Below are 288,358 nucleotides of genomic sequence, written 5' to 3'. Positions count from 1 at the left end.
CCTTCATGTTTAGCACAAAGTTTTAGTGTGTGTTTGTTTCTTCAAGCCATTTGACCCTTTAAAACTTTTTAGATTAACACTTTAGCAAATTTCAGCTGAACAAAAAAAAAAAAAAAAAAAAAAAAAATCTTGTTGCTTTAATTTGCTGTGACTGCATTCACTCTAGTGGCTAACCAGAGAAGCAGCAGCTTTGATGACACAATGTCAGAATGGTATGAACAGGAAAAATGGGCAGAGGTCATCAGCTGCCATAGCCACTTCAGTCATGGTGGCCCATTATCAGCCACACTGAATAACAACATATTGACATCACATTGACATCACAAACCAACAATCACAGTGAAACCAACAAAACTTCACTGAATAACTGATAAAGACCAATACCTAAAACTCGCAAACATCAGCATGAACACTCCCATAAGTCCCTGCTTCTGTGGCTCCTCCCATTGGCTGCCACAACAGCAGATTCATTCTGTCCACAATTTTCTGCACTTTCATTCTCCTCCATGTTTAGGAGAATCATTCATTGTATTTTAACATTTTCAACAACATTCCCAAATATTTCAGGAATGACAGCAATTCAGCTGAAAGCCTTCAGTTGCAAGACATTAAACTACAGTACTAAACTTGGATTTAACTTCTCAATATGTTTTACGGTTTTTCTTCAAGTCCAGTTTAAATTTCTTCAGGCTGATTCTTGGCATTCAATACTTGTTAAATTCATGAACTACAATTAAAGACCTTGTAGCTTCTGACAATTCATGTGATCACCTACTGGTTACAGAGAAAAGCTGCATTTAATTTAGACAAAGTGGGAACATCTTAAACATGAAAAATGGACCATCATCCTCTACTGCCATAACCACTTGAGTCACGGTGGTGCCCTTTCAATATCTTTGATGGTTTTTGTTCAGCTGCAGTTTAAATGTCTCTAGGCATTTATCATTTTTTATCTTTCACATCTCTTTATAGTGAGTGGCAATTAAACAAACTTAATTAAAGAAAGAAATCTTCTAACTCTTTGCCAACCCTGTGCTCACCTACTGGTTGCACATAGGTATTGCACTTAAGTTAGACAAACTTGAACAGGAAAAATGGCCCAAGGTCATCAGCTGCCATAGCCATCTCACTCATGGTGGCCCATTTTACCCATTTCAATGTCTTTTATGGTTTTTCTTCAGCTGCCGTTAAAATTTCTTCAGGTTGTTTTTCTGCCCTTTAAGCAAATCAAATTTAATTTAGTTACTTTCTTGACAATTTTAGCTGTTTTGCATTTAAAATTCATTTTCAGCATTTGTCAGCTGCTTTAACTCTTTCAGCCAATCAGAATTCAGCTCTGAAGCAGTTCCTGGCATTTCAGCTCCAATCATTCAGCAAATAAAGTTTCAGCTGTTTGAAGCATTATTAACAGCAGTTCAGCAGTTTTAACACATGTTCAGCATTTTTAACAGCTGTTCAGCAGTTCAGCAATTCAGCAGTTCAGCAATTCAGCAGTTTAGCAATTCAGCAGTTCAGGTACTCAGCAGTTCAGCAATTCAGCAGTTCATTGAAGCTCATTCAGCAAATAAAGTTTCAGCTCTTTGAAGCCTTTCTTGGCATTTCAGCTCCAATCATTCAGCAAATAAAGTTTCAGCTGTTTGAAGCATTATTAACAGCTGGTCAGCAGTTTAGCAGCTGTTCAGCAGTTTTCTCAGCAGTTCAGCAATTCAGCGGTTCAGCAATTCAGCAGTTCAGCAATTCAGCAGTTCAGCAATTCAGGTATTCAGCAATTCAGCAGTTCAGCAATTCAGCAGTTCAGGTATTCAGCAGTTCAGCAATTCAGCAGTTCAGCAATTCAGCAGTTCAGGTATTCAGCAGTTCAGCAATTCAGCAGTTCAGCAATTCAGCAGTTCAGGTATTCAACAGTTCAGCAGTTCAGGTATTCAGAAGTTCAGCAATTCAGCAGTTCAGCAATTCAGCGGTTCAGCAATGCAGCAGTTCAGCAATTCAGGTATTCAGCAATTCAGCAGTTCAGCAATTCAGCAGTTCAGGTATTCAGCAGTTCAGCAATTCAGCAGTTCAGCAGTTCAGGTATTCAACAGTTCAGCAGTTCAGGTATTCAGCAGTTCATTGAAGCTCATTCAGCAAATAAAGTTCCAGCTGTTTGAAGCCTGTCTTGGCATTTCAGCTGCAATCTTTCAGCATGCAGCATTCACAGTGCATTTTCTTCAGGAAATGCTTTTTCTAGTTAAAGTTGATGCAACCTATTTGATAAGCTCCTTATGTTTTGGTCAGTTGCTTTGAAATTGCATGTCTGATACAATATAAAATTTACTTTGAGTTGGTGGGTTTATTAGGGTTGGGCATTGATATTATTGAGACTCTTCATTAAAGAGTTAATTGTAAAATTAAAGTACAAATGATGAAGTTGCGTATTTAAATGATAAAGGTTTTGAAAATTGCTAAATGTTAAAAAACAATAAAGTAAGTCAATCAGAACTCAGTGCACATTCATTTCTTTCAATGGAGTCGTGTGGGCTTAGGTTTAGATTTGTATATGGCTAAAACAACCCCCACTGAATCAGTTTAAATACTGATGGTGGTACTACTGTTATGAGTAGGACTAGCCATTTAGCAAGTAGGCAAATTCTACATGACTACAGATGACTTCATTTGAAGTAAAAAAAAAAAAAAAAAAAAAAATATATATATATATATATATATATATATATATATATATATATATATATATATATATATCATGGATAGATTGATAGATCCCGCCACCCACTATATATAATACTAGGAGTTAATGGTGTAAATTCTTCACAGTCTAATAACTATATCATTGTCTATCTGCTACATATATTCAGCATAAGTGGAGAAAAGCCATCAAATAGGGACTGATTGGGTCTTTATAATGGTGGGCAGAGGGTTTTCAACATTTAAGAGTGAGCATTGTTAATTTATTGTTAATTGTTATTAACCCTCATCCTACCTGCTGGTCTCCGAGCAGACCCCAGAGGGGTATTGTTTGTCATTTGAGGGTTTTTTTTTTTTTTTCCCCCCCACTGTCATTCCAAATTTTTATTACTTTGTCAGTTTGTTCCTAATGATGCAACATCATTGTTTTCCATTTCTGCTTTGACTAGTGTTTTTTAAAAATACAAATGTTTTGAGGGCCGCAGTCCCTGGGAGCTTTTACATAATGTTTTACATAAAATATGTTGGTAGAATGAGGGTTAAACAAAACATGGTAGAGGTCCATTTTTTTAAAGTCACATATGAAAATCATTTCATGAATTAATTTGTTTATCCAGTTTGAAAACTTGGAAGCAGCAAAACCTGAACATATATTTAAATATGGTAGGCCTCTGCTTTCTGTACCCACATGCTATAGAGGCTTTTTTTTTAATGTAGAAGAAATGGTTTCTGTGTATTATAAACGTTGCTGTCACAGCAGGGAGCCCAGACTCTGAGCTCACATAAACTCATACACACAGTTGGAGTCCAGGCAAAGTGAGCTACATCTGCTGAGGTTTTAAAAAAGTGCTGACTTGATGAGCATTGTGAGGGCTGGATGGGTGGGTGATTGTGTGGTTAGCTGTGTAGCTCAAAGGGGCACCGTTAGGGCACCCCACCAGCTCTTTGATTAAAAAAAAGCGAACACCCCTAAGGCCTGAAATAAAAAAAAAAAAAAAAAAATATATATATATATATATATATATATATATATATATATATATATATATATATATATATATATATAAATAATTTATTCACACCTTGTTAGACTATTTGACAGGCCTTAGTGTTTGCAGTAGTTAGACTGCACCTGCCCACTCATTAGCATTACTGATGGAGATTTAAGACAAGGCATTACTAGAATAGATAATGGTAAAATACGATACAGGCTTTTAACTGATTGCAGAAATATAGCGACAGACCAGTTAATGTATCATGCTGTGCTGTGTTACAGTTATGTCATAAAGATATTACTGTTTTAAAAGCTGTTAGCAAAGCTTGGCTGTGTGCAAGCACAAAGGTCAGCAGACTGTGCCCTGTGATGGCGTGTAAATGAAATGGTAATAGAGGGTTTCATCACCATTGCTAATTACTGAATGACAGTTTTCTCACTAGTGTGTAACTGTGTGCGCATGTGTGCATGCGTGTGTCTGATAGACCTAATTAGGTAAACTCCCATTACACTTAAAAGTGCATTACTGCTGCTCTTTTGTAAAGGCTATAATTAGAGCGCTGCGGAGAGTGAACAGTAATTAAGTTATTTCAAGTATTATTAGACTGCTTGTTATACGAGCCCATTGTCTTGAAAACAATGGAATACATATCTGACTCTGTCCCACAGCTCTGTTAACTTTATAGATATTAAACCAAACAGCTATTACACAGTGTATAATTTGAGTGTATGCTATATACATCTTGTCCTCTTCTCAAGGAATTTCTGTGAAAATTAAGATACCACAAGAGACAAGTTCAGGCGAGGTTTGTGGGTGCAAAAAAAAAGACAAATGACAACATGAATGCAGATTGGTATGCTCAAGCATTTCTTGTCTAAGGCTCTCAGCCTGACTTGGCATTTTTGTGCATGTGTCATCCGATGCCTGCAGTAACAGCAGCGTGAGCCCCAGATCCCCTACCTAATCCAGATTGCCTTCTAATCCCGATCACACTCTCCTCTTCCAGCCATTGACTCCATTATTCCTCTGCAGTTTTATGCAATCTGTCTCTTCTAAATTTTCATTATCTGAAATGATTTGAATGATTTGACCCCGTACACCCATAATAATCGACTTCACTCATTTTGCCTGATTATACCTTCATTCTGGCGTGCTCAATTCTTGTCCTTCCGTCTCTTATTAGTTTTGGTGCGTAGACTATATCTTAATATCTCATTAGTATTTATTAATCCTATTTAATAAGACAAACATTTAAGCACTACAAACTGTAAAATCTTTTGTATAATCATAGTGCTGCTCTTTCCTTTTTATCCAGCAGCAGGTTTAAGTAACACTTGATGTTAATCACTGTCTTAAGAGACCGTAACAGGTCTTGAAGGAGAGAGGAGACTTGGTCATTGGCACATTCACACGAGGTTAGCAAATCTCATTGGAAGGGTGCTGGGATGGATTTGGAGCACGGGGTCTTTTGCCAGGAGAGCTGTAGCAGATCCTCTTTACACACTGTTCTGAATGGACCTATTTTTAAGCATACAGGGTGGTTTTCTTAGACAGGAAGATAAGTCTTTGTTGCACTGTTGTGGTCTGTGTGCTTAATCATTTTGAATGGAACCATTTTGTGCATATAGACTGTAGAATTAGGAGCTCATGAAGCATTTTTTTATTTTTATTGAGATGAAAGGAATTTTTGAGGTTGAAAGGATAGCAATGTGAGGTCTAATTGCATATAATTACATAAATAGGTTTTAAAAAATGTAATAAAAGATAATGGCATGACTCCAGAGAGCATATTAAAAGAAAATATATTAAATACATGTAGTATTGAACTGTACACAAGTCACCAAGTTTCTTCTGCATAATTTGCAGATCTGCAACGTACAGTGTGGCTTTTAGGTTACACTTCAAATTTTAAATCCAAATACACTGTAACCATTTCTCTTGTTCATGCATAATCCCATTGATGGCTGAAAACGCAGGTTTATTAACATGAGAATGTAACAAAACAAATTACAGTGTTTTAATGTGCACACAACTTGAAAAGCACTGAAATGAACTTTTCTCTTGAAAATCCATGTTCTAATTGTATTACCTGGTAGATATGGTTTGCTGCGTGAAGGCCCTGCATCTGACCTACTGGAAAATACACAAAACAAGTAATCAAGTGTCTTAATTGATGTCTGAAAGGTAAAGTTCAGCCTCGAGGTTGTAACAACAGGCTGCACAAATGGCAAAGAAGTATTTTAAGGTAGCACCTGGCAAGATGTGTGAATAGTAAAGCGCCCGTGTGTGTATGAGTGACAGACCAGTAAATCTTATTCGAAGTATATAGATTTCAGAAATGAAGGAAAGGGAGATACAGACATGTCTATTTTCCCTAGACGTGGAACCCAGGATGAATGTCATGCCCAGGTTTGGCAAATCTCATTTACACATTTCACGCAGGGAAATGTCCCCTTCTCCTTGTGTTCCCTCTGTCTTCCCCTCCCATTGCAATAAAATGCTTCCTACTTAGCAGAACTGTGGGCCTGGAGGCTGTGTCTCAGAAACCCTTGTGATACGCACACACATACAAACCAAAAAAAAAAAAAAAAACCTCAATACAGCAATTTTTTTCCCTAGGTGATATTAACTCCCATTCTGCGTGACCTGAGTGTTGATAGTCTTTCTCTGTGGCCTTGTATTGCATGGCATAGGACTGTTAAAGTGCATAACAAACTTCCATTTAACAAACATATATTGTTACAATATTTAAAGCCAAAATCAACTTCGAAGCTCACATATTTTCACTACTTTGAGTAGTGGTTTGATAATTACAAATAGCATTTGCACAAAAATGGTGCAATTCTAAAAGTTATGCTTTTAATCAAGCTTGTAATTTGCATGCAATCAGCAATTTCAGACTAATTTCTCTAAGTTATGAGTGCATCCTGGTGAAGAGTAGGTAAGTGTAGCTGGTCTCTTTATATGCAGTTTGAGTGTATGTGTGCATATATTATTTTCCTCTGTATATCCGTAAAACTGCAGTTATCCACACTTTATTGCTCCCTAAAACTGCTTTGGCTGGATCCCAACTGTCCTAGCTCTCTCTTATTTTGGGACATGTTTGTTACAGAATGAAAGGAGTGTTTTGAGAGATGATCACAGACATTTTCCCTAGAGAAATCTTAAGGAGGAAAGTGAGCCTATTTTCAGTACTGTAGCAGCGGAGAGTGGGACTCATTATGACTCACTCAGAGCTGAAATGCTCTGGATGATGTCTGAGTCAGACACGAGGGCCAGTGTCCGCTGCCATGGTGATGCACAGCCAAATGTAAGTGAACTCGGAGAGCAATAGACATGGAAATGAAATGAGGGAAGCTTAAAAGGGCCCTGAGGCTGCTTCTCTATTGTCATGATAAAATTCCTAGTGCAAAAGCTGCAAGCTAGAGGCACATATGATGTGCATAGTTTTTGTGCAGTTTTTAATTCCCTGGCTATATCTAGGCCAAGAAAATTCAGGGAGAATTCCAAAATATTTTCTATATTTCATTTCAGAATATCTTTGATTAAAGGTGTCATATCTATTCTGCGAACATGTAACAAAATCTAAAAAAAAAAAAAAAAATGCGTCCTTTGATCCAGACATTTAGTCAAAAAAAAATACATTTTTTTTTATTTTAATCTTGATTGATTTGTTTCCTGCTTATCTTGATTTTGCCTGCATTACTTGGTGAACCAGAAACATGCTGTAACCACAGAAAGGCATATCAAGCAATATTTGATCATTTTTGTTACTTGTTTGTCTTTTCTTGATTAAATGCATTAAGATTGAATTCCCACAGTTACTCGGATTTGGACTCAACACGTCATTTTCTTCAGCGTCCAAGATGGAACACTAAAAGCTAAGTCTATAATGCAGTGTTACTCAATCACTTGCCTCTTTCATGCCACAATTCTCAGTTTGGCACCATGAAGCTTTTGGCTGAGATTCAGTATAGCTTACAGCAGGAGAAACTTGCACATGCACCACATATCATGAGCTGCATTCAAAAGGAACTCAATATCTCAAATGTGAGAAATTAATGGAGAATTCGTGTATCGATGAAGTCTTTATGGACTTGTGACATTTGACTGATGTATTGATGTGATAAATGTAATTGCAAGGGAAGTATGAGGAAATGTTCCTTGTTCAAAGTCAGTAAATCCAATGCGGCACCTCTGATACTCACCTGCCACCTCAGTGTGTTTTTGTGTGCAATTTGACACGCGTCTTATACTTCACGGCAGCTTCACTGTCCAGTCAGCAGCAGAAGACTATGATGTAAGGACAGAGCCACGTAACAGGCCAGCAGATATTAATCCGATGCGCCTGGCTTGGCCTGGGCAGGTTGGCCTTAAGCCAGGGAACGATAGAACAGGGTCAGATAACAGCACGTGTTCCTGCCAAGTCCAGCAGGTACAGCATGGAGAAAAGCAAATATACCTAGCACATCTGTCTGTCTCCCTTTGTTTTTCACAGTAACCCAAATATCACATTACTGTATTGGATAAACTTTGTTTTTTCAACAAAGGGTTTTGGTAACCATTATCTAAAGTAGTTTTAGAGCTCTTACTGTATTGGAAAAAAACAAAAAAACAAATCAATAAGTAATAACACTGTAATTAAAAAAGATGTTTACAGTATTGATGAAGACATTGTTGCTTAAGTCTGATAATGTCTGAATAGTGGAGAATGTCAATCATATATATCAGAAATTAAAGTAATGCTTTCAAATGGCTTCCAGTAATATTCCAGTAACTAAGATATTTGTGATAGAAAGGAATATTTCCCCAAATGTTTAGAATATTTTTAGAACATTTTCATTGTTTTGTTTGCACTCTCTATTTCTCTTTCTCGCAAATTCAAAGCATGCATTTTTGGCATCACAATTTCTGAAAAGAGTATTTCCAAAACATCAAAAATGCAGTATATAATAGAATAAGATAACAATAAAATATCAATAATAAAAAACAGAGCAATAAAATTACTCGATTCAATATGCTCACTAAAAAGCTATACATCATATGGATTTACTGTCTCTGAGTTTGCAGCATGTTGATACAATTGCAAAACGTATTCACTAGTCTGCCTTCACACACATATGAACTTGAGTGACATTCCATTCTTAATCCATAGGATTTAATATGATGTCGGCCCACCCTTTGCAGCTATAACAGCTTCAACTCTTCTGGGAAGGCTTTCCACAAGTTTCAGAAGTGTGTTTTTAGGAATTTTTGACCATTCTTTCAGAAGCTCATTTGTGAGGTTAGACAGTGATGTTGGACAAGAAAAGCTTGTTTGCCGTCTCTGCTCTAATTCATCCCAAAGATCAGGTTCTATCAGGTTGAGATCAGGACTCTGTGCAGGCCAGTCAAGATCTTCCACACCAAACTCGCTCATCCATGCCTTCATGGACCTTGTTTTATGCACTGGTGTGCAGTCATGTTCAAACAGGAAGCAGCCATCCCCAAACTGTTCCCACAAAGTTGGGAGCATGAAATTGTCTTGGTATGTTGAAGCATTAAGAGTTCCTTTCACTGTAGCTAAGGGGCCAAGCCCAACTCCCGAAAAACAACCCCACATCATAATCCCACCTCCACCAAACTTTACACTTGGCACAACCAGACAAGTACCATTCTCCTAGCAACTGCCAAACCCAGACTTGTCCATCGGATTGCCAGACAGAGAAGTGGGATTCGTCATTCCAGAGAACACTGCTCTGGAATGCTTTACACCACTGCATCCAACGCTTTGCATTACGCTTGGTGATGTAAGGCTTGGATGCAGCTGCTCAGCCATGGAAACCCATTCCATGAAGCTCTCTCTCTACGCACTGCTCTTGAACTAATCTGAAGGCCGCGTGAAGTTTGGAGGTCTGTAGCGATGGACTCTGCAGAAAGTTGGCAAAACCTGTGCACTATGCACCTCTGCATCCGTTGACCCCACTCTGTGATTTTATGTGGCCTGCTACTTTGTTTCTGAGTTGCTGTTGTCCCCAAGTGCTTCCATTTTGTTATAATACCACTAACAGTTGACTGTGGAATATTTAGTAGCAAGGAAATTTCGCAACTGGACTTGTTGCATCGATGGCATCCTATCACGGTCCCACGCTGGAATTCACGGAGCTCCTGAGATCGACCCATTCTTTCTCAAATGTGTGTAGAAGCAGTCTGCAAGCCTAGGTGCTTGGTTTTATACATATGTGGCCATGGAAGTGTTTGGAACACCTGAATTCAAAAATTTGGATGGGAGAGTGTACTACAGCCCTGTCTCCTCCTAGGAGTATTTTTAATTTTGAGACATTGTTTACCTCATTGAAATTTAAACTGAATTGGTTAAAGTATGTGTTCAGTCCTTCATTGATTGATTTAAATTTCAGGAGGAAATGTATTTCTGCATCAACCTTACCTGTCAAACAGTAATCACATGTTCTGTTTCCTTTCGGTTGCCATAACTTTTTGTGTCTTCTTGTCTGATTGCCAGTTTGTGGTCACTGAGCCAGTACTTGGTTAGGAACTGCCTCTGCTTTCTGTCTCTGACAGTTAAGAGATATTCTGCTCTGTTTAGGGCCAGATAACATTCTGTTCTACTTTGGCTTTTAGTTTCTTCTTTCCAGTGTATTCAGACCAGTTTCTTTGCATTCTTTCTCGCTCTCTCTCTCTGTCTCATAGATATAGATAGATGGATTGGTACTGTAGGTAGACAGATAAATGGGTCGATAAATAGGTAGATAAGGTAGATAAAATAAAGATAATAGTCAGGTACACATGCATACTGACACATACAGCCCTCTATATCAGTCAGGTTGTCAGAGGCCAGCTCTGTGACCTGAGAGTCAGTGCCAGACAGCAGGCACGCAGAGCTGACGTGAATGTGGAAGACTGCTGCAGCCAATCTGTATCATTCACTAACTCACCCTGTTGCATGTGCAAGTTGTATTTGTTTCTAATCTTACAATGTTACAGTTACCAGTTGCATTGTACATGAAGAGGCACTGTTTAGCCCTTGTTTAAGTGGAACCAAGATGGAGGGTTTTAGATTTTCCAAGACACATTCACATTGTATGTATTTATCCAACAGACGGCTTGTTTACAGCACTTCAATGTATCACTTATTGCTGTAGCAACAACTGTAGACAGTCTTTGTACACGGCAGGGAGCTGATGGTACCATCTAAGAATAACTTGTCATTAAATTGTCATTATTTGAAATTTAAGCTGGTGTTTGTAGTTGCACTGCTTGTGCATCTGATTGGCCACAACCATAGTGTGTTATGGCATACAAATGCTTTTTGACACTGCTTTGCTCATTCCAGTGCATTTAGTGCTTTGGTTATCACTGTGTCTCAAACACAGTGCAGCTTTAGTGGACAGTATATATTTAGTGGTAATAATGAGCACACGTGTGGTCTGACCTCATACTGCTTTCCACCAGAGTTTACAAATCAGCCACAGGGCAGCCACAACAGAGGTGCTTTGACAGTTGACTAAACTATGTGTGGTGTGTGTGTCATTGTTTTTTGTGTTTGTGTGTCATTGTCTAGTGTTTAACATCTTAATATGGAGAGCAGAATAAGTTGAGTAGTAGTTGAATCCATGTAGACCAGCGCTTCTTTTTTTTCCCTTTTGCATAAAAATATTTTCCTATCTTGCATTGGATGCAAAAAGCTGAGTTTTATCAGTGAATCAGGAAATCTAAAAAAAGAAGAAAAAAAAAAAGTCTTTCACATCCACAACCACCTTCCTGCAGTGTGGTTTTCGTCTTTACTGACGCTGATGAACAACAGTGTTATTCTCCTACACTGAATCTTGACTCTGCAAGTTGGGCTGTACATGCAGCATGTCATGCTGCAAGTTTCACGCTTCTCAGAACATGTGCACATTTCCAAATTAGTAGATCCTTTTCTTCTGATTAATTTTATTCAGAGGAAGTCGTGTGAGTTTACAGTCGTGCATGCGTGTGTGTACGTGTATGTCAACAGGCTTTGGTGGCCTGTTGAACCACTTAAAGGGTTCTATTTAACGGGTCATCCGAGCAATTAATCAAGGGTTTAATTGGAATCCCGAGTGGAGTGACATGATTTATGCAAATAAGGTCATTAATATGCAGGCCTGCATTCGATGCTCAAATTAAAATGGCTCATCCGCCAGCGCCGGCTAGCACTTTCATTACGGTAAATTAGAGAGCGATAATAACTCCAAATACACATATTTATTTTCTACAGACATTCAGAATAGGACATGCCCACAGGAAGAAAAATATGAAAAGGCAAAAAGAAGGAAGTTCTTATATGGGAGTTGGAAAGAGGCAATGCTAATGCTGTTAATTTTACCTCATTAGAAGCTCACTGCTATCTGCAGGGCTTCAGTTTTAATTGGATCACCAAGCAATTTAAACCACATTTGGTTCTTAATTGCTTTTTTTGCGCTTTATAATAAATAATATAGCAGTAGTAGCAATTCACCAAATTCATTCCATGGTCAGTGCAGTGCAGTTTTTCCAGTGTTTGACCTATGCTGCTGCCCTTGGTTACTACATCCACAAGGACAGTGTGATTCTTGGTCCAGTGTCCAGTCCCCTCTTCCTCACTATGTGCTGATGCCAGGATATTAGACACAAGATGGAAAGGAGCTGAGCCACAGCTGGAGTCACATTCTCCTGCTACTCCTTTCATGACAGTAGCTGCACAGAAGGCTGTAAAAGCTGCTTGTATTAACAAGTAATATCCAACAATTGCCCTGTCACCGTAGAGCAGTTGTGAGCATAAGTGGAGTGTGTGTGTGTGTGCTTTTAATGATGATGAGAAATAAGATGTAGTCTCGTGCTCAAGTAGCTGTTGATTGTGACTGGAAGCGAGGGTTTACCAGTACCTAATAATGCCTGTGTAAATCGTAATCACATAAAATAATTGTCATATCAGGGTGTCAGCTGTATTGTTTACTTGTTGATGTATTTATGCAATGTGCCGCATCAACACACTTGGTTAAAATAGGTTTCAACACACACTCATAGTGGGTAACTTGTTTCATAACGCTGTCTGAGAAATAGAGAGGAGGCTCTGCCTCATGCAACGAAGGCCACATACTCTGGCATCTAGTGCTCTAAGTCTGCAGTGAATGTGAGACAATGTGTGTTACAATTCATCTTAGGAATGACTGATCAGATGGTGCCATCGCATTGGGCAGTATGTTATAGTGACACAGAAGAAATAAAACATCCTGTTTTTACAGAAGAGGCAAATGGTTTAGTCTGTGATAGTCAGATTCGGTCTGTAGGAGGAAAAAGCTGCACATACTGTAGACTCAAAGGTTGTATGCATATAGCCAATGAGTCATTCCCAGTCATGGACCAGACCTATGGAGAAAAATAGTGGAATGTTAATATTATATCATAGTGTGTGTTTTTTGTGATTCACTGTTTCTCTGCAGAAATAATTTTTATATTCAGAATATCCTCTTGACTGTGGGTTGATAAATAGAGGCAAAACGGGCCAAATCTAACCCATCCATCCATCCATCCATCCATCCATCCATTTTTTTAAAATGCTTATCAAATTCAGAGTCACCTATCCCAACTGTCGTAGGGTGAAAGGCAGGGTACACCCTAGACATGTCACTAGTACATTGCAGGGCTCAATGCTCAATACTGTACTCTCAATACTTTAAATCTCATTGATGACCACAAAATAATTTATATCCTTATGGATAGAGGCAAACCAATATGCGGTGCTGAAAGTCTGGTCAGCTTACATGATGAATAATGGATGAATCACAAAACCACTAAAACAATATCATTTTAATTCAAGTACATTTATTCCACGACGTTATCCATAAAATAGAAATGGTAGCAATATACTGCCTACAAGAAATGAATTCATTTCCACCCTGATTTCATTATCTGCTGTTACTGTGCACAGTTTTGAAAGCTAATATTAGCCGAGCTCAATGGGAGGCCTAACGAGTAAAAGGGATAATGTCTAAAGTCTCTTTATAATGAAATGGCTTTTACTGAAACAGTGACATCATACAAATTATTTTATGAAAAAAAAAATGGCTGATTACAGTGTAATATTCTCCATATAAATAAAACAGTTTAAGCACACTTAGAGTAAATCAAGGTGACATTTGTTGAGTCTTGCTACAGTTCTTAACATCCATCCATCCAAGCAGAGAAGCCCAGACCTCCCTCTCCCCCTCCCCAGGCACCTCCTCCAACTCATCCAGAGTGACACCGAGGCATTCCCAGGCCAGCCGAAAGATATAATCTCCCCAGCGTGTCCTGGTTCTGCCCTGGGGCCTCCTCCTAGTAGGATATACCCAGAACACCTCACCCAAGAGGCGCCCAGGAGCCATCCTAGTCAGATGGCCGGACCACCTCAATTGGCTCCTTGTGATGTGGAGGAGTAGCGGTTCTCCTCTGAGCCCCTCCCAAATGACTGCACTCCTCACCCTATCTTTAGGGGTGAGGCCGGCCACCCTTCGGAGGAAGCTAATTTCTGCTGCTTGTATCCGCGATCTTGTTCTTTCTGTCACTGCCCAAAGCGTGTGACCATAGGTGAGGGTAGGGACGTAGATTGACCGGTAAATCGACAGCCTCACTTTCACGCTCAGCTCGCTTTTCACCAAGACGAACCAGTGCTGCATCCGCATCACTGCACACGCAGCCCCAGTTTGTCTGTCAGTCTCCCGCTCCCTTCTCCCAAGATGCCTAAAAGCCTCCACTTGGGGCAGCAACTCGTCCCTGACACAAGTTGTTATCATACTTTGATTAATGTATACTAATGCTTTAAAAACTTAACATTATTTTGTTAAGTTTTTTTTTACATTGTGTGTTTTTACTGTGAATGCTGCAAGCATTCACAGTATTGTTCTTGTAATCTTTATTATTTATTATTATTATTATTATATGTTCTTCCGTACGTTTTTGACCGCTAAAAACTCAAAAACCGCTTAAGCTACAAAAATAATTAAGGTATCAAAACGTTCAGCTTCTTCAGGAGAAGTGGGCTATTACTTTTCTGGTTCAAATCTTTAAGCATTGATTTTATATTAATATTTTTCTGAATTTTTAGCCCCATTGAAAATGAATGGGGAAGTTTCAAATCCTTTAAAAATCCTTTCAGGCTTTGAAAGCTAATAACTTCAGCATACCTTAAGCTAGAGAAACCATTTAAGCTTTAAAATGAAGCCAAGCCTTTCAGCTATTCAGCTATTACTTTGTGTTTTAAAATCTTTTCCGGTTTAAGCACAGTGAGCATTTAAGTTTGAGGATGTTTTTCAGGCGTTTCAGAGTTTATAATGGTTGTGTATTGCATTTGCTAGAGTGGGAGCCTGATTAGTAGAGTGGGAGACTTCAAAACTTTCAGATGGAAAATTTATTTCTAAATTGCCGCTGTGTCCACACTCTTCACTCTACAGCCATGATTTTTTGCTCAAAATGTAGAGCTGCTTCTCTACTTTCAAAAAATGTGTCTTTAAACCCTGTCAAATGTACACTTTTTAAACTGTAAGCATTCAAACAGAGAGAGTACCTTCCAACTCCTTCATTAACCTCCATAGTAATTTCTGAGAGGTGATTTTCTCCAAAGCAGAAATGAGCACCTTTTTTAAACTGCTCCCACAACCACACTTTTGAGCCCAGGAAAATAAAAATGACACCACTGTTTAGAGCAGGTCCTTGTGGTGCTCACAGTTCAAAAATGATTTTGATAGGAGCTACGGTTTTTGATTTAGAAGCACTTATTTGACAGTTGCGCCGAGTCAAATTTGGCCAGAGTGCACGCACCTCAGCAGGTAAGCAGTGCACCTCGCAGGTGTTTTCAATTGGCGCATTTGCAAGCATTCAGCTTGGGAGAGCTCTCCAATATGTATGCATGCAAACCTCACTGCTTGTATGAGACTCCTGTTGGCTCAGTGGTAGAAACACTGGACCATAAAAGCAGAGAGAGCAGGTTCAAGTCCCACTTTACCCCAAACTTAAAAGGTTTGGAACTTTAAATCTCTTCATATTCAAAGATATTTAACTCACTTTTTTCACAGTTTTCTGCACCTTATTTCTCCTTCATGTTTAGCACAAAGTTTTTGTGTGTGTGTTTGTTTCTTCAATTCATGTGATCACCTACTGCTTACACAGAGAAGCTGCATTTAATTTAGACAAAACGGGAAGAACTTAAACATGAAAAATGGACCATGGTCATCTGCTACCATAGCCACTTGAGTTATGGTGGTGCCCTTTTAATATCTTCTCTGGTTTTTCTTTAGCTGCAGTTTAAATGTCTTCAGGCTTTATTGTTTTTTTTTTAATACAACCTTTTATAGTGAGGGATAATTAAACAAACTTGAGTTGAAGAAGAAAGAGATCTTTTAACTCTTTGGCAATCCTGTGCTCACCTACTGATTGCACATGGGAATTGCACTTTGATTACACAAACTTAAACAGGAAAAATGGCCCAAGGTCATCAGCTGCCATAGCCATCTCACTCATGGTGGCCCATTTTACCCATTTCAATGTCTTTTATGGTTTTTCTTCAGCTGCTGTTAAAATTTCTTCAGGCTGTTCTTCTGCCCTTTAAGCAAATCAAGTTTAATTTAGCTACTTTCTTGACAATTTCAACTGTTTTGCATTTAAAATTCATTTTCAGCATTTGTCAGCTGCTTTAACTCTTTCAGCCAATCAGAATTCAGCTCTGAAGCATTTCCTGGCATTTCAGCTCCAATCATTCATCTACAAGCATTCAGCTTGGAGGAGCTCTCCAATATGTATGCATGCAAACCTCACTGCTTGTATGAGACTCCTGTTGGCTGAGTGGTAGAAACCCTGGACCATGAATGCAGAGAGAGCAGGTTCAAGTCCCACTTTACCCCAAACTTAAAAGATTTTCCATTGGGTTTGGAACTTTAAATCTCTTCATATTCAAAGATATTTAACTAATTTTTTTCAGTTTTCTGCACCTTATTTCTCCTTCATGTTTAGCACAAAGTTTTAGTGTGTGTTTGTTTCTTCAAGCCATTTGACCCTTTAAAACTTTTTAGATTAACACTTTAGCAAATTTCAGCTGAACAAAAAAAAAAAAAAAAAAAAAAAAAAATCTTGTTGCTTTAATTTGCTGTGACTGCATTCACTCTAGTGGCTAACCAGAGAAGCAGCAGCTTTGATGACACAATGTCAGAATGGTATGAACAGGAAAAATGGGCAGAGGTCATCAGCTGCCATAGCCACTTCAGTCATGGTGGCCCATTATCAGCCACACTGAATAACAACATATTGACATCACATTGACATCACAAACCAACAATCACAGTGAAACCAACAAAACTTCACTGAATAACTGATAAAGACCAATACCTAAAACTCGCAAACATCAGCATGAACACTCCCATAAGTCCCTGCTTCTGTGGCTCCTCCCATTGGCTGCCACAACAGCAGATTCATTCTGTCCACAATTTTCTGCACTTTCATTCTCCTCCATGTTTAGGAGAATCATTCATTGTATTTTAACATTTTCAACAACATTCCCAAATATTTCAGGAATGACAGCAATTCAGCTGAAAGCCTTCAGTTGCAAGACATTAAACTACAGTACTAAACTTGGATTTAACTTCTCAATATGTTTTACGGTTTTTCTTCAAGTCCAGTTTAAATTTCTTCAGGCTGATTCTTGGCATTCAATACTTGTTAAATTCATGAACTACAATTAAAGACCTTGTAGCTTCTGACAATTCATGTGATCACCTACTGGTTACAGAGAAAAGCTGCATTTAATTTAGACAAAGTGGGAACATCTTAAACATGAAAAATGGACCATCATCCTCTACTGCCATAACCACTTGAGTCACGGTGGTGCCCTTTCAATATCTTTGATGGTTTTTGTTCAGCTGCAGTTTAAATGTCTCTAGGCATTTATCATTTTTTATCTTTCACATCTCTTTATAGTGAGTGGCAATTAAACAAACTTAATTAAAGAAAGAAATCTTCTAACTCTTTGCCAACCCTGTGCTCACCTACTGGTTGCACATAGGTATTGCACTTAAGTTAGACAAACTTGAACAGGAAAAATGGCCCAAGGTCATCAGCTGCCATAGCCATCTCACTCATGGTGGCCCATTTTACCCATTTCAATGTCTTTTATGGTTTTTCTTCAGCTGCCGTTAAAATTTCTTCAGGTTGTTTTTCTGCCCTTTAAGCAAATCAAATTTAATTTAGTTACTTTCTTGACAATTTTAGCTGTTTTGCATTTAAAATTCATTTTCAGCATTTGTCAGCTGCTTTAACTCTTTCAGCCAATCAGAATTCAGCTCTGAAGCAGTTCCTGGCATTTCAGCTCCAATCATTCAGCAAATAAAGTTTCAGCTGTTTGAAGCATTATTAACAGCCGTTCAGCAGTTTTAACACCTGTTCAGCATTTTTAACAGCTGTTCAGCAGTTCAGCAATTCAGCAGTTCAGCAATTCAGCAGTTTAGCAATTCAGCAGTTCAGGTACTCAGCAGTTCAGCAATTCAGCAGTTCATTGAAGCTCATTCAGCAAATAAAGTTTCAGCTCTTTGAAGCCTTTCTTGGCATTTCAGCTCCAATCATTCAGCAAATAAAGTTTCAGCTGTTTGAAGCATTATTAACAGCTGGTCAGCAGTTTAGCAGCTGTTCAGCAGTTTTCTCAGCAGTTCAGCAATTCAGCGGTTCAGCAATTCAGCGGTTCAGCAATTCAGCAGTTCAGCAATTCAGGTATTCAGCAATTCAGCAGTTCAGCAATTCAGCAGTTCAGGTATTCAGCAGTTCAGCAATTCAGCAGTTCAGCAATTCAGCAGTTCAGGTATTCAGCAGTTCAGCAATTCAGCAGTTCAGCAATTCAGCAGTTCAGGTATTCAACAGTTCAGCAGTTCAGGTATTCAGAAGTTCAGCAATTCAGCAGTTCAGCAATTCAGCGGTTCAGCAATGCAGCAGTTCAGCAATTCAGGTATTCAGCAATTCAGCAGTTCAGCAATTCAGCAGTTCAGGTATTCAGCAGTTCAGCAATTCAGCAGTTCAGCAGTTCAGGTATTCAACAGTTCAGCAGTTCAGGTATTCAGCAGTTCATTGAAGCTCATTCAGCAAATAAAGTTCCAGCTGTTTGAAGCCTGTCTTGGCATTTCAGCTGCAATCTTTCAGCATGCAGCATTCACAGTGCATTTTCTTCAGGAAATGCTTTTTCTAGTCTTATGTTGTCATGTACCTTATGTTGTCATCAGTGGAGCCTGAAGAAAATGAGTTGTTTTAAAGACAGGATGCAGAACAGAGCAAGAATTGAGGACAGCACCAGCGTGTCTGCAGGTTATTAAAAAGTCTGAAAGTAAAAGCAAGCAAAATAAGGTATTACAAAAGTCTTAAATTTTAGTTGCATTTGCTGTAAGTATTACATTTGGAGATGATGTGTTTAAAATAGTTGGTACGATTAATTTTAAGATTAAATCGATCTTAAAAGTGTCACATTTTTTTATGTCCCTTGCTAAACATCATTGTCCCTGTATTATTTATTTATTTATTTTAGGATGTAGTATTTATTTATTGTCAGCGGCCTTGAAAGGACATGCATGTAACTATTTGTATTACAAATGTTCAAAGTGATATCTAGCAATATTGCTAAATATAAATGGCTAATTAATAATAAACCATTTCACCTCTAAAAATTTAAGTAGTAGGTGATACTGTGTAATACTGGGTAGGTGATACTCGAGTATTTGTATATGTAACTAGTTGCAGCTTGTTCATAAAAACCTTAATATACGTGATTTTCACATTGTTCTTTCTTTAAAAACAGTTAAATAGAATTCAAAACACACTCTCACTTAACGGAGTGAATGGATCAACTCTGGTCCTCATTATTCACTTTATTCTGTATTTAATAAATTGAGTTTTTTCTCCATAATTATTTAGCAACATTAGCATTTGGTAGACATTAGACTGGTATATGCAGCTTTGACAAGAGGGAGCTGACCCACTGCACGTACCCCTCCAAAACCAGGATGTCATTTAATATTTTTTTTTTTGGCCACAGTGGCTTTTATGGGCAGTGGAAAGAGACAGGAAATGGGGGAAAGATACAGGGGAAGACACGCGGGCAAATTGGCGACGGGCTGGGACTTGAACCAGCGCCGCCCGCACCGCAACACAAATTGAGTAGAGCCTGACCCAATAAGATTTTTAAGTCCAATACTGATACCAGTTTTGGCAATCTGATATTTCGACACATTGGCCAATTTTTCCCTTTTTTTCTCCTTTTTTTTTAATCCACCAATTTCCCGAACATTTGTTTGTGTATTTATTTATTTACTTGTTTACAGCCTGTCCGATTCTGCTCGATTCAGGCTGTTGTGTTTTTGGCGTTCCAAACAAACTGCAACCTCAACACTCAAAATGTGGTTGAAGGGTGTTTCTCCCGTCTCTACTGTTTTTTTTGCTTTTCATTTATTGGCTAATTGGTTGGGCTGTAACACTGAGTGCCTTGTGAATTGTGAAAGTACAGTATTGCTGCTGGACCATAATTTTGTTTGACTCATAGTTTTTTTACATTTTGAACAGTCTGGCATCTTCACCGTCAACAACATCTCCAAATGCAGTTGTTAGCCCGCCTCAGTACTTGCAGAGACATAGTTTAACTACTAAATTTCACCTCAGAAAGCAAACTGACCATTTAAGTAACTTTGCTTGTTGGTTCTTGGTGTCAGTGCGAATGTCATTAACTGAAACTTGTATCTGCCTCTCATTTGTTTGTGCCCTTCATGGTTGCCTTGCTCAGAATGCTGCGTATAAGAAAACAGTTAGTGTTTTACTAGAGCTCAATGGGGAGTTTGACAGCTGTTTTACTTGGAGCACAATGCGTAACAATAAACAAAGGAAGGGTAACAAAACATGCTTTATATACTATAATGTGGATGGAATGGATGGGTCTGTTTAAACTACCTTTGTCTCCTCTGATTGGTTTGTGGCATCCTGTTCTAAAACTAGTTTCCTTACCTTACAGACTGGCTAGTCGCTCAGTTTGTTGTAGTTTAAGCATTTTTTTTTCTTTCTGTTATATTTTTCAGTCTCTCACACACACACGCCCACCCCAATTATTGCTCTTCCGTTTTCTGTCACTCACACACACCTCTCATGTCCTCATGTGCGCCATGGCTTGCTGGCTGCTTGGGGTTTTCTGTAATTACAGCAGTGCGCAGGGAGCTGTCTTTTGCATGGCAGATGGTCCAGCACCATGCTGCATCAGGTATCCGTGACAACCGCCTCCCTCCTCGCAGTTAACAGCACCATCATGGCTCTTTACAGTGACCAAATGTCATTATAGAGTCTGTGGAGACAGAGCAGGAGCATGGGTTGAAGGAGAGACATAGGAACAGATAGGTTGTAGAGGGATTGGCAAGAGTGATACAGAAAGGAAAAGAATGAAGCTGGATTTTCCCAGAATTCTCAGGACCTTGTTAAATATACAAAAAACATTTTTTTTTTTGTGGTAAGAAACAGATTTGTTTAAATGATTATTGTGTTCAGGTTATCACTCAGACTTCATTGTCTTAAAGCTTATTCAACCTGTTAATTATCAGCTTCACTGAATGACATCATATGTGCGGAACAAGTACCACATTGACTCTTACAGCAAATAAAATTAGCTTATTTTGGGTATCAGGATTTTAATGCATCCTCTTTGTTTCCCTTACCTCAGATATCTGATTTATACGATCACAATTTCATGGCATGTAATGTATTTTGGAAATGCGTGCCCTTTTGCCACATTTTGCCACAGTCACTTTCTCCTCAGCTTACCATGCAGTGGATGTGATTGTGTTCATCTGGTTACCATAAAGACACAGCAAGACACTGAGTTTACTTACTGTTAATTTAATGCTGAATATAAAAATAGAAAATGCTTGATAATGTTTTATTTAATTTAAGATAAGAGTTAAATATAGTCAGGCTGCAATATACTCTATGTTAGAAGCCCTCTGCTTCTTAGTGAGGTGTGTGCTTCCTCACAGTACCAGAGGGAGGCAGTGACACACCTTGCTGTGGCAGGAGGTGTTTGAGGCATGCTTTCCACAACACAGAGTCATTTGTTCATTCAATTAATAACCTATTCACCTGTTCACTTGGTTAATGAACCAAACAAGTCAATCTTGTTTTATGCAAAACATCACTTTGTGTATAAGATGTTCTTCTCTCCTTAGTCATTTAAAAAAAATTGAATTGGAGTCATTTTAAAAGACCACAATCATTATTGGCATACGGCAAAGGCAACGTTAGCCCGTGCCACATCAAATATTAAAGTCCCAATGAAATGGCATTTGGAGAGCACCCATATGTTTACACATTTCCTGGAAGAGACATAACACAGAGAGAACATTTATAATTTTACAAAGGCTGAAAGGAAATTTGAAGATGAGATTATTTTTATTAATCCACAACTCTTAATATATCATCAGTGATAGTATTTTTTGTCAGGCTTTTTAAATCATGTGATCAAATTATAAAGAACTGTTTTTTGGGCTGAAAAGTAATAGGCTGTTAAAGCAAAAAAAAAAAAAGAAGCTCTCATGCCTAAGACAAGATTATACACAGTACATTCACCTAGAACTACTGGATTGTTATCAGTAACAAAGACTCCCCCAAAATGTGATCTGTTTCATCCTAAAATTTATTTGTGAAGAATTCAGTTCAATTCAGATTTATTTTATGTGGTGAAAACCCTGAAAAATAACCAACCCCTTATGAGCAGGCACTTTGCAACAGTGGGAAGGAAGAACTCCCTTTTAACAGGAAGAAACCTCTGGCAGAACCAGGCTCAGGGAGGGCATCCACCTGCCATGACTGGTTGGGGATGAGGAGAAACAGAAAAGAAGAAAAAGAGAGCATAGGGAGAAATGACAGACTGAACGAGACAAAAACAACTTAATGACATGCCACAGTGGTATATAAACACCTTGGGAGTGAAAAGAGGTAAGTGGAGAAGACGTCCTCAGTGTGTCACAGTGTACAGGTATCACGTGAAGTCCCACAGTGGTTTGAGCCTATAGCAGCATAACTAAGGGATGGTTCAGGGTCACCTGATCCAGCCATAACTATGAACTTTATCAAAAAAGAAAGTTTTTAGTCTAATCAAAAAAGTAGAGAGGGTGTCTGTCTTCCATATCCAAACTGGGGCTGGTTCCACTGGAGAGGGGCCTAATAGCCGAAGGGTCTGCCTCCCATTCTACTTTTAGAAACTCTAAGGACCACAAGTAAGCCTGCAGTCTGAGAGTGAAGTGCTCTGTTGGGATATTATGATCTCTTTATGGTACAATGGGGCCTGATAATTTCAGAATTTGTATGTGAGGAGAAGGATTTTAAATTCAATTCTGGATTTAACAGGGAGGCAATGAAGAGAAGCTAATATAGGAGAAATATGGTCCCTCTTTTTCGTCCCTGTCAGTACTCTTGCTACAGTATTGTGGATTAACTGAAGGCTTTTTAGGGAACTTTTAGAACAACCTGATAAGAATGACTTACAATACTCCAGCCTAGAAGCAATGAATGCGTAAACTACTTTTTCAGTATCATTTTGGGAAAGGTTGTTTTTAATTTTAGAGATACTGCACAGATGAAGAAAGCAGTTCTATCTGTTTAATTTGTGAGTTGAAGGACATATCTTGATCAAAAAAGACTCCAAGATTTATCAGTCTTGCTAGAGGCCAAGGTAATGACATTCAACGTAGGTGTCTGGGTAAACACAATGTTTCTAAAATTTTTAGGGCCAAATATAATAATTTCAATATTGTCTGAATTTAGAAGAAGATAACAGAACATCCAGGTCTTTGTCTTTAAGACATAAAGACCAGTTAGTTTAACTAATTGTTTTGTTTTATCTGGCTTTATCATCTGCATAGCAATGAAAATGTAAGCAGTATTTTATAATAATATTACCTAAGAGAACCATGTATAATGTGAAAAGTACTGGTCCCAGCACAGAACCCTGTGGAACTCCGTGATTAACTGTTGTATGTGAAGAAAACTCTCCATTTACAGTACCAGCCACACACTCAAGTGTGTCCAAACTTTTGACTGGTACTGTACATGAACAAATTGGAATCTATTAGTTAATTACTATTCAGATCACTGCACCACATTTCTTTTAATACCAACAAAGTATTCTAATCTCTATTAATAATAATAATATTGAGATCAACAGTATTGAATGCTGCTCTGAGGTCTAATAGGTCTAACTTTAATGTTAAATCCTTACTGTAAACTCTAAATCCTGACTGAAACTACTCAAATAGACCATTCCATGGTCAGTTAACTGTTTAACAACTATTCTTTCAAGAATTTTTGAAGTAAGAGGAAGGTTGGATATTGGTCTATAATTAGTTGGATCAAATAAAGGCTTTTTAAGTAGTTAATAATTAAGGCTTGTGAGTTATACCAGGGAGTCAAACCTCTCTGGGGAGCCACAGTATCCAGCATCATATACAGTGAGGATGTAACACATCATCAACTTGTGGGAGTAAGGTTTAGGTACCTGCTCTGTATTTTGTGTTGGCAGATGGCATTGAAGAATATAACAAAGAACAAAGCATTTCTCTAAATTTTGTTCCAGTAATTTCAGAAAGGCATCTGGTGTACTGACATTTTGATGTGAAAATGTGAAATCCATTATTGTAAAGTTAAGTGCTATTAAGAAATGGTCAGACAAAAGGGTGTTTTCAGGAAGAAACTGTTCAGATCAGGACGCTCAGTAGTCAAAATCAAAACTGCCTGGTCTTCACAGTTTAATAAGAAACACATGAATATAAATTTAATGCTAAATGAATCATCAAGAACTTAGCAAATACAGGACCTGCTGTCAGACCAACAGAACGCCGACACATTCATAGTAGTTCACATAATTCATCAAGGTCAACTTGACTGAGGCAAATGGGAGAAGAAGAAATTGTTGGGTTATTTTAGTTTATTTCCTGAACATGGATCTTACATGATCCTTTAAATTGGTTATTGTTTATCCAGTATTTATGCTGATAAATACTGACCCATGAGAAGGAGGTCTTTTAACATTTTATACTGTAAAAGGAGTCAAACTGTGAAAAGGAACTATTTGAGAAGGAAAAAGGCAGAATAATTAAAAAACTGACAGCTACACACCCATACTTCTATTCACTTTATGAACTGATAAAATGTAATATGTGTGATACATCCCGTCATGATGGCCTTAGGGAGTTTTACCTCTTCTGCTTATCTCCCGCTGCGTGTCCTTCCATGTTTTCTGCGTCTCTCTCTGTGATGTCCTAGTTAGTATGTTTACAGCTGCATGCAGATGCAGTGCTGCAGTCTTTCAGCAGGACTTTCCCCTGGGTGCCCACAGGGAGCTTACATGCACTGCAGATTTTGAGGTAAATAATTATCAGTGGTGACAGAAAATACCAAGCTCAATAAGGGACTTGCGGTATTAGACGTGCAATATATAACATATATGTTGTTTTTGTTTCATTTTATTTGTTATTCTCCTCGCCTCTGCTGCCTCTAACATGACACAACTGTGTACAGAATGGTTAAGAGTTTGCACTGTTCTGCCAAATCAATAGTGGGTTTGTGCTGTGGTATAATTTCTTGCACCCTGTCTGATCATAAATGTACCTCTTGATCTGCCACTGCTGAGGGAAATCAATAGCCATCCAGAAGGCCAGCTGTTAGGATTTTATTATTTCTTAAATCAGTCAAGTCTGCAGTTCAAAGTTACTGGAGTGGAGGCAGAAGCAACAGTGGAGCTTTTAGCTCATAGAACTAACATGTCTCTAAAACCTGTATATGAAGATATTGATCCTGTGCTTTGAAGTAGAAAGGCTTTCACCCTGTATTCCGGCATCCACAGCAGTGGTGCTATTGTGTAATGTGGTTAGCACAGTGTGATTTCCTGGTTAGACACAGGAGTACGTGGGCATGAGATGTTTAAGGTTAAAATTGTTGCTCCCACTGCAAATGTGGAACTGCTTATTTAATCTTATTTTTGTTTTGCTTTGCCTCGGCATTTTGATTGTGCGACATATTCAACAGCATTTTAACATAGGATAATAGCAGTATAGATTTTAACACTATTTTGCCACCAGTAGTTGCATTTTCAGAAAATAAATCTAGTCTTCTGATGGCATTAAGTTAATTATGTGAGTGTAACTGTAGTAGGGTGATGTCAGTTTTCTTTTTCAGTAGGTTAAAGTTAACAAATGGATGAGGCCATTTGCTGTGGTACATGAGCAGATGTATTTGATATACATTAAGCCTAAAAAAATTATATTTGGCACATCATTATTGCATTTCACATTGATAGTTTGGATTTAAATATCCCAAAGTGGCATATGTTTCTCAACAGTGTAATGACCCAGAGGTGTGATAATTGGTCAACACTGTCTTGACAGAACTCCATTTGATGGTAATTTAGTGTGCATATGCATGTGAATCACAAGTGCCTTTTATAATGGGTTTTAAATAGCAAGGCTAACTATCTAACGTGATTTATTTCAGCTTTGTAATCTGAGCATCTAGTCATGCCATTTTAGCAGATTTATGCTATAAATATGCTCATTTTGTGTTGAAAGGTGTTTATTGCGTTCTGTTGTGATCTTGGAGGCAGCAATTTCTTAGTGCGGGGAAAATGCAACTGGTTCTATCATTTTGTCCACTCTTTTTATGTCAGTGAGGGTACGGCACATAACAGTTACAGAATATAGAGTAAATGCACCACAATCTGCATCCAGTAAATACAGCCCAATTAAAATGATCCTACACAGGATTTTTTTTTTTGCTGCAGCTGTAAATGTTGCTTGAACAGTGGTATTGGCGATACAGGAATGACAACGTCTGCATTTAGACTACTGTAGTTCATTTTGTGCTTCATTTTCACTCTGCAATTCTGCCACAAGGTAAGAAATCTTCTGGGAGTGGTTTTGCTTCCCGTCCCCCCGTAGCTAGCTAGTTTTCTCAAGGCAGCTGAAACTGTGGATGGTGGAACAGGTAGAGTAACAGTGAAATCTGTACCTGTTGTTAGTGGAAATAAAGAAGGTAAAGTGGGAGAGTGGTAGAAACTGAAAGTAAATAAAGAGTGAACCTAGGATGAGTATTTACTTGATGCAGAGAGGTCAAAGGACTTGAGAGCATTCAAATCAGCAATAAGTCAGCAGGGATTAAATTGCCTATCATACTGTTGTGGCTGCTTTCTGCTTTTCGGTGAAATGGAACTTAGTAGGTGGTGTCAGAACACCATTCCAAATCATTCCAGCCGTGTTAACCTTTTGGTAGCTGTATTTAAGAAATGACTTCATGTTTGGGTTACCATACTGATGTTTGTAATTAGGCAGTCTTAACAGGGAGAGTGATATATTAGAACAATCATCAGTGACTCAGACCAAACCTGTGGCTTTGAAGTTGAATCACAATCTTTGGTTACATGCTGAAGACTAAACAATCTGAGCTATTCTGAGTTGACTAACTGTCCCTGGCCCAGGACTTTGGCTTTGTCTCCTGAGTCCTTCTCTTACACATCAGTCTTCGGTCTCCTGTGAGCTGCCATCTAATCCACCAGTCATCTGAGTCCAGACCCTCATCTCACCAAGGTCGGGATGAAAGAGTGTCTCACTGGAGCTGAGTTTCGTCCGTGCGTGGCAGGAGAAAAGGGAGAAGGCCTTAGTGCGAAATGTCAGTGCTTTCCTGTGAAGCTAGGCTCATCAAAGGAGGATTAGTGTCGGACCGATGGCCTCACTGGACGAGCAACCTCTGATGGGGTAATCTGATGCATCAGAGCCGATATGAGACTTGGATGAGACACATGAACAATATATACTCTAACACAAGCGCATGCACCCACACGCGCAAGAGCACATACATAGCAAAGTTTCTCAGACACATACAGTGACAATTTTCTGTCACAAAGGAATAATATTAATAAAAGGAGAATGCTTTAATGCTGCCTGGATATGAATAATGCACTACATACATGGTGGCAGTTGAAATGTAGTTAAATAAAAATCTTTTGGTCTCCCCACTTCTTCCTCACTGCCAAAGTGAGAGGCAAAATGTGCTCTTTGTGCTGATGGTGATGCCATTAGCTCACTTAGGGGTGATGTCACATCCATTCAGTAATAGATAGCTTGCTGTTACATCATCTGGCCGGGACTATCAAAGTTTGTTTTTTTGAATACAATTTCAAAGCCTCTGATGACCTACCACCGCTGTCTGTCAGCAGGATAACGCAGCTGATTGCAGACAGATACTGCAGCTTGGATGATTCATGGGGTCATTTCAACAGCACCTGTGCCAGGGCCATTACAGGTGCGTGGGTAAATGGCCCTCCTAATAAATTTAAAATGCAAGGTTGGTAATGTATGTTGTTCTTTAAAAGTTCTATAATTTGTTTATGTGATTTGTCACTCTGAAAGAGTAAGTGTCATCTTTGATAAAAAGTCAGATATCTCAGAGAATGAAAGTGTTGTTTGTTTGGTTGGTTTCTTTCAAAAGCAGGTTTTATCACAGTATTTACGGCTTCGGGACTAATGGGAGAAGCTGCACACCATGTGTTAGTTTGAGCTAAATCAACCATTTTGCAACAAATAAACTGCAAGACAAATAGGAACATCATTCTTAATTTGGAAAGCTGACAGGGCAAGAAATGAGAACAATACGAAGGACCTGCATTATCCTCTTCATTAAAGTGTCTGTCCTCCACATATGACAAAGCAGATTGGGATTGTGGCACTGACAGGCTGTGGACAATTACAAGTGATGTGTTTATGGATTTACAGTATGATCCTATCTGAAATATAACTGGTGTCAATGCTAAAAATGTACTGTATAGAACTGCATTACCAGAACCCGACTTGGTCTGTGTTCTCATATGGAAACTGCAGTTGATACTTAGTAATGGAACTGAGTCACAGGGAATTTGCTTATAGAGGGGTGATTTATTTTTATTAGCTTTCTGGTTTGTGGTATTATTATAATTCCTCCTGCAGATTTATTGAGATACTATGACTATGGTATTGGTAAAAAGCAAATATTTGCCTTAGTATTTGCCTTATGTGACTGAGAATGGGGAATGCGGTTTCTTTATTGATCGGTGCATCCTGTCGTGTAAACTGTTAAAATTGTGGGGGAAAATGTCAGTGCAGATAGCGCAGTTCAAATTTTTCACGCTGCTTCGGGTATACCTTGGATAGGCGTCTTAGGTTGATTTTTAAAGGCATGTTAAAAGTTTCAAATACACATTTTACAAACCATCTGTTAATGACACTGGCAAAAGCAGTAATGATTCTAAATGCATCTCAACCAGCAAAAAAACATCAGGATGCGTGCCCGTGCTAAATGGCTAGTTACTTATTTAAACTGCTTAAATGTTTCAAATTATAAGCCATGTTTGAAATTGGCAAATGATGGACAATTGCCTGCATTTCACCTTCATCCTTTGCCCTATTGAAATAATCCCACTCTCTGGGTTTTGTGCCCAGTCTATTACCACAGGGACCAGCCATTTAAACTTTTATTAGACTGTCACAGTTTCACATGGACCTTTGAATTTTTGTTTCTTGTCACTTTCAAACCAAAATTTGGTTTACTAAACTTCTTCTCGTCGACATTTACTCGAACATTTGTTGGTGGGCGTACCAAATTTTTTTTAGGGGTTGCAAAGTTGTTGTGTCCTACCTTTTCTGGTTCCTGGAGCTGGATCTTAAAATCCCAGAAGTATCCTGGTTTATCAAACAGTCTTGGCATTTCCACAAAAAACTGTTTTATTTTTTTTTACTTTTGGCTGTGAAAATGAACTGACATGCAGTGTCTTTGGGAATGAGGCTCCAGTGCGAGTGCTCTCTCATAGTCATGGAAAGTATTGCAGAATGAGCCAGCATGCACAGAATCAGAAATGTTTACAGAGATCACAGAGGAAATGAGGTAATTCTGTGGTGCTGCTAATGGCAGAGCCTTGACAGAGGATGTGTTTCATTTATCCTATCTGCATCAAGGTCGGTGTGGCAATTACCATGGCGGGGAGATGCTAAAAAAGAAAATCTACTGGCCCAGTGGTGAATATACAACAAATCACCTGTGCTGTTCAGAGCAGGGAATTTTTAAAATGGGTGATATAGGGTGTAGCTCAAAGGCAGAATGTTTAAGCATGTAGGAAGAGAGTGAATGGTTTATTAGCCAGCACAGAGTATCTCTAAAAGCCCACTGCAAACTCACACCTTTTATGTAGCTTATACTCATGCGGCAGGTTTAGGCGACATGAAATACAGCTCATTCTGTTTCCTGAGGGACATATGCATCGGTGGCTTTTTTAGTCTCAGATTACAATTAACAGGCTTCACAAGAGTTCCCTTGCTGCATTCACACTTCTGTGTTTTCTTGTCCTACAAATTGTTGGGCTAAGCATAAATAAATGTGCAATGTGCACGAACCCCGCTTGCTTTATTAGTATGGCAGGCAATGCAAGAATTTTCTCAGTTTGCCGCCAGGCTCTTGTCACCCTGGCCTTCCATCTCTCTCCTCTCCTCTCACCTGAATAGTTGCTCAATACCTCAGTGTTGTCCCTCTTGATCCCTTTACCACCCCTTTCCCACTTGCCATCATCCTTTCCCTGTCTTCCTTCCCTTCCTCCACACTTGTTACAGACTGTCAGGCTAGCAGCACAGCACACTTGCTGTGTTCACGCCGGTTGGTCAGCTCAGATTGGCATTCACAGTGCGTCTCCAGGACTGACCTGCCTGCCTGAATTGCTCTCCTATTAAAATTCCTGTGCCAGATCCCCAATGAGGAGAGTGTAGCAGGGTCAGCTTGGCTCACTGGCCTCTTTCCCCTTGCCTGCCTAATGAAGAGGACGCCTGTAGGGTTCATTATTAAAGAACTGCTAATAACAGACGGAGAAAGAGGAGTGATGAAGACATGGGAGGGGGTGGAGTGAGATAGCAAAATGTGGAGAATGGAATGGGTGGGATCTAAGGCAGCCAAACAATGAGCAGAAAAATATGTTACAACTGTTTTGCACCTTAATATGCTTTAAAAAAGTGTTTTGCTAGGCAGCTAGGCAGAGGTTTTTAAGAAGTTTTGAGGATGAGTTTGGACACTTGGTTTTTTATTTATTTTTTGGTCACTTTAAAAACTGGAACCAGATTATTTAACAGAGCTCATTGAAACTCAAGCAAACTTTTACAATTGAAACAATTTACTTGTTCATTTATCTTAGACTCAAAAAAAGTTCATACCATCCATCCATCCATCCATCCATCCATCCATCCATCCATCCAGCCATCCAGCCATCCATCCATCCATCCATCCATCCATCCATCCATCCATCTTCTTCCACTTCAATTCAGGGTCACAGTTGGGCTGGAGACTGTCCCAGCTGTCATAGGGCAAAAGGCGGGATACATGTACTCCTTGGACAGATCACCACTCCATCACAGGGCCAGCACAGACACACAACCACTCATGCTCACATTCACCTGCCTATTACCAATTAACCTAACCCATGCATGTTTTTCCAACTGTGGGTGGGGAGTTCGAGTATCCAGAGAGAACCTTGGCAAGCAAAGGGAGAACATGCAAACCCCACACAGAACGGCCCTAGCCCGGCCGGTGGATTTGAGCTCAGGACCTTCTTGCTACGAAGCACAGTGCTATCAACACACCACTGTGCTTCTCCCCAGTTAATATTATTACCTTAAATGTTTTTTAACGGTAGACAGCAGTGTATTTTAAGGCCTGTGCTGTTTCATGGTTTATCAGCATTCTGTCATTATTAACTTTTGTATACCTTTAACAATCTAAATTAGTCAAAAACTGAATTTTCCATTGAAATATGGAAAACAGAAACAATATGTGCAGTCATCTTGTCATGTAACAGAGGTCTACAGTCAACAAAAAGTGCAAAAATGTGATTCTCCGTTGTCTCTGGGAGACAAATTTAACATTCCAGTTACATTTTCCTAAAGGTAGCACTAAAATGCATTTGTTATTCTGCATGAATCCCTTTTCCAAGAGAAACCATTAATTACACTGGAATTATCATGTAACTATCCTGCAGACCCATACATTAGGCAGAAAAAAAAATTCCATTTAGTTTTTTTTTATTAAGTGCAATAATAGAATTCCTTATAGCTGCCTGAAGCACATCCATTCTAAATGAGTCTGTCTGCTGCAGATGCTCTTGGCAAGTAATGTGGGGTATTATGCAGAGTATTACTTGAGTCCTAAGAGGCCTAACCTAGGTCCCAGAAATTCACGTTTTGTTTGTGTTTGTGTATGTGTCTCCAAATTCATGTGTGATATGTATTTTCAAGTTTGGGATATTCATCCTTATATGAGCAGAGCTCCCTGCCATATGTCTCTCAGGTGTCCTGTCTCTCAGCATAAAGCAGGCAAAGGTTTAATGCAAATTACCAATCATAAACAGCCAAGCGTAACAACATAAATATGTATCATGCAGTAGTACGCCTTTGAAGAGACAGTGCACAGCTTATAAGTTGAGAAAGTAGAGGAGGGAAATAAACAGTGTGATGGAATGCTAGTGTATATTTCTGTGAAACGGGCCAGGGGTGTTTATATGGTTTCCATGCAGCATGACTGTGGCTATTAGTTTCTGGTTGCTACTAAGGGGCAGACCACAAGAGCTATTAAAAGGGAAGTGGGCCAATTAATTTAAGCTGGATATAGGATCCAGTTGCAGACAAAACACAAAAGAAAAAAAAAAACACACTGAGGGGGGAAGGACTAAAAAAGAAATGCATAGAAGGCATGTCTTCATTTTGGGGAGATTGAAGCATGTTTTATTCAGCTCGTTTCAGCAAGACTGTGAAAAAAGAGAGTGCTTAGATTAACATAATGGAGCTTCCTATCAGATCCCATGAGTCTCTTGTGTTTACAGTCATTGAAGGAATGACAGCAAGCAGCAAGAATGAAAGAATGCTGCTATAAGGATTTCCAAGACAAGGAAATGACTGAAATTCCAAGTTATATCCCCCTCCTTGTAGACAGGATCTATTATCCTCATAATGCAGAGGAAACTGTTGAAACAGTCATATGATTCAATAAAGAAATAAGAAGAAGTTTGTTTTCCAAATCTGTGCATATAATCTAGGTCACAATTGAATGGCTCATCCCCGTGCAGAAAGTAAATCCACCCAACAATTGTGGACGGCAGTATCCTGCTGTTTACAACAGGGCCGGGTCGATATCCATGGGAGGCATTCAAATAAACAAACCATAAATGCCGGTGCCTTTGCTGGCCTCCAAGATTATGGCTGTAACAATGATTAATTTTAACAACCTGAGCTAATTGTCTCCGAAACGTTAGTTAACAGCAAATATGATCTAGCCGTGGGTGCTTTTCTCTTCTGTAATGAAGAATAATGAGCAATGGAATTACTCCTGGCACCATTTTTTTTTTTTTTCAGTCAGAGATTTGTAGAGAGCGCAGAGGCCAGCAGGATGTTAGTCCGGGAATGAAGAGATAGACTCTGTCAGTCTGTGTGTCTGTCTGGAAGGAAGGAAAAGAGCGAGGAAGGAATAGAGACTTGTGTTTGGCTTGAAATCAAATCTGAACTTCTTGATGAATGTGAGGGAGTTAGCCTGTTGCCTGTGTGTTTTTCATCAGCCTTGTTTCTTTACAGTGCCTTGCTCTTTGCAGCTCGCAGGCGGTGTGTCACATCTCACCCTCTCAGGAGGTATCCCATGAAGCGGCAGCATTCTCTGTTACGATGGATACCGATACTGTCCTCTCTACCCTCCTCCTCCTTAAACTCCTACCCCTCAGCTTCTCTCTGTTTACTGCCAGCCCTCTTTATCTCTCTTTCTATTTCTCTGCTCTTTCCCATGTGCCTGTGCACATAGAAATGTATAACACCAGTACTGCTGTAGAAAGCAGCTTGGCCTCGAGCTGTGTCTGTGATTCGCCTTCAATCTTAGCTGTGTGCTGGAACTCCACCTGAGGCTGGAGATGAGACCTCTCCACAAGTGGCAGAAGCTTAAACACCCTCTTTTATCTACACTATCTCTCCCTTAGTGAAGTGAGGAAGAGCAGGGGGAGAGGAAGGACCGACCTGATCCCCTCTAGCTCTACTCAGACAGAAATGTTTAGATAAAGTGCGATGTGTTTATGTGGAGGAGGAGACCTTCAACACATTCAGACAGCGCACAGCTTCTTCCACACGTCTTTATGATTGCATACCTTGTGAAAAGATATCAAATCAATCTAAAATGTTTCTCCTTTCTGTGTTGCTTTCAGCTGTACACACACTACCATGAGTAGAGAATAGAAGCTTTGTTCTTCCTACTCACTTTCTCTCCTTTTTTGCTCTTTTCCCATGGTCTGTAGGAGGAATGCACAGCACTGGTAGGGCCAATGTGGACTTGTAGGAAATTTGTGTTATCACATTCCACCAAGGTGCAAAAAGACCCTGACCTTTAACATAATCACTCTAACCTATGCAGGATCCGACACAGCACAAGCACATCCATATTCTCCTCTGTATGCAGTCTGCAGGGACATAGCAAGAGTCAATTGATATACTCAAGTTATTAAGGCATTAGATTGAATATGTGCGTCACACACGGGATGCAGTTAAGTTGGGGGTCACCTACATAGAAGTGAAATACAATCCCTCATAGGCAACTTTGTTAGTGAAATTGTTTATATTAATCCTGAGTTTCTTGAGAGAGGTAGTTGGCAGTGTTTTCTCAGTGCATTCCAGCATATGCAGAGGGACCAGTTCAGGTACCCTTTTAAACAGTGAAACGAAGTAAACCACAAGCCTTGACATGGTCTGGCTTTCGCTCCACATTCCTGTGTGAAAGGTTTTATAATCTGCGTGTGATGGGAAGGGGAGATTCTCAATTTTGTCGTTATCGGCAGATTTACAAAACTCGCTCCTTTATGGGCAGTTAGATTTCTAGCTTATTGTGTTTTTGGCGCAATCAGAGCAGTAACAGTTGTCAACCAAATGGAGAGAAAGTGAAAGCTTGAGGGAGAAAAGGGGGTTTAATGAATCAAAAATATGCTGTTATTTTCCAAAGATTTATTCTTTCCACATTCTGTATTTCTCTGATTGCCCTGTAGCCTTTCAGAAGACCTCATTCATCCCAGTCATATTTTCAGTATGGATCTTTGCGAGTGGATAATTTTGCCCTAAAACTTCATTGTTCCTTTAGGGAATGTTGCTGGCAATTATACACAGTTTTAGTAAAGCAAACCCAGTTAGTTTGTTGGCTCATAGCAGTATGTACTTTTGCTGAACAAACTCCATATGACTCACACACGCTCGGCTCGGCCCCTTTTGCAGAGATGTACTGGAGAGGGTCATTGAACTTGAGGACGAACCTTGAGGAAATGAACGTTCAGAAGTGGAAGCTGCTTCACTGTACTTTAGAAAAATTGCAGAAGTTGAACTGTGTGATGTGGTTCAATGGTACTTGCAGTTACTTGGCTTTAAATGAATGATGAAGGTCTTTACTTAGCAGCTCCAATGATTCGCAGGCTGCCTGGCCATACACAAATAGTCTAATGTTCAAACTCATTTGTGAACAATTTTGACCACGTGTCAACATAAAACAAAACATTACCTGTCTTGTATTAAAGGAGTGTTAATGAATTGTTAAATTACAATTTTCATCCATGCAAATTGGCTGATATCCCAGATATAATCAAGCAGAAACCTCCATCGAAGGAAAATAAAGCTAGTGGAGAAAAGTGCAGTGTGGGAGTGCCACTTGAGGCAGACACAGAGTGAGTCAATACCCATAGACAAGTGTTTTCCTCGATAGCTAATTTACCCCTTCAATTGGTGTTGTCACATTGGCTGAATCTATCTTTTATATGAAGTTATAGGATAATACAATAAAATGTAATTAGAGATGCACCAATTAACCAGCCAGGGACCGGAAGTGGCCAATGTCCAGCGTGTTTGGCCTGGAACAGTATGTCAGCCTCCCATATGGCTGATTATGAGCCAGTCCATTTCACGCATGTGCACAGCGGCGCAGGCAAATAGTCACACAAACACACTCGTAGCCACATGCTAACATGTCATTAGCATGGAAGCTTCCCCAAGTATGGGGGCGACCACCACAAAAAATTTTACAACCAACCTAATCACTTAACTCATCTTCACCCAGCTGAACATGGACATTTTAAAGAAGCTAACAACGGTGAAGTGGCTAAAGCTGAAGCTATCCAGAGCTCAGGACCAGCTACAAGCCAGCAGCCTCAGTATGAGCAGTCAAAGGATCAAAGCACTTCTGAGGAAAATTATGGAGACGAGTGAAATAGAGAAGCTTTTGTTTGGTAAAGTGAAATATGTCAGGTAAAGGTGGGTGTACAGCAGCTCCTTTCCAGTCATTTGGAACTTTTTCCTCTAGCAGAGCACTTTATCTTCAGCTGATTCAACGAGAGAAGATCCTGTAACTTCCCAGCTTACTAAGTCTAATACTTTATTTTATTATGAAAATTATATTTTGCACTGAAAAAAAGTTGATTGTATGTGCTGCCGATTATAGTTCTTAAAAAGAAAATCGGAATCAGTAAGTCACACTTAGGAGAAAAAATAAAAAAAATCAGAAATCAGAATTGGCCAAGAAAATTATAATTGGTATATGTAACACACAAAAATATACTTCTGTCAGTTAAACTCTTGAACAGATGGGCCTCACATAGGTACACAGTTTACTATTACAAGCAGGCCAGATACAACACCGTACTGCTTTGAGGGAAGTGGCTTTCAACAAGACACTGAACTCAAAGCTGCTTCACAAAGTTGCCACTGGTGAATGCAGAACCTATCATAGTACTATTAGAAGCACTGAGAATACCACTAAGGTGGGACAAGTGAACACCATTTACCATTTGCTTTGTGTTACTCTAACACACTCCATTTGATGAGTCAAATAGAACTGTTATCTTGAAAATAAAAGTAAGAAGAGTTCTTAATTTTCACTTCAATAAGGTGCCTCTTTTTTTTGTGTGTGTGGATAATATGAATGTGTGTTGCCATGCAACATTTAATTAATTTTGATCACCTCAGGATATTGTGCTTCCACTTCTCTTTAAAGCCATCCACTAAATGACCATTTTTAGGTAAAATCTCTCGCTCTGTTTATCTCTCTTTCTTGCCCTTCACTCTTCCTCTGCCTTTGGTCATTAACATCTTTATCTTTGGAAAAACACGGAGCCTCTGTAGAATGTTTCTCTCATTTTAAACCTCTTGAGAATGCAATAAAAGGAGGACTTAACTGAATCCGTTCTCAGTCTCTAGTATGGAAGGATTATGTCAGTCTGACTTTGTTGTGTCTTGTTACTTCTGCAGTTGTCTCTAGTTATTCTTTAGATGTAATAATATTCCATTTTCACATGTTTTGGCCTGAGCTGATCGATTTAATAGCAGACTTTCATCTCTTAATGGCAGATAATATTGGCAGATTTTCGTAATGATTGTGGTCATTTACACAGAATTGTGGACTTTCGCTTCCATTAATCTGTTCACATTTGCACAGGAACGCTAATGAGTGAAAGGTTATTTAGCAGTATGCATAATTTATTTGAGTTATACAAGCTGAATTATTTTCTCAGCCATCGCTGTCTTATCTGTCAAAGCCAAGTAGGCCCAACAGTTTATGACAACGAGTGCTGTCATAATAATTTGAGCATTTGGATTCAATAACTAAGATATTATAAAACCCATCTTCTAACTGTGAAGAACATGAGGCTGCCTACAGTTATGCAAATAACTGACGATTGTTACCAATTATCCTCATAATCAGTTATAGTCACCTGCAGAGGTATTTTAGTAAAGTGCTACCTGTGTCTATAGAAGGTCCAGTTGATTGAAATGTTACATTGTGATTATTAATAATAATATCAACAATAATATGTAATAATAAGTAATAAATTAATAATAAGTACTTTATTTTGGGCCATGAATCAAACTTAAAGTATCAAAGTCTGAATGTGTTTCTGATTGTTGTTTTGCTTTATTATTATTATTGCTAACAAAAACCTGCCCGGTGGGTGGTTTTTGCCAGTCAAACTTGGTAGTTACAGTCGAGAACTTTCAAGAAACCATTGCTAATTGCTGAAAAAATTGCTAACAATTTGGGAGCATTATAAATGCAATACGAATGTGTAACTTATAAGAAAAATAATAAAAAATAATAATCTCAAAAAGCTTAATTACTACAAAATTACTACTAAATATGATTTTGAGAAGTGTTTAAACTGCACGTTTACACGGTCACTAAAAAAAGAAAGGGTGCGACTTTCAAAATGTTGCTGCACGTCAGACACTTTAACCCTCATATTAATATTAATAATAGGGGCTTTTAATTGTAAACATAGATATTAAAATGGAAATGACTGAAAAGGCAAGGCAATGCTTTACTTCAAAGGAATGAACAGCCATACCCACTGTCCGCACTAACTACTCATGTCTCTTCGGGTCGAATCCCAGCCAGGGCACGCATCCAGTAAGAGTCCCCCATGCTCCCCAAGCCTAATATGATTTATGAGATATAACTGAAGCCATACCGACTCGGACGTCACTGAATTAACAAGGTCCACATCAGGTGTTGAGGAATACTGGAAGGATGTGGCATAAGTGGATACGAGATGAGAATCGGGAACTGTTGGAATGCTGCTACACATGTAATCCCAGTGAGAGGGGTTACATAGAGGATGTGGGACCTATGGATTCTTTGATACCCAACATCCAGACTGACATCAAAACAACTAGTAGCTCAGTGTTCCAACATCCGAGAAACTGCTATCACAACTCGAGATTCACGAGGTACAACAGTGAAGTAGCCTCTGAAAGTCTGCCGGAAGATGCGAATACATGTATATGTATATATGTGTGTGTGTATTTGTGTATATATGTATCCATCCATCTGAGTATATAAAAAAAAGAATCACAATATTTGCATGACAATATGTAGAGATAATCATTTTTGACACACTTGTTTGTCCCTAGTCTGCATTGTCATCAACTTGGGCTGTTGTCAGATTGTTTACTCCTGAAGAAATAACTGACAGCCTCAATACCCCAATCTGCCTCTCAGGGCTTTAAACATGCCTCGTATTGGATGGGCCATTGAATTCAGCCAGAAGTCTTTTAGATGCCTATGGGAGGAAACAGGAGCACATTAAAAGTGCTGATGAATCCAATCAGGCTGTTCGCAGGCATCCAACACAGATATGCCGGTGCACTAAGCAGTGGTACTCAGGGGCTTAATTAGAAGGATGCTCGTGTATTGTTTTTCAGGCATTAGTAAAGTCTGTGTGTCCTGATAATGGAATTGGCTGGGAAATGGAATCGTTTGGCCCTGCCTTCATGCTGCTAGGCCTGATACTGCTTGTCAACACCATTGTTTCCTAACCCTCCCGTGGAGCCCCTATCGATGTCAGTGAAGGAAGACTGCTCTGCAGCAGCCAGCCAACCCCTCAGCTGGAGAACTCAGATTTGCCTGTTAGCTAACAAGGCCCTCCATGCTGGAGAGTCTTTTATATCAGACTCTACCTCTAATTAGCAGCTACAGTTCTCCCCTACAGCCTGACACCTCAGATCATCCCTGCCATTGCATGTAGGCTGTTTTATTTAGCTCTTCAAGACTTTACTAGAGTGCATTACACTATGTCTTCATACCTCGACTTTGTGACCTTTTACTTCACCTAAAATCTGATGTGTGAAAAGCTATAGAACTTAGCAGGTAGTTTGACTAGTTTCTGAAGTGGAGGAGCACTAGTGACAAATGAGGGTGTAAATCTAGACACACATTAACAGATGTGCAAACAAATTAAATATGACAAATATATTTTCATTTTGTTAATTCTGTTAAATGTTTAATTGATAATACATCTGTGTAGTCTTTGATGTATTTATTCAGTCAACTTGAGTGGGGATTTTTAAACCTTTTGTGGCCTCTTTTGGCTGTGACTCAGAAGGTTGTGCAGGTTGTAGTGCAGGTCTACCAATCAGAAGGTTGGTGGTTCGATTCCCAGCTCCTCTAGTCTGCATGTTGAAGTATATTTGGGCAACATACCGAACTCTGAATTCCCCCTGATGCATCCATCAGAGTGTGTGTGTGTGTGTGACTGAGTGTTCGTTAAAAAGCACTTGTATGAATGTGTGTAAATGGGTAAATGAGGCTCATAGTAAGAAAGCATTTTGAGTGCTCACCTAGAGTAGAAAAGCCTTATATAGGTACCAGTCCATCTTACAGGGGTAAAAGCTTTCAGGTAACCCCTTAAAATGTAAATACTGGTTTACCTGACTTTGTCGCATTACTTGATGATGTGGTCTGATGTAATTATTTGGACTCGCATCAGCATTTTTGTTTTTTATCCTAACCAGCTGGCTAGCTGCCTAATAAGCTAAGCCATGCAGAAGCATGAATGGTTCTTAAAGATTAATTGCAATTTAATGACAGATTGACATGTTATCCCAAAACAAATGTAGGAGGGAGTCATGGAAACACACAATTGGTCTCTTTCTGTACACAAGTAGCTTAAAAACACATTTCACCTTTATTATTTATAATAAATTATTTTGAGCAGAACTTGGCTGTGGTTTGTGGATATATGGGAATATTTTGAGAACCTCTATCTTAAGTTCCTTGTATAGTTTCATAGTTGTACTTATTGCCCCTCGGTGTGAGTAGTCATGTAAAGGCAAAACAACGTGTTTGTTAATCTTGACATCTAAAATTAAAAGTTTGTCATCTTTCAGGCACATGTATAGTTTATCTGTTGTCATCCAGTTAGGAGTAAAAGATATCTGAAACCATTTCCTTTTATCCTGGGCTACTTGTCCTGTAATATCTGCTGACATGACAGTGGCAGTTCACAGCAGGTTAGTTAGAACATCTACCAACCAAGCTGCCCACTTGATGTGGGAAAAAAGGAAGCTTAGGAATTCTTTCTTTGGGTGAGGCAGGAATTCAATCAGTCAGACTATGGGGCTAGGAAACTGGGCATCCGACACAGTTATGCTTCAGCACTTTTCAATTTGGGCTTGGACTGCCTCAGCCTCTGGCCTGTAGCAGATCGTTAATGAAAGTCACATTAGGCATCCCTGTCATCTTAGTCATCAAACAGTTGGTTTCATAGTTGAATAGGAGGCTAATGTTTCTAGTTGTATTGAAGGCAGCTGTCCTATGCCTTATCTAGACTTCTGTTTGCTGGGTATCTGCTGGTTCTATCAATAGATAATGTGCCCCAACTGTTCTGGAAATTCCAAGTGCCTTCTGTTTAAGAAACCTAAAGAAGTGAAAAGAATGCTAATGAAGCCCGGGAAATTAGTTTGTTCATGAAACTACACAGAACTGCATGGCTTTTGCTCTCTATCCCCAAAACTGCTAAAACAGTCTGAGTGTAGGGTCACTGTTCTGAAAAGCTATCAGCTCTTCTCTGGTATAACCTGGCAGGGTGTGAGTATTGCCTTGCCTGTTATGTGCCTCAGAAGACTCTTTTTTTTTTTTCAACAACATGGATCTGCCTCACTCTATAGCACACCAGGTCTGTAGTGACCAGCTCAGGATTCAGAACTGTCCCTCACCTCATTAAATTACAAACAGCAAGGCAGTGATCAAAATCTGACTCCTTATCAGTTTCAGGCTTGCCTGCAAACTCTTGCCTAGCTAGGATATTGGCTGCAGCTTTGCTACACCCAGGGCAGTACTTAACCTCAAAATCAAAAACTGAAACTCTGTTCTGTTGCACCTAACTTGGCACAGAGGATTATTATCAATTAGCACAAGAAACTTGGATCCCAGCAAAAAATCTCTGAACTTTTCTGTAAAGCAAACAACTGAAGCTTTATGCTACTGCAGTTATGGCCATTTTTGTCAGCCTCACACTCAGAGGTCCACATGGCACCTAACTGGTGACCTGATCTTTCTGTTCCCTTGGCACCTGTATCTTTGTTGGCAAGGTCATGAAGTGGCCCAGCAATCTGTGAGAACCCATGATTAAATCTCCTGTAATAGCTGCAGAACCCCAAACATGACTTGAGCTCTTTGAGAGTGGCTGGGACCTTTCAGTTTTTAACAGAAATTTTTGGACAGATTGTTGTAGGAAAGCACACTTTATCTTGAGACCAGTTTCTACCAGCCTCTTAAGCACAGTCTCAAGCCTCTCCTGGTGCTGCTCAAAGGTCTCTGGAAAAAAAAAAGTAATCTAGATATACCAGAAGGATCTGAAAAAGAAGATTACACATAGTAACCTGCATAAGTATTTGAAGTGTAGCACACACCAAACGACATTCTCATATACTCCTAGAGACCAAATGTGGTAATAAATGCTGTCTTGGGTCTATCTCTCTCATGCATGGCTATCTGGTGGTACCCACTCCCAAGATCAATGGTTGATCAGTATGGTCAGATCATCTCTTTATCTGGTTAGTTCTTGTATTTGGAGAATACAATATTTAGTGGACTTTCAATTTGCTCTTGATCATTTATTTATTCGCAATTTCTCTCATGAAAACAGCTGCCCTTTTCCCTGACCTTTCCCTGGCCCAACCCCTTCACTATTATAGTCTTTAACAATTCATGATTTTTTTAATACTTCAGTCTTCTGGCTTAAGGACTTTCTTGTGTTGTGTAGAGGTCATGAATTCCAACATTTATGCAGGGAAGATTAGATGGAAGTCTTGGATTTCCTCACAGTGTGACCTTAACCTTAACCTTTACCTGGGCGCCTAATACGGTTATAGCCTGGTGTTGCAGAACCTCAGCTATCGGGAGGAGATCCAAATTGAAGGCCACTTGTGAGTTTGTGTTTCTCTGACGAATGAACGTTTTGTGGCGTGTTTGGTTAAAAAAACATTTATAGTGCTTTTGTGGTGCAAGTTAATGCACACGTTTTGCTTTTTTTTTTAGGTGCTTTTCTCCCATAGGTTTAAATTAAGTGATTCCTGGAGGGTGGTCTTGTCATTTAACCACTGCTGACCAATGATTCCAAAAACAAAATGAATTTAGCTTGTCTTATTCTTTCTGGAATCTCCATCAATCTATGTGATGGTCAAACTGTCTTTTGGCATTTTTCATAGAATTATTTGAATAAATGAGAACCAACCGTATTGCTAGTAACAAAGTGTCTAAAAGATACATTATAAATGTGGTTGTCCAAAAGACCTTCAGAAAGCCTGGAGAACTATTCAAGACCGCTTTAAAAATCACAAAAAAAGTCTAACTCCTTAGAAGCAAAATATAATGAAATGAGAGGTGGCACTGGACTTTTGCACAGTACTGTATAGTCAAATACATTCTCTGTGTATTTATGTAATGTGTCTTTATCTGTTTGGTCTGGGTGTTTTTTGATGTGTCGCATCAGTTTCTTTTGACATGTTGACAGCCAAAGTCCTGTTTTTGGATCTCACTTTGGGGGGGGGGGGCTTGTTTTTCCAACTCTTCACTTGACTTTGTTGTCTATATCATGTCACTTCTCTTAGCCAGTGGCTCCATTTTTGAAACCCCAGCTGTCAAAATGCATCACACTCATTTATCTGCCTGGGAGACAGGACACACAAAAACAGGTCTGAGTGACCACTGTGGTTAGATTTGGATGATAAGGCGAGATGGAAAAAAGCTTTGCCGCAGCACATGGAAGCCCACACATGAATGTCAGCAGTATACACTGGCTAAATATGTGTACTATGAATAGTTAAAGTCATATTTGAGGAGGAGACTAGTCCACTATTTAACAGCTTGAAAGGCTTTATAAAACTGGGTGTGGAACATGTGGAACTTGTGACCCTCCATCTGTATTTGCCTGCATGGGCTCTCTCGGGCCCAGAGAACACACGCTGCAGTAAGATGATTTGTGCTGTGCAGTGCAGTGAAATGCATCTTTGCCAGTGAAAACTTTGACCACGAAACATAAACCAAAACCTCAAATGATAGTTTCATTAGATCCTATGAACTGAAGGAAGACTTGTGGTGTGGATTCGGAAGCTATTGCTGTTTTTCTAACTGAATTACAGAGATTGATGGCTCCGACTAGCATAAATCATGAAGTTTCTTGAGCTGACTCAGTGGTCTTGGGCGCACCCTCCCTGCTGTTTTCTGATTTATTGTTAGTTTGGCCATTTGGTGAATACTTCAGCGCGCACCAAATCATTTGGCCCCTGAGAAATGACGACAGGAGCAGAAAGTAATGTTCATTAGTTGACAGATCATTCTTTTCCACACTGTGCATGACATGGTGTTCATTTAAAGGGGAATTCCAGTATTTCTGACTCTGAGCTTTATTTTATCATGTTTGGTATCAGTCCAGTATTGCGTGACAGTGTTACAACGCGCAGCGGTGAAACAGCTGTGAAGTAATTCCACTGAGCAATTGCCTGCGTCAAGTGCTTGTTTTTGCCACTGACGGCCTCAAATTGGTGTTCTAAGTGTGTGTGATTGTTTTTGATGGTATACTTACATGCATTTACACATACTGATCTGCAGCAAGTCTGTCCACATTTAGAACAGCATTTCTCTTCAGATAATGTTCCTTGGAATAGTTTTTTTGTTTGTCTGTTTTCTCTCTTGTTCAACTAGCAGTACTTCATTCTGTATTTTATTTTTTTTTTACTAAAAAGAAGAATTCACAGTACTACAACTTTGGAACAGAAAACAAAGTTGAAAAAATAAATGCTAGCAAGGTTTTTGGAGGGTTAGTAGTGCTAGGCTTGTTGAAATATAACTTTCTGCCACCCCATGGCAAGCTACAAATGTATTGTTGGGCTAACATAAACACAACAGAACAGGCAAGCTCTTCTACAGATAGATACAGATGAGTTGTACCTTATTCATAACAAAGGTTTATATACGTGTCCAAACTTTTGACTGGTACTGTGTGTGTGTGTGTGTGTGTGTGTGTGTGTGTGCATGTGTTTTTAAGTACACACTGAAGGTCAGTCGGTGCGGTACAGCACCTGGGAGTGCCAGATTGGTAGAGACGAGCGCCTTTATATGCCAGAAAATAGACACTACTCATGAATAAAATTGCAATCACCGTCTTAGATGACACCCCTCACAACACAAGGGATTCTTGTCTGAAGTGTTAATATTGGTCTGCTGCACCGTAAGCCCAGCGGCTGTCGTATACACAATCAGTTGTTAAAAGCTTTGCTTTAAAAAAATAGTGCTAATAAATAGATGCACAGAGGTAGAATGACAGCTGAATGGGACTCGCGTCAAGTGAAAAAGAACTGCTGCACGTTAAAAACAGTCTAAGGCACCAGGCTGTACAACTTGATCAACTCGCTGTCCTCTAAAGATAGTTGGATGAACGATTTGCAAAGTGTAGTTCATTGTGATGTTTCCCCAGTTTGGACACAGTTTGGAACCATGAACCACTTTTTTTGTTGTTGCTGTTTGTTTTTTAAGTTTTAATAACAGTAAATTACACTGTCTGTATCCAGTTCTGTAACATCACTTCATTCACAGGTGAACAACTCTCTCCAGCACACTCTTTTTTGGACACTGGTTCATCAGTCTGAGACTTTCAGTGATAAAAACAAACACTTTTACTTTGAAATGTACAATAGCCCCATGGGATTACCTTGGAGCCATTCTGAGGTTGCTGGTTTTGGCAATCTCACACACTACTGGACACATTTCAAACATCTGATAACCCTTATATTAATTTAGACCAATAAATCAGAATCAGCTTTATTCGCCTTGTACATGTGAGCATTCTAGGAATTAGGGTATGGAAAAGGGGCCCTGGTTTAAAAATACTGGAATTTTCTTTTAATCTGCCAAATGGGTTGCACATAATGCACTGAATAGAAATTAGTGCATGACTAAATTAGCTGTTTACACATAATTTTTAAGAAATGAACTTTGCTAAGAGAACCATCCTTAAACTTCAGACTGCATACTATGCTGTTATATCTGGTAAACCATGGTACTCTGAGTTGTGTTAAAAAATGCAGTCTGTACATTATTTTTGGCTGTTGTAATGTTTGTCTCTTGACTGCTTGCCTCCCATTTATCCTCTCATGCCCTGTGATTATTGTGATGTGCTCAGCATCATGTCATTTGCTGTTCCGGAGGAGCATGTTCTCATGCGCTTGTGGTGTGAGGCAAGAAGACAATTGGTAGAGAGTTCTGTCACTAGGCAGAAAACGTTCACTTTGCACTCCACAACTGCAGGGCAGGAACATGAGCGATCGCAATTTATTAGCTTACTTAATTACTGAATGCGCACAAGTTCAACTGCCTCAGCTTTGTGGTTTTTGTGCTTTTAAATGCATCTTGCACAACTGTTTAGTTGGATAGTGCCTGTGTTAAAAAGGGTCTAGACGCCTTAGTGGTTTGAAAGGTTCCTTTACCCAGAAGATCTCTTTTATAGCTCTTCTTTTTATTAATCAAATAACGAAATTCCTACCAACAAGTTTAAACAGCTAATCTCATTCTCTCCTATGGAGACTGCCAACCAACAGGGTTTTCCCAGAGAAGAGAAAACACATTGTCTGACAGGTAGTGGTACAATCATATCACAGTACAGACCTTTCAAAACAGTGACAGTATAGCTGTCTAGCTTTCTCAGGGGGCCAAGAGCCACTGTTCTGACATGTCCCTGAGTCAGCGGTCTAGGGAGAAGCTGGAATGTGGTCATGACTGTACATGTGTACTTTGTGATGCTCGACTTGGGTGCAGAGTTGCAGGATCACTCTGTTTTTTCCACTGGAGTCTTCCTTAAGTTCAGTGAGCGAGATAGAGAGTGATATTGCAGCAGTACAGTAGATGGAGCATGAGATGCACTGAATTTCTCCACTCTTACATGTTCATTGTCATTATATATAAAAATAAGCCCAGTCTTCACACTTTTCATTTGACATAGGATTTCACAAAGATGTAAGCATCTTGCTAAGTGGCTTGCTGTTCCAATTGAAGACAGAATACTGTATTTGGGCAGCACAGCGGTGCGGTGGCTGGCACTGCTGGGACCTTTATGTGTGGAGTTTGCATGTTCTCTCTGTGTCTGCGTGGGTTTTCACCGGGTACTCTGCCATTCTCCCACAGTCCAAAGACATGTAGTTAGTGGGGTTAGGTTAATTGGCAATTCTAAATTGCCCACAGGTGTGAATATGAGTTTGAAATGTTGTCTGTCTCTCTGTGTTGGCCCTGTGACAGACTGGCGACCCCGGGCAGGAAAAATACATAGAAAATGTGTACTCATGGGTAAAAAGGTGGCCCTTATGTGTCCTTTGCAAACACTTAAGGGCACCAGATCTTTTTCACTTGTTTGGGCCTTAGGTTCTCACCCAAGGCTGCAAATACAGAAGAGGATAAAGGTGGTTTGTGACGCGTCCCTTGGCTGAGAACAAATATACACAAATTGGAGGAGGGTGATTATAAAAGCCTGATCCAATTCTTAACTGGAGAAGACATTTTGTCTCCTTTATGCAGCAGACGCAGTAATTGTCTGTTCTTCTTTAGTGGAAATCAAAACAAAGCCCTAGGTTTAATAACGATCTGTGTTCATAACAGCTTCTCACAGCAGTACATCCTTAGCATTTCAGCAAGTCATATTGCACAAGGCAAGCTCATATGGGAAACTTTCACAAAACTGTGTGCTCGTCTCTGAACTATACCGTTTTCATCTGAGCGGGCAGAGAAGACTTTATTGAATTTAAAGAAAAATGATAACATCATGTGGAGACAGTGTGCAGAGAAAATAGACTTTTATCAAGAACCGTTGTTATTGGAGGGCTGCGGTGCTCGCTGACTTCGTTGCAACTTGGTTTGTTTTCTTGTGCTCTTCTCTTAATTCTTCATTTCCAGCCACCCTAGGGATGTGACGAAAACAACAAAACAAAAATAGATTTCAAGCTTGAGAGAAGAAAAGATTAACAGTACAGAGGAGAATGGTGTTTTATGTCTCCTGACCCTGACCCTCTCTGCAGGTGTGCATGACTGTATTTTCATTTATGTGAGAGGTTTGTGCTGGGTCTGTTAAAACAGAGTATGGCTGATGCTCTTTGCGTGACATACACAATTTTTGCAGTTATTCAACCCACCAAAGTCAAAACTTTGTACCTGAACTTCTGATACGTGGTTCGTTCCGTAATCGCTGACAGATGTGTATGTTTGAGGGTGGTATCAGGTTTCCTTGAGGTGGAAGGGGTACAGGCCTAGAAATAGCAGCAGCAGTAGGCAGCTGGGGCCCGTGTCATCCTGAGAGGTGCTGCAGCAACCAAGGCCCATCTGGAGGGAACACAGAGCCAAGGACACTGCAGGAGAAGGGGGGGAGGCGAAGCAAAGATATGATGCAAGGCCCCTTATCATTGTCCTCACTGAATATTTAGAAAAGCAAAGTCTTTCTTTCTTTCTTTCTTTCTTTCTTTCTTTCTTTCTTTCTTTCTTTCTTTCTTTCTTTCTTTCTTTCTTTCTGCCTCTGCCTTTTACTTTGTCTTTCTCTTTCTGTCTGTTTTGTTTTTTTCTGTCTTTCGGTGCCCTCATTTCTTTCTTTCTTTTCTCTATGTCTGTGTGTGTGTGTGTGTGTGTGTGTGTGTGTGTGTGTGTGTGTGTGTGTGTGTGTGTGTGTGTGTGTGTGTGTTTGGGGTAGACCAGTTTGATTTGGTGTTTTGTGTAATATTTGCATACTTTGTATACTTAAGACTGAGTCTTTCTGTCAGTTTTTTGTCTCTTTTTTCTGTCTTTTTTTTGTCTTTGTCTCTTTCTTTCTGAGAGAGTTTGACTTAACCCCTGACAGACAGAAATGGAAGACTTTACGTCACCTCAAAGTCACGCTCATGACTTCTCATCTTACGCCCTCCTCTCCACTTCCCATCTTCTCACTTTGGCCTGCTGGGACAGTGTCAGTGACAGAAGCACCGCCAAACTTGAGTGTTGCGCTGTGTCATTATGAGCAAAGCCGTGCAGATATCAGTAGTACCACCACTCATCTGTTGTGCTTTTATATAACTTACATGTAGGAATGTAGAACAATGATTACAGCAAAGGCTTGACATTAAATCTGTCTGTTCTTCATCTGTCTTGACATTATACATCCATACATTTCAGAGCTTTACTTTTACACATTGTTGGCTCATCTGACATTAATCTGTTAAATTACAGAATGAACAGGAACACATTTACTGGGCTGGTTGATGATTCATTGGATAATTTGTTGGTAAGATGTTGCTATTTATTTATTGAAAATGAATACTCAAAATACTCAGTTTGATAAGACTTTCATTGGGTGCTTTATTCTCTTCATCTTTCATTCTCTTCTGGCTAACAGAACTTCCCAATAAGAATAATGTATAATGAGAAGAATCACTTTGACAGTTTCAGTAAACATGGTGCAACAAATCCAAGTGTTTGTTATAGATTTAGTGTCAATTATATTCTTCAGTCCCTCACCCCAGTATGCTTTGACCATACAGACCTCTGCTCACTTAGTGATCCTGTACAGCTATTTCTGCCTAGTGTAGGTGTTGTTTTAATGGCGCAGAGAACTATACAGCACTGGGGATTTAGTGTGCTGGACTCACAGACTTCGGCAATCAGGGGCATCCATCATCCCGACAATTTATAGTGTGATGGAAGGAGAGAGAACGAGTCGGAGATGTAGAGAGAGGTAGAAATACATAGAGAGGCAAACAAAGAGAGAGAGACAAAAAGAGACATTAACAGAGCGACATAAACAGACAAAGTGACAGAGCCAGAGAAGTGGGTGTATGAAAAGCATATATAAGAAGAGGGGTAAAATGTCAGTGTAAAAGCATTTGTATGATTCACTCAGACACAGACCCAGTGGGTAAACAGCTGTAATCATAGTTCAGCAGCAGACATTAACAACCTGTCTCTATACTGCTGTTAACATGTTGAAGTACTGTGCATTCAGCCTGGATTCTTGTAATTCAAAATTCAAGTGCAGCGCCCACTGTGACAGGCACAATAGTATCAGGAACGGGTGAAGCTAAAGTCAGGGGGTTTGTTTTTTATACTTTATTTGAATTAATAACATCATTATGAATCCCAGAATAGTGTGACATCAGACCCTATCAGGCTTTAAAATCACCATGAGATGTAAAGTATTTGCCTTTGATTACGATGACTTGCAAAAAGGACAGCAGGCTTTGCACAGCTTCAGCCTGACCCTAATAATGAGACCACCCCTGGTCTGAATGACCTTAAACTAAGAACTGCACTGCACCCCAACCTCCACCAAGTCCAAAGCAGATCAAATGTCGAGAGGGGAAAAAACACAGACACACTTATTTACTTAAAGAGATATGAAATGATACATGTAAAACATGGGTAACACAACAATGAGGATCTCTGTTTTCCATAAATTACTTAGTATTTTCTAAGTTATGACTGTTGTTTTGTTATTTTCTTATTCTCTCAGTAATTCTTATAAGAATTTTAACCCCAACAGACCCGGCTGGAAGGAGAACACAGCAAATAGTAATGCGTTTGTCATCAGTGGCTGTCCTTGAGAGCAACACTTTTCTAATCTGCTCCCAGTTTTTTTCTGGGAGTGCACAATATGATCAGTCCTAATAGTGAGTCCTCTTGGATTCATTGAAATATAAGAGAAACATGCATAGATGCAAACCCAGTTAGACTTAAAATTAACTGAAGATTAATGAGTTTAGTTTCCTGGTTGGGACTTGCTTGTTATAGCCCAAGAAGCCCATGAAAATCTCTATATAGTTTGCTACTGTGCTTCATTTTGCAACTGTACGAAGCAGAAAAACTGCTGAAAAAGAGCAGTAATGACTTAGCTGATTATCGATTGAAATTCTGAATCAAATTGATGAATCGGCTAATGTGTGTGCCTTATCCATCCTTCCCCAGCCCTGTATTAGGTTTTCATTCCTCCCTGAAGTACCCCTGTGCAAATGTTTATCCCCCCTCTTCGTGGAGGGGGTGAGCGCTTCTTGTAGTTGGCCCCAGAATAGTGGGAGTCCAAGGGAAGGCAGCAGGAAAAGGAGTACTGTGTGCTTTGGGTGTCTGTTTTCATGCTGAAGGTTTTATCAAAATCAGAATTCTTCAGTAAAGGCTAACGCTAATGTAATTTAGCCCGATCAACCCCCATTTCTTTTTTATTATCCCATTTGCTTCCCATAGAATGTCAAGATGCAAATTTAGGGCTCTACATCCGCTTCTCAGCAGCAGCTGGCTCAAAGTTCATCAGAGCAAAAACATGTACGAGGCCAAGGAAAATATTTGGGGAGACGGATAACAGACACAGAATGTTGTGAGGTTTACTTTGAGCTACAAGCGTGGAAAGGTCATATTATTGTTCATCAAAGATTCTTCAGTAAATAAAGCCTCATTCAGTAAATATATTTGCTTCTGGCCTCTATCCTCTTTTTTTTTGTCTCTCTCTCTCTCTCTCCCTCTGATCTCCTTTGCACCTCCATTCCCTTCTTTCAACCCCACCAAAAGACTGTATTTGGTGTGAAAACAGGTTAGGAGTCCACTCTGAGCTTGAATACACAAACCTTGTGTCGACCACCCAATAGCTTGAAATAATAATGCAGGAGGAAGGGTACACTGTGAATCCAGTAGTCTCTTGAGATTAGAGACTCTTAACAGGTAGGGTCACAGCAGTTTGTTTGGCAACTCCAGTCAATAAAGATTTCTGGAGCCACAGTGGGGTCAGTGCAGAAATTTTAACAGTATACACCACACTCCAAAGGTTGTAATGCTTGTATGAGTGGCTGTCGGCCATCACAGGTATGATGTCACACTCTGACCCTGTTGCCTTGGAAAAGAAAAAGAGAGAGAGAGAAAAGCAGAGACAGTGTTTTGGCCTCGACAGCCCTCTTTGCCCCAGTTCAAGTGATTGTGGAGGCCACAGGGGTAACTTCTCACTTGCTTTTCAGCTGAGAACAGCCTGAAACCCGTCAGACGTGTCTCACGTGCCAAAATCCACAAATGCCCTGCCACTGTGTTGCCTTGGTTACGATTGAACTCGGTCCATGAGTACTGGGGAAAGAATGATAGCAGGTGAGCAGGGCTTCCATTTGAGATCTTACTAGGCGGAACTGCTGGTGACCCAGAGAGCCTGTCGTATTTCTGTCTCCCGCATTTTTACCAGGAGTGACAGTCAAAACCTGCATGTTTGGCAGCAGGAAGCTGACTTGTGTTAAGGGGATGAGGATTGGCAAAGGAGATGGACTTGTACAGAAGAGGCCATTTCACGCAACACAGCTTTCAGGAAGTCGGTCATCAGAGATGCCAAAAGAAAGCTGCATCTCTTTCATAGCTGGCCAAACAGAGCAAGCATGCGTGGAGGACCCTCTAGAAAACAATGTCCCCTAACTGATGCCATCTGGGGTTATTTTCATTGTCACAGAGCCTCTCATTCTTAATTCATTTTCCCATTCATTTAAAAAAAAATGCTTTGGCACTTGGATGTGGAGCTGTTTATCATGTTTTGGAGACAATTTTTGTTCATTTAATCTTTTTTTTTTTTTTTTAAAGCATGTGCCAGTTTTATGCCAGTGGTCATCTGTTATTCTGCGTGGGCTTGGTGTAAAATGGCAATATGGAGATAACATGAGGAAAACGCTCATTTTTGGCAATATTCCAATCTGTTTGAAAACAATCCCAGAGCCAAGATAAAGCAGAGTTAGGCCAGCAGGAAACCAGAACATTTGAAACTGTGTTGTGGGAAATCCACATTTCTGCCTGCAGGACCGAGCAATAGCTGTGGGGCATAATGCCCTCTGGATGAACAGATAATCACAGTGCAGTGTTATTTAATGCATACAGAAAGCAGAGCAGGCGCAGAGTAGGCAATATTATTTCTCATAATTTCATATCACACCTTGAGATAAAGGTTATGATAAAATTTAAGATAAATTGTAAGGAAAATAATAAGAGACAGTATTTTGCCTTAGGGTGTGAGACTCATCTTACAAGAAAGTCAATACACCCCATATTTTTGTTAAACTTTCTGTGCTACAACAGCGATCTGATGTCTTGGTAATAGGACACAGTTTGCCTCCTCAACAACTTACCGCATTTTTTTTTTCTGTTGTGTTATAGATTTGGAAATATTTCCGGTACACAGTAATTCAGTATGACCACATTATTCCTTAGAGGGAAAGTTTCATCATAGTTGTAGGTCATACAGTGTTCACAGAGAGGAAACAATGTATTTCTTATTTGTAGTTCAGGAATCATAAAATGGGCTAAAATAAAAATTCTGTGGCAAACTTTCTTCTCTGAGACTTTAAAGGGCCATTACCACCAAAACCAGGTTAGATTGATTTATTGTACTGGAGTACATCTTTCAGTTTAAGTACACTCACCATCCACTTCAATAGGTTAACCTTGCTAATACCAAGTTCTCCCTTTTGCCTTGAGAACTAACTCATTAATTTTTCATGACATAGATTCAACAATGTGCTGGAAACATCCTCAGAGATTTTGGTCCATATTGACGTGACAGCATCACATGTTTGCTGCAGGTTTGTTGGCTGCACATCCATGATGTGAATCACCCGTTCCATCAAATCCCAAAGGTGCTCTATTGGATTGAGATGTGGTGATTGTGGAGGCCATTTGAGTACAGTAGTACAGTTTCTCACTGTATGAGAAACCAGTATGAGATGTGACATTGTGTGTTATCCTGCTGGAAGCAGCCATCAGAAGATGGGTACACTGTGGTCATAAAGGCATGGACATGCTGTTTGCTGTGGTGTTTCAAAAATACTCTGGTGCTAATACTGGTGCTAAGGGGCCTAAAGTGCGCTAAGGAAATATTCCCCACACCATTAAACCACCACTGTTGTTTTAAGGCAGGATGGATCCATGCTTTCACGTATTTTATGCCAAATTCACATGCGATGCTGCCATGTGATTGGCTAATTAGAAATTTGTGTTAATGAGCAGTTGAACTTCAAAAAGTGGCTGGTGAGTATAGTTTATTAAATGACAACTGAGGCTTACTGTCCAAGTACAAATAGAAAATTAAAATGAAAATGAATAAGTAACTTTTGGTGCAGACTGAGTTAAACTGAGGTTTAGCCACAGTACCTTCTAGTACTGCACATTAAATAAAGAGAGACAGGAGATGGGAGAGTTCTGTACACACATTTAACCGTCCCTGTGTCACCAGGAAGCTGCGCTCTGGTTCTTCTCTACGTATTAATGGAGCCACAACATCCACTCGCTTGTTCATAGCTGAAGGTAAAGCATTATTCCGCATTGACTTGGGATTTTCAGTAATAAATGGTGCTGATTATGTCCTGGCTTGCTGAAGTAGTAAATTTTTCTTCTCACTTAAGTTAGATAAATATCTTGCATCAAAAAAATAATACACATCCCTCTATTTATGGCATGTATTATGATTTAAGGCCTGCATGCTGGATGAGATATTAATATGTGGCTGTTCTGTGGAGCTATGCAGCATTTTTTTTTTCTTTCCAGATACGTTTATAGAATGTAGCTGTCTCTCCTTAAGCCTGATTATTTTTTTAAAGTTAATAACACACACACAAACACACACAGAAAGAGAAATCAGATACTTACGGGGACCAGGAGTCAAACTGCCAGCCGTACGATTGAAAAACATGTTTTGCTGCCTCCATTAATACTGATTTTTTTTTTTCACTCAGTGTAGGTAATTTTAAATGACCTTTTCACAAAGTATGACAAAACAGCATAAAATGGCACGAGAAAGGCTCCAAATGGTGTGACATGACATACAAAATGCCTTTGAAAGTGTTAGTAGTTTAATGATACAGAAACATGATCTCTGAGCAGTATTGGAATGATTTAAAGATTACAGTGGTCAGCTGTCACTTCGTCTCCCGTCTCTGATGGAGAAGATGGCAAAAAAGAAAAAAAATAGATAAGATAACAATATTATTTTGGGTGGGAGTGGGTGGTGGAGCAATCAAAGTTAACATTTAAATATTCTCCCCATTTTATGTTTTCCTGAAACTTGGATACTGTGATCCACAACTTGAAAACAGTATGAGCCTTTATTGTGAAAATAATTTTTTGCCCTGCGGACCTGCATAGTTATTATTTCGCTGAAAGACTGGGTTGGATCATATGTAGGAACAATGTTTTGCCACCTGAAACTACCCATGTTAGGATGTAAGTTAAACTGTTCAATCACGTGATCTTTTATAATTAATTATATAATTAGAGCTAGCGTTCATAAATAACTGATAAAAATGAATTAATCATATATTTTGTTTTGATGATCCAGCATTGATTATGCAAGCCCTGAAAGAAATTTTTACACAGCCCTTGTGGAGAGAGACTTATTAAAAGTCGCACGCAAAGGCTGACAAGTGTAAATGTATTATAGATGATTGCTGGCTGTAGTAGCTGCCTTTCAGTCTTGACTCTCATGTGAACAGTCTCGGTGTGGATGCACTGCATCTTCTTGCATTGTCATTCCTCAAAATGGTTAGCTATTGTGTACTCAGCATTACAAGTGTATAAGCCAGCACATGGTGTACACACATCTGTTTGCCAAATTTGTAAAAGACTCCTCCTTAAAAGTGGAAAAGTACCTGTAACCAGATACTTTTATAAAATGCTGAAATATGGGTGGACTGTAGCTCTCTGACAAGCTGCTGAAAGCCTGTGAGTCTGGGGAGCGATGGTGCATTTAGTCAAGAATTTCAGGACCTTTGGATCTCAGACTCGTGTTAAAACACAGCCCTACCCTATCATATAAAGGGTGAATATCACCTCCAACAGCCTTAAAAATGACTTTTACTCTTACTCCTTATAACTTAAATGCATTAAACATGTTTAAAATTCTTTGAAATAGAGTCTGTAGAAAACACCTCTGCATAGATGCTTTAGTTCTGAGTGCCTCCTCTTTGCCTGAATGATCCTCATTTAAGGCCAGTGGAGGTTGTTGCGTGACTTGGGGCAGCACTTAAACTCTATGAACTGGCGAATACTTGTGTTAAAGTAGAGTCTGCGGCCATGCAGCTTAATGTACCATACTGGGGGCTGTTCTTCCCCTCTGGCTTTTAAGGTGGCGATATAACATTGTGTTAATGTCTCTATAGTACCCAATAACTTCCATCAGTGAGATACAGCTCTAAATGCTGATGTGTTGTTGGTACACTATATCCTGCCCACACACAGTTTTCAAATTCTGACCCTATGACTAAGCCTTTTATTTAAGCCCTGAGAGAAAAGAACATTTCAGTGCATTTCATATGTTTGTTAAAAGGAGGAGGATGTTTTTTTTTCCAGCTGTAGTTTCCATTTTTACATGGGTTGAAACCTGGTGATTCAAATTGAGCTTCACGTATTTCAGTTTTTTTCCCAGCGCTTAAGATTTTATTACACCGTTGGGCCTCTTTTTCCACCATTTAGTACTGTATAAATGCATCTACTCTGCTTTGGGGGGGAAACAGATTCCTCCTGTTTTTTATTAACATGAACCCTAAACCTGTCATTGTATCTATTGTATGAATTAGGCTGAACTTTGGCTTACATTTTCCCCCTCCGGTTCTTTAGTGATGAAGAATACAGAACTGGAAAGCTTTCTAAGCACAGCTGCCATCACTCTGCTCCACTAACCCCTGTGTGGGGTGGCCTCTGACCTCAGTGAAAATCCAACAGGGGCTAAAGGGGACTATTAATGCTCACTAGTGATGTACAGCTGTGCTTCATTCAAGGTGGTTTGCTCTGCACACAATTTGCACATGCAAATTCAATTCATGGCAGATGGTCTTACGATTGCATCATATTTTATATGTTTTAAGTGAGGGAGTCAAGTCTGAATCAGAAGGGGTGGCGTTTGCAACCAGAGTGTGCGGATACCTGCAGTATTTGCCCTAGGTCTTGTTAAAATGCCACGGATCGGCATGTGTGCACCGTGTGCCCTGTGTGTCCTGTATTTCTTCTGTGCTCCACCGGCCATGACAGCCGAGGTAACCCATCTCAGGGTAGCATAAGCCAGACTGTCAGCAGATTCAGCCCTGTGTTTCCTGGACCCTGTTGATACCCAATACTTAATGGCATACAGGGAAGCTTTGTTGCGAGCCTGTAATCCAAGCATCTTATCAAACCAATCAGTGCTTTTCCAGCAAGAACACATCTCAACCGTGACAGTAGGAAGTTTCACAACATCTGGTGCTCAGAGAAAGAATGGGGGGGAAAGAAAGCGAGAGAACAATCTTGATGTTTTGGCCTGGAGTCTTTAGATCAACACCACGTCCCGCTTTTCTTTTGATGCAGGTCAGTGAGCGAGCAGTCAGGCAGTCACTGCTTGCCTGCATTTCTGATTGTGATGTTATTGATGCCAACATTCATCACTGCACTTCCTCACACTTTCTCTTTTCCTCACTCTGTGGCCAAAACTAACCTCTTTTCTCCCCCCCCCCCCCCGTTGTTCCTCTCCAGCCATCCTTCCAGCCCAGTGCAGCAGTGAGAGGTTACCACAGCAGTAAGTCAGCAGCCATGGGTCCGAGCCTTGGCTCCAGTTGGACCACTGGTAGCAGTAGTGGTCAAGGGGCCTGGAGCGGGCCCTCTTTCACCCGTGCAAGTCTTCAGCATTATATATCTCACCAACAGCAACATGCGCAACACCACCCTCAGTCCACGCACACTAGCTACGCTTACTGCCCGTCGCATACAGCTGTGAGTACAGCAAATTTCTTCTGTGTTTGCATCTCACTGTCATTTCTAGCTGGTGTGTTGTAATAATTTCTTTGAATACTAAGAATGCTCTTCTTGTCTCTCTCTCTTTGGAGTCCATTAGTGGCAGTTGCCATCAGCGAAGCTCTCATGCACACAGCAAATTCTTCCTCTGTCTCCTCCCACTCCTTTCTTTGTCTTTCGCTTTAATCTTTCCCTCCTTTCTCTCAAGCCCATGTATATCACTTCTCAGTTTCTTTCCCCCTCCATTCCTGTTTTATCTCTTCCTTTTGCCTTCTCTCTCCTTCTCACTTCTCCGCAACTTAATTTGTTTTTCTTTCATCCATCCTCTGCATCGGCAGTGCAATGAGAGACTAATTGAGGTAGAGACACTTTTGGATGGCTTCCCTTGTCATTATCCTTGGAATTAATTGCTGTTCTGCAATCCAACTGATTTTGACTTTATTTGTGCTATCTGCCTTCTTAATGTAACGTTTGGGGTGTGACCGGAACTAAGGCACGAGCCAAATTGAGGAATTTTATTATCGTCATGTTGATGTCACAGTCACAGAGCTGGAAACAAAGATTTGGCAGCTTTTTGTCTCTGTATTTCTTCCTCTAATAAATGTCTTTTACAAGGCTTCACACCAAATTTTTCTCTCATTTTTTTTCTTTTTTCCATTACAACACTCTGTTATTCTCTCATCTTACATACACACCATGCAGATTCCCAACTGCCTGTTTGCTAACATGTTGAGACTCCCCTGAAGTGCCTCCGTGCATCGAGTGAAGAAATTGGATTGGATTTAGATATGATAATCATCACTGTACACTGGCTCCTGGTTCCAGGATTTCTTTTGTTATTTCTGACATACTAAAGGACACAGTCATTCTGTTCATTGAGAGCCCAAGCTGCTGTGTGTGCATCATTTCAATACAGCATTTCTGTTTCCTCTCGCAGTACACAGTTGACACCATCACTAACAAACACCATCTTTACCACTGTTGTCACTTATACCACTTCTACTGTCTGAGGGAAATAAGAGCGCTCTTTTTTGTTCCAGCTTTTGCACAGTGTTGTTGAAGAACAACAGAAAACCTTCCACAACACACATAAATGCTGAGACTGTTATTGCAGATATAGTGCCGCTTGGTCACTTGTCATAAGTTTTAGGGAAGATTATGATCTTTTGTCTCCTACTGCCATACCCCACCAGATCAGCACTATTTTCCTCAGTGGAAAATAGTGCTGATCTTCATGAAGCATTTCAAAGCTCGATATCCAGCCAGGCAAGAGTTATCTGTAGGATTAGTGTCTGTATTCCCTCATAAGGAGGAAGTTATTATCAGCAGTCTCCACTCTCTATGTGTGGCTATATATATTCTGTATTCACATATAGCACATACACTATATTGCCATTGTTATCCCATTCTTAATCCATAGGGTTTAATATGATAGCGGCCCACCCTTTGCAGCTACAACAGCTTCTTTTTGGAAGATTTTCCAGAAGGTTTAGTTGTGTGTTTTTGGGAATTTTTGGCCATTCCTCCAGAAGTGGATTTGTGAGGTCAGACACTGATGTTGGACAAGAAGAACAGGTCTCCACTGCTCTACAGTCCCGCGGTGGCGTGCTTTACTCCACTGCATCTGACGCTTTGCATTGGTGATGTAAGGCTCGGATGCAGCTGCTCAGCCAGAGAAACCCATTCCTTGAAGCTCTCTACGCACTGTTCTTGAGCTAATCCGAAGGCCACATGAAGTTTGGAGATCTGTAGCAACTGACTGCAGAAAGTTGCCAACTTGTGCACACTAGGCACCTCAGCATTCACTCACCCCGCTCTGTGATTTTACGTGCCCTACCACTTTGTATCTGAGTTGCTGTTATTCCCAATTGCTTCCATTTTGCTATAATACCACTAACAGTTGACTGTGGAATATTTAGTAGTGATGAAATTTCACGACTGATGGCATCCTATCATGGTACCACGCTGGAATTCACTAAGCTCCTGAGAGCGACCCATTCTTTCATGTTTGTAGAAGCAGTCTGCATGCCTAAGTGTTTGGCTTTATACACCTGTGGCCATGGAAGTGATTGGAACACCTGAATCCAATGATTTGGATGGGTGAGTGAATACATTTGGCAGTATAGTGTATTTATTAGTGATAATCCATTTTGTGGAAGTGAGCAGACTGAAATGAAGGTTTTGCATACAGTAAGAGTTCATATTCCTCAAATAAAGTCATCAGGAAGTGTAACATTTTGATATTGATACTAAATCCACTTTCGATTGGACAGGATTTTTAAGTAATTGAAATAAAAACACTAGAAATAATGATTTTTGTCATTTGTGCAGCTGTTTATCACCATGTAGACTGAAGGGAGAAAAGTGTAAATCCATTTGTAATGGGCTGATCTGTTTTTAAATTGCATTATTGTTCACAAGACACTTTTTAACTTCAGGAAACATGATTTTAATATTGTTAAAAAAAAAAACACTGAGAAGATTTGAAACAATAGATTCACAACAGACATGCCCCTTTCTTATTTTCCTCTTTATTCTTCATCTCCACTCTATTGCTCTGTATGTGTTTTTGTGTGATGTTGGTAAGCCACAGTTCTCACACTCCCCATCTAACCTGTCTTGGTTACTGATCACCACAGGATCATGAAACTCTTGCCCTTATCTTGACCCTCTATGATCAAACCATCGCAGGCTTAGCTGCCTTTAACTGGCCCGCTTTCATCGGACAGTGGGGATAGTAGTTTGCTTTTTGGCAGTTTTCATTTTCTCCCTGCAGAAGGTAATTTCTCCCCCACTATCATGCTTTGGCCTTAACACTTGGCCTCAAGGAAGATTTACAGCGACTAGAGATGGCTAATCCAGACACTTACAGTAAACCAAAGCATGGTTCCAGCTTTTGACTCTGCTTTTTTGCTTTACAGCTTTTTATATGCAACAAATACCATATTTATATGGAACTGAAATCCAGTAATTCTCAAAGAAGCTGAAAGACACCCCACTTTTGTTTTTTCTTAGTGTGTTTCCCCTATAACTTCATCATTTTTTTATTGCCCTTCTAAATGCTGTTGTAATTTCTGGCATATTAGATGCAAAGAATGCCCAACAGAAAGGGAAGGAAAACAGAATTGATAGCTTAGCGTGTGTCTTTCCTCCCGGCTGAGAGAGGTGAGTAAATAAAGGGAAAAAAAGAAAGGCAAGTTAGGATCCAGCAGAGATCAAGAAGCTTTGCCTCCAGAGAGTTTGTAATTACAATGGAAGGAGATACATTTCCACTTTTAATATGGTGAAGACCCCTCGGGGGAAGACGGGCTGCCAAAACACCAGTGGAGAAAGTCGTGGAGAAGTCAGAAGATGTGACTAGAGAGTCAGATAGATGGATTCTGCCATTTCTAGTGACTGTGCAATATTAGCTCACACAAAGTTCTTTCATAAACTACAGATTTGCCTTTTGGGGGGGATTGCATCTGCATTATGTTCTCTGCCGTAGTTTGGTTTAACATTCTCACACTACTCTGAGATGGCTGGTGGTTCAAAGCAGACTTTAATAATAGACTTGGACACTGAAACACTTGATTTTGATTATACATTGGGCAACAAAAGACAAACATTTCCTGATTCATGCATTCTCATAGTCAGGGCTTTAGTTTTAGCCAATATAACTGGCTGTCTATGATTGTGTTGGTCAGCCTGTCCAATAATGTGGTTCAGGTTGAAATATTTCCACAACTACTGGACTGCTTGCAAGCAAACACTAAAAACTCTATAGTAAAACTCAGGGTTAGGCTCCTAAATGTGATTTTTATTCCATTTACTATATGAGGTTGACAGGACTTGTGGTTCTTAGTGTTCTGTAGATGATGGGGGGGGGCAAAGAAATGTAGATGGTGGGCACATGGTTTGAACCTTGCCTTCTTCTTCATACAATTAATCAAACAGCTAAACAGGTAACAGTTATGGTGAGGTGAACAGCCTTCAGGTACTATCATGTAATAAAATGTAGTCATGTAATAAAACCTGTGAAGCAAATCATTACATATGGCATTACTTACTTAAAGTTGCATCTGCTGCAAATGCTATGGCCTTTACTTTGCATTGCATTATAGGTTTTCTGGTTTCTGGACAACTGGTTACTAGCGAAGAAAAATAACTATTTTCCGTGGGTACTTTCCACTAATTGGTGGGAAGAGTAATGGTGCTGGATGTGCATCATCAGGTAAACTTCAGATACTGTAAATTATGCTTCCATTCTGTTCAAGGACCATGCAGTTGTGATACTGGCTTTGCAGCGACATTAGCCTTTGAAAGAAAAGTGTGCAGGTAAATTAATGTGTTCATAACATTATTTTCCAAATTATTACAGAGTGACAGTGTTATTTCCCAACCCCGATTTATCTGCAGTTCCAGTTTAATATTTTAGGTCAGGATTTCTTTGTGTTAGTAACCATTTGCCACTGGAGCTTTTGCAATCAAAGCTTGTAATCATGGTGGTGATCACTGAGCACCAGTTTGGAATCGGTATCGAAACTGGGATTGAAGTAAGAACTAGACTAAGTATTGCTCTCTGCCAGACTCAACATCCTTGTGTTTGTAGATAGCAAGCAAACTATCCTTTCAATTTTGTGTGTGTGTGTGTGTGTGTGTGTGTGTGTGTGTGTGTGTGTGTGTGTGTGTGTGTGTGTGTGTGTGTGTGTGTGTGTGTGTGTGTGTGTACAAAAGCAGAAAAAGAGCATGTGTTCTCAGTCATCTTCTATACTTTACATAAACACATTTTACTGTGACCCTTGAGCTGTTTCATTTCTGATGGAATGTTTCCTCTTTAAAACATATTAGAATCAAAGTGCTTCACATCAACATGTTTACAACACTGCGTTATAGTCTCACTTTATTCTGTCCAGATATTATTCATAGTTGTGATAGTGTTTCATTATCTTACATGTTAGGCATTCTTGGAATCGTGTTCTTTGTTGTTTCTGTATTAGACTATAATTGTTTACAACTGGGGTGGGGGGGTGACCGAGTTATCAGGATGCTCTGCTTCAGCTGACTGTGACCATGTTATGTGCTTATAACCAAGTTAATCTGAATTCATGCAGATATGAGTGCCCGTGTTGGAGGGAATAAAAAGCTGGAGGCCTTTGCTCCTTTGGTGTTGTGACAAGATATATGTGGAAAGACTGGGGATTCATTCTGAACTCGAGGGTCAGCCCGCATTGCGCCTGTATACTGCTGCAGAGTTCATCTCTCTTCATAACATATAGATAGAGACACCTACACATGTGCTGCAGAGGACAAAACCAGCTTTCCACCCCACACCTTGGGAATTGTTTCAAGAACTGTTGGAACAGATTTTCAAATGTTATCCCCAGCAGTACTACTGCTCTTATCATGCATAAATCACAAAATGCATTTTTTTTTTTTTGCCTCTAATGAATAGTTATCACTCCTTTATCTGAGAACATGGGCATCCCTTTGAAGCCTTCAATTTAATCCGGTGTTGTTGCCTAAGTAAACTCTGATTGTTACCTCATTAGATGTGCTGAGCACAAACTGGCAAATCATTCAGTCAATACAAACGGGCTTGTAGGGATTCCCGGCACATCTCCACATACACAAGGTCTAGAAATTCAGAGAAGAGACAGAAGGAGACACTGCAAGACTGCGATAGAAGAGGTGGTAATCAGAAAGAGAGGAATAGACTGAAATGAAGATGAAAAGTGAAAAAGAGGAATCAGGAAGGTGTGTCCTTTTAGCAGCCATGACCAGCATTTAACTATGATCATGGGGCTTTGTGTTTGGTTACATCTGATCATCATCAGTAGAACGTAGAACAGTGGTTCTTTGCATTTTCACATATAAACCAGGTGCAGGTGTGCTATAAATTCATCCTGCCAGCGCACCTTTTCATCTGTCTGTCTTTGTGAGGCTTGAACTCTGGCACAACTCTTTGTGTTGTGATTAGCTTAATTACCCGCAACTCACAAACATCCATTTATACTGGATGACAGATGATACTGTCATTTAGCTGAATGAATGGCCTGATTTCTGGCAGTGGGTGAGGGTGCAACTGCTGGCTGAGGGCCTGCACAAAGACAACTGAGCTGAGATTAGTTATTTGTGGATCCACAAAGAAAGCACAATAATCAGACCTCTGGAAGTGAAGTCACATTGAAAATAGTTTAAAGGTTGGGGGGGAAGAAATGTGGTGGACAAAATGAATTCAGATCTACTGCCATGAAGTCCAAGCTTTTCTTCTCATGGCATATTTTCTCAAGAAATGTTCCATCCAAGAAAAAAATAGTTTGGATTTCCTGATAGCAGAGGCAGCAGATGCCAGTGTGTGAGGAAGTACATTAGTTTACATTTTACAGTGCGAGCCTCTTTTTTTTTTTTTTTTTTTTTTGTAATCAGCCTGTGAGTGAAGAGCATTGCTCATTCCCCAAATACTGATTCATCTTTGCCATGAGCTAGAATGGGCTTTGTCTCAGTAATTAATTTAGCTCTCGGGACAGCAGTTGGAACGAGTCGTGTCTTCAAGGCCTAATTAAAAGAAGATTGTCAAACATATTCTAGGTCACATAGCTCAGAATCTCCAACCATTAAAGGGGGATTTTTAGGCACTCCCACCTTGTCCTTGGTGGACCGTTTTGCTGGCTGATAGAGTGTGGGCTACACAGAGAAAAACAAATGGTTTTATTTGCCACGTTGATTTCTTCAGGCACCACTTGAAAATTGAGACACTTGATGTTTTGTTTATTATTGGATGCTTGAGTCAATAACTCAATCCACTTATGCGTTTGTGCCCTGCGTGGCTTTGTCTTTGCCTTTGCCTTTGTCTGGGGTTGGTTTATTCGTAATTGCTGAGAAATTTCAGAATTCCTTTTTGTGAAAAATAGACACACAATTAGCTCCCTATACTTAGATGAATGAGAATGTCACTGTGCCTGAATATTGTGGGTTCGGAATCACTGTCTCTACAATACCAAACAGTGGCTACAAACACTTTTATTGGCACCACATTCATCATAACGTATCAGCTGGAATTGTCGTTTTATTGAACCAGTCAGACTGACAGGCATGAAGCGTTATCTTATCTGTCCTCGTAATGAGAATCATTGACTTTAGTTACAGGCGCAGAATATCTCTAAAAGTATACACACACTCACATACACACACTCACACAGGTTCTCAACAATTAAGTGCGAGCTGTCGGGCTTAGTGCCTGTGTCCATTGTAAGCACTCTAAACCTGTTAGACTGTGACAGACCATTAAAAGGCTGCCAAGACTTCCTTAATTTGCTTCAACGGTGCACACTGAGTGACTGAGTGCCATGAGGGTGTCTCTCTCTGTATGAATGTGCATTTATTTCTTATGACACTGCTTAGCTCAAACCTCCTGCAACCATCGCCACTGCCATCACAGGAACGTTTGCAAACAGTCAAACGTGCAGGATCAACCCTGTCAAGTTGCTGCGGTATCTCTGCTTCGATTTTTAGTATGGAAATAACGCATAATAGCCAATTTGTGTTTGTTTAGGCAAATGCATTAAACCATTAAAATTGCTGCCAACACTGATGTATTTTCCTAGTGAGTATTTTCTGCGAATTGTTACAAGCAAAACATACACAACAGTAATTATCTTTGCATTTGAGTCATTTTTATTATAAATTAAAGCTGCTCATCCCCAATGCTTGTCAGCATATCTATCTGCTGTGCAATCTTGGAAAACCCACACTCTTCCCATTTGTCATACTTGTAGATGTTCTGTCATTTTTTTTTCCTCTATTGGGGGGGGACTTGTCCAGGTTGACAGTGCCAGTAAAATCTGGTAAAAACTGTCAAGAAAGTGGAAATTAGAAATTAGACACCTTACAAATTTTTCACACATTCAAATGAACAGAATAAGCCCAGCAGCCCACACTGTTCTAAATGCTCTATTTCCCATCTTTTGTTGTATTTGATGTGTATAAATTGCACGTTTCCACAGAAGCGTCATGTACAGTTTTATCTGTGATGCACAAAAGTTGTTAATTTTAACTAAGGCAGAGCAAGAATTTCTCTTTAAATACTTCTGCAGCTGGCTGGATTCTAACCAAATGAGCACGGTCATGATGACAAAGCGCTTTGTTTACAAGTGCACAATCCAATTTAGAGGGAAACCTTTGGCGTTTGACACTTTTGAATGAATGCTTTTTTGGGGTGGATGTTTCACCTAGAAGGCATTTCCTGACGTGACCAGAGCTTGGCTTTCTACACCATTAGGAATTAAAGGCCTGGGCCACAGGATTTTGAACACCAGACCACAGGAATATCCAGAATCTGACAGAGCTTCCAAGCCTGCGTATGTTTCATTTCCTATTTCACAAGAGCGGGCGGTTCATGCAAATTCCTGGCTGTGGTATACCACCACTCTTCATTTAGCAGTGGTTCATGGTTGATATTAGCTGTTGAACACAATGGGGGATGTTAGAGGGTGGATTAGGAAGGGTACTGGCAGATCTTACAGGGATTTAAATGGGTGTCTTCTCTTGTTCATATCATGTGGACTGTCATATTTACATGTCATTGCTGGCTCAGTATTGTTTCTTGGCGGTATTTCATGGCAATTCATAGCGTCTCATCTGTGAAATCACTGTTCAGCAAATCAGTTCGCACCTGCTACTTTCTGTTCAGGTGATTAGTCAATGACAGGTCAGGGCAAGGAACTATAAATCACACATCCTGAGCTGTAGATGTGGCCTTAATTCATCATATTTCACTCTTATCATGCCTTCGTTGCAGCTACACATGCAGACATATGTGCGCAGATGGGTTTTCATATATGGCTGCCTGGGGCTGTAGTATTGGCTTTAAAAACACCCATAACATCTGTAAAGTATTATGACTGATTATACTGGTCCTTGAGCGCAATCATGCAATATGGGAGTGAGCAATGGCGGAACATGAACTGTATGGGAGGAAAACGAGGCGATAGGGTCTCTGTGATTGAGCTGAAGCTGTGAGGCCCTTGGCTGCACCATTTCACACTAACATACTTTTCTATTTACATACAAGCAAGGGCTTCACTCTTTAAGTACGGTATTTGTTCATGTGATCATTCTGCTTACAAGAATGCATATTTTTCTGTAAAGGATTATGCGATTCCTCACCTGTCCACCTGGTGGCTGGGCTTGTTTCTTCAGTACACCTGTGGCTTTCCTTTTAATCAGCCCTTACACCAAATCCTTCTTCTGCCCACGGGCACCTTACCAATAGCTCACACTCCTGCAATGAAATGATTAATAGGAATTGTAGTTGCAGCTTATCTTTCCTGCATAACCATTTTAAAATATCCACCACAAAAATATAAAATGTGTAAATTTAGTTATTACTGTAATTTCCCCAGTCTAAACAAAATCTAAGGAGGAGGCGACAATCAATTTTTTTGCTGGAACTTTCCACAACCTTAACCCCTGATAACTGTCATGCTACCTTTCTGATTGATGTAGGTAACATAGCCAGGTTTGTTAATCCAAAAAGTCTGCGATAACCATTGAAGCATCTCAGGGTTTTTAGGTCTATATACCCTTAGCCATGTCTCTTAAATGATATACCACATGAATTTAGAGAATTTAAAAGAACATTAATGGATATGATGGCTGATTCCATGATTCATCTGTTGTGTTGGGCTTTACCACTGAGCTAAGCTGCTGGGGCATTTTTGATTTATTTAGCAGGAGCATTGTTTTTGAATGTTCCACCGAGTGTTGTTTTGGCAGCAAAATCTCACTACTTGAGCAGGTCTTGCTGGAAGAAAAAGCTCGACTGTTCGCTTCTCTCTTGGCACCGTTAAGCGACATACAACGACAAATACATAAAAGCCACGTTATTGCACACCTTGTTACCACTATAAATTTGTGCAGTCTAACAGGACAAAAAAGTATCTAGGCCACAGTGTGAAAAGTTGTCAGTTGTTAAGTTCACCTGTTTTCAAAATGTCTTTTAATATTGTTACTGTATCACATTCTCTTCTCATTCTCTCAAACATTAAAGGTTTCTTGTATGAACGGTAGAAAGATAGAACCTATGTCTAACACCTTCCCTCCATTCATCCTCTCCCAACAGCTTTGGATGTGTGAAAAAAGGTGGGAGGTTTGTTGGAGCGGCTGTGCTCCATTTAGTTGTTGTACTTTGATGACTTCAGTACTTGTAATTATAGAGGCGCCACCAAGGAAGCAATCTTAAAGTGCATTGCCCTGAAAGTCTTACACTCACTGATATCTAATGTTACCCAGTGGAGTTGCACCATAAAGGGAATGTTCTTACTCATCTACTACATGCTTTCTAGTACCCCAGTCCCATCTGCTAGTATTACACGCTACAAACCCCATGATAACGTTCAATGTGTGGGTCTGAGTGTGAATGGTTATCCGTCTATTTATGCTGTGATGGACTAGATACCTTTTCAGTGTGTACCCTGCCCCTCGTCCACTGTCAGCAGGGAGAGGCTCCAGCACTCAGATTTGGTTAAACGGTTAAAAAAAAATGGATGGATGGATGTTCAGTGTGATGTACTGTACGCCAGAAATATGTGACCCATTTTACGTTGTGACTGTGATGTATGTCCAACGTGCCAAATGTGCTTAAACACATTCTGAAGCTGCAGTGGTTACTTGAAGGCATATCTGGCTTAGTAGAGCGCATGAATCCATGAATTGTGCAACAGTCTTTAATAATGCATTTGTTTCACCATTTAGTGGAAATTAAATACACAAAAAGTGTCAAGACTTAATTTGCGAGAAACTGGTGCATTAACAAGAAATAAAGCCTAAAGAAAAACGTGTTCTACTATGTATCAGCAGTTTATAAGTGTCAGCCACTTGCCTTGTTCTCGCTGATTTGATGAGGACAAAGCAATTGATTTAGCATTGATTTAATAATGACTGATACACTAAGGGTTACTTAAACCTGCAGTAGCATGCTTCTAGCCTAAGGCTGAGAAGTAATGAGCTGTAAACTAACATATTATCACCCTACGAGTACATCTGAAGATTTTCATTACTAGCTGTTGTCCGTGCATCCAGAATATGTAGAGCAACACTAAATTCATTTCTGTTCCTTTACTTTTAGCTGTGTTCTTCACCACCTCTCATGTGTAATGGTCCGCTGTGTTCAAAAGCTAGCCACTAACTGTACGTCTGCCAGTGGTTGCTGGGCAGGGAGTATGGCAGTTTTATTATGAAAAGAGATGCTTGCTGCAGCCAAAAACAATGCTTTCAGAGTGGTTGGACTCTCACACAGAAAAAAATTATGTGCTGGAAAACCAAAACAATAAGCTGAAAGGCTGTACAGCACTGCACAACTGAGAGTGTCAAGTGATTATTTTCTGAGTCCATCACTGTGCCCCCCCACCCCACCCCACCCCACCCTTTTTAATACACAAGTTGCCATTTGACCTGTTGTTGATACCAAAATAAAACCTACTGCAGTAGTCGAATGAGTGCACGTTAATGCAGCACAAACACATCCCAGTGATGTTTCATATGGTTGCCTGTTTGGTCAGGGTCAATGACTTTCACCTTTTTTCCATTTAAACCACAATATGGGAAGAATAGCAATTGTGCTATTTGCCTCTGTGTGTGTTTTTCTGTTAAAACAAATGCATGAGTAAAATGACCTGTCTATTCTTGCAGTGTTATTTAGTCCTGAAGTTGTCTCTTCAGCTCTCCCTCTCTGTTTTCTTTGTCTCCTGGGCTTCATGCTTTGCATGCACAGGATGAGACACCGAGGGAGGTTAAGAGAGGAGCTGGAATGGAGTTCTGCTCCATTTACCACCCTGAAATATTCCTCTTAGAACGACACACTCTGTTTTCTCTCTCTCCTTACTCTCAGCACCGTTTCTCACTCTGCTGGTCCCCTCCCTCTCACTTCTCATCTCAGTGACATGTGGTCATTTCACTTCATTCCAGGATGGCTTAGCAGTACTTTAAAAATTTGCTGCTGTCCTCCCATCCCATCCTGCTCAATTGCAGGCAGCATTGAGCTCCATAGGCAGACCTGTTCCTGGCAGCTATAACTCTCTTCCTAATCACAAGTCTTTCTCTGCCATGGGCAAAACCTTTATCTGTTGCTTCAAAATTTTAGTTTTTTTAACTGGTATACCCCTGACACTATTGCCCCAGTTACCATATACACCCATCAAGCACAACATTAAAGGTGAAGTATATAATGTTGAGTGGCTTCCTCTAGCATTACGATAGACTTTTCCACACCTTACAGACTTCTTAGTTATTGTTCCAGGAATATAAAAAAGGCTTTACCCAGCCTCTAAACTGAGATCCCAGTCTGACTGAGCATCTGGGAATGTGCCCAAACAAGTCACATTCACAAATGCCTGGTACCTGGTGCCAGGTGCCGGACACTGCAGGGATAGCCCCAGTCATCTCGTGTCCAGTACCCCGAGGGGCTAGAGCTGTTTTTGGTTAGCGTGAGGCAAACCCACAGTACACATGGTCTCATATGCAAGTTTACGAGCATCTTCTTTTTATATGATTTCATCCTTTGGATAATTTTAGATGTATTTTTGTTTAAACGTCTCAGATTCATAAGCACATTCATAGACAGAGAAAGCAGCGACAAAACTGATGAGAGTAAACGACTTTGCACTTGGATCTATTTTGGGCATTAACCAAACGAGTAAAACAAGATGGACATCATGCAGTGTTGTGATGAAGCTTTGATAGGTGTTCTGTGGGGCCTGCTGTCATCTTTGTATTCTTTATTTTCTAAACAGTGTTGATTTTTTTTTTTTTAACATTTTGGGTTTAGCGCACTCACATGGAAAATACCTGTTGTTTAAACTCACACACTATCTGCCCGTACGGCGCCTAAATCCTTATTATGCAACGATTTTCTTATCATCGTCTCTTCTGTATCTGAATGGACATGGCTGCGCTGTCCCTGGCAGTAGGGCTGAATCTGGTTCACATAAGGATGTGGTCGACCTCTCTTTTTACTGTACAGTTTATATCATGTATTAGTCCACAGGAATCCTGATGTATGAACTTCACTGAAGTATATTCACCTTGCGTGTCAGTATAACCTTCACCCTTCTGTAACATTTTGCTACACTCACCAGTGCTCATGGCAACACACATAAAACTGCCACAGCTGTACACCACCTGACCTTAAACGTACTTTCAGAAACACAAAAAGCACATTAAAATGCAGATACATACACTTTCACATTGGCATACACGCACACAAAATCCACCCTTGCTGTAGGCCTCTTTTCCCAGTTTCATTTATAACAATGCTGATCTTTTTTTTTTGCAGAATAAACATTAATCATAAAACAAATCAGTTGGCATGACTTGTATATACATTTCACATTTGGATTAGGGCTCCAGTGAGTGCATCCAATTAACTCTTTTAGGTCTATTGCCCTTCCCTTGTTGGGTGTGCTGTGCGTCATTTTTACTCATGCACGTCTGGTTTCATATTTCCTCACCATTAAGCCTGCTTTGCTCCCCTTTATGTTGTGATAGAAGCTAATGAATCACTGGAAATCTGCCTGGTGTTTATCAAATGTCTCAATGCGGGGCTGGTGGTCTGGAATCAGTCTGGCCTTTTTACATTATCATGACGTATTAGATAAGCAGCCAAAACCAAGTGATGACACCGTCGTATATAAAGAAATAATAATAAAGTGAAGTACCCTGCAATGATATCTTGACTATATCATTCTGCTCTTTGCACTGTGGAAAATTATACTCTCAGAGGGGGAATGTGTTGAATTACCTCAGGCTGTCATCCATTGGTGAACTGATAAGAATGTATTAAGTAATTGCATGTGTTGGAGTTGCAGTGAAATTGCACACACAGTGGTTATAAATTTCTTTCAAAAAGAAAAAAAACAGAGATGGCGTTTCAGCAAGTAAATCATTCAGTGTGTTTACTTCCCTTACCTTGTGAGATGGCAATTTGAAAAGTGAGTATTTTCTGATCGGTTGTGAGGGGTTATGAACATTGCAAAATTAATTGCTAAAGCCCCGGTCACATACAACTAGAGACCAGTCAGCGACCCACTGGTGATTATTAATCACTAGGGGAAAAATGTGGATTCTCTGACCGGTTGTCAGGCAGTTGCAAAGAGGGTGCTGCATCAAAAACCTCCTTGCAATGGCTTTGGTTGCTAGCAGATTTCTGTGATGCAACACTTGTCAACTACTTACTAAGCAGTAGTTAAAAATCTGTCACAGACCAAGACAGCGAACAATCACCTTCAGAGTAAAAGTTTCTGTGCTAAGGCACAAATTTTACTTTGAAGGCAAATGTTTTGCTTCTGGTTTGTGTTGCAATTTTCACTACAGCTTGGTGGTTGGTTAGCGAGTGTTTGCAGACAAATCAGCATCTAACTCATGCAAACTATGGGCAACTGTGGCAAACTGCTAGCAACCAAAGCAATTACAAGGAGGTTTTTGGTGCAGCACCCTCTTTGTGACTGATCTCACCCAGCAACAGCCAGCAAACAATTGACAACCGGCTGCGAAATACATATTTTTACCTAGGGGAGGGGGGCTCAGCAACTGATTTGTAGACTTATGTGAATAAGGCCTAAGCCAAACCTTTATTTCAATGTGTCTGTCTTAAGGAATGCCTACTTGAAGGTTTAAATTTGGAACACCACTTTTTGCAAATATAATTTGCCATCGTCTGAAGGGTTCCGAACTAATTAGTATTTGATTGCATTAACAGCATCTCAAATCAACAATCCAAGTAGATGAGATGAAAAACTCATACCCAAATGAACTCATTCTGCTCCCATCAGAGGTTAGGCACCTTATTGTCCTGTCTGTGGTTATGTTCTGGTTTTCCTTTCAGTTGTAGTGAAACTGACAAAATCTATGGTTGTATTGTAGATTCCTCTTGACATTAATGTGTATTTTACAATGCCTTCAGATTTGGCTAAATAAGATAAAACTTTAGTAGAAACATATATACATTATATGTATATAGTCAGTATTAGTTTCTTCATCATTAGGGTAGCAAACTTCGTCACCAGTTTGGGAAAGAATATTGATTATTTTTTCCAAGGAGCATCTGCTTATCAGATGAAGTGATCATTGAAACTCAGTCGTGTTCGTTAAGAGCAATGTAAATGGATTTTCAGGATCTCTGCTATGATCCATGACCAAAGCACTTCTTACAACAACATGTGCGCATCAACTATATTCACTTTCACTTTATGCTGAACAGAATGCCCCAGAGAAGCTGAATACTCATGCTGATGAATCCTTGCGTGTCACTCTGTGAAACCACGGCCAGAAGCGAAGGGATATTTTTCCAGGAATACCAGGTCCTGCTGTTCAGTAGCTCTGCTTCCCTCCTCTCCATTCTCCCACCTTCATTTAAGGCCCCCCCCCCCCCGCACTCCTACTACCATCCCCTTCCCTGGCACAGTGCCAGCCTTCCTTTGAATTCCATGCATCTAGTCATTTCTGGGAAACACCCACGGCAGGGCTATCGAGCAAACCGCAGAAAACAAAGCCTCTTGGTTTCCTCAGCAGCTTGAAGAAGGCCGGTAGTGGCCCCTGGGGTGAGGTCAGGCAGTAGATTGGGATGGTTCTGGACTTTCTAGGAATTGTTTTTCAATGAAAATGTTGCATAGGTCTTCAGTGTTTTTCTGTTTCTCTTCAGAGGACTAATATCTCCATGGATTCAAATAGAATTTAGCGATCTTACATAAAAGCTCGCTTTGATTGCTGTTCAAACTTGCTAAGTGGGAATTTGATTGATCTGCTTAAATAAAGGATCAAAAGTAACAGTGAAATCTTGAACAAAAGAATTTTGGCTCTGACCACACTGTTATCGTGCAGAGGTTTTCTATTACTAGACTGATTCTTTAGAGCAGGGTTGTAACTATTTAACACCTTAAGGGGCATGATACGCCCTCAGCTGTCTTCCTCTTTCTCTATTTTTGCCTTGTGAATGACTCACTTATGTTCTCAGTTTAGAAAGTGAATCAACAAGAATCAGAAGAAGACCTGAAGAAAAAGAAGAGGAGCAGATGGCTGCTGTTTTGTTTTATCAAAATGCATACAGGCCTGGCTGCAGAGGTTTTTCTCAGTGCAGGCTTTCAAGTTACTATAAAAGTAGAGACAAAATTTTGGTTTCATTGTGACAAACAGCTTGTAAATGAGAATGTTCTTATCACTGTGAAGAAGGTTGAGTGCCAGAGTACTGTGTGGTCTACTCAAAGTGTCAAAAAGTTTGCAAAGAAGGTTAGAAAAATAAGAATGTTGGTGGAAATCAACATATTTCCCCTTTCTTCTTCTCATTTTGAAAAATGTGGTATTTTTTAAAGCAGTTTGTTACAGGAGTATTAATAAAAGGGCAACAGAGACAAACACACACTTTTTTTTCCTCCTCTGCATGAAATCGTTCGCTGCATATCAGCTCTTTGGGATGCCACTCTCACTGATTCAGACCAGAACACTTCCATCACCACCAAGGCAAAACGCACTTAGTCTTCAAGGTCTGCTTCAATGGAATGAGACGCGGTGCTGGCATTTATTTACATTCAGGATGTAGTACAGCTCTCCAGTTACTTAATGTTAAATTGCCTTCATAAACTAACCTTTGCCAGCTCATGGGTAAAGGCTGAAAGTTCATGTCAACTAGTTCTCAAGGTAGTTTTTAGTGTTGTCTGCGGGGCCACAGGTCAAGTTCTTTAGTTTCAAGAGTCAAGTCTCAATTCCTAGCTTTTAATTCTTAATGTTTCATCCAATTAATATTAATGGTTTCGCTGACCAGTGTCTGTGTAATGGTACTCTTCTGTGTTTCGTTCCTTGTTGATTAGTTTCAGTATATTTTGCAAGATGTTAATCATTTTTAATCATAAATAACAGCAAATACTCCAATACTCTGGTATATTGGCCTTTTTTTTTCAGTCATTCAAAACAGTCTCTCTCTCTCTCTGTCTCTTTTTTTTTACTTTTTAAGTTTTTATTTATCAGTCATATAAAATCCTGTACTGATAGATCAGCAAATAGCTAATATTAGTCCCCTGATAAACCAGTCAGACTCTGTTTATTACATTTTAAATGACTTTTGTGGACTCTTGTAAGTGATGCATGCAGTATTTCTCCTCATTTCTGTTATAGCTGGAAACATGTCTATTGACCTGGACAAAATCTGGGTGCAAAGACACATTAGATCATGATATTTAAAATAGGCTTTTAGAGTGAAAATGCAAAGATGATGATCCTTATGTATGAAATACAAACAGTGCATGAAGACAAATTCATATTTTCAGTGCTTTTTCCTCTATGGCTCTCTCTCCACTGGCCTTTTTCTGTCTTCCTCTGTCTTCTGCACAGTGGGTCTTTCCACAGTTGCTCTGAGTTTGTGCCCAGTTGAACCAAAGGCTGTTAATCTGGTAATCCACAATCAATATCAGCTTCATCTCTTTTCCTTCAGATAAAAGTGACCTATCTAATAATTGTATTTTCTTCCCCATGTCTGTGAAAAGGTGCCCTTTCTCGCTGTGCTTTGCTTTGGTCCATGAGATTCTTCTGCAGGTATAGATTTGGCGTGGAGAAAAAAAACTGTGATATTTACACCATATTGTTTAAATATGACCTGAAAAATGTTATCAATAATTGATTTTCCTGTGTCTGATTTACACAAACACTGATTGCATTGTAACTTACAATATATGACTATATAATTCATTGATTATACTGCGTGGTGATTTTTTTTTTTTTTTTTTACAGCTGAAATCACTTATCCTGAGTGTGTTACTGCACTAGACATTTGTAATTAGGCTTTTTTTTTTTTTTTTTTTTTTTTTTTTTGAGAAGGAGACATCAGCCTCGTGGGTTTTTGTGCAGTGCTCTCAAGTGGAACAGATGAAATACAAAACTAAACTCATCAAAGTCAGGGCTCTATTTTCAGATGTGGAAATTGCCCAAATGTAATTGTTTTCAGTCCAGTAATTTCATGTTGTAGTTTTTGGCTGCAGTTTTTCTTCAGTTCTCGTGACAGGTAATTTAAATGAAACCCGAGCTGATTTGCTAATTGAGTGAAAAATGAGGCTCCTGAACTTGTGGCCTCAGCGTCATTGAGATACTCTCGAGGACTTTCAGTCTGTTGCTACTCAGTGTGTGACAAAAAAAAAAAGTGGTAGGAGTTCGTAAGCATTGTGTTTGATCTTGTTTGCAGACGTGATTGGAGCTTACTTGTGGTTACTTGTGATCAGGCGAGTGCTCGCTGACTTGACCAAATGCTCTTTTTGTGGTGTTTTTGGTCACAGTCAATCAAGAGATTTAATGCTGCACAGGAAGTGTGGAGTTTTTCACTTGGCACAATAAGTACTCACTACTCACTGTATTGGAAGAGGATACAAGATGATCAGTAAATCAGGACAGTGTGTAAAATTAAAATTTATTTGCGTCAATTAAGCCTGTATTTAATTGAAAACCTGTCCCAGCTTTATTTTTAAATGGGCCTGATATAAAAATCCAAATAACACATTTAAAAAAAAAAATAAAAAAAAATTAAAATTCTCACTTTTTAAATTTTATCTTCTGTCCTTTCTTACAACTTAAAAAAAAAAAGTTTTAAAGGATTTGCATTTTTTTTTAGTTTACATTTTCTACAACCATAAGAACCTGGTCTGTTAACAGATGAATGAAATGAGTAAACATAGCTTAAATATACTTACAGATTCTAAATAGACACAAAGACATTTATTGAACAGTACTGTTTTCTGAGTTTAATCAGCCGAGATTGGGAAGAGAGAGCGTCTGTGTGGAGACACAGTGTTCCAGGTGGTAGCTCCTTGTGTAGCCAGTAGGGGGAATCGACTACTCGCTCTGGCGCTATCCCCTCTCGTTCCCACTCCTCTACGCCTCTTCCCTGCGTTCTCCCAGGTTGTGGAAACGCTGCAGCCCGCTGGTCTGTGTCTGGATCCCTCTCTCGCACAGATCTGCTCAAGACCCTCCCACCAGCTGGGCTGGAGAAGGAGGAGGCAGTCGGCTCTGCTCGCAACCTCGGACGAGCCCCCTTTACCACCCTGTCAGTGTGGAAGAGAAGGAGAGAGAGAGAGAGAGAGAGAGGCTGATAGACTGTAATAGAGAGAGCGCACGGGAGAGAGAGAGCAGCTGTGTGACAGAGAGAAAGAGAATGAGGCAGGGTGCTTAGAGGAGTGAGAGAGCCAGGGAAGAAATAAGAAACACATTTTACAAGAGCAGAAAGAGGGAGGATCGCAGACGAGGGACTCCTTCTCCACTGGGCACCCGGGACACTGTCACTGTGGGGGCTTTTTTCACTCATCTACTAGCTGGAACTCAGTGGATTGAAAAACCAACCAGTGGATTTTTTTTAAATATATGCTTGTGTCACATCATTTAGAAACTGGGATCTTTTCTCTGTTATCTGTCCTCCCGCTGGCTCAACCGCTACGGACTGAAATTGCTTTGTGTGTCTGTGTTCAGCTCTTGTGTTGTGACTCTGCTCCTCGCACAAAGTGCATCTGACGGCTCTGAGGATATCTCCCCTCTGTCAAACAGGACAGCACGCAGCCATCGTCGAATCAGACGGAGGCAAGAGAGAAAGTGTGTGCGTGTGTGTATGTAAGAGAGGGAAAGAGAGAGTGAGAGGGGCTGTGAGAGAGCGAGAGTCAGATTCACAGTGTTTGAGAGAGAGAGAGAGAGGGGCAGATTAAAGCCCAGGCAAAAGACTGGAGTGAAACAGCTTAAATAGAGAAGTGAACGTATACGTCCTCTCCCGTTTTCCTTGCCATTCCTTTCCTCCTCCTCCTCCTCCTCTTCTCCCATTTTCCAACATTTATAGGACTGCCAGAGCTACTGCCACCTGCACCTCCTCGCATCTTCTCTTTCCTCTTCTTCCTCTACCTCACCCTTATTAGGCGTTATTAGCCGACAGCACTCTGTAATACACGCCTGCCTTGCTTCTAGCACTTGTGGAAATATTTGCGTTGATCCAGGAGTGTGAGACTGAGTGAGCATCTGCGTGGTACCAGTAAGACACAGTTCGTCAGGAGCTTCCCCTTCAGAGGCAGACCTTCCTCCCAGCCACTGTCCGGCACGCAAACCCCGCTTACTCCCTGGAGGGATCAGCCAGTGACACAGTGGTGCGGATAGCAAAGACAGGAATTGCACAGTCCCTTCACTGCCTCTATCCCGTTGCTAGCTACTTGGCAGCTCCCGCCCCCGTGTCACCATTCCCTGCCTCAGTGCTAAGGATTCCAGCTACATGGGCCAGCGATTGGAGCAGCAGCCAATGTACCCTCAGTACACCTACTACTACCCCCACTATCTCCAGACCAAGGTACGCTGCTTTTCTGCTCTTCTTTTATTTCTCAAGCCCACTCATGTACTCCTACAGTTTTGTCCGGTCTCCCTCCCACTGTTCCTCATCCTCACCCCCCCCCCCCCCCCCCCTCCCTCTCCTCTATACAGATCCCCCCCCCTTCTCTACATCCTCCCATCTCCGAGTGGAGATGGGATTTGGTGGATAGGTGGCCTTGGCTCAGATGGTTATTATGGCAGGAGCCTTATTGGAGTTTGGATGTTTATGCGAGTGTGTCTGTGCGTGCCTGCGCACATGCGTGTGTGCGCACATGTGTGAGTGTGTGTGTGTTTCTGTATGTATGTGTGTATATGTGTCACTGAGTGAATGATCAAGGATTAGGGATCAAGGTTGGAGGCTTTGGGCTACTCTGCTGCCTAGTAGAGCATAACCAGGAGCTGTCCAGTAACCTCCATCTATACTTAATCTGCCAACTGCTGAGCTCCTAAAGAGATGTCATAAAGTGTAACATGTTAAATATGTTTCAGATTCAGACGGATTTTTTGATCTCTTATTGTGCTGTCATGGATTAAGTAGATGAAAAAAATTCAAACTGAATTTATTAATTGCCTGCACGCTGAATGTAGGTCATTTTAATTTTACTAAAAAGCATAAATGTCTCATTGTAGATTTCTGCAAAGAGGATAAAAAATGGTTTATGAACCCTTTTATTCTATGGCAATGGTATGGCTGTGACACAGAGCAGGCATGAGGACGCCTGCCCGTGTTTGTTCCAGTTATAGTATGCATCAGTGCCTCTGGGATGGACGCCCAGGCTAGGGCCCTGATGGCTGCCAGGACACTGGCTGGGCACACTACCCAGACATCATCAAGGGATTAAAATGGAAGCCTTTTGGGGATTACTCTATTTGTTTTCCTACCATAGGTGTAACACTAATTTTTGTCCATTATTGCGATAGTGTGCTGCATATCAAAGAAAGGCCTGCACAGGTGTGCAGTTGAACTTGAAATAGAATTGTTTTAAGTTTCATTTGGTTATGAAACCAAATTAAACCAAGGGTTTTTTTTTGTTTTTTTTTTGGGGGGGGGGGGGGGGGGGGGTAAATACCAACCCAAATCTATAGCTGATTTTTTTTTAATGTTATCAAAACTAGGATTACTGTCTCTCAGTTGTATGTATCCACTACAGAGCACAGTGACAGTTTGGTTGGGTCCATAAATATTTGGACGACGATGCCTTTTTTTTTTTTATTTTTGGGGTTCTGTACACCACCACAGTAGAAACAACAATAATTCATCAAGATGTGTTTGAAGTGCAGACTTCCCACTTTAATTCAAGGGGGCTCGGCAATAGAAATGAATGAACTGTTTAGTAACTACACATATTTCCTAATATCAGTGGCTGAAAAGTGATTGGACAATTTACTGACGAGCAGTTTTAAAGCCAAGGGTACCCTTATTATTCCATGACAAATTACACAAATAAAAGATCTGGGGTTGATTCTAAGGGTTGATCTTGGATTTGGGAGCTGTTTACAGAAACTGACAATTTGACGTGTTAGTGCAAGTAAAGGAGGCCAACATTTGGCTGAAAAACCAAACTAAGCCTATCAGAGAGATAGCAGAAACTTTAGGGGTAGCCAAATCAACAATCTGGTGCATTCTTTAAAAGAGGCCGAATGCATTGACCAGTTTGGCAGCAACAAAACCCCTGCACAACATCTAGCCAGTCAAGAACACTCCCAAAGTGGTAGGCATAGTAGCAAGACACACCTTCATGAATGTAAATATAGAGTGTATAAAAGAAGAAAACATTGAAAAGAGCCTGCACAGTTCTAAGAAAAAGTTATCTGGACAGATCAAATCAAGATGAATTAGTACCAGAATGATGGGAAGAGAAAAGTAAGGAGAACGACAGAAACAGCTTATGATCTGAAGCATATCACATCATCTGTGAAATGCAGTGGAGGCAATGTTATGGACAAGTTTGGCTGCTAGTGGAACCGGGCCACTAGTGTTTATTGATGATGTGACTGCTGATAGAAGCAGCAGGATGAATTGTGAAGTGTGCTCAGATTCAGCCAAATGCTGCAAAACTGATCAGACACTGCTTCCCAGTGCAAATGGATAATGACCCAAAGCGTACTGCAAAAGCAAGCCAAGAGTTTCTCAGGGCAAAGAAACTGGATATTCTTCTTCTTGGCCAAGTCAGTCATCTGATCTCAACCCAACAATGCATGCTTTTCTGTTATTAAATACAACACTGAATGCAGAGAGCTCATAAGCAAGTAGCAGTTCCAGAAAAGGCCTGTCGCAGCATCTCAGGGGGGAGAAATCACAACATTTGGTGTCCACGGGTTCTGGACTTCAGGCAGTCATTGAAGTCTGTTAGTTTGTCCAATTACTTTTGAGCCTCTGAAAATAGACGAATGTATAAAAATGACTGTGATTCTTAAACAGCTAATGCAGTACTTTTGTTAAACCCCTTGAATCAAACTGCAAGTCTGTATTTCTTGTCGTTTTTTATACAGTCCAAATGCATCTGGAACTGTAAATCTAGGTCTGTCTCTCTGTCTGTATGTCATCCACTTGTTGTTTATCTCAGTAGACATTTCTGTGAAATTTAGTCATAATTAGTGAGTCCCAGTGAATGCTTGAGTTAAATTTAAAGAAACTGCCATAAGAGAAATCTGCATCCACAAGAATGGCGTGGATGGACAGAGGGACACACAACCTAAAAAAAATAACACCAGTCACCATAGCAGTTGCCATTCTCAACAAAGTATATTATTTTTATGTTATTTTTAAATGAGAGCTGTTTTTTTGGCACAATTTCACTCAGCTGGAAGAATCAATGTGCCACTTTTACCCCATTTATTTCAAGGAAATAAAAGAGAAACAAAAAGAAATATATGCAAGTAAAACTGATAAAGTATAATAAAGCAAAATGCCAGTGCTGTTTTCATCCTTTTCCAAGCAGAACTGGATTGTGAACCATTGCACTTCCAGCTGGGAGGACCTGACTGCAGCCCCACCTGGCAGTCCACTAGCTTCCCCCCTGATTTATAGTTTAATACATTTGTACTGCTGCCATATGGCTTCCCTCTCCCTCCCACCACCCTCCTCTACTCCTTCCAACATCCCCCTCTTCCTCCCTCCCTTTTCTCATATCTCAGAGTTGCTCATCTTGGGAGCCTCTCAATCAAAGCATGCCCCTCAATTCTCTCTCTGTCCATCCCTCCCTCCCTCCTACTTTTCTTTCTCCCTCCCCTACGTTTCCTGCTCTGTTGCAACAGGGCCCCTTGGCTCCATTGCCTATGCTGCAGTTCACTCCCAAGGTCAGCGCAGATCTGATCTTGCCACCGTCAGCGTTTGATGTATCCTTGAGTGAGCCGCTAGGGTTCTGTGTCGTGCAAACGAGACCAAAAGAAAGCATGCATTTCCGTTTATAAGCAAGCAGCCGACGTTCATATTCATTTTCATGGTTAGTTAGAGTGGCTAGTGGCCTTTAGGGCATGTATGACAGAGCCACAGATGGGGTCAATAGGAGAAAGGGAGGCTGGGAGAGAGGCCAGCGCGTTAGGCAGTGTGGCCAAGAGGGCTGTGGAGAGCTATCTCACGCTCTCATTAATGATCATTGATAGCTCGATTACAGAGGGGGGAGAAGGGCCTTGGCTGGCAAGTTCTCACCACTTGACAAAATCACATGGCACTGTCTTTGGCCTTGCATTTGCATGCACAGAGAATACATACAAATTCAGTGCAAGTTTCTCTTTATGGATGCTCACTCTTTGTTCACAAATCATGCAAGTCTTTCTATTAGTCTCCATTGCTACATAATCAATAAATAGCCCCAGTCTCCCAAGAGAGGATGTAGATGGGGGTGGGAGGCATAACTCTTACAAAATTCTTGCCATTCTTACTGTCAACCCTGTTTTATGACTCATTTGATTTTATACATAGAAACTTTATATGACATCTGTGTTCACTCACAAGTAACAGGAACATTGTGACGAAAGGCACTAAACGCTGGCAAAACAGCACATCACGATAAAGTGAGGCGCCTTCTAAATTTTGGGTCCACTTGTCCCCATTGTATGCATGCATTATATTTTAGTTTAATGGAGTTCTTTGGTGCTGTCCAGCATGTGCTAGTCAGCCCAGATTAGAATGTGAAAGCCAGAGAATGAGATGAAACAATAACATTTGGCTTTCTATTGATTAGTGCAGTGGGGCGTAGCATGTGCTTCTCTTTAGCTGAATTATTGATTCCTGAAAGAGGACTTGTGTGTCTGTGCGTGCACATTAGTGTCTGTGTGTGTGTGTGTGTGTGGCTTTTATATGAGGTTATGGCTGGGGGGAGCTGGCAGGATGTAGCTTTGATGAAAGGATCCTTTAAAGGCCCTATTTCTGTCTATTCCCCGGATGATCAGTCCATGGAGTCATTTGCTGAAATTTAGCCTTTATTCAGCCTGTGTCTTTCCATGTGAGTGTGATCCTTAGTGCTGTTCACAGCTTGCTGTGCATTCAACTTTAATGATAGGTAATAGATGTGCATCATAAATGAGAAAAGTACAGTAAAATGCCTCGCCCAGGCCCCAGCCTGGCCCCTCCCCTCACCCACGAGTACATTTACTGCACACAGATCAATTATTGTTGTTTCCTGATAGTGTTTGGGGAAGAATACGATTTTCAACCAAATGTGTGCACTAAGTGCTTGTTAGTTGTATCTCATTTTCACGCAGTGACAGGCATTTTCAGTTCTGTTTCATTATTACACACACAACTCACAAAAGGGACTCTCAAATTAGTGATAATTTGCCTTGAATACCTGCAGTAAATTCCGCCTCTGTTGTGACATTCAGTGGACTTTTGTGTTGCTGGACTGACACTGCTGTACCTTTGTGCTGCTATGGCATTGCCAGGCTAGGTCATTGCATGCTTACTGTCAATGATCGCACACTGTCAAATGGTAACACACACACACACACACACACTGTTGTGGGCAGGTCACTTTGTTACAGTACAGATTCTAAGAAGCCAAGAGGAGCAGACTGAAGTAGCAGCAGCTAATGTCCCTGGCCTTAAGTAAACACCAGTCAATGGAGCCCTGTGAGAGGATCTGTGCCTGTGCCTGCCCCTGCCATGGGCACCATTAATACTCTAATTCTTTATAGATGAAGAAAGCAGCAGAGGGAAAGGTTGTGTTTGTGTGAGGAAGACAGTGTGGAGAAGTAGATACTGTTAGGAGGGAGGGACAAGCTTTCTGTAAGCAAGGGAAAGGGTTTGGTTACACTACACAGGTTGATCCATTGTTCTACAGAAATAACAGCAGAGCCATCTAAATCCTCCTTTAATGCCTCAATAGAGGAAAAAGAGAAACATGTGGACAACAAGGGGGGAGGCAGGTTTCCATATACTCTGAGAGCAAGCAAAGTCAAAGACAGTGAAAGGGAACCGGGTTCCAAAATGTGTTATTATGCCATCAGTGGCATAACATTTGGCGGGTAGCATAGTTCCTTTTGTCGTGTTGATATGAATCTGTGTTTAAAAGTTTATCCTGCACTTTTATGGCTGTAAAAGTGCAGGTCTTAAATTACATTTATTTAAGCCCAGCCACATTTTAAGTGTGAGAGATGAGATGTTTGTTTTTATACTAAAACAAGGGTACTGTAACTCATTTCTCCACTTATAATTCCTGATATGCACTTCATAATTGACTGTCTGAAAAAAAAATACCATCCCCGCCTTGATGTAGATTAATCCGTCTTGCATTCTTTCTTGGGTTAGTCAGAGCTTTTATCAAGAATTCTCCCTTACTTTTTTTAAAATTTTTTTTTCTTTTATGTTTTCCCAATCTTTTACGTCGCAGGGTCAGGGAGCTTGGTTTTCTTTAGAAAGCATTTCTTTCTGTTTTGAGTGTTTTAGCAGCTTTATTAGACTGGAATATCACTGACAGGAAGTGAGGGAGATAGATAGAGAGCAGATGAGTAAAGGTCTGGCCAGTCAGGAGTCAAATCAGGAATAAACCAACCTCCTTTACCTCTATCTACTTATTCTTGGAGCTTCACCCAATTTTAAAATTTCTCTGTGTCAATTAATGAAGCAGAAAATTATGCTTGTTTGCCCCCCACACCCCCCCCCCCCCCACCCCCCACCCCCTGTCTGAAACTGAAAGACTCTACATTGGATGTTCCCTGAACACTTCTCACACCCATACATTAAAAATGTGTTTGCTTTACTGCACCTCATGACCTCTTATACAGAACACAACTGAGCCTGATCCTGAGTCCTGGCCTCTGCACGGTGCCATCCACAGGTCATTAGAGCTGCTTTACCAGAGTGCTCTCTGAAGAATGATGCACGTATTGTTAGTGGAGGAATGGAGAAACATAAAGAGGAGAGGAAACATGTTTATAGTTTCCACAGACGGGAGGTGGAACCTGTGCTGTATTAGCTTTGGCATACTAAGGGGATTAGCAATGTTGGAGCAATGTTACACAAGTGGCTTTACTGCATAGGACGGTTTGCAAGCACAAATTGGCTGCGGTATCAGTATGTGCATACAAACAAGTCAGTTAATAAGTGTGACACTTGTGAAGTCAGGAGTTATGGACAGATATTGTCTGTAGTACAAAGTGCTTAAATGGTCTAATGCTTAAAGGTCCTAAAACCAGGTCATGTGTTATTTCTTCACAATAGGCTTCTTCACAGTTGGCTAAAATATAAAAAGATGTTCTTGGTGGTGGAGCTCTTGCCCCAGGGAATCTCGTCTCTGAACTCTCCTCCCCTGACCATCTGGAGATAATGGGTGACTCTAATCTGCACTGCAAGATGGAGATACTTCTACCTGTGTGATGAAATAGGGCATATGGGGAGGAAGGTGGTGCAGGAAATAGGTTGAACTTCCTTCAACCAGAAACCTGGGTTAAAACGCTGAATCTCCACCAGCTACCCAAGGTACTGTTGTGAAAAGAGGTTTACAAATGCATAAGCCTCACTGGTATCATTAGTGCACCAAAAAAAAAAAAAAATGTGCATGTGAGCTTGTAACCACAGGTGGTCAGCAGTATGTGTGCGGACACGACGTGGGTTGAATTTACTAAGATTTTCCAGTTCATCAAAATGATTTGTCTTAGAATGTGGAGCTCTTCCTTATAAGGAACTGAAACGAAACGCGTTTCTGCTGGAGCGGGCTTTCTGTGTGTTCTACAGAGAGAAGGAGGCATGCCGAGCCAACAAAAAGTGAGACGAGAGGAGCAGAAAAGATGTTTAGATTTAGAACCATATGAAACAAGACACATGATGTGCCACTCAAACCCACCAGTGGGGTTTACAGACATACCTGTTTTTTTTTCCTCTTGTTTTTTACTAGTGATTCTTTCTGTAGCATATTATCTGCCTGGAGCTGTTTAGTCTGGCCCACCGTTTTACTCTCTTGCTTTTCTGGGTCTGGCGCTTTCATGCTCTGTTTTCAGTCTCCCATTTTGCATCTGAGCATGGTTGAGTACTTTTAACTCTTTTCACCTTTGTTTATATATTAACATCCAATGCCTTTTCTGGAAGCTTCTTGTGTCTGCTGTGGCTGGTGTCCTGCCACCTGCACAGGGTGACTTGAGTGACTAGAGACACACCTTCAGTATAGATGTATTTTAATACATACAGAAGAACATGTGAAGTATAATTAAAAAAAAAAAAAAAAATCATATGCCAGTATGTTCTACCCGAATGGAATACATTGAGTGAACATGTTTAGTCTGGAATTATCAACTTGAAAAAGAGATGAAGAGATTTTAAAGCTTTGTTGAAACTTCTGCTGGATTTTGTATCCGTTTGGTAGATGCTGACTAATGTGTGTAAATCCTTTCAGTGTTTATTAATTGATTTGGTCTGCATGGTTTGCTGCTGTAACTTGACAGCGGCTTTGCATAGCATTGGTATTTTTAGGCTGAATGGCAATACCCAGTATATAACTCAACATTTCACAATGCGGGCTACATGTTCAGATGAAAGCCGAAGCCACGTGTGAGATGTCACAAGCTTTTTTTTTTTTTATTAAAACAGACTGTGCTCAGCATAATATGCAAAGACATGATTCCCCTTCCTGTGTGGAAGCACACAACAGCAAAACACAGGAAGAACACGCAAGCCTCCCACAGAAAGGTCCCAGCTGACCAGTAGGTTTGAACCCAGAACATTTTTGCTGTGTTTTTTAGCAGCATTTAAAAGCTTTCTTTTTGACTTTTGCAACATGTATCACATGTGGTTGCCAGTTCTTTTCATAAAGCACTGTAATGATTAAATGAGGATTACAGCACACTGTTTTGTGGCAGGAGACTTTTTGAGCTGCGAGGGGTTTTCTGCTCGGGGTTGCGGCCGCATCACGAAGCTTAAGACAAACTTCAGACTGCAGTTTATGATGCTGGTTGAGAGATCAAAGTGCTTCCACTCTTGGGTACAGCCTTCTAATGGGATTCACTGGATCTAAATTCTGGCTTTACTGTAGAAATTAGTTATCTAATGCAACATCAAAGTGCTCAAGTGTTGATTGATATAATATCAGTGCAGGCCAACCCAAGCAACATGTGTTATATGAAAAGTTGATTTTTTAAAAAAAAATAGATTTTTCACAGCATGTTTGACTTAACTGTGAACAACTGGCTACCCTGAAGATGGATACAAAAGGCATCCGTAGATAAAGAGGGAAAACAAAATGTGTTTTGCCTCCAAGTGAGGGGAAAGCTGTTAAGACCAAAGGGGCAGAGGAGGATCTTGGTTGGGAAAGCAGAGCAAGCTGCTTGTAAAGGATGAAACCTCGTGTTGCAGAAAAGTCAAGCAGGGGAAAATGATACACAAGAGACAGGCAGTGTTACTTGAGTGTAACTGATGCTTTCCTTGTCTGCATCTTTTGCTCTATCATTTGCATGCCAGTTCACGTGAACATCAGCCAGGCAGGCGGTATAACGACAAGGAGTGGAAGGGGGGGCGAAGTTGAGGAGGTGGTAGCTTGGCATGGTAGCATTCACTGACTGTGACTCAGACTCAGTCAGAGTAATTGCTCCTGTATTTTTAATGAGTAGCTGCTGCGTGCACTTTGAGGAGCGGTGCACCAGAGGATCTCAGTATGGCCCCTTAGTGCAGCAGAACTGCTTTTCCACCTTCTTGTCTGAGGGCATCTAAAGGAGGCCCATGACTGCTTTTTATGCTCATACCTAATATGGCCTAAATGTCTCTTCATTGACTCAGTAGGAGGCCCTGGTCTCTCCTTTCCTAATGAATTCATAATAAAATTGTCATGAGTGGTGGTGTTGTGAATTTAATATGTTAATCACTTGAAACTCTCATACATGGCATGTGCTGTTAAGACTATTTTCTCATGCTGATCCCAAAGTCCAGAGACACTTTTGCCAGAGGGATATGGTTTCAGGTTACTTTTGGGCTGCACTCTGTGGTCTCCGTCACAACCAGACGCATGTTATGGTAAACTAAGACCAGCTAATCATGATTAATTCATGATCAAATTAGAGATTATGTTGTGATAGGTCTGTGAAACTTTATTTTGATCAAATTTATATGCATGTAACATGTCATGACTTTATTTTACACCTACTAAATTGCAAAACTTCCTTTATGGTGCTTGTTGCTACCTCCAGGACCACATCTTACCATGATGATATACAGAATCACAAGTTGAAAACAATACCAGGATTGCTTTGTGGCTGGTAAATAAAGACAGGATGATTGTGTCTATTCTTTTTTTTTTTCTTGCAAAAAATGCGAAAAAAAAAAAATTTTATTCCAATTTTTTTAAAGAGAAAAAGAGAGAGTGGAATTATCAACACTATCTTTTTTCCGTGTGGTCTTTATTTCCCTAATGAGGTCATTGTCTGCCAAAAAAAAAAGTCTCTGCCTGTGTGCTTCCCATTTTAAGGAATTTGCATGTCATTTCCATTGTGGCTGCACAAACCAGTGACCTGGTGTCTTCACCAAGATATTTAGATGTGGAAACTGGAGGAAACCCCAGCTACAGACATGCAAATAGTAGTGTAGCCTTACAGCTGTGATTATAGTAGGAGGCCCTGGTTGCCCCTCTTCTAAACACACATACTGGCTGCCAGCAACATTTACTCTACGCAGCTGCATTACTAGTGGCAAGCTCAATGAAAATACCGTGTCACGCATAGCTTGAAAAATGGCTCCGGAAAAAGCCAATTCTGCCATGAATGAGGATAAGCAAATAGGCATGAGGGCTTGAATGGCTGCCAGTTTGAGCTCCTATACAAATAAGAATACGTGCACCAATTTAGTGCAGCAGATGAACCTTGCGAAGCCTTGTCAAGCAAGTGGGGGATTACCAAGAGCAAACAGGCCTTTCTCCTGGCTTTATTTGAGTTAAATGACTCGAGCCACCCTCTTAGATTTTGCCTGAATGGTTTCTTTGGCAGCCCCTTCCACTGCTCCAGCCGCTTCTGAGGCCGCAACATGTGCACATTAGTCAGCGTATGGAAAAACACTGAGTGGGACAGGTAGGCGGCATGAATTAGATTGCAAGGACTCTGATGCAGAGAGCAAGCTGAGCCAGCAGAGTCGCAAACCAGGATAAATGGAAAGAAGCGGAAAGTAGAAAGCCCTTGGCATGATAGAGTCCAATTGGAGGAGAGATTATTATTCTTCACCAGTAATTAGTAGCACATAAACAGCCATTGGCAACAGAATTAAAAAGTGTCATTATGATATGTGGTCTCCGTACAGGATGCCGGTTCTTTCCCTTTTCAGCAGTTAATCATCTCGCCTTGCCGACACCCCCCTTTATACACAATAGAGGGTAAGGGTTCACTTTGTAGCAGGTGAATGCTGGGAAATGACAAACCTATTGGAGGGTTTGATGCAGCACACTGGTTTCCTCCTGTACAGTCTTCACAGAGGCAAATGCTATCTCTTCCATCTCCCCTTTCCCCCTAAATTATTAAGGTCACCTACATTTCAGAGGAGTAGGACAGAGTATGTGAGATAGAGAGAGTGCATACAGGAAGCAGTGCTTATATGTGCACTTAAGACAAATCTTTCTTTGTGTCTATATTAATATATTACTGGTGCTAGTGTGGAATAAATTCAAATGCTTATGTACTTTAAATGCTGATGAATACTGATGTTTTTATCTTTGTGTATTTTTTGTCCTTGGGCTCTTATGAAAATGTTAGAAAACACTGGCTTTGAAAAACAGTTAGTTACTAATTCCCTGTCTGCTTTCTCTCTCTCATTAGCTGTCTTGAGTACCCTGTGGAAGACTTGTATCCATTATTTATCTCTAGCCCCAAAAAACAGCAGCTGCATGCTTGTGTAACTGCCATATGTTATGCTTCTCCCAACATATTGGGAGGAATCGTGCTGTATAGGGAACTTTACATCAACCCATAGAGATCTGTTTTGAGCCCTGTGCAGAGATGCCGCACTTTCATTGTTTCCTAAAACCTCGTTTTAAAAATTTTTTTTATAACCTATAAATGCAAAATTCAGTAGGAACTTCCCCACAACTGTGAAAACTTGCACTACATTGGGCAATTAACCACAGTGGCACCTTGCCGAGTATTTTCGGATGCTCCGGCACCACTGGAACCATCAGAGGGAGGGGAACAAAGAGGGTCACATTAGGATTCAGCCGATAAAGCAATAAACCCTTGTAGGAGCTGCAGTCGGCGCCGTTCAGAGCAGTTTCTGTGTCCTCAGCACTTTGGGCCTGCAATTAATCACTAAGCTGACATTACCCCACCTTCCTGTGAACATTGGATAAACACTTCGGCAACGGTGAGCCAACATTCCCCACCGCCAATCCAGTGTACTCGGTAAGATGACTGTTGAGCTCGTCTCTCTGAGAAATGTCCAGGAACTCTGCGCCCCAGTTATTTAGACCTCTTGTAGAGAGCGGGATGATCTGCTGATCTGTTTAGTTATCGAGAGCAGCTTAACTGCTGTAACTCTTGCTGCAGCAGGCAGCCCCTGTGCCATCAGTCCCCGTCTGGTGGGTTATGGGGAAACTTGGTTTTCACTGCAGCGTTAACTAGCGTGTTGCATCTGTTTAACTAACATGCCTTTCTGTTTGTGTTTGGCATTGTACGTTTCTCTGCATGGTAGTTGCCACAGCGATTTGTTAAATAAAAAGCTTCTTGGCCTGTTGAGGCTTTATAATAGGCTTGCTGGCATTGTGTGCAGCATTGTTACTATAGTGATTATTGACAATAGTGTATGCTTACCATTCTCCAACAGGTTGCTCAAGATTACAGGGTAACCCTAATTTGTGGTTTTGCTTGACAAATTTGCCAGATGTAATATTTGAACCTGCTCAGCTCCTGGAGCTCTCTCCTTTGAGAGCGTTTTACCCCAGTCACACAAGCCTAGAGAAGAGCTGGCAATGACCAGGCGACCATTGGTCACTAGGGAAAAATTAGTATTCCCTGACCAGTTGTGAGTAGTTGTCGGAGGTAACCCAGAGTTGTTGTGAAATTAACCTCTAAAGCCCCAGTCACACATGGCTAGAGCAAGACCGGCCACCTGGGAAAAATGAGTATTCCCTGACTGATTGGCAAATAGTTGGGGGAGGCTGTGGGAAGTGGCTTGCGGGAGGTGAAATTGCTGCACTGCAAAACTTGGTTGCTAGCAGGTTGCTGTGGTCGACCGTAGTTTGTATGGAAGATGCCAACCTACCTGCAAGCACTCACCATCTACTCTCTAATTGGTAGTGAAACTGCAAAATGTAAACGCTGACCGTTGCACGTTTTGGAACATGTTGGTTTTGGCATTAGGGACAACTTTTACTTTGAAGGTGAACGTTCTCTTTCGATTTGTGGTATAATTTTTGGCACTTCACTACCTCTCTGTGGTTAGATAGCGAGTGCTTGCAGACAAATCAGCATCTTCCATGCAAACTATGAGCGACCGCGGCAGTCTGGCAGCAACCAAAACCCCAGTTTCTGGGGCAACTAGAAATCTCCAGCAACCATTTACCAACTGGCTGGAAATACACATTTTTCCCCTGTGACCGGAAGTTTCCAGGGGCCCATCGACCAGTCTGTAGGCCTGTGTGACTGAGATCCAGGTGCTTGTTCAGGGTTTAGTCTTGCTTTACTCCGTAACCTTCACTCTTTGCTTTCTCTGCCTTCCCTGGCATTTTTTTTTCATTTCCTGGGTAGAGCTTCAACAGTTACTCTGGTTTTCTAGCATCCACCTCTTATGATAATGGTATATCATAAGTTAAAGGAAAATAACTTGACTGTTGCCTCTTTCACTCAGAATTTACATAAGTAAGAGAAACATTCTGGATATGAAAACATATGAAAGGGGAGGTTCACTTATATAAAAAAAATCCTTATACACTACTCACCAACATTAATCTGTATTTGTAACAAGCTCATTAGAAAATGTGAGAGAACATTACGTTAGCATTGAGGAAGAAGGCGGGAGGGACTGTACTAGAGGAAGGGTGGGAGCCCTGTTGAGTTCACAGAGTTCACTGGAGGGGACTGACACCCAGCTCATACTCCCAAAATGTCTCTTTCTCTCTCGACCACAGTCGATCTGAATAATTTATCTTATATAATTTATCTCTCTACCTTTCTATCTCATTCACTCTAAAACACAAACACACTCACGTTCACGCACATGCAATTATCTCCACATAAATACACACTCGCGCACACACATGCCTCAGGGGGTTGGGTCTGGGGATGGTGTGGAGTGAACAAGCTGGAATCTGCACACAGGGAAACCTGATAGGCATTCCCTGTGCCAAACACATGAGGTCACCCTGACTGACTGATCCTGCCAGCCAGCCAGCCAGCCCTCCTCTGCCGTCACAATAAAACCTTGTCTCATCTGCAGTGTTAGGTTTTCTTACTGAGGCTCATGCATCTTTGCAACTATAATAAGTGTTTTATGTGCACTCAAGGATCATAAAGCTTTTACAAATGGCCATGCAGACTTAAAAGAATAGTGTGGCTTATTACAACTTGGGTCATGTTTCCATAGTTTGGGCCATCAGTAAATGTGAGTTAATGCTGACATGCGTGAACATGGCAGCATTGCTAAATGGGGGCCAGGGGTGGCATGAAATAAGCCAAATCTTATTTAAGAGACAGAAATAAATAATTGCGCACACTTTCCTTTGTTAACATCCTTCAGTGTTTACAGGCTGGCTTTTAATTCTTATTCAGTTGTTGTTGTGGTACTTGGACCTGGTTTCCCTGGGGAATTGTCAGCATTGTGGGGCATGCAATACTCACAACTGCACCTAAACAGCTGTTGCTTATTGACAACCTGTCTGATCATCTGACTGCTTGTGTTTATGTTGCCATGTTTGCAGAGATTGTGCTGTTTACTTCAGTGAGTGCAGTTTTACCACAGTGAAACCATAACCTATAATCATAAACTATGAAAAAGGACTGAAATATAAAAAGCATACATTGACATCACAATCTCAGGAGGTTGTCAGTAAAAAAGTAATACATTTTCTAAGGTTAGAGCAGTGCAGTGACTCAGTGGTTGGCACTTTTTGCATGTTGTCCCCAAGTTAGTGCTGGTTTCTTTCAGGAGCTGTGGTTTCTCCTGCCATCAGAAACATACCAGGTTAATTATTCTGTCATTTCTTGCTACCAATCTACACCCACCAATTGTGCTACTCTGCAGAAGAATACCAGGAACAAGAGTCTCACACTAGTGACAGTGCAAGCAGATGCAAACATTAATGGTTCCTTGTAATGTTGGCTACTGCGCCGTTCTTTTGGTTAGCAGAAAGAAAATAGTTCCTACATGAAACTGCTAAAAACTCTACTTGTGGATTTTCTATTCTGAGTAACCTGGTCATGATTTGACTCAGTCAGGTCAAATGTTTCTCTTTTTGCCACCAGGATAGTGCACAGTATGTGTATCTACATATACTGTAGTCTACTGTCTAGTCTGAAAAGCAACATACTTTGCAGTCTCTCAAAGTTAATGCTATGAAAGGCTGGACTCGTAAAATGGAAAATGTGTCGCAACTGTAAGCTCTAGAGACCTGTCTTTTATCCCAGGGCCCTTTGAAATACCTACCCAAACCCAAACAATACTGCCAGCTCAAAGCACTGGTCTCAACAGAGCCCCAAACATGTGTTCCTTAGATCCCAGCTCCTGTTCTCTTGTCACACAAGCATGCAACATGGACACCCGCATTCAGTACATACACACATGTAGATGCAGGCACATACATATGAGCACACATTCTTTCTCTGGTACACATCTGTATACACTATCACGCACGCATTTACACAAACCTCACACCCCCGATGACATAGCAGCTACCTCTCGCTCCCACGCATCTCATGTTCTCCTTGTATTATGTTAAAATGGACATGCATAATTGTGCTGGCACGGTTTGCTGTTTTTGTTGGCGGCTATCGACAGCCCCCATGTCTCCGACAGAGGTGATCACTGTTGCAGGCACCACAAATCTACATCGCAGCTCTCCCAAATATGCTGTTTATGTGAGGTCCCGCTCTCAAGACAGAGAGGTCTGGTTTTAAAGGAGGGAAGGAGAGTAATTTGAGTAATTATACAGTGACTGTAGGCAGCACGTTTTTAGATATCATTAAAAGTCGATAACTAAACGGCAAATGTAAATGCTGACGTGATATACTGTATATATATTGTAAAGTGTGCAGTTGTTAGTGTTTTCTTTTTAGAGCTTATTGTAACTGTTTATAGCCAACCAATTTCCCACTGGCACAGACCTTGTAGTAAAGTGGGGTGAAATGAAGCATAGAGTCAAGTCTGGGGGATATGAGACTGCTACATCGGTACTAAAGCCGGAATACAAGCACTGTCATTCCAAGACAGAAACGAAAACTCTTTAATAACATTGTGTCTGAAGACACCGCTGCGCTGAGGCATTTACAGCACATCAGTGTTTAACATTTGCTTTTCTGTTTGCTACCAGTCACAGACCAGCTCGATACCAGAACCACTTTTTCTTTTCTTTTTTTGAGCACTGTTACCTAGAGTAACATTACTTCTACAAGTCATTTGAGGTTAGGTGAAGTTTTAAATAAAGCTGTGGCCTGTGGCAGCTAGCTGATTCTATACGCTTTGTATATGCAAGCCTGTGCCACATAAACTCTTATGCGATCATATTTCCAAACAGTGTGCTGTCTGGAGTTGCAGCTACTGTGCCTATATGTAGATCTTCAAACAGGAAGTGGAAACCACAAGTGTGAGGTGATGCATCATCTGTGAAGGTTATTTACTTTATAAGATGCATGTTTGCTCACGTTCTGTTTTAAGAGATGATTCTACCTTTCCACTCATCTTTATCCTATAATTTCAATGTTACTATATTTTCATTGTGTGGATAGTAATCCTATGGACACTATATTTATTTATTTACACTGTGGGTGTTTCACTTTGGAAAGATGCTCTTTGAAGATTTTGTTTCAACTGTACAATAATAAGTAATTTTTTTCTTTTACACACACTTATCAACCAAGATATTCTGTATGATTGGTTGCAGCGCCCTTTCTCTTCTCTTTTTCCTCTCTTTGCCTTTTTCTTCAATTTTTTTTTTTTCTCTTTAGCAGCTCAGGTTTGTGTTGTGGGTTAGAGAGGGTGAGTTAATGGAGAACGTCAAACCGGCTTGTAGCGCTGCCTTGGCTTTGACCCGTGCAGATTGTGGAGTGACCCCAGTGGCGCTACCCCGAGCCTGCGGTTTGGAATCCAATCTCCTCAAAGGAGGATATGGTGCATGTTTTAGCGGTCCGGTTAAATAACTTTGCCCCCCAGCCTCCCCCAAAGTGTCTATCATTCGTCTAATAAAACGTTGTTTGTTTTCACCTGCGATGACCTGGGTTCGGTGGGGTTTTTGGCTCACAGGTGGCGGTAGCACATTTGTTTAATCGCATTAGACCCTTCCTGCTCCTTGTTGTTTGACTGGATGGAAGCAGAAAAATTGGAAACCAGCTTGGTTCTGTCTCTGGAAAAGAGAGAATTTTATAATACCGAGGCTCACCGCAGGTCATATCAAATAGGTTGCATTTTATTAAATCAAATGTTAATGAAGTGATTGAAGCATCAAACATAAAGCCGCTGTTAATCATTTGGAACGTGCCTACACTGAATGCCGAATTACAATTAAATCAGTGAGATTACATTATACTTATCATTTCAGATTCAGCATCATTGAAGAGGGATGATTTTATCATCTAAAAAATGTCTGGCCTCATCTCACAACTTCAGATTACACTTACTCTTCTTCCAATTATAAGGCAGGGAGGAAGAAATCGATGACTACAGACAAGTGACATTATTAAAGCATTTTGAGGGAGACTGAAATCACACGGGGCCTGATAGCCTAGTTGTTTAATGAATCATCCAAAGCAGTGCTTCTGCACACCTATTTGTTTCCTCTCCATTTAGGGCCTTTTGCCGTTCTCGTCGGTGCTAATTGTCTGGAATATACAAGCTATGACACAGCTACACTACCTCACGCTGAGATGCATTAGTGCCATTTAAAATGTTGCTCAGGGTGAGACTGCAGTCTTGTAACTCAATAAATGTGGATGCAGGAAGGCATACAGTAGGGCCAGGGAAGGATGGGAAGGCTGAAGCCTCACAAAGGGGCTTGAGAGTGTTTCGTCAGCAGGCTTTCAAGGTGAAAAGCATCAGCTGAAGGTCTCTTTTACTTTAATTGACTTCTTATATGTATACACACATTATCTTCTTGCTACCACAATTTTGCAGATGCTTTAGTGCCCAAGTGTATCTCTTTAGTCCAAGCCTGGGCAACGAGGCTGATGTAGCTGAGCTTCTCAAAATAGGAAGAAAGGGGGAAAAATATGAAATGGATCAGTTTAGTATAGAGAAGAGAACAGATTTTATAAAAGCAACTGCTTAGGTTTTCTGGGGTAGGTGATAATGGATGAAAAAAAAAAGATAAAGAAAAGAAGGAAATTCAAAGCAGAGACAAGGGAACACTTTTAGCACCAATATGTGCAATTAAAAACAAGCTGGAGAAATCGTGTTTGGATCTCAGGGAAGAGAGGCACAATCAGACATCAGCAACCTGCTGAGAGTCTTCAGACTAATTCTGCTCAGAGCAGATAGTTAACTCTGTTGCTTATTCCACAATGACTGGCAACTTGAGAATTCAAAAATAATGAGAGGCAAACTGAGGAGAGATAAGAAGAAATGGTAAATGGATAAATGGGAAATGTTTTTGATGAACAAAAACACTTTGTTGCAGCGCAGAGGAAATTTAGTGCAGACGCAAGTGAAATGAAAGACAGCTGTTTGCGTGTCTGTACATGTGTATTCATGTGTGCATGTGCGATGTGTTTGTATTTATCCCTGGGGGGGATGTCACACATGCGTGAATACACATTGTCGTTGTCATGTTGATGATTTATTGACAAAATTGACAAAATACTGGTATCAAATGTTGTTAAATTCTCACACAGATGCATACACAGGTACGGATAATTTTATAATTATTAGTCCAAATCATCTCTCTTGTCCTGTCCCCCCTCCCAGCCCCAACTAGTGGTGGCAGGTGACTGCCCCTCCCTGAGCCTGGTTCTGCTGGAGGTTTCTTCCTGTTAAAAGGGAGTTTTTCCTTCCCACTGTTGCCAAGTGCTTTCTCATAGGGAGTCATTTTGACAGCTGAGTTTCTCTGTAATTACTGTAAACTTAATGAGCTCGGTGGCCTCAATGCTAAACTTTGCCCATCAGTGTTATGTGGGGCACCTGTTTTCTTTATTTTTCTTTCTTTTTATGTAGGATCCGATGCAAACTGCTGCATCTTGTACTAATAAATAAATGTATAATGCATTTACATAATGCATACAATGCAAAACATATTCCCTAAAGCCATCAGCCGGTGATTGCTGACTGCCAAACAGACGTCAATGCATTATGCAGAATACACTTTTAAGGTGCCCTTTTTACCTCGCCAACTAGCGACACTGCTTCCTGCTCTAAGAAGGAGCAGGAGGAGAGTGGGTCCGATGTGAAGGGTAAATATATCTTGCTGTCCTTCATTCTTGAAGCATGATAGTGTGATTTGAGTGCTCATACTGTGTGCTCCCACATGGGTGAGCTTCTGCGCTTCAAGGTCCTTCTTAAATTTCATGGGAGAGGGCTTTTAAATCAAAACCAAAGTGAATGTACAGAAAATGGTATCTCTTTTGTTTTTGGTCCCAGCAGTGCTGAGAGTATTAAGCCTAGCCACCAATTAGAGCATGCCGATTCTAACAGCCCATGAATTATTAAGAGCACCCCATTGACGAGGAGCAGCGACGGAGGGCAAGCGAGGGGGCCGAGCCACCTGAGCACCACAGCTGTATTTATTAAAGCGTAAGCTGGCTGTGTGCTGCACCAGCTCTGTTATAATTAAAGGAAAAATAACCTCCACAGTACAGAGCACCAGTGTTTTTTTTTTTGAGGTGATGTTGATTACTTTCAATCTGCAAATTGGATAAATGCAGCATTTATTGCCAGACATGCATGTGTGTGTGTGTGTGTGTGGGGGGGGGGCAGATAGGATAATGTATGGTATTAGATTGCAACTTGCAACACCGGCTACCCTCGAGGTCAACCAATTCATTCCTGCTGCAGAATTTATTGCCTGGTAGTAGCTAAGGCAATGAGGTGCTGTGAACCTTGAGCTCATGTCGACATAGAAGGTCTTTACAGCCATATACTGGGAGAAGGGGGGGGCTGCTTGTTAACTCTCTATTCAGGGCTCCAGCCAGCTCCGGTGCCTGAGTGGTGCCCCCACAATAGCGTGTATCTAGTTTTTTTTTTTGTTGTTTTTTTGGGAGGGGGACACCAAGTTAATGTTCCCAGGACCATCAGCTTATCATAAATAGTGTAAGTCTTTGAGCTGGTGCCAATGGGCCATAGCATGTGAGGAATGAGGCGAACGCTGCGAAATTAGGTGCCCGTCAAATGTGACTCCTGGCGATTGTCAGTACTTAAGATGTATTAGATGGAGAAGGGGAAACTGCTTTGTGTGGGAGCCCCTGCTTTACTCGATAACACAGCTATCATTATGCATGAATAATTGGATGCATTCCTTCTATTTTTTTTACACTCTTTTCACCAGTGGGCTGTTTAATGTAGCAGAGTTGTCAAATAAGTCTGTCATAAGGAGAAAGACTGATTTCTTTATGTGAATCCACCCCCCCCCCCCCCCCCCCCCCCCCCCCCCACCCCCCTTTCTGGGAGAATTACACTGTGTGGGGAACTGTGAAGAGAAGGATATATGTGGATATTGTGGCACAGCGGGGCTTTTAAATGTTTTGTAATTTTGTTATTTATTGTTTTGCTGCAGGGACTAAGGCAAAAAGAAAATGCTGGTCTCTCAGATGTCTTTAAATAGAGATCCTGACTGCCTACTTGGCTGCTCACTTGTGCTCAGAAATGGCTGGTCTCTGTTTAGTAATATACATTAACCACAGTCCTGTTTGTCACTGAAATGGCTGAAGTGCCCTTTAGCTGGCATTAGATTTAGTGTTTTCTTCTCAGTTGCTCTGTTATTTTTGAAAAACCACCAGACCAAAATAGTTTAATGCTTGTAAAAAGAGCACCACTTTGCTCATTAATCAGTTCACCCCCCTGTCTGAAAAGCACATACAGTACACGATGACATAATAGCAAGCTCAGGCTCAAATTCAAACATTTCACAGAAATGATGCCCTTCAGTTTGGCTCCTTTATCTTTGTCTCCTGTATCTTTTATATTTTCTCCTGTGAAGGAAAATGAGCAGTTTCCTCAGTCTTAGCAAATATGCACGTGAAATGCTACTCGGCAGCAGAATGAAAATCTGCCTAGTAAGGCTAATGAAATTAACCACTTCCATGTTCTAAACTAACACAGATTCAGCATTGAAGAAAGCAGTCTAGACTCAATCAACTCCAATAAAGATAGCATGGAGGTTAGTTGGCATCTAACAATGATATATCCAAAATAAAAACATACAAAAATGTGCTGCATGGCTGCAAGTTTGGAGGGAAGTTAAATTTGTTTAGGCTCTCAGTTATAGGGTAAGGGTTAAATTGTCATCAAGAAAAAGAAAAAAAAAAGTGAAAAAGGGGACAAAACTGCAGCCAGGCAAGCATCTCAAATCACATCAACATTACAAGGTTAGTAATTAATATGCTACTGCAGGGTTTGAATTTTTCCTACCAAAGTCATGATCTTCAGCTTAATCTTCATACTAAAGTCTTAGTTGGTCAAACACGGATTCATCTTTTCTCAGAAGCCCGAGGGACTCCGGGAGCCTGAGAGCTGCAGTGTACATAGTGAGTTTTTTAAAAGCTTAGCTTAAACGTGTGTTACACATTAATAGTACTAATATAAAGCTGTACAGTGGTGGAGCCGATCCCTTCTGTCATAGGGGAAAAGGCGGGGTACACTCTGGACAGATTGCCAGTCCATTACAGATGGTTAACTGTATAGTACTAATTTTATTTCTGGATAAATTAGGGAACAAAAAGAGCCATAATATCTCAAAGATACCACACCAGCTGCAGTTTCCAATCGGGACAGAAGGCCAAATAAGATTGTGCTTTCTGCCAGCAAGAAAAGTTTTTGTCACTAATCAAATTCCATTTTATTTCTAAATTTAGCTGCAGGAAGCAAAAATAGACTCACTTAGAAGTGCTGAAATCTTAAGATTTTTACCCACTGGTGTCAGAGACAGCTGCTTCAGTGTTTTCATAAGCTTTTGTCTTTCTTTTTGACCAGATTCAGTACTCTGTGTTTCTGTGTAGCCCCAAACATTTGATCAGAGATTTTCAGGATATCTAGCTGATACATTTTTTAACACAGTGCACAAAGCCTGAAGTCTCCGAGCTCAGACCAGACTTGAACTGAAGTGGCCTGTTGGAGCCACAGAGTGCTGTTTCCACGTCGGTCGCGAGCTTTTCCGAAGCATGTCTCAGCCTCATTACCTTTAGTGTTTTCTGCAGCTGACATCGAGCTCTAACCCTCGCGTCATCCTCCGCATCAAACTTGTATTTGACAGTCTTTCTTTTTGTCTGTTGTTCTTTTTTCTTTAATTATCACAACCTGCGTGTACAACTCACACGTTTGCAACAAATGATGAAACAAATCAGTTTAATAAAGTTCTAATTTAGTAACTCAAACAGATTAACAGACTGATGACCCTCATGATGAGTCTTAAAATACGCTTGGGCCGAAGGGATTGGGGCAAGGATAAGTTGGGCCTCACGTGGGACATGAAGCAGCCTGTAACTAATTAATTATGCATTTCCAGCACACTTTTTTTGCTTTACCAAAAAATGGACTGGCACTGTGGCCTTTCTCTGTGTGGTGAGCCTCAATTCTTTGGTCTGCTAGGAGTCTAATAATAAAAAGAAATGAATAAATTAAAAAAAAAAAAAAAAACAGCATGAGACTCACTGTGATGGTAATGGTCCATCCACGGCTGTGCAGACCCCTTCATGTTCAATCCCACAATGACTCTGTTGTTTTGGGGATTTAAGAGGTGGTCTGCTGCTGGCGGGCGACTGAGCTGAGGAGCTTCCTGTTCATGTGGTAATCTGTACATCGGCACAATGGAGCGAGCGTTCTTCCCTCAGAGCCCTGCCCCACACAGTCACTCAGAAAATGGAAGGCCATACACCACAACAATAAAAATCCACTGCTATCATATCGCCATTAGAGGGTAAATAAATATTTTAGAAACCTTCCAGCAAGTATAATAGACCACACCACAACTTTTTCATCAACATTTTCATCTTAGATGTCTCCTCACAATTTACTCCGGTTTGTGAAAATCGAATGTTATTTTCTGGAAAAACAGAGTGCTGAAAAGAATATATAAACTCTTTTCAGCATGAGGAGAGATATAAAGACTTTCTTAGAGGCAGATAAATATTAAATTGACCATTTGAATCGTGGAAGATTTAAATTTGAAGCTAAATAAAAGCCAGTTTTAAGATTCATTCACTGAGAGTTCTAGAGTATAACCAGTAGGGATGTCGCCACAATCAATGCTAATTATACCTTTTGATACCAAACTCCTTTGTTTGTTTGTTTTTTAAGTACAGTAGGTACCGTAGGCAGTGTATGTAGCAATGCTGCGTTTCTTCCTGAACTGACAGCGGCAGCATATGATACAGACTCATTGTTCAGAAAGGCTGGAAGAGTCGGTAATGGAAGTGCTTTGCTTTTTTCCTGAAATGCACATTACTTGGCATTGCTGTTGTGATATCATATATGTTCCATAGGTTAAAATGTTTGCAGTTGATAATGTTATACAAATTATTAAGTTAATGTAATACCTAAAGACTAGTCACTTGGAGAAAATGTATATTTCCACACCAGTTGGTGAGTGGCTGCTTGAGGTTGCTTTATGTAAAAGTGGTGCCTTAATGCTGAAACCAACATGTTTCAGACTTTTACTTTGAAGGCAAGCGGTCTCAGTATCTGGTGTGCATCAAACTTTTTCAAGTTTCACCACCACTTGGAGTGTTTGCAGACAAGTTGGTATCGTCCATGCAAACTATAGGCAACTGCGGCAATCTGCTGGCATCTGAAGCAATAACAAGAGGTTTTTTGTTGCAGCAACCCCTTTGTCACTGATCACCCAGTGACAGCCAGCAACCTCACGCAACCACTTGCCAACCGGCTGGGGAATACACATTTTTCTTCTCACAATCAAACAGGGAATGCTCATTTTTTCCTAGTAAGCAGGCTAACCGGTCTCTACACCTGTGTGACCAGGGTACGCGACAACCATCCCTTACTAGCTGCGAACAGCTGGTTGAGATGTAGCTTATCGCCGCCCAGTCAGTCCGTGACCATTTGTCCTATCGGAAAAATTCAAACGGTTCCTGAAAGCTCAGAAATTACACTTCACAGCCCTGTAGGGGTATTACGGTATTTGTTGCCAGAAGTCTGCAAACAGCGGCACTTCTGAAGTACCTTGTGTCACAGCCAACACCTTCGCCGTTATAGGGTTACATCTATGTCCTGTCAACATGATACAGTCTGCCACCACCATGTCACTGATTTATATTGACCTTTTAATGGAGGAGTTTATGTTTAAGTTAATGGGATAAGCACTTTGTGTTTTTACTGTTACTGTTTTTACTGGTATCAAATTAGTGTTGGAACGGACTGCTAAATTTCTGGTATTGTGATATCCCTAATAACCAGTAACTATTTAGGCTTTTGTCCTACCATAAAGTGGAAAGATGTAATAACTTCAATTACTTTTGAAGATACAGAAGGCATGAAAGCATCAGCCTCGCCATCATTAAAAGAATAGAAATGGCCTCCAGAATTTGAAAAAGCAGGAAAAAAAACAAGTGTCTTAAGTGTGATCAGGAAGCTGTTCTAAATGTGAGCATATCAGTGAGGGATCCTTAAAAATGCCTGAGCAATTGTTAGAGAGAAGAACCATAATCCCAGGCTTTTATTTCTAAAGTGGCACGGAACAGGATTGCTGATATGGTACAATTGCACATGTTTTCCTCAAATTTATGGCCGTTCAGCCTGCACTGTGGTGCTAAATTAGACTCCTGAGAAGCTTTATAATAGATACAGTAGGAGATAGATGCAGAGTGGTGAAAAAAAACATGTTGTTGTAGGAAAGATTTTTTTTTTTTTTTGCTTATATAGCCTCACTAAAGCAAGACAGAGAAAATGTAAGGATACACTGTGAATTTTGTCTCCGTCAACCTACCATAAAGAGGAAAACATAATGACTTCAGTTACCTTTGAAGATACAGAAGGCACGATAGCATCGCTGTTGAGTTTGTTTTAACCCAGATGGCCTTTGTTTATCTATACTGGCTGTGATCCCTTACCGTGTCCAAGTGTTGCATGCATTAAACTCTTCCAGCAGGCTGGCAAGAACACAGCAGGCCAGACTCACCGAGGCATGCAGTCAGGCAACAGGGAAACATTACACCATTACACTCACCTGTTCCACAGCCATGGTGACTTATCTCATGAATAAATCACACTACCAAGGTTCGGACTACTCAGACGGTGCACCTCGTCTCCTTTGGCAGACATCTGCATCCCTATTCATCTTTCTGTGTCTCTTTTTTTCTTATTTTTTTTTTCTGCTTCCTGTCTCTTCCTCCCACTCTGCCATCTTATTTCTCATATCTCTCAGTTCTAGCCGGCTGCCGGACTTTTGCTCGCTTTATTTATCATGCAGTTGTGACATTTTTGAATAAAGCCTCACGCCCACGCTGATTGAACTCTGCTTGTGGGAACTGGGAAGCACAGATCATGTGGTTTCCAGTAAGTCATGGGATCGACAACCCAGGATGGGTTGCCCAGAACAGGCTGACTCTTCTCCTTTAAATCACTCAAAAAAGGTGCTTCTGAAAGGCCCCTAACGCACACAGTTATGCCATTATCCCAAACCAACAGCTATACTGAAAGTGCTTTGAAAATAAAAGCTGGGGGAGGGTAATATTTGAGCCTCCTCTTTGATATGAATACCTCACTTTTCTTCATACATTTTTCTTCATATGACATCCCCAGATGCAGTGAGGCAGAAATGCAAGCAGCGATTCCAGAGATTTTACAATGCAGCATTGTTCTCACATTGACCCGAAGTAAAACAATCCCCTGCATAGCTTTGCTGTCTGCTGTTGATGGCAGCTTTGCAGTATGTGCGCTTAGGCCCGAGGAGGCGGGTGAATACAGGGTTTTTTTGTGTTGAGTAATGCTGATATTCCTTCAAGGGGGATAGTTGCTTAACACACTGTGCACAATCTGGCACGGCATCATCTTTGCCCTACTAAACTCTGCTCAACACTATGTAAAAACTCCCCGATGGCTCTTAGACAGGGAAGAGAAGAGGGGTGGGGAGAAAGCAGGAAGGAAAGAAGAGAGAGGGGAGCTGGAAGGAGAAATGGAGGACGAGCAGCCAGATGAGGATTGGGATGGATTTAGAGATAGATGAGAGCTGACTGAACGGATTGGAGAAGGTGAAGAGAGGATGGATTGAGGACTAGGTGGGGATGAATCCAGTTATGGAAGGTTAGAGAGAAGGAAAGGGAGTGGAACATGATCCACAGAATGGGAGTTTAGCAGTGAAGACAGTTTAAGGCTTGGTGTATGGATAAAACAAGCTCCTTAGGATTTGAGGAATCTTTTATCCTTTGTCAAAGCAGAGGTCTTGGACTGAAATGGTGAAGGGAAATATGTTAAAGTGCGCTTCTTCAGAAAAGATGATGATTTGGAGCATAAAAATATCATCTTTAAAGGACAAACGTGCTTAAACTTTACTTTGGTTTCTAAATGTTAGACTGTTATTTTTACTTATATTTATCAGAGACGTGAAAAGGGGAGAGACACATTGTTGCCCTGACGCAAGCGCAGCGTTTGAGTAGTTCCAAATGCAGCGTTTTTATTGTAGTAAAGATGCACTGAAATGTACTTATCTTTTTCTTTTTTCTTTGCTGACTGTATCCATAATGTGAAATAGCATGGCATTTGTTCGGTGCTCTGGTGGGATGAGCTAGAGATGTTGATTGTGTCAGCACTCTGCGTTGAACAGTAAATCTGAGTGTTTGCGCTTTTTTGTGTCTCAGTTTGTGGCAACTTTTAAAGAGTTTATCAGATTTGACAGGTGGTTTTATTCGTGGCTGTTATAAGTTATCACGCATTGACATTTATGAGCTATATAAAGATTTATAAATTACTTCTATGCTATGAATTTGCTTATAATTCATTGAAGACTTGACCTTCATAGAAAGCATTTTTCAGATTTTGAGATTTTCACTGCAAACTATTTTATTTCCATATTGATTTTCAAACAGGCAGCAATACATTGGGTTTTTTTTTTTTTTTTTTTTTTGCGTGTGTGAATGCGCTTTTTTCCCCTCCTTAATATTCTTGTTGGTTTGATTGCTTGCTGCAGCGTGACCTTTTCTCAAACTCATCCAGAAGTTCACATCCATAAAAATCTAATTTATAGCTTGCCTCACAATTAGAGAGTGGCACCATTTCAAAGCCATTTTGGGTTCCACTAATGTTTCTTTCAGTTGTTAGATCAACAAATAACTGGATGCTTGAATTACTTTGTGCCACGTTTAAATAATGTCATTATATTTGCACAATAATCAAAGAGAATATGGTCCCAACAGTTCTTACAAATCTTTTCTATCCAGTGCTAGCACATTGGCATCACCACTTTCCTCCTACTGCTTTTTAGACACCTGATTTTCCTGGCTTGGATAATGAAGGAAAACAGTCTGGCTGGTTAGGATCCCTGTGCGAAATCCCTGGATATGTTTTTCAGATTTATGTCATAAAATAACCATATAAACTACCACAAACCAGCCATTCTCCATTCCCTGCTGTAGCTGATTTGTTATGGCTGTCTCACGCCTTCCTGCCACAACAGCGGCTGGTGTTTAGTGCCAGTATTTAGTCTGGCAATTCTCAGAAACGCTTCAGTGAGTATATTCCTTGGGGGCCGAAAGTGACATTCCAGACCTGGTGCAAACACTTTGCATGTGAAAGAAACTGAATATTCAAAAGGACAAGGATGTGCATTCTCCCCTGGGTTTCTATACCTATTTGTGCAGTTCTTATCTTTTTAGTCTCTGTATGATTGTGTATTCATATGTAATCAGTGGGCACAGTACTTCCTCACTTTGTGTGTCCTTGCCTAATTTCTGCAACCTCAGAGATCTCAGTAAACTAGCACATCAGAACTGATGAGAAACATTCTCAAAATTACGCTAACTATGCTCTAATACAGTCATATTTCCTTATTGCTATTTTATTGTGTAACTGCCAGGTTATACATGTTATACGTGCAAGTCCTTGTGTAAAACATTGTCTGCTGTCTCTAAAAGCAATGTTAACATCACTCAGTTATGCAAACATTACATAGTACCTAAAACATATGGCTGTGGGCCCACAGTCACACACACACACACACACACACACACACTGAGGTCAGTGTCAGGCAGTTACTCACTGGTTAAGCCGTTGGGGACCTTTGAGCCTCTTCTCCTCATGTGCACCAAGTATGGCCTTATTTATGAATGTGAACACAGTTAACCTTTTGCATAGGGAGACCTACATTTTGTCTGGAGAACAGCATGACAAATAGTCGAGCGTCTTCTCTATCGATCTGTCCTTTCTCTCTGGCATTCTCCCTACCGTGACGATAACTCTCACCAACTGCTCACCTATAAATAGAAGTAGACACTCATTTGCAGTCATTTTTATAGTAATTCATTTATAGCAGTCAGTCAACAAATTAGTGTTTTTCTGTTGTTGGACCAGAGCTATTGTAATATGCAGACATATTTGATAGTAGGCTTAGGAGGGATTTTTGAAGGAAAGAGAAAAGTAACATTCTGGATCCTTTATGCAACCTTTGAGGACATTACATAGCAGGACTGGACTGCTAGACATCTGTCTCAGTAAGAGACAGCAGCAGTGCTCTCCCTTCCCTCTGCACATACTCCACAGTCTTGTGTTTGTGCTTATACTTCCTGTGAACAACATAGCTGACTCTTGAAGAATGTGCCCAATTAGAGACGGAGAGTGAACTGGGGCGAGGGTCCTCAGACACTGTGGCTGCTGAATTTTTGGGGGGCTAATATAGTTATTTTACAAAGGAATTGAGCTTTAAGAAGAGGCTCCTCTGGATCCAGACCTATGATGAGGAAGGGCTTTCCAAGCAACACAATATTCAAGCAGATTAAATGTGCTCATTTTTGGAAAAGACAGTAAAATGATGGAACAGAGCTCTTCATTGGTTCTCACTTTTCATCATAATAACAAATGAAATACACCCTTAAGTAATTGTTATAGCAGACATGCCAAACTTTTCCCTCTAAGCCTGACATCATTTGAAGACGTCATCTTGGGCTTTAGGAGACTGAGTGTGATTGGTCACCAAAGCTTAGAGCGATCTCAGTTTGTCCTCCTTGTGGTTGCTCTGTCTTTAAATGGGTGCCTCTATCGTCCTACTCCCTCGCTCCAGCCATCCTGTAGTCTCCACTCCCACACTGGCTAGCTTGCAAACAGACCCAGCTGGCCATAATGATGACAAATCAGCCCAAATATTTATGTCCATTGAGTTTCACTTTGGCTCTGCCCACGGCTCGTTTTCTGCTTTCTTTTACAGATCCCTCTGCGGCGGTCACAGCACTTGCAGCCAAACCATCATAATCACGCTCCACAAACACACTTTAGCCCCAGTTATGTCACCTAAACACCAGCTGACTGTTAATGTCCACAGAGGACCAAGTTTATGGTTGCCGGAGGAGTGGTATAAACACCGAAGCTTAAGCTGTCCTTGTGTAGATTTTTGTGTGGGCTTTGTGACCAACCTGCTCTCTGAAAGTGATGTGCATTGTGTCTTTTATGTGGAAAAGCATGTTTGCCTCAGGTCACCAAAAACTAAACAACAGTCTAAGGTGATGGAGGACCTCACTGAGATGGTCAGAAGCCTTGAGTAACTTTGCAGGAAGCAGATGTGTAAATAGTTTGAACAGAAGAGGTTGTTTTGGCTGGTAGGCTCAAATCAAAGTATTCAAAACGTGCTTAATACGTGATACAGCATTAACATTTTAATACTGGAAAAAGATTAAAAAAGGACATTAGTGTTTTTTTTTCTGTTGTTTTTTTTTTAAATACATCATCTCAGCTGTTGTCACCCGTGATTTGCCTCGAAAAATATTCTTTGAATAGAAGATTGGTGGTTCGATGCCTGGCTGCTCCAGCTGGATTGCTAATAACGGCCTCCTAGTGAGTGGAGGAGGACACCTTCTGGTGATATGTATTGGACTGATAACACCTGATAATGGCCATTCGATAAGGCAAAGACCCTCAAGTTTAAAGAAATGTTCTTTTAAGCCTCTCAGTAATTCCATTTCCATCCTTGATCTACCTCTGAATGGCAGGTTTGCAATCAGTAACAACATAGCAGTTTTGTTTACAATCAGGCCTCAATATTAAACATTCAAGCCTCACATTTTTTTTTTTTGCACTTTGAATACTTCACAGTCTTTTTCTTTTTATTCCGCTCCCTTGCAGCTAAACGGACGAGTCGCTGTTTTAAAACGGCGATGCATAAAACATCTCTTGTTTACCTCTGTAGCTTTTGTCCTCTCTGTCAGATAACATGTATGCATCCTATCTCTCACCCTTGTGGAAGAGATGGCCTGTATTTTAACCCTGGGGCTCTGTATCTAGATACATGGTTCCTGCCACAACACAACAATGCTCGCTTATCTGGCCCAAAAGTCAAAGCGAGAAAACAGAGTCAAAGAAACAAAAGGAGAGCAGAGAGAATAAGAAGGTGAGAGATAAAAAAGGCAACAGGAAGAGAGAAAGAGGCCCTTCTCCTGCTTGAATGATGCTGTGGGTGGGCCTATCAGCATATTTAAAATTAGCCCTCTGCATTTTTGTCCACAGTAGTGTTGGCTTACCAGCATCCCAAGTCTTTTTTTTTTTTTTTTTTTTTCTTTCTTTCTGAGGATGAGGCACACAATTTAGTGGCACCTAAAGAGGATCAGAAAGTCAAAATTACCCTGTACTTTAATCTGTCTTTGTCTAATTTGTTCTTTACTCATACTTCCTTCCCTTTTTCCTTGCCCTCTGGTTTTACAGTTCTCTTAGGCCTTGGCTTCAACTCATTTGCACCTGTAACTCTACCTCACCTCCACTTCTTCTTTCTCTCATCTGCTCTCTTTCCTCGCTCGCTTGCTCCATGCCCCTGCATACAGAGCGCTCTCAGTCTTCCCTTATAGGATAGATTTTGCTATAGAATCAGCAGCATTGCATTCCCAGGTGAATTGGGAATGATTTGCTATTCACTCCTCTGGCTATGGGTTTACCTAGATGGGGATAGACAAGGCGAGAGAGTGAAGCACAGAAATGAGAGGAGGACAGGCAGCAGCTCTTTTCCCATCAGTCTTACAGTGTCCCCACCCCCCACCATCTTCTTTCAGCATTGAGATGCAGCTGCAGTTCTCAAAACACATGTTTAAGGGCTAAAGGTTTGGAAGCAGCTATCCAGGATGGATGGGGGATTTGTGTTCCTCCCATGCTTAGAGGCTGCTGTGAATGCAGCCGACCGCCGAGCTAGCTGTTAGTTCTGGCAGTTTGGAAGGGATGCCTCTGGGACTATGCTTGTCTTTAAGAGTCTTTGCAGAGACTTTGCCAGCATGAATTAATGAAAAATGAGCCGAGAGGCTTTTTTTCTTCAATTTAAGGAGACTGCTTGTCATTTTTTGTGGCAGGTTTTTGTGTGTACGCGCGTGTGTGTGTGTGTGTGTGTGTGTGTGTCTGACTCAAGTGACTTTTTTTGAAGACACACAGAAATGCAGAAACACACAGAACAGCAGATACACAGGAACGTGCACACTTGCGCACCCTTCTGCATGGTGACGACTGATCTCCAGTAGTGGTGTCATGGCCATGGGGGGTTTGGGCTGGGTTAGGCTGGTTTACTGATTTTGACAGCGTGGCCTTGTCTGGCCTAGTGCCAGTGTTGAGCTAGCTCTCGCTGGCTGCTCTGGCCTCCTATAAATCAAGGCCAATTACCACGCTAGTGTGCAGCCTCCTCTCCTCCAGTCACAGCCCTGCCCTGCGGAGTGCAGGGAGGAAGGGAGAAAGACAGGGATGGCATAAGCTTGCTTTTATTCCAATTACAGCTGTGGCTGCCCTCTACTCTGTTCCCTTATGTGTGTACTCACAAAGAGTGTCTTCACACTTTTTTTGTAGAAGTAAGGAGCAACTTTATCTGAGCATGTAATCACCTCTATAATCAGGACAGCCAGTATTACAGGTGATCTCTAAAGAGGTAGCTCGTCAGATTTTACATCATGATTACAACATTTCTTTTAGAAAACGTTCTATTTTAATTCTTAGTCTTAAAATCTGAAGTGCATTCTTAATTTAACCTTGTACAGTACTTCATAAATTTGTTGTCTTAATTCCCTCCAGTGAAAACCATTTATCCTCATATTTTCATTTTGCAAATTAAGTGAAAGATTATGTGTTCCCTTATGGGTCGGGAAATTCACAAAGTTTGATAAAATTTGTTTTAAAAAATCAGTCAGAATTTATATGTTGTGTTAGCTCATGAAAAGATACAATTTTTTACCATTTCATACAGCGGGGAGATTTTGTTATACGCCACACAAACATGCATGTAATGCGATGAACAAAGTAGGTTTAAGCCTTTTAGAGGACTGTCAGTGGCAAAAAGGGGCTGGCTGTGGTTTTTTGGGGGAAAAAAGAAATTGTGTTGTCCTTGTGTGGGTGTGTGAATATATATCACAGCGCTGTGTGCCTTCAGCCTATGTAATGTACACTAGATTTATCATCCTCACTTAATACACTCATAAACATTCCCTGGCATGTCACAGAGGCTGCGAACCCCCCTGCACGACTGGCTCGGTAAATTGGGCCTGTGTAAACCATTTTGCCTGTCTAAAATACAGTGCAGCAAATTGAAATCCCCAGTAAGCCTCTGTAGCGGCATGTCACAGCTGGGTAGGGAGGAGGGAGAATGGAGGTTTTTCTCATTTACCACCTGGAGGTTTTTGAAGTGTCATAACCAGTGATTCTCTCACACCCTTCTGTTTTCTACTGTGCTTTATTTTTCTTTTTAACCATCCTTTCCTTTCCACAAGTCTTCTGTTCCCTCCCTCTTTTTTGGTAAATTACCCTTTGCCGAGTGCTATACCCAGTCCTCATCATTCTGACACATGAGGCTAGTATTTAATATATTTGAGAAGCCTGATCTGGCAGGCTGACAGACCAAGGGTAAACAGGAGTCATGAAACTGTCCAGCAAGAAAAACAAGCCTGGATATTAACCTCTAGTGCAGCAGCCAGCACAAGCCAAGAGGGAACTGGATATAAAACAAAAGAGTTTGAAGCATTTTGGATTAGATTTGAGGAGCCTTATCTTCTTCCCCCTTTTTAAACCAAAAAGAAAACTACCATTAAATCTACATAATCTGCCATTACATGCATTAACCCTGTCTAACCACCCACCCAACAGTCAGCCATTCCTTTGAGGCATTTAGCACAGACTCCGTTCTTCATCCCAGGGGACTCTTCCGGCCTTTTTCTTTCCTCTTGGATACCTTTTGCGTGCTGCCTTTTAACCCATCCCTGTAAGTATTAGGCTGGTTTTGACCCACCGTGCCTCATTGTGTAAGATTTCAGCTTCTGACCTTAAAAAAAAATGAAAGCAAATCGATAGGGCGGGACACATGAATTCCAAAGACCAGCATGCAAGCCAAGCCTGGAGCCCAGGGAGGACAGTCAGGGCTGTGTGCATCACCGAGGGGGCTAACAAAGAGGGGGAAAAAAAGCCTGAGAAAGAGAGAGAAGGGCTATTAATTAACACTGAGCACTGAAAGAGGTTCTGTGTAGTGTGACTCGTTTGTGCTGCGAATTTGTTGGAGTCACACAGTGTGGTAATTACTGTGTGTGTATTTTAAACTACAGTGGACTTGGGGGAAAATATAACGAGAAGAGGGGTGGGGCATAAGGTGAAAGCCTCAAAGTCAAGGCTTGGACTGCAGCTGTGCATTTGAGTGAGGGAAAACAAGTCCCACAGAGCAACCCAAGAGATTAAGATTCTACTATACTGCCACAGCGTGGAAACTTGAATGACTGGAGACTAGTTTTGCTTTTTTCATTCAAGCCTGTGCAACCAAGGCTACCAGAACAGTGAGAGGGTGGGGGTGGGGAGCATAGTGGAATTAGTGGCAATTAGACCTGTGCACTTGAAACTTAAATTTAAAATTTGGTTGAACTTGCAGCTTGATTCCCTAAAGGCACAACTCATACGGATGGTCATCATTCACAGACCTGAGAGTAGTCGTCATCAGCTTTTTAACTTTCACTAAAGTTGCAGCTGACCGGGGGACTCGCGCGTTAATAGTAATGCACTGTAGATGGCTGTTTTGACTTCAATGTTTAAAAAAAAAAAAAAATGTTGTTTCTTCGTTATGACGTGGTGTGTGTGTGTGTATATATATATGCGCAACAACAGACGTGTACAGTGTGTGTGAGTCCGGCACAGTGAGTGGCTGCCCATCAGTTCCACTTAGCTCAGCGTGGTAATTGGCCGTCTATTGATGGACGTGGCTCCCTCTTCACGCTCCAGGGACCCCGGCTCTTTGTCTGAGGAGTGGGAGGCGACACGCTGGCATGGCACACACGCTTAAAATAGCGCATCAAATCAGCCATGCTCCGCCAGTCGCTGCTAACGTGTGGGGCAGATTGGAGGGCTAATGGTGTGTGTGTGTGTGTGTGTGTGTGTGTGTGTGTGTGTGTGTGTGTGTGTGTGTGTGTGTGTGTGTGTGTGTATATGTGTTTTTACAGCATGGCATGAGGTCTTGAGCTTCTCTCTGGGGAGGATAAGGGTTAACGTGGTTAACTGGAGCTAGTGGTGGTATTTAGTCATGTCCCCCTCTTTCCTGACCATTTTTCTCTCCTCCGTTTCATCCATCACTCACTTTATTTCAGCGTGCTTTCGTTCTCTCTTCTTCTCTCTCACTTTCTTTCAGCGTTTCTCCCTCTCTTTTTTGTCTTTCTGCTCATGCCCACAGGGCCCCAGCTCTCTCTTTCTCTGTCACTATGTGCAGTGTCCCTGCAATAGAGATATAAATGGGCTGTGAGCGGGGGGCCCTGACTCCTATACCATAAATCTACACTAACAGCACAACAAGCACGTAAGGAAAGAAGTGGATGGGAAAGGGAAGGAGAAAAACAAGTAGAGGGGGTGGGGCATCGCATTTCTAATACATTTTGAATACATTTTGAGAGATGGAGATTATACTGAGAATTTCATTCATATTGAGATGCTTATAAAATAGGCTGTAGTGGATTATTGCATCAGGATCTCACACCCTCTGAGGTGTAAATTGTTTCACAGTGTAATGAAATTGGTTTTGAGGGTATTAGTAGAAAGCAGGAAGTTGCCATCATTTAAAAGTGTTCATAAGCTGCTAGAAGCCCAATGAATCCTGATATCAGAGTCACCTTGGTGAAATGCTTATTTAAGATACAAAATGAAGAAAAGTTTGTGCCCTTCACTTCAGTTGCATATACACAAAAAAAACCCCCACAACCTGACAGAAACAGATATAATCTACTGCTTTATGGAGCACGAAGGTGACAAAAGTTCTATCATTTGAAAGAAGTGAAGCACTTTTTTGTCATTTTTATTTCTCTGTGAAAACGTTTTCCTGGCAGTATTATTATTATTTGAGACTAGTGTTGCTTTCTTGAAATTTTCCCTTGTGTTCTGCTGAGTTTTCATCTCGTAGTGACCCTGATCTCCTCTCCTCGCTGCTTCACAGCTGCCCCAAAATGTCTCGTCTCACGATTGCAGTGGCATTGTGCCGGCAGTGCCTGCTGTTTCTTCAGATGATACATTTTGAACTCCCTCGCTCACATTTTCCACAATGTTTTCACACCTTACTCATTGTCTTTTAAAGTTGCTGTACACATCAGAACTGTGGGATTATGGCTGGGTGATAGGTCAAAAATTTCCCAGCCGGCCACCCTCAGTCCAACAACCAATAATCACTCACACACACACACACACACACACACACACACACACACACACACACAAAATCTCATGCTGAAAAAAAGAGAAACTTTGCTGTGTGGTTGTTTTTATTCATTAAACACCTTGAACTGCATTTCGCTATCTCACTTTTATAAACTTGAGGAAGGCCAAAGGTTTCAAAGAGAGGAACCTGCATACAGTAGCATTCATGCGGGTCCATACCAGCTGTTAAAATGTGGAACAAAGAAGCTTTGACACCGACATTCACCACTAAGGGTGCCATCACGCCACCATTCCTTTAAGCAAATATGTGCTTGATCCCATGTTCTTGTTCATAATCATGCATAGAGAACTTTAAACTCTGACTTTCTGTCTGTTGGCTTTTATTGTATTAAATTGCTCCCTCTCTCCCTTCTTTTCCCAGCAGCCCTATGCTCCACCCCCTCATCCCATGGCTCCTCCCAGCCCCAGCACCAACAGCTGCAGCCAGGGAGGGGCAGAGCAGCTGAGTAAGACCAACCTGTACATTCGAGGCCTGCCACCTGGGACCACTGACCAGGACCTCATCAAACTCTGCCAACCGTGAGTACTGGGAACCAGCACCATTAAATACAGTAGTTACACTGTCAATCTTGCCACTAGTTCTAAATATTATCTTTCATTCAGTTAAGTAATTGTGTTCTGCTCTGGGCCATGATTTGCTTGTCAAGTGTTTCAGTGCGGGTGTACATTATGAATGCCTTTTATATCTTATTTTACATAGCCTTAGAATTTTCCTACCATGTACGTGCCATATACCTGTGTAGAAACAGGTGATTCAGGAGTCTGTGCAGTCCTGTGAAACATTAAGTACTCCCTGACTGCTACCATAGGAGTTAAGAGGGTACGTAGCAGCCAGATTAAATGCAGTTGATTAACTGATCATCAGTAAGTTTGCTGGTCTAGAGCATTCAGGTGTATCACAAAATAATGCCGCAATCTTCCCAGGAATGGACGTCCCAGCAAATTCACCCCAAGGTCACACTGTGCAGTGCTCAAGGAAACTGTGCAAAAAAATGAGCTACATCTTAGACTCTACAGGCCTAAGTTCATGACAGTACAGTTAGAAACACATATGGCTTGTTTGGAAGGGTTGAGAGATATATCCATGCTTCTGTATGGATCTGGAAAAAATAACATTGTGAGCTATTCAAGGTAGAATGGCGGCGGCAACTCAATTAACTCATCATGTAGCAATAAATCAGATTTTTATACTTATTCCAACAAAGTGTATTTTTTCACAGAATGACACATGCTTAGACCCAAGCACAGCTGGTTGATAAGCATAGCTGTGCCTGTGTACACAAATGATGCAATCAAACTAAAAAAAATCACTTCTAAGAAGAAAATTACAGGCTTGCAAAAGGGTCCATGCACAATGCCTTGCACACCCCATTAAACTGCAACCAACTCAGTGTCTTTTTGGTGTCTCACACACACAAAGGTACTCATAAAGCTCTGCCAAATGTTCTTGATAGAGGAAACACACATACACACACACCTGCTTGCACACAGCTCAATAAGGCCTAATAAAGGCTAGATTGGACCACCTCCCCAAGGAATCACAGACCAAGACCTCATCAAGCTGTAACACACAGTCACACGGGCTTTCTTTTCCTCTGTCTCTCACACACAGTCACACACACACACACACACAAGCAGCTTTGTTCAGCTTCATTAAACCCTTTTCACTTCTGAAATGGTGAAAAGGGGGTCAAGATCATTAATGGAGACAAGGCCGGCAGATTGTGAAATACAGGCCATGAGCGAGTCTGTCTGGTTGCATAACCTTTTCTTGGCCATATTTCCAGAAATGTCCTGGTCAAACTTGGCCAATTATTCAATGAGCCTTTGGAGAAAGGAACATGGTGTCCAGTGTTTTTGGTAATGCTCCCAGTAGCCATGTCATAAGTCATGCATTTATTCTTGAAACTGACCCATCGAGATTCCATTAGCCTGAGAGGCAGCCCGATAAGATTTGGAAAAGCACTCAGCATTTTGACATTGGATATCTCCTGCTTAGCTCTTGCATTCACCCAGTTGTACAGAGTTGGACAGTTTCAATTTCATTTCTAATTCCGTGTGATCTTGAATATTTTGAGCATAACTATTTGGAAGGGCAAACCATGTCGGAGCTTATGTAAAATACCCAGGGAGCGTGCATGTTTGTGAATGTAGATTTGCATTCTAATATATAGCTTTTCTCCAGTGTGTTATGAAAAGCCACTGACTTTGTTACAGCTTGGATCTGCCGTGCTGTCCTCTAGTGGCTCTCTTTCTTTGCTACCTTCTCTTTCCGTTCTTATATCCCCCGTCTTTCCCACTTTGTGTATCGCCTGCCTAGAAGCCCCCAAGGTTGCCCGGGGTGTGCTGTGCCAGTGAAAATTCAATGCCACTAAAACTTTAATTAGCCAGACTGTGTTTCAGTGGCAGGCGGGTGGCAGCATTCTAGAAAAGGTCATGCAACTCTTCTGCAGTCTGTAGCACCCTGGGTCCCCTTCAGGTTTTTTTTTTTTTTCCCCCCCACATGCCCGGTCCCCCTCCAGCACAAATCACCTACTCTCCTGGCCGTCGGCCCATCAGCTCTCCCACGGAGCCTCTGTGTTAAACATAAATGCTCACTAAATTTGGCACTGTACATTTAGGAGAGTAAAAAGTGGCTGAGTTTTAGTTCATGTTAGGTGGCCTAACTGTCAAGCTTTTGTGTGCGCACGTGCCATCCTGCACTGATCCTCGTGAGTACTGAAAGTGAGATGAGTCAAAGCTGATTCCTAGGTCTGAGTTCCCAGTGTCACACGCAAGCAGCTCTTCCCGCCCTGGTTCACATCTCGCTCAGAAGCAAACATGCTGCCGCCAAAGTGACGCATTCTTGACACCAGGCCATATCGTAGCTGCTGATTGGAGGCTGCTGAATATGCCTGAGCGATGCCAAAAAATTAAATCCCCAGTGGTTTTTACCCCGTCCTTGTGAACTCTAATATTTTATTGCCAAGATCCTGTCTTTGAGATCCAGTAACCTTCATCAAGTCCTGAAAACCTCCCAAAATTATGTTCTGATTTAAAATGCAGAAACATGAGTTTTAATTCTGATTAGCACAAATATAGAGGATCATATAATATATTCATATTTCCAAAGTGTGTAATTTACTGATTACTGATTTAAAGATATGTCCCTAACTTTGAAGACAAGACTCTAAATTACAATATTTTTGTAAAATGACTGTTATCTATGCAGTACAGACCCATAGTGTACAAACTGAGGGTTTGGCCATTCAGCAGCAGCGTATGCTTTCTGTATAGAGTGAAACATTGCATCGGTGTTAGTACAGTGTGTACTAACACCGATACTGGTGACACCAGCATTTAAAGGGGGGATGATTAGAGATGGTCACAGATAGTTTAGTTGCCTTCTGCCCTCAGATTTACACACTCTGGTAACCGAGACTTAAATTGCAGAGACACAAATATGCACTTAAAGGCAACTGCCTGTGCGATTATTTGAAATACTAAAGCCAAGATTTCTTTGCAACCAGCCACCTCATTCAACCTTTCTGTGGTCCCTGGGAGTAAAAGCAAACACTGAGGAATACCAAAGATCTCACAGCGGTTGGAGTTATATGTTGCTAAATGAGTAATTAAATGTATTCGGGTGGGTGCTTAATCTCTGTTTTATTCAGCTGGCTGGATGTTGGGTTCTCCACAGCCGTCAGCCTAATATATGGGTGTAGAGAAGAGGCCAAGGGAGCGGAGTTGGGATTTGTTGGCTGAACACTCTGATAGTGAGAGGCCTTCCTTCTTGCCTGGCTAGCTGTATGAGTGGATGGATGGATGAAGGAACTGAGAGAAGGAACAGCCATTACTGTGAGAAAAATTCTTTGGCCTAACCAGCAATGTTGAGGCACTAGGCCAACTCTTAGCCAACCAATTTGGCCAACAAACAGCACAGACCCTCCCCCAAAATCACTCTGGGGTAAAGCAGACTTTAACGCATTTAACCAGCATCCATATTTTAGTTGTTCGCACTCCTCACCCCAGGCAATAACCAAAGAGAGTGGAGGCACATAGTTGAAAGAAACGCTGAAATGATGAAAGACAGGAATTCCTTTATGAGGTCCTACACCTGGAATAACAAGGACAAAACTGGAGCCAAACCCAGGATTCAAAGTGCTTAAATACAGAGGAAGCTAGAACTTTCCAATTCCCCAATTCCTTGTTTTTTGCCCCCTTCTCAGCTCCCTCCTTCCCCTACTTCTCATTCCGGTTCTCCTCATTCAATTTCAGTCCTGGCCGAACAGCTGTGCCCTCAGTTGCAGTGGGTTTTGCATCCATGGACTGGCCTGATCACACAAATAGTCAGCCAAATCAAGAGCTAATCACCACCAATTGCTCAAATAACCTTTCTCGTGTGTGCTGAGGGAATGGTGAAGGGAGACCTAGAGAGGGGGAATGGAGGGAGAGAGGCATGAGATATGCTAAGTGCAGGAGGTGAGAGGGGGAGAGAATGGAGGGGTGACCCTGGGACCACCTGTTTTTATGGAGCAGAGGCCCGGGCACTCAGTGCCACATTATTCAAAATGACTCTCTGAGGTCCAGTGTTGACATTAGCTGCTTAGCCATCAGAGCTTGCCTGTCCCATGGCTCAGTTTCAAAAAACTGACAGAGAGAAGAATAACTGTGACCACGGGCTCTGCAGTCCAGCTTCAAAGCCTCAAATTTACCATCACTCCACCCACAGTATATCTGCATTAGAGCCAGACAGAAAAACTGGCAGCTATTATCTTGCCATTTTAGGCCAATGAGTAACAAGAATTTGCATTACAAAAAGAAACAACAGCATCAAACAACATGGATAATATCACGAAGTATAATGTCACCAGGTTTTCTGAATCTGTGTGTGTGTGTGTGTGTGTGTGTGTGTGTCTCTTCACTTCTCCACCTATTCACCTGCCTCCACGCCTGCCCTTCTTCTGCTCTGTCTTTCCCCCAGCACAGCCTCCTCTAGGTTGTGCGTCACTCCGGATATAAAGAGATAGTGATGTTTAACCTCTGAAAAGTAGCGACACAGCCCTAGGAATGCCTAAACTACTCCCACACCTACAGCTTCAAATTGAGTAGAAGCATCTGCTATTCTTGGAACCAGAAACCTTCACACCCCCTTTTTTTCCTGACTCTCTTTCTCACTACCCTCTTACTCTCTCCTCCCTCTCCAACTTCCTTTCCCTTTTGCTCTCGTTTGCTTTCTAGCATCTCTTCATCATGTTAAACCCTCCACTTCTCTTCTCAAGCAGAAGTGACACAATCATTTTACTGGCCAAGCCAAAATACTACGCCTTCTACCTCCCCGAACATCAATTTTAGAGCGAGGGCGAGCAGAGAAGTTGATTTGGCCTTAGGCTGTTTTTTTGAATTATTTATACTCCCATTACTGTATACATGACACGTAGACAGTTTGCCTATTTAGAACTGGAAAGATCTCCTCTTCCAGTTTCACACAACAGCTTTCACAGTTGATTTTCTTAAATAGCATTTTATATTTACTTTAGTGTTGATTCAGATCCATTTAGATTGACACGATATGCAGTCACTAAAAATGTCTAGTTTTCTTGGTATTTAACTGCACCTCACTTCAGTTTAAGTACACTGGCAACCACAGCAACAGTCTAGTCACTGCCCACCTCCACATGGCGCATTGCTTTTTTTATCTGAATCCAGCTGTACGGGGCAAGAGAGTTTTTAAGCTCCAACAGAAGCAGCATCGGGGTCAGTTGTACAAAAAAGACTGATTGACGTGAGGGACAAAACCTGAGATCTCTGGACTTTCCTTCTTGCTGCCTCTTTCTTCTCTCCTTTTCCCCCTGCTGACTTTCCCTTTTGAAGCAGTATCTAGAAAGCAGAAGCCGCACCAGCACAGATGAGATGTGTTCATTTGTGCGTGTCAGACAGCAATGCATGGCATGTGGGTTTGACAGGTTGGACACTTCCAAACAAACAGAGGCAATTCTGCAAGGCTGGCTCTGAAGAGGACCAGCATATGTTTGTGTGTGAGAGCCAGGAAGAGAGAAAGAAATGGTAACTAGCAACACTCAGGTTAAATGCCTCCTGCTGCTACTTACTCTTGCCCTTGTCTGTTCTTGATCCACACTGTCAGTCAGCACAAACTACCTGTTTGTTTTTTACTCTCCCAGGCTGAAATCTGGGTTTGGGCGTCTGGTCTTTTAAAGAGTGCAGTCAGCTGAACAGGGCACAGAATTCAGCTACTTCAACTACCCCTATCAGCACCTCCAAAGTTTTCTGATTGACCTTTTGTTTCTTTAATCCAAATAAAAAGAAATGAAAGCACTTTTCATATCTAACTACTCTTAAATAAAGTGGCGGATATCCAGAGGTGGGCGACTGCCTTGCCTTTATTTAGAAATCCTTGGACTGCCGTTGATGTGTCATCATTTCATCACAATGTCGCATTTTAAAACAACGCGACAACCTTTGAGAATACATCAAGCTCATTTTTGTTTGGAGCGTTTTACTGCTGGCTTTATACCAAAGTTTAGCGCTGGCATCCTCCACTACAATATCTCAATTTGTTTGCCCTTTTCTCTCTGTGTTGCTTTTCTTAGTGCTTTTTTTTTTTTTTCCCATTCGTTAGTTAATTAGTTATCCTTGCATTCATCTTCCTGCCACTATAAATCAGATCTATGTGGATTTTGCAAAGAAGAGTAAGTAGAATTAATAAGTATAAGAGCCTGGTAAATTAATTCCATTTATTCTGAAATATATAATTTTGGCAAAATTTTGAATTTTATGTCAATTTAATATTCCAAAAAGACAGGGAAATGATTATTCATGAGAAAGTTGCACAGCAAGATTTAAATGGAATGCTGCTGGATCCAATTCAGCACGCTGATCCGGTCTCATCCAAAGTGACACAGAGTAAATTGTGGGAACAATTTTCCCGGTGGAACGTCTATGAGCTGATCTGAATTTTAAAACATTCCCTTATTGAACATCCCTTAATGTGAAAATGAATTGTTTTAAATTTAACTCTGTAACAATGAATTCCGAACACATGCTAAAACTTTTAAATTGCCTTCTTTTCCTTTATAAATTACCTGACTGGGGCCCGGTGGCTGCATTTCTGCTCGCAGCTAGAATCCATTCTTATTATTGAGGTAGGTGAGTAAGTTTGAATGTTTCTAATCAACTTGTCATCCATTTCTGGCCCGCCAGTTCATTAAAAAAAAATCACATCAGTAACAGAAATAGGGGAAAAAAAATTTAAATCAGAGTGGTTGATGACAGCCAGTGACCACAGTATGTGACCACAGCCAACTTCAGCAGATGGGTATGATGACATACACTGGCCAAACCCTTTAGTTGCTTAGTTCTGTAGAAAATGAATGGACTTTATGATTATGTTGTTCTTCGGCTACCAAATTATAAAGCTCTATTATGTTATGATGCCTGAAATTGTTACATGTTCTGTACTATTGCCAGTTTGTTATTGCCCAAAGAATGTGACATTTGTAGAAGCAGGAGACGAAAGAAAAGGCGCACTGCAAAAGGCCAAATTACCTTTCCATTCCAAGATCCTTCCCACGTTTAGAGCCGTTAAAGGTTCGATAGTAAACATTCGCCAGTTTGCTGCAAACCCGCCAACAAAGCTCTGGGGAATCCCAGCACCTAAAAAAAAACACACACACATAAAGAAATTCTGCCAAGAAAAAGATTGACTGCTGAAGCCAGAAAAGGAATTACCCAATTTGTTGAAGCTTTTTTGATTTACTGCTGCTCCTCCTTGCCAGCGTGGCGTTTTGATGTTTAAATTTTGTAGTTTTAGTTTTTCTGAGTGTTTTTTACATCATTTTATAAACATATTGACTTAATTTTATACCGTACAGATAGAGTCAAATTCACATTTTAATTGCTTGAGGCAAAAAAAAAAAAAAAAAAAAGGTGTTGAAGCTCAACATTACACTCAATTTGCATAAATTGGTCACGGTTTCTGTGTATTTCCATGTAGGAATAAAGAGAAAATACTGAACCGTCAGTTCAGGGATCACGAGAAGAAGTCACTGATGTCATTTCAGTAGTGGTAGGCTGAACAGGAGGGGGGTATCTTTCCCCTTTTTAATTCTCTCACTGGATCGGTATTTTTTTGTGAGCCTTAAAGGTTTCTTAAAAATGAAGGATTAGTGATCTTGACACTACAAAAACATTAGAAAGAAAATTACAAATTCTTAATGTTTAGGGGTTTTTGTTGCACCCTGACGGAATTTCAGTAGACGCATTACAACTGCAAGAGCAGCATTTCACAAAAACATCTGTTTCTTCCCAAAGATGCAGAGTAAACAGGAGGCCTAACCTCTGTCTGAGCTGGAGATGTGTGAGCTGTGGGACACTTAAGCTGCTACAAGGGGACAGTCAAGGGCAGATGCCACATAGTGCTTGGATACAGTGCGATGATTGTCAGTGACAAGGCAGGATGGATCCATGCTTTCATGTTGTTTACAACAAATTCTGACCATACCATCTGACTGTCGCTGCAGAAATTGAGACTCATCAGACCGGGAGACCAATTTTAGTGAGCCTGTACGAACTGTAGCTTCAGTTTCCTGTTCTCAGCTGACAGGAGCAGCACCCCGTGTGGTCCTTTGCTGCTGAAATCTATCTGCTTCAAGGTTTGATGTATTGTGCTTTTAGAGACGCTCTTTTGCACTTTGCTTGTAACGAGGGGGTTATTTGAGTTACCGTTGCAGTCTGTCCATTCTCCTCTGACTTCATCAACAAGGCATTTTCACTCAGAGAACTGCTGCTCACTGGAAATTTTGACTTTTGCAGACCATTCTGTGTAAACCCTAGAGATGGTTGTGTGGGAAAATCCCAGCAGATCAGCTGTGTCTGAAATACTCAGACCAGCCCGTCTGTCACCACCAACCATGCCACGTTCAACTTAAATGCATTGAGTTGCTGCCATGTGATTGACTGATTATATATTTACATTTATGAGCAGCTGTACCTAACAAAGTGGCCAGTGAGTGTACATATTCTTCTCTCTTTTCTTTTAATGACTCTTCTGTGAGAAGGCTTAAGTGCTCGCATGGGATATTTGTCTGAGATTTTCCATTTTCATCTGTCATCGTCTTCATATTTGGTTCTATCTTAGATCCTGTTTTTCCTTTTTATCTTTGATGTAAGACTATAAAGAAGACATGCTTCTTTTCTATCTTATTTTTTTTCTTCCATTCTGTCCTCTCTGTGCATCTGCCACAGTGACACCTGTCTTTTGAATTGGCATCAAAGACACAACAAAATGAAACATGTTGTATAAAACTATATGTAATGTTGTTTTTCTAAAATAGCTGTAATTTCACTATACATGTTTTTTTCAGCTACATATCTACGTTCTAATTAGCTGTGTAAAGGCCTACAGAGGTGATAAAATACAGTAACTATTCTCCATAGCGCACCTTTGCACCTGCTGGTGCTGAGCAGTCCTAAACGAGTGTGTCCTGTTTCTATACAATTTAGTTTCAGAGCAGGCAAGCGTTAAGCTTATTTTACTCGTTGTGTTTCCATATTTTTGCCTCTTTCTCCTTTGTTCTTCATCAAAGAGTGGCGGCCAGTTTACACAGATAGTGCATATGTTCAGTTATTCATACGCATGCACAGATGGGCTTCTCATATGGAGTTCCTGTAGCTTTCATTTGCACAGGAAAAGAAACACATACAGCTCACCAAGCATTATTATGAAGACCTTCTGAGAGTACAGATGTGACAGATGTGAGGAGGTTATCCTCAGATCCAAGTTCAGGTTTCGCCTACTTCCTGTTCAAGGAATTGCCGTGTTGTGTAATTGTGCAAACACATAGTCACTTTGTAAAGTGTGTCAAGAGGCAGAGGGCAAGGTCTAAGCACAACACTTGGGTGGTCCATCCATCCGTTCCTTTCCTGTGCTTTTGTATGTACCACACTGACGTGTTGTGGTTCTGGGCAGCTCTCTGCCTGCCCACGTACAGCAAAGAGACACTTCACTTTCTCAGCTCTGATGACGGAAATGGAATACGCCTGGCTCCTTTCATCCAGCAAGAGCGGGAAGAAAGAAAGAAATGCCGTTCTGGGATGTCACTCATGCACATGCAGCTGCCCTCTTAAAAATGTAGCTCAGCTTCAATTTTATCATATTTCCAGTGCCTAGACAGCTGTCAGACGAATGACATGTTTTACATCAACCACAATTTGTACGTTTTCATCAGCCTAAAATAGCTCATAAGGCCTTTGTTTTATAGGCAGTTTTATTTCTGGTGTCTCTTTTTCTTGGGGTTGATGCGATGTTGCATCAGAATGATTGCCATAGTATTTCTATTAGGAGGAAGGAGGATGAGAGAGAGAAAGAGACAAAAGAAGAGAAATGAGGGTACAGTACAGGAAAGAGAAATGGAAAGGATGACAGAGAGACAGAAAGAGAGGAAGAGAACAAGTAAGAGGAGAAGATTTGTAAGGAGGGGGGAGGGCCGAAGGCCAGCAGAGTCAGAGATAAGAGGCTGCAAGAGTGATTGAAATAGGATTAGTGGAGACAGGCTCTGCATCCTGGCCACAGCATCACAGTGTTAAACCTGCGCCTCACAGGGACTGCCTCTGTCACATCAAAGCCTCCCCAGGCTTGCCTGGCAGAGAGGCGAAGGAGCCTCCAGCAGGGTCATCCTCAGCCACACGCGCGCACATATATGAACATACTGAACACATTCTTCATCCATTTCCAATATGTCTCCATTATGGGCCTGAAGCTGGCTCCTTCCTTCTTGCCATTTTATCTACCAGCAGTGTCTTTGTGGTGTGTATTTGGACCGCAGATAGGATCCATTGATGAGCCATCTTTAACATTTAATGAGGCAAGCAGTGATGAGTTGGCATTGGAAAGCTACTGTCTCCTTCTTCCCCAGAGTCCAAACAAAGTTTTAATGAGAACTTTCCCCCAATTTGTGCCAAAAGCACAGAGCTTTTTAACTGCTTCCCAGACTGAAAGCATACAAAAATTTTCACGCAAGTACTGAAGGAGGGTAGACACCTATGCGCAAATAAACAAATAACAATAACTTTTATTTACTGGAGAGTTCGGCAGTAAATCAGCACTGCTGATCAGTGCTGTGATGTAACATTGAATATATTTTCTGGTAAGGCTGGGTGAGTAGTGAGGGAGGGAGTGTGCACCAATAGGAACTGATGTTAGACACATTATTTTTGCACTGATATATTCCTTTCACAAAGGACAGTGAGTAAATTACAATTAAGATATGATACACAGCCTGATTACTTCAGCATATGTTACTCCACCCTCAGCAGGTGCTAATGTGATGGAGGCTTGTTGGAAAATATTGACACATCACCCAACTTTAATCTCTGATCTGATTATTTGGTTATTGGCACGGCATGTCTTTTTCTAATAGCAATTTTTTTTAATAGTTATTTAATGCTGTAGTTGGTTAACAGGAGGTTTTAATTTTGAAGATGTTTGCCGTCATCAAGTCTTCATATTCAGACACTCCCTTTTGAAATTTGAAATACTATTTATGAATTAGTAGAGGTGCTTCCCACTTAGTTCCTTTATCAATAAATGCTTTTTTCAATTATTAAATCTAAATTTGTGTCTTTAATGTGCTAAAAAATTACCTACAGCATTACATCAGCTTTTCTTTTATTTTGTATCTCAGCAAATGCTGAAGACACTTGCTGCCCCAGCTCTGCACATTCGCTAATCAAATGAAAACTCCTCGTTCCCTGTTCATCTTGTGTACTTATGCTTGAGTGTGTCTCGGTATGATCAAACACTGCACCTTAGTCCCACTCTGTTGCAGTAGATTATGAATCCCTATGGCTAAAATGGCCTGTTTATCTGCTGAAGAGAGACAATCCACTGATTGGTGAGTGCTGTCTCTCTCTGTGTGTTTGTATGTGTGTTTCTGTGTGGGTATACTCATGCGGTATCTGTATTAGTGTGTGTGAGCTGGTAGTTTTCCTCTCGGAGCTCATCAGTTCATATCCACCACCCATCCCACCGCAGCATGCAATAAATAGAGTCTCCGCCACTCGTTGAGAAATGGCACAATTATCCCCTGCTGGTGAAATATGGGCCGGGATGCACCACTGCTTCTTTCCTACAGAATATGTGTGTGCATGTAAGTGTGTGTGCACGGATGCAGCATCGGGGGGTGGCTGTTTTTCCTCTGTTTAGTCTTTGCGATGTGCTTTCAACACACAGGGGATTGTTCTCACTTACATATCTGCACGCACACACACGTGCACACACGCACGCACGCATGCATGCAGTATATCCCCACATGTAAATTGGTGCACACTCAAACTGTACTTACAGAGCAGCACACAATGCAGCATATCGCAGTTTTAGCTGAGACAAGCAGATAGAATATCTCACTGTCTGTCAGTCGGTGAGGTCAGTCTTCATATTTCAAAAAAAAATCCTAGCAAGCCATTTTGCATATAGACCCGTAGAATAAAGAATTACAGTATATTTTTGCTGTTGCATGGAGCTGCGTCAGTGACATGTAAGCTTATAAGCATACAGTAGCTGTCTTTATGCAGTCCTGCTCCTTTGGCAATTTTAACTTTTGTATTAGATTCTCACAGGAGCCAAATAGGCTCCTGCATCATACACATCTTATATTTTTTATGAATAAGTTAGAGCACAAATTCCAGGTATAGAATTTGCTGGAATACAGGGAGACAAGAATTTGTTAACTCATTTACAAATGTAGCAAGAACACATAGGGGTATTGTTATTGGACTGAAGGAGGATTTCACTTTTTTTGGAAATGGACTTGTTTTCTTTCATTCTGGAAGGTGTATATAAGAAGATTGATACACCAACTCCTGCCCATTGTATTATGTGCGCTTGTTTCGAAGCTCAAGCTGCCTGCCTGTCTTAGCTAGACCCAAGACCCTAAAGTACCTTTTAATGTTGAATTTATTTCTTTTTTTTTTAAAGTTAGAAAAAGACTCAGGTAATGTGCTTTTCTTTGCCATCTTCTTTAAGAGAGGATACCTATTTGGCTGCAGCAATTTAATTAATTTGTATTATTGGTGGCATTTCTGCCTCTTTAACCAACAAAACACATTACTTTAAAATCATTAAATGCCACTTCTTGTGAGGCTTTTTTTTTTTTTTTTTGCTGCAGTGGAGTATGTCCTTCCAATTTTTTAATTGTAACATGCTCAGCTGAGCTGCTCTGTGAGTGGCCCGGTGGTGTAAGTTCATTCACTCTGTAGCTGGAGTCAGCAGACAGTTACCTTAACGTGAGGAACAAAAACAGGAGGAGCTGCTACGCCGCCTCTGTCTGAAGGTTACATCATATGCCTGCCAGCACCTCTAAAGCTCACTAATTAATCACGTTTTAGTTTTTAGATTTCACATCACTTCATTAGAAATAAATGCATTTTATTTTATACTCAAAGAGCAACCTTTAGGACCGTTTACTGCACTCGTATGCTTTTAGCCCTTTTAAAATGTTCAGTGACTCTCTAAAATGTCAAAGGGCTGCCCATTCTCTCCAAGTCAGCCATATACATAATTTTATTAACCTTGAGTGATTTCTCTTCACAGTGGCTTTTGACATTTGTGTGACTTTGCAAATTGCTAGTGGTAACTAAATGGCAGAGTAAAGAAAATAAGGCAAATATATTAACCGCAGGATGGTAATCTAAATGAACTGTTGCACCAGTCAAAGGTGCAAAACACTAAATTTGATTCCTCTGTCTTTGCAGGTATGGGAAAATAGTATCAACCAAGGCCATTCTGGATAAGAACACTAACCAGTGCAAAGGTAAGCAGTTCGTTTTTGTGGCTTGTTTAAGTGCATTAGGTATCACTCTGTCGTCACAGGAGCAGCAATCCCACCCTTTTGTAAATTTAGACATCAGCCAAGAACGCAGCATGCCGTAAATCAGTGGTTTGTGATAGTGAGGGGCTGCTTACAACTGCTGAAAGGATTTGGGTAAAACACCCTGTTCTTGGATGGCACTGCCCTGCTTCAGAGGATGATTAGAAAGGGAGCCACACTGTCAGCCCTTCCCCCGTCTCTATTTCGATTTCCTGTTTTGTGGTATGGATGACAATCATTTGGAAAGGGTGTTTCCATTAGTGTCCGCACAGTAATGCACATGAAATAATGACATTACTGGCTCATTTGAAATTGTTTCTGGAGCGCACGTACTACACACAATTACATGCTTGAACATACGCGACCAATTAGAGGGCTAACAAGCAAGCAAAGATTAGATAAACTTCTGTTATTATCTTCGTCAGCCTCATCTTCTCAGAACCTTGGTCAGCTGTCTTGCATGGCTGAAAATATATTTTACACACTCTTTTGAGGAATCTTTTTTTTTTTCTTTTTAATGATGAAGACCAGTGAAGTCTTAAGTGAAGAAATTGTGAAAGAGGCGAGAATATAGAGGGATTGGGGGGGGGGGGGGGGGGGGGGGGGGGGGGGGGGGGGGATTAGTGTGCTACTTGCCCTGAGGTGTCTGGCAGCACTGTTTAAGAGCTATTGAAGTTCCATCAATACTTTTAATTGCTTTTTGTGGTTTCCCGGGCTCTGAAGTGTGGCCTTTCAAGGTGAAGCTGGCTTCTTAACCTTGCTACACACATGAGTATATCCTGCTGGGCATGCTCTGGGTCAAAATGTTGAGGAAAGGAACCTTTGCCTCTTAGAGGATAGAGGGAAAAAAAAAAGGCTGATTATCTTGGCAGGTCCTTTTTGTGAGTTCTCCTGGCCATTAAAGACAACACTGGATGCCTGTTAGTAGCAAGGATATATCTACAGGTCACAGGAGTGGATTATAGGGGACAGTGAGGGGTATGAAATGAGGTGAGACAGATATCTTTGAATCTTCCTGGGTTCCGAATAAAAGAAATTAAATGTTTAGTGCTGTCCGTGTCCACCTGACCTGAGTTATGTACAGCACAAAAAAAAAAAATATTCCAGCTATGCACTGTGTTTTGTGGGAGACAGCATTTCCCATAACTCACCTTCCTGGAATGCAGCACTGCTGAGATGCCAAAAAGCAAATATAAGCAGACTTATTTTATGAGTGGAAAGGACGGTCCTGGTCTGCACCCAGTCAGAGGAGAGGTAGGTGGATACAGGGGAGATGTGACGAAGAGGAAGAAAGAGCGCGAGGAGAAGGGCTTAGTAACCTTGAAAAGAAAATTACAGTTCTTTCGTGTTTGAAAGGCAAGTTGAGGTGAGGCGAAACTGCACAAAAACATCATTTCTGTTGTAGTAGCTCCACATTACTGCCATATATATATCTCTCCCAGTATCTGTTGTAGTCAGTTCATTCATTTTAGGTATATGTAGTGTAGAATCACAGTATAAATAATCTTAGTGCACTTAGTGCAAAAAAATATAGGCCTATTATATATTTTGATTGGACATGCATTTGGATTATATAGTTTTAATAATTAAAGTTAATGAGATGCACATTTGGGAAACATAAATACGATGAGAGGGGGACTGGTGTTAAAAATACTATATTTTAAATATATAAATATGAATAATTACTTGTGTGTTTCCTTTGTATTTGGCTGACTCATGTATATGACTTTATTACTATGCAATCCAAATAGATTGAAAATGAAAACGTATAATGTGCCCTGCATTAGACTGGCAACTCGTTCAGGGTGCACTTTTCCTCTAGTCCTGTGACAGCTGGGATAGGCTCCAGCACCTCTATAGCCCTGACTTGGATAAGCAGTTAAGAAAATGGGATGGGGTACGATGGGAATAAGCATAAATATTTTTTTGAAGTGCAGCAATTCTCTTTGATTCTCTTTGATCAAATACTTGGTGATTGGTAGGGACAAGCATCTCCTGAAAGGTGAGAAGCCATCAAAGCGCAAACGATCCAGGCGGGTGCAATGAAGCCCGATGGGCTGGCACGCGCTCCTCGTAGCAAATCGAAATCGGCACGCCGCCCCGATCTGGTCACGCTTTGTTTCCATTCATCCGACCCCCTGTTTCTGACACTTGTTTAAATGTCAGGATGGTGGCTTACCTTCACTGTGCCACCATCACACAGCGCATCTCTCTCTTCTGTCTCTTCTCCTTCCCCTCCTCTCCTCTCTTTTGTGTTATTTGTCTTTAGCTCAGCTCAGTGAGTGCCCTGCCAAAACAATGTGGGGAAAAAAAAATGGACCAGAGTGGAGGTCAGTCATGTCAGAGAATGCTATTAGGAGAGAAAGATCGCCAATCGGCCATTTGAAAACCAAGACAGTAGCACTGACTGAAGTTTCCGCTGTTTATATTTAGTCAAAGAGAATAAAAATTTGTTCATAGCAGAATTACAAATATCCAGATGAAGAAAGTGTGTATACAAGGCATTACAGAATGTAATGACTAATTTTTCCCTTGATTAACATTTATGTTAACAAATAGAGTCACCTGCTAATACGGCAAATTACCGTGAGGCCTCAGTTGCACAACTATGCTGTGAAAAGTTATGAGAGTGAGCTATTAATGATGCATAAATTAATTGACAAACCTCAATAATGACAAGCTCAAATAAGCAAGTCACAAGAAAGGAGCTCCAATAAGGATGCTAGTAATCTCTTAGCAACATAGGCACAACTATACTTCCACGTAATATAATAAACACAATGCAGCATAAGGAGTCAGTGTAGTAGTAGTAGTAGTAGTAGAGGCAACAACATGATAGAAGAAGGTGAATCTATGAGTTCTGGTCTAATCTGTGGTTAGGAATTTGTTGGAATATCTAGCCTGATATTTCAATATATAACAGATCAAACATGGAGTATGTTCACCTGGATGTCTTTCTTGGTAAAAGCTTACAGACGTGCACTGATCGATTACTCAGTAGGCTTCATTTTACTGTGCACATATCCATGTACCTTTCCTTGAATCTGTTCATAATACCAAAATATATATTCTAGCTCCAGAATTAGATGGTACGCTAAGAAATGACTGTTCAAGTCTATAAAAGAGAATGATCTAGAGCTTAAGACAGAAGCTGGATAGTTGATATGTAAGATGGATTGGTGAGTGTGGGAGTGGAGGCTGTCTGCTGTGGAAAAAGCAGAAAAACAGAAATGATGCTTTGTGCGCTCACAGGTCAGGTGTTTGGGAAGTGTGTAGTTACTGTGCATATAAAAATAAAGTAAGACGGGTACCTAGGTAACATGAACATATGGATTGTTTCTCTATAGTCGTACATCTGTATATACATTTGCCCTCAGTAGATGAGTGTGTGCTGTAAAGTACTGGAAAGCCTTGTTTGAAGTACCACATCATAAAAACTACACTCCAAGACCATGTAATATACCTCTCCCACGCACTCAAACACAAAGGGCACACTCACACACACACACACACACACACACACACAAAGACTAATGGTACCCCCGCACTCACTCCCCATCCATTTGCCTGAGGTGTGTTCGACTCTTGCAGCAGCAGTGGCCGTGCAACAGATCTATCAGTCCTTTTCCTAACTTCACAGCATGTGTGCCTGCCTGTCTGCCTGTTCTGGCTGCTCTCCTCCACCACCTCACCACGCAGGCCTTTCAATGAGCCTCTCTATCTTCCCAGCGCTGACTCACTCCCTCACTGCCTCCCTTGCTCAGCGACAGCACACGCACACACCTGTACTCTTACAAGGGTGCACAACAGTTGCATGTAAACTGTGCATTCCGATAAATGCACGCACATGCTTTGGATGTAGCCCAGTTCAGAGAGGAACAGGAAGTTGTGAAAGGGCTTTAGGGTTGTCAAGAGCTGTAGGTAAGAGGAGGCATTCAGCTCTTCATCTCTCTCTCTCTCTCTCTCTGGCTCTCATGCTCCTCCGCACTCTCACTCTGCTTCTCCTTCTCTCTTCATCTCTGTTTTTCTCTCTCATCCTTTCATACTCTATCTATATATCTGTCTCTGCACTTTCACATAAACTGTTGAAATACAGCAGAGATTTGGGCTTTACATCACAGATGGAGTGGGGGATTGAGAATGGCAGAAGGAGAGAGAGAAAGGAATAGATTGCGAGAACCCAAAACCGCTCATTTGCCATCCGTGCCCACAAGGGCCTCTTAAAAGGCAGCGGCGGCATTTGAAATAAAGCAGGGCTGACCGAATGGAGACATTTTATTTTTCCTGCCAGAGCCCGGAGGCAGAGGAAATGACCTCAGCCCTTTAAAGGACCTCCGTTTCCTCCTCCGCTGCTGGGAGATAAGACTGTGCCGAGATTCACCGGCCTGACTGGCGCTCTGCTGCGACGGCCCACCGCACTGAATTGTGGGAGATAGATGAGATGAGAAGATAGTCTCTCGTGGCTGTGTGTTCGGCAGTTTGTTGTTGTTCATTTCTTTGCCCTGTAACTTGCCATCCATTTTACATGAGGATGCTAAAAACTCACAAGGGCATTACATAAAACTGACATCTTGAAAGAATTACTGTCGCCTTTACTTATTATGTGGGTGAGTTGTTGTAAAACATGCTAACCTCTTATTTTGTCCCTGCAAATTTAAATCATGTTTGAAGTATCCAAACATTTGATTTAAAGCTTAAAGAAGCAGATACAGTATGTTTGACTGAAACCCTAATTAGTATGTGTTTGCAGCAGAATGCCCTCCTTGCTTTTCTGAATGCTCAACTTGATCAATTTTGCTTGGCTGGGCAGCATGTGCAGCCTCGGTTTGGTGCAATTTAAAAGCCTGTCAGGACCCCGACCGTTACATTCTGAAGCATCTAGTGCCCTTACCACAACATCAACCTAATGGAGAAATGCAGGCAATGTTACATTCTATAAAAACAGATTTATTGCTGCATCAGTGCCTAAGTGGAGTATTGCATGACTCTCAGCATAAGGACTATTGATGAATGAGGTGACGCTCATCAAAAAGGCCTGTTTTTCATTGTCTTGTGCATGTGTATTGTGGGGGGGTGGGGGGGTGGGGGGGACACGAGTGCTTTTTGCATCCGTTATTGGTTTCTCATTAGAGGGCCAAGATATAAACATTTGTCTATGTTCTGCACTGTGCCGGCGCAATTAAGGATTCTCTTTGCCGCCCCCTCTGCCCTTTGAAAGTGAATTATGTGCAGATGAGAATCTTGACTGAAGTGTGGCCAACAGCAGACCTTTTCCAAATGCCTCTGCTCCCTCAAAGCCATTCCAGAAAGACGCCCTATCAGCCGAAGGAGAAAGCGAGAGAGGGAAAGTGTGTGCCGTTCCCTTGCATTGCGTATTAATGACTCTAATTAGCAATAGCTGAGAGATAATCACATCGATCTGGACAGATTCAGCATGCAGAACGTCACTGGATAACATCTGCAGCCTTTGTTAACACCCCCTATCACATATACACATAAATCTTTTTCTCTTTTTAACCCCCACCCCCAAATCACTCTATGTTCCCTTACACTCTAAGTTGGCAGTTTACCAAGAGGCCGTCTGATTGGCCAACTTTGTCATAAATGCAGTCGGTCAGGCCAAAACCATTGCATTCCTTGAGCTCTGACCCTTTGTATCCCTTCCATTTCCTGTGTCATTTTTTTGCCTTCAGTGTGGTCGTCTCCTGTTTATGGGTTTGTATTTTTAATTCTTGAAAGTGTAGAGTGGAGGTCATGGTGAGGTGATATCCAGGAGCCAAGGATTGATGGATGATAGACCTGGGTTTCCCCGAGATAATTTTTTACATACAGATTGCAACATTTGGGAAATTTGTTCATTTCGAAATTGTTATTGTTGTCCGTCTCTCATCTGGATCTAAACAAAGACGGAAACATCTAGTTTTAATTGTGCTAGTACACTCTTGGCAATCTCTGTTGCAGGTTTTCTTTTCTCGTTATTGTCTCAATACATTTTTACATCACATTGCTGGGTTCCTTTCCTTGTCATGTTTGTTGACAAATGCCTCAGCAGACCCTGTGGAAGTTAAGAAGGCATACTTCCAGTCATCTTGTATCCTGGACCAAACCCATGGATTGCAGGGGAACTACTATGTGAGACACGGCCTTGCACTGACCTGCCAAGGCCCTGGCCCCTTGCACATCCCCTGACTAATGATCATGCCCTTGATTAGTTAAGGAAGGCATAAATCATAACTGCAATGCAGAGGAAAGTTAGCTGGGGGCGGCCAGGCCGTTCCTCATGAATGACTAACAGATGCAGGACAAAAGAAATGGGCTGCATAGTTGTTCAGAGGAATGGGACAATCTGTCTTTGTCCAGATTTTAATGTTTGTCTCTACCTGGAGATTTTCTCCATGTTCCTAGGGCACTTGCTTTTCATTGATCCGGCTTTGTTCAAATATTAGCCTGCCTTGCTGGTGGTGCTTTCAAGCCCTAGTACCTGACGTGATTACATTGCTTATTACATACTGCTGCTCAAATGGGGATAATACGTGCCGCAGAAGATGGTACCCCATGTGAATTTTAAGGTTAGTAATATCTATGTATACTCAGAATGAAGGGGGGGAGCAGGTATTTTAAGATACTCTGTAGGTGAAGTGAAACTGTGAAGGAAGGAACGCACCTGCTCTTTGTGTAAAATTGTGCTTATATTGCTTGTGGCATTTTTCACATCAACGGGTGCCATAATGAGTAGCTATTCAAGGTTGCTTGCCATTCTAGCTCTGAGAGTGTGTGAATGTGCAGCTGCAAGTGTGGGCATACTTGTATGACTATGAATTTTAGGCATGTTAACATGTGTGGCTGTGAATACACACATGTATTTCCTTGCTGGCAGCTACCGGCTTGTGTGTGCTTGTGCACTCATAGGTGTTCATGCTTAGTGGTGGCATTTGTGTGTGTGTGTGTGTGTGTGTGTGTGTGTGTGTGTGTGTGTGTGTGTGTGTGTGTGTGTGTGTGTGTGTTCTTTCAGATATCTGCATGTGGGTTCTGTATAACCACTCTTTTTTTTTTTTTTGCCAGAGGTCTCATTTTAACAACCTCTTGACAAGTAATTAACACCCTTCAGGTCTCAAACCTTTCTCAAGTGCTCTTCACATGTTGCACCAAACACATCAGGGTTTTGCTATTAAGCTAGCAAGCTAATGATGCTACCAGAATGCCGAGGGAAGTGCCGCTGCTTTTTTTTTTTTTTCATTTCTTCCTCTCAGTTTTCTTCCACTTTAAATCTGTGATAGCTCCGATGAATGCATGAATATTTTATTTTTGAATGTCTCTTAGACTTTATGAAAATAATCTTGTGCCTTCAGATAACTTGGATTTAATGCTAGAAGCTAGCTTCTCTTTTTGTTCTGATACCATTTTTTTAAGGAACACACTGCAGACTGTAGTATCAATGTAGCCCTGCAAACTGAATTTAGCTCAAAATGTATTAGAAGCCATATGGTGGTGTGCTAGAGCTAATGAGTGTGAATAGATATTAATTAATTAAGGAACAAAAGATAGAACAGAAAATGAAAAATGATGAACAGGAAAATTGAGATGTAAGAAACGCTGAGATAGAGAGGAAGGATTATTGTGAACCCATATGATGTTTATATACTTGACCTGTGAAAAAAATTAACCTTATTAAACTGTAATGTACAACGTGTCCCTGAACCAGTATTACCAAAACAATTTGCGTATAATACTTTTTCTCTGGCACTCACTATACTTTCTAAAGAATTGCGTTAAAAGAGAAGATGTGTTACTAACATTAAGGTTGCTGTAATGGCAATCTTTGTGCAGGTGCATGGTTTTATACAGACCTCATCATAATATACCATGAAAAAGAAACATGTGATTTATGGGAACATGTGCAAACATATGTGGAAATACAGTATGTAAGGCAACAACAGAGTTTGTACAATTCTAACGAGCTTGAAAGTAAATATTAATGTGACCACTGCTTTCTTGTTATTTCTTTAATTAGTGTTCAGGAATAGTTCTCCGGGCTTCTTGAAGGACATTCAAAGCTCTTCTTTGGTTATTGGCTGCCTTTTGTGCCATCCTGTGTCAAAATGATCCCACGATGCTTCAATACTGTTTAGATCTGGGCTCAGGGCAGGCCAGTCCATGACTGATTGTGTTCCATTGTGCGTTTTTCTATCCAGGTGTACTTTCACATGGTATTAGCAATGTGTTTGGGATCACTGTCGTACTGAAAAACACTGAAAAATAAGCTGTTACCAATCAGACACTTTCCAGATGGTACTGCATTGTGGATCAAATTCTGACAAATATTTTATGTGTTCATAATTCCATCAATTTTGACAAGATTCCCAACATCACTTCCTAAAATGCAGCCCCAAACCATGACAGAGCCTCCATTGTTTTTGGGTTTTTTTTACAGATGACTATAGACACTCACTTTACCTCACTCCTGGCCTCCTTCATACATATTGAGGACAATTTGAATGAATTATTCCAAATTTAGATTTATCACTCCATAAGACCTGTTGCCACTGATTTTCAGTCCAGTTCTTGTATAATTTGGCATACATCAGCCTTTTCTCCTGGTTTTCCTTCCTTAAAATGGCTTTTTGACAGCCACCCTTCCACTTCCCTTTCTATTGAGGTGAACATTTCTCAGGTCATGTGTCAGGTCTTTGTTGGAATTTTTTTTTTCCTATCCAGCTAATAGCTCATTGGAAATCACCGTGTTGTTGCAAAATTACAGTTTTATTCCTGTCAATCTGTGTTGTCTTTGGCATTTTTCATAGATGTATCAAAACAAATGGGAACATATTCTGTGGTTTTGTGACAGGCTACTAGTAATAAAGTGCCTAAAGATACAATTTAAAGTTGTTTCATTGCTGCGTTGTCTGTTATGTATAGACAAAACACTGGTTCATCCCTCGAGTTAGGAAGCATTTTAATGCTTGAGGGATTCATAGGTGAGTGTTAAGTGGCTTAACAAACAAACAAACAAAAACATTCCACTGAAAATGGTCAGGTACAAGGACTGGACTGAAAATGAATGAAAAAGCAGCCAAGACCTTCATGAAGTCTGGTAAATTATTGCTCACAAAAAAAAATTACAAGAAGGTCTGGCTCCTTGGAAGCAAAATATAAAGAAATAAGGGGTGGTTCATGACTTGTGCACAGTACCACACTTGGATATATTATTGGATTATTTTATTTATTTACACGTCATGTTCAGTTTGTCTTCTGCGGAATGAGCTGCCAGAGCCCCCCCCCCCCCCCCCCCCCCCCCCTTGGCCGTACGCCCTGGCAGTCTGCCCTCTGCTGATCCCAACTCCGGCTCTCTGACAAGGACACTCCTACACCTGTGAGAGAAGACGACAAGAAATACAATGCAACCAATAGGCTTGCTGCTGAAGCCCGAGACTAACGCCTCAGCTATAAATCCATGTCACAAGGTTGATAAGTTAATTGCCTGTACTGCTATCTCGTCACCAGTGTCTAATATAAAAGAGCCCAGTGTGGGAGTTATTTTACAACAAATTGGTTTTGTCTCTAAATACAAGGCCAGTAGGACAGTGAATCTGGACAAGAAAATGAGGAATCTTTATTTTGAGTGGTCCCAAGAGCAGCTTTCTCTGTCAATTTATTATTTTACAATTAAATAACTTTTTGCACATGGATTTTTGCTTCGTTTTGATGTTTGCAGGTGGTTTAAACAGCTGTTTGTTTTATAGGCTGTCAGGTGTATGAGGTTGTAGGACTATGGAGAAAGTGTTTGCTCATTTCTATGCGGCATTAATGCTCGGATGATTGTGATGTGGTCAGAAGTGCACAGTGTTGAAAAAATATGTGCATTGCAGATGTTTCTCTGTGGGATCCTCAAACAGAGAGATAGATTTATGATCCTCCCCTGTTGACTCACTTACCCACGCATACACACAAAAACAAGAAAGTTAGAGGTCGCGCGCAAGTATTTGTACACACCCAAACGCAACAAACTCACAAGCAGAGACTCTCACTTTTGTGCACACACACCACCACATGGTTTAGTAGAGGGTAGCCGCAAAATTTATCATCAGTCAGTTGCTGGTGGTGCAGGATAAATGGAGGAGGACACAGGAATGCAGCTGCAGTGAGGATGCTCTCCTCCAGGTTTGGAGTGTGACCAAGGCGGTCTTGGCTTGGCTGCAGTTAGTCATGGATGCCATCTCGCTTTTTAAAACCACTGTTTTCTCCCTTAATGTTTGCACAGCTCACCGCAGCCTCCCAAAGCCACCACCCACCTTCCCTGTAGTGCAAAAGTGCTGGTTAAAAACCCCCTAAATGGACAAGAGAGATCCATAGCTGTCGTGCGATTCTAAATTTTAAAAGATTTGTTTCATTTATATCTAATGAATCCCAAGAAAAAGCAACAAATGTCATGTTTCGTGTCCGATAAAAAAAAAAAAAGTTGCATTCACCTAGAGATGCATTAACTGAGTAATAATTTCATTGCAGCAAATGCTCATATCTGCAGGCAGAGTGAGGCTGAAACAATCCACATACTGCAGGATAGACTATAATGCTATGGCAATGAATTCATTAATCACAGGAATCATATTAGAGTGTTGTTATGCATGTTTGTCCATTGAGTGGCCCATCTGTCTCCTCCATTGACCAAAATTACTTTAATACATGCAAAGCTTGAATTATAAACATACATGTAACCACAATGATTAATCATCCATGTGCAGCAGCACCTTCAGAAGTCTTCTTGATGACTCACAGCGACGTAAACAATTACACTGTTTCCCCCTGCACACCATTGTAATACCCCGTGACTTGTCGTCGATTCATTATTCATACTTAGGGCATTATTATTCCATTGTATGCTGTGCAAAATGGGATCATTAGCACTGAATATGAGAATGTGAAAAATGGATATATTGGGGAAAATTGGTGGATATTGTAGGTAGGAAACCCTAAACAATCCTGACTATTAGCAGATAAAGAATAGTAATTTTCCCAGAAGTAATTAGGATTAGCATAATATGACAGCGAATGCATGAATGATGCATACTTGATTGATATGTTGATGCAAGCACTGTAATGAGTCCCTTATCTCCACTCTCCAATGAAGGCTTTTGTGCAGAGCATAGCCCAAGGTGGCATCTACTGTAGTTCTACACCTCCTTAAGGGGACTATATTAAGGAGCACCCCGCTTCATACACACATTCATGCAAGTGCAGTCACTGAGCAATGGTAGCGTCTATCATGTAGTAACTGATTGAGGATGGTCCTTTTATCTTGACAGGCACCCACTTAGAGCCAGACCAGGAAATATGATATGGCAGCTCATGTTCTCTTTATTCTTCTCAGAGAGACAGTGTGTGTCTGTACACAGTGTGTATGAATGTGTGTGTGTGCAGAGGAGGGTGTCACCCTCCCAGTGTGGCTGTATGTGTCCTTCAGCGGCACTTTGTGTCGATCTGCATATTAGCGTGCAGCTGCAACAGCATTATCAACAGCCTCACATGTAGTCAGTCACTTTGAGCTGCTTTTAAGTGACAGCTATCGATTGGAGGTGTGTGTGTTTGTGCAGGAGCTTCAAAGCAGCGCCTTGCCCTCTGCGTCCCACTTGAGATTGTAACTCTAGAGTACCCACATTGAATGCAGTACCAGTACAGCATGTACTTGGCTTCAGAAACTCATTCTTCAAGCAACATCTGCGTGCATCTGTGTGTAGGTGGGTGTGTGTTTGTGCTGTCTAAGTGTGTGGAATGTGATGTCTTAAATTGAGCTCAACATTGTTTCTTGACCCTGCAGCTTTTTCACAACTTAATGGACTTTTTCTTCAGTTCAGTGACTCACTGAGGATCAGCATACCCAGTAATTGCGCACATACTTTATACTGTACAAGTATACTGTATGAGTAAACAAACAAGTATATACAGACCTAGTGTTTGAGGATCAGTTTATTGAAATTATTGCTTGCTTCCATATCTAATAGTATTTAGTTAAGCTGATGGTTTAATTTTAATTGGCAATGTTGCTTTATATATTTATCTGTACAGTTAGATGTTTCCCTTTTCTACAATATAGTGGAAGTCAGTGGGAAAACAATGCCCAGTTACTGTGGATAATCCACATCATAATTACATAAAAAACTTAATTTCCATTTTTGATGAAGAAATCATATCACTTGGGCAATTATTTGTTAAAAATTTCTGTTCTGCCAAAAAACATAAGTTCCTTTTTTTGTTGTGCGGGGATTAGTGCAAAGCTTAGCAAACTAGGTAATGAGTGTTCAGTTCTGAGGGGAAGGCAAACTTAAAACATCTTCTTCCATCCATCTGTTTAACTGCCAGTCTCAGCTTAACAAGAAAGTCATCTAAGAATAATGACGTACTGCCATTAATTTGCAGTGCTACTTCTATAAATCATTTACCCTTGTAAAGATTCATTATGAAGCACTAAATTATATATTTCTGTCCAAACGTAATTCTATATTCTTTTCAGTATTTCAAAATATATAGTAGCTAATGAAGCATTCTGTTTAGTATTTCCTTACATAAGTACTGTAGAAATGTAAAAAAAAAAAATTATTTTTTTTGACCCTCACAATGTGCCAGAATGACTCACTTAACTCCAAAGTTTTAAGTACTCCAGCATCATATACGTATACACAAACTGAAAGACTCGGCCTTTCTGTAACCTCTGTAACCATTCTGCCTGATAAAAGCACAAATATCTCTGCATTCCTCAGTTATTTTTCTCCTCTTCAACAAAACAAGCCTTTAACTGTTTTAGCCTGTGGCTACAGATCAAACATTCCACATTACAGAGTCGTTATGCGTATATCAGCTACAATAACTGCACAGCGGAAGAGCAAACTGGATGTTTCACTGCAGGCATCTTGCTGAGTGTCAATTCGGGCTTTTTGAGTGTATTTGACTGACCTGAAATAACCGCCTTCCTCGGTCTACGGTACCTTTCTTCGGTCCACCTTTCCCGCTTCCCTCTCAGTTTAGAGAGATTTGAATATAGGTCAGCAATATCCAAAATCCTCATCCAAGTTTGATAAGTGCACTCCAGGTGGTAGTCGGGTAAATATTAAATTTGTAATTGGGGGTTCCAAGTATCCACCACTGAAATATTCTGGTTCTGATTATTAAAGAAAATCAGCCATTGCCCTGAGGACCTCAATAACATTATGTGTAGTTCTCTAAATGTGCTCTTAATACATTTTTAAGAGTGTTAATTAGTGGGATCTGCTAACATTTAAAGCGTCAGTTCACCCAAATGACCAAAAAAAAAAAAAAAAGGGTTTCTCCTTCAATACCAGACGGCAGGTGGAATTTTATTTGTGGTCCTCACAGTAATGAAAATAGAACTTAAAATTTTCAAAGCCGCAGGCCTTTTCAGGAAGTTACAGAGAAACACGAATGAGATGTATAGAAGTGAAAACTCTTAATAACTCTTAGTAAATGAGTTTAATTTCATAACCCATGTGTTCCATAAGACACTCAGATGTCACTCAGCATCAGAAATTCACTTCATGAGGTCTTCGTGAGGTGCATACAGAAAGACGGCTACATTGTTTTCTTTTTGTTTCTGTTTTTGTTTTTTTCTTCATTCATGTTTTTCAGCATGCAGTGAAAGAAGGACGGGCAGTGGGCCTTGCTCAAATGTAATACACAGTGATAAATCCACAGAACATCCGCAGCAGCCTGTTTGGATTGTTGTGATTGTGGAACTGCTTTTTACGTAGCACCCAAGAAGAAGCCATTTGGAGAGAATTGTGTTTTTATAACTAGCATAGTTTCATAGGCCTATATTGTACAGTGTGCAGACATATCAAGGCGCATTGATGGTGTTTGCAGTGCCTGAAAATACACATTAATGTCTGTTTAACCACAGCAAATAATCATTTAAACTCCTGGAACTGGGAGGTGGCAGATATGCCAGTTATCACTCATTCAGGTCAATACAAATATCCACATGGGTAAATACCAGCAAAGACGAGGAAGAAAGATTTTTTTTTTCCCTTTAATTGGTTAAACTGAACCATCAATTAAATATATTTTTAAAGCTCAGTCAGGCTCTCTTTAAATACAAATTAAAATTTCAAAATTATATGTTTACTAATATCTAATATAACAATGGTTGAGTGCACTGCAGCTGCTTAGAAAAATAGTCCTTTATTGCATTTATTTTTTAAGAAAATGACTGGTTTCTCTTAATATTGCCCGTGGACGTTTCATTCTGGCTCTTCATATTTCTAAAATTAAACGCAGCCTCGCTCTAACAGCTGGCCATTAATCAGTCCTCGCGCTCAATTTCTTTTCCAGCACTGGTTATGATTTTCGTATCACTCCACACTCCCTCACCACCATCCAGGAGGACAATGACCCCCAACCCTTACCCTGTCATCGCCGCTGCCACAGACACACACCTCGAATACGCAGGAAAGCTGTGTAAAGATGCACACAGGGCGAGAAAGTAAGGCGTTACAGTAAAGAACATGCGTGATTGTATGATCGATGGTAAGTTGATGGGGTAACCGCGATGGCAAGTCCCCCACCCTACCCCCTCCACACCCCCACCATCTCCCAGCCATTATCCTTTTCTAATTACACTTTCCTTCTGAAACAGTGGATCAGAGGGCACCATTGACTGCTTTTAATCCACCACCAAATTTTAATTAACACAGACGTGACCCCCGTCTCCGATACATACCGGAGAACGTCGGGATCACAATAACTCATAAATCACAGCCGCAGATTTCATTCGCCCCGCTTTCCTCCGCTGATGAATTTCCAGATGGGGCCTTGTGGCTGTTAATGTCAGGAAAAATATGTGAGAGAAAGACAAAAAGTGTGTTGGAGAGAGGGAAAAGGACAGAGGAAGAGCGTAAGAAGATGAACAGAAAATCTAGATTGTAAGAAATAGTGTGTCTTTATGTATATGTAAGAGAGATGGAGTTGAAGAAAGAGAGAGAGAAATGGCAGCAGCTTTGGTATGCTGTCAACCTTTGAGAGATTTGTTACCGGGGAGAGGATTATGGAGGCTGTGAAATGGGGTTGTGTTAATATGCCGGGTGTTGAGGAACACGATGTGGGCCAGCCAGCTTCACAGCCTCCAGAAATCAAAAGGCTGAACAAGTGAAACGTGACGTTTTGAAGAATTAATTGACACATTTCTGAGTGAACGTGAGTGTGTAGCCTGTGTAATATCCTTTAATCACTGATTTTAAATCACAAGCTTTTCATAAAAAACCATTACATTAATTAACCTACTTAATGAAATTAATGCATATGGCTTGTCATTAAACAAACAAACAAAAAAAAACCCTATAACAAACAGTGATGCCCCTTATTCCTACAATACTCAGTGTGGTTTTATTTGTGTGTTTACAGCAAAGTGTGTGCATGCAGTGCATCGGGCTACGTATGTGTGGAAGTGGAGGTGGGCAGGGTGCCGGGTTTTGTTATTACTAAATCGCTCATCCATGCTACTAATTAAGATGCATAGCATCCCCCTATGAACGTCAGTGTCGCTAATTATCAAACAATGTAGTGCTCACTAGATATGAGAACTGGCAGCCTCTGTAGTCATGTTACCAACCTATTACTGCTACAATTACCAAGTGCCTGTCATTCTCCTTGTTAGTCATCTGCCTTAATATTTTTTCTTCTCTTAACTAATGTCTTTTTCTTTTTCCTCTCCTCTCTTCTGCCCTTCTCTTCCTCTCCTCCTTTCTCTCTCCAGGATATGGCTTTGTGGATTTTGACAGCCCAGCTGCAGCACAGAAGGCCGTGTCATCTCTCAAAGCCACTGGGGTGCAGGCCCAAATGGCCAAGGTAAGGAGTGTTTAAGAACAAGTTAGCATCGTCACCTCCTCGTGCATTATCGTTAGCGGTTTTATTTATTTATTTATTTTTTGCTCATTTGGCTCCTTCCAGGTGTTTAGTATTGTACATTTAACACACTTAATAGGTCCTCGTGGATCTGAAAGCTCTCACACATGTTTTTATAAGAAGCAATTTTCCTCAGTATTGCTGTTTCATGACTAAACTTGTTCTCTTCCATATAAGAAGATTCTTAAATGTGGGCTGCAAACTGCATTTGAGTATTGTCAGATCTGGGAAGTGACTGCGGTGCATTGAGGTCTTTTTTTTTTTTTTTAATCTCACTGGTGCTGAAGCTGGAGTCTCATACGTGATACATGCAATTGTGGGTCACTTGTTTCCCGTGGTTATGTGGGCTTCTTGTGATAGTATGCCTATGTGCTGCATTACAGTGCTCCATGGCACTCGCGGTTGCCGGTTAGTGAGCTGGCCCCTCTCTAACTGAGGGTTGACTAGTCGCTTGCGCTATGTTGTCGAGTGTTATTAGCCTGCTAAAGTGGAAGCAGATGAGACAAGCTGTTTGAGTAGTACAAAAAGGGCCCCAGTGAGTTGTACAATAGAGCCAGGTTGATAGGCACATGTGGAGAGGTGTAGCTTAGAGGAAACTACACACTGCCAGGGTATCATCTCATCCACCAATTTCCTATACAATCTTTTATCTTATGGTAGCATTGTTGTTGAATATTTATTGTTGCGCATTTGGCTGTCTGACAGAAGAGCTGTTTTTACCAGGAAATGCACTTCAGAGATATTGTTTGGTGTATGGCAACCCTCAGGCAGTGATCATACTGTTTTTTTCCCGTTTTTTGTTCTCTAATTTTCTTCATTTCCCTGTTGACTGCACTGAGAGTTACCGTATTAGAAGGCGCAGCAGGGCCCTCTCTCCGGACATCTATGACAGACAAGTCTGCTTGACTAAACCAGGCTATTCTTGTACCAGTCAGAGATTTGTTAATGTCAGAATATCTAAATAGGTGAAGAAAATGTCAGCAGCACTGAAACAATAAATATGCTGATGACTATATGAGGGTAGACCTTGAGTAATTTTTTTTTTCTCAGACGAGATGGCACGCATTTTATCCAATCCAAAAATCCCCCCCTTGAAGCTGTAGGAGGCCTGATGAGATGGAGGATGGCAATAGCTCCAGTGAAGATGACAAAATTGATGGTAACGATGAAGGTGGCAATTATTTTGATCAAATGGGATGAGATCTGACAGGAGGAGATGATATTCCGTGTGGTGCTCAGGTGTGCCATTTCTCAAATGCGCCATTTGCCCGTTTCCCTTCCCCACCAGTGTCCTTCTTCCAATATTTATAAGAGGGCAAGCTCTCAGAATACTGATAGGATGCCATGCTCTTTGCCCGTTGCATTTTAAGACCACTCTTTGCATTGCTCCCCTTTCCTCAGTCAATATTTTCATGAGAGGGGTTCTTGTGTCCCAAAACAAAAGAGCTGACCTTTATAAAAATCTTTGTTTGCATGTGTGTGGCCATAATTCTCAAAATCATTTTCTATTAGCATTTGTGTATAACAGTTGATTTTTGAGTGCTCCCTTGTTCTGGTCACACAAATGGTAAGACCAGCGATCTCTGCTGCAGCTCTATGCTTTTATCACACTTGTGAGGGACATTAAGTAGTAGTTTGCTTTTATAGACTCCCTCCGTATCTCTCTAATGTGTCTTTACCAGGTATCACCACCATCACTCTGTTGACTCCTCCTCCAGCACTTCTACACCCCCCCCCCCCCCACACACATCATTTCTTTTGCTTAATGCCGCTTTCTTTCATCATATTGTTTTTTTCTGCACACACATACTTGCACATTCTTGAATGCATTTGTATTCACATCCACCATGTGTTGCCCTGTTTTTCTCCATCAATAATTAACAGCATGTTATCTTTGTGTCTGCCTACCTGTCAAGGTGTCTCTGACACCCACCACACCCCCCCGTCCCTACTCCCCACCGTTCCGTCGTGCCGAGTAGCATTCCCCCAGTGGGTCTGGATGAAAATACAGGTGAGCGGCGCGGAGGAGGGGTTTAAATCACAAAGATGATTGCTAACGCCGCGGACGACTTCCACAATAAGAACATCCAGCCTCATTCTCTCACTCCCTCTGCTCCATTTTGTCACTCCACAACAAAGTAATAAACGAATCGCAAGTCAGAGCCAGAGGCTTTGAGCTCATTAAATAAAACTGTCACAGTAATCAAGTTGCGCCTTTATTCCTGCCTTGATGCCATTAAAACACTTTTATTAAGGTGCCTTATTTTAAACACAGCTGCAAACCAGGCAAGAAACAGAGGGAAAAGGGAAGCATCACTTGATTTCCTCTTCTTCCACCGATGTAGCAGCCTGCTGTGTCTCTCCTCTTACTCCCCTTGGAATTTGAAATACCAAGGCAGCAGAGATGAAACGTTACTTTCCTTTTGTTTTGCCCTCCCCTGGGGATGGTGACAGCGAGAGGGAGGAGAGGAGCCATAATTAAGACACCTAAAGGACAGTTCCCCCCTGTGCCTCCCTTCCTGTCACTCACCTCTACACAAGTCACAGATAAGAGCACTTAGCATAGGTGTGCTGTGTGTGTGTGTGTGTGTGTGTGTGTGTGTGTGTGTGTGTGTGTGTGTGTGTGTGTGTGTGTGTGTGTGTGTGTGCATGCGCGCATGCGTGCAGGTGAGTGCAAGAACTTGACAGTGTGTGTGCCTACATATACTGTATGGTTATGTGTGTGTTTGTCTGCGCTAAATATGCACTGCACTGAGATACACATTATTATGTGTATAGTTTTATAAAATTGTCTTCCATGTGGACAAATAGATTCATTTATATGATTATGAGTGACTTTTAACTTTGAGTTGGAATGCTTCATGTTACAACAAAAAAAAGTAATTTGGGGAAACTTACATTTCACCGTATTGCCTTACCACCTTATCTTTGTATACAAGGAGTTGCATGATAGTATTGATATAGCTCTATTGTTTGTGTGTATATGAAGTTAGACTCAGGAGGTGATTAGCCTGGCTTAGCTTAAAGACTAGCCATGTAGTAGACAAGTAGTAGAAACAGCTAGCCTGGCTCCATAAGGTTGATAAATTGAGTGTGTTTCTAAATTTGGAAGACAAGCACTCCAGCCTTTTGCATTCTAGCTAGTCAAGCCTCTCTGTTCTCGCTACACTCTGTGAATAATGGCATGAGAGTGGTATAGATCTTCACATCTGAAAGTGCAGTAGGTGTTTCAGGTCTTTGCTGGATTTTTTCCCCCCTATTTCTTAAGTGCATGACTTTCAGATACTGTTTATCTGTGGTAGAGTTTTTTTTTTCTTTTTTTTTTTAGGCCTACTACTTTTTTCTTTAGTCTTCACTTTGTCCAGTTTCCTCATTTTTTTTTTTATGAACACACTGCACACCATACTGAGAGAGCTCTTTGGGAATCACCTTGTTTGTGTAAAAAATATTATTTTATGCTATTTTATGTTATCTTTGGCATTTTTCATAGGTTTAACTAAAGAAATGGGAACAAATTAAGGTTTTTTTTTTTTTGCAACAGGCTGCTAATAATAAAATTGTTGTTGTTTAGCCCGCGATTGTCAGCTGCTGACAATAAATAATGGTAACCATATTGAGAATAAATTATGCACATTTTCGTGTGTTAGAGCCCCGACTTCAGCTCAGGAGACGAGGCTTGAGGTGAGGAGGAAAAGGGTGACGTTTTATTAAGATGTCGGTGGCGTTGTCTCTTTCCTTTGGGTTTTTGCTTCTTTGGGAAAGGAGACCCCTTCTCTGATGATAAAGCATAGTTATGATCATTCATGTCTTGGGTCTGAAGTTGCAGGCAGGAATTTAAATATCCCTCCACGGCACACAAACGCCTACGACTTTTCTTCTCCTCCATCCTTCTCGGCCACTGTGTTCAAATATGGTGCGGCAACATGGCGGCTTCCACAAACCGGTGCCCGCTTTTATGGATTTTTAATTCATTTAAATATACATTTTTGAGAATGCATCATTTTTTTGAAAGATGTAATAACACACTGATCTGTATATGTATATTTATGAGAACAATATCCTTTTTTTATATTAAATAACCTCAAGAAATTACTGACTGTACCTTTAAAACAGTTATATACACAGAGTGCCTTTATATAAATTACAGTGTACAATCCATGTACACTGCTCAAAAAAATTAAGGAAACTCTTTGAAAACACATCAGGTCTCAGTAGGACAAAAATCATGCTGGTTATTTATGCTGGTATGGACTTGGTAATGTGTTAGGAACAAAAGGAATCCACATTGTTTGATGGAAATTAAAATTATCAACCTACCGAGGGCTGAATTCAAAGACACCCTGAAAATCAAAGTGAAAAAATGATGCAGCAGTTTCGTCCATTTTGTAGAAATTTCATTGTAGCAACTCAAAATGGTACTCAGTACTCAGCCCCCCCATGTGCTTGTATGCATGCCTGACAACATCAGGGCACACGCTTCTAATGAGATGATGGATGGTGTCCTGGGGGATCTTGTCCCAGAGTATGGACCAGGCCATCACTGAGCTCCTGGACAATTTGAGGTGCAAGTAGGTTTGTGCGCTACTGACAAAAAATGATATCTCGATATTTTCAGTAATTTTGTCGATAATGATAATAAACGATATTTTGCATTATTTAAAAATGTGTTCATAAAAGAACTGCAAGCTAGTAAAATATAAGACTTAAGAATATTAATATCCATCATCTTCCTCTTTATCCCACTTGTCCAGGTCACGGGGAGCTAAAATTTGTATGAGTGAGTGTGTGTTTTGCCAGACACCTTAGCTGATTTAGGTTTGTCTTGGACAAACCTAAATTTTTTTTTTTTTTTTTTTTATTTATGAGATTGAGTGGTTGGTTTTGTTCTGTTGTGCAGGGGTACCCTCTTCTTCTTCTTTTTAAACCAATATAAATTTCTCCCAAGGGAGACAAATAAAGAATTTTGACTTGACTTTGACTTGAGTGCTCATACTGAGTAGAAAAGCGCTATATAAGAACTAGTCCATTTACCATTTGACAGCGGGCTCCCGAAATTTTTCATATTCCTCATACTCTGTGCGGTGGTTTGTTCGGAGATGATGGAACAGGTTAGTTGTCGAGCTATCTTCAGCGGCAACCGCTTTCTTACAAAGTCTGCAAACTGCCGTCTTTTGAGCAAGGTCTGTCTTTTCAAATCCAAACCACCTCCACGTGAATGAAGATGATCATCGCCTAGGAATTAAATTTAAGGCGGTAGACTGCGAAACTGGTGATGTCTGAATTTCTTTCCCCCGGTGCAGTGTGTTCACTCATTTCCAGTTTTAGGTGTGTTGTTTAGGCAGCTATGCTAGCACACAGTATATGGGCACTCTCGATGCCCACGCGCTGGAGCCTATACTAAAGCGTGAAGTAGTGAACGCGTGGAGTCGAGGCGTTTTATCCCGAGTCAGTAACATACTCGATAACATCAGCTCACACATCGTTAACACGACAATTAAGATATTATCGTAGACGATATATATTGCACACCACTAGGTGCAAGCTAGGTCAGGCGAGTGTGAGTGTGTGAGTCCTTAATCCTCCAGGAAGTGCCTGCATACTCTCACCACATCGAGATGGGTGTTGTCATACACCAGGAGGAACCCAGGATGTCAGGCCCTCAGGCCGCCCTCATGAAGTCTGTTTCTGATTGTTTGGTCAGGGACATTCACACCGGTGGGCTGTTTGAGGTCATTTTGTAGGGCTCTGGCAGTGCTCATCCTGTTCCTCCTTGCACAAAGAAGTAGATACTGGTCGTGATGGGTTTAGGAGCTGTGCCATCCTGGAGGAGTTGGACTACCTGTAAAACCTCTGTAGGTCCAGGTATTGCCTCATGCTAACAGTAGTGACATTGACTCTAGCCAAATGCAAAAGTAGTGAAGAAAGATGAGGAATGGAAAAACGTCAGTGGTCTCCACCTGTAAAACCATTCCTGTGTTGGGGTTTGACTCTACTGCACCCATTGTTAATTTTATTAACTCCAAAGCAGCTGAAACTGGTTAAAAACGCTCTCTGCTACTTAATTGACCAGATCAATATCCCAGATGTTTAATTGACTTGATGCTAGACTCTGATTGAAAATTGTTCCTTTAATTTTTTTTTGAGCAGCGTATTAAAAAAAGAGCAAAATCTGGTAAATCTTAACATAGTGTACTAACAGTCATTTACAAGAAACCTTAGAAGGATTCACTAGGGTAGGTGTGTTTGTATATGTGTGAAATGCATGTGTGTAAAACGGGGTGTAGGCACACACTTGCCTCCTGGCACCACAGACTATTCTCTGTGCCACTTTGTTCAGGTAGCTTTCTGAACCGAGAAAACTGACACGTCGAGCAGACAGAATGATAACAGGTAAACGCCGCGTCTAGCTTCGCAGATGCAAACCTGTCAACCAGCCGCTCGCCTCACTCTCCACAGGCTGCCATTTTCCCCTTGAGCCAATCAGACTGAATTATGGGAAGGGCACCCTCGATTGTGGTGTCTGTGTCGGAGAGGTAATTCCGCCTGACAGCTGCTTGCTTTCAGACAACAGCCAGTCTTTATGGAAATCATCCCTCCCTATTCTCGCTCCAGTCGGCTTCTGCTGATAACAGCCCGGATGAAAACAAAGCTGTCCTTTTTGTATTTTCTGTTGTTGTTCTTTTTTTTTACTCTTCCCTCTTGGTATGGACAACCTAGAATTAGAAAAAACAACTCTACACCATATGGAGTCTAACAATACTCACCCAGCTTTCCATAGTTATTACTTATATGAACTTTGGATCTTATTAGAAATAAGTATACAAATAAGTATGGATGCATTACTTTGGAATCGTATACGTAGTGTCAGAAGTGTCAAACTAACAAATGGTGTTGATATCAGAGATGCCCTGTTTTAAATAATGGGGATGAAGACTTTGCGAATAGTGCCTCCATCCTTACCCTTGTTTAAATAGCCAATATTTATAAGGTTCGCAGAAGCTGCAGGCAGACAGAAAGGCGCTGCTTGCCCTTCACATTACAGAGGGGAAATTATGCTAAAAGCATCATTAAAGTGCCTCCATGAAGTGAATCCCAAATGTTTATGATAACACAGTGCACACACCGGCCCATCAACCAGTAGTCACTAGCGGATGCTTCAGATGGTTTAACGGTGTGAAGCGAACCGAAGTGTTCAGTCCTACTGCTCGCTCTCTCTCTCATGTATTTTTGCTTTCACTCCCTTTCGCTTGCTCTGTCTCCTCTGCTGTCTTTTTTGTTCTCTCTCCTGGGAAAGATTTTCTGTCAATATCACATTTATAGTCATGCGAAATGCACGGATCCCCCTATGGGTGGTCTGCAGTCGGTCAGCAGTCTTCTTATTATCCTTTAAAGGTGACTTCTCTGATGTGTCTGCTCCGCTGGCACCCAGGACGCCACCATTCAGCTCAACATAAGAGTGACCTCTGTGTGACAATCAAAGGGACTTGACAGTGCTTTCACAGTTGAGTATTTACAACAGCTAGCCTAGTGAGGCCAGCCTTAACCCCCCAACCCCTGAAAAAAAAAAAGTATTTATGGGTAAAATCTGGAGAAAATGTAATTGGAATACAGTGCATTGAGTATACAGAAGGATAACTGCAAAGACTTTGGATATACAGGTGCTCACTCAGCACCATCGTTTGCCTTGCTGTCTGCCACCTCGAGTGCAATGCCATTTCCCCTCTGACATCTACCTCAGTGTTTGTTCACAAAACATATGGTATCAGCGTAGTGATCCGCACTTTCCATCTGATGCTGCCATCAACTGAGACATCCTTATGATTATAGTCACTCACAGCAGCTCATTTCCTTGCACAGTTTTTGCCTGTTTTGCTTCAGATTTTATGCATCTGAAGGATGCTTGTCAGCACCTAAGTAGAGCATGGACATAACCATAACCTGTAGTTTTAGTACTGATTTTCATGTAAATGTCCCTTTCTTTTCTTGCCAACTTTCATCTCCCTCAAAGTATGACGTGAACACCTCAGTATTGTGCTGATCCCCCATAATGTTTGCCATTTTTTTATCTTTCCCTGGGTATCCTGAATTGGAATTGGTCAAACTGTACAATGTTTATAATGTTACATTGTCAGATGTCCACATTAAAAAGGTAAAAGTTTCAAATAAGTTAAACATGCAGTATGTAAAAAAAAAAAAAAAAAAAAAAATCCTTGTGAGACAAACCTGAGGCTTCACTTGACTTTAAATTGTCAGTTTCCACCATTTTTTTCCCCCCACAGCTATCGGCTCATCAGTTACGTTTTATTTTATAAAGCACAACAGATCCACAAGGTCAAACTAGAGTCTGATAGCACAGAAATAACCAACGATAAAGGGATGTTTCACCCAATTTTTTGGCAACAGCAGAATAACATTTTAGTGATTACAGTGGTGAGTCCTGATTAGAGATGCACCAGTTGCAATTTTCTTGTGTGACCTGCTGATGTAGATTTTTGATTCCAATTTTCTTTCTGAGAGCTCTCACTGACAGGAATATACTAACAAACATCTGTTTTTGTCCAATGCAAAATTTTATTTTCATAATGAAACAAGTTATTAAACTTTTTTCACCTAAATTGCAGTAAATTACAGGATCTTCTCTCAGTGAATCAACTGAAAATAAAGTGCTCTGTTACTGGAAAGAAGTAAAATAATTAACTGAAGATGAGTTGCTGTACAGCCACCTGCTGACATATTTAACCTTACTAAGCAAAAAAGAAGGTGCAACAGATTTCACCAGATAACAGGACATCCACCCTTTTCTCTGTTTCACTCGTCTCCACAATTTTCCTCCTAACTGCTTTGATCTTTTGCTCATACCGAGGCTGCTGGCTTGTGGCTGGTTCTGAGCTCTGGATAGCTTTAGTTTTAGCCACTTTGCCTTTGTTAGCTTCTTTAAAATTTCCGTGTTCAGCTGGGTGAGGGTGATTTAAGTGTCTTATTAGGCTTGTTGTTACATTTTTTTGGTACTCATTGTATGTTATAATACTAAGGAGGGAGTAGTAGATGAGGTGCTGCCCCTTGGCAGGCTTCCACAATACCAGCCAATCAGGAGAGAGTTTGCCTTTACAAGGGCCTTAAAGAGGCCAAAGCTAATATCTGAATCAAGCAGAGGCTTAGCTTAGGGGCTGGCGGCATGAGATTGAAAAGTTTTTTTTTTTTAGCTCTTAATCATGCACTGCATAAAATAAAAACTGTAGAAATTGTCATATGTCCACTTTAAAAGAATGAAGTTCTAAAATGTTTTGTATTTCTGCTGATTTTGGAAAACGCCTGACAGACAAATATTTTCCCATGATGATTTTGAGCGTTGAAATAGAATGACATGAATGAAGAAATATGTTGAAACCTGCTGAAATATGCAGTACAGGGAGATAATATACTTCACAAGAAAAGAGATGCATCATTTGCTAATATATCTTTTTTTTTTGGACTTTAGCACCGCTGTAGATCAGCACACCACCCCCTTCTCTTTTTCCTGCAGAAGTGATACTTTTGAAGGGCAAAGCCAGTGAGAGTGAGACGGACCATCTGACAAGCACTGGCTCCGAAGCACCTCTGTTGGCTTCCACTGTCTCTGCCGTCTAATTACGCTTCAATCATCCACAGGAGCACTGCATGCGGTAAATTATTTTGCAGAGCAGTGCGGAGACGTGCCGAGCTGTGAGCATGAGGAAAAAAAAAAAAAAAAAGAGAAATAGAGACTAAGTAGAAATCAATAAGAGCTCAACTAAAACGGAGAAGAAAAAAAAAAGCATAAAAGGTAGGAAAGATTATGACATTAATGGAATTAAGAGAGAGGCAAAAAGTGAGAGAAACTGCGGAAAGTGCTGGATGATGAGAGTGAGCACTGTCTATCATAATGTCACCTCCATACAGCAGGAGGTAGACCAGCGCTAATGAACAAAGTTACAAATTTATCACTTACCAGGCAGAGAGGTGCATGAGAAAGAGATGTATAGAGAGACTGATTGCGCAGAGTCCTCTCCCACCTACTCCACTTTTATATGTTGCTGAACTAGCAGCCAGCTGTGTAAATGAAAGCATGAATAATGTTAGAAGCTCACTTGAGTACTGTGTAACAAAGCCTTGGTTTAAGCAGAGTAGGTAGTGACTGATACATGTGTTCCCCTCGGGGCTTGCTAAAGCTGTATACGCCTACTACTGAGATCGAGCAGTACTACAAACACATACTCATATGCTCACATTGGCTCGTCTCTACTCACCTGATGCTCAAACCAGTTCTTATACTCCTATTCATGCTGAAATGCAGCCCCTGTGCCAATGAAAGTGAAATGGAAAGACTGAGATCTTCAGGGCTCACCAGATTTCCTCATGTCTCAGAGTCTTTGTCGGCTTGATAGCCTGTGATATTACTCTGGTTGCCTGCAGACTTTGGATGCCCCCTCTGCTGCAATTTCATTGGATAACCTATTGGAATACAAATAATGTACGTATGAATTGTTAATGTACAAAAAATCTTGTTTTCATTTATATGAAAACACAATGATTTCATAATTTATGCATCGAAATGTATCGGGAACTTCTTGAAGCATATTGTTTTGCTTCCACTCTGTATTGTTAGTTTGCCCTACATTCTGCTTCGTGCTAGGTGCATACACCCAGTACGCAAAAATATGTGCTGGATTTGCAGGTCTGGAGCTGGTGTATACTAAGGGGAAAAACACTAACGTTCCAGCACCAATAGAGAGTAGTATGTGCCTGCTGCTACATGAAAGATGGCACCAATATTGAAGAATCATTTGAGAATTATTGCCTTTTTTTTCTTAAAAGTATCAGTCTGTCATTAGGCTGTTTATATACTTTTTTTTCTTTTTATTGGTTTCCACTCTCGCTACAAAAATGGGTCTAATTAAAGTACAATTTTCAGTGGTTGCATTTATGTGTGTATAAATAACTCCTGCTCTGTTCCCATATTGCTTCAAAATGGCCTTGTGTATAAATTGTAGTCTTAATAAAGAATAGTAAAGGCTTGCATTCTCAGTATGTTCAATGTTGCCATGCTTCCTTTGAAGCAAACATAAATATGGCTTTTTCAGGTCTGGTAATGGCCACAGTGTGCAGTTATTAGAATCTCTTTGATGTGGCAACTGTGCCAACCTGCTCGGTGTCTCTGTGAATTGATCTGGCTCAATTAGTGGGCCCACAGAGACAGCGTTCAAAGACCTGGGCTTCCACGCTCAACACTGACACATAGACCAGGTGAAACGCTTTGCATTCATTTACGCAGCTGGCCCTGAGAAGATAACCTGTGAATAGTGGTGAGTATTGGAAAATCAATGGTGCAGCTTCAATTTTAAGCAAAGCTTTCACCAGGAATGTTTGGTGCATTCTTTAACTCATTTCCCACAGACATGGGCTTAAATGGGATTTAACTAAATAACTTCTAAACATGCTTCACAATCTGTTCACTTTACTTTATAACTTTGTGCTTCTTTCCACAAAGTTTACATGCACACTTATATTCTACTAAGATAACAATGTTCACCTATTGATGTTTCCAATTTGATATGGATACTTCAGCTTCCAATTGGTAGTTTGACCCGTGCTACCTCCTGAGCCACAGTCGCCCCAGGTTAGGGTAGTGCTGCATGCATGGCGCAAAAGAAAAGCTTGTATTTCTAGCTGGAAGGTGCATTGTTAAACATTGCTCAATATTTGGTTATAAACAGGCTTTTGGATATATACTTTTCATAAGATGGGTCTGAGGAAGTAAAGAGTGAGGTTCCCATCAGTGAGGGCAAACAAGGCTGTCACTTATGGAATATGCACAGCTGTGTGTACATGGTAATATTAGTGGGATATTGAAAGTCATTAACTGTGTACACAGCTTCACAGGAATATTGTCTTTTTGGAATAAATGTAGAGTATATTTTGTGTATGTAAATGTAGACGCTCTGGCCTCTCTTCCACCCTTCGTTTCTCCCCTGATTCAGCTGACCTATTTCAATTTGTCTTCATCAGTCATACCAATTAACTCAGGGATTAGATTCCTCAATGCCAGCCACCCCCAGTTCTCCCTATATACAAGCACCTCTGTAGTCCCTCCATTCCTCCATCCGGTCCTACCACTGTTTTTGCAGTGTTGCCTCTCTTCAACACCAGCAACCACACTGTCCTCCTCAGTCTTTGGCTTTGGAAACAGATGCAGTGTTAATGGTAAAACAAATGGCAGAGAGCAGGTTTCTTCTATTGAATTTTATGTTTCAGATATCCTCTGATTATGATTGAATAAGAAAGAATTGTCTGTTCTGTGCTTGTTTTTTAGAGTTCTAACAGAATTAAGAAGAAAAACAATTATAAGCTGTCAAACAAACCAGTGGAGAATTTACTAAATTATACAGATCTTGTCTTTATTAGTGTTGTATATAAAGTGTCACAGCTGTATACCATTATGAAAATTAGTATGGAATACTGTAAATGTATTTATAGGGCTGAACTGTACGTTTTCCTGCACTATATACGTAGCTCTTTGAGATCACATGAAGCTGTTGCTACTTACTCAAACATAAAGAGCGACTATATTAAAACCCAGCACCTTAAATTCATCTTTAATTTACCAGAAAATGGCATTTGATTAATGACCACTGTAGCTGCACAAGTCTGTATGCCAACTTTAACTGCTTAAATCCAGCTGCATGCTTGCGCGAGTTCACATTCCAATCGCACTGAGTGTCACTCTGCATAAGTCATATTAAATAGTAGTTTTGGGGCTAAAACACAGTCAGTCAGATTAGAGTCTGCATCAGCGCTAACTCTGAAACAGTTTTGCCAGGAATAGCTGCAGGTCAATTAAAGAGAGACAAGTAGCACATGCTTATATGTGCAAGATGTCGTATTTGTTACAAAGGAATAGTTCTAATATATTCATGGCACCATATCTATAGGTTTCCCAGCAAAGATTAGGTGATCAGTTTAGTTTCTAGAGACTGATATGGCTTTGATTTCCCTTCCTGCCTCTTTTCACTTTAAAAAGAATAACACTGGATGCACCTTCTTCTCTTCCTTATCCAGCTGTCCTCAAACCATCATCCTCAACTTTCTTTATTAAGACTCATCTCTTTTATCCTTCCCTTTCTCCATAACGCCTCATCTTGCTCACTGCTTCCCTCTCTGTGTCCCTCTTTAATGAATTCTACGCGTATGCGATGTTAAATGACACTGACTGTTTCCATTTCCACTGGCTTCAATCATATGTGAGAGGTTTGTAGTAGAAGGGAGCCGTGGGTCCAGGCAGGGCAGATCAGGGCTGGAGTTGATGAACCAGCTCTCTGACACCAACACAGTCGCTCATTCTGCCTAATGAGGAAAAGAAAAACCAGAGTAATGGGTCCTTTTTTTCATCCTTTTCATCTCTCTGGCTCTGCTCCCATGAGTCCTTGTGCGTGGACGTTCCCTTGCAAGATGAGGTGATAATACTGTTTCACATCAATATATCAAACACTCATGATTGTGCTTTTTTTTTTTGTTTTGGGGGGTTTTTACCCCATGGTTTTTTTGGGTTTTTTTTGTTTGTTTTGGGGTTTTTTTTTATCATGGATCTTTCTTGATCGGCTGTGAAGGGAAAAAAAAAAATCTGAAGCTCAAAAGGGGTCTAGCCCTTAAGACCTCAGGACTAGAGCACACATATTGTGTGTACACACACGCTGCAACAAAAAGAAAGGAGAAGAATACAGCTTAAAGACAGGTGGAGTGGATGATCTTTTACCTGCGGTTTTCTCCAGGGTCTGGATGAAGTAAGAGATGGTCAGCACTTCAGAGACAGAAATTGAGAGGGGGCAGGTAGATGTATGGCACACGGGTGTCTTAGCCCCCTCTGAGGTGATTTCTGATCATTACCTCCCCTTCAGTGTCTCACCTCGAAAACAAAACATCAGCACATTCCTAAAATCCACTCCAAGGATCTCTAGCAGGCAAAGAAAGTCACACACACACACACAAAAAAAATTTGCTTTTTTTTCCCAGCCTGTTTCAAATCATTTACTAATTGTTTTCTTATTAAAGTTGTAAACTCTTTCAGCTTGTGTGTTAATGAGCAGTTTATTTAAGAATGGCGCAACAACAACAAAAAAAAAACCTGTCATGCAAACGCTGATTTTCCGCACTTGTATTTATATCGACTTTTATCTGAAAGTCACTACATTCTCCACTGCCCTTTTGTTTATGCACAGTGTCAATATTTTGTCTGCATGCATTGTGATGGCTGTTGTGCGACTTGCAGACTTTGTGTTGTGTTGTCGCTTTCTCTCTCTCTCTCCTGTCATCTCCGTTTGTCTTTGTTATGTCTGTCACTGTTTCTCGTTCCTCCACTCCACCCATAAAAGCAGCTATTCTGTTTCCTTCACTTACTGTATGCTTGATGTTTGGCACGAGTGCTGGTTTGTCGTGCTTTGTTTGTGATACATTGTTTTTTTGTGTGTGTGTGTGTGTTATCTCCATATTCTTGATGCCATCTTGGTGGTGTTGCTGCTGCGTTTGCGAGGCTTATCTTACTCCTATCTCCGGTTTTATCTTTGCATTAGCGTTTCGGTCGTTTCCTTGTTATCAAATGACACGATCAGGCTGGTGACCTCTCTTGTTGACACCTCCTTAAAATCCTCTCAGAGATGTCTTAGCAGATCCTTTAAGGTTTTCCTGTCTGCCCTGGGTTTTCACTTTTATTTTTAAGCTATTGCGTGCTATCTTCCCATTTTTAGCATGCTGAATGTCAAAATAGTTGATTTTTTTTTTTTTCCCCATTTGTTGTACTCACATGCTTTTTAACCTTTGTGTATGCGTCGAAGCTTTTTCCTGGACGTATAGATTTTCACATGCGTCAAACATGTTTAGCTCTCAAGGACATCTTTGTTTCTGCCAGCAGCTGCGATTTGTCTCCTGCCATCATGTGCGCTTGCCTGTGTTTACATGGCTGCAACTCCGTGTTGTTACATTTGATTCAGAGTATGGTATGATTCATAGCAGATGGCTGCCTTCCTCCAAATATTTCCTCCAGTATGACAGCTGAAGAAAGTTAAAACTGAGAATGGTAGACGAGCTAGAAACGGGAGGAAAACCAGGGATGTGATTACCATCAAACCATGCGCTCAGTAGAGGGAGCATCCATCCACATCCTTCATGCGGTATGTGACATAGATACAAGATGTCTCCCAGGCTAATTTTCAGAGCAGTACACACTCTTCACAGATTCATTTTGAAGTTAGCAGTCAAACAGAATCAACTCGTTTTCCTCCATGCAGAGAAATAAGACTGGAGACCCCTTAAATATATACCCCAGGCTGTTTGCACATCACTTGATCTTCTAATGCCTCCTTTCCTTCCCTCATGCGCAGGATCTTTTTGACTGTGAAGTTTACATCTGCCTCTGATGTTTTATACAACTTCTTTATTGGATATCTAAACAGAAATCTGGATGGCCTTCTAAGCCTCTGCTAGTCCTTATGAGAACAAATCAGGGCTTTGTGTACCATGTTTTTTTGCTGTAGTGTTACGGTCTGAACTTCAGCATCCGCTAAACCACACACATAGTCGGTATTCCCTTATTAGCGGGGTACGCACACCTCATACCTGTCAAGACAAAGAAGGCAACCTTGACAAGCTAGCTGGTAGGGAGGCACTGCCAGTCAAATGATGCTGCCTTGTCGAATAATGATCAGCCTCTCTGAGCCCCTTCTGTGAGACTTAGTTGCCATATATACATATGTATTTGTTTAGATCCCATTATTATGCACTGTATCTTGACTTACTGCCCTTTGATTTGAAGTATTTCATTTTTCTGTAATGGGTAAGTTTATCTGAATAGTTCCTGTTTTGTTCATTTATTGAAATGCGCATTGAAATGCTGTTTTTTAATAAAAGAAATGCCGTGTATTTCAGTGAAATATAGTAATGCAGTGCATTATCACTCTGCACATTTTCATGGAAAGAAGGAATTGTGGAAAAATACACATTTCTGCATTTTCAATTTTATTTTGTATTATGTTTTTTTTTTTTATTATTTTTTTTTAGTAGAAGCACCCAGATTTTTACTTACAATATGTTGCTACAGTACCAGCATTCCTCCCACTATACCACCCACCACCTGTTGTCAAATGAATTCTCAGATACAGAATCACTGTAAACCTTAAATGAAAATATAAATTACCTGCTACAGTTTGTGATTGTGTTAATCCTCCTGTGATGCCGCACAGTAACACATATTCTTAGATGGCAGTTGTATTAGTTTTTTAAATTTTCTTATTTGTTTTAGGTATAGCAGTAAAAACATTATCAATACAACACTTGTTACCAATTTTTGTTGAATTTAATTACTGCAAATATACACTACTGAGAATTTATGGTTCAAATCAGCATCGGCTTGTACCGAGGAAGTCAGGAGAGAGGTACAGCAGTGAGTGTCTACAGCCATCTGTAAAACACCAGGGAGGTTCTGTCATCGTTTGGAGCTGAATTTCAGCCAGTGGTGTTGAGGTCTGGTCAAAATGGATGGAAATGTGAATGCAGAAAAGTAGTGTAAGATTTTTTATCTGGAAAGCAGCTGATTGGTAACAACTTAATCTTTCAGGAAGACTGTTATCCCAAACACACCTCCAATGCAGTAAGAGCACACCTGGACTAAAAAACACACAATGAAACACTTATCAGTGAGTGATTGGCCTCCCCAGAGCCTCGAACTGAAGCAGTGTGGGATCATCTTGACGGAGAAAAGAACAAAAGGCAGCCAAAATCCAAAGAAGAGTTTTGAATGTCCTTCAAGAAATCTCGAGAACTATTCCTGAAGACTGCTTAAATAAATTGCAGCAAATGTTGCTTAAGAGAGTTCAGGCTGTGTTGAAGAATAAAGGTGGTCCAAACCAAAAGTACCATTCACCCATCCAAATCATTCCATGGCCACAGGTGTATAAAACCAAGCACCTAGGCATGCAGACTGCTTCTACAAACATTTGTGAAAGATTGGGTTACTGTCAGGAGCTCAGTGAATTCCAGCGTGGTATGGAATGATTTTCCACGGCCAAACAGCTGCATCCAAACCTTACGTCACCAAGTGCAATGAAAAGTGTTGGATGCAGGGGTGTAAAGCACTCCACCACTGGACTCTAGAGCAGTGGAGATGTGGCTTCTCCATCTGGCAAACTGATGGACGAGTCTGGGTTTGGTGGCTGCCAGGAGGACGGTACTTGTCTGACTGCATTGTGCCAAGTGTAAAGTTTAGTGGAGGAGGGATTATAGTGCGGGGTTGTTTTTCAGGAGTTGGGCTCAGCCCCTTAGTTCCAGTGAAAGGAACTCTTAATGCTTCAGCATACCATGACACTTTGGACAACTTTGTGCTGCCAACTTTGTGAGAACAGTCTAGGGATGGCCCCTTCCTGTTCCAACATGACCGCACACCAGTGCACAAAGCAAGGTCCATGAAGACACAGATGTGCCAGTTTGGTGTGGAAGAACTTGACTGACCTGCACAGAGTCCTGATTTCAACTGGATAGAACACCTTTGGGATGAATTAGAGCAGAGACGTTGACCCATGCCTGTTTGTCCAACATCAGTGTCTGACCTCACAAATGTGCTCCTGGAAGAACGGTCAAAAATTCCCATAAACACTCCTAAACTTTATGGAAAGCCTTCCCAGAAGAGTTGGAGCTTTAATAAGTGCAAAGGGTGGGGCAACATCCTTTTTTAACCCTATGAATTATAAATGGAATGTCACTCAAATTCATATGCATGTGAAGGCAGACGAGCAAATACTTTTGGCGATATAGTGTATATTTACGTGGTTGCTCGTTTCAGTAAATCACTGCAGCTGTTTCCTATTTTCTTAGCAAAATATAAAGAAATGAGGGGTGAATCAAGACTTTGGCACAGTACACTACATATCATGGGCTTGTTTGGCCACAGTAATGACAACCCTAGATTACACCCAGACAATATGAGCTGTCCATCAGCATCTGCTATCTCGCTAAGAATTTTATACCTTATATTGAGTCAGTAACACAAAACACATTCAGTCTCATGCACAGATAATAAAGAATACAATGGTTCTGTTTTTTATATTTTTTTGTAAAAAAAAAAAAAGTTTTTTGTAAAAAGTGTACATCTGACTTACAGTAGGACAACTTTTTCTCCCCTGATAAATCAGTTTTGTGATCCTTATGGAAGCAGTCACTCCCTGGTTTAAAAGCTGACAGCAAGATGACTTCTTGTTGCCTCAAGCAAGACGGAGACACAGAAAAGGAGGAGAAGAAGAGGAAGAGAGAAAGGGGGGAGGGACAGGGAAGATGGGATCTGAAGAACTAGGGGAAGTAGAGATTTGACTCCAATCAAATTATTGGCCAATCAAGTCATAACGTGAGTAATTCAAGGCTTACATCGACGACCCTAATCTCATTGCCTGTGCATTAGGGGCTCAAAGGCAGGCTCTTAGCGAGCATGCTCAGTGGGGGGTCTTGGAGGGAAAAGGTGCTTTGATGGGAGACAAGAGAGATTCATTTTTGGTGGTGTGTGTGTGTTTATGTAAGAGACAGACAATCTGTTGGGTTGCTGAAATGCTGCCTGTCTCTCTCTCCCTTTTGGAACAATATTGTAAAGGAGAGAAAGCCAAGCTAGGGGTATTGGGAGGTTTACATTGCCTTTCTCTTGCCATCTGCTTCAGTGTCATTGTCCAATGGCAACATCTTTCATTTGCCCAATTACAGAGTAGGGAATATGTGTTTGTTGCCTGCCCACAGGCTCCCTCGCCACACTTGACTTATGTTTTAGGTAGACAAGCATTATTTATCTTCTAATGAGTCCTGCCATGATAGCCTAGGTAAAGGTACTTTTGCTTTTAATAGCATTTATCAAAGGGATAGATAGATTTATAAAATAAGATTACATTTATTATTATTTGTGGCAAGAATGCTCCTGATAACCGCTTAGCATGATCTGTTATGCCAACAAACTCTGCTCTAACTGGTGGGGTGAAAGCAGCTTACACCTGGAAAAGCATGACAAAGAACAGACCCTCAGAAAGAGCAGGGTTTCCGGCATCTGACATCGGTGTTGAGTGCTCATCGTGCTCAGCCTCAGCATCCCCGGGGCCTCAGTGAGGAAAAAGCCTGGCATGTTTCTTTGCTGATTTGAATGTGGAGGGTTCCTGAATTGGTGACACCCCCACCCCCCATTGCATGGACACATACATGCACATATATACCCCCCACCCCCACTTGCGCGCGTTTGGGGATCCGCATTGTCGAAACAGCTGCCAAGGGAACAGCTTGTCTCAGAGAGCGAGAGAGAAAGTGAGAGAGGGAGCACGGGGGAGAGCGAAGGTAATCAGTTTTTAGAAAAATACTGCCTCTCCATCCTCTGCCAAGAGTTAGTTTGTGTTGTGGCTTTTTTCTGGGCCAGTATAGCCCTGGCACTACGGCCCCAGCCGCCCACCCCTCTGCGGTTAATTCAACAATGGGGGGTTTAGGTCGTAAACTGACAAAAACAACAGCCAAACAGAATGGGGTTTCTAAAGTGTGCTTGTGTGTGCGTGCGTGCGTGCGCACACAAAGAAACAGGCTGAATTTTTTTTCTAATTTCAGCCATATGTTTGTTTGTGGGTGACAGTCAGACATCCGTAAAAAGGCTTATTGTTGTGATACCACAGCAAGTATCCATAAGTGAGCAATCACCCTTATTTTTTCAGAGTGCTGGCAATCTGCCTTCTCACAATATTGTGGCATGTGTCCCTGTTCTCCCACACACTTATTCTCAGGAACAAATCTGATTCCATCACAACTGACTGACTAAAGCCATTGTAGCAATACAGCACCAGTTGAACAAATGTAACAAGCTTATGCATGGTGGATCTAGTTTGACACATGCCGCGTGCCGCAGACTGAGGATGAATAAACAGGAGCGTCCTTCCCCTTCTCTAATAAAGCCTGTCAGCTCAAGAGGAAGTGACAAGTTCAACAGTGTTCCTGGTTAACACAACAACCTATGAATAACCTCATCTCATAAAACATATGGCCCTTCCATCAAGCATGATGCAAACAAGGCAGCACATGTGAATTAGGGTGTCAATCAAAATGGAGCTTTCGTGTGGCCTTGAATATCAACGTGTGTATAGTCTGAGGACTGACGTGTTTAACAGTAACATTTCTAAGCTTAAACATTTATTAACATCTTTGTTGCATATTTGTTAATGATTTTTATCAGGTATTCTTGGTGTATTTCATAGCTCGTATGGATCATAGATAAAAGGTGCCAAACAAAGAGTATAAACGTTGGTATTTACATCTACTCTGTACAGCTATGAGTTTTCAGTAGCTTTTCTTAGCTCATTTATCAAGTAGTTAATATTGTTATAGTGAAAGAATGTTGCAACTTTTCTGCTGTGTATATATATATATATCCATCTATTTATATGTATTACAGCTGTTTTCCCAGCCTCTAGTCTGGGAACCAGCTAAATGTGTTGCTAACAGTATTTGACAGAATAATCCAAGAATCAGTGCTCACCAATGCAACATCAATTAAGATCAAGTGAGGGGTCGATTTGTCTTCAAAAGGTTGGAGAGGATCTGAACTGTGAGTTATGTGAACTAGAGCCTTTTCTCTGACTGTAAGCTTGGGAAGAAGAGCCAAAGAGGTAGCCAGCTCAAGGGAGAGTTAGCCATTTGCTGCTATACGGATGTATACCAGTGTCTGCTGTCACACTTTTAATCACTTTGGAACCTTTTGAGAGGCTGTATTGCAGCAGGGGAATGACTTTCACTGTTTTGCTGTTTAGGGAGGGAGAGAGGAAGGAAGAGAGGAAGATATGTAATTCTGTTGCTCCTCTGGCTACTATTCACCCTGTTTCGTTCCCTCTCTTCCCCTTCTCTGTGCTCCTTACAAAGGTATGTTAAATACATAAAAGTCTAATTGCTATCCCAGCTGCAGCTCCATCGCCATTCTGTCTGAGTATTGGGCTGGGTATTTCTTTCCTCTTCTTACACTAACCAGGAAGGAGTGGGGTTATAATAATGGCTCAAAAGTAGTGCTGTCAGGTTTTACATCCTTTTAAAACTGTGTATTCAGGATTTTTTATTGTTGCTTTTGGCTTTTCTTTTCAAATCATTCATGCATTTATCATCCCTTTATATGCGTTGTTTTGTTAAAAACAGTATTTATATAATATATAAACTTAGCACAAGAAGTAAGGAAATTTGTCTTTGATTATTTCTTTGTTGGAACAATGTTTCTTGGTAATAAATCTTATAGTGTTGTAAAGCCTGTTTTTCCCCCTTAAATGGTGCCATACAGTATTTGTAAGAAAAATACATTTGTGAGTTGAGCAGCAGCGTTGAGTATGTGCTGCTCAACCCACAAATGCATGTTCCTTACAAATGTGGCTCCATTTAAGGGGAAATAAACAGGCTTTCCAAAAATATTGTTTTGTTGTATTGTTACAACAAAGAAATAATCAAATTCCCTTACTTTTAGTGCTAAGTATTGTAATTACTCATAAACACCTTAGAGAGTAAGTTCATAGAAATGGCAAATTAAACCATGGCAGACGTGCCTAATGGCCACTTGAGGCTGGCTACAAAAGTGAAACAGTCCCTGTAGACTCCCATGTTAAAATGCCCAACTAAAAGGCATCAAAAGCATGTTTACAGCCTGGTACAAAAAAGAAAAATTATTTTGTGTTTGGATTGACAGGTGTGCCAAAAGAGGGAGCCATAGCTTATCAGTTTCTGCTAGACCTCACTGCTAATTTGGGTCACTCGGCCGGACCTCTCTGCTGTGTTCGTGCTGGTGGAGCCTTTTCGGGACAGGAAAGCCGGGAGAAAGACTGGTGGAGATAAGCAGCAAAGGGACCGGGCTGCTGCATTTGGCCTTGCTGCATGTGGTTGCCTACTCAACCCCTGAGCTAAACTGAAGCCCCCTTTTACAACATTATTAATGGAATTATGTGAATTATCTGCTTTGAGGTGCAGCCCGCTGTAGAAGCATGTCCTTCAGTTTTGATGAAATTTTAGTCTTTTATTGGTCTCTTGTTTAATTACTGTGTCATTGCACCATTTTATGCATGCAGCTTTTCCAAGCAAGCTCATTAGCATTAGCATTTTATATCATGCAATACCACATCTGCCAGACATTTTGTATCTACCTTTCTGCCTTTCTGTTTTTCTTGCATGTTTGTTTATTATTTATTTATTTATTCTTGTTTGTTTATTTGTGACGTCTGCTGTGTTTGTGTGCCTATAATGTAAGGTGCTACTCGAACTTTAATTTCCCTGATGGAATCTTCCTAACGGGATTAATAAAGTTTAATCTAATCTAATCTAGTTTGGCAAGCCAAAGTTCGCTGGTTCGATTCCAGCCAGAGATGCAAATCCCTTCGCTGTGGCAACCCCTTGTGACAAGGGAGCAGATTTTCTAAGCAAGCTTTCTGATAACTGTCTGATAATGACTTGGCTCATCATTTCAAACTCCACCCCCAACTAGATAGCTTGAGTGTTATCAGAACTAAAATAAGGACTCCAAACCATCACAATAGCTTCATCCATTTTTTTTTCTATACAGTCTATGAGCTTCTGAGTTTCCAGATATATTTGGAATTTTGCTCTTTCAGCCACAGTAGGTGTTGGCCATTAAAACCTGGGCTCCATTTCATCAAGTTTTGAACATATATGGTGGCCTTTGCATAATAAGATCCATTCCTCTCAAAACAAATGGAATACTTGTGCACGAACATGGACTCTCAAATGAATTTTTAATTTGCAAGCAATAAGGATCTAGCAAAACCTGACAACGCCACGATTTTTGGAGATTCGGGTAAACAGCGCTCATGAACTGCTTCTGAGAGTCTGGCCTCTGGCTTGCATTTGCCGCTGTAATTCAATTGAAGTGTTTCTACTGAGGTTGAGGTCATCACTGTGTAAAGATGAGTCAAGATCCTCTACACCAAACAGATGAACTCATTTCTTATGTGTCAGGGGGAATTAGCGTACTTCTGGCTTTATAATGTACCTTAATTTTACCTGACTCACGACTTGTGCTGCTTGACTGTCTTTTTTTCTTCCTTTTTTTTTCTTGCCCTGGTTTTCACCATCTTGCCTGCTCTCACCTCCTCCATATGAAAAAACAAGGCAGCCTCTCACCCGCTCTCTTTCACTTTGTCTCACGCTCTTTCTTTCTCCCTCTGCATTAATGGATGCAAATGGAGGCGTGTGCGGGGGAAAGGAGCTGACATTTATGCCTCTGATTAGAACATGCAGCCCCAATGCTTAGTAATTGATTGCTGCCGTAGACAGCACACACTCACCCATACCCTCACTTAAAGGCCCGTACCACTTTCTGAATCCTATTAGTGTGTGTGTCTGTGTGTGTGTGTGTGTGTGTGTGTGCAGCACTTTCCCTGACCCACACACTTCAGAACACTCAGATGAGCATATGATATGCATGCACATATACACACACAGTTGCTCACACAGTATATCCATATACACAAAGAAATCCATAGAAGCCCACATAGTCTGCATCACTGCATCTATTTGAATAAGAAGCTTTTAATGGTTGTTTGGTTCAACTTCATGGCCAAGTTATTGCAGAGAAGCCAAGCTAACAAAACCCCAGCCGTCATTCCACTGCCTTCGGATCAATGCGCAGGCTTGCCTTGTGACCTCGGATAATCCTAGAAGTCATGTTAGGGGTCAGGGTGGTATGGTGATGTTTATTTGATAGGTAAGAGTTAGCGTCAAGAGACAAGCACTGGGTAAGTTGGGGTAAGAGTTCAAATTTTGGCAACGTCGTTAGAAAAATGAAAAAAAGATTCTGAAAAGATTTAAGGTTAAAGAGGAGAAAAAGGATGTGAAATGGTGAAGCAAGACTGTGCTGATGGTGGAAATGTGCAGAGCATTGTGTCCGTTTATTTTGGTGTGTGTGTTTTGTGTCTAGCCGTGTGTGTGTGTGTGTGTGTTTATGAATGCACGTGCATTCCCAGTTGGCTATGAGCTTATTTGCTTGTGGTTGCATTTGCATGTAGCCTGCTTACTCGGGTGGATCTTTGCAGTCTTCCTTATGCTTTGCGTGCATCACTTTGTATGCGAATGTGTGTGTGTACGCATTGACACATGTGCAGGTGTGTGTGGTGTGAGAGACAGAGATTTTTTTTTTGAAGGGGGGGACAGTGTGGCAAGGTGCTGTATGCAGTAATTAGCATCATTCCCACCAGGGAGGCACTGTGTGTGGAGGCCCCATTAAACACATTGCAGGGACAAACACTGAGCCCTGTTCTGCTGACGATAGCACGCCTCCTCCCCTGCAACACACACTTAAACACAAACACCACTAAATCAACCTGGCCTTCCAACTCAAGTGCGACATACAATAGCCATACACATAGTTTGCGCTTGCCAAAACAAACTGAGTCATATTCAAACATGTCACTCAGCCTAAATTATTCAGCAAATAAATTAAAACTAGTTATCAAGCGGCACCAGGGTGAATAAAAATAAATTATTCCCCAATTTATCTTTCTTAAAATTCCTAACCTTACATAAACTACATAACCTACAGGTGTTTGGTATGCAGAAGGTGGCGCACCGTTTCAATTAATATTCTAAAATTTATTCCGGGCTAAAACAATAAGTTAACTCTTGTTTTTCCACATCCATTTGCTTCATCCCGTACATGCCCACACACATTCTAATATGCACCGTGACATACACGCACACAGGGGGCAAGTGGGGGTGTAAAATTATGCCGCGTTAGCTGGCGTGCAGTGTTTGTGCTAATGAAGCTCGCTGTCCACATAGGCTGATAACTTGCTGATGACTCGATATGTCTGCCAGAGAGATCTCAAGCACAGTTGCATACTGAAGCAGGTGTAGCCTGTAGTGGTTGTGTATTATTAGCTGAGTTTTTTTTTTTTTTTTTCCTTCAATATGCCTGCATAAGTAAAGACTAAATCTGCATTATTTGAGTCATACCACTGGGCCACCGTGTGCCAGCAATGGTGATTTTTATGCTTTTGTTCATTTTAATGTTTTTGGTAATTCTTGGTAATAGGTAGAGGTGAGATGCACTATAGGGCAGTCCTGATCATCAGATACGGTCAGCAAAATATATGTGATGACACCAACTGCCTATGCATGCACATGTTTCCCACTCACAAAGCCTTTACTGCTCAGTGTAGCAGGAGGGCAACATCATTTGTGTACACAGGTAGGAGAGAGCAGGCTATCTGATGGCATTTGTGACTCATTAGCCTACATTACATGGACCTGTGCTGGTGGCGGTCTGGTCATGAAAATAACTTCACTTTGCAGAGCAGCTGTGAGTCAGGTACAGGCTTCTACTTATCAGAAGGTCAGTGGTTTAAACCTGAGTTCTTCCAGTCTACATGTCAGAAGGTCCCGGGGCACTAATGATGAGACACGAGACTTTTTTCTTTTTTTTTTGTGGGCTAACAAACCTGTCCTTGGTGTATATAATAGAAATGCAGCATGGCTTATAGTGTAAAAGTCCATTGACTGACCAGCAATAATAGAAAAGCATTCAATATATAAATGCAGTTTGATTTCCAAAATCAGGGATCTGTGTAATTTTTTTTTGTTAAATCCATCCAACTGGACAGTTAAGGTTGTCAAAAAAGTAAGATAGCTTTCCCATCCAATATTGTTGTTGCTACTGGGTTTGAAAATATTGTTGAACAGTGGACAAAGGATTGATGATGTTTCTAGCAAAGACATTGTAGCCATTAGGCCAGATGAAGTGTGCTATGCCATTGATGAATTGGCCCTGACAGAATAATCAGAGAACATCTGAAGTGTCAGAAGAATATCAATATTACTTCTATAGTACTTTTTTTTTTTTTTTTGGATCGTTTAGTACGGCATCCTACCTGACTCCACGTTAACTGTTCTTCTGGTGCCAGCAGTCAAAGACAAAATTGGTAAGATAGAAAAGCACCAACTGCCCCGACTAGACACTGTCAAAGGCATTAAAACAAATGCTTTTAAATAGACTTCACGTGTATATGTTTACCTACAATCAGTTTTAAAAAAATAAACGCTACAGTGTTTTGAAGGAAGTTGATTTCAAGTAAGTCATACAAAACGTAACATTTATGTGCCTATTGAGTTGTCAAATCATGGTAAATTATTTAATAACCTACAACAAATTTGGGTCCCCTCATATCTGATCATGTGCATTACTGGTATTCACATTAAGTTGTGCAAGTCAAATTGGTTAGAAGATTATCTGCGCCCTCTGGGGTCCAACACCCTATTGAGTCACCTATTATTTTCATTTTGTATACGAATGATCTTTCTAAAACATTAAACAAGCATATTACTGGATGTATGACGGGATCTAGCCTCTTTAATCATCTGACATTTGAGTTGTTCTCTCTCCATGCAGTGCCAGCTTTCAGCATCTGATGAGGGTTTGCTCGACATATTGAATTCTGGCAAATGTATGTGTCAATTAACTGATTCTAAAAATGTGAACAAAAATCACTATAATTAAACCTGCTTTAAGTGACACAAAATATTCCTCTTGTTTCTAGAAGCACTGGAACAATTGTCTGTTTGTGTTTTAATCATTGCTAATTACATTTGTTCCCTTATGTTGTTGTAGAATGTGATTATCAGGAGGTGTAAACAGCAAAAAAACACAAAAGTGTGACTCAAGTTTATATTACAATTATTTGGCAGATATCTTTTTTCCAAAACAAATAATTAATCCCCTCACATAAGTACAAAATGAACACTTTAGGGTTTACTGATTTCCTCAATGATGCTTCTTGACAGCTGAACCACCAGCCCCTATTGTTAATGACTAAACCACTTTAACACTTGACCTTCAGCCACCTCTGAGATAATGGAAATTCAGTCAATCCTGATCAATTCATGAATGGGTAGAATGAGGAGAATAAATTTAGTTCGGTGAAGTTCGTGTTCGTCGGGTCCTAAGGTGACGGTTTATGTTCTGCATTTTTTTTATTTAGCTGATTTCCTATCCTGCAAATAAAAGAAAAACTGCACAACATGCCACATGGCTGCTTCTTTTAGGCAAAGGTCATAATCATAATTATTTTTATCAGTGGTGATGTGACTGTTTTATTCATTACCTTTAGAAACATCATGCATTTATGAAACTTGAACCTTTGGAGGTGCGTCCACATCGCTGCGCTGTCTCTGCCACTCGCAGCTAGTGAGCGCTTGCTGCTGGACTTGTTTTGTTGCACATCTGCTCAGCAGCTGATTCACAAGTTGAGCCTGACCTTACAGAAACTGTGCTTTGTCATTTAGACGTACGCACGCCGACAGTAAAAAAGAAGAGACATCTCACACACACACACACACACACACACACACACACACACACACACACACACACACACACACACACACACACACACACGAGAGCCTAAACACCCCCTCCATATAACTAGCGCAGGGAAGAGTAATTAGTTAGTGCCCCCAGGACTCTTGACGGGCGCTTTTTGACAAAAGGAAAGGGCAGGGTGACATTTTTGGTCAGCGCGCTGCACTCGTTGCGGTGCATACTTCACAAAATTACCAGAGGGGTTGAGAGTTTTATTCCCTGAGCTCAGCCTCTGAGTCTATGTGTCTGATAGAGCCTTCAACCTTTATAGACAATACTTTGCACACAGATGACATGCTGGTTTAAAAGGGCCCAGTGCAGTATGTCCTTTGGGATGCCGGCCCCTCATCTTCTTTGTTTAGACATTAACAGCCTTGAGAGAGCCAAATGCCTCCTAAGCACCATCTATAAGTGATACATTCTCCACTTGAATGCTCAGAAGCTGATGTACTCTCACAAGGGGCCTTACACAGTGGAGTTTTATAGCGATTATGTCTCAGTCTTGCTATCTGGGTTTTGAAGACTGGGCAGCCATATTAGTTTGATGATGAGTGATTAGCAGCCTTCAGGCTCCTCCACAGAACAAAAAACAAAAGTCATTCAAGAAAGGAGGTGAAATAACATTCACACTGAATCTGATATGGAAGGAGGCAGATGCCTAAGACCTATTAACAGCTTGATGCTGCAGCCTCTTAATCTTATCTTAATTTTTCTCAGCAAATAAACACTTTTATTGGTTGCCTTTAGGTGGAATTACTCCCCCTGTGTAAAGTACTGCTATACCTGGACAGACCCCGCCTCCACCCCCATCTATCTATCTGTCTATCTGTCTGTCAAGCTCTTTCAGCGCACAAAGCTTTAAATGCTCTAAACCTTGAACAGCCTGTTGCCCGAACTGTTCTGGCCAGTCCTATTACACTCCAGCTAACTGCGACGGCTGTCAGTTTAGATTTATTATCCTAACAACTGTGATAGATGGGCCAAGATCATGACTAACTGGCTGCCCACTCGCTCCCCAATCCCATGACCTCATCACTGGCCGGCTGGCAGGGTCTTGACTTTCGTCATGCCCAACCATTTATTAGGCCTCTGTGGCCAGTGCCATCTTACCAGACCCGCTGGTACTGCACTGATGGCTTAAAGTCATTTTCTGTTGCCTTCATTTCTGTCTGTCCACTTTTTGTGTCATTCACTTTCTCAGATAGACAAAATTCAATTCTGTTTTTCTTGCACAGTGCCAAACCATAGCAGCAGTCATCTTGAGGCACTTTATAGTCTCAAGTTAAAAAAACAAACAAAAAAAAACACAACATTGCTGTTGGGGCACGACTACAGAGGCACAAAAGTGTCAGTGCTGCTTGCTGCTGTTGTCACAAACTCCAAAAGCTAGAACAGGTTTTAACTTCACATGATTGGCCCAAATGAAGTACATGCTGTTTGTCTCTGCCAGCCAGTCTAGATTAATGACTGCAGACAGCATGCCAGCCATGCAGGTCATTTCAGTTAGTACTGTGAAATAAGCTAGAAGAAATAAAGATTATAGGCAGCAGACATACTGTAACAATACAATGTGAATGCAGTTTAAGGGATTCCACAGCTGTCACTGCAGCTACTGTATGGTACTGTGCAAAATTCTTGAACCACCCCTCTTTGCTTTATATTTTGCTTCCAAGTAGTCAGACTTTTTTGTAATTTTTTTTAAAAGTGCTCTTGAGCAAATTCCCATTTCTTTAGTTGAATCCATGAAAAGTGCCAAAGATAACAGTTTGAAGGATATAAAATAGTATTTTTTGCACCAACAAGGTGATTCCCAAAGAGCTATTAGCTGAAAAGCTGGCATTTTTCGGCGTGTGGACAAGTAGAGGACAAAAAAAGAACTGGCAGGCCTAAAAAACGATCTACTGCAGATGAACAGTATCTGAAAGTCATGTCCTCAAGAAATAGGAGACACAGGAGCTGAGAGATGCATCATGCCCTTTAGTTGATCCACCTACTGTTCACTGAAGCCTCATCAGAAATAGTTTTAGTGGAAGTGTTGCTGTATTGAAGCTATCCTTAAGAGAAACGGGGAGAAAAGGCTGAGGTATGCCAAATTACACAAAATAAATGTAAACGGGTCTTATGGAGTGATGAATTCAAATTTAAAATGTCTGGTTCAAATCATCAGTATTTACAGAGGTGGACAAGAGAGAGGTACAACAGTGAGTGTCTGCAGCCATCTGTAAACAGGGTGGAGGCTCTGTCATGGTTTGGGGCTGCATTTCAGCCAGTGGTGTCAGAGAGCTTGTCAAAATTGAAGGAATTACGAATGCTGAAAAATACCATCAGATTTTGATGCACCGTGCAATACCATCTGGAAAGTATCAGATTAGCAGCGGCTTCATCTCGACAGAAGACAGAGCAAAAAGTAGCCAACATCCAAGAAAGAGCTTTGAATGTCCTCCAAGAACTTCGGAGAACTATTCCTGAAGACTACTTAAAGAAATGACAAGAGAGCTGCCTAAGAGAGTTCAGGCTGTGTTGAAGAATAAAGGTGGTCATACCAAATACTGACTTTCAAGTTCCTTAGAATCGGACATAACCTCGTTTTGCCTTATATACTGTACTGTTTCCATTTATGTTTGTCTGTTTCAGTAAATCACTGCACGTCTTTTCCATTTTTCCTAGCAAAATATAAAGAAATGAGGGGCGGCTCGAGGCTTTTCCACAGTGCTGTATAATGAGGAATCACACTGGCAGTTATGTCGATGTCATCTAGAATGTGAATAAATATTTAAAGTTCTGACATTAGGGTTAGTCTGGGATGTGTCCGATATTGACACCAGTGAGTAGAAGCATGGTTTTTACTATCAGTGGCCTTGTCACTATGACACCGTATCCCTCAACCTGCATTCTTCCTTCATTCCTCCTCTCCTTTTTTCAAGTCATTATCTCCCTTTATCTTAACTTCATAGAGTGTACCCTTTCATTATTTCCCCTCATTTTGTGCTACCCTTCATTATTCTCAACCCTCCTGCTGCTTGCCGCACCCTAACAACTCGGTGTGCATATCATGTACTGTCAGGCAAATGCATCCCATCGCATGGCAGTTTGGCAGGCTGACCTTGTCCTGCACTTCCTGGGATCCTCGCTGCAGCCTGGTTAATCCAGCTAGTGCGGCTGGCTACGGAAACATCTGCTATTTTAATTACTAAATGATGTATTTTAATCCCACTAACCAATCCAACTGCAGAAGGCTGCGTGATGAATTATGAGCGTGTGTGTTTGTGCATATGAGTCTGTCTGTGCAGATGTACAAATGTGTGCATTATCTCTGGAAAATCCTACATAGCAGTGTGCACACATCCTCTCTTGAAAGATTTTTGACCGAGTCATTCAGAACCAAAATTCTTAAACCTAAATTTGGTGACTGGACCTTGTGATATAACTATATGCCAATGGACACTAAAATAGTCACAAACATACAACCAAACGCATGCACACATGTGTCTACGGTAGGCTTGGATGCAGACATTTGAAGCTGGTCTCTATGGTGTCTCCCAGTGAAATCTGGCTGTACTACTTAAACTGAGCCCAGAGAGAAGTAAACACAGGGAAACCAGATGGTCACTGCTCTCAGCCCTGCCAGTGGCAGGCAGGAATGATTTACATACTGTATCTGTCTGTGTGTGTCTGTCTGAGATTGTATTACCACATACATGTATCAGGAGACAGGAATGCTCAGATGTCATCCTTGCTTGAAGTTATATGGATGACCAGTTCAGTTCAAAAGTTCAGTCAATCAAAATAGATCAAGTTTGTTCATGTGCTGTTTGGTTTTTTGTTTTTTTTTGTCAGTGTTCGACCAACAAATCGTTAAGTTGACCTCGAGGACCTTTGTGGATCTAAGGCAGATTAGAATGGATTGTTAACATGACCCCGCTGTACACCCCTACAATGTTTTAATCAGAATTCATTCAAAACTTTTCAAGCTATCGACAGACAGAGTGACACGCACGCAGACATTACCAAAAACGAAATCTTCATGGTTTAAACACTGCCATGATCCCTGTGAAAAAGCTCTAGGTGAAAAGAGATCCATATTTTTCTGTTTTTCTTTCACTTTGCATCATCTTTGAAAGGCCCGTGCTTCTTGGTTTCACCCTTACTATGCTTTGGATTGTCTTTGAAATCAGTGTGAGGCCTGTTCTCTCAGCCCAGACGCCATTTTGGCTCTGGCAGAGGTTCTGTGTTTTTCATCCAAGTGCTCTGTGACAGAGTGTAATCAAATCTTGGTCTTCTCCTACACGGGACGCCAGACATCTCCCTCTGTCAGCTGCAGGAGATTTGTAGGCTCATCATGTTTTGGTCTAGGCAAGTTTTCTATATATCCACTGCCAGAGGAGAGGCGAATAGGATGCGGATGGAAGGAGATGGTCTAGATGGTGGCAAAAACATATTAAATGCAATCTGTAGTAGTTTTCCTACCCTTCCTTGTTTTGTTTTTTTTAAGTTTGCATGATTCCCCAAGTGGTTGATACCTGCCACAGTGATATACTTGCTGACTTCCTTCAACAGGAGAATCATCCAGTAGTTTTTTTCATGCTTCCTGTTTATTGGAGTTAAGCTTTTGAACCACACAACCTTTTCATATTAACCACCGAGCACTGTAATTTAAAACGTGTTACTGCTATAATGAGTTTGAAGGTGCATGCAGTGTTGGCGGAGGTGCGTGTGTATTTTGGTCCAGTCTGCGTAAACGCAGAGCCGCTGCACAACTGCATGTTCACATTACATACAGTTTGTGTTTGTATGTGTTTTCTTGTGTGAGGAACTAGTTCGTGCACAGCTGACTTAGTATGTGTCATAGCGGTTGAGAATACAAACTTGGCCGGCACATCAAAAGCAGTGTGTCATGTTGGAACAGTTTTACTCGGGGCACCGCTCACTCACTGAACTTCCCAGCATTTCAGCTTGTTTACAGTGGCACATGCCAAGCCTCCCCTTCATCTGAAAAGCCTTCAGCATGTCGTTAACTCCCTCCCAAAAGGAAACCTCCATTTTTTTTTCTCTCCCCTACTGGGGGTACGGCCTGTCAGAAACACAAAAGAAGAAAATTGCCATTGCATTGCTTCAGGAGGTGCTGTGTCCGATACTTTGTATTCTTTGCAGAATTCAATTGACAAGCTCCTAGTGGTTATCACTTCTTGCCTCGTGTGTGCAGTGAGAGCAGTGCATGCAGTGTAGAAAAAATCAGAAGCAGAAATAGTCTGAGCCTAAAACTCGCATGCTAAGTCCCCAAGCATTAGAGTAAGCATCCACACGGTTCAGATAAAGGAGAAAAGGTGAGAGCAAGAATGGCAAGTAGTATGAAAGAAAGAAATGAAAATTACAAGAATAGAGTTGAGTAAGAGGAGGAGATAAATCCTTTTGAACTGCTGGCTAAGTTTCACGGACTGGCCTCCAGATAACTGCAGATTGCATCTCGCAGGCCTGTGGGGCTGTGTGCCCGCTGACATTGGAGCCCTCCAGACCTGCCTGGTTATCCGGGGCCTTCCAGGAAATATCAAGGAAGCCAGGGACCATGTTGGGGTCAAACTACCTCTGCTGGCACGGTAACAGAGAGGTAAAAGAAAATAAGAGGCAGGAGAAGTCATTATCAGTGTGGAGGTCCTACTGTATGTAGAACTCTCCGGGGGAAGGGGGGGGAACTAAGCCAAATCCTGACACAGGATATTTATTTTCTGTTCATTTTTTTTAAATGAACTATTGTATTAAGAGGCTTTTCCCTATTTTTTCCATGTATGCAAAACTTTGATGTAAATTACGCAGTGACTTAGAGGGTGATGGTTGCAAGGCCAGGGTACAAATCTTTAACAAATACTATGTATACATATTACTGCACCTTTCAAACACACTCTTTCACACTCAAACACACATACATACAGACTAATGTTGCGACAGGCTCGTTCAGGTTGGTAGGGGTCTAGCCTCATCAGTGTCACAGCCTGGAAGGTGATGTTTACAGCGTGGGAGTGAGTGATGATGAGGAAAAAATGGAGGGAGACAGGGCACCCCCCCCTGATGTCTAAAATGCCACAGAGGTCACACAGTAACAAACATACACGTACAAGTAACGTGTTATTAGAATTAATGCTCTGCAGGATATTACACTTAAATACTAAGCAGATATTTTAGTTACTGCATACAGAACTTTGTAATCATTCTTAACAGAATTTTGTGATCTGTATCACAGTAACACTGCAGTGATAAATAAAATAAAAACCTAACTCAATAGATGAATCAGTGTTGGTGCGCATAAGTCAACTTAGCAAAGAACCAATTTTAAATTGTGTCTTTAGGCACTTTACATTACTAGCAGCCTGTCACAAAAACACATTTGTTTCCATTTCTTTAATTGAATCTATGAAAAATGCCAAAGATAACACAGTTTGACAGACATAAAATAGTATTTCTACACCAACAAGACTTATTAGCTGAAAACTTGATATATCCCAACATGGTATTTAGCATGCTGTTAAAAACATTTGAGTGACAGCCCTAAAAAAAAGCTTTAAAAGTCTTTAAAAAATAAAATCTACAGCAGATGAAACGGTATCAGAAAGTCACATCCTTTAAAAATAGGAGGGAAAAAACCAGCAAAGACCTGAAACAGGACCTGAGCAATTGATCTGGTTCTTCAGTTGATCCATCTACTGTTCACTGAAGCATTATCAGAAATGGTTTCAATGGAAGCGCGGCTGTCAAGAAGCCATTCTTAAGAAAGGGAAACAGGGAGAAAAGGCTGAGGTATGCCAAATTACTAGAATGAAAATCAGTGGTAGCACGAGTGATGAATCCAGTTTTTACATTTCTGGTTCAAATTATCATTCCAAAGAAGAGCTTCGGATGTCCTCCATGAACCCCAGAGAACTATTCCTGAAGACTGCTTAAAGAAATGACAAGAAAGAGAGTTCAGGCTGTGTTGAAGAATAAAGGTGGTCATACCAAATACTGACTTTCAAGCTTATTGGAATTCTACATACTATTCTTGACTTATATATTATATTTCCATTTATGTCTGCACGTGTTCCCATAAATCTCCTAGCAAAATATTAAGAAACGACTGGTGGCTCAAGACTTTTGCATTGAATGACAGCACCATACAATAAGAGACCATTGTATTGTCTTATTTGTTATTTTGTTTGTTCATGCTGTAATTCTACTAATGTCAGATCTTTACAAGTCTGCAAGAAGAGCTGTGTTTCCTCACTTAAATCATGATCGGCTTTTCTTTCTCTCATTCATGTTACTTTATCCTCGTTGTCCAGTGCGAAAGTGTGCGGATAGAGAATGTCATGTGCTGTACAGATTTTAAAGCCGACAGAGATTTGAGCCTGCTTAATTAGACGGCAAGAATCCCGGCGCAGATGTAGTCTTGACTAGAACAAACAAGGTCTGAGTGGACAGGAACATGCAGAACGAAGTTAGAACAAAACGGCACGAAAAATAAAACACAGCCACATGGCTGCATAGTTGCTTTTGTCGAACAACAGTTGTCTGTTCTGCATTTGACAGCATTTGATGATACAAACAGTGCACCAGTATCCTAGTGAGCGGAGTCACATTTGTAATAGAAAACAAAACAAAACTGCCTTTCATCAGCATAGGCAATAAACATGCATTCTCTCTATATTTTGAGACAAGAAAGCACATCCAGTTGTTGTTTGGCCCAATCTAAAATAAGTCTTCCCTGGAATATTGGCAGTGTTTCTCCTTATTTAGAAATAGGACGTTATGTTCCCTTTTTTATAGTATTTATGCCACTTCTTTAAAACCTGAGCATATGCACATGGAGATGAAGCTGTGCAGACCACACACAATCATAAAATAAATACGTACACGTGTAGACAGATTGGCATGCATGTTGCACTGTCTCAAGTAATCCCTAACCTGAGTTTATCTCAAACAGTTTCCAGGTGCAGTCATCTGGTGCACATTCCAACATACACACACACACACACACACTCTTTATGTTCAAACCCACACATATACACATAGCCAAACACAGCCCCATGTACAAAAGCATGCATGTCATCCAAGGGACACAAAAACAGAAGCTTCTTTCTTCTTAACGAGTCATCTCACCCTGCCGCCGTGTAATCCTCACCATATCTGACAGAATGATCCTATTGTCACCAAAAACTCTGAGCCTCTTTCATGGACGCCTAATGATGTTTTATCACACTCGCGGCATTACGTTCACATTTCCCTGCATGTTTAAAAAAAGATTAAAAAAAACACCTCACTCCAGAATGCTCGTGTCAGTTAAAGGGAGGATTGATATGCTGTCTTCCCGGCTCCCACCCTCCCCCTCAGTCTCTCTTCCTCTCTTCTCCTCATCTCTCCCTCTTTTCAAGATCTTACATTTTCACTTAAGTCCCCTTCTCTCTGTTATCATTCCACCAGAGGCTCTCAAAAGCAGCTTTGATATTGAAAGCAGGCTTGGCATGAAAGGCAAGGGTTTAGGGGGAATGTAAATGCTGGGGGTCTTTTTTTAAAGGAAGAGATCTTCCAGTTAACGAACACCTAACGCTACGGCACTTTCTGCACTGCTGACTTTTTTTTTTTCATCGCGTGTGACAAAGTGGGGATGAAAATGGATTCTTGGTTGTCATTTTAATTTTTTGTCTACATTTCGTTTAATTGAAGTTGATGAAATACTGTCACGCAGACAAAGGCGAAAACAACATGAAAATTTTATTGGCAGAAATTTGATGCATGCTGAGCAATATTCCGACTAAAGTCGGTTTAAAAACAAGTAGAGCTGTTAAATCACTATAATTATTTCCAGTGTTGCCAACTTTGTGACTTTGCTGCTATATTTAGCGAGTTTTCAGACCCCTTTAGTTTTTTCTTTTTCAAAAGAGCAATAAATCTAGCAACTTTTCCCAGTGTTAATGGAGACTTTTGGAGACTCTTGGAGACAAAGCATCCAGGCTTCCGGGTCTCCGATTAACCCAGGAGGACCACCCCCCAAACATTTATTCAGTCTTTAGGGGTTAGACTTTGGTATATTGAAAAAGGGAGTGTCTCTTATTATTTTTAAACAATAACCAGTCCATTTTCCATTTCTTATCCAGTTTTGGATCCTAAAGGTCTAAGCAAAGTTGCACTAGATCCCTCTCACATTATTACAACCATTAGTCAGATGACATTTGATGCAGAAGATCAGTGACTCTACTCCCCCCTAACTAATGCCTGACGTCCTCACGCTACGTCTAACGGTGAGTCCATCTGGGGAGTCTCATTCTGCCACTTGTGTCCACGGTCTTCATGTTCCTACCCGCATTTAAGGGTTGGAACGTAGATTAACCAGAAAACTGACTGGTTTACCTTCACACTTAGGTCTTTCTTCAGCACGACAGACCAGTATGTTCTCTGCCACAGTGCAGATGCAAGTCCATCTTGATACTGGTTTGTAGTATGTAAGGTCAAAGCTCATGCACGACCAATTATTTTTGGTCATGCGTGAGGTTCTGATGAGGTCCCATCAGATTTTGTATGGTAAGGCGTCCTGTCCAAGCAGGCAGCTACCCCCCTATCCTGGTCAGTGCTTCATCATGGATCTGAGTGATTTAACTGGAAATAAAGTCTAATGTTCTTGTCAGCCTATGGAGTCCCAGCACATCTGTGATGGCACCCTGCTCAGTATCCTGCTGTGAGCTTCTGTTTGAGCTAAGAGACAGCATCCTCTGGCTATCTCCCACTCCCACTCCCACACACTGCGTCTCCTTTGCACCCTGCCAACACATCACATTCTTTCTATTCCTCCTGTGGCCTGTGGTGCTACTTAAGCTTTCTAGCATCTTTGCCAGCCGCCGCTGCCCAGAACAAGGACAGTCAGCCAGTTTGTCCCAGTCTACCCTTGTGCAGCTCCAAACTTGTTTTTTTGGACTGGAAACTGTAGTATGAAAAACATGTCCAGGAAAAAAACACATACACACACAGACACATGCATACACACATGCATACATACATAAACTGTTTCTCACTGCACTCTCCCATACACGGCCTTCTTCAAATAGCTCCGTTCCTCGCTAATGAGTCCCTAGAGGGTTGTACCCTGCAATCGTTCTCTTCAGACGCCATTACAGCCAGTGTGCCTTCAATGAGATGGGTGAAACCATTACCATAACTGGGGACTGCTACCTGCCTGGATTGCTTTAGACATTAGCAAAACCTGCAGTTTGCTAACAGGACTGAATAGACTTGACTTGGGAACAGCAACCATGGGAGCAGTGGAAGTTCATATCCTGGAGTCTGGTCGTCGTCTTTTTTCCCTCCTTAAATATTTGCTTTGATGTCTTAGTTGATGTAGACTTTAATAATAATAGGCTCTACTCCATGTACATTGTTAAGCAGTGTTTACTCTCTGTTTCTCTACTCTGTTCTATTTAATTCAACTTCATTTTTTATTATCAGCCCCTGCCCTTTCAAGGTCAGTGCACCTGATGCAGATAGATCTATGGCTAATTAAAATCTCATCATCCCAGTGATGAAAAGATAATGTGATTTAAAAAAAAAAAATTAATATATACACTATTAAAACTCATAGCAAAACTCTGTGACACTATGGCAGTGCTACTAATTTTCTGGTATCCTCTGCCAACCGACATGATGTGCAGAAACAAATGTCAAGTTAATACAGCCAGTCACCCATCAAGTAGGTTAAATTAAATGCTAGGCAGCAGTGTGGAAGTCCCGGTGGTAGCTGTCTCACCAGCAGCCCTGGTGAGGTCTCTCTTTCTGGGATGGCTGAGAGAGAGTGCAAGGGTTCTGATACCCCACTGCCACCCGCTCGTATCCCGCTGCAGCTGGCAGGTGCTGGGCCCACGGGAGCTTTGCCTGTGCTCATCTGGCACCAGAGCCCTGCAGGAGCTGTCAGACTGAGCAGCTTTATCACTACTCTTTCTACTTCAAAAGCACCAATGTAGACCAAAAAAGTCATACCACACACAATGCTGTAACTGTTGTGGACTGTGTTCCACAGCATTGGATCGAGGGGTATGTTTTAACTCCTTTTGCAGGTTTAAAAAAAAAAAAAATAATAATAATTTTGCAGGCACTTGTTTCTTTTTTATTTTTACTAAATGATTGCTGACAAAAATATCTTTGCACATTTGTATGTATAACATAAGAGGTATGTTTTATGAAAACAAGATTACTGTGATTTAAAAAAAAAAAAAATTATTGGGCTGTATTTCTATTCTGCAATAACACTTTCCGATATGCCCCGCCCTAAAAGCCCGAATTCACTCCTGGCCGGGAGCAGGTTTAGTTGTGCCCTGTGTTTGTGTATGTGGGCTTTCCGTGGCTTTTGTTAAGCTGTTGAGCAAATGCACAACATTTCACAGAGTGCTAATGTATTAAAGCTGATGATTTTATCCACAATCTCGACTCCTTACTCAAACAAGGCATATAATATAGTTGAACGTATTCTGTGTATTAATTTCTTTAAAGCCATCTATATATCACTGCCTGCACTTTTGTGCCCATTCATTGGTTTTTACTCATAGTGCTGATAGAGGGCTTAGCAGAGATCAACAGCAAGTTATTTGATGCAAAAGGAAAACCGCTGCTGTTGAAAGAGAAACAGATTTTTATTTTTATGGCCATTCAAAGGAATTTTGTGCCAAATGACAGCTTTATTGGAAGCACTGTGAGGGCATTTACTGCCCTTTGCACTACTAGCGAGAGAGGTCATTAAGGATGTCTATCTCCAATTTGTTAAATCTGTCTAGAGCCCTCCTAGGCCGGGTTGGTAGTCGTTGATGGTGCTCTGTCTTTTTGTTGTTGTTGTTTTTTTTAACCATACTGAAGAGGCAATTTCCTTTGCAGCTCAAGTGGCAGTTGTCTTTTGCCTCTTTGTTCAATTAGAGGGGAGGGGGTAAGAGAACTGGAGGGCTGCAGTAATATGTCTGGTCAAAATAAAGGCTTTTTGCGAAGACATCATGTCATCCATCTCCCAGTAAATGATACATCTTTCTCTTACAGCCGTCCCAATGACCTTGTTTGTGTGGCCCTGTTAGTAGTGAGGGAGACTATGAGAGGGAGTCTGGAAATGAGTCTGGTTATTGTCTGGAGATGCGGGCAGGCACACACAGAGAGATGGAGACAAAGGCAGAGAGAGTGCACTGGTCTCATATCTGACCTGTTGTACGCATCAGGGAGGCACTGTGGCACCTTGCATCTGATTAGCCAGACACTCATTAGACCTGACCTTGGATCACAGCATTACAAAACAGCACTGACTTTAAGAGGGGAAAAAACACAATAAGCAGGCACACTGTTATTGCGTGTGAGGGCGGAAGCAGTTATTCCGCCCATAAACATTTTCTCAGAGAATTAAAGTTTGGGTTGGAAGGAAGATTAATATGGGACGAGGAGAGTGTGCCAGCGAAAAGCAGGCTAGTGGAATTTAATGAGTTTTGTGTGTCGACTGGGGAGCCTGCTCGCGCCACGCTAATTACGCTCTGTAACGAACTGAGATCTGGGGAGCATCGGAGGAAGACAAAGGCTCTGAGCAGTCCGGCAGCAAGCGGCAGGCAAAACAAAAGAGCTGCATGCACACATTTAAAGCCCACATGGACAGCTAGAATGAGAGATGGAGGCATGCTTATAGTATTCTACAAGCTTTCCCTGGTTGCCACCCCCATGTTAAGGGTAATGAGATGTAGCCAGTGATAGAGAGCTTGAACCTGACAAACAGGCCTTTCTATTAGGCTCGCCAGACAAGGGGTGCAAACTACGGCGCTAGAAAATGAGTTGTGCAGAGACGGTGGGATTGTCAGGATAATTGAATCAACCTCTCTTGACTTCATGCATTTGCAGCTCTTTAACTAGATAAACAAAGACCACATACACACTCTCAGTGAAAACAGGCACATTAGATCCCACAGTGCCCCCTTTTGATAAGGAGGCCAACTGCAGCATTTGATCCCCAAGGGTTTGGTGTAAATGAGGAAGTACCAGCTCTTGAAGTGGGAGTGTGTCTCATTCCTTCATTAAGCTGCCAGTGCCTGCAGGGAGTCTAACACTCTTCCCACGCATCAGTGGTCACAGCGCACAAACAGCAAACAATCAGGCTGACTTTCAACTGTGACTTTCAACAGAATGAAACCACCCTCGCCTCCTTTTCTGCCTCTCTCTCTCCTGCTCTCATTCTCTTTCACCGTCTCTCTAAGAGTCTCTTTCAACTTGGAAGAAGAATTTGCTTCTGGCACAGTTTAAATGAAACTTGCCCTCTTACCGACGGATTCTAACCTTTAATATTCTGGCCCTTTGTTGGCAAGTGTATATCCAACTTTCATCATGCAATATGTGTCGTTATCGCCCTGTGGCCCCCTAACCCCCACTATGAAATGTTTGTGCATTGCTCTGCCCAAAGCCCAAGCTGCTTTCAGATGAGGAGATTGAATTTCAGCTTTCACTCATTACTGTGTATAAATCATGCTCCTGTAATTTGAATGCCTTCCCAAATTCAGTTCACATGTATTGCCTTACCTCACATCGCACTTCTAATATTGCCAACATACGACAGTATTCAAACTCCATTAAGCACTGCAATTTGTTTGTGTGTTTACAACAGAGTACTGCCAGTTGTATTAAAGCCGGAGCGGCCGAACGCGTGACTGCAGACCTCGTCCTCTGCCATGCTTCCCTACTGTCTCATGTTCTCTCTTCCAGCTGATTTTCCCGTGCGGAAAAGCCCCACAGCCCCGTCTGCATTCCTTTCCAATTAAGCCAGCATCATCTGATTCCAATTACTCTAATTATAGCAGCCAGGGTTGTGAGTGAGAGGGGTGAGAGGGGTGAGAGAGGCAGAGACAGAGAGAGAGACGGAGAAATAAGGAAAGCAAATAGAACATGGCGAGGCTTCACACTTTAGAGAGCAGGAAAGCAAGTGGAGCCAGGCAGCCTTAAGGTCACTCAAATGGCAACAACAACAACAACAGTAACCAACAACAAAGAGTGCTTACAGCATCACAGCTGCGAAGATTTCACAAACACTCACTGTAGCTGGTAATAGTGAAAACACAGGATAGTGACAGACCGTGTAATCGCGCCACACAATCTTAACCAGGTCAGGCTAATGGAAGGACGCGGGTGCTGTTAATCACTCCATGGCATGATGGACATTAGTCCCCTTGGTTTGTGTTTTAAAAGAACGAACCCCTCGTCTGTCTCTGAAGTCATGTTTGACACCTGCAAGCTCCCGTAGCAATCTGCGATGACATTAGACAGAACGGCACCTCTCGGGCGATACTGACCTCATAGTGCTGTGGGCCATGATGATGGTTTTCACAGCCGAGTGCCCAGGAGGAGATGCCAGGGCGCCGAAATGCCCTGTTTTTAAAGACCTGTTTGGCAATGTAAACACATTTCCTTCTGACTTTTGACTCCCTTTGTTCCTCTCTGTCTCTCTATACCTCTGTTCTGCTCTGCAAATAACCACCTCTCCACCCATCGCCTTAAACGCCACGCAGCGTGGAATAAACCGCACATTCACATTTTCTTTTATTTGACACAAATGAACTGTTTTAAAAAAAATAGCATGCATATATTTATATATACAAGTGCAAACATACTATATACGCCTCCCTGTCATTATGTGAAGATGAAAGTTTCATTTGACAGCTGTGACATCAAACAGCGGGCCATGTTATGATGCAGACACAGTTAAATTAAGAGCTCATTAAGTGTTGCGAAGATAACAGACTGATGAGCCAAGATGGCTTGTGGAAGGGTTTCTAAAGAAGGGCTAGTATTTTCTGCTTAATCTTAATGTGTTCATTGTGTAGTCTTGTGCAGTGGGGCTTAGCATTGCTTCCTTATGGCTTTCTGTTTGTTTTTATTTGGACCAAAGCTCTTGATCTTGACGACTGCGGTGATAATGGCATTGACCGCGATTATGTTGTCTTGAATGGCACTGATAAAAGATGGAGTGATTATGGAAATGCTCAGACCTGCCGGGACACACAACAGTTAATTTTCTGGAGACATAAAGCTGTTGACATCAGATGCCTGATGTTTATATAAAAGTCAGTCAGTAAGTCTCAACTCATGAGGACCTCTTCCTCCTTACAGGATGCTCCTCCACCTCCTCCTCCTCGCCATTTCCCTTCCTGTTTCTCCAGTCTTGACTTCTCTCACTTCATCATGCTGTTTTGTGGACACTGATGTTCCTGTCTCTGTTGCCAAGACTCGTGACATCTGTCTAGACGTTTTCATACTGTTGGCTTACAAACCAGACACTCGTCCTTCCGAATGACTAGCAGCGAATCCACTTCCTTTTTAACATGTGTCCATGTCATCGATTCAGTGTTGGTATATTTTTCTCATGAGGCATTTGATTACTTGTCATGATATTTTTGTTTTCAGTGTGTGTACATCTTAAATACTGAATTGTATGGGTGGAGTCACCACCATACAAGCTTTAAGGTTGGCTAAAGTCACTCGATTTTAGCCGCAGTCATTAATTTCATGCATGACTTCAAAATTTGTAACACAGCCTTGTGTTGCCACAGCACTCTGGTGTTAACACCTTCCTGGCCTTTTTTAAAATTTTTATTATACCTCCTCACTTCGTGCTTTCGCCAGCCTGTAGTTTCCCTCACACTTCCTGGCCCCCGTTTGTTCCTCTCTTCCTCTCCAGGAAAAAGGAAGCCTTTAAGAAGAGACCTTTTCCAAGTGTTTCATAGGAGAGTGATAAAGCCATTGAACTCAGTGGGACACCCAGGGTGGGTCGTTAGTTTCATTAGTGTCCATAGCAAACACATTATCTCCCACTGTACCATCCTTCTTCCAGGGCATTTAGGGTGATAATTAGACTGTAACAAGCAGCGGTCCCTTCTATATAGGTCATCTACTGCTAATGATGCACTGAGAAATACCCACTAAGGGTTGGGTTTGGGTTTAGAAACTAACAATACTGTTTTTGATGGGTCAACAGAGGACAGAGGACAATTTCTTTTTTTGTGCAGCAGCCTTAGTACTAAGAAATTTGATTGACTGGTACATGTCATTTTTTTTTTATATGACTTTATTCATTTATTAAATAAAAGATAATCAGTAATGTATGAAAAGCATGTAAATAATACAGATTTACCACAGTTAACTATTTCCTGAACAATTAGCATTAGAAAAAAATTAGGCATCATATTAACCCCACCCTCCAGCCCACACATGTTTTGCTGACCTGTTTTGCTCAATTCCAGCTCCCTATTTGTAATCTCGGCCTCTGCTAGAGTCATTTCACATGGCTGATGGTTCACATTGAACAAATAAACTTTATTTATTCCCAACCTTCTCATGATTAGCCTATATGCTGCACGTATATGGACAAAAGTACTGGGCCGACTAATCAGCATCTACAGAATGAACAGATGGAGTTGGCGCCCCTTTTTTTGCATCTACAACAGCTTTCACTCTTCTGGGAACGCTACAACGATTTTGGAGTGTGTCTGTTGGATTTTTGCCCGTTCCTCCAGAAGAGCAGTTGGTGACCCCGCTCTGTAACTTTACATCTTAGGAATGAGAGAAATACAGAGGGAAGAAATGTTGTTGCAGCGGTGGTATCCCATTACGGTGCCACTCTTGAGTTCAGTGAACTCTTTAAAATGACCCATTCTTTCACAAATGTTTGTAAAGGCAGAGTGCATGGCTGGGTGCTTGATTACCTTGATTACCTGTGGCAATGGGACTGAAAAGACTTGAACTCAAAGATGAAGAGGTGTGGCCTCATATTTGTGTTTGCATAGTGTACATATATATATATATATATATATATATATATATATATATATATATATATATATATATATATATATATATATATATATAATTGCACTGCATGTTTCTTTAAGAAACTAAGGAATGAGATTTGACCAGAGAGGCAGGAAATATATTTCTAGATGTAATTATGTACAAATTGATTATTAGTTCTTGTACTAACACCTCATTAAGACTAGTTTCACCTCTTATAAAGGCACTTAAAGAACCTTAAATAAGTCTATTTAATGTGTCTTAAATAACGCATTGAAATAACTGATTTTTAGAAAGAAAAGTATTAAAAGCAGGAATTAATCAGCATATCATAGCTGCTCTCAAGACCCAGAGTTGTGTGACTGAAATGGAAGTAATAATACTCCAGATCACCGTTTTGTAATTGAAAATCATTGCATCAGCTCCATGACTGAACCTGACTGATGTCACATAAATGTTGATTTGTTCTGAGTGGCTTTCTTCGCACAACACTTCCATTATTGCTTTTTTATTACTTTTGTTGTTGCTGTTTTCCATTGAGAAATAACTCTTTAATATATATTTCAATATTTCTGTGGCTCTCGCCTCCACTGTGTTTTCATTTCTTTTGTACAGATGTGACAGAGCTAAGGCAAAGTATTTCTGCTACAGTTAGACATATGATGCTCACATCGCCGTGTAGTTTCACATACTGTAGCAGCCTTAGTGTTCCCCGGTGAGTAGTGGCACATTAAGGAATAACAAATGAGTCCATGACCCAGGGTAGTAATTCAGGGTGTGTTTGTGGAGTAGGCAAACAGCGTATGCTATTTGCTTTGCAGTAGATTCATAAGTGAAAATTGCATTGTGCCTCCATTTGGAGAGCAGGTGATGGAGTGCGGAGGGGAACATAGAGCTTGTCAGTCTCCTGCTTTCTGATGATGCTATACCGCTCTCCTGAAAGTCTCGCACATCCTAGCTGTCATCTTAACACTGAATCTGACTTGTCAACATATTGCATGTGCCCGTTTTTTTTTAAACTACACTGAAAAAGGGCTGTGACTGTATGCAATTCTATGCAAGTGCTTTGTATCCGAGAGCTTAAGAGACAGTCACCGATACATGTTGTCGTACATTCGTGTGACTTTGTGTTCCTCGCCATCTGCAAACTTTGATCCTCTGACACAGCTAGTGTGGTGAACACATTGCTCGCACAGACATGCACAGCCTGTTGAAGTCTCCTAAGATCCACTATCACGGCTCATTTCACCCATGTGCCATGAAGTTTACCTATATGACAATTTTATGATGTGGTAAACCCCGTCATGGGCAGCTCTGAGGATCGTACGTGGTGGCTCTGAGAGCAGCATGTACTGAATGAGAGAGGCTGCAGCATGTTGGAGACACGTGGGATTATTAGGAGTGTTTAAATGCAAAGGTCAATGTGCAGCATTGCTCTGATCTTGGAAACCCAGAGCTATGGGTTTTTTTGTCCGGTGCTTCCCACAGCCTGTAACAGCCCACAACAATATCTGCTCATATGCTCGTTGTGCTCATTCATACAAGCAATATCTTTGGGGAATTATTTTTAAAAAAAAAATTAATTGCAGACAGGATTCTGTGGTGGATCAATGACATGCATGATAGTTATTATTACTCTGTCAATGCTTATGTTTGATTTCTTTCTCCTTTTTTCCAGTACATTTGGTTCATTTAATGGCAAAAGCGGATTATTTCCAAGCATTCATCTGCTACATTCAGCTGTCAGTTCTGACTTTTTGATGTTCTTCATTATTTTTTTTTGTTTATTACTTTAGCATTTGTGAAAATTAACGAGTGACAGATCAGATTCGCATTTATTTGTTTGGTCATTTTTCACCTAAATACAAATATATGTGGACATACTCAATTTATTTCCCAAATGATTCCCAAATTCCTATTTTGTCACATAAGCTGTGCAGTTTTTGTGTGTACTCCAGTGCAGAACTGCCCTTTGTGGTGCACAAACCCCTGTTTTGGAAGTACTCATCTAAAGCATATTTGGCTGTAGGGAGAGTTTTTCCAACTTTGTGGCTGTCCAGCACCGCTGACCATAATAACTGAGGCCTTTCACAGTCCCAGTGAAGAAACAAAACAAATGTTTAAAATCACAGTTCTCTCTATTTAGTTGTTCAAATTGTTTATGTTGTTGTTTTTTTTTTCAAATCATTCAATCTCATTTTTAATTCACCCAAGAATAAAAATGACTTCTCTTCACATTTGACAGAGAGAGGCTTAAATTAATGGCATTGCTGGGTGTAAAGTGGCTAAATGCCAAAAATAATTGACCTGTCTTCACAAGTAGGAAGCCAACAGCGATTAAGTGCTCTCGATAAAGTCAGTATGCCCAAACAAGAGGTCTCCAATCTGTGAGGAATTTGTGAATTAATCTAAAAGTGTAAAAATTTGCAAGAGTTAGTGATGATAGCAGACGAACGAGAGTGGAGAGAGAATAAGGTGAGGTCTTTTACAAACTGAAACGATGCAATGCTTTTGCCAACAGAGGACCTTGTGCTTGTAGTGAAGATCAAACAGTTCACTATCTTTTTCCTTTTAACACACACCTCCACACACACACACACACACACACACACACACACATTCTTACACCTTCCTCATTCTACTGAAAAACCAAAAAACTTCACCAGCACTCTCCGCCTCCACATGATGTCAGCCAGGAGGAATTCAATCTCAGAAATGATATCATGAATGATGCATAAGACGGAAAAATGCATTTACCATGGCCACAACACAATGAGCTGTTGTTGCAAACACCGTAATGGAAAAATACGAAGGTTATGGTGATGAAAATATATTATGAAACCGGAAAAGACATTTGTGAATGTTGCTGAGGGAGCACGGCCGAGGACATAACCGCAGCTTATAGGGAAAATCCTCAATATTTCTACAAAGAAGGGGTGAATTTGTCATGAAGTCTTGAGGGAACAGAGCAAAAAAAAAAAGTAACTTTGCATGTATGTGTGCCTGCTCACTTACGTGTGCATGAGTTTGTCTCCTTTTGGCGGAGGGTAAGGCCAACGTGCCCGTCTTCCATGTTAATAATGGATTTTTGATATGAGCTCCACATGAAATTTTAATCTCTGGAATATTAGCTCACCGAGGGAGATACAAAATCAAATCAGGGGGTCGTGATTAAGCGGGTGAAGCGCATATCGACCCATTTAAATTCACATTAACCCAGCATCAAAATGTATGAGCCATGACATTGATGGCAGACGTAATTTAGTGGTGTTATGTCTGTTTTGCAAAGTAAAGGTTTGATCCGTCCGCCACGCAATCTGCGGAGCAGATAAAACCCTTAGCATCGTTGAGACGGCGACGTTGTGTCTATGGGTAAAGACTCCAAAAAGTGTGGTTAAGAGGCAGATGACCAGTTTCTTTTTTTTCTTTTTTTTTCAAACGAATAAGTATTGATAATGTTGTTGAGAGCATGCAAATGGATGCAGTGCTTTTTGCTGGCAATTTGGGTGTGAAATGCTTATTATCATGCAGCCGTGCTACATACACTTAGCGTGCAACTACTATTATTAAGGAATGCATTTTTTTTTTAAACTGGCATCTGCACTGTCCCTGTGCCGTCAATCATCCCCTTGCCTTTCATCATCATAAGTACGCCTCATACGGTGAAGGCCAGTTGACTCAAATAGAATAAAATGCAATGTGAGCATTGACAAGGTTGTGTGCACAATCCCTTTTGCGGGATGTTTGTTTTGTCCTAATTGACTAAGGACTGTATACAAAAATTCTTGTAAACAAGCTCCGCTTTATTGGGTAGAGCAGGAAATGACATCCAGCAGACGTTAATGAAGGACATCCAGCAGACGCCCAGGTAACATCCTGGACATCAGCACAACATTCATTTTTTTCATTTTTATTTTTTCAACCATGACACAGCAATCTTGGTTGAAAGGTTGTCACTGAATGTCAAATTGTTTGCTGTAAAATGACGTTTGTATTTTTGACATTGCAAACAATAATTGTATCTTTTCAGAGCTGGACAAATTTTAGAGTGCTGTGTAAAAGTCTTGAGCCGCCTACCATTTCTTCATATTTTGCTTCCAAGTAGTCAGACTTTCTTGTAATTATTTTTGAAGTGATCTCGAGCAATAGTTCTCCAGGCTTTCTGATGGTATGTGAAAGATTTCTTTGGACATTAGCTGCTTTTTCACTCATTCTCAGTCGACTCGCTGACCTATAAATCAATCAAGCATTAAAAAAAAAGTCACCTAGCTCAACTGGATCAGTGTTGTCAACACAGACAGCTTATACATGCCTTTAGACATTTTGTTTCCAGCAGCCTGTCAAAAAAAATGCAGCATTTGTTCCCATCTAAAAAAAAAACAGACAAAAATAACACAGTTGAACAGCCATAAAATCTTATTTTTACACCAACAAGGTGATTTCCAAAGGGCTGTTAGTTTAAAACTTGGCAAACATCCTTCATAAAGAAATGAGGGATGGCTGAATCTTTCTGCACGTTAGTCTGCTATGATAAATCACCAAGCATTGACATTTTCCTTTATTACATTGAATTTAGACCGGAGTCTGGTCTGAATTAATCCTGGGGCATAAAAACTAACTCGTCAAATGTGCGTTAATCTGTGGCTAAAATTAGCCCCCAGCAAATCAACATTTTACTGTTATTTACAGTTTAAGGTTAAAAAATGCAGCTTTTTATAATGACGCTCTATATTTTGTTTGTAAAAGTAGACTTGGGGATGAGTGCCGCATACAGGGGTATATGACTAACACACAATAGGTTTGGGGGGGGTTTTCATGTTTCAGCCATTACATTTCTCAGTAAGTTGGTGCTAACATTTATTTTGTATATTAAGTAAGCCAGAAAAAAAAAAAAATCTATATTCAGAAGTCACATATCAGAATTATGTCAAGAGTTTGACCTTTAATGTTTGCACTTGTTTGCATTTTCTTGCAACTGTGCGGTTGAATAGCACATGGAAGGATGTACCAAAAGCCCCCTTTTGGACCGTAGCGCTCGCTGTTTCTTATGTTGGATGAATATTTTACCAGCTACGCCAGCAGAGAGCAGGCTGGGTTGAGAGAATGAGTAAAACAAAGTCCCACCACTGTGTTAGCATTCTCAAAGGCTCAATAATGTATCACCCACTTTTGTTCCCTTACGCAGCATCTATCATCTCAGAATAATGCAGAGTAGCTGGAAAGCCATTTTCCATAAGCAGTAATGGGACAAAGATTGACAGTGTGTGCTTGTGTGCTTGTGTGTCTAAAAACCCCATGTAGGCTCGTGTGTGTGTGTGTGTGTGTGTGTGTGTGTGACTTTGTGCTTATGAGATGCAGTGCTATTCAGGCGCATTGTGTGTAATTATGAGAGTGAATGAGTGTAGGTCTTAAAACTAAACTAAACACCTCAGTGCCTCTGGGTACTAGGACACACTTAGTTGTCATTGGCTTGGATTGCACTCATGGGAAGAATTCTGGGGCTGAATAATGTGATGTATTAAGGTGTGCTCTGCAGCAACGTATGGTAATTTGTAAGATTTTTATTTAATCAGGTAACATTGTATCCCAGCCAAATGGAACACCGCATGAGCAAGGTGAACCTCTAATCTTTTGCCCCTGAGCTTCATATTTCCTCCTTTTATCATTTTTTATTTTTTGTTATCTAATAAAAAACATAATCTAAAAGAAATGTTGTGCCCTGTTACAAACTTCAAATTACTTTTTGCTGTGACAATGATATTGTGAGGTTAATTAATGGGCATTTTCTTAGCCACAATCTGTTAGTGAGTGGATAATCCTGTTGCAGCTACTAAGACTGATCAATCGTGTGCATCCTTATGCAAGCAAAGAAGATAATTGATCACTCTGGTAGCTTACAGTGAGGATGATTACGGCTTATTGAAGCAGACTGCCAACAGAGAAGAAGAAAGAGAGGGAAATAACTTTTTGACATGTGAAGATTTTATATACTTGCAGGTATACTCTACACATGTACCAAGCATTGTAGTGATCTTGCATTTTTTTTTAAGAGATGCACTTTGTACCTGACCCTTTCCAGAGGAATTTTCTTCCCTATTTATTAAGCCATTTAACACTGACCTGTGAATCATTCAAGCAAAACTCAACGTAACTCAAGGGATGATCCAATGTTGTGTCTACACATACCAGACAACTTAGCAAAGAACCAATTTTAAATTAGATCTTTAGGCACTTTGTTTCTAGCAGCCTGCTGTAAAACATATAATTTGTTCCCATTTCTTTAGTTGAGTCTATGAAAAATGCCAAAGATAACACAGTTTGACAGGCATAAAATAGTATTTTTGCACCAACAAGGTGATTCCCTGAAAGCTATTAGCTGAAACGCTGGCATATCTTAGCATGATCTGCAGTGTGTCCTTAAAAAATAAATAAAATGTAAAAAGAAAAATTTTTAAGGAAACTGGACAAGTAGAGGACAAAGGAAGAACTGGCAGGCCTAAAACACTATCTACAGGAGATGAATAGTATGTGAAAATCATGTTCATTAGGAAAAAAAAATCCAGCAAAGACCTGACACATAACCTGAGAGATGCATCTGACCATTCAGTCGATCCATCTGCTGTTCACTGAAGCATCATCAGAAATAGTCTCGGTGGAAGTGTGGCTGTCAAGAAGCCATTCTTAAGGAAAGAAAACAGGGAGAAAAGCCTGAGATATGCCATATTACACAAGAACTGGAGGAAAAATCAGTGGCAATAGGTCTTATAGAGTGATGATTCCAAATTTAAAATATCTAGTTCAAATCATCACCAATATGTACAGAGGTGGTCATGAGAGAGGTACAACAGTTAGTGTCTACAGCCATCGATTGAAGGCTCTGTCATGGTTCAAGGGCTGCATTTCAGTCAGTGGTGTTGGAGATCTTGTCAAAACTGAAGGAATTATGCACATGGAAAAGCAGCATGAGATTTTGATCCACCATTCAGTCCCATCTGGAAAGTGTCTGATTGGAAACAGCTTCATTTTTCAGCATGGCAATGATCCCAAACACACTGCCAATGCAGCAAAAGATAGAAAAACACACTATATGTCATGGATTGGCCTCCCCAGAGCCCGGACCTGAGCATTATTGTTCACAGAGAGCAGAATAAAAGGCAGTCATCATCCAAAGAAGAGCTTTGAATGTCCTTCAAGAAGCCTGGAGAACTATTCCTGAAGACTACTTAAAGAAATTACAAGAAAAAGAGAATTTTTTTTTTGTCTTATATATTATATATTTTCATGTATGTTTGCACGTTTCAGTAAATCACTGTACTTATTTCCCATTTTCCTGGCAAAACAAAGAGACTCGAGGCTTTAGCGCAGTATTGTATGTTGGCCCACATTTAAACTTAATCCAGTGGGTTTAGTGCAGTGAGGTATAAAGAATTTAAAATGTAGAAAAGACATTACTGGAAGCAAATACATCGAAAGTTCGAGCAGTCGCACAAAGTTGAGATCAGTATCCAGAGGGAAAAAAAAAAAAAAAAAACTCAATTGGTACATTTCTAGTTTCATCACAAAATTTGCAGTGCCGGCTCCTGCTTCTCCTCCCACTCACACTTAAATGCCTCCAACACACTAGAAAGAGTTGACGCAAGTCGATGTATCTCTAGATTATAAACAACATCATCTTGTGTGCAATGAAATGCAGATGATGATGTTACTAATGAGTTGCTGATGTTCTTCTAATTATTACATCTGCTCATATAATCTTGAATATAGTTGCATACAGGAATCTGATTTAAATCTGCTCTGATTTTAATATCACTGCACTAAAGGTTTAGAAATAATCTAATAACATTTTAACACAATCGTGAACGCTGTCTTGTTGATCTTTTTAGTTTTACTATTTTTTTTTCTTTTACTTCCGATAACAAGTATTTTTCAAGTATTTCAAAACAACAACAAAAACACAAGGACATTACAGTATGACATATACTTAAAAAAGTAAGGACTTGGTGCGTGGGTAGGTGTACCTTCATTATATGCAGTGTTAAACAAGGAGATTGGTGTTGTTTTTGTTGTTTCTGTTTTGTTTTTGTTGCTTTCTTAATCACAATCAAGCCTACAGGTGTACATGCCAAAGTGATTATACTGTAGCAGTGCTGCCCACTAAGCCGATTCGGTTTTGAATTAGAAGAAAGATGTTATCAATAACAGAAATAATAAAGTAGTTTTAATACAGCTGCTTAAGCACTGGCAACTATATGCTTGCATACTGTGCTGGCAGTCTTTAGCTTAAACCTCTGCCAGTACCTATTTGCTGCAGCACTATTAAAGCCATATTTAAGTGACAGGTGTTTTGGGCTGTTTGTTCAGACATAATTTGGTAATTGGATTCCATAGGCTGCCGTGGGTGATGGCACAACTCCTTTGCCTAATAGCCCTTTGTTTCCAACAGAAGGTTTGAATCAGAAATATGGATTTCATCAGTCCTTCAGTGAGCAGCTGAAGGACCTCACACATTACCAGCTTTTGCTCTTGTCTCCCCCCCCACACACACACTATAACATGCTGTTCTGTGATTAAGCATGTCTACGTTGGAGGCATTTATGCATATGTTGGATTGTAAGGTGTGTTTGCATATGTCAGCTTGTTTGTAACGATGCGTATCAGATCGAGAGAGACACTTCCTGCCTGCAAAGTTTCACCATCTGTCTATCCAATCAGACTTTGATAAATGCATGTAGCCATAGTAGAGGCCAAACTTTGAACCTGACATTTTTTGATGTGCTAAAAAATGTTCAGTGCAGCTTAGATAAATAAGCTGGTATTTGTTTGATGGGCAAAAAAAAAGAAATCTAATTCTCACATCAGAGGCCGGCTGAAACCTGTACACTTGCAGCTCTACTAACAGCTACGTGCGCTTTAAATGGCTGCAGCAGAGACAGTGAAAGACCACGATAGGGATATAAAGTCTTGGATGTGGACCCGGTTTGAAGTCCAGTGTCACAGAGGGTCTCCATAACAGACAGAATGGCAGAGTATTGAGGAAGCATCTGACAACAGCCTCTACAAAATGGAAAGTAAAATGATCCAAACCATCCACTTGAGAGTAGAAACAGGCAATGTTGGGAAGCACTCATCAAAGTGCAGCAAGCTGCCCAGCTGACTTTGCCTGCTGTTGTCTGACCAGCTGACTAGCCAGCTGACAGAATGATAGGTCCTTTGTAGTGTAGCTGCCGTTTTGTCTCTGAATTCTCCAGCTCTTTACAAATTAAACTCGGTCTTTTGAAGTGAGTTGATGTGCTCATAGGCTTCTTCTCTCTCTCTAACTCCCCATTCTGTTCCTTCCTTCTACTTGGTTGGCCAGCTTGTCTTTTGAATGCATTCTGCAGACTCAGGCTCCCACAGCAAGATCTGAGTACAGAGCCTCAACCTATATACAAGAGAACAGGAACACTCCCTCTGGCATCTGCAAACTTGTCAACCACACATCCTCGCAACAGCAGAAACACAGCAACTGCTGCTTCCTTGCAGTTTTCTCCAACCAGTCAACACATAAACCATTGTCTATGGCTTTAATTGTGCTCCTTCAGGCTGCTGGTTAGTCACACAACAAGCCAGAGTGGCATACCTGAGGGAAGAGAATTGTGTGTTGTTATACCAAGGATTGACAGCCTTATACTCACTTATACCCAAGCACACACATGCTTGTAGAGTGTGTATCCAAGCTCAGAGGAGCATCCAAAAAACCCTATAGTACCAATTATACATAGAGCTCTTTACTCTTGAGCAAGGAGAATGGATAGAGGAAGAGAGTTGCCATAGAAGGAAGGATGGATGAGCAAAGAAGGCTTGATATACAAAGTTGGGAAACTATGAGTGCTTAAAGAGAAAAAGAGGAAGGTTAGTAAAATGATTAAAGGAAAAAGAATCTTGGAATGAAAAGTTGTGGGTGCTGGGTGAATCACGGAGAGAAGAGAATTGTTGGCAAGAGTTTGAGGGCAACTCCCAGTCTCAACATGGCATTAGATGCAGTGCCTCTAGTCAAGTCACATATCTATCATTCTAAATTTTAACAGTTAAATGGATACAGCCCTGAGAGCCCTATAGGCACAACGAGAGACTTCTAACGCCCGACGTTTCTTCTCCCTCCAGCGTTGTCAAAAGGCAACAAGGGCTTCCTTTAATGTGCTATATCTGCCTGTCATGTCAGCTGCCTCCATCTCTCTCATCAGCTTTCCGTACCCTTTCATTCCTTAACCTTTTGCACGTGATCTGCAACTCCTATTTTCTGTTTAACCCAGATCCTCGCCTTCTTTTCTTTTCCTGTCTAATACGCTCCCTTCCCTGTAGCATGGTAATGTTCTCAGAAATTACAGTGAGGTAAACAGAGCAGGGTGTCGAAATGAAATAACTGCTACAGGGCTGTCAGCTCTAGCGAGGGGCCCATCCGTCAGCAGGAAATGACACGTCGTACCCCCACCACCACCACCACATCCCCCCCGCCATACCCCCTTCTGTCACACACACACAGTTGGATTCGTCCTGTCCTCCTGGTGGCAAGGTGAAGGAATTATGCTCATCAAAGCCCCAGTGCAGCCTGGAGCCTTTCCATTAACCTTCCACAATGCTGGTCAATGGTGAGAGGGACACATTCAACCATTACACACACAAGAAGCGGGCTCGCTTACATGACTTGAAACACACTCAAACCCAAAAGATATATACATGCATACGCTAGTGTACAGTATCTACTCTGTATTAAATGGAACAAACACGCATAATTACTCTGAGATCGGCTATACACAGGTACACACAAGCGCACACACCTCAATTACCGTTTCATTTATAGCGTGACGGCGAAGCGTGTGCAAAGGCTGACATTAAAGGAAATTAAATCTCCTTGAGGAATGGGCCAGCCCATCTCACCTCCCGTCAAAATACTCCAGTTTCCACTCCTCTCCATAACCTTCTCATCTGGGTATTTAGGGCTTTGTGGTGCGGAACGTCATCAAAGAGAAAACTTAGCAAGGCGGCCGTGCGTAGACGAGGCCTCCCCCGCGATAATCCCCCCTGCAAACGGAGCCCTCTACTATTAGCCCACGCACACAAATTACCGCTTCACATTCTGTCCTCACTCCTTCACCGCATGTGCTGTCTCGTGCTTTTTGGAGAAAGTGCTTTCATTCAATTGTGCACACACAAAACTGTCTTATCATTGGCTTAGCTCAATGAGTGAGTCAGTCAGTTAACTCTTTGATCCAGACCTTTCTGCATTGGCATACGAAGCCTATTTGACATAATCCTGAAAAACATCAGCTCACACAACCAATGAAATTCAAAGGAAAGCGCAGCTGCAAGGCTACACACAGTGAAGGGACTTAGCAAGAGAGTGACACGTGTACAGTAGATTTTTACAGACCGATTTAATTAAGCCCCATTCACTGCCAAATCCTGTGTTATACAAACTCTTGTGAGCTTTTTCTCACATACTCTAAAGCACCCAAATGTGACACACTTGTAGAATGAGGAGGAGGAGTTTAGTTAGGTAATTGAGTTCCTGGTTAAAGGAGAAAAAGCTGTGGTCTTGAGCACTGGCTTTCTCCCAGAGGTTTTCATCAGATCAAACATGTCCTGTCAGATAAGACAGCTAATTAATCAGGGGAGGGACCAGTCCTCTCCACTGACAGATGGAGAGATAGAGGCAAGACACTGATGGAGGCACTTCCTCTCCTCCTCCTTAACCTCTTCCTCCATCATCATCAGAAAGCAAAACAGTACAAAGTGGGACAGTGTTGCTTGTAGAGTCTGTGAAGACTCTCAGAGACAGTGTTTACGCATCCTGCAAGTGAAGTAACTTCACAACCCCCAACTGAGAAGATGACAGACTTCTGTGCTGAAGTTGCTGTTTACAGTACTGCATGTGCGTATGAAATATATTACTGAGAATTCACTTTTTTTTTAAGGCTAAGTCAGCTCTTTTTAGACTAAATTTTAGTGCAGATTGTCATCGTTTTCTTTTAGTTAATATCAATAAGCCATTTGCTCTTAGTTTTCTTCTTCTCTTGTCTTTTTGCCAGTTTTTAAAGTCTATGAGACCAAACTTGGCAGATCCAACTTGTCCGCCCCTGAAAATATTGATTTCATTTCATAAATTTTCATGGACGCATGTCTCGGAAAATTGCTGTTGTTATTCCAAGCAGATTCAGCCGCCTTCCTTATTATTTGATTGTAGATCATGACATAGGTTATTGCCTTTTTACATGATGCTTAAAGCTCCTCCACTGCTCACATTATTGATCTAACCTGACAAGGGAGGCTGCTCTTACAAATCAGAAGGAAATTAATTTATAATTTATTGTATCACATATGCACATTTAAAATGAAGCGTACGAGGGCAGGATTTCAATATCGGTTTAAAAAAAATTACAAAAGATGCATATCTGTCATGTTTTAGGGTTTGTTTTTCAGTTTGCTATAACCCTTTAAATTAGCAGATATAGTTTCTACATTTTACACACTTTTACCTTCTTACCTTCAATGATGTAGATCTTATTATATCTCATTAAAATGTTTCAGTGCACATTCTCTCGTTATCTTGCCTCTGTGTATTATTGCTCTTGAGAGATTTAACTCATGATGGTCCCAGATTCCTGTTGGATGAAAGGTTGAAAGACGCAAGTCTGAAACAGATCAGACCTGGCTGGTTGCCCGATTAGATTGGACCCTCGCTACCTGCATGGTGGAAAGATGGATTGAATATTATTCAGTTCATTTGTAAAGGTATATGCTAATGTGCCTATAGCATAAATGATTAGAAATAAGGACTGAGTAATGTAGCTTAATGCTTAATTTAAAGACCGACTGACTGGTGGAACTGAACTATAGATAGACACATAGTTTGGTGGCTTATGTTGCGACTGCCTGGCCCAGTGACTGATTGATTGGTGGGGCTGTTTCCAGCTGTTCTACTGTAGAGCTCAGCTGGCTCTCTGTTACCTCAGGCTCAGCCCACCACCAGCTGTGCTGCCGTACCTAGCTCGCAGTACTCCCTGGGCTTGACACTGAAAACACCTGACCATTAAAAAGAAACACCCAGAAGATGCCATACAAGCTATTGTAAATATGTCAAGCATGCTGCATGTTAACACAGACTTGCACTGTCATAATATAGCGGATAAACTCATTTGTTCACTTACACACATGCTCAGAAGCAGAGGATATGCTAAATTATTGATGTTTCCTTATTGCATTTGAGCAGAATATGAGAGTATAAGTAAGGCCAGATGTCATGTGAGCTTAGCCGGGGTTTGGCTGCTCAGTTAGCAGTGTTGCAACATGTTGCATGATTCCACATGACACAAAGCTGATGTATTATTTCATATTTTCTACAATTGATGATGATGCATTATTTCTCATACCATCTTCGCTTTTCCTTTCTTTTCTTTGCCTTCTATCCAATCTGCCTTCTATCTCCCTCCTCTTCACTCTTCAAAATGCTGGCACTGCAGCAACAAGAGCAGGACCCCACCAACCTGTACATCTCCAACCTGCCAGTGTCTATGGATGAACAGGAGCTGGAGAATATGCTGAAGCCTCTGGGTCACGTCATCTCCACAAGGATACTGAGGGATGCCAATGGGGTCAGCAGAGGAGTCGGCTTTGCGAGGTAAACAGTTTTCATGAAACAAGCATAAGATGTCTTTTAGTCCATACAAATGGTATGCCAAGCACTAACAACCAGATCATTTCTGTAATACAACTCTGAAGCGTCTCTCTTTATACTCCATCCCTCGACTTTGTAATAGGCTTTATTTAAAAAATGCTAAGTCTCAAGAGTAAGTCGAGATAAGCCTGCTGGCACATAGTGATCAGGGTTATTTTTTTAAATTTTACAAAGCTCCCTCCTGAGCCATAGAAGACACTATACAACTGTTGTCATAGGTTAAGGAGTATTCCTTGTGATGAGTAAATTTAACTAGGCTTGTTACACACTGCTCACATGTCCTAGTTAAGACGTGCCCTGAAATGACTCACGTCTGGATTTGACACTAAAATTTGTAAAATTGTTTACTGGCATTCAGGCACACACTTGTACGCTCACTGACTGCAAATATGGACTGGTACTTATATAGTGCTTTTCTGCTCAATTTGAGCACTCAAAGAGCTTTCTTATCCATTTTCACACACATACATGCACATTCTTGGTTGTTTTCCCATGTCTAATCACTTAACATTCACACATGAATCAGGGCAAACTCGAGATTCAGTTTGTTCAAGATACTGTATGCGCTATACCGCCAAAAGTATTTGCTCCTCTGCTTTCACACGCACATGAACTTGAGTGACATCCCATTCTTAATCCATGGGGTTTAATATAATGTCAGGCACTGTGCCTTGCTGAGGTACCGTCATGCCGGGCTGAGAATTTCTGCTTTTAGCCATTGTCACAGTTAGGTGGCAGTGTGGCCATTAGTCCTAATTAATGTTAGGACACACACACACACACACACACACACACACACACACACACACACACACACACACACACACCGGTCCAATAGCGCCGGCCCACCCTTTGCAGCTAACAGCTTCAACTCTTCAGGGAAGGCTTTCCACAAGGTTTAGGAGTATTTATGGGAATTTTTGACCATTATCCCAGAAGCACATTTGTGAGGTCAGACACTGATGTTGGACGTGAAGGCCTGGCTCACAGTCTCCGCATTAATTCATTCCAAAGGTGTTCTGTTGGGTTGAGGTCAGGACTCTGTGTAGGGCGGTCAAGTTCTTCCACACCAAACTGGCTCATCCATCCACTCTGTGGCCTACCACTTTGTGGCTGACCTGCTGTCATTCCCAATCACTTCCATTTTGTTTTAATACCACTAACAGTTAACTGTGGAATATTTAGCTGCGGGGAAATTTCATGACTAGACTTGTGGTGCAGGTGGCATCCTATCAAGGTACCACGCTGGAATTCACTGAGCTCCTGAGAGCGACCCATCCTTTCATAAATATTTGTAGAAGCAGTCTGCATGCCTAGGTGCTTGGTTTTATACACATGTGGCCATGGAAGTGATCGGATCATCTGAATTCAATGATTTGGATGGGTGAGTGAATACTTTATATAGTGTACTTCGACATGCAGGTTGAAGGAGCCAGGGATCAAACTACCATCCTTCTGATTAGTCAATGACCTGCTCTAGCTCCTGAGCCACAGCCACCCCAAACGTGCTTTTTACCTTAAACAGTGAAAACTTTAAAAGATGATTTGATTGTTCCGTGAAGCCTGTTTGACCATACGTCTGCCTATGTGTGTCTGAGCACATCTCTGTTAATGGATGTTTTCATCTGGGCATTCACAAAAATTAAGATACCAGCAATCTGTTTATTGCAGTATAGTTGCTGCTGCTATTTTTCCAAAACAAAGTCTGAATCACTGAACAGTTTGTTTCTTTTTCTACTTAGAAAAGTTTCCACTTCAGCTTGTTAATCCCCCAAAGTCATAAACCGTTCTGTCCTTGTCCTCGACAGCAGCCACCAGGCTCTCATTCCTCTCCACACATTCCTTCCCTGTTTACCCAGAGGAGGCCAATGACGGCCACAGAACCACCATCTTGCAGGGATTTTTCTTAATCACCTGCTCTGGCTGAACTCCTCTCCTATTCCCTGCTCTATTACCAGGGGTTACAGCAGGACAGACTGGCACAAGCACACAAAAACACACACTTGTGTACCAATATGGGCATCTGCAGAGTTAGACCTTTACACAGGCATACACACTTGTGAATATGCACGCGTGCCTGCTCGCGTGCACATACAGAAACATGCCCTAAAAAGCAGGCTCTCACACAGAGAATCAGGTAGGCAGCCTCCTGCAGACCAACAAGCAGAGCACAGCAACAACCTGCCACAGGCCACCTGTTCAAGAAGCCCTCAGTGGGAGGAGGAAGAGACATGATGAAAAGGGAGAGTGAGAGCGTGAGACATGTGTGAAGCAATGATCAGGCAAAAAAAAGAACTAATTGTAGAGGTTAATGTACAAAGAAAGAGAAGATGCAAGAATAGAGAAGGAGATGAGCAGACTTTAGAAGACTGAGAAATACTAAGATGAATTGAAAGTTCAACCAGTGAGCGCTGGCACATGATCAATCAAGGGAGTACAGGTCAGTGGAAAAGGTCAAAAAACGATCCAACCAAAGCAAAAAAAAAAAAAAAAGAAAAACACAAACACAATTCAATGTTTTTTTATGAATTGGAGAACTCCCATTAGCTATGTCGACAGACATACAGACAGCTGCTGAGGGCTGGGCTGTGTGGGGCATTAGAGAGAGTAAACTGAGCTAAGTGTTTGTGGGCCGATCCATTACTGTTATCAGAGCCCATTACTCCAGCCCCAGCACTAATCATTGCAGACAGCAGCACCTGATGCCATTAACCAGGAGCACACACAGAAAATCCAGCCGGCTTCACCGTTTACCTGGCTGACTCTCTGACTGACTGGTTATCCCTAAAGCCTGACTGACCAGCAGACAGTGAGTCCGACTGGTTTGCCTCCTTGTGACTGTCTAACAGCCCGTCTGCCGTATCTACTTCATGTCTACCTACATCTATTTCATTCACCTCCCTGCTGTATTGCTGGAGAGAGAGAAGGAAAGATGTTACTGAGAAGGAACAATGAATAGCTTCGTGGGTTTGTGTACAGGAAAGCTTTGCTCCGACATTCAGTCGGAGAATCACTAAATAAACTGCGGGGAAGGGGCATGCATTCAGCTGCTATTGTAAGCCTGCCTCTTTTAAAACGGACAACAAAAGCATCCCAACAAATAACCTCAAGACAGCTTTTGCTTTGATAATGGAGTCCACACCACAAAAGTCATTATTTCATAAGCACTACAAGGTTGTTAAGCTTGAACGAAAGAGAGTAAGAGCGATAAAGAGGTTAGCTGTGCTTCAGGCAGATCCTCTCCGTGTCCATGCCTCCTAAAGTGAGAGCATTATGAGGCAGTAATTGCCGTGTTCGCAGGACTGTGCTGAGATTCAGGGTTTGACGTGGATTAGGAGCGTTTTGTCAGTGTGTGTGGTAAACGTAAATACACAGGACATGCAGTTCCCTGTACATTCACTTAAGCCTTCTGGTGTTACACCTGTATTAAACATTTCTGTAGCATATAAGCAGTTAAATAAATCATGATGCAAAACAAGGATTTCTTAAGCAGCTAGCTACTGCTGTACTGAAACATTTCAAACTTTGTCTTTTTGTTTTTCATTTGTTAAATGAAAATATACTGCTTATAATGTATTAAAAATTAAATCAAATGTGAAACCTTTAAAAAAAATACCTATGTCTCTCTGGATGTTATATACTGAGCTAGTTTCTAGTTGTAGAAACCAGTTTTGTAATTTTGTGATTTGTAATGAGCTGAGTCGCACTGGCTGGTTGATATCAGTCTTCACAAACGCATGTGGAGCAGAGAGAAAAGAGTGAGAGCTGAGGAAAGGGAGGATACAGGGTCAGTGAGAGATTTATGATGCCAGGAAGTGTGAAAGATTATACATTCTAAAAAGAGGAGTAGGGAGGAGAAAAGGGGAGAACGATTTTGATGTGGATAGGGCATAATGTTGAAAGAAAAGGATGGACACAGTGGGAAGGAAAGGAGGGCACAGAGAGTGAGAGAGATGGGCCAGGAGAGGGGAAGGATAACGGTGAAAGATGGAGGAAATAACCAAGGTTGAAAGACGGGGAAGAATGAGAGAGACGTCAAAAAGAAAAGGTGTAGACGGGCTGGGAGTAAGATGGATGAGATGAAGAGAGCGATAAAGAAGCTATGGTTAAAAAAAAAAAAAAAAAAGAAAGAAAGAAAGATGACGGTAGCGATAGCAGAAGGATGGGAGACAGAGGACAGAGAAGGAGGAGGCTGACAGGATGATATGAGTATTTTAGGTGAGAGAGAATAAAGCATGAAAATCTGGAAGGCAATGAATTCTGCACATTCCAAGAGCATATTACCATAAAGGCATGGCATTCAGTCAAGCCCGCATTTAAAAACTGTCTCATTTTAATATGTCTCCTTTGTGTCTATAAGGGAATCTGCAATATGTGCACAACACAGATTGTGCGAATTCGTGCAACAGGATATTTGCTTTTTAATACGTTGCTGCGACTTAACACAGTTGAATTTTTCATAGAAATCCTTTGTGGGTTGAAAAATAAAATTCTAGTGTTTTACTGATATAGGTTGTAATGTGGTAGGTGTTTTAAAATTCCTGCAGCCCAGCCAGTTAAGCTGTAAGTTAAAGGAATACTGTGATGTTTTGGGAAATGCACTTATTTGCTTTTACATCGGCTAAGATGAGATGAGAAGACTGATAATATCATCATATGTGTCCATTAAATATTAAGCTACATCTAGGAGAAATTCATGTAGGATTTAGATTTATGGTCTTTCTGTACAGACTGTTGGATGGTAAAGTAGCATCAGAGACCCTCTGTCCCTCACACCTTTTCAGTGTCAGATAGAGGGTGTGTGTGTGTTGATCGTTTACTGTAACTTTCCAAAAGCAGCGAGCCAACGTTCACGCCCACCTCATGCCATGAATGGCCGGCTGTGTGGAGGTGAAAGAGGAGACAGCCATTGTAATTTTCTTTCTAACTTTTGTTCTTGGGTGTCAACACGTTTGATTTGTAACACTAAATGCAACACAGTGAATGTCTCCCTAGATAGACTGCCTGAAGATTTGCACATGACAGCCTTCTGGTGTGACCACACACACTTTTGATTCCCAATATTGTCAGCAGCAAGTCTGAAGAAGGTCTCTAAAGAGCTTAGCTTTGCAGAAAGTCTGGAAACAGAGGCAAGATGGGTAGCCTTGCTCTCAAGCACAAGATCATTCTTTTTTAATATGCCAAAATGAGAGTACAAATTGTTTTAATTTACTGGTGTTCTACTAGAAAAATTTAATGGCCTAGGGCAATAACTCCCTGTAGTTGTCACTGCGAGGCAACTAGTCTAGAATCCGTGAAGTCAGTGCACTCAGCCAATAATCAGTCACATTTACACACAAACACTCAGCAAGAATTCAGATGAGTTTTTCCAAGATGCAAAACTGAATAGAAAATATGTGTGTGCATTTGTGTACACTTGTTGTGTGTCCTATATATCTTAAATATTTGGAGCTTAAGTTGCTCAATTCTCACCTCCAGTTTCTGTATATTGTTGCAGAACACTAAAAGGATAAGGGAGTGTGTGTGAATGTCAACAAACATGTTGGTTGTGCATTCAAATGCATTTGAAATGTATGCGTTTTGATGTTATACATGTATGACATTAGTGTCTGTAGGCTTGTAATGTGAAAGATCAGAGCCCCCCTGCTGGTCAGCTGCTTGGCCTGTATGTACTCTTTGATCCTTTGGCTGGGAAAGTGGAGACAAGGCAGCTGACTTCCTGTATTCTCTCTCGTCTTCACTCTGGAATTCAGACTTGCCTTTTATAAGCATGTAATTTCTACCTTCTCGCACTCACCTCATCTTTCACCCCTTTCACCTAGTCTATATGTATTTCTATCCTTTGTCTTTTCTGTTATGCACAGAGAAGGGCCACGTAACAGCTCTTTCCCTGAAAGCCTTGAATTTCATTATGAACCTCTGACTCATGTAACCACAGCAGATAGGCTCTGGATACTCTCACTGGACTATTAGTATGAACAGACTGATGCTACACAGCCAACAAGACAGTTTAGTGGGTGATGCTTTGTGGCTGTAAATGTGTCATCAGTGACAGTATTTACCCTTTTATCCTCTGTGTCAGAGGTTACAGTCAAAATGGAAATAATTTTGAGTTGTCTTAAAAAAAAAAAAGATAAACACCTGCAGTACTGCTCTCTGTTGGCTGACACTCAGTTTGATACACACTGATCAGGCCATTGACAGGTGAAGTGAATAACACTGATTATCTCTTCATCGTGGCGCCTGTTAGTGGGTGGGATACATTCAGGAGGAAGTGAACATTTTGTACTCAAAGTTGATGTGTTAGAAACAGGAAAAATGGGCAGGCATAAGGATTTGAGTGAGTTTGACAAGGGCCAAATTATGATGGCTAGATGACTGGGTCCAAGCATTTCCAAAAGTGCAGCTCTTGTGGGGTGTTCCCAGTCTGCAGTGGTCAGTGTCTATCAAAAGTGGTCCAAGGAATGAAGGAACAGTGGGGAACAAGCAACAGGGTCATGGGTGGCCGAAGTTGACCCAAAAGATCCAAAAGATGAGCTACTTTAGCTCAAATCGCTGAAAAGGTTAATGCGTGTTCTGATAGAAAGACATCAGAATACACAGTGCATTGGAGTTTGTTGCATATAGGGCTGCATAGCTGCAGACCAGTCAGGGTGCCCATGTCTGCCACTCTAAGTGCCAACAATGGGCACGTGAGCGTCAGAACTGGACCATGCAGCGATGGAAGAACATGGCCTCATCTGATGAATCATGTTTTCTTTTGCATTGCGTGGATGACCGGGTGTATGTGCATCGCTTACCTGGGGAAGTGCATCCCAGCACCAGGATGCACTATGGGAAGAAGGTAAGCCAGCGGAGGCATTGTGATGCATTGGGCACTTTTCTGCTGCGAAAACCTTGGATCCTACCATCCGTGTGGATGTTAGTTTAACACGTACCACCTACCTAAGCATTGTTGCAAGACACCCTTTCATGGAAACAGTATTCCCTGATGGCTGTGGACTTCACCCTGCCACAGTGCAAAAATGGTTCAGGAATTGTTTGAGGAGCACAACAATGAGTCTGAGGCGTTGGCTTGGCCTCCAGATTCCCTAGATCTAAATCCAATCGAGCATCTGTGGGATGAAATGGACAAACAAGTCCGATCCATGGAGGCTCCACCTCGCAACTCGCAGGACTTAAAGGAGCTGTTGCTAACATCTCGGTGCCAGATACCACAGCACACCTTCAGGGGTCTAGTGGAGTCCATGCCTTGACGGTTCAAAGCTGTTTTGGCAGCAAATGCGGGTCATGCTGTTATACTTCATCTGTGTATTTTGGTTTACAAATGTTGCATTTCTCATTTTGTTGTCTATTAGCAGTTCAGTTTTCATTGTTTTCCAAAATAAAGAAATGTTCATTTTATCAAAAGGCAAACGAGTACATCTCCCACACTTTGTATGAATTTAGCATAGAGGACAAATAAAAGGACTTCTAATGGCTCCAGAGTTATAATTTGAAGCTTCTGCCACAAACAGATTGGTAAATGAAACCATAAATATCACTTTTTGTTGCAGGATGGAGTCCACAGAGAAATGTGAAGTGGTGATACAGCACTTCAATGGAAAATACCTGAAAACCCCACCAGGCATTCCAGGTGAGTCTCACCTCCTTTCTTTTGCATTACTCTCACATCACCCCCTTTCCTTTCTTTTTTGGAAAAGCCACCTTTTTGCAGTAAGGAACTACCTTTCTAATTCAATTATGGTAATTTCTCATCTCAGATCTGCTAGACAGCTTGATAGATTGTGTACACTGCTGTTTCTGACATCTGAAGCTAACTGTCATGGTTCTGGCTCAATAGCTGATGGTTCTATAGGTCGCTTCCTCACTCGCTCGCTCTCTTTCTCACTCTGTCACCATCTCTCTCTCCCTCCCTGGTGGTGCTCGTGCTGCAGGCTGGAACTTCTCGGGCAGGAGAAAACCCTCTTAATATTCACACTCATGCCTCTGTGCTGTTCTTTGCAATCTACTTAAGAGCTTGCACTCTCCCCTCGTTCCTCTTCTGCTCCTGCTCTCTGTTGCAGTGTCCTCTCTCCTTCCTATCTCTCGCTTTTCTGCAGTCACCCTAGACAGTGGCCAAGGAGAAAGCAGGCAGGGAAACATGGGTGAAAGAAAGAACAGCACAAAATGGAGACAGATGTAGAGACAAGATTGTACCTCGCCATGTATCAGCACTGAAAGAGGCATCACAGTTCCACAAAGTAAGCAGGCAAGGCATTGGAAAAGGAGCAAGTCTCCAGGGGGAGTAAAAGTATCAAGAGGTGGCAGTGGAAGAAAAGTGAGCTCGAAGGGAGTAAAGATATGAAAAAAGAAAGTGACAGAGGGAAAGGCCAGGATGAAGAAGAATGCTGCTTAAGCATTTTGGGGCCAGGTGCTGCAGCAGATTCTCCTGTGTATCCCAGCTGGGCATGAGGGCCAGATGGGGGTGATACCTGAGGAGATCTCCTTCACCGCTGTGGCAGTTATATTAACACTCACACCTCCGACCAGCAGCATAGAAACAGACCCATAAATCGCTCTCCTCTATCCAGTAATATCTCAGAAAGACTGGATTTAGAATCTCCGTATGTGCTCAGTCACTGCATAGCCAGCAGCCATTAAAGGCAAGGTGAGTGGTTATATTGAAGTTGAGCCGTAATAGGAAACCTTTAAAGCTGTAATATCAGGCTGACCTTCCCCTTTAAGGGTCTATCTCCCCGCCGCTCAGGCTTTATTATTGTTAATGGATTGTTCAGGCTTGTGCCAAGCATGGAGATTTACCGCCCTGATCGAGGAAATCCTTCTGTGGAATTAAGAATGGTTACGTTTACAAGGTCTGCTCTGGTTCAGTGCTACTATGGTCCCTGCTAAAAGGTCTACAAAAGCTTCTTTTTCCTTGCTCTGCACCTGAATTTTTATTGTTTCTCGAGTTGTTGCCATTTGTGATACGCAGTAATGCAGTACTTTCAACTTTTGGTTTATTAGCTTGGGTTTTATTTTTGTAGTTTTTGCCACATTTCTCTCAGGTTTGATGGCAATATACAAGATTAACTGCTGACATTTGGGAATCTGATGAAGTGGTACAGCACAACCTGAAGGGGAGAAACCCACAAGCAGTCAGATGATCAGAGAAGCTATAAACAGGCTAGATTATCTGAACCAACAGTACAGTAAGCACATCTGAATTGTTAATCAAGTTCCTGCTTGCATGTGAATATTGTGCATGCATTTAAAGAGGGAGATCATTGAAAACCCACAGAAGAGTTTTGTCTGAATTCTGGTGTTTCTCACCTTGCCGAACTTCTTTTATCTTCTTTCCCACATAAAGATGATACTTGATGACCTCCCCTGTACCTTTAATGACATATTTTGACACCTCAGTATATGTAAATAAATATATAATAAAGAAGTTGTTTGATGACCATTAGAATAGGTTCTGGGTTTTTCCAAGGGTAGTCCTGGTAAGCCGTATAGGCAGATATCACCTTCACTAAGCAGTCGTTTTGTTCTGTAAGCAGCAGACAGGTAACAGCTGAATTGCAAGTTTAATATATTGGTATGCTTCAGATTCTAAAATGCTGTCTCTCGGATGTTCTGTTCATGAATAAAGATGGATTAATGCTCCTTGTGATATTTGATACTTTGCCCATAGTTTTCCGTTTGTATGAGGCTCGGGTGGGGATGAAGCTGTTCTTTTTTTTTTTTCTATCTGTGTGAGCCTTCTATGATATAGTCCAAGTTGACTTGCTGTCTCCTAAATTGAGATTTTTGGACATTCTTCTGTTATAAAACTCAGATGTTCCTTTGCAGAGGACCCTAGGGCTGTTTCTGTTTCTCACAGAGCGAGCGAATTGGCCTTTAGTAGAATTGTATTTGTGTGTGTGTGTGTGTGTGTGTGTGTGTGTGTGGGGTGGGGGGCTGGAAGTGCATGTGGTTTCCGTTTGCACAACATTTGTATTGGTCTCAAATTCATGCGTGTTCAGATTCATGCATGTGTATTTAAATTTCGGCATTTCCAAGTGGGTACACATACATATTGTGTGCTGACAGTTTGCGTGTGTGTGCGCGCGCGCGCGTGTGTGTGTGTGTCATTTTGGTGGTATTTCCCCAGAGCCCCTTGCTATGCAGGGCAGCTTCTTCATCCATCCTGCTTTGACAGCTCAGCAGCACCCCCCGGGGGGCTCCCACCACACACAGCACGGGCAGAGCGCGGGTGTGTGTATGTGTGCAAGTGCATGAGTATGCTTATGTGACAGCCATGACTGTTACACTGTGTGAGCCTTGACACACGCACAAACCACATAAGCACAAATATGGTCACACACCACTGACTTTGACCTCAGTGGAATGTCAACATCCATATAATGCTAATGAGAAACTTTTTTTCCCACCATTTAGTGTTTAAAACATACTTTCAAACATACACAATGCATTTATGATACCACTCCCAAAATGCATGCATACACGCACACATGTACGCGCACACATTTCTCAATCATCAGACTTACACCCCAATCTTCTCTAGCTGATATCTGACAAGCCTCTGCATTTCCGGCTTAGCCACTCAATCACACTGTGTCAAGAGGTGTGTGTGTGTGTGTGTGTGTGTGTGTGTGTGTGTGTGTGTGTGTGTGTGTGTGTGTGTGTGTGTGTGTGTGTGTGTGTGTGCGTGCGTGTGTGTGTGCGTGTGTGTGCGTGCGTGTTATAGCTGCCTACCTCTACCTAGGTGTGTCCAGTGGCAATACAGAAAGGATATTGAGTTGTAACCTTGCTGTCCCATACCAGGAAGTAAATATCTCAATGTCAGGTGCCAGGTCATCTGTTAAATTTAACTGACCATGTGAAAACAAACCAAAAGGAAGTCACCTTATTGGCAGGAAGTTAACCATGAGTTACTGATAATGGACCATTGCAGGGAGGAGGAATTGTGGAGATGCTAACAGATGGCAGCTAATAGCGCCATAGACTGAGTCCATACACTTCCTGCTTAAATTTTAATGCAATAACATCTGACTTCCTTGTGATTACATGAGATATTGAGTTGATCTGCAGTGTGAAAACATGATAGCAGATGGCAGCTAATGATACTTAACAGCTTCCCTTTTCTTCCCATTAGGTTTTTGAAAGAAATTCTATGTAATTTTCTATGAGCTACAGCCACATGTGCTATGTAAACACACAAATGAATGCGTTTTTGATCCTTGGTAATGCCATCTTCTCTGGATCTCAGAGATGATTTATAAGTGCGTTAAACAAGAGGTAGTGTTTTGTTTCTATCTGCATGAATTTAAATTACCAGAAGACATGTTGCATGCCGAAAACTTGAACTGCATACTTGTGTGTGTGTGTGTGTGTTCCAGCAAGTTCTACAGAAATGCGTGCCACAGTACTCGCATATAGATGCACCTAATCAGCAATCCAGATCAGGTTTGTTTGGTGAGGCTTGGTTGATATGAGAGGTGCATAGCAGTCGTCCAACAAACCAGTTACTGAGGCCTGCTCTAGCCGCTCTGCTCTGCCCACGTCTGATTGTGATTCAGAGAGAGGGACATGATCGATAGCCCTGATGGAGCACCACAGCTGTTTAGCTATTCTGTGCAATGCGGCAGGCGTTCTCCCTGTCGCTGTTGCCGGCTCTGAGCGTACATAGTGTATATGCGCAGACAAATATAAACTCATACACGACACATGCACATAGATGAAGAACCTTCCTTTATTATTAAAACATACAGCCTGTGTGTGTGTCATTTCAAATATCAACAGACATACATTTTCAGATACATCTAGCCGATGCCGGACATATAAATGAACACGTGATGGGCTGCAGACAGAAATCAGTGGATTGAATCCTGCAGACGCACAGTCTCCTCCTTTCTGAGAAATGGTCAACTTTTTAGTTGGAGGTGAGAATAAAGAGTTATCCTTGTTTTTAGTGGATGTGGATTTACTCAATAAACAAAATAAATGGAATTTATGAAATGTGACTACAGCTATAAACTATACTGAAGTGAGCCCAATAGGGACGCATTATGATTTACACTGCAACCCTGAGCACTGGGAAAGTCAAAGGAAGCGCAGATAAAAAGTGATTTAATCCTCTGGCTCCACTGAGCCTCGCTGATTAAAGCCCTTCGTCCCACAATGCATTAAACAGCTTAGAGATGACACCCTATGGTAAATGTAATTCAAACCAGAGATACATTAGCCATTGTTTGTTTTTGGCAGGTGAGTAATCACATGTACATACCTTACTCTGTGTCTGCAAAAGCAGAAAGAAAATTGATAACCTGCTCCACTGAATTGCATCTTTTGTGTGTGTGTGTTAACTTAATTTCGGTGTCAATGATCAAACCATAGTTAGATAAACAATGAGCTGTGTTTTCAGAAGGGTTACATGCAAGTAGTGTTGAGCACTGGAACATGGCAGCACCAGACTTTGATGAATCTAGCATTTGCTTGGAAGTCTAACTGTGCAAACGGAGATTCAATCCAGACTGAATGTGCAGTAACACTGCAGCTTCTTCCTTTTCACTTCCGCTGTTGTTGCTCGCTCCGTTGTCTTTCTGCCAATATGGCAGCAGAGCTGAGAGTCGGCTCCAATATTGTCCAATGGATGCTGGATAAATAATGAAAACCACATCAGGAAGCAGCCACAGTGGCCCTGGGAGATGGAACCAAGCGGAAACATGCAATATGTACAAGCTTCTTTTTTTTTTTAACAGGACGCTGGCATTTTTCTCTGTCTGTTTATGCCATTTCTGTCAGTCGCTGTCTTTGTCTGTCCAAGTTCTCACTTTGCCTCACTTTGTCTGTCAAAGTACTCAGTCACACAGAAGAGGTTAATTTAGGCCTACAGTAAAAGCCATATTCTTCAAGGATGCTTATGGCAAGTACCAGTGCTCTTCCCACCCTCCTAAATGTATTTCAGAATACTGATCAAATATCCAATTTGATGATTTATTTCCCTGTTCTGTCAGAGATCTAAATAACACCCAGGCTTTTGTAGAAACACCACAACTGTCAGGATAACAGCAGACAGAATACAGGGTGCACTCTTTGGCAAGCACCCTTTAAATAAAACATAGTAAAGACAAAAAGACAGACCAGAAAACCGAATGCTGGCCCGCCAACACTTCCCATCATTATGTGCAGATCACAGGGCCTGTGCGGCTGAGGTTGGGGGGAGTTGTTGCTGGGGGGTGCAGTTGCAGAAAAAAAAAATTTCCTCCCTGTTGGCATCCTCACCAAGGCAACAGTGCCAAGATAGCAGAGACAGCCCACGGTATTAAAACATCCCTCACTGAATTAAGGCAAGTCCCAAATCACTTGGTAAGTCACAAAAAGCCCTTCTGAAACTGTCAGTCATACTTGAGTAATCTATGTTAATTTCTGCCATCCCTCCCACACTCCCCTGGCTAATAACTGGCCTGTCGGCGGGCCTCATCTCTCTCCCCTATGGCGTGTAGATTTAACGTGCAGCCAAGTAGGTTGGCGACTTGGCTGTCAGGATGTCTCAGACATGGCTGCCTTTCCAAGTACACAAGAGCACGTGTTTCCCATGATGCATCTGTGAGTCATATGTGGTTTCTGATCTGTGGATTGTTTGTAGCTGATGCTGTCCTTCCTCTTTTTTGACAGAAAACAAAAAGGTCAAATCCATTATGTATTGATGATTCATTTACTGCTGCTGTCACTCAGTGTAAGCCGGCCATAGTTCTGTCTCTGTATGTGATCCTCAGTGGCAATCAGACAGCTTTTCAATATACGCTGCCACAGATAATAAGTAGCCGCAAAACCTCAGTGCTTTCCTCAGGATATTGCATCATAATGAAACCTGTCCTCTTAGCATGAACCTTCCACCCACCACCTCTGACTTCACCCTCCTCCCATTAGAGGCAGGACACACAGGAAGTTATTATTGGCATGCCCAGTAAATCAGACAGCTTCCTGAAAAAGGATCAATTTCCCCCGATGCACTTTCTCATTATAACCTTATCTCGCCTACAGACAATAATCTGGATTTGTCACGCTTTGTTTGTTTTGCCACTGAACTGTATCATTCATGAGCAAAGCCAACGGTTAGCAGCCAGGAGGAGGAGAGGGGAGCTGCTCCAAGTGAATCTGTCACTGAAATATAAAGTATTCACCTGCTTCTGTTCCCTTCCACTGAAAATGATATAAGCCCTTTGATTGGCTTCAAAGTTTGTTTAGGCAAAGAAGAGGAGCTCTGACTCCTGGAGGGGTTCAGGCGGGAACAATTGACTTTGCTCTCCACTCAGCCACATCTAATGTGGAGGGAGACAAAATGAAGGAGAGTTACCATGAGAAGGAAAAAAAAAAAAGATACCTAACGATGGAGAGTAATAGAGAGAAATATAGCAGGAGTGCAATGGAAAGAAATAGATTAGGAGCTGAGGAAATGTGACAAGAATAAGCGAAAAAGATAAAAGAGAACAGATGGGAAAGGGCAGAGGGGGAAGAAAGTGATGGGTGGTGCATGAAGCAGAAGAGAAAGGAATGAAAGTTGGATCAACCTGTGCCTTTTGGAAGGTTAAATTTGAGTAAAGTTTAGGCTGCTGCATCCAGCAGATGAGATGAAAGGCTGACATTGACTGTGCGACCGCTTCCTGAGCTTGACCGCCGTGACCCTGGCCCAGCTGTCCACGATGTTGATCCCCTTCTATTTTCCTCCCTCTCACCCCGCTCACACCTCTCCTTGCACTTTTTGTTGCCCTTGCTTTTATACTCTCGCTCATGGCTCCCTCCCTCTCTTATCTGCCCTGCCGCCAGCGTCTTTCATCCCTCGCTCTCTCTCTGCACGTACTCCCCTCCTTTCAGCCTGCTATTCTTCGCATCACGTGCATTCCTGCTCAGACGTCCCTAATGCTCATCTATGTTGCCAGATACAGCTGAGTGGACACAATATTTAATGCAAGCAAAATAAGCACCTGAGGCTTCTTTTATTTATAAAGAGCGTTTTTCCTCTGTTCTCTGGTTGACATGTGTTCAGTCTATTCATTGATGTGTTTGCCTCTCTGTTATCCTGTGGATTCATTGTGTGGGCAGCTGCCAGTCGTGTCAGAAGTTTAGAGTTCTGTAGGTTATACATCAAAGTGGAGTAAAAACAAGGTTGAAATAAAATTCTAACCAAAGCTATAGTGAACATGGTTGAGAATACATCTTTAGGGGTGTAACGTCATTAGAAAATTAGCTGGTAAAAGCTGTGCCAGTGACGTGGCTCTTTAAATGGAAACATCTCTCTCTTTCTGAAGTCTAATCAAATTTGCAAGCTTTTAAGTATATCAGGTTTGCTGATGAGAAAGCGTAAGCATACTAACAGACTGACGGGGATGGTGATAATGACAACTGTAGCTGCTAAACATTAAAGCAAGCGAGCAAAACTTTTATTGTTTATAGCACATTTCATTCCAGGTGGGAGCACAATGTGCTCCACAAAGCAGGAGCGATCGCAAGAGAGACGGTCATAAAATTATAATGCTAATATAAAACTGAAATGAAAGCAAGTAAACCTGATTAAACTAAGATTGTGCATTTAAAATTTTGAAGTGATTAAGAACAGCAACTACATAATAAGAAATTGTCAACAAAAAAAAGAAAAAGTCACAGGATTAAATGAAATAATCACAAAATTTATAATATTGGTGGAGAAATGTTTTTTAGGGATATGAGGTCATGAAATATAGTTCAGGAAGGGTTGTTTAACCAGTAGATTTGTGAATTTATTTGTAATTTTTATCAACTCTTGAAAGCTATCATGATGGTATTCATTTTATATCAAGGTAAACTGTAGAAATATAACATTTGTGTGGAAAAAGTAATGCCTGTTTGTGCGTGTGATTGGCCAGATTGTGTTTCGGTGCAGCAGAATTGCCTCCACACTGCTGATGCGTTATCACGCTGACTTAATTCAAGTCAGAGAGCTGCTCCTTTAAGCACTTTGGGCTTAATCTTAAGTCATCCTCGTCCTGTGGGTTTCCAATTTCAAGTAAGAGCAAAGTGCAGCAAACGCAATGCAAATGCATTGTTTTGTAGGTTGCTAAAATTACTAAAGGACCTGAGAAAATGCATCATGTCTCTGTATTATTAAACAAAGTTTGTTTGTATTTTTAAGCTTAGCATTGTGCAATGAAGCATAGTTGGGAGACTAAGTACTGGTTAAGTTTCTTACCCAATAACACATTTTTTCTGAGTTGGAGCATTTCTTATTTGTTTGTCCTTTAAATGTTATTCTCACAGGCTCTGAAATCAGAATGTTCTGCCATAAGCAAAAGCCTCTTTTTTTTTTTTTTCTTTTTCTTCTGCCCTCTAACCCAAACTGAGATCTCCACCACTTTGGGAATAAGGTTTTGTGATGTGCACATTATATTCAGGGATCCCTAGATTCCAGGTTTTAGCCATCAGTCAACTTAATCTAATGCAGGACCTGAGGCAACATATTTCTTTTGCAAAGAATAATATTCAGCCTCTCAGCAGATACAGTAGGTCACTGAGCTCACAGCCTTCCGGCCAGCCTGCCCATCCTCCAGAATCAAGATTAAGTTTGCTAGGAAGGATAATCATGCTCTAAGGTCTCTGTGGTATGCAAGCATTTCAGCAGGCTTGCTTTCTGTGGTTCTCTTGTCATCTGCTCTCCATCTCCTGCGCCCGTCTTTATGAAGCATCGGACTATCAGTCTAGAGTATCACAACACAAGGCCGATCCTTTACAACTTTCTTTTTTTCTACTCCAGCGCTTTTTTAAGGTGCATGTGAAAATGGATACAGATAGTGACGTACAGCCAGGTCATCTGGGTGCCCGGAATTGACTTGATTTCTTATCCTGCGTGTGCTTGCGTCAGGGAAGCAGAAAGAGAAAAAAAAAAAAAAAAAAGCAGCAGCAGCAGGCATCAGTTACACCCCGTCAGTGTCACCGTCCCAGGACACAGAGGGCAGTGAGATAAATCTAGCTGCTGCCCCCAAAATAGAGCACGGGCCTCCATTAGAACAGGACGCAGGCTGTGTGGGAACAGGCAGAGGTCACTGTGGTCAGCAGAGTTATTTTTGTTGTGCCACCGGACCTCTAGGAGTGGACGCCCATTCATTCATCCGATTGCCTGCCAGTAGGTTAGGGGACACACAGAGAGACACGCAAAAAAAAAAAAAAAAGAATGCACCTTACATGCTCTGCCAGTGGACCATTAACAGGAGTGGGACATGTTCCATTTGGTGAAATTTACTGTGAAGGTGTCTGAGTTACCACATATTTATTTATTTATTGTCACCCGGGGATATTTGTGTCTTTTCCTTCGTATATGAGTGTATTTATATGAGAGTTGCCTGTCGGTGTTGGAGCTGAAGGACGATGGAAACACACCTGGTTCTCAGTGACCTCATGTCTCAGACACAGTGTCTCTCTGTCTCTCCCTGCTTCCCTTGCTGGAAGCACAACACATCTTGGTCGTGCCGTTGGATCACACTAGTAGTTTATTTCTGCTGCTTTTCAGCCTATATATGATTTACAGTAGCTTACAGACATGTATGCTCAATTTTTGCCACAGCAAAAACATAGACACAGACGATGCACAACAGGAAAGAGCGTGAATATGCCAGCAGAATGATTTCTTACAGTTTCTTTTTCCTTCCTTTGTTCTTTCCCTGCTTTCCTCTCGTACGTCCACACGCACACCCACAAATACACACACATCAATAGTCCATTAGGAGTGTGTTGCTTTCATTACCTCCAGCTTGGCCCTGAGACAGCCTTCAGAGTGGAGTACAGCAGAGCGGAGCTGGCCAGGATTGCAGTATATATAGAGAGAGAAGTCTGGTAATTGCCAGCTCTCTGTTCTCTCTATCCTGTGCGTCAGGTGGAAAGTATGAATCTGTGGTATCTGGGGACCACCCTGCTGTGCTGCACCGCATCTCGCTACAACTGTCTGTGCCCCCACCGGGCACAAGTAATAGAGGGAAAACAGTGAGCTTAAAGGCCTCAGAGAGTCCAACAACTGCCACTCTAGCAATACACACTGCCACGGGAATAAAAATCATGTAGCCCGCACTAACAGTGGAAAAGATATACCCTGCCTACAAATCTCACTTCTCGTGTTGTGCTTGTTACACAATCGTAAGTACTGTAAGTGTTATTTTGCTTCTTTCTTGAAGACGAATGTTTTGTTTGTTTTGTTTCACCTGCCAGGAGGCACAAGAAAGAATGCTAGCAAACATTTAAGAGGAGCTAAAACATTTAGAGTTACTGTAAAAGTTCAAGAAAAAGTTTCCTCCTACATAAATGTGTAGTGCGATAATACTGAATAATTAAAACAAAACTCTTAGTGAAAAATTACTTACCAGTTCCCATAAGCCTGTTAATCAAGATCCAACATTTAGCTGTCAGTAATGATTTTTTGCTTGCTGCACTGACCTAAAATGTAACCTGTGACTGGTCATACTGTTAGTGACCTTGAATCTGTTTATGGAGCTGATCAGCTCTCCGTTGCCATTTAGTCTAATATAGCAATGCATTCAATAGCTGTACTGTATGTTTGCAATCACTGGAATGGGAATCGTGTGCCATAAATTGACTATAATATCTCTTGGAACCGAGTTCTTTTGTATCTTTTAATTTTGAAATTCCTGTATTAAGAGGGAGCAGTAATTGTTCCTCCATCTTAAAAGTAATTTAAAAGAAATATGACTTTGATGGCTGATATTAATCTTCGGAGACAATCTTCCTTCTGTAATCAGCAAGTAGTGCTGAATTCTGGCTAGAAACAGTTTTTGCTCATGGACTCTGGACCATGCTGGGAGAGTCAGGACCAGCTAGTGGGTATTAGATGTATTCATGCTACTGGTTTAGATTAGGCTGCTGCCTGAATTGAGCATGCAAGAGACAGTACGCATGACATCTACTGCCTCAGTCAGGACAGTTACCTGTACTGCTCTCATACAGGAGCAATCAGACATTGGATGTGCACGAGGGAGCTAGCACGGTAAAGGTGGTTTAATGCTCGATCCCAGGGAGATGGGCTTTTGTGTTCTTGCATACAGCTTTGCTGGGTAATGTTGGAAAAAGTTTGAGAGCTGCAGCACTTTTATGATTTTCTGAAGTCTCCACTGTGTAGGTGCAGGTTTTTCCCCCTTCCCATTCATGATCATATGGGTTCATAGACCCCCATATGTGATCTCTAGCTGTAACCATTACTCTGGGGGTAGAGACGCCACATAAGGAAATTTCCATTATCCATTAGGTAATATTCCAATTGGCTAGAAGTGAATGCAGCCAATCGAAGTAGGTGGTCATGAATAATGCAAGTTTTACATAAATTGCTTCTGAAACTGCCTGTTGGAGGAAAGATGGGAACCTGGGCTGTATGGGAAAGATGGATTTAGCGAAATCTAAACAATTTTTGGTGAATAAAATGTCACAGATATGTTTAAAATAGACAAATATGGTTGTATAAAAATAAATCAAACAAAGCCATTCCATTATGTGCTACTCAAGTCATTTGTCAAAGAAAATGTATTATACCACAAAAGGCATCATTGCTTTCAGGCAAAATAAACAAAGAAAACCTATTATCCTTATGTCGTTGTTAATCATACCTACAGTAGAGTCGTTCGGTATGGGCCCTTTACCAGCCTTTAACATTTGTTGAGATGTTGCTGCAGCAGTCTTCTGGATGGTAGCGATGTGGCTATGATAATACTGCTACATTTGCCGGGCCCCATCCTGATCCTCTTACACACAGATGCACATTTTTATCAATTACCTTGAGCTAGTCATATCTCTCTCTTAGCCCTAGACATAATCTTGCTGCAGATGCATCCAGATCAATTTTTCAGGATGTCTTATTTGTGGAGCGCACAGTGGGTTGTGCGTAGCAGTCGGGTGTGTGTGTGTGTGTGGGGGTGGGGGGTCATGGTGTATCCAATTTCAGGCAGCAAAGCAAATGGCCTTGGAGATCAAGGATTATACAGCAGATTTTGAAGTTGAGCTAATATTGATTTGCTGTGCCCCTGGTGAACTCCAGGTTGTACCTTCTCCATGTAAGCTTTTAAATGTTGCTCCCTTAATGGCCCTCCTCGTCAGTATGGTCCCTGATCTGTAAGGCCGCAACAACTGACCCCTATAAATATGGCCTTTTGTTTTTCTAGATAGCACTGTTTACTCAGTGGACTAGTAACACAGTGGAAGGTGTGTATGGTTTATTTTGTTAAGGGTAAGGTCTGAGGGCTATAACTGATTTGTTGTTTGGGTGTGTGTATATATATATATATATATAATATAAGCATGTGACACTCTCTTATTGTACCTGCACTTGAGAATAAGTCAGATATTTGCTTGTTTGTTGTTCTTGTGGCAGTCTTAATCTGAGTAAATATGCTTTATTGGATTCTCCTCACAATGTAGCCAGTACTGATGAATGTCCTACCACCTAGATGCATAATTTTTCCATAGAAACTTTACATTTGAAATTCAGATGCTTTACAGTGCTGTGCAGCAAAGGCATTAATCACCGAGTTTTCCTCAGTGCTAATGCAATTTGATGTGCTGTCCCACACTGAGCAGTATTCTTGGCACCCCTCTGTGACTTCACGGTCTCCATCTCTTTCACCAGCCTGACGCACAGAATTAAAAGTTTGTTGTCCTGCCATTTAGCCATCTGTTCTCCAACTTCTGCGTTACTCTGCTTTTTTTTTCCCCTTCTCTTCGCTGCACTCTGTTTGACACTTTCTCTCTCTTTTTTCCCCACACACGCATTGTAAACCAGTGAATACTGTACAGCCACGCGCTGAATGTTTGATAATTGCTTTTGAAAAAGCAGAGGAAGAGAAAATAACATTTATTTCAAAGTCTAATTATTCAACAATACCCCTGTCCCTCCTCCCAGAAAAGGAAGAAGAAAGACAGGCAAGAGGGTTGAGATGGGTGTTGGGATCTGGTTAACTTGTCCAATAGACCCATTATGAGGTAAAATCAACACTGGGGAGTGTTAGATGTGTGCTAGCGAGGGGAAATCGTGTCCAAATCCCCTCCGTTCATTCAGCCATTATAAACAAGAAAGGATTAGCCAGCAGCTCCCTGCTGGGACAGTGAATGGATGAGAATGGGAAAGGAGAGGGAGGCTGCTCCTCTCCAGCATTATCCATATAATAGGCCGGGGAATTCAATAAGTACTGGCCTCATCAGACCTCATCAGCTCCCCCAATTAGGCTGCACATCATGGCGACTGGCGGGCTAGTTGCTGTGGGTGACAGATGAGAGCCAGCGTGGGGATGTGCTTGCCTCTGCAGCAGTGCTGCGCCGCCTCACATTCTTGGCATTGTCGAGGTGAATGCGTCGCCATGTGTGTCTGAGACAGGTGGGTAGTTTTGGAAGGAAGAATCGTAAGCACTGATGAGTGTCATTAGTTTCACATCAGTATTTGTTTTATATCTTACTGCTAATTTACAGTCTGCACTAACTGCCAGCACTTCCTGCACGGTTCTTCTGTCCTTGATGCTGCATTGATGAGTCCCTGATAGCCAGCCTCAACTTTAAGTAAGCGCCGCTGTTTGCGAACCCTGGTGATATCGACGTGGTGTGTCAATAACTCTCCCCTCCCACATTACCTCCCTGTGTTCCCCCCAAGGGTCAGGACATGTGGAGGTAAAAAAAAACACACAGCTCTCCCACATCGATTGGGACCCATTAACGCAGGCTGAGAAAAACAAAGCCTTTCATCACGTCTGAGATGTTTAGGCAAGGACTTACTCAGACTTGTTCTACACAGGTCAACCTTTCTCTCTCGTTCCGATATTGCTGTCTCAAAGGGACCGTAGCATAGCTATTATAGGAGTTTGCTGTGTATTTTTATTTTCCTCAAGTGTTATCAAACTCCTGTCTTTTTTGTGTGTTTGTGTGGGGTTTTTTGAGACAGTGCCTGAGTGGGAAACGTAAAGCCTGGACAAGGAAAGAAGCAGGGTCAACTTTTGGTTTAAGTTTAATCTATTTCTTTCTGAGCTATTTTCACCCAAAATACTGGGGGGGGGGTTGTTTTTTTTTGTTTTGGGGGTTTTTTTGTTGTTTTTTTGTTTTTTTGTTTGTTTGTTTGTTTGTTTGTTTGTTTGTTTTTTTGGGGGGGTCTTTAAAGAAAATATTAATATTCATGCCAAAAACAAATGTGCACATACAAAGCATACACTGTATAATTCAGCAGAAATAAAAAGGTGGGCTGCTTAGTCTGTTTAATTTACTTTAGTAGTACAATCTTCAATTTAAAATCCAAATCTGTTCAGTACATGCAATATTTACTTATTCAAGCCAGCAGAATTTGCTGCTTCCTTGGAAAATGGTCAATAGATTCAGTGAGCCCAAAGAAGATGCCACTTTGCAACTTTTTTTGGAAGGACGGAGGAAAATTAGTGTGAACGCTGCTTGAGAACAAAGGGAATATTTAAGAAATGAATGAACTGTGAGTCTTGGAAATGTCTGATGAGCTGTTTGAAGTTTTTACATACATGGGTCTGCATATGTGCCTACTCTTGTTTTCAGTGTTTATGAGAATTATTAAGCATGCAGTATATATATAGATTTTTTTTATTAATATATTTATTAAGGACAAAAGGGCAGTGTATGTAATTTAAAAAATGAAAGTATATTGGTGTGCAGAGCATAAGGTTAAATAATGCAAAATCTACCAGAAGTGAGATTTAATAGTTTCATGACCATGGCAACGAGTCTATCAGGCCCACTCAGGTTTTTTTTGCTGTTACACTTAATTTACAGTAGGTGTAGTATATTAAGTATGTATATAACAACATCAGTGTCGCAAAGGCTTAAATAAATGTACCATTGCATTTGTACATTTATGTTTAACAGAAGTGAGACATTCATTTACAGTAATTTAGAGCAAATATGACTATTGTAACTACATCACATATACCATATTAAAAAAAAAATGCTACAAAGTTACTTGCACTTCCAATATCACCCGAATGTGGAAGGAGACGAGCTAAAAAGGTCAAATATAGCACAAGTTGCAACTGACTGCGCTAGATAATTATGCTAATGAAATGAGATGATAAAAAAATGGGTTGACTGCTACACTTTTAATTCATTCTTTTCAGAAGTGGTACTTGAGTCATTTGGGTTAGCAGCAAGAACCTAAAAGCAATGATAATTTCTTAAAGATGGCTGAAAACAAGCCAAAAGAGAACGAGGATGTCAGTGATGGTAACAGATTTTTATGGGGGGGTTATGTGTGTTCTGTATGTTTGTGAGTGAGCATAAAAGAGTGTATACTGTACTTGTGTGGGTGCGTGTGCGTGGCTGCTCTTTTGAAAGTGAAAGAGCAGAAAGAGCTGCACCTGCAGCTTCTATCAAACAGTGGAAAGCTCCTTTCAGCACAGCTTTAATTACAGTCTCTGCAGCTCTGCTCAGCTCAGACAAGCCGGTCTCCACGCAACCGACCAAATCCTCTCACACATAGTCGCCTTCCTCTGCCAGAGACCGGCCTGATCCCTAATCAGCCACGGTGCCACTCTTCATCGATCCCCAATCAGGGGACTCTATGGAATCCCCCATGCACACTTCCCCTACACCCGTTCCCCCCTTTATTAGTCGGGCGCCCTCCTTTCATTGATCATAAATCAATGTCACTGGTAGCATTGATCGTCAATCACCCCCAGTGACATTATTGATCTGGCTACCCTCAGCCCTGGGCCCAGATTGCAGCCCGGCTGTGGCATATTGATCCTCCCTCAGATACAGTATTGAGGCTTTTTATTGATAATTCATTTATTGTGCTGTAATTTCATTTTCTTTCCTGTCCATACCGTTGTTACTGGAAGCCCCTGCGGTAGAAACCTAGTTAACAGACACACTGCCTTTTGTGTGCTACTCTAACTGATGTGGCTCTCTTTCATTTGCAGCATATTTTTTCTGCTTATGTTCAAATGTTGTTAGCAGTTCTCAGGCAACGGTAACCTAAAAGTTATATAAGCTTATAATAAGAGAACCAGAAGTTTGGGTCTGTGGACCACCAGGGAAATTCTCTGAGAGGCAAGATGTTATTTAGAAAAACAGCCAACATCCACTTTTTCTTCAGAGTTTTAGACTGCCCAATAATAGAGGACTGTTTGTAATGCACTCCGAGTGTGAGTATGAGTAACTTTGTGAATGTCAAGCAGAGCGGTACTGAAAAATAACCCGTTCAGCAAAACCTCGCCTTGATAAAATAAACCTAAATAATTTTGCTTTTATGATAACGTGGAAAGTGTGTAAAGCTGAATAAGACGCTAGTGTGCATTCAGGTTTAATGCTCGATGCAAACGATGACGCCTTTACAAGAAACTGAAACCTCTCCTCACAGAACAATACAGAGTACATTACAGATTGTAAGGCGTACCGTCAGAGCTTAAATTGTTTTATTCTGATTCTGATACAGTGTCATATATACTCAGAAATATTTGCTGTAGGTCTGGTAGATGGGCAGTTCAGCTGAATTACAAAGCGCTGTATGATTCATCTCTATAGATGGGAGTTTTCACGGGTCACTGGAGGCGTTGGCAGTGTTATAATACTCTGCTAACAGGGACAGAGCTAGTTTCACTGTCTGCCCACACAGGCAGTGACACAAAGCATAGAAGCACAAGTCAACCCCCACAGGCAAAGTCCGGCAACAGCTACTCTTGTGTCCTTCTGGCACAGCCAAAAAAGGGCAGTTTCACAGTCCAGAACTAGTTTCACACCACAAGGTCAAGCCAGAGAAGGCGTACTTATTAATTCCCTAAAACTGTAATTTTTTACGCTGGGTTAATATTTTAATGCTGAAAGTTTTAATCAAGCATTATTATATGTGTGTGCGTGTGTGATTGGCAACAGTTTTTCTTTTACGAGAGACAGTAGATTTCATTGTATGTGACCATGCAATGACAATAAAGACATTCATTTATGCTGATATAACCATATAACCTTTAAAGGGAGAGTTCACCCTAAGTGTACATAATTGTCCTGAGCCCTGTAGTGCCGTTGATCCATCTAGAATATTTTAATGTGTGTCGCCCAGCTTTGAAGATATCGGCTCTAGAAATGTCTGCCTTCTCTTGAGGATAGTGGAACTAAATGGTAATTGCCGTGCGGCGCTATAAGCACCAAAAAAATAGTTTTAAAAAATTTACCAGCAGTGTCTTTCTGAAAATCATGACCCACTTACTCAGTGAAATCCAGAAACCTTGCTGTGATTAGTTTCTTCCACAAAATTTTACAGAACTACGACCACCAGCCATGTCACTGCAGAATGAAAAGAAAGCAGCTACAGCAAGAGAAGAAACCTCTGTTCACTATGGGAAAATGTGCATTCCCTGACCAGTTGGCAAGTGGTTGCTGATGCCAGGTGAAAGTGGTTGCAGAGAGGATGCTGAAGCACAACTCCTTGTGATTCCTTTGGTCACCTGTAGTTTCCATGGAAGACCCCAACTTGTCTGCAAACACTTACTCTCTGAGCTGTAGTGAAACTTAGAAACGTACAACGCAAACCAGAAAGTGAGAACACCAACACATTCCAAAAGATGCAACTTTTATTTGATGGTGAACGGTCTTTATTTCCGCTTTGCATTATTCTTTCATGGTTTCACTACCACTTGGTGAGTAGTTTGAGTGTTTGCAGACACATCAGCATCTTTGATGCAATCTACTAGTGACCAAAGTAAAGAGTAAAGTTAAAGGTTTTCTGCGCAGCACTGTGTACCTCTTTGTGATCGGGTTCATGTCGTGACTCCCAGCAAACTCCTGCAACCAGTGTATCACAGAATAGACACTTTATCCTAGCAACCAGTGGCTGCCAGGTGGTCTCTAACCGGTCTGTGTGAATGGGGCTTTAACATTCAATTTCGCAGCAACCGATCACCAACTGGTCGGGGAATACACATTATTCCTTCACCACCAGTGGTTGCCAGATGGGTGCCATACAGTTTTTTGGCCCATGTAATTAGAACTCATACTAGTGACACTATGACAGGATGTAGACATTAATGACATTCTTCAACAGCTGGGCTGTAATCTTAGCTTGCTAGCTTGATAGTTTTGATTAGCAGATGCAAAAACTAGGAAAAAAAAAGTCCTTAAAATGCTAATAAACAGGTGTAAGTAGTTTTTTATGAGTGCTATGCATTATAGTTAAGTGAAGGCCGATATCTCAACAGCCAATGTTTCCAAAGCTGGGCAACTCACACAAACTCAGTCTAGATGGCAATACGGGCCAATGGAAAATTTTCAGGGTAATTTTAGCTTCAAATACATGTTTAGATTCTCATGCATATCATAAATCATTAAAAAAGAAAAAAAATCAGGTCTGTTCTCCCAAAGCTTGCTTCATTGTGTCATCAGTTCTGTGGGGAACAAGTGATGTAGCATTTTGGAAAAATAGTACATCATTAATATCTTTAACACCAGTTTATTTTACTCACTTGCAGCTTTATCTGACGTACTGACTCAAGTTGCCCTGTGCATATTTTCTAGGATCTTTTTTCAAATCCACTCTACAAATAGTAATTTCAGTTTCATACCCTAGTCTTACAATTTTGTGACCACTTTTCCTGTAATTGCCGCCCTGGCCAGCTGTGTAAAGTTGGGAGTGATATTGAGACCTACTGCAGAAACAAAGATGTTGGCAGCGTAGAGCAGCATGTGTGGCTTTAACATTAGAAACATCTGCCACCTCCACTTAAACACTGGAGCTGACGGCAGGACCCAGTAACCCTCAACTATGGCATTTGGAATGAATGCAGTGGGGACTGTTTGCCTGTATAAATGTTATTTCAATACATGGATGCAGAATTGTGAGCCATTCGTTAGAATTGGCACACACACATGCGCATAACTTCGACTCCCTCACTCGCAAACTTCTGTCTGCTCCGTTGTTTCTAGTAAGTTATTTACTCACCATGGCAACCTTAGTGTCGGGAATAGCGAGTGGAATTAGCTGATTAAGCTAAAATCAAGTTCTCGTTACGCTGGTACATCTCCCAGGAGTCGGCTAGCAGCTGGAAACCCACCTCCTGTTTGGCTCTTCGCTGCATTTGCTGCTCTCAAATTTTATGTAAAAGCAGACTAATCTAGTGTCAGTACAATTATATTCAACCCATATTTTCAGCCGCTAAAATAATTACACCTCAGTGTTTAAGCAGAATATTGTTCACCTTTCTGTTAGATCATTTCACATTGATTTCTGCATATTCCTTAGCAACTGCATTTTGTATTCCCATTACCACGAGATGGTTTCAGTCGATTCGAGTTGTCTGCTGTGTTAGAAACTGACTCAGTGCCAGACCTACACGGAGGTCGTCTCATCCATCAGCTTTGTTTATTTGTCTAAATTTGGTCTGGAATCAGTGCTCTGCAGTGGATAGATGGATGGATGGACAGAAGAGAGAAGGACAGAGAAAAAGAAAGGGAGAGAGAGATGCAGACAGGAGATAACGACGACGGAGAGAAATGCGATTGAGGGAGATGGACAAAGAGAGTGAGAGATGGATTAGCATGTCAGAGACTCCCTACATAACATTACTCTTGTTAAGTGTGCAATAGCTCATCGATCAGGCTTCTACCGCCCGCATCCAGGGCTCTTCCCTCCATTTCCCTTCCCGTAATCCATAATATCATCTCAGACCAGAACTGCATGGCGTGCTGCAGAAGCCCTCTATGGAAGTCTAAGCAAGAGCTGATCAATAGCCATTGAGCATGTGCAGTAGATGCAGGGTGAGAAGCAAGCCGTTGTTGACATCCTTCTCCCTATGCTCATCCCACTCAGAGAGATGGGCTATACAGTATGGATTGGAAGAGTGAAAACTGGACTGTGCCTGTCACTTCTTAACTCGGTGAATCTCTCCCCTCTGTCTCTTCCTGTCATCATCCCCTCTTGTCTCGTCGTCTGTCTATGACACTGTATCTGTCCTTCCATCTATCTCCCTTTCCTCTTTGTGTCGCTCTCTGCCATGCTTTCCTCTCAGCGCCCGCTCCATTTATCGGGCTGTGTCATTGAGCCATGTGTGCCGGCCCTGTCAGCAAAGCGGTTGGCAGACTGTCTTCATTTCCATGCTGAAGGATGCAAGGCTAGCATGGCAGTTGTGAGAGCTATCGACTGGGATCCGTCAAATCCCTCCCTGTAGGAAAGCTGTTGCCGCCTGCTTTCTTGGTTGGCAGCCATTCTGAGGTTGTCTGTTTGACTCTGACAATGGCGACATGCATGCAGCACTGCTATAGTTTTGTTCCATGACCCTTCTTGTCCTATCCACCTGTCATATGTTTTTCTAGCATCCCTTTATCTCTCTCTCTAGAAAGCTTTCCCTTTGTAACACCTTCTGTTTCCGTCTGCCTTTCTATGTCTCTCTTATTCTCTCTCCCTCGCACTCTTATTCTTTCTCTTCCCCATAAGACACAGCCTCCTCAGTCTGGGCAGACAGGTCAAGCTGGCTGAAGGGAATCAGACAGTTGTTGATCCAATTAGAGATCCCCTCGAGCAGCATCAGAGTAGAGCAGAATTCCAATAAAATACTGTCCTCTTTCTGCCTTTTCCATGTTCTCTCCTAACATGTCCTTGCAGTAAAACACTGTGAGCCTTGCTAAGACTTTTCTGAGACCCGTAGGAACCTTTAGCTAAAGTTGTCATTGAGAAGTCGAAAGCTTGCTTTCACTGAATCTTTTCAGACTGACATATTTTGGTACAAGTGGCTGAACAGTTCCCACTGTTTGCCCTCTTTATTGCTTTGGACACTCTGAGAGCAAAGCAAGGCCGGCCCAGTTTGACTCCAAACCCTTCTGAGAGGCCTCTTTTGTAACTGTCTTGATGGTGAAAAGCTGGCTGTTTCACTGAGCAAAACCTTTCACCCAACCCCTCTGTGACTATGGAGCATTCCTGCATTGATTTCACCATTCAGACCAAACAGATGTACAGTCCAATTCGGAGCAGCAAATGAATGTATAACAGGCTGAAATTGACGTGTTATAATACATGTACTGATTTGCATTCATAGATCAAGATGTTTTTCAGCTGGCTTTGCAAGCCATCCGGAGCACGCAAGCTCTCTTTGTCTACAGATACCAGAGAAAAAAAGCCACTGTGCTTGTATGCAGCCAAAGAGCTGATTTCAACCAGATGCAGTCCCATAGGAAACAACTGTAACAGCAGTAATTACTTATGAACATAGCGCTAATAGGTGAAACTTTCAACAAGCTTTAATCTAAATTTCTATTGTAACTGTCATTTACGCAAGTACACTTCCATGCATCTGTTGCTTCATTTTGTTGGGTGGTAATGTGTCTATTGATGAGTAGAATGCCATGACTATCTCTTCAGAGCCAAATGCACATTGAGGAGTATGACTGAGCCAAGGCTGCGATCAAATGAGGCTGGCAGCACAGGCGTCTTACTCTCGCTAAACTGCTCCCCTTTCATATGTGAGTGTGGTTGGTCTCGGTGTGCATATTCCAAAGGACATAATGCATGTGCCCATGTCTGCAGTCACCCCTCGTTAACGTGTTTACCAGTTCCTACAGCAACCCACATAAAAAACAATTAGGGGTTCCCACCGAGCACCTTGTTAGCAGCAGTTGTTGACCTCTGACCAAAACTACTTCGCCTTTTTCCCATGATGTAGAATCATTAAAGGGCAGTTAATTGGTTCATAACTGCTTTTTTTTTTTTTTTTAAGTAGCTCCCTTAAACACATATTCTGGAACCCATGTGAAAAATGTTCTACTTGAAGTCTGCACCTTAAAGACGCAGCATCAGCAAGCTGGAACGTAATCAGTGGCCTAGTTTATTCTGGGCTGTGCCAAGGATGATGGCGTGTGGTGAGAGGTCTGAGAAGGGTTTATAGCCTGGCACTCGCTTCTATTGTGCGTATGTGTCTTTGGCTATTTCTGTGTGTTTTCAAAGGTTATAGCAAAGAGACTTTAAGGGCATAAGGAGGGTGTGTGTTTTAGGGCTACAGAAGGGTGAGTGTGTTCACAGGGAAGGCGGGGTGGTACGAGGCTGTTGATCTTGGGCTTGAGTCTTAAACAAATGGGCTAGTTCGCTGTGGGAACTGAGGATGTAGTCACTGGGGGGACGTCAGCGTGCTCTGTGTCAGATTCTCCAAATTTCTCCGATAGCTAATTATCTCCCACAGCGCCAGAGGAGAGGTTTGGAAGAGCTTTTGTTGTTTTTCTCCTGTAATGTCTCTCGCGCTCTCCCTTCCCAGCTCCTTTCTCTTTGGCTGACTCTGAAAAGTTTGGTACTGTAGCAGACCCTAAAGGCACAGAAACAAACTCACTTGCTTATTTTTTTTTTCTTTCTTCTAGTTTGTTTGCATGCATTTGGCCCCATAGTACCCCTTTAGCCACAAAAATGCAGACGCACATCTGTAAGCTCCACAGCCTTCATCTCATTTGCATCTCAGACATCTCCTGTAACTAACAAATGAGTATTTTCAGCAGTAACATTCCTGACGTGAGGGAAAATTAAATGAATAAGCAAATCAGCTGATTAGCTCATTAACACCTTGGCTGTTTTATCAATTTATCATCTGACAAAGTCGCTTGTCATGAGCTCACTTAACTCCGGGTCGTTTCGTTGCTGTCACTGTCTTGTCAGTCTCGACGGAAGCTCTTTCTCTCCTGTCTCGCGATGCTGCATTATTATCAGGACCCAAAGCACCTCTAACATCTGGGAGTAGAGATTAAAGCATCAACAATTCTCTCGGTGTCATCTCTGACACAGCGTGATGAAAGGTCCCTTTGCTCAGCCTCCTGCAGACAGCCCCCATCATTGGCCTGTGTCGTCACAAAGCCTCTGTGTCACAAGCTGCCAGGCCTGTAATGTGAATGCGCTGACAGGAGAGCTGTCAGGTCCTTCCTAAGCCACCAGGTGCAGAGCAGTGTTGGTTCAGTGTTTGGACAAACTTGTTGGCTCTGTGTGTGTACTGTACTTTTGCTGAACTGTACGACTCTCCCGGGGAGCGAGTGTTTGATCGTGGTTTAGGTTCACATTCTAATTCTCTTGGTCAGCCATTTCCCTTATCTTCTCCTTTTGTTGTTTCATGTTCTTTACTCTGTCTGTACTCCTGTGTTTCTACTTGTTTATACAACTGTCTCCCTTCCCCTCTTTCATCTCCCCAGTCTGTGTCTTAAGAGATTCCGATCTCGCTGACGCTGACTGAAAAGGGGACGGACACTGCGAAGACCCCCAGATCCCCAGCCAAGAGAGCCGTTCCTTTCTCATGCTTTTTTTTTTTTTTTCCCCTACTCTTTCTTCTTCTTCTCTCCAGACTGTCTGTCTTCAGATTTGTTTTTCCTCTCTGCACCGTCTCATCAGGAAAGTCATCTGTCTGAATCAATTTTTGTCTCTTTTGGTGCTCACCTGCAGCACGAGTGTGGGAAACTGCCCTTTCAGAAATGATCAGACTTAGGTTATCGCAACACTTTCATTGACCTTTCATTGGTAATTATGCATACAAAAGGCTGTTGATACAGATACAGCTTAGATGAGGTCGCACTTCAGAGTTTTTTTTATTTTACTGTGTATAATGATTGCTCTTTCATGCCATGCTTTATTTCTGCTGATGCCAGCTCTGAAGTGAGGGCATGTGTCAATCTTCTGTAATATTTTTGTGTCAGAGATGCTTAGATTGCCCCTAGTGTTCACACAAAGAACAGTATAACATTATCGATATCAGCCTTTACTCAAACCGTGCGGCCCAGCGTGGTGCTTACCCTGATGGTTGCTGAGTGGAAAAAGACATAAAAATTTCAAATAAAAGAGGAGATGGCTGTTACAGTAAAACACGGAGGGATTATGCGTCAGGAACAGGAACGCCTTCTAGAAATAAGCTTTGGCTGACGGAGCGGTCCTGCGTTACCATCTCAGAGGTATTTACAAGAGCGATTACTGTGATTATTATTTCAACAATACCTCGCAATGCTCTTTCATAGGCTGCCAGCCTTTGCAAGGATAGGGAGGGCCTGCCAACATCACCGGACTGGGAATTTGTGTAGGAGCTCCATAGGAAGGCACAGAGGAGGGAGGGGGGGATGCAGTGTTAGAGGAAGAGAAAAAGGATCCAGTTCAAAAAGGGCTTCTTTCTTTCTGAGAGGTCACACAATGCACTTCTGCTAACGCAATTTTGTCCTTTTCTCTTCTTTTCTCTCTCTGCAGCTCCCACGGAGCCTTTGCTGTGCAAATTTGCCGACGGAGGGCAGAAGAAACGCCAAAGCCAGAGCAAGTACCCTCAGAATGGAAGGCCGTGGCACAGAGAAGGCGAGGTACGATGTTAAGCCGGTGTTTATTTTCCTGACCACAGCTGAAGAAAATCTTCAGCAGGGCGTTGGTTTAGTACAATTTATGAAATAGTAAATCAGATAAATCAGTAAATGGCACTCTTTGCATCCACCTCCTGTAGGTTTACTTATGATTTAAACTGTACTTTGAGCTCACTTGAGAATCGACCGATTTAAAAAAAAACAAACAAAACAATAAACTGGAGTAAATTCATTAACAATGCAAGCTGCTACTCAGATGAGTTAACAAAAATAACATCGCTCACTTAGACTCTACTTAGTACTGTAGCACCACATATTTAGAATGCATGACCCTCTGAGGTAATGGTGTTTCTAAGAAAAGGCTCCACCATGTTCACAAGGCACCAGAAGAGGTTGGCTACAACATCTGGCATTATGTAAAGCATTACTGCCTGCCATTTGTATTTACCATCATGTATGGAGATGTTAAAAAAAGAAGCGAAAAATAGCCCTCATATCGATCAAACTGCCTCCAGATGTATATGTGCCGTCATGTAAAAATGTATCTCAAGCCTCACTGAGCGCATATATTTCTGCCATACATCAGAATGCCGGAAAACCTGAAACTGGAAACTGTTTGGTAACATGTGGAGACAAGGTTAAAATCTTTCTCAGACTGGCTATACTGGAAAGGACACACAGAGGAGACGGAGTAAAAGACTGCTTCATACAGGGCTATATAGGAGAGAGAGAATACATACATACACCTGCAGCTATGCACATTCAGTCTGACAATTGTGCTGAAGCAGCAAGGTAGGTGGGGGGGGTGAGGAAAGATGAAATGTTTGTCCTTCCAAAAAAAAAAAATGCACGCTCTCTGTGTGTCTCTGTGGGTGGTGCAGACGCAGTGTTGAGAGTATGTGTGAAGGAGTAGGTGGAGTATTCCCAGAAAGTTGATAGTAGTTATAATAATGCGGCCCTTTCACACCTAGGTGTGATTTTTCACACCTAGGTGATAAAAAAGCCTTGCGCGTGCATGTGAGGTGCGTGTGCGCGTGCGTGTGTCCGTGCGTGTTTGCGCTGACGTGTGAAAATGACGTACACAGGGCAGTTTAGCGGCGGATTACTAACGTGATTTTTAATGAAAGTATGTTTTTAATGTACAGCGTACAATGAGGAGTGGTACAATGTATTTTTTCATTATTAAAACATGGAACGGAGGTCATGTGATCAGCTGTCACGATGATTTTTGTTGTTGTTCCGATGAATGCGCAAAGGATCATGGGAGTTCTCATTTTGGTGTTTATGTGTTTAGTTACAGAATTATCAGCTATGTTTTGCTGCTCTCTCATCGATCTTATTAGTGTGAGATGTGAATTGTGTAGGGTGTGTGGTATGGAGGGTATTTATTTAATGAAACACCGTGACCGTGGTGGATGTAGCCATAATGGCCTAGCCTCGCCGTGGCGATTTTGCAGTACGGTGGTCTGCTCCCTGTGAGCAAGTGGTTTCTGTGTGAATCGAAGCGTATTTCATGTATGGGGTCACAGTCATGTGAGTAAGTAATGCAAAGTTAACTCAAAAGTCTCTGAGTTTTCTTTCTTTGTTCTACCGTGACGCATGCGCTGTGCGATCCAACAATCGGTCTCACTATCTCTCCCGCATGGCTCTCCTTATTTCCCGGATGTTCATCAAAGAGGTTCAAATCTCACCGCACACTGGCTAAATAAAAATACAATGGTAAATAATCTAATATCCGAGCTCACTTGTGAAGCATAAAGCACACAACACAGTGGCTAAATAAAAATACAATGGTAAATAATCTAATATCCGAGCCCACCTGTCGAGCATAAAACAGATAACACAGTGGTTAAATAAAAATACAATGGTAAATAATCTAATATCCGAGCCCACCTGTCGAGCATAAAACAGATAACACAGTGGTTAAATAAAAATACAATGGGGGTTAAGCCAATGTCCGTGTTCACCAGTGGGGGGGTGTTACACTGCATCGTTTACATACAGAACGGAGGATGACCCAGGGCTCACATCAAAAGCTAGCAGATTCAGTCTGAAACCGTACCTTTCACACACACACACACAAATAATTAAAACAGTGGTCTTACTAAAAAACCGATGCACTGTTAAAATAAATTTTAAAAAAAATATACTGACATCCACAACATATCCCAACATCCGCTTAGCAATGTGTAACTTTTTAGAAAGCCATAACCCGGCGACAACTTGGAGTACGACCCTGACCTGTGTCAGTACAGGGCGTCTGTGTTAATAAAACTGCACTTCCTGTATGGGATCACAAACATGTGAGTAGGTAATGCATAGTTAGCTCAAAAATCTCTGAGTTTTGCTTCTTCTAGCAAGCTGTCCCACACACTTTTGTGATGTTCTTGAGTGAAATGAGTAACTACTTTTACTGTGAAAACCAAAGAAATTCCGACAGTATTAAAAATATCAGACTATGCTCAAACTAGGCAATCCTATATCAACATTCTCCTCACAGAGTTAAGACAGAAAAACAGAATCTCACGCTTATCATACGCTTTATGCGGTGAGCAGTACATTATTTTTCCATGTTAAAGCGTGGAGTGATGAGAGTGTGATCAGCTGAAACGGAGTTCTTTTGTTGTTCTTTCAAATGAAGGCGCAAAGGATCATGGGAGTTCTCATTTCGGCGTTTATGTGTTTAGTTACAATGTTATCGGTCATGTTTTGCGGATCTCTCATCGATATTATTAATTTGAGATATGAATTACGCATGCGGTCAGGTACGGAGACTAACTAGTAATGGAACACCGTGACTGAGATGTCTGTATCCGCTAAGGGCCTACCGTCACCGCGGGTGTTTCAGAGCAGCACGTTTGTGTTTCTTGTCAATAAAGCTGTAGTTCCTGGCTATGACCAGTGAGCTCACGTCAGAAACTCTAAAATCAACTCGAATTCTCTAGTGTTTCATGTATTTCAGCGTCACAAGACCGTCTCAAACGTTGGTTGTGAAGAGAGTCGTGTAGCTTCTTTTTCCCCCAAAGTTTTTCTTTCTAAACTGACTCTGGCGTAACGCTACACTCGGACTTTTAAATGGATTCAGGTAAGCATATACTTTTACACAAAATTATGTGAACCTAAACTGTATTCTGTATAGCAACTCATTCCTTTTTTAAAAAAAAAAAAGAAAAATAAATAAATAATTGTACGTTTGTGTATTTTGTGTATATTACATTAATGATAACTAACGATGCATGTTTTCCAGACGTTAAAACTTCACCGCCACAACCATCACGGGTGATGACCGTTCCTCCTCCTGATTCTTCATCTTCTTCATCTCCACCATCTCGCCAATTACCTGAAGAGCCGCTGTCGCGGCGCGGGGTCACGGCTGTTAAGATCGCTACACTACACATACTGTGTAAGGCCGTGCAGAACTATCATGAAGGGATATGCCACGGATGTCGAGTCAAACACCCTAGCTATGATCAGCACAGCTGTAAGCAGGTTATTCCTGATTTCTTTTACGCGCCCCATTACGACGAAGTGATGAAAATATTCTGGACAGACCGTCTCATTCCTGCCGTTCGACTCTTCTTGTGGTCTAACAGTCGGGACGACGCACGTAAGGATTTCACATGGATTGTGGACGCTCAGGTGTCTGAATTGTTGCATGCATTAAACATCTTAGATGCAATAGACAGTTTGTATCATGATCTGAGGGAGGAATATTTCTTTGAGGACTTACCAGCAGAGCTTATCATGGTGGAAAACTACTGGTTAGGCAAACACAGACTGTGTATGTAATGCATACTCTGTATTTTTGGTTTATGGGTTGAAATAAAAAAAAAAAAATCAATATTAAAAACTGTACAGACTCCTCATTTTTAAACTCTGCATTCCTCACGGAAAACAGTGCAATATATGTTTAAAACATCTTTTCATTCATTCATAAATACACCACATACTATGTCCCAACAAAACAAACAAACAAACAAAAAAACAAAAAAAACAAAAAAAACTATGGTTAAAGCAATAGTTGTGTATTTTTCCTATCTAAGGTGTGTTTCTTACACCATTCTTGTAATTCTATTTGTTATCACATCTGCATTTTTCTTAAAAAAAAAACAAAAAAACACTAACCGACTCTAATTCTCAGGTACAAAGAGGTCGGCACTCACACGACGTTCATTAGCTGAACTTTCACTCATGTACACTTTAACTATTCATCCCTATTACCAGGGTGAGTTACTTTAGTTTCTGTTTTTAGCACCGAAGATGTTTTCACTGAGCTTGATAAAACCTGACAGTTTGGTGAAATCATTATAGGTGCAGAATCTCATCCTTTTTTCCACACAGCATACCCCAAAGCACGTTTCAAACTCACAACAGAATATCACACAGGAGGAAATAATGTCTCAGTGACATGTATAATCGTATTTTTGTGTAAGTCAAAACGATGCACCGATTTACCCATTATCCGTGCTTCTATTCTTTTTTTCATCATTAACAGAGGATCTTAGCTTGTTAATGAAACATCTCTGCACAGTTTGTCTTCATCAGAATCAATTCATTAGAATACAGCAGAATAAAAGTTTATTACAGGGTGTTGTTAAAACACATCAATTCGGCTAACATGTTTAAACAAACTCCCACTCCTAAATAACCTTTTATAAAATAACGATGCTAACAGACCGTATGTCTGCATCATGCAGAAGGATTAGGATGTTGATAAATCAGATCATACAGACTAGCACGTTTTTTTTCATGTGTAAACTTTGTTTTTCTGTATCTTAGACTGCATAGTGCCCACAGGGCTAGAGCCAATCAAGGGTGGGCCCCGTCATAGCAAAGGATCATGGGAGTTCTCATTTCGGCGTTTATATGCTTAGTTACAATGTTGTCAGTTATGTTTTGCGCTTCTCTCAGCGATATTATTAATTTGAGATGCGAATTACGTACGTTTGTCAGGCATGGCGACTAGCTAGTAATGGATCACCGTGACTGAGAATGGTGTAGCCCTTAATGACTCACGGTCACCGTGACTGGTTCAGAACACGCATATGCTGCAGTACTTACATATGACCAGCAGGATAAGCTCAGAAATTGGTGATAAAAGCTTGTCTCTGTAGTGTGTTATTATTCACAATGGCCCAGGAGTATGATCTGGTGGGGGTGCATAACTTCCCTGTGGAGACGTGTCAGCTACACGCGGTCGTGCTCGACATTGTTAAACTTACCGTCAAATCCGTTCTAAACATGCTTTATTCAAAAACACAAAAGAGAGATTTGCGCAGGATGTGAAGCCTCACACCCCTCACAAAGAAGACACACCTGTGGGGCTCCTGTAGATAGACACTTCTTTTTCAAGTATTATGACCATCTATCAAAAAGATTTTGGAATGGACATTTTATACCTATATTGATGCAAATTCTCCGTTTGGAGGGTTTCAACCCTGACAAACACAGGCTTATGGGTGCAACGGAGGCTTATCTCCATGAGTTAAGAGAGGTCAATGATATTGAACGGGCGCTTTTTGAATTGGAGGACAGTGTTATTGGTGTCAAACGGTCATCTGTTGACCATGTTTTAAATCAAAAGTATCATCTGTGGAATTAACTTCATTGTATGCATTTAAATCGAAATTGCATACTTTTTTTTTTTTTTTGGCTGGGTCCATCGTTTGTACTTGATTTACTTAGCTTATGTTATAATTTTTTGTTATTTTATGGCTATTTTATGTATATCTTTTAACTATGTGATGTTTGTATTTCTGTTTTACATGATTATATTCTACTGATGCTTATCTTAGTCTGAACACCCATGAAAATAAGAGATTTTTAATCTCAATGGTTCCTTTCCTTGCTAAAATATCAGCTTAGTTTGATATCACTATAGTGGACTTAAGTAATTTTTCATAGTATCATATCATTGTTTGTTGATGTGCAAAGTCTGCAACAATATGTTTTTTAAAATAAAAGTTTGTAGTGCAGTACTGGTGAGGCACAGCAGCGTTTTTATACACAAATCTGCACACTGAGGTCTAGTGAACGTGTAGGCATACAAAGTATTTTGTTTATCTCCACAGTTTGTATATCACTCCTATTGTGGTTTTAGTTTAAAGCAGCTGTATAAGAGAGAGAAAAAGCATTAACTATATTCTAACAGTACATGTGAAAGAAAACTCAAAGTTTACTCAAACAGGGCGGCAGTGCGCACATCTACTATGAAATGGGTGAATATCAGTTAGGATTATCTACTAGGCTTTGTTTTGTGAGTAAAAAATCACTGTACTGAATTATATTACTTAAAACTATGAGGTGAAATTAATACCATCACACAAGGTTGTGATGTTTATGTATCCAAAAATCAAAACATTCAGCGCACTGAATGCATTATTGGCTCAGTGTCCTTTATACACACTTTACAAACTTTGTCCCAATAAAAGTTTACAGATTAGGCAAAATGGCCTCTAAGCAAATGCAAAACCCCACAGACTGGGTGAGATAACTCAGAAAACCTCATCCACACAGTTCAACACCTACCCCCCACATTCACAATTCCTACCAATACAGACATACCCCCCTCCCCATCACTTCTCCCCCATCAGCTCAGGACTATCCCTTCACACCCCCCCCCCCCCCCCCCATGCCTGCAGTCTTGTGTGTGATTTAAACTATGTTTTTAACTCACACGGTATAACCGCAAGGATTTTATTTTTCTTATGAATGGATCTATACCAACTTTTCATCAGTAGACTATACCAAAGAAATATGTTTCTCTCCACTAAATCCCCCAAAGTTTTTTTTTTATTGGAATAAAAGACCTATGAATTTACCGCTGTTTTAACTACTTTCACGCCAAACCATCATGAGTTATGTTTGAGTAAATTAACCATGTATTTTCAGAGCCTACATCAGTGGTAAGGGGAATCTGAAACTAAGTTAGATAAAAATAATGCAGGTGCACGAGGGTTGTAGGGGTCATACTTACATCATACCTGATAGAGGAATACCAGACTCATGTAGTTGAAGAAACAATTTTAATACATTTTATTTAACAAGATACGGTCACACGTATTTTGTTGTAACCACAAGTTTATTCTGTAGTGAAGATCATGAAATTTTTTTAACATGTGTATCAATTTTAATGATCAGATACACATGAACAGATGTGTTTAATGTGACAAGAAAAAGGTGAAAAGAATCGTTAGTTTGCACATATTGTAGGTGGGGGGAAAAAAAAGAGCAGTAAGCACAGAAAAAAGTCCTTTTTTTTCATTTTTTGGAACACAAAAAACTATAACTTTTAACCCGTACACAAAACGCTGTATCACTCCTGCTTTTATGAATGTTTGATTCATATCAAGCATAAAACAAAATGATTTACAGGCAGTTTAGATGCTAGTAATACAACGCCTGTTTTACCTTGATACCCTCCCCTTTCACACGCGGTCTTTAAAAGCCGTGGTCAATTGTTGTAAGGTCATATATTTTCACAACACAGACTCTGGGGCGAGAATATGGCGTCTTACGACTCTTCTGACCAGACAAACCTGGACAAACAAAGTACAAACAGTACAGTCAGTGGAAACTCTGAAGTCTCTGAATACTGCATCCCTACATCTGAAAAACGGTATGATGTTGACGATGCGTCTGTCTGGAATGACTCGCCTCCGCAACCCTGGACTATTGAACCCAGCGAGGATGATGAGGAAGATTTGTGGCATTTTAATCCTTCACTAGTCATCGATACAACAGAGTGGTCCTGGCATCTTTTCGTCGGACCACAGAAAACATCTGACCCTCAGCCACTTAAGTCTGAAGATGTCATGACAGACAATCCTAACCAGCCACGCAGTGAGGTAAAGAATTCAGCGGGTATCATCGGGTCCACGGGTAATGAGAAAACGTCTGTCCCCGAACCGCTTAAGGATTCATCATGTGATCTGACCTGGTGGAGCGGCCCACAGACATCAATATGCCCCTGTTCGTGGTGCGACCCAAACTTCCACATACGTCGCCGTCGTATCCACACCAACAAGAACTATGGATGGGATTTCGGTGTAGCTGCAATGTTAGACATCCCACGTAACCGTATCAGGGCTGAGGAGAAAGCATCTGAACCTGAGCCGCTCTGGATTCAGGATGAGTCCATACCCTATGTATCTGAATGGTGGACCCCCTCAAACACCACATCAGTTTGAGACAACCTGTAACATTACAGTAACAAGCATTTTACGAGAAAATTGATTGTTTGATATGCCTATGTGTATAAATCATTTGCTGTCTTATGTTGTTTTTTGTGATATGTGATGGGATAACCGTTCATAAAAGCAGGAGTGATACAGCGTTTTGTGTACGGGTTAAAAGTTATAGTTTTTTGTGTTCCAAAAAATGAAAAAAAGGACTTTTTTCTGTGCTTACTGCTCTTTTTTTTTCCCCCACCTACAATATGTGCAAACTAACGATTCTTTTCACCTTTTTCTTGTCACATTAAACACATCTGTTCATGTGTATCTGATCATTAAAATTGATACACATGTTAAAAAAATTTCATGATCTTCACTACAGAATAAAGTTGTGGTTACAACAAAATACGTGTGACCGTATCTTGTTAAATAAAATGTATTAAAATTGTTTCTTCAACTACATGAGTCTGGTATTCCTCTATCAGGTATGATGTAAGTATGACCCCTACAACCCTCGTGCACCTGCATTATTTTTATCTAACTTAGTTTCAGATTCCCCTTACCACTGATGTAGGCTCTGAAAATACATGGTTAATTTACTCAAACATAACTCATGATGGTTTGGCGTGAAAGTAGTTAAAACAGCGGTAAATTCATAGGTCTTTTATTCCAATAAAAAAACTTTGGGGGATTTAGTGGAGAGAAACATATTTCTTTGGTATAGTCTACTGATGAAAAGTTGGTATAGATCCATTCATAAGCAAAATAAAATCCTTGCGGTTATACCGTGTGAGTTAAAAACATAGTTTAAATCACACACAAGACTGCAGGCATGGGGGGGGGGGGGGGGGGGGGGGGGGGGGTGTGAAGGGATAGTCCTGAGCTGATGGGGGAGAAGTGATGGGGAGGGGGGTATGTCTGTATTGGTAGGAATTGTGAATGTGGGGGGTAGGTGTTGAACTGTGTGGATGAGGTTTTCTGAGTTATCTCACCCAGTCTGTGGGGTTTTGCATTTGCTTAGAGGCCATTTTGCCTAATCTGTAAACTTTTATTGGGACAAAGTTTGTAAAGTGTGTATAAAGGACACTGAGCCAATAATGCATTCAGTGCGCTGAATGTTTTGATTTTTGGATACATAAACATCACAACCTTGTGTGATGGTATTAATTTCACCTCATAGTTTTAAGTAATATAATTCAGTACAGTGATTTTTTACTCACAAAACAAAGCCTAGTAGATAATCCTAACTGATATTCACCCATTTCATAGTAGATGTGCGCACTGCCGCCCTGTTTGAGTAAACTTTGAGTTTTCTTTCACATGTACTGTTAGAATATAGTTAATGCTTTTTCTCTCTCTTATACAGCTGCTTTAAACTAAAACCACAATAGGAGTGATATACAAACTGTGGAGATAAACAAAATACTTTGTATGCCTACACGTTCACTAGACCTCAGTGTGCAGATTTGTGTATAAAAACGCTGCTGTGCCTCACCAGTACTGCACTACAAACTTTTATTTTAAAAAACATATTGTTGCAGACTTTGCACATCAACAAACAATGATATGATACTATGAAAAATTACTTAAGTCCACTATAGTGATATCAAACTAAGCTGATATTTTAGCAAGGAAAGGAACCATTGAGATTAAAAATCTCTTATTTTCATGGGTGTTCAGACTAAGATAAGCATCAGTAGAATATAATCATGTAAAACAGAAATACAAACATCACATAGTTAAAAGATATACATAAAATAGCCATAAAATAACAAAAAATTATAACAAAAGTTAAGTAAATCAAGTACAAACGATGGACCCAGCCAAAAAAAAAAAAAAAAGTATGCAATTTCGATTTAAATGCATACAATGAAGTTAATTCCACAGATGATACTTTTGATTTAAAACATGGTCAACAGATGACCGTTTGACACCAATAACACTGTCCTCCAATTCAAAAAGCGCCCGTTCAATATCATTGACCTCTCTTAACTCATGGAGATAAGCCTCCGTTGCACCCATAAGCCTGTGTTTGTCAGGGTTGAAACCCTCCAAACGGAGAATTTGCATCAATATAGGTATAAAATGTCCATTCCAAAATCTTTTTGATAGATGGTCATAATACTTGAAAAAGAAGTGTCTATCTACAGGAGCCCCACAGGTGTGTCTTCTTTGTGAGGGGTGTGAGGCTTCACATCCTGCGCAAATCTCTCTTTTGTGTTTTTGAATAAAGCATGTTTAGAACGGATTTGACGGTAAGTTTAACAATGTCGAGCACGACCGCGTGTAGCTGACACGTCTCCACAGGGAAGTTATGCACCCCCACCAGATCATACTCCTGGGCCATTGTGAATAATAACACACTACAGAGACAAGCTTTTATCACCAATTTCTGAGCTTATCCTACTGGTCATATGTAAGTACTGCAGCATATGCGTGTTCTGAACCAGTCACGGTGACCGTGAGTCATTAAGGGCTACACCATTCTCAGTCACGGTGATCCATTACTAGCTAGTCGCCATGCCTGACAAACGTACGTAATTCGCATCTCAAATTAATAATATCGCTGAGAGAAGCGCAAAACATAACTGACAACATTGTAACTAAGCATATAAACGCCGAAATGAGAACTCCCATGATCCTTTGCTATGACGGGGCCCACCCTTGATTGGCTCTAGCCCTGTGGGCACTATGCAGTCTAAGATACAGAAAAACAAAGTTTACACATGAAAAAAAACGTGCTAGTCTGTATGATCTGATTTATCAACATCCTAATCCTTCTGCATGATGCAGACATACGGTCTGTTAGCATCGTTATTTTATAAAAGGTTATTTAGGAGTGGGAGTTTGTTTAAACATGTTAGCCGAATTGATGTGTTTTAACAACACCCTGTAATAAACTTTTATTCTGCTGTATTCTAATGAATTGATTCTGATGAAGACAAACTGTGCAGAGATGTTTCATTAACAAGCTAAGATCCTCTGTTAATGATGAAAAAAAGAATAGAAGCACGGATAATGGGTAAATCGGTGCATCGTTTTGACTTACACAAAAATACGATTATACATGTCACTGAGACATTATTTCCTCCTGTGTGATATTCTGTTGTGAGTTTGAAACGTGCTTTGGGGTATGCTGTGTGGAAAAAAGGATGAGATTCTGCACCTATAATGATTTCACCAAACTGTCAGGTTTTATCAAGCTCAGTGAAAACATCTTCGGTGCTAAAAACAGAAACTAAAGTAACTCACCCTGGTAATAGGGATGAATAGTTAAAGTGTACATGAGTGAAAGTTCAGCTAATGAACGTCGTGTGAGTGCCGACCTCTTTGTACCTGAGAATTAGAGTCGGTTAGTGTTTTTTTGTTTTTTTTTTAAGAAAAATGCAGATGTGATAACAAATAGAATTACAAGAATGGTGTAAGAAACGCACCTTAGATAGGAAAAATACACAACTATTGCTTTAACCATAGTTTTTTTTGTTTTTTTTGTTTTTTTGTTTGTTTGTTTGTTTTGTTGGGACATAGTATGTGGTGTATTTATGAATGAATGAAAAGATGTTTTAAACATATATTGCACTGTTTTCCGTGAGGAATGCAGAGTTTAAAAATGAGGAGTCTGTACAGTTTTTAATATTGATTTTTTTTTTTTTATTTCAACCCATAAACCAAAAATACAGAGTATGCATTACATACACAGTCTGTGTTTGCCTAACCAGTAGTTTTCCACCATGATAAGCTCTGCTGGTAAGTCCTCAAAGAAATATTCCTCCCTCAGATCATGATACAAACTGTCTATTGCATCTAAGATGTTTAATGCATGCAACAATTCAGACACCTGAGCGTCCACAATCCATGTGAAATCCTTACGTGCGTCGTCCCGACTGTTAGACCACAAGAAGAGTCGAACGGCAGGAATGAGACGGTCTGTCCAGAATATTTTCATCACTTCGTCGTAATGGGGCGCGTAAAAGAAATCAGGAATAACCTGCTTACAGCTGTGCTGATCATAGCTAGGGTGTTTGACTCGACATCCGTGGCATATCCCTTCATGATAGTTCTGCACGGCCTTACACAGTATGTGTAGTGTAGCGATCTTAACAGCCGTGACCCCGCGCCGCGACAGCGGCTCTTCAGGTAATTGGCGAGATGGTGGAGATGAAGAAGATGAAGAATCAGGAGGAGGAACGGTCATCACCCGTGATGGTTGTGGCGGTGAAGTTTTAACGTCTGGAAAACATGCATCGTTAGTTATCATTAATGTAATATACACAAAATACACAAACGTACAATTATTTATTTATTTTTCTTTTTTTTTTTTAAAAAAAGGAATGAGTTGCTATACAGAATACAGTTTAGGTTCACATAATTTTGTGTAAAAGTAAATCTTTACCTGAATCCATTTAAAAGTCCGAGTGTAGCGTTACGCCAGAGTCAGTTTAGAAAGAAAAACTTTGGGGGAAAAAGAAGCTACACGACTCTCTTCACAACCAACGTTTGAGACGGTCTTGTGACGCTCAAATACATGAAACACTAGAGAATTCGAGTTGATTTTAGAGTTTCTGACGTGAGCTCACTGGTCATAGCCAGGAACTGCAGCTTTATTGACAAGAAACACAAACGTGCTGCTCTGAAACACCCGCGGTGACGGTAGGCCCTTAGCGGATACAGACATCTCAGTCACGGTGTTCCATTACTAGTTAGTCTCCGTACCTGACCGCATGCGTAATTCATATCTCAAATTAATAATATCGATGAGAGATCTGCAAAACATGACCGATAACATTGTAACTAAACACATAAACGCCGAAATGAGAACTCCCATGATCCTTTGCGCCTTCATTTGAAAGAACAACAAAAGAACTCCGTTTCAGCTGATCACACTCTCATCACTCCACGCTTTAACATGGAAAAATAATGTACTGCTCACCGCATAAAGCTTATGATAAGCGTGAGATTCTGTTTTTCTGTCTTAACTCTGTGAGGAGAATGTTGATATAGGATTGCCTAGTTTGAGCATAGTCTGATATTTTTAATACTGTCGGAATTTCTTTGGTTTTCACAGTAAAAGTAGTTACTCATTTCACTCAAGAACATCACAAAAGTCTGTGGGACAGCTTGCTAGAAGAAGCAAAACTCAGAGATTTTTGAGCTAACTATGCATTACCTACTCACATGTTTGTGATCCCATACAGGAAGTGCAGTTTTATTAACACAGACGCCCTGTACTGACACAGGTCAGGGTCGTACTCCAAGTTGTCGCCGGGTTATGGCTTTCTAAAAAGTTACACATTGCTAAGCGGATGTTGGGATATGTTGTGGATGTCAGTATATTTTTTTTAAAATTTATTTTAACAGTGCATCGGTTTTTTAGTAAGACCACTGTTTTAATTATTTGTGTGTGTGTGTGTGAAAGGTACGGTTTCAGACTGAATCTGCTAGCTTTTGATGTGAGCCCTGGGTCATCCTCCGTTCTGTATGTAAACGATGCAGTGTAACACCCCCCCACTGGTGAACACGGACATTGGCTTAACCCCCATTGTATTTTTATTTAACCACTGTGTTATCTGTTTTATGCTCGACAGGTGGGCTCGGATATTAGATTATTTACCATTGTATTTTTATTTAACCACTGTGTTATCTGTTTTATGCTCGACAGGTGGGCTCGGATATTAGATTATTTACCATTGTATTTTTATTTAGCCACTGTGTTGTGTGCTTTATGCTTCACAAGTGAGCTCGGATATTAGATTATTTACCATTGTATTTTTATTTAGCCAGTGTGCGGTGAGATTTGAACCTCTTTGATGAACATCCGGGAAATAAGGAGAGCCATGCGGGAGAGATAGTGAGACCGATTGTTGGATCGCACAGCGCATGCGTCACGGTAGAACAAAGAAAGAAAACTCAGAGACTTTTGAGTTAACTTTGCATTACTTACTCACATGACTGTGACCCCATACATGAAATACGCTTCGATTCACACAGAAACCACTTGCTCACAGGGAGCAGACCACCGTACTGCAAAATCGCCACGGCGAGGCTAGGCCATTATGGCTACATCCACCACGGTCACGGTGTTTCATTAAATAAATACCCTCCATACCACACACCCTACACAATTCACATCTCACACTAATAAGATCGATGAGAGAGCAGCAAAACATAGCTGATAATTCTGTAACTAAACACATAAACACCAAAATGAGAACTCCCATGATCCTTTGCGCATTCATCGGAACAACAACAAAAATCATCGTGACAGCTGATCACATGACCTCCGTTCCATGTTTTAATAATGAAAAAATACATTGTACCACTCCTCATTGTACGCTGTACATTAAAAACATACTTTCATTAAAAATCACGTTAGTAATCCGCCGCTAAACTGCCCTGTGTACGTCATTTTCACACGTCAGCGCAAACACGCACGGACACACGCACGCGCACACGCACCTCACATGCACGCGCAAGGCTTTTTTATCACCTAGGTGTGAAAAATCACACCTAGGTGTGAAAGGGCCGCATTATTATAACTACTGTTGATTCTGTTCATTTGGATGCAGCATTTTCAGTGGGAGACAAGTTTCATCACTCATTCAAGTGAGTTCAGAGATGGTCATTCCCTTTTCACATAAATGGCCTCCTTGGGCTCCTAGTCAGCGGCGCTAGTTTTTGGTCATTATGCAGCTGCACTGTTTAAAAGTTTGCGGAAACCTGCAGTCGGCCGAGACTGACCGGATGTCACCTTGGATGAGTGATGAAACGTTTCTCCCAATGAAAACGCTGCATCCAGATGAACAGAATCAACTTTCTGGAATTTCCTTAACTGAAGCACGCATCAGGACAAAAGGTGAAGTATTCTCTGTGTGGGTGTGTTTGTGTCTGTCCATCACATGTTCAGCAGCCCTAACACCTATAAGCCAATGAAGCGTGTTTCACCTAAATCATTGCCACATCCCCTCAGGCCCACACATTGACAGGTTGGCAGGGTCAGCTCGGTTGACTTAAGGTAAAGTGAGATGACTGTGTATGTGGGAGTGATCGGATGCTTCCTTTTAAAGGAGACGATGCAGCCAAAATAGAGGATACAACGCTTTAATCATTCTGCTGTATTTATTCCCGTCCCCCTTACATTATTTGCATTGCATACAATGCACATACTTGACCCTTGGCCTAATATATTTGCATGTAAAATATGTTTACTAATTTGCTTGTACCAAGTACTATCATTTCTCTGTTTCTATAATTGTGCCTTAGTTACTACATTATTAAAAGGGCAACATTTCAGAGGAGTGTGTTTGCTAATGAGTTTTTTTTAGCAGATTGGGTTTTCAGTGTATCCCAGGACTTTGTAAACATGAAGACACTAGAGGGAGAAAGGAAAAAGTGGAAACTCAGAGTTTTTTAAGAGTTCAGCTCAAGGCTGAATGAATGCTCATAAGAAGAATATTTAGTTTTCTGTCCCTCAAATTCAAGTTAAAAACATGCAGTGTCTCAGCTTTCACTATTGTCATCCTGTTCCTGCCTTTGCGTCACAACCCTCCCCTCCACAGTTCACCCAATTACCCTGTGGTGAGGCATGATGAGGACACTGAGAGGCCACAGTGTGCTGTTATATTTTTGTGTGTACGTGCTGACTCTTTTTCAGGTTGAGGTGTAAATGTGGGTTTAGGGAGGCTCGAGCTTCGGTTCACTTTAGTTTTTATTGTTTTCAAGCCGATCATCAAATTTATGCGTTTGAACATAATTTTTCTCCACCAGATTCCTCGGGACCCTGTACCAAGAAAATAAGCTCTGCAGATTTACACCCAATGCATGCTTCCAATATTAAAGCCTCTAGAGAATAAATAATTGTTTTTGTGTATTGATTCAGTTCCAGGTTGTTTTTTTTTTTTATTGTGAACTGCATTTTTCTGTGCACTGGCACTTGAAGGCACATTAGTGCTTTATTTCATTTACTGTCAAACTTTAAGTTTGAAAAGCTTAGAAATGCAATTGTGTTTTAACTGTTTTTGAAAAAAAATTTTGAGAAAATAAACAAAATTTTAAAAAAGTGTCCGTGTACAGGGTGGTAAGATTTAAAATAACGGTTGGAGTAAGGAGTGTCGTTTTGTCTCAGAGGATATTAGAATCCTTTGTGTTTCTATTTGAAGTTGAAACCAAGTGAAAAAGAAATGGAGTTGGAGGATGAGGTGGTTTCTTATGAGAAAGAATGTTTGGCATGTAAAGGTGACATTAAATAACTACATGATGCAGACTGCTGACCTAACATCCAGTCTGATATATTATGTGGATGCTGACAGCAATGTTATACTTTTGTGTTAACATCTGGTAATAATAGGCATTTATATATATATATATATATATATATATATATATAATCTTGACTTTGCAGACTTATTATTAATCATGGCAAGTCTTAGGTCAAGGAAAGTGATACTGCTGTATGGCTTCTGTTTCTCATCTGTGTCTTTGCTGGGCTCCCATGGGGTACCAGCAACAGCCAGAGTTAGGTGACCTTACAGTTTTCTTAAGAAAATCGTTTCTTCTCTGCAGACTGAATTTACACTTGGCTCACATCTTGTCCAGTGTTGGGGGTCATTACTCAAAAAGAGTTACCATATTCTATGTAGCACGTTTCTTTTCTTTAAAATAATGCAGTATGTTACTTAATTATTCCCCAGAGAAAGCAATTTGTCACTCTACGTGTTAAATTACTTCTGTGTTACTTTGTAACATGACCAGAAATGTGTTGTCACATAATTACCAGTTAATATAAACCTTACAGCTACAGTCCTAAAATCCTTATCCTAATGACGACACACATGCGATCTTTCTTTTAGTGTTTACGTACGAACACAAAACCAACAACGTAAAGCAAAGATGAAAACCAGAGAGACTTCAGAGCGATCGCCACACTGCTTCTGCTGTAGAAACAGGTAGAAATGGAGGCTGCAGCTGCGAGCCTGACTGCTCATCACTGTCTTTGTTACCTGATGAAGATCAGGCTCTGGCTGTCAGGCTGAGGTCAGCAGACACTCGGCTTCAGCATCACTCTGGGCTCTTCCCTAGCTTTGCGTTAGCATGCTGTCTGTGCAGATGCTTGTAAAGAGCCCGTGTTGTGTTAGCAGCGTAACGCAGTTGCTTCTGTCCTTGACGCAGTTTGCTTTACCAACATCTCGTGTTGTTTCACGCAGTAAAAATAAAAGTAATGTTTTATCTCCAATCCTCAAAAGTTGTACACCGCGCCACCGTTTTCTGCCTCCCTGCACACAAACTCAAATCAGCTGATGTGTGCAGGAAGAAAATAAAAACACTTTTGATGGGTTTTTTTTTTTCTTTCTATCTGCCCAGCGTGCAGATAACTCCGGTAGCTCGTTACATCACTGCATTAATGAAAAATGTAATGTGATTACAGTAGCACTGCAGTACTTTGGAAAGCGTTACACACAACGCTGATCACAATGCAAGTCCGACTGCCTGCAGATATAGTCTGGCTGATCTAAAACGTTCAGTGTACATTTACATTTATAATGCAATGGAGTGGCCCTTAGAAGTATAGCACGTCTTGCATGTGTGTGTATCTGTGTGGTCATTGATCAGCTGTGGGCAGAGGAGATGGGAGATGGCCATCACATGTTAGCCTGTTTATCAGAGCTGAGGCCATTCCTCACTCCACTCCCTGTGGCAGACAGATGAAGCGAAGCAACAGCCTACGCCATCCATTACTGTCTCTTTCGACATCTCTCTCTACCTTCTCCTTGCACAGTATATAGCTCGCTCTACCTACAGCTTCAGCTTTCCATCACTCTTCCTCTTTTTCCTTCTATATTTTAAGTCCTCTCTCCTCAAAGCCTCTTCCATTTTGTCTACTGTCTCCTTTTCCTGTTGTTTGAAGTCTTCCCAGATCCCACAGCAACATATGGAGAGAGAAAGAGCAAGTGACTCACTGAGACTAAGAGAGGGAAAGAGAGAGGGAACACATTGCATGATCAGTCAGGAGTTACAAGGGGTTGAGTGCTGCAGGGTGGCTGGTGGTGAGGATTGAGAAATATATGACAGATTTTCTTGTAAACTACCCAAAGTGGGAGTCTAGAAAGTGCTGTCTCTCGCTGTCTCATGCTGACAAACATATTAGTCACTGCATTTTTTTCCACCACAAATTTACACGCAGACACAGACCCTAGCGCCATGGGTGCTCATTCTTCTCTCTCATTCTCTGTCTCTGTCTCTCTCTCTCTTCACATCCTATCTCTTTTTCACCAACACACACTCCTACACACACAAAACTTTCAAAGTCACACTTCTCAAGCACCTACTCCAGGGGAATGAGTGTGGATGGAAAAAAAAAACATCCGGCTTTCCACTCTGTGTGAAAGCTTGACAGATGTCCCTGTGTGTGTTTGTGTGTGTAGCCACAAGGCAGAAGAAGCAAATGTGTGTATAGGAGGCGAAAAAAATACAAGGAGGGAGCGGGTCAGTGTGTGTGTGTGTGTGTGTGTGTGAGGACACAGAGACGATGGCTCGACTCGGTTTTCCTGTGGTTTCCAGACGGGTTGGCGGGGCATTCTGGGGGCACAGAGAGGGGATGTGGAGCCATTTTCATGGACACTAAAAAATGTAAGGAGAATCGATCACACATGTAATGCACAGCAGGAGATGGGTCAGATGAGCCGGGTTCTAACAGCAGGAAATATTCAGTTTGGTTTAGGCAAAGGACCTGTAGCAGGAAGCTCATATGATCACACACTTTTACCTGAACTCTTCTCGTATGCGTGCGCTTGGCTAATGCACGTCCAACATTTGCATTCTCTTGTGCACCTCTGGTAGGTAATGTTTAGAAAAGCTCAGGGTCGTGGTGCATCTTTGAAAACAGTTTTATTATAATGATTTATGCACAGGAAAATAAACACAACTGTTGATACTATTGTGCTGACTTTTATTTCAGTAAAATGGAACTTGGATCATTTTTATTAGCTGCTCCCCCTCGTTACTGTTAATGAGAGTTAAAAATAGTGAGCGTGAACTTTTTCAGCTTCTGAAGGGCACCTGGATGTGGAACGAACAGGAGATGTCTTTAAAGCTACTAATATAGGCTGTCCTCGCATTTTTAACCAACTGTTAAACACAATTATGCATGCATTTTCATACATAATATGCTAAAAAAGCTGCTTTATTGCGATGATAAAATGCATTCATATTTTCCCTGAGACTACATTACTAGAACTCGTTCTGTAAACTCTAGAGCACAGTTGAAAATATATTAATGCAAAATAATTCTTCACAACTTGCTGAACTTGAAAACTTGAATTAATGATTGACTACAAAAAAAAAAAAAAACAACTGAGTCATACTCCATGGCTTTTTCATGAGTTTGGATCCATCTGTGACTGTGCTCCACTTTGGGATTTTACTGTGCGTACAGTAGGACATATTTACAGTTTTATATTTACATTAAAAAAAATCATATGGTAAATCGTCTTATTTATTGCATAAGCATTTAAAATTCACATAAATGGCTACTCAATCTTTAAAAGTCGGGTCTGTTCGTGGGAGCTTCTGTCGGGGCCGAGCTTTGTTCACAGGGTCTGTACAGCATTAAAGTCAAGTTTTTTTTTCCTCCAGTCTTGGATCAAGCTAAGACGGATACACAGTCTGTCTGTGTCTTTTCCTTTCCTCTCATTTTGACAGAGCCAAAAGCTAACTGCATCAGTAATCAGTCACTGGCTATGCAGGGTCCCCGGTCAGGAGCTTCTCTGCTGTGGAATTCATCAGCACATGGAACCAAGGGCAGCACTTAGGGGAGTTATCAGCCTCACCGAGACAGCTGGCCATGTCTGCCACTGCTATTAGCGAGCATGGAAACACACACTCGCACACACAAACATGCTGACAGGCATGCAATGTGACTCTCTTGATCTTGGATTTCATGTTTGCATGAGTATAAATACATACACAGAGACCTTTGCACATATGGATTCGCAGAAAGAGATGTTCACAGATGCCAAAAGAAAAAAAAAAAAGCAAATGTAAAGTAGAAAATAATTACAAAGCGCAGGGACAAGTGCCTTCATTTAGCCTTTGCAGCTTTGAATAAAATGTCTCTGAAAGCCTTATATAACCAGTTGTACAAATGCACAAAATTAAACACAAAGGTTTGCCACCTCACACATGCCTGGGTCCCTGCACGTCCATAGTTTAAGCAGGGACTTTTTCATTTGGTGGAGATTCTGTGTTTTTGCTCGCGCTCGGGGGTTTGGTCCGGGTTCACTGATCCCCTTACACCTCTGAGCTACTATTCCCTTAACTGTATAGCTCAGTGTAGGTAGCCCTCTGGGGGAACAAGGGCAAAACACTTACAGAAAAGATGGGAGGGGTAGATTAAGAGATGAGGAGAGTGAGGGATGGAGAGAGAAAGGTAAGGAGAGAAAGAAGAACACAAGATGTTGAAGAAGAAAAGGAGTGGGAGGGAGGGCAAAGTGAGGGAAAGGAAGGGCAAAAAAGGAGTGTGTGTGTGTGTAAATGTGTAGTGTGCGCGCGTGTGTGTGTGTGTACGCTGATGAAATCTGCCATCCTCAGCAGCCTCCTGTTAAAAGAAATCGGATTAGCTCTCCTTGGGGAGAGAACCTTCAGGAATGCAGATGAAGGATTGCGGCACACAGGTTTCTCTCCTGGACTCTAAAAGGGTCTCACACACATACACACGCACACACACTCTCACACACTTACCTGGACACATGTACACACACCATCACCAGACAGGGAACTTGGTTTTCCACCCATTCCTTTTCCCTCCAAAGGGCATTTCTTCATTTCCTCTCATTCATAAAAACATGACTATACGTGATTGAAATAGAACAACGCGTCTTCAATAGTAATTCACTTTGTCCTATTGACTAAGCTTTCTCCCACATTGCCTTTGTCACTTGTCAGTTTTTCCACTTTGAAATGAGTTGATTTAGATTTGATTTAATTTGTTTTGGACAAAAAGAATCAGAATCTTAATCAAATTATTCTCCAAGTACAATACAGGTACAGAAAATTGTCTTGGCGACAGTGGCGCAGGAATATATTGACGGCACTGTCCGTGACATACGAGTGACATACAGCAAGCCAGTGTGGGGAAAACACTGCAGTCTACAGGTAGCAGAAGTGGCTGAATGTACAGAAAATTGAGTTCCTTCTCCATATTTGGCTCCGCTAGGCCTTTACTGCAGCCACCTTCAGTTGCTGATTGTTTATGGGTCTTTCTGCATTCAGTTTTGTATTTAATAACTGAAAAGCATGCTCTGGTTGGTTGGTTGAGATCAGGTGACTGACTTGACTCTTTTCTTTGAGAAACCCTTGGTTTGCTTTTGCAGTACGCTTTGGGTCATTATTCATTTGTACTCCGATCAGTTTTGTAGCATGTGGCTGAATCTGAGCAGAGAGCTTAGCCCTGTACACTTCAGAATCCATCCTGCTACTTCTATCAGCAGTCACGCTAAACACTAGTGACTCGGTTCCACTGGCAGCCATACATGTCCATGCCGTAACCCTGCCTCCACCATGTTTGACAGATGATGTGGTATACTTTGGATTTGGCTGTTTTTCCTCCTTCTCCATAATTTTCTTTTCCCATCATTCTGGGAAAAGTTGACCTTGCTTTCATCTGTCCAAAGAATTTTTTTCAGACCCATGGGGGCTCTTTTTGATGTTTTCTGGCAGTGTCATAATTTCCCTTTTTGTTCTTGAGTGTAAACCGTCTGTGTTTCAATTCAGGGAAGCAACTCTTGATTATAGACCATGATAGAAATACGCCTACCTCCTCAAGACTGTTCTTAACTTGGTTAGAAGGTGTGAAGCTGTTTTTCTCAAGCATGGAATAATTCTGTCATCATGCACTTTGGATGTCACTTTAGCGGTCTTTCGGGCCTTTGGTGTTACTGAATTGACACTTATTTCCACTGACATCTCTTTGGACCTCATATTAAAAATAACAGTGAAAAGCTACAAAGCACAAATTCAGCACTTTGAATCAACTTCAGATATTATGTCTGCTTAATTTTTTTTAGCTTTTGATCCCCAGTAAATAAGAGGCTGTGTATAAAACTGGTTATAATTCCTGAACAGTTAATGCAAAATTTTTGTAAAACCCTTTGAATTAAAGGTGAAAGCCTGCATTTCAGTCCCATAATTACTGTTTGATTTTAAAATCCACTGTGGTGGTGTACAGAGGCAAAACTGCAAAAATGCTCTTTGTCAAGCAAATTATGGACCTAACAGTATTCCACCCCAATCAGCATGTATGTTTGTCATCATTGAACTGAGTGTTTCTGATAAGTTGCACTTAAAATGTAGTGAGTGGGTTCCTTTGTTATTGAGTATCTTTGTCATTCTTAGTGTCACTGAGGCAGCTGCAGTGATCAGAGTCGTCGTCTTAGCTATGTTTAGATCATGACTGAAACGTAGGCCTTAAACAAATCACTTCTTTCTCTGTGTTTTCAGTGTATTGCTGCTTTGTTGCAGACCTTTTTTTTCTTTTTTTCTTAATTACTGAAAGCGTGATTGCTTTTGTTGCTTTCTCCTACTTTTTACTGTAGCACAACAATGTCACATTGAAAAAAGGGATATAAATGGTGAAAGCGTAACAAAGGTTATCTATTGTTATTGACTCATGACATGTCCTTTTGCTGCAGCGGTTTTATTTCATATACTGTATGTAATCCAGTTGGAGCACTTGTTTTCTTACTAATCCCTAATTTTTTTCTTGTTTTTTGTCTTTCAGACTGGCATGGCGTTAACATATGATCCTGCTGCAATGCAGAATGGGTAAGACTTGATCTATCCTTGGCACCGGCTAATACACTCACCTCCTGGCTCATAGAACCCTGGTCGATACCACTGTCATACATAAAGATTAATGTAGTGTCTGCACTTTGTTACTGTTTGATTAAGGAAATCTATATGGACTTCAGACATCGGTTTTCATTGGTGAGGTCGGGTGAGAAATGGCAAAGGGGTGCTGAGTAAGCGCGCGCACACACACGTATGTGTGTGTTTGTGTGTCTGTTTATGTTTGGGTACTCAGGTATGTGTGTTTTTGTGTCTTTGTGTCATGGCTTAATGGTGCTGTGGAAATAAATGACCCAGCATCATGTTTTATTTTTCCCCACGGTACTGAAACAGGAAGGAGAGTGCTGAGGCTCCCCTTTATCTCCCTCTGGCCTCAGTCATTCACAGGAAGCTCCTCACTCCCACTTCCTAAGCCACTTATCCTCCAGTGAGTCAGTCTCAACCAAAACACAACACTGGATGAATAACATCGCTCATTACAGGCGATATGCAATATAAAAGTCTGCTTTAGTACAAATCCTTCAACTTATAATCCCAAAGAAACAAAACTGCTAAGAAAGAAATGACACTCTCAGTACCTTCAGCCAGATTTTTTTTTGCTCCAGGAAAGAAGAAAAATAATGTGAATTAACTAAGAAAGAATGGAAAATGAGTCAAGTGTTAAAATAAAGTGTAGAAAACTTCCGAAAAATGTCAAATTAATGCACAGTAAAAAAAAAAAAAAAAAAAAATCAATAAAAATGCTGTTTTACATTTCTTACAGGTACATAAAATACATAAATTCAAGCTCAAATTCAAATTATTGAATATAGAATATAATTATAATGCAAATTAGCCATATCTAATGCATATACATGCTATTGTGGGACTAAATTTACTTTTTTTCTTTTAATATCTGCATAATATTTAACTGCATACTTTTAGAAACCAACAGCAAAGAGAAGTTTTGAAAAGGTGAAACAGTGTATACTATTCCAGCATGTAATAAGTAGCATACGCAGGGGATTGTTTAACACTCGTGTTTACTGCTGGATTGCTCCCAATATGGTGAAAATTATAGAAGTGGTTGCTACATCCTTGGCCAGTATTATGATCTTCACCCTTTATTGCTAAGACTGTTGGACATCCCACTAAACCTCCCAGGGGATCTCAGCGACGTTCACCATTGAAATAAAGTGGTGTAGCCCACCACTTTACCACTTAAACAATACCGCTGCTTCTTGAAATGCATTGAGCTTTCTCCAAACTAAGCCTACAAGCATGATACTTAAGTCAGCAGCGCAGCCTAAATACTACAATCGGTATGTTAAGACACTTCATGCAACTTTTATGTGTCATCATGAATAAAAAATATAGTGAAGTGTTTTTTGGTTTTTTTCTGAACCCGCTACAGTATAAATCCACAGTGTGTGTCTGTGCACGTGTGTGTTTTAGTTTACAAGCATGTGTGTGTTTTTTTTCTGTTTATTTTCAGTTAAACCAAGAAATAACCCAGAGTGACAGTTTGGAAACAATAAAAACGTTATTGTTATTGGTCGTGTTAACTCTCTTGTTCGGAAGGTCAGATTTCCTTGAGGTGTATCTCATCCATTGAACTGGTGTTCAGTGACAGTCAGGCTGTGCATCAGCTTTCCAGAAGTTCTGGTATCAGAGCTAAGCTAAAGTATCAAAAGTCAAATTGTTATTCCTTGCAAAGAGGGACTTTCTCCTCGTCAGTTAAAGCAGTCTAAAGTTTGAGCAAGCAGACCACAAGAGACCACACCATCAGAAAAGCAATCCATCAAGCCCTGCTCACAGAGAGATAGAAGAGCAAATCCAACACAGGCAGACTTTGCTAAATAATGATTACAAGGCTGTTTAGTAACATCCTCGTCAATAGAGACTGTTACTAAACAGTCTCTATAGACGAGGATGAAGAGAGAAACAAGGCCAAGATGCGGGTTGATACATACCAGCATCTTACCATAGTGAGGGTAGTAATTTTGATTTAGTGATGGATCCAAGCTTAGCGCATGGCATTAATGTGCTTGCATCAAACCTACATTAATACTGCAGTGGAAACAATCCAGACAAGGGATGTTCTGTCTGCTCTAGAGTTGGACACCTGTGCTAAATAAACTGTATCCGGACCACAGAGAAGCAGCGCTCCATTCCTTAGAGATATGCCACACCCTCTGGTTTCCAGCTATGTGGAGAAGGATAATGACTCCCAGCACACCTCAAAGCTTGAAATGCTCAAAGCTCAAAGAAGTGACTTGAAAGCCAAAGGCAATCAAGGAGTGCTGACTGTCATAGGCTTCCCTTTATAGTCACCTGACCTCAGCCCTCCTGAGCATTCAGTCTAAGGGCAACTGAAGTCAGAGAAAGCCACGGGTTGCAGAAACCCGTGGAGTCAATGCTGCTCGATTACATGTGTTGTTACATGTGTCATTAATGCAAAATTGGAGGCATGCCAAATATTCAGATGTTCTCTAAATCTTGTGCATTTATCAGAGGTTTAACTTTAACATCCCAGTTTTTGTATTAAGGTAGTGTAATATCCTGATAACATAAAAATGTTTCATATACCTAATAGAAATAAAGTAGCTGTGTCCTGTCTACTCCTGTTCTTTAATCATCTTTTTTTCTTCCTCCTCAGGTTCTACTCCTCGCCTTACAGCATCGCCACCAACCGCATGATCGCACAGACCTCCATCACGCCCATCATCGCTGCTTCCCCCGTTTCCACATATCAGGTGAGCCGTAATGCACTGCAGTATGGGTAGAATTCTGTCTGTGTGCATAATATGAAGGTATACTTTGTGTAGGGGGTTGGAAAAGAGGGGATGGGCTGCAAAGCAGCATGAGGTCCTTTCTTCTTCCCTCGTTGTTTCTTCGATGCTCCAGCTGTGCTCGATGACATCTGTTTCGTAGGCAGCAAACACACCGGGGATCAGAACACAAGCTACAAAAAAAAAGGTGGATTTTAAAAAGGCTGACAAGGTAGAAAAAAGAAATGCGCCAATCAAGAGTGAAAGTGTCTAGGATAAAGAAACAGATACCTCCCTCCTGAAGTCCGAACCTCCTTTTGTGCTCTGTTTAATTTTATTTTATTCAACTTCAGCACCGATCCTTCCACTTCCACTCCACAGAGCACTGCTGTGATCTGCAGAGTAATGCAACAGAACAGAGTGGGATCATAAAAAATTGGCCCTGTGATATGTCGGGAGCGTTAACCATTTTCCGTCACTGCACATTTCACGCAACACCCTTTGCCGAATCGAAACATCAAGAGACACTGCCACTGTGCCCTCTCGATCAGACACTATCGTTTAGCATCGGCTCTGTTTGGTATGCAGAGACAGAAAAACAAGGACAGAGAGCAAGAGAAGGAAGATGAAGGATAGATAAGGAAATAAAAGAGACAGATGGAGAGAGAGACAACTAAGGAGGAGAGTAGGTTTAGGTGATAGCGATGGCACGGCTGGGTGGGCAGAGGAGGGGTGTTGCTGAAGGTTGCTGTGCCCATCTTTGAGGCACGCTTGATTAAAACTCTGGTCCAGTACCTGTGGTGGAGGGGCAGAGGAGAGAGAAGGAGGGAGAAAAGTGGGCCAGGGCGCGTCTCTAATCCGCTCTCGGAAGGCTTCCCAAATTGATTTATCAAAAACAATGGCCAGGCTTTTGAGGAATATTAATCCTCACAGTTTCAATATCGGGCAGCTCTGCCGCTGCTTCCTGTAATATTGCCCTTCAGCCAGTCACGGCAGGAAGGTGAGTCCTTCATCTTCTGCCTCAAGTACAAAGAGGCACAGGAAAAAAGGAGAAGAGAAGCTAGGCAGCTATATATGCAAGACAAAAGGAAATCACTTCCTTTTATGATAAAAGTATTGCCTTTGTAATGAAAATCTCAAGGTGCATGGAAATGACTGTATATGTCATTCTTCCTTTTATGTTTGTGTTGAGTTGATATTTTTGAACTTTTGATAGAATTCGTTTATCAAATCTGCAAATGACCCATACCAACAGAGGCGTTCTGGTGTTCTTTATGCTTGGCTCCTCAATAATGATTGGATTTATTTCCTGGAAAAACCGGTTTGATGATCCACATGACAGGAGACGGTCCAGGCCAGATCACTACCAAGATTTCAGCGAGTGCCGCCAGCCAGCCGTGGCCTGGTTTACATCACTGCTTATACAGACTCTCTCACTGGCTGACTAAATATGTGGCTGGCTGATAGGGCGTAGGGCTGGCGGGCTTACTAACTAGCTAACTGGCTGGCTGTTTGGCTTTACGTGTGACTGGTTGGACAGGAGGCCAGCTGGCTGACCATGCAGCTGAACGACTGACTTACCGGCTTTTTGGCCTGTTGGATGACAGGCTCTTCTAAATTGTAATATAAGCTGTGAAGTTCAGCCAAAGGTAGGGAACTTATTAGGTTGTGCACATTTTACCCTTCACTCACACTGAATGTGGAATTACTCTACCTGCTGTAACTCTGAACGGCTCTAGAAGAGGTGTTGTTGGGTGTTTTGGGGAAAGCCAACTCAGGTCAAGTGAGTTAAGACTAGTCTGTGAAAGCAGTCATTTGGATCTCTTCATGTTTTGTGCTGCATTTACTAACACATTCTCTCTTTCTTTCTTTCTTGCCTGATAAAGGGTCAGTCTGGTTTATTTTTATCTGGTAGATGTTGATTCTCAGTAAAGTCCCACTGAAGCTGTCAAAACCTGTCATCTCACAGATAGACACTTTCTTCATTTTTTTTAACCTAGACACATTGTAACCAAACACCAGTTTTTTCCTGAAACTGGTAGTTTTTAGTGCGTAAGTCTAACCAGTGAGTGATGCCACAAGTTAAAAGTGAGTGAAAACTACTGTCTCATGTCTGGCAAACTGGAATTTATAATCCGTATCTCTCAGCATCCTATTTTTGCTGTCACCACCACGTCAAGGTGACAAAGCCAAAAGGACACATTGTCCGTATGTCTACAACACCAGTGGAAAAATGGCAACACTTGGTCTTAAAAGACTGCTGTACATTTTGCTGTTTGAAATGAATCTAATAATATCATATCAAGGGATGTCAGGTGGTGTCTGCTGGATGGCAGCACTACTAAGTGAACAGAGGAAAAACAAACGGAGACAACATCAGTTTGACCTGTTTTGAAAATGTAGTGAAACAATGAAGAGGATTTACCGATCACGTGCGCGGGCTTCGAAACAGTAGAGAAGGAGGAGGAGATTTTTAAACTGTTTAGGGCCGGCAGAAAGAATATGAAGTGAATAAGCTGTGGATCTTTTGTTTACTTATTTCAGTAGAATGGACTTGTTGTATTCAGTGTATTTTTATTGGTTAGGGTTTTGACTCTTTCATCTTTGGTTGCTTCAAATAAATCGTGAGTCGGCCTGTCTCACATTAGTATGCAAGACTGCCAGTTTTATTTTACCACCAAAGATTTTACCATGTTTCTCTCACAATTTTTCTTAATCCCAGTGTAAAGCCATCCTCTCTTGTTGAAATAATCACATGACGGTCACGCAGTGTCTTAGTTAGAAATTGCTGAAGATAAGTGATTAAATATAAGCTTTCTCTGTGTCTATCTGCTGTCCCATTCAGCTGGGGAGAACAAATATTGCCATGTATAAACAAGCAGACTTGGCATCGTGTTATAGAATATCAGGCTTGTTTAGGTATGGATCCAAATCACGCATTTGGGTTGGCTCAGAGGATTGATTGCTCTTACAGCAGATTATTCCATGTTTGTCTTTGTTTAATCTAATCATTTTACCAGGATCAGTGGCCAGTCTGTGTGTTTGTCTGCTACAAGCTGTCTAATTCCTCTCTCCAGCATAAAAGCTCTGTTTGTTCAGCGTCCATTCCTCCAGTTTCTTTATAATACTCGCTGCCACTGTTTCTCCATCTCTTTAACTTTTGAATCCACATTTGTAAATATGCATTTCTGGGTATGTTTTTTTTTTTCCCTCTGGTAGTGGCTTTGCAGTTCTTTGTTCTGTATTTTTGTGATTCTTCTCTAGAGGTCTGTCCCTGACCTTTCACCCCTGTTCCAACAGCACTGGACGCAGCTTTAATATATTATAATATAGAAAAAGCCTAATTTTATGGGCGTTATGCGCAACTCATACTGTTGGCAATAATGATAAGGCAGCGGAGATATGTACTGCCTCCAGATTCTGTTAGTAATTCTTTGGCACAAATTAAAGTTTGGCCATTTTGGTGCATTAAAACCCGTGCAATCATTTTAAAACCTCCAGACTGAAGAGTGTTTGAACATATTGTGACAATTTGAATAGCATTTATTGCATTATGTGAAATACTTTTTAGCTCTTACTAAGACAAAGGAAAGCTTTTTATAGCCAACACCATTTTACATTTTGTGTATTTCTCCTCAGGTCCAGAGTACGTCATGGATGCCTCATCAACAATATGTTATGCAACCTACAGTAAGTACTCTACCATTTACCTGAAGTAGTGCAGCTGCCCTCGAGTCCCCACTGGAGCCCACCCTGTAGTTGGAAGTCTGTGATGCACATCCAGTCTGAGCTGATGAAAGTTTTTTAAAAGATGCGTATTTTTATATTTATTCTGAAAATAGTTTACAACATGGAGACATTTTTGTATTTACCCCAATACGACTGACCGGAAAACGATTCCGCTTGGAAAACCGTTTAAGCGACATTATTCTTCAGCTGCAGACCAAATGTTAAACCAGCTAAATTTCATACATGCACTTGGCCACTGTAACTTCTTATGGCTAAATGATTACACTATTTTGGTCCTGGAGTTACTTTATCCAATTCTGATAACCACATTTTTCCATCTCTCCTAAGTATACAAACACATTTTGTTTTATTTTTGGGAGGCTTTGTGGAGTTTATGTGTTTTGGTTGTGCCAGGAAGCAATTCAGAGTCATTTACCAGACCACAGCACAAGACAGACTGCTGTTTGAGGTTACCATCCCAGACAGCAGACAAGGGGGGGGGCTAATATTAATTAGATTTAGCTCATGAGCAACACAGTCTTTAGCAGTGAGGTAATCGCATTGCATTCAGTCACATTCAGTTATTCTGGTTGGAGGAGAAACAACAGAGAGGGCCCAAAATGTTTGTATTGATCGCAGAGTTTTAAATGAGTACTTTAACATTTTAGTTTAGGCAGAATCATAACCGCCTCTTATCGGTGAAAGCTAAACTTTCTTGTTTGTGATTTAATAAATAAAAGAAAATGACATTTTCACAGATTTACAGGACTGTAAACGTCCTCATTTCTTTATATTTTGATTCCAAGGAGTCAAACTTTCTTGTCATTTTTAAAGCCGTCTTGAGTAAAAATTTTTGCAATTTTTCTGAGGGTCTTTATTTGGATATTTGCTGCTTTTTCACTCTTTTACCCGACCTTTTTCAGGTAAAGCGGCTTAACGCTGACCTATTAATTACTGAACCACAAGAAGGCACCTAACTCACGATGAAGCAGGGTTGTCTGCACATAACAGACAACGTAGCAAATAAATTTTAAATTCTAGCTATGAGCACTTTGTTACTAGCAGCCTTTTACGAAAAACACGTAATTTGTTTCCATTTATTTAGTTGACTCTAATAAAAATAACTGGCTAACAATAACTGGCAGGAATAAAATAGTATTTTACAGTATAACAATGAGAAAAGGCCGAGGTGTGCCAAAATACACGAGAATTAGACCGAAAATCAGTGATAAGAGGTATTATGTTTCAAGTCCAAATTTCAAATTGACATCAATATGTATGGAGAGAGGTACAACAGTGAGTGTTACAGCCATCTGTAAAACACAGTGGAGGCTCTGTCATGGTTTGGGGTTGCCTTACAGCCAGTGGTGTTGGAGATCCCGCTAAAATTGATGAAATTATAAACCGAGAAAAGTACCATCAGATTTTGATCCACTGTGCAATGCCATCTGGAAAGTATCTGATTGGCAACAGCTTTATTTTTCAGCATGGCAATGATCCCAAACACACTGCCAATGCAGTAAAAGCATACCTGGATATAAAAACACACAATCAGTCATAGATTGGCCTTCCCAAAGCCCGGCCCTCAACATTGTTGAATGGAGAATGGAACAAAAGGGAGCCAACAACCACAGAAGAGCCTTGAATGTCCTTCAACAAGCCTGAAGAATTATTCCTGAAGACTACTTAAAGAAATTAAAAGAAAGCTGCCTTTGTTTTTGCCTTATATGCTGTATCTCTATGTATATTTGCTCATGTTTCAATTAATCGCTATACCTATTTCCCATTTTCCTAGCAAAATATAAAGAAATAAGCGCTGGCTCAAGGCTTTTTCACAGTACTGTACATTTCCTCAAATACCGCCGCGTATCCAGTTTTTTAGATTCATATCTCTGAAGCGCACCGACACTCACGCTTGAAAATGCTTGCAAGATTTCCCTCCCTATTGTTCTAACAACAAAGTACATTAGTGGTTTAGTGAATTGTTTAAAGGTTGAGTTTTTAATTGATCCCAGCTCTGTAAGTGTTCTCATTGTGTTTCTTAGAGATTTTAAATCATTCTGCCAGAGGTTTTTAGTAGTTGCTTGAGGCTTTTTGTGGCCCCTGAAGCATATTCAATATACTTCATTGCTCTCAGTTTATTCACAGAAAAAGACTGGTTACGAGTCAAGGGCAAATTTATCTGATTGTTTACAACTATAAAAAGCTTCCCTTTTTGGGGGGAAATCTCAGTGCAGTTTTTAATACAGTGGCTATTTAGACTTATTAGCCTGCAACAGAGTGCAGTGGAGGGTTTTTTTTTTTTTTTAAAACACGAAGCACACTTTTTAGAACTGTGCTCTACCACAAAGACGTGCTTCACAGCATGGCTCAGAATATGCGTGTAAATTCTGCACCGCAGTTCTAATTTTATTGATACAATAAGTTATTTTGTCTTTGGAAAAGAAATTACCAACCTCAGGGTAACTAGTGTTATTTTTTGCTGAAGTTACCTCTAATGAATCTCACAGCCGCATAATTTGAGTCATGCTTTGATATCAAAGCTCACTATTCTGTACTAATGAGCAAATGAATATGCATATGAGTGAATAGGTAGCACCTTACAGTTCCGATTTATAACCCGAGGTTATACGGTTATATGCTGCAACAAATATTTTATACTCTGGGTAGATACCAGCCCAAAAGCGTTATAATAATAGGAAAAAAATTAGTTCAGACACACAGTTTCTAGATTATTATTCACCAATTTTTTGTCGATTATTAGATTAATTAATTGTGTTTTACCCAGAAACTGGGGTTATATGGCTCCACCAGTTTAAATCCTTCTCTCCTTCTCTTTCTAAGTAATGTTTTTGGAGAGCATTATGATGTCCCCGTGAAGTTGATTTTGTAATGTTGCATATAAAATGGCATTACTCCACATTTTCCTCGTACATAATCAGTGTGTGAATTCTAGAGTTACAGCCACATACCATGGGTGTTTTGTGAGTACACGGTGACCTATGAGCATCGACCACCGAAATATTATCAGTTCATTGTTACATCAAAGTGAACATTTGTGCCAAATTTGTAGAATTTCCTCAAGTCATTTACACATGGGCAAAGACAGAGCTACATACAACCCAAAAACATTAGGCTTCCAGCCACTGAACTGGCACACAGGCATAGGATCGTAGACACTAAATCATATTTTTCGTTTAGCTGTTGCTGTTGATGCTTTTACATGAAAAATGTTGTTTGCCTAAAGAAGTCCACACACATGTCGATAACATTGTTAGCCTCAGTCAAGAAGACAACTGCTTTAGAGTCCCTGCCACTGAACAAATTGGGAAACATTGGACTCTGCAGCTGATGGTTCAGCACTCGCTCACTGGAGGAGTGCTCAACCAGCCACATGGCTCCCCGCTGTGGCCATTTACCACTCAGTCCTACCCATCTCACTTCCACTCCCGCTGTGGGACAGTGAACATGTAATCTGGTCACAGCAGGCCACCAGCCCAACACACACACACACACACCACACCCAGCTGCAGCTGGCCTATGAGGCTCCCAGTTTGCCTTTCTTTTTCTGCGCATATCTTCACTCACCCAGCCACCTCCTCACCTGCTGTATTATGCGGTAGTCTCAGTCAGGTATGCTCCTTCCTTGTGACACTTGCTTCAGACTGGATTAAAGCTAGCTCACTAACAAGCTGCTGTTTTTGCTGCTGCTGCTGCTGAGCCTGCCTATTGTGAAAATAAGATGTCTTGGGTGGTAGACAGCATTACAAGGTGAATGACAAACGTGACAGAGACCTCTAATGGTATAACTGCTCAGCATGTGCAGTGCACCCTGCTTGTGTTTTAGTGTGTACATGTATTCTTTGCACATAGATACATCTGTATATCTGCGTGTGTGTGTGTGTGTGTGTGTGTGTGTGTGTGTGTGTGTGTGTGTGTGTGTGTGTGTGTGTGTGTGTGTGTGTGTGTGTGTGTGTATCCACACTATAATAATACATGTATTTGCTTGAATGTGCATACTGTTTTCCTCGTCTTCTGGCGTCTTCTCAGGCTTTTGGCCATGTGGTGTTGTGGTTTGTCTGTCATCACATAGAGAGAATACAGTATACACTGCCTCATCATCTATGGTTGGGTAGCTGCTTGTTTGCCTGATACATGTTTGTATGTGCGTATGTGCGTTATGAATTGCCATATGTGTGGTCCATACTGGTTGTTCTTTACCAGCCCATGCAATGCCTGATGGTCATCCATCGTTAAGCCTTATGTCATGAGGCCTCTTGATGCCTTTGGCACCAGCCACTAACCAGCAGCCACATTGTACTGTCTACATCATCATGCCCTCATGCCAGCAGTAGCCATGTGGCCATATCCGTCCCCATGGCCCCGTCCCCATTGTGTTCCATTGGCTCTTTCTGTCACCAAATGGCTGGTAGGTGCTAACCCCAGCTGTCACTGCCGACAGTGAATCATAGCTACCAATCTGTCTCCCTTTATGACCCGTGCCTCATATCAACTACCAGCTACAAACACAGCAGACTGCCCTTTACATACACACACAGACACACACACAGACACACTGTTTCTCCCTGCCATCAGTTCAGTGAATCACATCAAATTAGCTAAGCATCCTAGTTCAAATGCTTGGGGGGCTACTCAGGGCATTAAGAACCAATTGATTGTGCGGCAATTTGGCGACTCCTTCCTCATGTTGCGTGTTAAACCAATGGAGCGTTGTGCAATGGTGCTCCTGATATCTGGGCAATATGGAGGCAACAGAGCATGGAAGGGGAAGAGCTGGACAGTGATACGGTAGAGAACAGAATTGAATAGTCTGTATGCATGCTAAATGAAGATAAAGCGATAGAGGAGGTAGCAGAAAGAGGCAGGTTACTCTTTTCACAAAAGTTTAATCACTTGAGAAAGATAAACATTAAGTTGTCTGGAAGTACTACACAGTATTTGCATTTAAAAACACTCACAGACACACCAAGAGTCCACAAGAGCAGTTATCAGTAGTTTAACAGTTATGCAAAACCAGTGAAGACATGGCTCAACCCTGCAGGTTTTTTTTAATAGCCAGCAGTGGGGGGGGGGCGACTCATTTAGTTGCAAAAAGTAGTCTTGTTGTGTAGACATCTATGAACAGCCTCTTCCCTGCTCTATGATATCTGTAAACACTTTCCTGATAAGCTTATGTCTCTTAAGTCTTATTAAAAAAGCATGACGTTCAATTTGTACATTATAGTGCCCGTTAGTGTCCAAAAAGATATAAAGCAGGGTGTGCTTTAGGGCAGGTCTACCTTGTGTTTGACAAGTTACTACACTGTGATAATGCATTGTCCCTCAGTTTCTTAGTCAGATCCACTTGTCACTCATCAAACAGCGAAAATGTTCATCTCGGGGATTTACAATGGGTGGTGATGTGGGGCTGCATCCATCTTTAATTTACAGTCTGTGGGTTGAACTATTGTAAAAAGAAATATCTGCAAAGACCAGATCACTTTGTATTTTAGATTGGTCCTACTAAATATAACAAGATTTCTCCTTCGGGATGCCTGACTGGCTGTTTTTGTTTTTGATTTCTCTGCTCCAATCTCATTGTACATCCTGTATAATGACAATAAAGGCATTCTATTCTATGCTTATATAAATTTTTTATGCTAAAATGAAGTTATCTATACTTTCTACTTGAGCCTTTAAAAAACAGCATGCCTGCTACGATAACAGTCATGGTAAACTTACTCTGATGTGATATGGTGACCTTAGTGTTATTAAGTAGAGTAGCTATCAGCAGGTCAAAATGATCTTCTTTGTGAAATTGTACTGGTAGAGCTGTATATTGTTAAAAACCCTTGTTAGATAGCTACTGCTGATACTAATGACACTGCACTGATTTGTTAACCTAATTTGATGTTTTTCTTAATTTCAGTCATCCACTGCCTTTGCAAACCTGAAGTCCATTAACTGTGTTAAAACGCAATTTGTTGGAAATAATAGATGTTGTGTTGAATGGAAGTAAATCAAACTGCTGACACTGGAAGCAACTTGACCGAGAGTTGCCTTATTGCACAGTAAACAGAGAGCACTGCAGCATGTACTTCTACAGCAAAAGGTGTTTGTTTGTATCTGAGTAGATTAAGTTTGACAAGTCTATCCATACGAAACTGGACTTCATCCCGCAGAGGAGCCGCCGCTTTGTTAGCAGTTAGAAAGGTTGAGTGAGCAGAGAACAGTTTTCAAAATTTGCTTATCTTCAATTAATGGGCAAAATGTACTCTGCGTGAAACCTGATAGAAAGTGACAGTGTTCGTTTTTTTTTTGTTTGTTTTGTTTTTTAAGTGGACATCTAAATGAGTCTGCAGCCTGTTCTTCCATGCATTGTTCTTCTTTCTTTTCTCCTTTTGTTTATCATTTCTTTTCCCTCTTTCCTCTCTCGTGCCATCTCTGAGGTGTTCTTCGTGGCAGTTAGACGTGACATGTCAAAGCATCGCTCTCTTCCTTGATCAGTGCTGCGAAAAACAGCAGACCCTGAAGAAGTAACAAAAAAATTAAAGAACTAAAGGCCCAAAATGAGAAATGCATGCGTGCAGTTGTGCAAATGCCTAAACGCACATATTATTTGAGTCCACAAAACACATTCCATACAGTGGTAAATCTCACTTACATACAGATCATCAATCACCTTCACATTCTCTTAAATTCAGTTCACACCACCAAAGAGTGCCAGACTAAGTGCTGTGCCAGCCATGCGCAGCATTGCTGTCTTTCCCCATGACTTATCAGTCTCCCCCCCCCCCACCCCACCCCTTTTCCTTACTCTGAACCGTATGTGCTTCAAGTGTGCATTTGCCTGAGTGCATTGGCCCTTATATTCTGGAGGTGAATTATTGAATTCCTCTGCCGTTGCACTCTGGCCAGTTCTCCCTGGCACAGGTTTTGAATAGACGTTCACTTGGCCTCTTAGAACGTGAACCGTAACTATCTGCCCTCATCGAAAAGGGGTGAATCAGTGCACTGTGTGATACCCATCTCCCCGCTTGACATTAAAAATGCTCCACGGATTCAGAGAGGGAACATTATGTTGGTCTCATGGATTTGACGGGCGAGGCAGAATTTGAGACAGGGCTACAGTCGTCCTTGAGTTTCTCTTTTAGTTTTTTCCATCCCTCTTTCCCATCCCTCTTTCCCATCCTCACTCCCACTCCTTCTTTCTGTACACCTAGATCTCATTTTGTCTCACTCTGTCCCTCCTGTTTCTCCCTCTCTCTGCGTCTCACTCTTCTCTGCTGCCCTTTCAGACAAAAACTGCAGCTACTGTGTCTGTGCCAGCAAAAAAAAAAAAGTGTCTGCTCAGGGTTAAAGTTTAATATATATGTTAGAAAGATACTGTTGCAGAGCCACCAGGTGACTGACAAGGAGATTGAGTGGCTGCATTTTCACTATAAGCTTTTTGGATATTGCTTCGACAAATTTTGCGATAGTAGCAAAAAAATTTGTTTGAAGACAAAGCTGATATGCTTTGGTGGACAGGCTTTATTAGCTGGTGCTGTTTTAATTGGATTTCTAATCTTTTTTTTTTCCTTCTTGCTTTTGTGAATAGAGTAAACATTCTGGAGAGATCCTTGTGTGTGAAATGATGTATTTGTCTACAAAAGGCAGTCAGAGAACGGCTGATAAACGAGCACAGTCCGACCGTGGAGAGGAATGGACCTCCCACGAAGACATGACAAATACTGTTACATGCTTCATCTAGCACCCTTATCGTCTCATACACACATTATGACACACAACACACAAACGCATGCTACAAATCTATCCAAATAGCATGTCCTCTTCAATGTGGAGAAGCTGGTGCTTTATTTTTCATAATAACTTTATTACTAGAATCATTTTATGGTCATAAGCCACCATATTACTGAGGAAATTATTAGTTTTGCTCTCCTTCACTGACACACACACACACACACATATATATATATATATATATATATATGCGAGCCTTACAAAGCAACTGTATTACCATAATCCATCTCAGCCACGGCAAGTTGGTTATTCATGCTCCCAAATTTTGACCCGCAATTTTAACCTATACACCTCGTCTCCCACATATTTTAAATTGAATATGTAATATTGTACAAACAGACAAAGACAAGCAAATGCATCAATAGGCAGGTGGAAGCAGATTCATCATCCCTCTTATTGCCTTTTCATTGCATAGGACAAATATATACACAGTAGATAATCCTCATTGCCACATAACCAGAGGTGAGAAATCTTTCATCTGCATCATGCTCCACATGTTAATCTGTTAACATAAATTTTTACTACCCTTCAGCTGCTTTGGTTTCAGAGCAACAACTCTCTTTTCCCTGTAAGGCTTTCCTGTGTTTGCAATTAAGATTTCCAAAACCATTACAAAATGAGATTTCAAATTTCCATGTGATGGCAAAGACCAAGTTAAGCCGCTACACATATCACTGTCAACTTGCGAAGCTCGTTCATTGCTATTCATCAGTCTGCGCTATTGTTTGCTGCCTCACTTGGGTAAAATCAGCAGTTCACCATCCTGGGTCAGTCTATAGCACATTGTGTCCCGTAGACAGACTCTGTTGTTAATAGTCAGGAAACCTTGGTAGTCTGTTAGCCCCAAGGAGGGATTCCTGCTGCAGATTAGTTTGAAATACCCAGGATACTGGCTCCCTTTTCTAGGCTTACCCGAATACAAAGGTGCCTGAGGACATCTGGAAAACGTGGTCCCAGTTGAAGTAGGTGAAGGGAGACTTAAGGGGTACTACTATAAATCTTAATGCAGCACAACCACAGAACTCGATATATAAGGGCACACAGACACATTTAGATAATGCAGGAATATAGAAATTATTCTCACATTCATGTTTTTTTTTCTTCTTTTTTATACAGTTTTTATGGCGATACAGCCGTTACCAATAGCGTGTAGCCTTCAGGTGGATAAACCTGGAGTATTTAAGGGTCCCTGCAATTCTGCACTGTGTAGTTACCACTCGGTTATCAGCAGATGTTCGCTAAAGCCACACCAAGAATGACTGAGTGAAAAGCTTTGTGTGACTGTGTGAGGAAGGGTATTTGTCATGCTGCTTGTTTGTACTGTGACATTATGGGGACTTGTCTTCCTCAGGGGGACAAAAAGCTCGTCCCTGTAAAGCTTGTTAGGAGGCTACGATGTAACTCTTAAGACTCACAAAGTTGTATAGACACAGTACTTACTTTGCAGAATTAAGACCCTGAAGCATGGAGTGTACATGTCACATTTCCACTGACACAAAACACACTAACATGTACAAATGAGCATCAGTGTCCAAACCACAGTACCTCACATGGAGAAACCAACTGTCAAATACAGCGAAGAACGTGTTGAGTCAAGTGCGGGTCCTCTTTCATTGGACCTACACAAGTGATGCTTTGTATTAGTCACAGCCTCAGAAACACAGCCTCGGCCCATTGATGTTCTTGACGCTTGTCATGTGCCCGTCTTCTGTCTTCTCATTCCCCAACTTTCATCAGAATCCGATACAAAGCACATTCAGTTTTAAAACTTTTATTATCGCATTGGTCTCTTCTTACCAGGCTGGTAGTAGAACGCTACACAGCGCCGGTTTCTAACTACGTCTTCTTGCAAATAGCAGAACATCAGGGCCTGCAAGGTGAGGAAACGTGTGTGAACCTCTCTTTGTGGCCTCAAGCTGTTTTCAGAGTGAAGGTAGAGCCCCAAGGTAGTTACATGTATAAACACCAGTTTGAAGCAGCAGTATTGCTAGGCAATGATGTTGGAAATTATAACCTGCAGCAGTGAGAGATTAGCAAAATAGCTAGCTGTGGGGCTGCTGTGATCAGGTTTTTAGGGCTGATACTGATCAGTTTTCATGTCAACACAATCAGACACTGTAATGCTGATCTTAACAAGAAGACATAACAATTTTCTAATTTCTATGGCTCCATTATTTACTTTTTTCGCTCTAAAATACCCTCCTTTTTTCATTCTTTTTGAAGTCAGTTGTCCCTCTTTGCCTGACTATGACAGAAATAACAGTCCCAGAAATCATATTTTTTTGTATCTACAAACCTGGATGAAATTCTGGGCCCCAAATCCATCCCCCTGAAGATTTGTTTAGTTAAAAAAAATACTGCTTTCAGTTTGATACTAGCAGCCTGAGCATACTGCTTAGCTGACTGCATCTCGAGTATATGAAGGTCTGGACCCGAATGTAAATTCTCTTAATAGCCTGCTGCATGTGGAGGAGATCCATCGGCCATAATGGACCAGGCAGTAAAAACAGTCACTGTTTGTGTGACATTTATGTAGTTGTCTCAGCTATTTTACAGTTGCTACTTCTGATCAGCAAATGTAAAGACAAGCTAATGAATATCAGCTGATACCAATCAGTGTTCCACCAGGATGTACTTACAATATGATAGTCATTAAAAAACACTTCTGGTCATAATCATTTTTTACAAGATTTCTTATTTACTGTACATTGTCTCAAGCTGCTGAGTGTATATCAATGTATTTTACAACCAACGAATGGATATCATCTCATCTCTTGTCTAACGCAGAATCAATACCACCTTAAGCAGGATGGGTTTTTCCACACACGCACATAAACAGGAATACATGTGCATGCATTGAGGAGCTCAGTAAACATCGTCTCATACATTTGTAACAGATACGTCTGCAGCAGGCATTATCTTACTCTCTCGTACACACTGAGGACAAATCAAAAACTCATATTGTCTCTTTGTGTCAATCTCTTTCTCATTTTCTTTCCTCTCTAGCCCGTCAATGGACAGACACACAACCAGACAGACACCGGTGCACACACACACACACACACACACACACACACACACACACACACACACTAAAACCCTCTCTCTCACAGACACTCAGTCTCACAAACACAGAAAATCGAAATCACAAATCGGCTTAACTCTCCCTGACACATCTGTGAATTAAGCCTTTCCGTTGCTCTCCCTTTCCCATTATAAAGGTATTGTCAGAGGCTGAATCAGTAACAGGTAGCCCACAGCCCCTGCTGCTTCCCTTTCGCTCCTCGCTCTTTTTTTCCTTCCGCCTTACTCGTCTGTCTTCTTCTTCTTTCGCCTTCTTTGTCTTCTCTCGCTCTCTCTCTCGCTCTCTTTCCATGCATCCCACCTTTTCTCTCTAATTCTCTTTGCTTCCTTCCCCTCGTCTATCGTTCTTCACTCCCGTCTTCCCCATGACCTCCATCAGCTCTTTGCTTAATCATCGCTCGCCTGTCCTCACAGTGTCTTTCTGTCTCTTTCCTCATTTCCCCTTTCCTTTTATTTATTCATCTGTCACAGCCAGTGGCAGAATAGTACTAGGTATTTTCATTTGGTGCTACTTTATAAGTCCCCACATTTCACAGGGAAAGCCTTTGTGCTTTTGACTACATTAATATTGCGGCTATAATTTGCAGTTACTTTGCCAGTTCAGCTTATATACAAAAAATATAGCGTAATATAGACAAAGTTTAGGGTCAATTGTTAAGATATTATGTATAATTATACAGTAAAATTCTCAACAGCATGTTTAGTGGCTATATTTATCAGTAGCAGCTGTAAAATGAAAATATTACATGCAATTTGATGCCTCAGTAATAATCTGATAATATATAATAATGTTACATGGACAGATACCACTCTGCCTGCTTTTTAAATACTGTCTATTGATTAAAATAAATGGCTAAAGTAATAGTTTTGTGTGTGTGGTCAGAAATATATACGTTTGATATTCCTTCATTGTTTTTTTCAAATTCCTATAATATACCTTCATCAAGAAATTTGTAGTTCAGAATAGTAATAATAATAAAAAAAAACTTGACTGAGATAGTTTTTTCCATTTAAATTAGCAATAAGTTTGAAGTTTAAGGTGTATTCAGTTTCACCTCCTTCCAAGGGTCTGCTTGGATCTGACTGACATTTCATCATCAGAGGGAGTATGCCGAGCTCAGTGCAGATGTCTGCATACCCTCCAATTTGGTGTCAACACAGTACTTCTCCAATAAAAAGGGGACACCAACTATGCGTGTGTCCCTAAAGTGCACTCCAAGCAGACTAGAACTGTAATAGTAGGTGTGCAGGTCCACAAGGGAGTTTAATCTTAGTTTAAGTTTGGGCTAGATATACTGACCATGAAAAGGAAAGTACATCCGTACTGCTTTCCTCACAATTAAGAGGAAAACAATGTCCCAGCAAAATCAGCTGTGCAATGCTCAGAGAAAGTGCAGAATGCCCAAAAGCTACATCTCAGACCCTATAGGCCTCAGTTAGCATGTTAAATGTTAAAGTTCATGAGAGTACAATTTAAAAAAGACTGAACAAGTATGGCTTGTTTGGATGGGTTGCCAGGAGAAAGCCTCTTCTCTCCAAAAATAACATGGTAGCACAGCTTAGGTTTGCAAAGTTGCATCTGAACAAACCCCAAGACTTCTGGAAGAATGTCCTTTGGACCAATAATACCAAAGTGGAGATTTTTGGCCATAATGCACATTTAGCAAAAACCAAACTCAGCATATCAGCACAAACACCTCATACCAGCACGGTGGTGGAGAGATGATGGTTTGGGCTTGTTTTGAAGCCACAGGACCTGACTACCTTAGAGTCATTGAGTTGACTATGAACTCCTCTGTATATCAAAGCATTTTAGAGCCCAGTGTGAGGCCATCTGTCCAACAGCTAAAGCTTGGCTGATCCTGGGTCATATAACAGGATAATGATCCCAAGAACAGCAGCAAATCTGCAACAGAATGACTGCATTTCATTACCTTCTTAACTCTTCACAGGGCCTTTATTTATCAAACTAGCATTAAGTTTATTTAGTGACAGGTATTTACATCCCATATTTGCATTTTAAAAAAAAAATGCTTTTTTTTAAAGGTTGCAGAACATGGTGCATTCCCATTCATCAAGTGGTAGAGTTGCATTTCATAATTTCTAGAATGTGTTTCGTGCTTCTCTGCTATAATTTACAGTTCGGATTGGTAATAATCATGAGAAATTTTGCATTTCAAAGTTCTCCCAAGTGTCTCTAATTTAGCCTGACACATTTCCAGCTGTTCAAAGTATTACAAACAATAGACTAGGACATAAGAAGGTAATATATTTGTCACAACTAACCCTACATTTTCTGGGATGAAACCTGTTTTCATTCAGTGAGTGGCAAATTCAGTCCAGTCTTTATCCAGTTTCTTTCTTTTTTTTTTGTGTGTGTACCTCCACAAAGGGTCACATGAAGCTTCCATATTGAGTCAGAGATAGCAGAGAGGGAAGAAGGAAGAGGGAGGGAAGAGCAAGTCAGCTGCCTGTGTTGGGAATGCAGGGAGTAGACAAGCAGAGCAATTCTGACAGGCTGTGTCTGCACAGTTTGTTCTCCAATAGGCCCACACAGAGTCACCAGTGGGGTATGCACATGCACACATCCAATAAACACTATAGCTCACACACGCTCACACACACACTTATAGACAGTGTCATCCTCCTTCACACTCGTGCACTAATGCTGTTACATACAGTGTGTTGCAGGCTTACCCACAAACGCGCATAGGCACAGTTACAGTACAGACACAAGTGCACAAAAAAGAAAAGAGAGGCGAGCTGAACAGAGGAAACGGGCTGGTTTTGAACGCATTCCTCTGAAGGCTTCAGTGCTGCGGAAATGGAGCTATCATGACAAGGGATGAAAGAGCAACAATGGTTTCATCACTTTCCCTCATGTTTCACTGCACCGTGAAAAAGAAGCTTCTAGTGTTCTCATGCGCCCGTTAGGGAAAACATGCTGTGCATTATACCGGGAGGAGAGGCTCGAGAGGGAGTGAGGGAGGGACAGAAAGAAAGCATTTTCACTCAGCAACCAGAAAAACTCACACTGTTGATACGTCAGCAGCAGTGATGACTTTGATGGACTAAAGACAGTGGTGTGTATTGATCTTGAAACTGTCCCTGTGTTCTGTTGCAGTTTATTGACACTGTCCCGCTTTCCTTCTCCTCCTCCTCTGTTTGTGCTGCTCTCCTCTATTCTTCTTTTTATTCACTTTATGTTTTTGATGATTTCATCACTAATCCAACTTTTCTTCTTTCTGTCCTCCTGCTGACTTTCTCTCTTGTTGCACTTCGTCTCACTTTGTTTCGCCTTTTTTCTAAAGCGCTATATAATTTATATTTAGACAGTATGAGTACTAGCAACCACTTGTGGAAGTTCAGTTGAGGCTTACGTAAGTCTACATATTTAGTCAGAGAGGGGCATGCATTAAACCAAAATGTGCAGTCTCCATCATTTCTCCTGTTCCTCAATTCTTTTCTCTTTGTCCTTTTTTTTTTTTTTTTTAAACCTGCTTCCCCCAGGGTGCAGTGTTCACGCCACCCATGGACCACACTATGTCCATGCAGCCTGCCAGTATGATGGGCCCTCTCACCCAGCAGATGAACCATCTGTCCCTGGGCACTACAGGAAGTGTGAGTAGCCTTCACTATGTCACGCACAGATACACTCACACAAGCTCATGCAGTTACCGTAATCATCATGACAGAATCTCTGACTAGTAGACAATTGTGAAGTGCTTCCAGCATATTAGCTGTACCAGCAATACCCCGTCACTGTGAGTGTTTCAGTTAGTACTGCATTAAATTTTGAAAGAGTTCCTGGATGATGAAGTTGGGGCATCAGTATTTGTGCAGCAAGTTTAGTTTATTAGGATCCTCACAGCCATACAGCAGCTATTCTTCCTGAGGGCACAGCGAAAACTGTTGTGACTATAATCCATGACAACTTACACAGCAACACACACAAGTCCTTACAGTACAACCAGCAACCATCTAAACTGCAGTGGCCTCATTTACAAGTTCTAGCCAGTATCACATAAGCTGCGCTACCATGCATCATAACAATGTACATCGCAGCCTTTCAACATATAGAAATTTATTACCAAAGCGCGCGCACGCACGCACACACACACACACACACACACACACACACACACACACACATACACACACACACAAAATTGCCCAGTTCATTTTAATAATTTCTACCTGTGATCTGTAGCCCTGGCAAAAAAGATATTATTTTAATAGTTTTTTAAATAGTCTCCGAGTCTCATTTGGCTTGTAAATCTTTTAATCTATTGCAAGGAAAAGATTATGGTTTTGGTTAAAATCTTTATGGATCCTTTTACAGTGTTTGAAAGCTCCATTTCACAGGTTGCCAGGGTTTTGTCGCCAGTGCGAATTTTGCATGCACTTACTGGAAGTCACTTAACTTCAAGAAATATCTACACTTTGCGGGAACAACTAGCACAAATTGTTACAAATTGTGCAGCCGTTTGCTTGAGTAGAGCAGTCCGGTCATTCTCCTCTTCCTAGCCGAAGTCAAGTCATGGCAGCAGCAGGGTAAGCAATGTATTTCATTTTTCCACAGCAACGTATTCCAGTTCCTCCTGGAGTATCCTGAGGTATCCGCAGTCTATATGACATATATAGTCTCTCCAAATTAAATATCTAAAATATCTAAAAAGTCTGCACTGTTGCTATTGGCCAGTATGACCAAGTTGGAGGTTTTTGATCTTAGAGAACATTGTTCATTTAGTTTAGAAACTCTGCGTACAAACCGAGTAAAAGATGGATTTTACATTTCCTTACAAGGAAGCCAAACCGTCTTATGCTGTCACCACATGTGCTCAGCCACGGAGCTGCCATATCATTTGTTTTACACTGCATGCATTCACAGCCACATATTGAGAGAGCGTATTTCCTTCCTGATCTTCCACATTAAACAGATTTCCTGTGAAGCTTAACAGTGTGACAGGCTTCTCTCTTCTCCACCTTTTTCACTTTCACCCCCTAATTTCTGTTTCTTTCTCACACTTTGTCTCCCCCGCTCTCTAAATCATACAGAAAATCTATCACTCCATCAGTTTTCCACACACTCACTTACAGTTGCTGCCCCCTAAACCATGAACTCCCGCCTGTTTCAGGATCAAGTCGACTTAGAGGTGTCACACAGTTCTGAAGCCTGACTTCCTGCCCTAACCCTGCTGCCCGGGGGCAGGCAGGCAGGCAGGCAGCTTTGCTCCAGAACTACGTTTGATCTCTGTGTGTGTGTTTGTGTGTGTATGATTGAAACAGTGCTGTATTGTACAGTTATCCATGTGTTTCCAGGTGAGCTGTCAGCGACTGTGACGCCATGTTGGCTCTGTCAGGAATGCCCCCTCCCTAATCTGCCCCAGCTGTGCTAACAGCCAGGATTAGAGACAGGCTAATCTATGATGATGGCTTCTGATGTTTGATGGGTTGTATTATAGGAGAAAGTGGGTTAAAGCACTCTGTCTCGTTTTTCCATTTTGGGTTTACCCTTTCTACCTCTCCCCTTTATGCGGACTTAGCTTTCCTGAGGCGATGTGCTGTGTAGCATAACCTCTCTATGGCTGAACTACACATACACACGCTATGTCACACTTGATCATCTTGGGGAATTGAGACGTGTTTCCTGTAAAGCTGAATCTTACACCAGATGTAAAATCCCTTTCATGACTGGGAAAGAAAGAAGGGTTAGGAACCAGGATCTGTAACTATTCATGTATTTAACTGGACCCGACACCACATACTCTTAGAGCACATTCCTCAAGCAAACACACAAGTGGTGAGGTTATTTTGAATGCCCCAACTGGTCACGTGACTTAGCCCTCGCCATAGAAGAGCACCTGCAGCGAGCACTGTCTCCAGAGTCAACAACTTATCATGCTTCTGGCTGCTGAAGTAGAAGCCACACCTCAGAATACTCTTGGCTGCTCCAGGCCTCGCTGCGGCTGTTTGTGTATGGCTGTGGCTTCCTCCTTCTCTCCAAGAAAAGAACCAAATGTTCTCAGTCCGCCCAAGCTGTCACACTGGTGTGGTGACCGTAGCTTTCCGAGAAAGCTGTGTTATTTTGCAGCGCAGATCAGCTTGCAGGGTGAGGCTTTAAAAAGGAGTGGCAAGGAAAACCTCGCCTCATAACAAGTAAGCATGGATCGCTGCCTCCTAATGGTCACTGCTTTGGAATTTTTCTGCTTCACCAGAAAATGTTCTGTTTTCAACTCCCCCAGTTCAGCTTGGTGTGTGTGTGTCTGACTTGAATGACTTGATTACAGAATGCTAAAGAACCTCACGCTCACTGTTTATGGATGGCACACATAAACATGCCATCCATGCTTCACGCTGATTTATTTTACCTTGTTTGGTGCATATTGCTCTGTTGCTGATTTATTTACCGTCTTCGAGGTCTCACCACTTAACAGGAGTCTATCTGTCATGCCTCGTGTCCCTGTTAGTCGCTGTGCGTGTGCAGATGTGCATATGCTCTGTTTGTCCTTTTGGTATTTGTGTCTATGTGTCTGTGTGTGAGACTGCATGCCTGTCACTGTCTGCGTTTGTGTGAACAACATATTGTTTGACATGACAGGAGGTGACCTTCCCTCAGTGTTCTCCATCCTCTTTCTGTCATGGCATGAAGAACACAGGTCTCTGTTGTCATGGTGACAGTGGTGATTGACAGCTTCTGTGTCACAGGAAGACAGATTTGTATGAAGTGCTTTCCTGTATTATCTGGGCAGTTTCCCTTGTGTCTTTTTTCTTTGTTTTGTGTGTGTGCATTTTTTTGGGGGGGGGGGGGGGGGGGGGGGGGGGGCATATCTTTCTACATACACCTGTGCATGTGCATGACTGGTCAACTTTACCCACGCAGAGAAAGTTGACGAGCACGCACTTTCTTCTTCCTCTTGCAATTCAGGTGATTCCCCGTACCACTGAACTCTTGCAAGGCTGTAGCAGTTCTTTGTTTAATGCAATACTCTTGAACCAGCTTTAGTTAGTGCAGGTTTACTCTCTTTTGACATTTTTGGAGCTTGTTTGAAATTGGTCTGATCCTGACTCTAAAAGCTGGATCTTGGATCAGTGACCTCCCCTTCTGCTACTTCTTTATATTTTTTCCAGACTAATGGGAAATAGGTGCAGCGATTTAACGAAACAAAGAGCTTGAAAGTCAGTATTTGGTATGACCATCTTTATTCTTCAACACAGCCTGAACTCTCTTAGGCAAGCTTTCTTCTAATTTCTTCAGGAATAGTTCTCCAGGCTTCTTGAAGGACATTCTTCTTTGGATGTTGGCTGCCTTTTATGCCATTCTCTGTCAAGATGATCTCACGCTGCTTCAGTAATGTTGAGGTCCGGGCTCTGGTCCTCAACGTCATGTAGCTGCAGGAGTCTGCGGTCGGACAGACTCTAGCTCCACCATCTTAAACTGCAGCTGGCGACGGTAGTCCTCGTACCTGCTGTGAGCTGGAGGGCCACTCCAACCAGAACCCACAGCAGCAGCTTCTACTTTCATACATGTATGCATATTACCCCCTGCCTCCTTACAAAACAGTGTAATTCTGTGGGAAACAGTGGATAGTTCCACTAGTGGTCAAAAAGTTTAAACAATACCCTGGAGACTGAGAGTGAGATGTAAATATTAAAAGTAACAAATCTATGCACAGTGCTGAAACGAAGTATTAATTTATGTAGGCAGTCTTAACAAACCTGAGGAATGAAGATATGAAGAGCTTGTCACAGTGAAGTGGGACTGTGCTCTAATTCACAACTACTGGTGTGCATTTCCAGTTGTTTACATCTTACTGGAGCCCCACAGCCACTGTTAGATCAGTAGTCAGCAGAGCCCCCCCCCCCACGCCGCACACCCATTAATAACATGCACTGAGTAGCTGGATGTTCTGGGGTTGGCCAGCTATTATCCTTCACCTTGCAGATGATACAACAGAACGGAGTGTCAACACAGAGAAGACGGAAAGATGTGGAGCTTGAGTGGCAGGCCACGAGGCAGAAGATTTATTTGAGTATTTAGAAATGCTAATGCGCTGTGCCACATTCCACCAAAAGCTGAGAAATTCTTATTGATGTGGGAGAACTGAATGCAAAAAGGAAGCTGTCTCCTCGTTCTCGTACCCACCAAAACTTAAATCGTCTTATACATCATTGTGGTGCAGAGGCCCAAACCACTGTTGGACCAGAGTGGCTCTGTCTATGCTATGGATTTTCATCCTGGTGTTGCTGCATTGCAGTCTGAATTTATACTGTAGTTATAGGTGTATGTCATGGAGAGTGACGGAAGAGAAGAGACTTAAGGAGTCTGCTCACACCAGTCTCGTTAAGGAGCTATTCAGGCCTCCTGTTCATCAAACATACGCACACGCCATCTGCTTCAGGCACTGTTGTGTGTGTATGTGTGCATGTGCATAGACGTATATGTGTGACTTGGAAAGTGAAACACCATTTATGGCCAATTAGGGATGCTTTATATTACCCAAACCTGTCCCCTGACTATGGACAGCAAAGTATTGAAAGTGTTGAAATTGGACAAAAATCATCTTTATCACCATAGCAACTCGATTATCTGTAGCCGCGCTTGACATACCCCTGACTTGCCGCAGCAGCGACTGAAGAAATATGCCTTGCTCAACCTGCCACATTAAATAGGTTAACTAATGGTTATGGTAAAAGAAAAAATCTTATCTTATTAAATTTTCTTGTTAAATCTAATTTAAATTCCTTTTGCAGTCCAGCAGAGAAATATAACCTTTCAAATGGACATTCTCCCTATGACAGGGAGATTTTGATATTGCTAATTATCTCCTACTTTGCTTCATTTGCTTTCATGCAGCCCTCACAGGTGAGTTGGCTGAATAAGTTAATAGGGTGGAGAGGCGAAGACCTAAAGTCCCGAGGAAAATTGGTATGCATGGTTTTGATCCACCAGGGAGAAGGTCACTTCAACAATCTGATAGGCCCTTTTAGACGATAGCAGGTTGAAAGAGAGCGAACCAGAAAGAGAGAGAGAGTGACAGGAAGGTGAGAGGAAAGAAGGGATGACACAGAGAGGTAATGTGGTAATGTGTCAGGAAGTCTGGATATGCCACCTCACGCTATCCTGAGTGTGACAGCTTTGAAGGTGTGATAACCTTAAATTCCCCTACCCAGACCCACACAGCCACGCTCGCCTATGAACGCATACTAACATCCCAGGGCATCCTCCTGGCCATGTGTAGCAGCGGTGGGGGGAGTTAATCACCCATGTCCATGGCCTTTAGCTGCTCTCATTAGCGGTGAGCGGTGGAGCCGTACCCGATCCATTAGCAACGCTGCCGGTAATGACACTTCACCAGCACCGCCGGGCCCACGGCCAAGAAAGGCTTCGCAGCCCGGCACAGCTCCTCCATTACTGACTCCTACTGCATTCTGCCGCCACGCTTTTTAGCACTTGCAGGGGGACTAAGAGGCAAAGGGAAAAATAAAACAGAAAGAAAGGGATTGTACTTCCCTTTTCACTTGGTCCGGAAAAGCAGCAGGAAGAGGAGGCCAGAGGGAGAGGCAGCCTGGTGGCTTTTATCTGGGATCACATCCGTTGGCGCTGTACTGCAGCATTATCGTTCCAAGCCTCTTTGTCTTTGTCTGTCTTTCTCACACACAGAGAGAGACGCACACACACCCACACACACACACGTGTATGTATGTATCCCACACACAGCTGTACGCAGGAGAACTTGCACGTGCACAGTTGGACAAACACATAGTGATAAGTCATCTTTTATGCACAGGCATGTGCTAATTAAAAACAAGCACACACACTGGCAAATCAGGTTCACACTGGTGTGTGTGTGTGTATGTGTGTGTTCACCACCACCACCACACAAAGCACTCACAGCAAGCTACAGAAAAGGCTTTGCACAAAGTGCCGTGTCTTCATTCATATTGCATGTGAAAGCCCCCTGGCTGTCATGTAACCAAACCTGTGTCACGCCTGTAAAATGGCCATCTTGGAGCAAGCTAGCACCCGGTTAAAAGCCAGAGCATGCATGACTAAAGGAATATAGGCCACGGGCACCAGACCTCCTGCTTTTTCTTTCCTCTCCCTCTCTCTCCCTCTCCTCATCCCTTTTGGTGTCTTTTTTTTTGTAATATCTTCTCAGCTGCGGCCCAGTGCATTTGCTTGCCTGTGAAGTCTTGGTGGGACAGCAGGACATCTCCTCTTCCTCCTCCTTCTCCCCCCATACATACTCTTCTGATCTGCTTTGCTCTTCTCAACATGTACACACATTCTTTTAGCGCCCTCCAAAGGATGCTGACGGCACAGCAGTCTGCCACCCCCGATAGTTACGGGAGTAATTACAGTGATTGAGTCTTTTAGGGAATCATCATATGTGGGGGGGGGGGCTGTTTTGGTTTGGTTTTTTGTTTTGATATGTGGAAGGCATGTATTGGTTAATATATTGGAATTTGTCATTTCAATCAGTGTAGCAGGAATTTCCACATGACTTTGATATGTGTGTGTGTGTGTGTCTTTTGTTTCCGTTTCAGTACATGACTGCTGCAGCCGCTGCGGCGCCTATGCAAGGGACCTACATTCCCCAGTACACTCCTGTGCCTCCAACCGCTGTCCCTGTCGAAGTAAGACCCGCATGCATGCACACGGTGCTCATCAAGTATTAAAAATCTGTCGACGTTTACGCAAAGGAGGACATCATTAGTACTAACAGCCTACTCACTTCCACCCACAAGCACTCCCTTCGCCATTTCTAAACCTGCTCGCCACATCAATAGACTTAAGCAGTCATTAAATTGACAAATTACATTTGAAGCATGGTGCAAATTGCTTTTATTCCCTCTAAACAAATGACCTCGTACCAGCAGCAAATAACAAGGATCAAAACTGCAAGCAAAGCAAGATGAGTCAGAAGTTTTATAGTATTTGGGAAAGACATTTGAAGTGCAGGGTAGACTTTCTCACTTCCTCGGCGGCTGTCTGAGCTCCTGGCAGGTTTGGGCAGTCCAGGCTGAGAAATGATGAACGTGGAGAGCGGGTGGGTAGGCAGGCAGGCAGGCAGGCCAGCGAGGAGAGCGGGCCAGCTGTCTGGCGGCTGACAGTGCGGTCGTACTCAGATGGACTATCAGTCGTGTATCAGATGACAGGAGCTGAAGTGAGACACAGTGCCGGCGGTGCTGTCTCGCTCTCTCTCTCTCTCCCTCCCTACAGCCGGTTTAGGCTGGTAGATAGCTGGAACACGCACACATCCATCAGCGGCGAGAGCTCTGGTTTAGCCCACCAGCAACGGACAATGACAGTTTCCACTGACAGAGCCATTAGTCCCCCCCCCAGACACCCCTCCCCCCCCATCAGAAAGTTACAGTCTTCAATATGAAGAAGCGAGGTGGAGGAAAGAGATGTACTTGTAGTGTAGCCCACGGCACCTTTTGCCTATTTCATCCTCACAATTGTCCTCTCAGTGCCAGCGTCAGCAGCGGGGCGTATATCACTGTATCAGCCAGTGTCTGGAGGGCTGATGTATGGACAGGACGCAGTATCCTTGAGAGCTTGTTAAAGGTGATTGAGATGACTCAGTGATGGTGGCTATCTGTATTGCTAGACACATAAAAAGGCTAAGAGGCTGTTGTGATGAATTCATTGTACACAGCCATCCTTAAAGAAGTTTCTATCCCATACAGACTTCAAATGGCAGAGTTTTTTAATTTTAGTTAATACAAAAAAAATCTTTTTTTCATTAATGGTGTGGTCTCATGCACACATTGTGCATCTTATGTCTTTTTTAATCCCCTTCATATTCCTCTTTCATTTTAACAGCTTCCTTCTTAGAATAAAAATGCTCTTTGTATTTTTTGTTACAGTGCATGAAGCAAACGTAAAATTCAAGACAGCACTTTTTTGTTTGGTTGCACTTCTACAGCGTATGCAATTCATCTCAACAATATTGGCATCTTTGGATGGAAGAACTCTTTTACTTTAAATGAAGTTATGCGTTTAGAGTGGATGGACCTGCCATTGGGTCTGTCAGTTTGAGAAGTGAATGCACAAAAAATGCTCTTTGGTATACTTTTATGTCAAGTCAAATCAAATTGTGTGTATTATGTCTGCAGAAAAGATATTCTCTATCCGTAGAGTTTTGATTACAGTGATGAAACTTCACCAAAAATCCTTTTACAGAAAGCAAATAAGACAAACCTCATAAGGAGCAACAGAAGAACCATCCCTTTTCCAAGACAGACAGGCATGCAACACCGCAAATGTAAACACAGAGTAGACAGAAGGAGAAGTTTACTAGATACAGCCACGTGCTTGTCTTCTTCCAAGTTTACACATTTCCGTGTGTGTGTGTGTGTGTGTGTGTGTCTGTCCAGGGAGTGGTGACAGACGCTTCACCCCAGACAGTGGCTCCTTCATCACAGGAGGTGGCTGGCCAGCAGCAACAGATCCAGGTGGACAGTGCTACTGACCATGTTCCTGCTTACTCATACCAGTCCAAGTACGTCCAGCAGGAGACAGTTTCTGCTAACCTTCTCTACACATCACATTCTCTCTTCATGGATTTTTTTTTTTATTATTTAAATGTAATAACATTTTTTAAAATTTAAGTACTAGGAGTGGTCGTTAAGACAGCATATACAATGAGAACATATATGCACTCACCAGTCACTTTATTAGGTACACCTAGTGCTGGTTGGACCCCCTTTTCCCTTCAGAGCCCTCTTAATTCTTCATGGCACAGATTCAGCAAGATCCTGGACACATATCTCAGAGATTTTGGTCCATATTGACATGATAGCATCACCATAGCATCACCAGCTTTGTGGCATGGTGCGTTATCCTGCAGCCAACAGGAGATGGGTACACTGGGGTCACAAAGGGATGGACGTGGTTCGCATCAATACTCAGGTAGACGGTGGCAGTCAAACAATGCTCAATTGATACTGAGGGGCCCAAAGTGTACCACAAATATTCCATTACACCCCCACCAGGAGCCTCAACTGCTAATATAAGGCAGAATGGATCCATGCCAAATTCTGGCCCTGCCATCAGACCAGGCAGCCTTTAAACTGAAATGTGAAGTGGCTCGTAGGTGATAATTGTGCACAAAAGCTTTGTTTTCCCAGGGTTTAGCAGTTAATAACAATCTTATTTAAATAACCTTGCAGTATATAAACTGAGACAGTATAAATCGGTTACTTCCTACAGTCATGGCTATTACATTACTAAGATTCTTTTCTGTAATTAAAACAAATTTTTGCAAACCCACAAAAATTTTGAAAGATGGCCATCATTTTGATTTGTCAGGTATAAGCCAAAAATAAACCGTTGCTTTGGGTTACATTATCCAGTACAATTTCTCATTTGACTTTTCACACAGTTTTATGTGTTTAATCACCACATATATAGAGAGATATCACAAAATTACATAAGCAGAGATGCAGGAATTTTCTAAGTGAGTCTTCCTTGTGTGTTTGTGATGATAAAAGCGGTGAAAATTGCACAGTATTTCTGTCTGACAAAGGTTTTTGTGAAGCAGCGCAGGACTTAATACAAGAACTCAAAAAGGCAGAGTACTATGAAACGCAGTGCCATTATACAATGATTCAAATGATTCCTGGCTGCTGTTGCCGTTTTGCTCGTCACTTTGGCAGCACTTTTTCTTTTTTTTTTTTTTTAGTTTTCTGACCCAATCATAACTCTTTAATGCATGTCATTTTGCTTCAGTATTCTGACTAAGCTGTCAGCTGTCAGCTCTATTGCTTTGCTGCGTTTGTGAAATTGTGCTTTGATTACAGCTGCAACCCTACAGACACACTCACTCTCACCCACCCACCCCCACCCCCTCTCTCTGTATTTCTTTCTCCTCTTTCATCAGATAGCAACGGCCTGAGCGAATGTTCCTGTGACAGCGTTGCCTTGAGACAGAAGGTGGCTGCACTGTGAATGTGAGGAAAAGAGAGAAGAAAGAGATTGCTTCCAGATTGCCCAGGCACCAAAAAAGAGACACTTTTTTCATTTCCTACCTGGCCTACAAGAAAAAAAAAAAATCAAGAAGGAGGCAAAGATTGCTGAGGAAGGGGATGGGGGGGGGGGGGGGGGGGGGGTTGCTGGGCACAGTGCAAAGAAGTGAATTTGTTTAGTCTGGGAACCTGCCTGAAGGGCTGGGCTGAAGCTTGAAAAGTTTCTCAAAGAAAATTCTCAACTAATTAAAACAAACAAAAAAAAAGGAAAAAAATTAGAAAATTGAAAAAAAAAAAAAGGTTGAATGCGCAGGTAGGCGATGAAGTTTATTTTGTAATTAGAAAAGGGGAGTCAAGTTTGAGATACACACAGAGATTGTCTTCCTCAGATATTAAGCTACAGTTTCTTTTCTGTCTTTTTTTTTTATGTTCTAGTGTTAAATCTTAGTTTTCTAGATATATTCAAAAAACAAAGTGTTTTTTTTTTTTCTTTCTTGAATCTTCATGGCCTTAATTTGAACGGCGCCAGAAACTTTTTACAGAGATAAAGTCTGACGTCACGTTGGGAGGAGAAAAAAAAAAAAGAAAGCAAACAAAAACAGTCTCTTGGACCGCTTGGAGGGTACAAGACACTAGATGAATTGTTCTAAAGAGGAAAAAAAAAGAATCTATCACATAAGCTGTACAGATTTAATAGAGAAGAGCTTTTTTCTTTTCTTCATTAGAAG

The 288,358-nt window shown here is 41.2% G+C and overlaps 1 protein-coding gene across 1 annotated transcript; it reads left to right on the top strand.

Moving 5' to 3' along the window:
- Positions 1 to 76,370: 76,370 nt before the first annotated feature.
- On the top strand, positions 76,371 to 287,721 carry rbms3 (RNA binding motif, single stranded interacting protein). Its single transcript, XM_030741526.1, has 14 exons — positions 76,371 to 77,655; positions 113,642 to 113,799; positions 127,030 to 127,088; positions 142,903 to 142,994; positions 200,763 to 200,920; positions 208,534 to 208,613; positions 233,172 to 233,278; positions 256,220 to 256,263; positions 258,926 to 259,022; positions 262,677 to 262,727; positions 277,164 to 277,274; positions 284,205 to 284,294; positions 286,041 to 286,165; positions 287,546 to 287,721. The coding sequence occupies exons 1-14, from the start codon at positions 77,581 to 77,583 to the stop codon at positions 287,547 to 287,549; spliced, it is 1,251 nt and encodes a 416-aa protein (XP_030597386.1). The 5' UTR covers positions 76,371 to 77,580; the 3' UTR covers positions 287,550 to 287,721.
- Positions 287,722 to 288,358: the final 637 nt, after the last annotated feature.

This window comes from Archocentrus centrarchus, chromosome 11 (genome assembly GCF_007364275.1).
Source record: "Archocentrus centrarchus isolate MPI-CPG fArcCen1 chromosome 11, fArcCen1, whole genome shotgun sequence".
Taxonomy (NCBI): domain Eukaryota; kingdom Metazoa; phylum Chordata; class Actinopteri; order Cichliformes; family Cichlidae; genus Archocentrus; species Archocentrus centrarchus.
Note: the sequence above shows the minus strand (reverse complement) of the source record. Positions and strands in the feature narration are given on the sequence as shown.

Coding starts and splice junctions, on each gene's coding strand:
- rbms3 (XM_030741526.1), top strand. CDS start 77,581: ATGGGCCAGCGATTGGAGCAGCAGCCAATGTACCCTCAGTACACCTAC. Junction 77,656..113,641: donor CCCACTATCTCCAGACCAAG/GTACGCTGCTTT, acceptor TTCTTTTCCCAG/CAGCCCTATGCTCCACCCCC. Junction 142,995..200,762: donor TGCAGGCCCAAATGGCCAAG/GTAAGGAGTGTT, acceptor CTGGCACTGCAG/CAACAAGAGCAGGACCCCAC.